At 49.2% G+C, this 285,803-nt stretch overlaps 3 protein-coding genes and 3 long non-coding RNA genes across 13 annotated transcripts; 4 read left to right on the forward strand and 2 right to left on the reverse strand.

Moving 5' to 3' along the window:
- Positions 1-1,838: 1,838 nt before the first annotated feature.
- Positions 1,839-9,953, reverse strand: LOC128102144 (uncharacterized). Its single transcript, XR_008215329.1, has 2 exons — positions 9,301-9,953; positions 1,839-6,188 (listed from the first exon to the last, which is right to left on the reverse strand). It is a non-coding gene; the product is annotated as an uncharacterized LOC128102144 (long non-coding RNA).
- A 3-nt stretch (positions 9,954-9,956) lies between these two features.
- On the forward strand, positions 9,957-88,601 carry Asxl1 (ASXL transcriptional regulator 1). 2 transcript variants are annotated; one of them, XM_052725683.1, is made up of 12 exons: positions 9,957-10,091; positions 16,269-16,351; positions 20,804-20,912; positions 75,623-75,743; positions 75,817-75,914; positions 77,711-77,804; positions 78,236-78,388; positions 79,343-79,506; positions 79,606-79,702; positions 81,557-81,662; positions 82,388-83,018; positions 83,799-88,601. In XM_052725683.1, exons 1-12 carry the CDS (start codon positions 10,035-10,037, stop codon positions 86,673-86,675), a joined length of 4,590 nt encoding a protein of 1,529 aa, XP_052581643.1. In that variant the 5' UTR covers positions 9,957-10,034; the 3' UTR covers positions 86,676-88,601. The 2 variants fall into 2 exon arrangements, with proteins under 2 accessions (XP_052581643.1, XP_052581642.1); XM_052725682.1 differs by lacking the exons at positions 9,957-10,091; positions 16,269-16,351 and adding an exon at positions 18,336-18,394.
- A 3,380-nt stretch (positions 88,602-91,981) lies between these two features.
- Nol4l (nucleolar protein 4 like) lies at positions 91,982-217,404 on the reverse strand. Of its 5 annotated transcripts, none has more exons than XM_052722446.1 (11): positions 217,018-217,404; positions 167,214-167,369; positions 161,546-161,657; positions 154,130-154,239; positions 120,181-120,322; positions 104,565-104,842; positions 101,754-101,939; positions 101,483-101,674; positions 101,159-101,281; positions 100,334-100,535; positions 91,982-96,373 (listed from the first exon to the last, which is right to left on the reverse strand). In XM_052722446.1, the coding sequence occupies exons 1-11, from the start codon at positions 217,336-217,338 to the stop codon at positions 96,156-96,158; spliced, it is 2,040 nt and encodes a 679-aa protein (XP_052578406.1). In that variant the 5' UTR covers positions 217,339-217,404; the 3' UTR covers positions 91,982-96,155. The 5 variants fall into 5 exon arrangements, with proteins under 5 accessions (XP_052578406.1, XP_052578407.1, XP_052578408.1 ...); XM_052722447.1 differs by having other exon boundaries at positions 217,119-217,217; XM_052722448.1 differs by lacking the exon at positions 217,018-217,404 and adding an exon at positions 177,315-178,076.
- Positions 126,828-129,643, forward strand: LOC128100370 (uncharacterized). Its single transcript, XM_052722452.1, has 2 exons — positions 126,828-127,322; positions 128,552-129,643. Exons 1-2 carry the CDS (start codon positions 126,828-126,830, stop codon positions 128,780-128,782), a joined length of 726 nt encoding a protein of 241 aa, XP_052578412.1. The 3' UTR covers positions 128,783-129,643.
- Positions 178,284-187,867, forward strand: LOC128100371 (uncharacterized). Its single transcript, XR_008214780.1, has 2 exons — positions 178,284-178,372; positions 183,483-187,867. It is a non-coding gene; the product is annotated as an uncharacterized LOC128100371 (long non-coding RNA).
- A 31,039-nt stretch (positions 217,405-248,443) lies between the features above and the next one.
- On the forward strand, positions 248,444-256,371 carry LOC128102009 (uncharacterized). 3 transcript variants are annotated; one of them, XR_008215295.1, is made up of 4 exons: positions 248,461-248,537; positions 249,266-249,328; positions 250,796-250,892; positions 253,796-256,371. It is a non-coding gene; the product is annotated as an uncharacterized LOC128102009 (long non-coding RNA). The 3 variants fall into 3 exon arrangements; XR_008215296.1 differs by lacking the exon at positions 249,266-249,328 and having other exon boundaries at positions 248,444-248,537; positions 253,752-256,371; XR_008215294.1 differs by lacking the exon at positions 249,266-249,328 and having other exon boundaries at positions 248,444-248,537.
- The last annotated feature ends 29,432 nt before the right edge of the window (positions 256,372-285,803 follow it).

Raw genomic sequence — 285,803 nt, forward strand, 5'->3', positions numbered from 1 at the left:
AGTGGGTTTGTTTGGTTGTTTTGTTTAGTTATTGTTGTTTGGTTTGTGGAGTTCTCTGCTGGGGCCTGGCACATGGTAAGTGGCCAGTAAATGTTAGATCTTTTTGGTATGAAAATGATGCATCTATTTTCCCAGTTGAATTTTAGGGTCATGTTGGCAGTAAAACTGCATTGGATCTTCACTGGACGGCATTTACTTGGCAGACAAATTTTGGGATATCATTACTAGAGGATTTTCCATTTGAAGGCGAGTGCCAATCTCCACCTACTCAAGACTATACTCCTTGGTAGAGTTTTTATGTTTTTTTTCTTTCCCTCTTTTGAATAGGGTCTCATGTAGCCCAGGCTGTTCTTCCACTTTCTCTGTAGGCTCGGGTGTCCTTGAACTTCTGTTAACTGACTTTTTGACCATAAACTTCTGATCCTCCTCCTTTCATCTAAGTGCAGAAATGACAGGCTTGTGCCGCTATGTCCAGTTATTCATCGCTGGGGATCAAACCCAGGGCTTCCTTTGAACTAGGCAACTACCAACTGAAGTACATTGTGAAAGAGCTGTGTCTCCCATTATCTTCTGAAGGAATTATTAGTACATAAAAAGTGGTTACTGCCGGGTGGTGGTGGTACACGCCTTTAATCCCAGCACTCAGGAGGCAGAGGCAGGAAGATCTCTGTGAGTTTGAGGCCAGCCTGGTCTACAGAGCAAGTTCCAAAGCTACATAGAGAAATCCTGTCTCGAAAAAGAAAAAAGGTTTCTTTTAATTTGGGTAAAATGACCAGGCTGGCCTTGAACTTGAGATTGTCTTGCCTTTTGCTTCCCAAGTAGCTGGGATTATAGGAATGCACTACTTCTGGTTTGGAAATTAATTTTAAATGTTTATTCTGCCTCCAAAGTAGCTATAATTGCTAAATTATGAGATAATTCCTCTCCAACTCATATTAGCCACAAGACATTTCTCAACTCCAGCAGCAGGGCAGGTTTCTGTAAACTAATGCTACATCAGCTTGCCTTCACTTGTCACTGCAGGGATTGTGTCTAAGTGGGCTGCAAGTCCCCAGGGTTCAGCACCCAGCTCCCATCCTCGCAGGAAGCTACCAGTGCCAGTGAAGTAAGTGGTCCATGTTGTTCTGCTGTTTCTTGGGATAGGGGAGCCCCTTGCTAGGAGGACAAGGAAAGGACTGAGCCAGAAGTTTCTGGCTTTATCAGGCTGACAGTCTCATTTGCAGCAGACAGTGACATCATAATCAATGTTAAGAGTAAACTGGGTTTTCCTAATTATATTTTGAATGGAGGCTTTAGAGAACACACAACACAGGGAAAATTGAGCTGGAAAAATATTCCAGGAGCCACAGTGGATAACTCTGTAACTTAATCTTGCTTTTTCTTCGGCACTGCAGACCACATTCAGCACCCAGGTCTGGCTCAGTGATCATTCAGGAGAGGCTGCTGTCAGGTCCTGTGCTGTGGGCTGGGGAAGAGTTGGTGTCTGAGCTCCTGGGGATCCGTAGCTGGCACAGGAGGTAGTTTCTTCCCCTTTGCTTGAGCTGCACGTGCAGCTCAGGGGTAGAGTATTTGCCTTTAGTTTGATTCCCAGCACCACACAGACACTCCAGCTACACTTCTCCAACTAGATTGCTGGCCCTGCTCCAACATTTGCACTTTCACACACACATTGAAGCCACTCCATCATACTCATGTCCTTGTTCCTGCAATTTCCAAGTCACTCTTTTCTTGGAGTGTTCAAGACCCAGATAATATATCTGCTCCTCATGAAGGTCCCCAGTGTTTGTTGCTACCTCCTTTTTGTTGTGCTCTAAAGAAATATATTTTTGTTTTAAGATAGGGTTTCTTGTAGCACGTACCCAAGAATGACCCTGAATTTACCCCGCCTCCATGTCCCAAGTGCTGGGCTTATAGGTCCGTGCTACCACAGCTGGTTTTGTGTGATAGTTTTACTTTGTAGCTAAGGATGGTCTCAAACTCATGGTAATCTTCCTACCTCAGCCACCGAAGTGCTAGGATTATACATGTGCCAGCATGTGCAGACTTACAGTTTCCATCTATTAAGATCCCATTAGAGATCCCGTTATCTCAAGGATAACAACTTTATTTTCTTGTCTGTGTGAGTCCATCAGAAGGATTACAATCAAAATGGGGCCAGAGAAATGTAGACTATATGATTAGAGTGGCAGGGCATGGCAGTGCACACCTTTAATCACAGCACTCTGGAAGCAGGCAGATTTCATTGAGTTCAGGACTACCTGGTCTTTAGAGCAAGTTCCAGGGCAGTCAGGGCTGCACAGTGAGATCCTGTTTCAACAACAAGGAATATCAAAGTGGCAGAGAGGAGGAAGGAACAGGTACAGATTACTCAGCTGAGGGCAGTGGTTTAGACCTTACAGCTCCATGGAAGCAGAGCAGGAAGGTGGACAAACTGGGTTAGTCCTGGCTCAGGATTGAATCTAGGAAGAGAGTCAAGTGGGATATTTATTGTTGCAGCACTAAGGATCAAAGCCAGGGCCTTGTACAGGCAAATGCAAGTAAATGCTCTGCCTCCATGAGATATTCCTAGACCTGGACATTGCTTTTCCTTCCCCGAATTCTAAGATAAAACACAGCACCACGGCTGTGGCTACTGCTGTTATCCACCAGAGCTCCGGGGTGGGGGGGCGGGGGCTGGGAACACCCTGGACTCTGTTACAGAATTTTGTGTAAGTATTTTTGTCAAGAGGGCAGTCACAGCAACAACCACCCAGAAGGGAGGCACTTTCATTATTAGCTATCAGCTGATATGTAACAAATTACTTCAATACTTAAATGACATTGAAAGCAATCCATTCTCTCCCACATGACGTTAATTCATTATCTCTTGATTCCGTGGGCTTGAGATCCATCTTATTTGGGTGATTCTGCTCTGGGCCTCACGGGTTTGTAGTTAGCATTGAATGGCTGGCCAAGACTGAAGTCATTTGAAAACTGTCCTGAGGGGGAGGGGGCTGGAGAGATGGCTCAGCTGTTAAGAGCACTGACTACTCTTCTAGATGACCTGGGTTCAATTCCCAGCACCCACATGGCAGCTCACAACTGTCTGTAACTTCAGTTCCAGGGGACCAGACACCCATGGCAAAATACCAGTGCACATAAGACACCCATGGCAAAACACCAGAGGACATAAAATTAAATAAAAAAAGAAAACTGTCCTGGGTAATTGTCTGTAGCTCTAAGGCTGTTTGAGTGCTCTTGTGACATGGTGGCTGGCTTCCCTGAATGTGCAATCCCACAGGACGAGGCAGAGCTGTGATGATGTTTATCTAGTCCTAAGAGCCACAGTGATCATACCTGGAATCCCAGAAGTTGGAGGCTAAAGCAGGCCACTGCTGAGGCCAGCCTGGGCTACCGAGTGGGGTCCTACCTTCAAAAAGCAAAATATTAGGCATGGTGGCACACGCCTTTAATCCCAGCACTCAGGAGGCAGAGGCAGGCAGATCTCTGAGTTCCAGGCCAGCCTGCTCTACAGAGCGAGATCCAGGGCAGGCACCAAAACTACACAGAGAAATCCTGTCTCGAAACCCCCCCCCCCAAAAAAAAAATAAAAACAAAAAACCAAAAAAAATTTAAATTAATGTTTTGTGGAGAAAAAGTAATGGTAAACTTCCCACTCTTATAAAATCTAGAGATTACTACTGTAAACATTTTGGTAATTTAATTACCTATTCTAGAATCTTGGGAGACTGAACAGTAGAATTTAAATGATGGTGAATGGCAGTTATGAGTTAAGTCATCCATCATGTGGGCACATTTGGCAACTCAATGAGAATGGGGATGCCATGAAGTCTCTACTTACCACTTGTAGAGACCTGTTTGGGAAAAACCTTCTTACTTCCCTCACCCCACCCCAATATAAGCAGGTTCCAAAAGCTGTTCTGAGAGCATTCAATAGTGGATCATTCCTCAGAGACTTTTTACAACAAAACAATCACAGATTGGCTCATACACCAACAGTTTAGCTGCCTACCACATGCCAAAGACCATGGCTGGCATTGAGGGTACAGGAAACAAATCCAAGCAGACACCAGCATGAGTAGTTACCAAACAAAAGGGAAATGCAATGTGTGAAGGGAGGGAAGGCTCCACATTAGCTGATCATCAGCAATGCTGCTGCTGAACAACTGGGATCTCATTTATTCTTTTGAGATGGGGTCTCCCTGTGTTATCCAGGTTGGTCTCAACCTTTTGGGTTCAAGTGATCCCCCTGTCTCAGCCTCTTTAAGTAGGCATGTGCCACTCTGTCCAGATCACCCTTTGATTTTGTCCTGCACCCTGTTGTCCAATGACAAATGCTGGGTTGATGAGGTTTCATAACTTGTCCAAGGGCACACAAGATGCAGTTTCAAACCCAGGCCCCACTGGAGTCCAGAACCAATGTGTTTTTTCAGTTTTTAAAAAAAACTTTATGTGGCCGGGCAGTGGTGGCGCACGCCTTTAATCCCAGCACTCGGGAGGCAGAGCCAGGCGGATCTCTGTGAGTTCGAGGCCAGCCTGGGCTACCAAGTGAGTCCGAGGAAAGGCGCAAAGCTACACAGAGAAACCCTGTCTCAAAAAACCAAAACAAACAAACAAACAAACAAAAACTTTGTGTATGGGTGTTCTGCTAGCATATACACATATATACATACATACATATATGTATATATATACACATGTGTGTATATATATATGTGTGTGTGTAAATATATATATATATATATATCTGTACATTGCATGTGTGAGATAGACAGTTGTGAACTACCATGTGGGTGCTAGGAATTGAACCCAGGTCCTCTATAAGAGCACTTTGTGCTCTTAACCACTGAGCTATCTCTCCAGCCCCAGAACTAGTGTTAATATATCACACTGAGGCTCAGGGATGTTATGTCCTTTTGTGTATCTCTGGTGTTTGTTGCTTGTATTATTTGTGTGCTTTGTCCATAAATGAAAAACAATGACTCATCCCCAAACTGGGCAGGGTTAAATAGCAGTTCTGTTTATTTTACTCAGCCCATTGCACCTGTGTTAACTTTCCAAGGTAACCTGTAATAAAAGCACTGTGATTAAAAACAACATAAAAATACACTAAAAAAGAACATGTATGTGTTTGCTGCTTCTGGCAAGAAGACACGTTGACTCTTGTTAACTGAAAAAACAAAACAAAAAAAGCTTAAGAATTAATAACCAAAAGTTAACTTTCCAACACTTCCCTTTTTTTTTTTTTAAAGAGTGAGTCTCATTGTATATCCTAAATTGGCTTCAAACTCATTATAGCCCAGACTGGCTTTGAACTCAAAATCCCCCTGCTTTCATCTCCCAAGTGATTCAATTAGACATGAGCTACCTCACCCATTTCCAACAGTCCCCTGGACATACTACGTCTCTTCATGCTTAATGATGGCACTATCAGTTTGATTCTGCAAGGGTAGAGATCTTGAAATACTTACATGTGGATTTTTCTACAGCCTGGCCCATTTGCAAGAACTAGGCAGTGCTTGCCGAGATAAACTAAAGGGGCTGCCACACTGCCCGCATTAGCCTTTGCTGGCTGTAAGAAATTAGCACAGACATAGTAGTTTGAAACACACACTTGTAAATGTCCCATACTTCTCTGGGCCAGAGTCCAAACACTGAGGGGGTTCCAGAAGTTCCAGGGGTTTCCTGCTTCAATCTGAGGCGGAAGTCAAGGTGCCTGTTTTCCTTTCTGAAGACTCGTTTCTGAGCTCATCCACACTGTCAGTTCAGCTCAATGGATTGAAGGACTACGGTCCCTAATTCCTTGCTGCTGTTGGCAGGCTTTAGTCCAGAGGCTGCTTCCATTCCTTTGCTTTCTGTCACTTCAAAGCCAGCACCAGTGAGCTGTGTTGCTTCCTATCTCCAAGACACCCACGCTTTCAAGGACCCATGGAATTAGTGACCCACTCAGACAGTCCAGGATGATCTTCCTAAGGGCCTAAACTTGATCTGCAAAGCTCTTTTTCCCATTGAATGGGGTAAGTTCTGAGTGCGGTGGTGTACATGGATGAAAGATTGGATACTTTTGAGTAGGAACTGCTTTCCACAGCACCCATACTCTACATGAACATTTTAGTTAGATCTGGTAGCACAGGCCTGTAATCTCAGCTATTCCGGGGAGGTTGAGGCCTTTGTGATTTAATAAGAACCTGAAAATAAAAGGTAAAAAGGGCTTGGAAGGCAGTGTAGTGGTATATCATCTAACATGTATGAAGTCCTGAGCTCAATTCCTAACACAGAAAAACACAAAACAGGCATTTTAGAGTGATTCTTCCCTATTTAATCCCTCCAAATGTATGTGTTGGAGATAGGAGGGATTCAAAACATTTGAAATAAGTTACAATATCCTCAGACACAACTCTTTCAGCTGCAGAGTGAAAAAAATAAAGGACTGTAAACAACTAAAAGCCAGGCATAGTGGGACATGTATTTTAATCCTTCATGTATTAATGGGAGGCAGAGACAAGAGAATAGCAGCTTGTTTGAGGCCAGCCTGTTTATATTGTGAGATTTTGTTTGAAAATAACAAAATAAAGGATGCTGGGATATAGCTCAGTGGTTGTGTGAGGTTCTGGGTTCAATCTTTAGCACTAACCACATCCCCCAACAAAATCCTAATATATACCTTTGCACGTGGCCAATCTGATCTACACAGTGAGTTCCAGGCCAGTCAGGGCTACATAGTGAGATCTTGTCTCAAAACAAAACCTAAAATGTCAAATGTAGCACGAATCCTAATTGCTCTTAATAATAAAAACCTGGAGTCTGATATCAGGGTGAAAACAGAAAGATCAGAGAAGCAGAGCAGCCAGCTACTAGAGAGACTTTTTTTCATTTTTATTTATTATTTTTCTATTATCAACTTGATACAATGTAAATTCTTATCCTAATAGTGAAATGTTTCATTGAGGCTTGCCCAGTAATTGAGTAAAACCAAAACTTATTATAAGTCACAGTCATCCTAGGGTCCCCCCTGCTATGTAGCCTCCCTGGTTCTGTGGGTTGCAGCCTGATTGTTCTTTGCTTTATATCTAGTATCCACTTATGAGTGAGTACATACCATGTTTGTCCTTCTGGGTTTGGGTTACCTCACTCAGGATGGTATTTTCTAGTTCCATCCATTTGCCTTCGAATTTCATGCTGCTAGAGAGACTTTTTACCTCAGACTGAAAGGGAGTTGAGCTCCTGTCTCCTCCCACCTTATATTCCTCTCTCCCCAGCCATATCACTTCCTGTCTCCACTCCTTAGTGCTAGGATTAAAGGCCTGAGATCCCAGGTACTGGGATCACAGCTGTGTGTCACCACTGCCTGGCTCTGTTTCTCTTTTAGACTGGATCAATATTGTGTAGCCCAGGTCCCCTGGTCTTCCTGCTTCCTCTTCCCAAGTGCTGGGATTAAGGGTGTGTACCACCACTGCCTGGCCTCTAGTGGCTAGCTCCACACTCTGATCTCCAGGCAAGGTTTATCTGTTAAAGCAAAAACAAAATATCACATCCCCCCCCTTTTTTTGTCTAAAATAAAAAACATTTATAACTAATATAAGAGAAACTATAATACAATAAGTACAATAACTATAATACAATATATACAGGCCATAAATACAATGTCTAGTCCATTAACATTTGACAAATTCAGAGAAAATACTCCATTATTTGTCCTATTTTGGTGAATCCAAAAGGTTGTACCTAATTCATTTTACATTCTAACTTGCATTACTAAAACTATCTTTTAATGTCTCTCAACTTTATACACTTACACTTCTGTAGTGAACTTCTTTTATGAATCTGGTAAGAAGGAACACTAAAGCACAAAGAAAATAGCACCACAGTAAAAAAAAAAAAATTAGAAGTTATTCCTCAACTTCCTGGTAGGATGAAATCAAGTAGGGGGATGTAAAAATGTGTCTAAATTTCACCTTCTACAGTCTATTCATTGTAGATTTTTTGCTTAGTGGGTTTGATCCTAGGGTGACAAGAATTAAGGATTGTTGAGCCCCTTAGGTGGTAGGGGTCGGACTGCTCTGTTTGCTTTATCTCAGCACTGGCTGCCTGCATGCTAACACCAGAGAGTATAGTGCATTTCTTCACCCACAGAAACCTTTTAGAAACTGTAAAACATGGCTTTTACAGTTTTTAAAACAGGCTATTAATCCAGTTCAAAACTGTTTCTGAACATTGATTCAACAAATGCACAGAGAAATATACCCTTTGTTCTGGGTGCTCCAAACCTCAACCCATTTAACACCTGCAATCAAGGCTCTGAGAGGCTCCATTGCTCAATGTGAGTGTGTAATAGCTATTATTTATTCTATGCCAGAAGCCAGATTACAGGGGCCTAATATCAGGATCCTTCACATTCTCGGATCTTCTAGATATTTCATGCTAATTTGGACCCCATACCATCAATTTTGTGGGATACTATGCTAACATAGATCAAATTGAGGCTCAGAGGGGTTAAGAGGAGTCAGGTAGTGACAGCTAGATTTTTTTTTTGTGTGTGTGTGTGTGTGAGACAGAGTTTCTCTGTGAAACATTCCTGGCTGTCCTGGAACTCGATTTGTGGACCAGGCTGGCCTCGAATTCACTGAGATCTGACTGCCCCTGCCTCCCAAGGACTGGGATTAAAGGCGTTCGCCACCACCGCTGGGTTTGACAGCTAGGATTCTAAATCTAAATTTGGTTGACACTAGGATTTGACCTCTCTCCGGTGTATTTCCTCTAAAATAACACTCAGGAGCATTTTGATCTACATGGCCCTTAAGTCTTTACTACCAGATTACCAAATTCACCTGACAGCAATTCTGCTGTAGACCGCAGGTGCACCCTCGGCAAATACATAACGGTACGAAAGTACAAGAGGAAATGGGTAACCATCTAGATCAGTCAATCGAGAAATAACCGTTTTGCCGATATGAGTGTCTCTTTGCTAATTACTATGCGCCAGTTGAGTCATTTAAGGGTGGACCAAAAGGGAAAGTCCTGCTTCTTGCCACCCACTAGAAGGCAGTTGAGAACTGTTTATGCAGGGGGAGGCCCAAAGTGGAAGCAGAGTAGTGGATTACTAATTCCGGATCCTCACCCTCACTGGACCCGCCCCTAGTACCCAAAAAGCGCGGAACGGGTTAAACTCGGCCAGGGGGAATCCAGCCACCGCCCCTTCCCAGCAACACCTCCCAGAAACCCTCAGGGCTCTGCTAGTTCCCGAACCTCGCGAGACCCCGCCCCATCCCTTCAAGACCGACTTCCCGCCCCCTTCTTTACCGAGCTCGGAGCACAGCGGGGTACGGAAGAGAGTGGGCGGAAAACACGGTACCGGAGCACGACGGGAAATGTGGTCCAAGCACTTCAGGCAGCCATTTTCTTCCGGAGTGGGGGAGGCCGTGGAGCTAGTAAGGACTACAAATCCCAGCTACCCTTTCGGTTTGTTTTTGTTCAAAAAAAAAAAAAAAAAACCCCACACTCCCCCTCCTCACTCTTCTCTCTCACACACACGCGGACACACATACACACACACACACACACCCCCACGGCAGACACGCACGGATCAGAGCGTCGAAGGGAAAGCTGCGTCTCGCCATCCCGGCCCGCCACTAGTCCGGTCTCGGTTTCTCAGCAGCGCGGGAAAGCGGAGGCCCGAGCCGTGACCTCTGACCCCGTGGTTATGCGGAGCCGCCGCATTCCTTAGCCATCGCGGGGCTGCCGCCGCCGCCGCCGCCGCCGCCGCTGCCACCGTGGGCGACTGACGCAGCGCGGGCGCGTGGAGCCGCCGCCCCTCCCCCACCGCCGCCCTCGCGCCGGGTCTCGCGCCCGTCGGTCCCGGTGCGCCCGCCCTCTCCGGCCGCACCCGAGCTCTCCCACGCGCCGCCGCCACGCGACCCCCGCCGCCGCCGCCGCCTCCACCCCAGCCCCGCGCCGCCACCGCCCCAACCCGCCCCGCCCGGAGGTCCCGCGTGGAGCTGCCGCCGCCGCCGCCGCCGCCGCCGCGGAGGAGGAGGATGAAGGACAAACAGAAGAGGAAGAAGGAGCGCACGTGGGCCGAGGCCGCGCGCCTGGTGAGCCGAGCTGCCCGGGGGGCCGCGGCGGGGGGTCTAGGGGGTGGGCTCCCGCGCCGTTCCCGGGGCGGGGGAGGGGCGAGGCCCTGCCCACCGCAGCAGGGGGCGGGGCCGCCCGGGTGTGGAGCGCTGGAGGTCCCCGGCCGGGGTGGGCTGTGGCGCCTTTTTCTTCCTCCCCCACCCCCCACCCCGCCCGCCCCGAATTCCTTCGGAGGGGCGAGCTGGCAAGCGTCTCCTCCCCTTCGAGCGCCTAGGCTTCGGTCTCCCCTCCCCCCACGTTGGCGGCGGCAGGGGGTCCCCGGGAAGCGCCGTTTATTCACGTGCCGGAGTTAGGTTTCCGGGAAAGGTCGGAAGTGCTTCCCTCACTACTTCGTGGGCCATGGGGTGGGTCACTGGACACCGCGGGGGTGGGAAAGCGCCCCTGGTTTCAAGGACGTGAGAAGCATTTAGAGCGTTGGCAATTTAAACCAGGTGTGTGTCGGGAAGCAATTGCTGAGGACCAATCTGATCCCTGAGCCATGGTTCTCAAACTTGAGTGCCCAGCGGGAATATACCTGGGGACTTTGTTTAAAAAAGGTGCTCTGGGACTCATTTTAAACACACTGAACCCGAGATTCTGCTTAGAAACATTACTTTAGCCAACTGCTTAAGGGATTACTATGCAGGTGGCCCGTGGACATTCAAATCACACTGAACCGCTGTGACTGCATGCACTAGAGGTAGGCATTTTGCAGAGGAACTGAATACACTTTGCAAAGAATGTATGTCTGTTCATGCAGAGGCTCCTGTTCAGAGGGTTGAGCGAGACACACATACAAAAAAGTAAATTGATGGCTTGAGCTTCAGCTAGCTGCCTGCCCAGAGGGTTTGTGAACTTGTGAGACCACTTCCTTTTGGAATTAAAATACAACGCTGAAAGACTTGGGGCACGTTCTTATAAAATATTGCCGATGACAATCCTAATAGGTTATACTTCTCTCGGAGATGTCACTTCCTTGGGCGCCATAGTGCAAGGTTATGGTGCATCCTACTTGTCTGTTGACGCCCTGTGTTTTATATGTAATTGCTATCATTCAGTTTGAATGGTGGAGTGCATGCAGCTCAGCTTTCTTACTGTTCCTTTTACTGAAAAGTGAGTTCTACCTTAAAAGTGTTGGCGGTTGATAAAAATCTAGAGTGCACCTTTGTCTTTCTTGGACTCATGAAAGCTAGTTATTGATTTAACCAGGCTGTTTGAGCTTGCAGAGAATTTCCACTGGTGTTCCTGATCATCTACTCTTGTTACCCTGGGAACAGAAACGGGGATTGTTTGTATGAAGGTTGTAGTTCGGTTTGTTTTTTTGTCTGGCCTATAAAAATTGAAACTCCTTGGTGGTGGTGTCCATGTTGTGTCATGTCCTGTCGTCGTCCCCCCCCCCCCCCCCCCCCCCCCCCGTCCCCCCAATTATTCAATCAGAACTAGAATATTTGGCTAGTTTTTTCGATCTTGGAACTTGAGATTTCTTCATCGATGCTTCACCTGGTGACAAATTTAGGCCTGCAGGAGCCTAGGAAATGAAGCGTGTTTTATTTTACCATGGAGGTTGTTGAGTCTTGACTGTTGATTGAAATTCTGAGTTTCTGTGTGCAGGTGTTTATGACTCTGGGCACCCAAAGAAAATTTGCCTGCCAGAATCCCACTTGTTAGAGGTAGGGGAAAGTACCTTCAAATCCCGTGTTATTTATGTCCTGACAATTCTAAAAATCTTCTTGTCTCAAAGCTCTTTTGGCTCTTATTACTTGAAAGGCTCTAGCAATTTGGAATCGGCTGTTATTTTAAGCCTCTTTAAGTTCTTAAATTTACTGTGGTTTGAATTCCAAGGTTAAGGTTGCTATTTCTATTTTATCATTGGCTCACCTTCAAACTCAGTTATCTTAAGTAAGTTATTTCTCTTTTTCTTCTTTGGCTCTTCAGTTAAAAATAGTAATCTGAACAGGAATTTCTTTGTAGTGTAGTTGTACATTTGAAAGAGGACTTGTGGGAATGTGGTGTGCAATTTTGCATATCTTTTATGTGGCTTGTGTTTTAGAATTTTCTGTGTCTTTGTGGGGGTGGGAGGTTGACTTGAGTCTTCTTCCCATTTTAAAAAGTCCTGTCACACTGAGTGATGGGGAGTTTATTAGTTTTTCCTGTGCAGAGAGATACTGGCAAGCAGAGACAATGGCAGGGCAGTTCATTTTGTAACAGGATTATTCTTAACTACTTTTGAACAGTTGAATTTAGAGTGTGTGTGGTGACCACATGCGTTCGTTTGTCAGGTGGAGGTTTCTAATTGCTACTGACTGGCTCAGATTGGCAAGAAGATGATAATGCTGTTTTGGTGTAGGAAAGCTGAGAATTCCAGTAGAGTAGCATGCCCCTGCAGATGGGTTTTTTTGAAGTTGTCACTTTTAAGAAGTGGACATTTTTCTCTCAGATGGCCTTATGGTGTGGTGGTATGGTTTCTAGCTGTCTGAAGTAGAGGAGGGGGATTAATTTGCCAGCTTGTTACGAACAATTTGGGAGAAACAGCCAAGGGGATTTCCTTTTAAATTGTGTACAACTCTTAAATAGATTCCTGTCTTGCTTTTATTCATGGCTGACCATTCTTACATCAAACATTTTTTTTTTCCTTTTAACTAGCAGAGATACTTTTTTCTTTCCTTCAAAAAATGTGCAGTCTATAGAGAAAGACTGGGAATAGAACACTGCTGGATTGTTCCGGAAGCTAGTGTTATATGCAATTTTAATGAAAATGAATACTTTATCTTTAGATGTAACTTCTCTGTAGAATTTTCGTTCTTCTGTTTTAAGATTCTCAAGCTCTTCCTGGCTACTATTTGAATAATTGGTAGATATTTTTTTCAGAGTCATGCTTCTCTAAAAAATGTTTGTCGGAAGATTTGCTAGCTCAGCTAGTATCAGAGAGATGGTATCTTGTGACAGTGAACATTAGTAGCATGTCCTAAGGTTTACTGTAGGTTTAAGTCAGCCTTCCCAGGTGGCACTTGGTAATCTTAGACTATGAAGAGGAAGAACTTACAGTCTGGGGGTGGGTCAAATGCATGAACAGAACTACAGGTATACGTGGTACTGGAAATGCACAGATTTAAAGGTTATATTGGTTTTTGCTTCTTGTTTAGGAATAAATATGATTAGTTCCTCACTAAGTGTCCAGGCTTGGGAGATAATTACTTGTACTGTGGAACAGTGGGAATACCATAAAAGAGATTGGAGTCTGCCTGGCATAGATCAGGGACTGCTTCCAGAAGGAAGGTACTTTCTTTTCTTTTTTTCTTTTTTTTTGGTTTTTCGAGACAGGGTTTCTCTGTGTAGTTTTGGTGCCTGTCCTGGATCTCGCTCTGTAGACCAGGCTGGCCTCGAACTCACAGAGATCCGCCTGACTCTGTCTCCCGAGTGCTGGGATTAAAGGCGTGCGCAGCCACCGCCTAGCCAGGAAGGTACTTTGTAAGCTGAGTCTTGAGGGGTTATATCGGAATGTAGGGAGGCCTATCCCAGAGGAGGCCATACGTACAGGAGTTGATGAAAAAAGAATGGCTGAGGGAGGGGAGAAAAAATACATGGGTATGAATATATTTGCAAAGTGTGCAACTGGGTGGAACAAAGAGTAATTGCTGGGACAGAAGCGTGCAGTGTCAGTGAGGTAGTCTTTTGGGGAGACAGACAGGTGATTGGGAGGCCTTGTATGCCCAGCCTATGAGCACCTACAAGTCCCTGCTTATGTTCTCTCTAATCTGAAAGTTACCCTGAGAGGAAGAGCTCTAAATACTTGAAGAGTGAGAGAGGACCTTTGGCTCAGATTGGTAGGTTCTTGTTTCAGGTTAGAGACTAGAATTTAAATCTTGGCTTGTTTGATTCTAAAGCCTGTGCTTTAGTGGGGCATAGGGTGGGCTCTGGAAACTTAACCCTCTGCTGCATGGGGAGTGACAGTCAGAGTCGCTGAGGATGATTTTGAAATAGAAACATGATAAACGTAGAATCTGGATCCCTAGAATTGGGCCTGGCACAAAGCAGGTGTTCCCTGTGGTTTTAAATGAGGGATAACCACAAATAGGGGTGGGTTTTAGGAAAACGGCCCCAGGGCCTTACTGTGTATTAAAGGGTATTATGGAAGAGGCTGTTAAGTTGGGTCATTGGCTGTGGCAGTGAACCAGGTGGATGAGAGAGAAGGATGCCACGTGTGTGTTGCTGAATTAGGTGGTTAGAAAGGTTTTGAGTGCCAACCAAGGTAAGGAGTGTAGGGAGAAAGCATAGGGCTGAGAGGAGAAAAACTACAGTTGCCGAGATGAATTAGAGTAGCCCACATTAAGAATGGACAGCTAGACTGACGTGTCAGACAGAGCTACTTGATTCTGAAGCTTGAGAGAAGTCAGGATTAGAGGTAGACAGGATCAGATTCATCAGAGTTAGAAGCAGTGTTTGTAATTAACACATTATCCAAGAGCAATGTAAAAATTAGGAGAGAGGCTCAGGAGGAAGAATAGGTGTTTTGTTTTAGTGCTCACTTTTCCAAACCTAGATTTCCTTTAGTGATAAGGTCTTCTGTAGCCTTCCTTTTTTTTTTTTTTTTTTTTTTTTTTTTTGTGAAGACAGGGAGAACTTGGGTGTTACACATGTTAGCTTGCAGTACCCGAAGCAGCTGCACAGGTGTAGAAAGTAAGATGATGACATCTTTTTTTTCCTTCCTTAGAAGAGGAACATTTCTGAAACAGCTCAGCTTCTCAGAGTGAGAACGGCACTTGCTGAGGAAGTGCTGACTTAGTCACAGATGAACTAACACAAGCAGGGCATTAGGTTCCTCACTGTTATGTCAGTTACACATAGAACCATAGCTCGTGTTGTCAAGTGGCAAAATGTACTGTGGCAGTTAACCCAGAATTTCATAGTATAACGCAAAAGAACTGAAGATAGGCATGGCACACTCTTGTAATCCCAGCATTTGGAAGGTAGAGACCATGGGATCAAGAGTTGCAGGCCATCCTTGGCTGTATGGCAATTTCAGAGTTAGCCTAGGTTGTCTCTGAATATACAGCCCAGCATGGGGGTGTACACCTTCAATCCCAACATGTGGTAAACAGAGGCAGGTGGGTCTTTATGAATTTGAGACTAGCCTAGTCTACATAATGAGTTGTGTGCCAGCTAGGACTCCATATTGAGACTGTATCAAAAAAAAAAAACTGTATATATACACACATACCCATATGGGTACTAGTCAAAACTTTTTCTTTTTTTAAAGACAGGATGTGGTTATGTAGCTTGGCTGGTCTTGAGCTCAAGACCAGGCTGGCCTTGAACCCACAGACATCTGTCTGCTTCTTCTGGGATTAAAGTCATGAGTCACCACACTTGGCCTGAAAGTTCCTTCGAAAAGAAAATTTGAATGAATTTCCATCTTATCATGTATTTTGCAGCAATATTTTTTTGTTGGTTTTTATTTTTTGAGACATGTCTCACAAGAGATCCACTTGCCTCATGCATGCTGAGATTAAAGGTGTGCACCACCACCACCACCACCACCACCACCACCACCACCACCACCACCACCACCACCACACATTGTCTATATTCTGTATTTTAACATTAAATTGTGCAGTTACCAGAGCTGCTACTGTTGCATACTATTTATTACACGTAGATGTTTAAATAGCTATCCTTAGAATTGAAGATGAGAATGTTTTGCCTAATTGTGGTGTTTTTATCTAATTGCATTTAACTTTCAATCTACTGATAAGAGTGTGACTTCTGAAGTAATTGTTGTTTGTTTGTTTTTTTTTTTTTTTTTAGTTTTTCAAGACAGGGTTTCTCTGTGTAGCTTTGCGACTTTCCTGGAACTCACTCTGTAGACCAGGCTGGCCTCGAACTCACAGAGATCCGCCTGGCTCTGCCTCCCGAGTGCTGGGACTAAAGGCATGCGCCACCACCGCCCGGCTTGAAGTAATTGTTTTAATGTCGTGCTGGGGATAGAACCTAGGGCCTTGCACTCCAGCCACTGAGCCACACCCCCACACCAAAGTGATTTTGATTGTGGTAAATCTCATCTGGCACTGGCAATTCTCATAGCAGAACTACTGGCCGTGGTACAGATTGAATGTAATGGAAGTTTTCACACTGAAGTCAGGACGTTTATGTTTCTTCAGGTGTTAGAAAACTACTCGGATGCTCCAATGACACCAAAACAGATTCTGCAGGTCATAGAGGCAGAAGGACTAAAGGAAATGAGGTTTGTATTGCTCTTGTTGCTTAAATGACGTGTGTCTGTGCTGTGCAGTAGTAAGTCCACCTGTCGGTCTGTCTCTGATTGTGTATCTGATGGCAGTGTGTCCTGAGTGGAGGGTGGGAGTGATATGGGCAGACATCCATTTATTTTCATTAGAAATAGTGTCTTTCACAAGACCTCACCCAGGTCTTGACCTGCAGCTAGAGTTAGGTTCTTACTTTTCTTTAATGGAATCGGACACATTTTCTAGTACACTTTTTTGCTTGTTTTGTTTTGTTTTTTTAAAGATAAGGTCTTACTGTCCTGGCTTCTCATACACTCTTCTTTTACAAGTTTTAGTAATAGAGAAGGAATAAGCCCATATATGCTCTTTTCTCTCTACTTTTCTTTGCCAATACCACTAAAGTCTTTTCCTTTTGGATCTAAGAAGGGTGGTCTCAGTAGCATAAAACCCTCTGGGTACTCAAAGATTTAACCATTCTTTCTTGTTTTCTGAGACAGTTTCTTGCAGCCCAGGGCAGTTTCCAACTTACTGTACAGCTGAGGCTTGCCTCCAACTAGGATCCTAATGTTTCCACCTCTCAAATGCTGGGATTACAGGCACACACCATCCACAACTAGCTGATTTAGTCTTTTGTGATACAATTGTATTAATGAGGGGCCTGGAGAGATGGCTCAGTGGTTAAGAGCACTGACTGCTCTTCTAGAGACTCTGGGTCAAGTCCCGGCACCCATATGGCAGCTCACAACTGTCTGTAACTCCAAGATCTGACACTCTAACACAGACATACATGCAGGCAAACATCAGTGCACATAAAATAATAAAAATAAATTATTTTTTTAAAATGTACTAATGAGTAACCTTGAGTTTGTTATAATGTTTTCCTGGAGAGAAACACAGAAATAATTGGAGGCATGAAAACCAGGGGTTGTCTTTGATTTTCCTCTCTTCTCACCATTTATACCAACCTCTTTGAAAATCTGTCCCACACCCCCAAGACTAGGTTTCTCTGTAGCCCAGGCTGTCTTGGAACTCATCTGTAAACCAGGCTGCCCTCAAACTCAAGAGATTTTCCTGCCTCTGCTTCTGAGTGCTGGGATTAAGGTGTGTGCCAACACTGCTTAGCTAAAAAAAATTTTTTTAATTGTTTTGGTGTGTATTTTACCCAGTGTATGTCTGTGCATCGTGTGCATGCGGTACCCATGGAGGCCAGAAGAGGGCATTGGAACCACTGGAACTAGAGTTATGTGCAGTTGTGAGCTGGCATGTGGGAGCTGGAAATTGAACCCAGGTCCTCTGGAAGAGCAGCCAGTGCTCTTAACCACTGAGCCATCTCCCTGCCCCCCACCACTTTAATATAAGTGAGGAAAGAGGAGTCTATATAACAGCAGTCCCTTTTGGGGACTTGGAACAAGCACCATTTTGATAATGGGGGATATTGCATACATGTTTATGTATGTGCAGATGCATGGTGTGTGTGTGTGTGTGTGTGTGTGTGTGTGTGTGTGTGTGTGTGTGTGTGTGCGCGCGCGCGCGCGCGCCAGAGAACAACCTTGGATGTCATTCTGCCTTGCTTTTTGAGAAAGGGGGTCTCTCATTGGGACCTACTGCTTGCCCATTAGACTGTGCTGATTTGCTACCAAGTCTGTATCTGTCTCTCCAGCAGTGGAATTCCAAACACCTGGCTACCACATCTGCTTTTTTATTTTTACATGTGGGTTTTGGGGCATGAAGTCTGGTCTGAGTGCTTCCTTGTCAAGCACTCTATTGAATGAGCTTTTCTCCCCATTCCTAAGCAGTTAGTATATTGTGTGGCTAATCAAACTATAGCCAGTTGAAATGATAAAAGTTGTTCACTTTCCTCAGATCACATATTTTTTTAATGTTTTGTGGGGAGGGATGCTTAGGGTTGCCTATAGTCCCATCTATTTTACTTGTACCTATGAACTTTGCAATGTGTTAATTGTGCTTTATTTTTGTTTTTATGGGCTATTTCCCATCATGCTGATGTCTGCCCTGCTGTTGGATCACTATGCCTGTAGAAGGTAAATTAGTCTCTTGTTTCTGTTTTTTGCTGTTCTACGAATTGTAGCATTCGGGATGAGTGAGCAGCTCTGTCACTGTAGATAGGTATAGCATGTAGGAATCACAGAAGGGACTTGCCAGTGTGTTATGCCCCTTGTAGGAGATGCTAGCACAGCCATTTGCTGGTCTAGATTCTACACCAGCTTGCTTTTAGTGACTTTATTTATTTATTTATTTATTTATTTTTGTTGTTGTTAAAAGTTATTTTTAGCATCCAATGTGTTTCAAAGCAGAATAATTGTTTTTTTAATGGCTTTTTTACACTCAATTTATTTTTAACACTATGTAAATTAGGTTGCTAGTTTTGAAAAATAGGGGCTTAAGATAATTTTTTTAAATAGTGAGGAAAGGGAAGAAAACATGCATAGGTTGAATCCTAGTATTCAAATTTAATGGTAATAGACATTGGTCTATTTTTTGACACATTTTTCTGTTTTAAGATTCAGTAAGTGTCCTCTGTCTTGTGAAGTTGTCATTTTGTAACCTACTGTTGTGGCAGGGACCATGGAACTTAATATACCATCTAGTTAGGTGTTTAAACATTACTTACACTAAATCTATTTGATGGCCTTTTTCTTTATAAATGAAGTGTCTAGATGAGACTTATCCATTCCCTTTCACGACAAAGAAAAATCAAATACTGTGTTTTTTGTGTGCTTTTATTAGAAAATATTCAAATGCAAAAATAAAGTAGGAGCATATTATGGGGACATAGCCCCACTGAGTCTGCTGTTTTCATATAGCTATGTGGCAGTGTCCTGAGTATGATACGTTATTACAATGTAGCTACTGGGAAACGTGTTTTTGTTTTTTATTCAAAATGTTTATTACATTTTACTTTGTGTGGATATTGGGGAGGGGGATGTAGAGGTAAGAGGATAACTTACAGGAGTTGGTTCAGGTCTTCTACCATATCCTAGGACTAGAACTCAGGTCTTCAGGCTTGGTGGCAGGAGCCTTTACCTGTTAAGTCATCTCCCTGACCAAGAACACTTGTGTGTGTGTGTGTGTGTGTGTGTGTGTGTGTTACTGACAGCTCTTGTGAGTTGCCTGATAAGAGTGCTGGAAACTGAACCCCAGTCCTCTGCTGCAAGTATTATTAACTGCTGAGCCATCTCTTTGGTCCCAATAACCAAAATACTTATGTTTTTTTCTAAAATGTTAATTGATATGGGGGCTCTATTATATAGCTCTAGCTATCCCAGAGCTCTGCTGTGTAGACTAGGCTGGACTCAAGCTCCCAGAGATCCACCTGCCTCTGCCTCTCATGTACTTGGAAGTAAAGGCATGCACCACTAAGCCTAGCTGAAAACATTTATTTGTAATGGTAAAATTTTGTTAAGGTGTACTTGTTTCTATTTTGAGCAGATTGTCATAATATAACCCAGAGTGGCTTGGAACTGAGTATGTGGCCTAGGCTTTGTGGCAGGCCTCCTATGTGAGCTTCCTGAGTGCTAAAGTTACAAGAATGAGTCAGTATACCTGGGTAAAATAATATGTTGTAAAATTTGTTAACATATGACTTGGAAATTCTTTTAAGCCTTTTTTTAAAGATTTTTATTTATTTATTTATTTATTTATTTATTTATTTATTTATTTATTATGTATACAGTTTTCTGTGTGTATGCTTGCACACCAGAAGAGGGCACCAGATCTCATTACAGATGGTTGTGACCAACCATGTGGTTGCTGGGAATTGAACTCAGGATCTCTAGGAAAAGCAGCCAGTGCTCTTAACCCCTGAGCCATCTCACCAGCCCCCTGGAAATTTTTCATTTTTAATTTGTGTGAGTCTGTATGTGTGTATGCTATGTATCCCTCGGAAGTCAAAAGAGGGCATAGGATCCCCTGTAGCTAAGTGTTGACAGATTGTGGGCCACCCAGCATGGGTACCAAGAACCAAACTCTGGTCCTCTTTGAAAGCAGCAAACCTACTCCTTTTTTTACCCCCCTTCAAGACAGGAACAAGTTTCTTCACTCTGTAGACCAGGCTAGCCGCAAACTTAGAGATCCACCTGCCTCTGCCTCCTGAGTGCTGGGATTAAAGATGGTGCACCACCAGGCCTGGGTTGCTGTAAGCACTCTTAACTGCTGAACTCTCTCTAAATTTCTTGAGAGTTGGGTTTGTATTGTCAGGAAACACTGAAGATGGGCTTGGCCTGTCCTGAGTTGTCACGCACTATAGCCTAGACCCTCTGAGTGGGTTCTGTGGACTTCAGTTGCTTGTCTTCTGTAATAGATTGGTGGGGTCATTGCTCCTGCACTGCTTGTTTACCTCTTGGTTTGAAAATGAATTAGAGGAGGAGCAGGGGGTTTGGTAAGTAGAAGCCGGTTTTTGTGATACATTTCCATCCTTTCATGTTTTCCAGTGGGACGTCTCCTCTTGCGTGCCTCAATGCCATGCTACATTCCAACTCGAGAGGAGGAGAAGGGCTATTTTATAAGTTGCCTGGCCGAATTAGCCTTTTCACACTCAAGGTAAAATTATCTTTCAGTGCAATGGTTCTCAAAGCCTTTGTTGGTTTTTGAGATAGGATTTCTCAGGGTAGCCTCGGCAGTGCTGGCACTTGCTCTGTAAACCAGGCTGGCCTCGAACTCAGAGCTCTACCTGCTTCCCAAGTGCTAGGATTAAAGGTTTGCCCCACTACGCCTGGCTTTAGCACCTGGTTCTTTCTTCCCATCTGACAGTATTTCTACTTTAATTAATTTATTTATTTACTTACTTATTGTTTGCTTATTTATTTTGAAACAGGGTTTCTTTGTGTAGCCTTGGCTGTCCTGGAACTAGCTCTGTAGATCTGCCTGACCTTAACTCATAGAGAGCCACCTGTCTATGCCTACTGAGTGCTGGGATTAAAGCCGTGCACCACTACTGCCTGGCCAGTTCTCAAACTTTTTTTTTTTTTTTTTTTTTTTTTTTTTGGTTTTTCGAGACAGGGTTTCTCTGTGTAGCTTTGCGCCTTTTCCTGGAACTCACTTGGTAGCCCAGGCTGGCCTTGAACTCACAGAGATCCACCTGGCTCTGCCTCCCGAGTGCTGGGATTAAAGGCGTGCGCCACCACCGCCCGGCCAGTTCTCAAACTTTTTAATGTGCATAAAAGAAGCCTGCTGGGTTTGGAATGGTGTGATGGATTGTCTTTCCTGGTATGCAGTCCTGATGACACTGATAATTTTGTCCTTAATGGTACTCTGAGATGATGTAGTGTGAATAGACTATTAAGAGTTCTTAAGTTATATCACCTGTTGTTTCTGTATTCAGCTTTGCTTGTCTGTACCTTAGTAGGTTATATGCAACTGAAAGATAAATATATGTAGTGATAATTGCAAATGTGCCTTAGTGAGGATTTTGTTTGTAGTAATGTTGTGAGGGATAAATTACTGGGCAACTAATGTAATACCTACTCTATGAAAAGTAACCACAATGTAAATGTCAGTATTTACTAAGTGACACTAATTACAAAGGAGAAAGAGTTCATAATAACCTTAAATAATTGGGCTGAAATGAGCAAGCAGTTATTTTTCTGCCATTTTTGATATATTTGGCTATCATTTAGATCACAGTCTGAGAACTTCTGTATAAAAGGCTAGTAGATAATTTAGAGTTTGTTGGCCTAGTGGCTCTTGTGGCTCCGCCATAGTAGCAGGAAAACAGCCATGCACCATGCGCAAATTGAGGAGGCTATTTTCCAAATATTTATTTTGCTTTGAGACAGGGTCTCATTATGTAACCCTGGCTGGCCAAAACTCATGTAGATTAGGCTGTCCTAGAACTCTTAGAGGTTGCCTATCTCTGCCTCCCAAGTGCTGTGATTAAAGGTGTGTATTCCCATGCCTTGCAGGGTTTACTTTTATGTGTAGGCTTGCCTGCACATGCATGCATGCATCCTGTTTGCCTGGTGCTGGCAGAGACCAGAGGAGGGCCCTTGACCTGGAGTTACAGATTGTTATCCCCTGCAAAAGCTAGAAATGCTCTTAAGTTCTGAGCCATCTTGGCAGCCCATTTTCAACCTTTAAACAAGTGCTTATTTACAAAAGTAGGAGGTGGGCCAATTTTATTGTAGTAGGGCTTAGTTGAGTGACCCTATTTAGACATAAGATGACTTGGCGACCAAAGGAACTAAACATTTAATGCTGATCCTCTAGTGCTCCATAATGTATTTTTATTATTTATTTTATTTATTTATTTATTTATTTTTTGTTTTTCGAGACAGGGTTTCTCTGTGTAGCTTTGCGCCGTTCCTGGATCTCGCTCTGTAGACCAGGCTGGCCTCGAACTCACAAAGATCCGCCTGCCTCTGCCTCCCGAGTGCTGGGATTAAAGGCGTGCGCCACCACCGCCCGGCTCCATAATGTATTTTTAAATGCATATATACAAACTTTCTTCTTATGAATTTGTTTACTTGGTAAGCAATTAATTCAAAAAAATTAAATATCTGAATAAATACAAATTATATAACTTGTTATTTCATGTAAGTTTGTGTACATGAATTACTTGTTGAAGTAGGAGTTTGCTTTGTACTCAGCCTCAGTCTAAGGCTCCAATGATCCTTCTTCAAGAAATTCTCTCTGTTCAGCCTCCTAAGTAGCCAGGCAACTTTCTGTTATGTTAGTTTTGTGGGGCTGATAATTGACCCCAGGACCTTCTATAACATGGTAGATGGCCCTACCACCCAACTATATGTCCCCAGCCCGGATATTTTTCATGTTTAGCTTTTTGTTCTGTTTCTAAATATTTATTACTAGTAGTTGTGACTTTTTTGTTTGTCTTGCCCTTGTCTACTGTTGAGAAAGTGTAGGTTTCTAGCCCATGCCAGACCTCCTGCCTTTACTTCTCAAAGTTAGGATTATAGTCGTGTTTTGTTTGACTTAGACTTTTTTCCTTGTTCTGTTTACTGCGTTTTCTTTTCCCCCCTCTTCTTGTGCTGGGGATCAATGCCAGCGCCCTTTGCAGGCTAAACAAGAACTCTATCCTGAGCCACAGTGCCAACCCTCTTGTCTGTTTATGAATTTGGCAGGGTCTCATTATGTAGTTCCTGCTGGGCTGGAACTTGATATATAGACCAGGCTGGTCCTGAACTCATAGAAATCTGCCTATATCTGCCAGTATTAAAAGCATATATGTTCTCATATAGCACACATGTGGAGGTCAGAGGACTTTATAGGCAACTCAGGTTGCCAGGCTTGTGGCAAGCCTTTAGCCACTGAGCAATTTTGTGTGGGCCCCTTGCTTTGATTTTTTTTTTTTTTTAAAGACAGGGTTTCTATGAAGCCCAGGCCTGCCTTGAACTTGTGGGGACACACCTGTGTCAGCCTCTCAAGTGCTGGGGTTACACAGGTGTGTAGCTTAAGTTTTCCTGCCTGGCCCACGGTCAGGGCAAATCTCTCTCATCTGCCAGTCCCTCACCTGCCAGTCCCACAGACGCTCAGACCCGACCAAGTAAACACAGACTTATATTGGTTACAAACTGTATGGCCGTGGCAGGCTTCTTGCTAACTGTTCTTACAGCTTAAATTAATCCATTTCTATTAATCTATACCTTGCCACGTGGCTCGTGGCTTACTGGCATCTTCACATGCTGTTTCTCATCGTGGCGGCTGGCAGTGTCTCTCTGACTCAGTCTTCCACTTCCCAGCTTTATTCTCCTCCTTGTCCCGTCTATACTTCCTGCCTAGCCAATGGCCAATCAGTGTTTTATTTATTGACCAATCAGCAACACATTTACCATACAGACCATCCCACAGCACAGGTGAACTACTAAGTCCAGCTTCTTTTGTTGTTAAGATATCTCCCTTTGAATATAATTTAGATGTATGACACTTGAAGGTCCTGGGTTTGGTCCCCACAGATACATGTGTACAAAAACAAAAATTCCTTTTTTGACATGTGATAATAAATAATTGCTTTTTTCCTTTCTCTTTTTTTAATTTGAGGCAGGGTATAGACCAGGCTGGCTTTGATTTCACAGAGATCTGCCTACTTTTGTCTCCAGAGTACTGATGTTGCACAGGTGCTCTTTTTTTTTTTTGAGACAGGGTTTCTCTGTGTAGTTTTGGTGCCTGTCCTGGAGCTTGCTCTGTAGACCAGGCTGGCCTCAAACTCACAGAGATCCGCCTGCCTCTGCCTCCCAAGTGCTGGGATAAAGGCGTGCTCCACCACCACCCAGCATCATAATTTTAACAAAACTATTCCTAGAGCTACCTCAGACATATAGCTCATATCTTGTGATTTTGATAGAATTTCAGTTTGGGTAATTACCTTTTAATATTTTTGACTTACTAAAGCAGTACATATAAATGTAACAGGAAATGCAACAAAGTAGGTAAAATTCTCCTTGTAACCAAAACAATAATTTATATTAATATCTGGAAGCAGATGAGCCCCTCATGGTGATGAGTGCCTATAATCCTAACACGGTGGAAGTTGAGGTAGGAACCAAGAGTATGGGGTTATCCTTGGCTCCATACTAAGGCCATTCTGAGTTTGGGTTACATGAGACCCTGTCTTTTTAAAAAAAAAAGCAGTGGTGTATATGCTTAGACTCCTGTTGCTTGTTTAATTCAGTTAGTAGATTTTGCTGTGTTGGGGATACATCTTTTTTGTTTGTTTGTTTTGTTTTTTGTTTTTTGTTTTTTGAGACAGGGTTTCTCTGTGTAGCTTTGCGCCTTTTCCTGGATCTCGCTCTGTAGACCAGGCTGGCCTCGAACTCACAAAGATCCGCCTGCCTCTGCCTCCCGAGTGCTGGGATTAATGGTGTGCGCCACCACCACCCGGCAGGGGATACATCTTTTTAAATTAGTTTTTATTGCTGTGTTTTCTATTTCATGGAATATTCTTGTTTTGGAGACAGTGTCTGTTTAGCCCAGGCTGGCCTTGAACTAATTTGATTGCCCAAACTGGCCTGGAACATGTGGTCCTTCTGCTTTTGTCTTACAAGGGCTGGGATTGTTAGCATGCCCAGCTTCACGCTGTCACAAATATGGAAAAACACCTTGCTAAGAAAGGGGGGCTGGAGGAATGGCTCAGGAGTTAAGAACACTGGCTGCTCTTGCAGAGGACCTTTGTGGTCCTCACAACCTTCTGTAACTCTAGTTCTATAACTCTAGTTCCAGGGGTTCTAGTGCCTTTTTGTAACCTCCATGGACACCAAGGATGCATGCATATGGTACACAGGCATACATGCAGGCAAAGCATACATAAAATAAAGTGAATAAATAATAATAAAACATTAAAAAGAAATAGAGAACTATAATTATGTAGCCTTACATTACAAAAAGCACCTGTTTGGGGAGCTGAGGACATAGCTTATAGGTAAGAGCATTTCTTGTGCAGTCTTGAAGTCCTGATTCCAAATCCCCAACACTCCTGTAAAAAGCTAGTCATGACTGTGAATGCCTGCCCATAACCCTAGCACTTTGTCAGGTTAGAGACAGGAAGATGGCTGGGCTTATTGGCCTAGCCAGCCTAGCTACAAGTTCAGCGAGAGACTGAATCTCAAGGGAGTGAGATGAAGAGTAATGGAGCGGGAAAAACCAATGTGATCCTTCGGCCTCCTCTTGGGCCCACCTGCACGTGTGCTTGTGTTGTATACAAGCACAACAACAGTGAGTAATTTGGGGTGGAGAAACAGTTCAGGGTAGAGTACTGACCTAGACTATATGAGATTCTATGTGAATCCCTCTTATTAGGGCAAACACAAGCAAAAGCAGCAATTTTTATTAGAGGAAAAAGGAAAGGGGAAATTTATGGAGATAATTGTTGCGTTCTTTTATTGTTTGCTTGTCTTTTAGACAGGGTTTCTCTGTGTAGCCCTGAGTGGCCCCGAACTAGATTAGGCTGGCCTGGAACTCAGAGATCCTCCTTCCTCTGCTTCTCAAGTGCTGGGATTAAAGGAGTGCACCACCACCACCACCACCACCACCACCACCACCACCACCACCAGCCAGCTTAATTGTTGCATTCTTACAATGTTATATATACAATTGAAATTTATATACACACCTGCATACCAGCAGTTCAGAATTATCATTAAATACAAAGGAAAGAATGAGTATAGAGTCTAGATTCAGATAGGATAAAATCATAGCCACTGCCATTTGAAAAGCAGTATCAGAGTTTATTTGAGTTTTAGTAGGTACATGACAAGCAGTGGTCCCTTTTAAAATGCAGATTAGATGACATCGCTTTTCTAGTTGGCTCTTGTCTACTCTGAACTGCTTGCCTAACACTTCTGCTTGATCAATCAATAACCATCCTTTAGACAACTGTGTCCTAAGTTAGTGTCTCAAACCTGGCTTTACACTTGGCAATACCACTGGCTGGAAATCTGGTTGCATCTTGTTGCTTGGTGTCTAGTCTGACAGTATCTTAACTGAAAGAAGATTAGAAGATGGTGTTAACGGAGTCTTGAGCTGATTTGTGTATTTTCTCCCACTTGTTTCTGTGTGTTATAAACAGCATGCTTGTTTACATTCGCTGTTTAGCAAGTTAGTATCTAAGAATTTTTTTTCTTGCCCTCCTTTACCAAAATCTATTCAAGAGTCTGCTGACATTAGAAGTCAGTCTGTCTTCCCCAGGCTATTGCCACAATCTGGTTTCTTTTAATGGCTAAAGAAAGATATAACATTAAGCCAGGGTAATGTCTTAGCAGGTAAAGGTGCTTGCCACCATTCCCGATTACCATGGTGGAAGAAGAGAACTTGTCCTCTGACCCCACAGAGGTGCTGGAGAGTAGGTGCTATGACACGTGCATGCACATAGCCTCTTCCCCAATAAATCAGTATCAAAAGGTATAATAATGAAGAGCTTAAACATTTTAAGTATTTTTAAAAATATATTGCTCTTTTGTAGAGTTTAAACTGTAATTATTTTGATTGTTGGGGGGAGAAACTCATTTAAAACACATCAACTTGGGGCTGGAAACATGGCTCAGTGGTTAAGAGTCCTGGCTGTTCTCTCTCAGAGGACCTGGGTTCAGTTCCCGGCACCCACATGGCAGCTCACAGCTGTTTGTAAATCCAGTACCAGGGGATCTGACACCTCCACATACACATACATGCAGGCAAAACATCAGTGCACATAAAATAAAAACAAATCTTTTAAAAAAATACATCAACATATTTAGACAATACCTTTTGTACTTCCTATAACTTAGGGATAAAAGAAGGCATTCTTTCTAATGCTTAAAATCTTAAGGAAGGAATGTCAAGTCATCCAGTCTGTTTTCACTTTACAGATTGAAAATGAACACCCAGCAGATGAAATGCTGTATCTATAATCATCTCTCTGAATGACAGTACATACAGCTAGCTGAGTTAGGGACTAGAATCCGGGACACATCTTCGAATTTAGTGTCTTTTCATTATGTCAGTTTAAAAGAGTTTTTCTTCAGGTTTTGCAACTTTTGTCAATTCATATTTCTCAATGTCAATTTTATTTAAAATGCAAAGATTTTTCTTTAAGCTTTATTTTTATTTTAAGTGTATGATTGTTTGCTTACATGTATGTAAGGGCACCACATGTGTGCCTGGTACTTACAGAGGTTAGAAGAGGGCAGAATCCCCTAGAACTAGAGTTACAGATGGATGTGAGCTGTTATATGGTCCCTGGGATCCAGACGTGAGTCCTGTGTAAGAATAGGTAGTGCTCTTAACTACTGAGCCATCTCTTTAGCTCCAACAAAGATTTGTTTTTGTGTTTTATTTTACTTTATGTGTATGGGAGTTTGCATGCATGTATGTCTGTGTACCATGTATGTACCTAATGCAGAAGCCAGAAGAGGACATTGGATCCCCTAGAACTGGAATTCAGGATACTTGGGAGCTGCCATGTGGGTGCTGGAAATTGAACTGGGGTTTTCTCCAAGAGCAGCCGCAAGTGCTTGTAACTGCTGAACCATCTCTCCAGCTCCAAGATTGACTTCAAATGTTAGCAGATTCTTTCATAGCTTTAGGTACAACTGCTCCAGTGGGGGCAAGAAAAAAATATTCTTATATATTAACTTGAACAGTAGGAAAAAATAACCTAAAACATGCATATTCTGTTTATAATGGAAATAGAAATGAGCAAGAGGGAATGTACAAAGCAGCTGACTTTGAGTGTGGTAACATTATCGTAGCAATTTTCAGATCCTGAGATAGGAACTTTTGTTATGCCAGTTTGATTTGAGTTTCTAGATTCTTCTTGAATTTTATTGACATTTCTTATGTTGGTTCCCTTTTGTGTTAGAAGAGTGGTTGGTGTATGGCAGTGTCAGAGCACTGGAAGCACAGTGTGGTGATCTACACTCCTTGTAATCTCACACTTAGGGGGTAGAGGGGGCAGGATCAGGAGCTCAAGGTCATTCTCAGCTACATAGTGAGTTTGAGGCCCTCAAGACCATGTCTCAAAAGAAAACTAGAGCATTGGGGTAGAAGTCCATCAAGATCAGAGTTGCAGCAAAGCACTTCTTGTGTTACTTAAACGTCTATGTTTTAACACTGTAGTTAAAATTGATAGCTCAGTGGTAGAGCGCTTGAAGGCCCTGGGTTCGGTCCTCAGCTCCAGTTTAAAAAAAAAAAATATGTAAAGCCCTTTTATATCATAAACTTATAAACTGGAACTATAAAATATAAATGGAGACTTAAATTGCTATAATTGAAACAATAATGAGGGACTGGCATCTTCTCATGTTTTCTGTTATTGCCACTTCATGGCTTAAGCTCCTAGGGCATCTTCCATGCACCTTAGAGCTCTTTTGACTACTCTGGGTTAAACACCAGTAAGACTTTGCTGTTTTAGTATTTAGAGTAGGCTGTTCTGTATGAAAAGCAAGCTAGCTATGGGTATTTTCTTTCTTGTTCTTTGTGATAGATATATTTGGCGTTATTGGCTATTGACTTCTTTCTTCAACTGTTTTAATTATTATTATTATTTGTGGGGGAGGTATGTGTGTGTGATACTTGTGGAGGTGAAAGGAGAATTTTGTGGAGTTGGGTTTTTTCCACTTTTACATGGGTTCTGGGGAGTCAAACCTAGATGCTTAGTGTCTTAGTTATGTTTTTACTGTTACGATAAGACACCATGACCAAGACAACTTAGAGAAGAAGACTATTTGGGACTTACAGTTTCAGAGGGTTAGAGTCTGTGACTGCCATTAGCAGCGAGCATTGCATCAGATAGGCAGGCAGGCATGGTGCTGGAGCAGCTGAAAGCTCACATCTTTATTCACAAGTGAGGGAGACAGACATTCTGGGAATGACAATAATTTTTGAAACTCAAAGCCCACCCCCCCACCCCCCCCACCCCCGTAACTCATCTCCAACAAGGCAATACCTCCTAATCCTTCCCAAATAGTTCTACCAACTATGGAACAAGTATTCAAATATCTGAGCCTCTCAGGATCATTCTCATTCAAACCACCACAGGTAGGTGTGTACAGCAACACTTTGAACTTGCTCAGCTACCTTACCAGCCTTACTGACTGACACTTAACCATAAATCTGCTCTGCTGTAGGAAGTCTGTTTCGAATGTCAGTTAGATTGGTATTATTTGCTCTAGTTCGTTGAATAGCAGCTTGGTTTTGGTGGAGGTTTAGACCTCTCCTCAGTTGGTAAAACATACTTTGAATACTTCTCAAGGGAATATCCACCTTTGAAAGGAGGTATATACAATTGTCTGAATTTCCAGTCTTCTCTAGTATCAAGAGGGAACTTGTTTGTTTTCAGTGACTTGGTCAGAATCTGTTTTATGCCTGTCTTAGGGTTTCTATTTCTGTGAAGAGACACCATGATCTCAGCAACTCTTATAAAGGAAAACATTTAATTGTGGTGGCTCACTTATAGTTCAGAGGTTTAGTCCAATATCATCATGGTGAGAAGCAAGGCAGCATGCAGGCAGACATGGTACTAGAGAAGGAGCTGAGCGTTCTTTTTTTTTTTTCTTTTTCAATTTTATTTTATGTACATTGGTGTGAGGGCATCAAATCCTCTGGAACTGCGACAGTTCTGAGCTGCCATGTGGGTGCTGGGAATTGAACCTGGGTCCTCTGGAAGAGTAGCCAATGCTCTTAACCACTGAGCCATCTCTCCAGCCCCGGAGCTGAGAGTTCTTACATCTTGACTCACAACAGAAGTGAACTGTTTTCACTAGGCATGGCTTGAGCATATATGAGACCTCAAAGCCCACCTCCACTGTGACATACTTCAACAAGACCACACCCACTCCAACAAAGCCACACTTCCTAATAGTGCCATTCTCTTTGAGGGCTATTTTCTTTCAAACCACAACATTCCATTCCCTGTCCCACAAAGGCCATATCATAATGCAAAAATGGATTCACTCCAAAAGTCCCCATATTCTCATATAGCAGTCTCTCACTTAATTTAAAAGTCTGAGGTTTAAAGTCTCTTCTGAGATTCATGCAATCTCTTAATTGTAATCCCCTGTAAATCAAAATCAAAAGCAGATCACATGCCGGGGGGGGGGGGGGGGGGGGGGTGGTGGTGGCGCACGCCTTTAATCCCAGCACTCGGGAGGCAGAGGCAGGCGGATCTCTGTGAGTTTGAGGCCAGCCTGGGCTACCAAGTGAGTTCCAGGAAAGGCGCAAAGCTACACAGAGAAACCCTGTCTCGAAAAACCAAAAAAAAAAAAAAAAAAGCAGATCACATACTTCCAACATATAATAGCACAGGATATACATTACTATTTATTCTAAAATGTAGGGAAGAGAGCATAGTGAGGAAATACTAGACCAAAAGCAAGGCTGAAAACCCACTGGGCAAACTTGAAACTCTGCATCTCAATGTCTGATGTCAAAATGGTCTTCAGATCTCCAACTCTATTGAGCTTTGTCAACTGCAACACACTTCTTTCTCTTGGGCTGGTTCTTTCCCTTGTTAGCAGCTATTTCATTATTCTGGCATCTCTAACATCTTGAGGTCTCCAAGACAATCCAGGCTTCTTCACAGCTTCACACAATGGCCTCTCTAGGCTTCCATTCAGAGACACCTATGACACATACTTGGCCTCAGTGGCTTTCCTTAGTCATGAAGGCAAATTCCATAGCCCCTTTCTTCTATCCTTAACTCCAGAACCACGTGGCTAAAGCTGCCAAGTTCAGCTGCTTGCTGGGGTTAGAGCATGGCCCCTCATTCAATTACATCTTCAACAACTTTCTGTTTTCAATGGTTTTCTTCACTACCTAAGCTTGGCTGTCCTGAAACTGGATCTATAGACCAAGCTGACCTTGAACTCAGGTCTTTCAGTTACATCTTCACTGGCTTTCTGTTTTCAGCAGTTACCTTCACTGCCTAAGCTTGGCTGTTCTGGAACTTGCTCTCTGGACCAAGCTGACCTCAAACTCAAGAGATCCACCAGCCTGTCTTCTGTATAAGAGTTTATTAGGTGAACGGGAACACACGGGGGTGCTTAGGCCTATGGAAATACAGGAGAAGCGGGTATGCAGGACCTGCTTTTATGGATTCTCCTGTCCATGCGCATATGGGCTTACGTAGCTATGCCATGCATGGGCATAGATTATGTGATCACGCAGTGCATGGATTAGTAGGATGTAAGCATCTTGCCAGCATATGGTGATCACGAGGGAGTGGCTAGGAATTCTCTCAATCACTCCCTTTATTCCATTTCTTAATCTGTTTATCTCATTGAATATAGGATTTAGCTCCATTCCACTTTCTGGTGTTCCTTTTCTCCTCAAATATTTTTCCTTGGTCAGCTTGCTCCTTTTCATTATATATCTTCATTAGAGTTAACACTAGTAACCGCACAAAAGAATCTATAATAGGCTGTTTTGACATTTCCTCTGCCAAAGGAGTTAGTCCAAAACACTTCACTTCAGTCTCAGGCAGACTCTTGGGACAAGGGCAAAAATCAGCCACATTCTTCACCAAAATATCACAAGAACGATCTCTAGGCCACATAGTAATGTTCTTCTCTGAAACCTCTTGAGCCAGACCTCACAGTTCAAATCACTCTTAGTACCACAGTCTTCCATGCTAGTATGACCCATTAAACAGTGCTTAAAACATTCATTCTACTGCTTTCCTAACCCAAACTCCCAGAGTGTAAGACAATTGCTAAACAGTCTTATTAATAAGAAAACCCAGAGCCAGATATTGAGGTAAAATCTGAGAGATCAGAAAAGTAGAAAGAAGCCAGCACGTTCTTACCACTTGGAAATCCTCAGCCACAGAGAGCTGCTTCCTATATACCCATACCTATATGCCTTTCTGTTGTGCATCTCACTTTGTCTCCGCCCAGCTACATCACTTCCTGTTTGTCTGTACAGACCTCCAGACCTCTATGGTTAGTGCTGGAATTAAAGGCCTGTGTCACCATGCCTGGCTCTTCCCCAGTGTAGCCTGGAACTCAGAGAGACCTGGATGAATCTCTGCCTTCCGAATGCTAACGTTAAAGGCGTGTGCTACCATTGCCTGTTTAATAGAGTAGCTGGCTTTCTGCTCTGATCCTCAGATAAGCTTTATTAGGGTGCCCAATATTTTGGGGGACACAATATATCACCACACCAAAGTCCATATTACTCCAAACAAAAACATGGTCCTATCACAATAATATTCCAGTCACTGGTGCCACTTTGTCTTAGTTAGGGTTTATGTTTCTGTGGAGAGACACCATTACTACAGCAACTCTTTTTTTTTTTTTTTGCCGGGGGGGGGGGGGGGGGGGAGGGTGGGGGGGAGGGGTGGGGGTGGGTGGGTGGGTGGGGGTTCAAGACAGGGTTTCTCTGTGTAGTTTTTGGTGCCTGTCCTAGATCTCACTCTGTAGACCAGGCTGGCCTTGAACTCACAGAGATCCGCCTGGCTCTGCCTCCTGAGTGCTGGGATTAAAGGTGTGCACCACTGCCACCTGGTCTACAGCAACTCTTATAAAGGAAAACATTTAATTATGGTGGCTTGCTTACAGTTCAGAGGTTTAGTTCATTATCGTCATGGCGAGAAGCAAGGCAGCATGCAGGCAGACACCTTGCTATAGAAGGAGCTGGGAGTTCTTACATCTTTACTCGTAGGCAGCAGAAAGTGAACTGTCTTCACTGGGTAGGGCTTGAGCATATATGAGACCTCAAAGCCTGCCTCCACAGTGACATACTTCCTTCAACAAGGCCACACCTCCTAATAATGCCACTCCCTTTGGGACCATTTTCTTTCAAACCACCACAATGCCTAAGAGATGAATTGCTTTTTTTAAAAAAATTGTTATTTTTTAAATTATGTGTGTTTGTATCTGATATGCCTCATGAGTTCAGGTGCCCTTGGAGTCCAGAGTTGTTAGATTCTGTGAAAGTGAATTTACAAGTGGTTATGAGCTGACTAGTGTAAGTGCTAGGAACTGAATTGGGTCCTCTGCAAGAATAGTTTGGCTGGGCAGTGGTGGGGCATGCCTTTAATCCCAACATTTGGGAGGCAGAGCCACCTTGGTCTACAGAGTGAGTTCCAGGACAGGCACCAAAACTACACAGAGAAACCCTCTGAGAATAGTTTGAGCTCTTTAACTACTAAGCCATGTCTGCAGCCCTTGAACTACCTGTGTCTATCTACCTATTGTAGCGTGAATCTTAACAGTTCTTATTAATAAAATCAAACCTGAGGCCAGTTATTAGGGTGAACACTGGAAGATCAGAGAGACAGAACAAGCCACAGCTAACCTCACCTGGCCAACTTCTCAGCTGGTCCTGTTTCCTCAGACTGGAAGCTTCTGTGTCCTCATCCCAATGACTCTCAGCTGAACTGCTGCTCCAAAGCCTGAAAGCTTAACCAGCCAAATGCTTCTAGTTTCTGGTCCTCACGCCTTATATACCTTTCTGCTTTTTACCACCACTGCCTGGGATTAAAGGCTCGCTTTCTGAGATTAAAGGTGTGAGTCACCATGCTTGGCTGTATCCTTGAACACATGGATTTCTGCCTCTGGAATGCTAGGATTAAAGGCGTGTGCTACCACTGCCTGTCCTAAATATCTAGTGGCTTTTCTGTTCTCTGACCCCAGATAAGTTTATTAGGATACACAATATTTTGGGGAACAAAAATCTACTCATCTGCATAACATTTATTTGTGTATATGTGTGGAAGTGCACATGCCACATTGTACATATATGGAAATCAGAGGATAACTGTGTATGTGGAATTTGGGAGTTCTGGGACTCAAATTCATGTTGTCAGGCGCCTTTAACTGCTGAACCATCTCATTGAGCACCCTTTTCTTTTTTAGGTTGAGTCCCGTGTAGTTTAGACTGGTCTTGAACATACTGTTAGTCAAGGATGACCTTGAACTGTTGATGCTTCTGCCTCTACCTCCAGAATGCTGGAATTATAGGCACATATTGCCATACTATGTTTATGCCATACTAGGGATAGAACTGAGGACCCCATGCATGCTAAGCAAGCACTCTATCAACTAAACTGCATTCTCAGCCCCAGAAAAGAACTGAATTTTGTCAGTCTAACTGCTGGCATTGGAGCCTTGTGAGAAAATGAGATGGTAAACATAGCAGTTAGGAAAACACTGATAGTGGAGTGATTTGGTGATAGCTTGAGGTAGAAATGGTTTGGTAATGTCTGAGTTGCTAAAGTGTTGCTTATTTGTAAAACAAAAGAAAAGCTATAGTTTTATTGTAATTACTAATTTATTTGTTTAAGTTTTTTGAGACTGGGTTTCTCTGTGACACAGTCCAGGCAGTCCTGGAACTTCACTCTGTATACTAGGCTGACCCTGAACTCACAAAGATCTGCCTGATTCTGCAGTGCTGGGATTAAAGGTATGCACCACCACCACCTGGTGTAATTACTATTTTTTAAAGTACCCAATTCTGGGAGAAAGATTCCATATATTCTATGTTTCCTTAGGATTATATAAGTTTGAGAAATGCTTAAGATTTTCTTGAGGTCAGCTGGTGTAGAAACTGTACTCAGTGACTCAGTTTTCAGATCAGACTTCAAGGAGAAGGATTTGTTTATTCTGAGAAAACCACACTTCTTGCTTAGCTAAATCTGGAAGGAAGGATGGTGACTGATGTTTGAGTGCCGACTAAACTCCAGATAGTACCATGTTCTTCAAAGTGGCTCTTTTGACCCACAACTGTATTTGCATGAACAACCAATCTGAGAAGATGTAAGTGCTATGTGGGGTCACTTTTCTTTCTTATTCAGAGATTCATTTTTAACACACTTGATAGTTAATCCTGTCAACTGAATAGCTTTGAGAAATGCTTGGGAAGGATCTTAGTAAAGCACACTTTGGGAGAGGTGTCTGTTACGGTGTTTCCAGAGGTGATTAGATCATGAGACCTAGATCAAATGAACAAGTTAGTCATTTGATGTACTCATAATAGTTGGCGTTATTAGGATGTAGTTAAAGGTAGGAATTAGGGAAGTGTTGGGGAAAATCAGTTAATGGGTTATCTCCTTTTGGGGGCACCATATCTTGCCCTGACTTCTTCCTGTGCTTCCTTGTAGGCAGAGTTTTTTGTCTAGACCTCCGATCAGTTCTGTCAGGTCAGCTGTTCCCTACATAACCACTCAGAGACTTATTATTAATTATAAATGCTAGGCTGATAGCTCATGCTTGTTCTTAGCTAACTCTTACATGTTAATTGACCCATAGGTCTTATCTACCCTACCCTCTGCCACTTGGCGGTACCTTCTTCTTTCAACATGGCAAGTTCATCTGCTTGGACTTCCAAAACTCTGCGCTTCTTACCAGCATCCTCTGTCTCTTGCTATTCTGCCTATATCTCCTGCCTAGCTACTGACCAGTCAGCTCTTTTATTAAACCAATCAGAAGGCACCTTGGCAAAGACACATTTTCACAGTGTACAAAATGATCATTCAATAAAACTTCCTCTCTCACCTTCTGGAATGGAATGAACAGTTTTCTTCTACCACATGCTCTCAGCACCATAATGCTCTCTGCCCAAATGCATGGACCATGTAGCCATGCACTGAGCCCTCTGAAACTCTGAGCCCAAATCCTTCCTTAAGTTGTTTGTGTCAGATATTGTGGTCACAATGATGAAAAAGCTAATTCACATAGAAAGTTGGTGCCAGAGAAGGAAGAAGGTATGATGGATGATTAGTGTTGTTAACATGACAGGATCTGGAATTTCCTCAAAGATAAGCTTCTAGGCACATCTGTGAAAGATTATTTAGCATTGGATATGCTTATGAGAGATTGTGTTAATTGGGTTACTTGAGGTGGAAAGAGCCACCTTAAATGTAGATTCCATCTTTTCCTGGGTCTGGGTCCTAAACTGCATTCTTCATTCTGTTGTGACTGGATGCCATGTGACCTGTTGCTTCATATTCCTGCCTTGTTTAACTTGATCTACTGCCGTGATTAACTATGGACCAAAATAAGAGTAAATCTTAAGAAAAAAAAAAGAAAGGAAAATGCTACCACATTCAGCACAAATGCAACTCTTCTCCACTGTCTTCTGGCTTTCACCTTGCTGTGTCCTTCTCTTGTATATCTTTCTTCTTTAGTTATTCCTCTGCCCCTTGCATATCTCACTTAAAGCTTTTTCTAGTCTCAAAAAGAATATATTTGTTTTGTTTTGTTGATGTCCTGAGACTTGGAAGTTGAACTGAAAAGTAATGATCTGATTTGTTTTTTGGTTTTTGTTTTTTCTCCTGAGACAAAGTTTTTCTATGTAACAGTTCTGGCTGTCCTGGAACTCACTCTGTAGACCAGACTGGCCTTGAACTCACAGAGATCCGCCTGCCTCTGCCTCCTGAGTGCTGGGTTTAAAGGTGTGCACCACCACCACCAGCAGCAGCCAGCCAGCCATGATCTGATTAGTTTGGCAGAAGAATTTTCAAGACAATATAATGTTCAGGAATTGGCATGGTTCTTGTTGGCAGTTTTTAGCCAGATTTACAGTGACTATTAGCAGAAAGCAGAGTAGAAAGATATAAAAAACTGTGTACTTTAGAAAGTGTACATATTTAAATCTGTAGACAAGAAGGATATTGTTAGAGAAATTAGTGCCATTCAAAAGAAATCAAGTGGACAGGGGAGATGGCTTAGTACCCACACAGTGGAAGGAGAACAAGTCATCTTTACACATGCACAATGGCATGCAAGCATCCACTCACATGTAATACACGTATGAGCACATAGTGAAAATTTTTATTTATTTATTTTTTTAAGAGAAAAGCCAAGGAGTATACTGAACAATAGAGAAGATGCTTCTTTTGTTTTTTTGAGACAGGGTTTCTCTGTGTATCAGTCCTAGCTGTATGTCCTGGAACTTGCTTTGTAGACCAGGCTGGCCTTGAACTCACAGAGATCCACCTGCTTCTGCCTCCCAAGTGCTGGGATTAAAGGCGTGCGCCACCACCGCCAGACTGAGAAGATGCTTTTGAGGACAACTCAGGATTTGACCAGATGTCACCTTTGATAGGTTCCAGAGTATAAAATTGTAAATTCATTGGAAAGATTTGTCCCTTGAAAAGAAAGAGCTCTTGAGGCTCCCTGAGTATGGAGGGCCTCCTAGAGAAGTATTTTCTCAGAATCAGCTACCCTGGCATTCAGTTTGCTCCTGCGTTGTGGTCTGAAGGAGCCCATATGCTAATTGAACTGGCAGCAGACCTGTGCATTTTTCACATGATACTGGCTTTGTAAACATGCAGATGCTAGAGTTACCAAGTTCTAGAGCCTTCTTCCAGATTTCAGGGGGAGGCCTGGCAGTGCATCAGCATCTGTGCTGGCAGCTGGAGTAATGCATGAAACTGAGCATAAGACCTCAGCTGTAGTGGATTCTCTCCAGTATGATGCTCTAGCTGACCATGTCAGTTCTCAAATGTTTGAGAGAAGCAAGTTCAAAGTGTGGAAAGAACAATTTCAAATTATTTGAACATCACGAGGCAGTAGAAGCTTAAGGAGCAAAAAAGAATATCTAGAAATGTATGTCTTAATATCAGCTGATCGTTTTAGTCTTTTCTTTTGAGCTACAGATGATTCTTTCTGCTAGATTTTCTCTGGAAAGTATGACCTGAGAATTCTGTTTTTCAAACTTAGCCAGGTGTGATGTTTGCACACCTTTAATCTCAGCACTTGGGATGCAGAGGCAGAAGGATCTTTACATTCAATGCCAGCCTGGTTGCATAGTGAGTTTTAAGCCTGCCCGAGCTACATAGTGAGACTCTGTCTCAAAAACAACAAACCAAACAAATAAGAACAACACAAAAACCCACCAAAAACAAAAAGAATTATTTTTTTTGGGCAGGGGGAGGTCTTCATGCCCAAGACTCATTATTGTAATCTGTTATCGTTGTGTGCTAAATACTAAAATAGCTCCTGTCTAGGCTACTGCTTTCACTTTGCCACTTGATAAACAATTGCTTTGCCCCTTTTTAATTCACATGATAGTAAAAGTGATGTTCTTTTCCTAAAACAACTTGTGATCATGACATGTTTTTGTTTGAACTTGTCAGTGGTTCCCATGGCATTGATTAAAGGTCTAACCCCACTCAACAAACCCTGGTTTTCTTTCAGTTCTTTGGATCTCTCAAACTTCTAGTTTTAGGCTTTTCCATTTCAAACTCTTCATTTTGCCTGGCTATGTAGTTTTGTTTTGTTTTTGTTTTTTGGGGGGACAGGGTTTCTCTGTGTAGCCTTGGTTGTCCTGGAACTTACTCTGTAGACCAAGCTGGCCTTGAACTTGGAGATCCGCCTGCCTCTGCCTCCGAGTGTTGGGATTAAAGGTGTGCACCACCACCGCCCAGCCTGGCTATGTAGTTTAAGTACTGACAATTTAATGTTAAACTGACAGTTTAAGAATAGAACATTTTTGGCCCATAATTGGATTTTCTTCTAGAGTCTAAGCTACTGTTCTTAAAAAGTAGTTGTTTTTTTGTGTTTTTTTCCCCCCCATTTTATTTTTTTGTGTAAATATTTTATCTCAAGTGTATTTGTGTGCTCCACATGCATGCTTGGTCCCCTCAGAAATCAGAAGGATGGCATCACATTCTCTGGAACTGGAGTTATGAATAGATGTGAAACACCATGTTGGTGCTTGGAATTAACTCTGGTCCTCTGCAAGAGCAACAAGTGGTTTTAATCTCTGAGTCATCGCTACAGTTTCCTGATCTAAACTTACCACTTACAAGTATATAGTTTATGTTGTGTATAGAGTTTGAGTGCCTTATAAATCTCTCCTGATTGTGCCTCAGGGACAGAGATGCTATTATAGTTTGCTTTTGGCTATATCTCAAGTAGTTGTTACAGTAAAAGTTTAATAAATGTCTATTGAGAGCTGGATGTGGTGGGACAGACACACTTGTGATTCTAGCACTCAGGAAATGGGAAGAGGGAAGATCAGGAGTTCAAGGCTATAGTTGGTTACATAGGGAGTTGGAGGCTATCCTGGGTATATGAGATCCTTTCTCAAAAGGAAAAATGTTTGTTCGGTAAACGTAGTAGAAAAATATATGATGGAGATTGTTTTTACCTTGCTTTTGGTTTGGGGGATGTAGCTCATTGGTAGAGAACTTGACTAACACAAAATCCAGAGTGATTTCCAGAACCACAGGAAGAAAGAATGAAAAAGAAACCTGTTACAGTAGTAGGACTGTTTGTTTTTTGAGACATGGTCTCACTGTGCAGCCCAAGGTGGCCTGGAACTCACTATGTAACCCAGGCTGGCCTCAATCTTGATCCTTCTTTCTGCCTTAGCCTCTCAAGTGCTGGAAATGTAAATGTTCAACACCAAGCCCAATGATACGATAACAGTTCTCAAAATGAATTGGTTCGGGATAGAAATTTTAAGTGGGGAAACTGTAGCAGGAATATCCACTACATGTATCCTTTTTTAAACCTCAAAAAAAAAATGTCATATTCATTCTTGCTTTTGAAATGTTAATGACTTTGATTCCTAATCTTTCATATGCTCTTCCTTTCCCTTCCCTTTTATTTTCTGACAAAGCTTTTAGAATCTTTCCTGTGATTATGTACATTCTTATGGGTGGTTTCTTTTTGTTTTCCTCTCTCCTTTGCTATTGGGTCTAAGTGTTAAGAATGATAAGTGGCGCTGGTTACCACTTGGAAAGGTCATGAGCCATGACAAAACCCAATATCAGAGCTTTATTAGGAGGAGTGGGGGCAGAAGAACCAGACCTGGGGGAGACACACGTGCACAGAGCAGAGAGGTGGAGGGGAGAACAGAGAAGGGATGGGGGAGTGGTCTGTGTCTGGCTTTTTAAGGGTTCCCACAGGTGGGCTTAGGGAACTACCCCTCCAATACGCTGATTATGTGACCACACCATGTAGCAATCACCAGTGCACACTGATGCCGTAAGACGCAAGACCCCTTGCCTAGCTCCTGAACTGCGTGCATGCAGGCAGAATCCCAACACTAAGCATTCTTAGGTCTGGGAAAATAAAGCATTCTCAGGTCTGGGAAATTAGTTTATGGCGTTTTTCTGGTGTGTAGATACGTAGATTTTTGGTTTCATAAGTCAGTATTTATATCAGAAAGATATAATATGTATTTCATAATACAAAAGTCTTAACTAACGAATTATAGCCCATACCTCTTATCTTGCACTGTCTCTTTGATGTCACAGAATTTTTTTGTTTTTTTCTTTTCCCTTGTTTTGGTTTTTCGAGACAGGGTTTCTCTATGTAACAGTCTTGGCTGTCTTGGAACTTGCTCTGTAGACCAGGCTGGCCTCAAACTCACTGAGATCTGTCTTCCTCTGCCTCACTAGTGCTGAGATTAAAGGCGTGCACCACCACCACCACCACCACCACCACCTGGCTAATGTCAGTGGCTCTTACTTGAGGCTTAACACTTGAGAGTCAGACTCTTAAGATACTGTTTTTGCATTGCCTCTAAAGGGGAGAAATTTTGTTGTTTTGATCCAGGATACAAGCTGGTCTTGAACTTCCTGCTTTGACCTCTTGAATATTAGGATCACAGGCATGCATTACCACACCACACAAACAGAAGAGATTTCACAAAGCTGTCAGATCACATCATTTCTCTAACCCTTCCTGTCCAGTTTTCTATCTTCACTCATAGTAAAGGTCAGTTTTCCTAATGTGGCTTGTGGTACCTTATTTTTATCAGCCTCCTAACTTCTCCCTCTGGCTTACTGTTCCTTAAATGCCTTGGGTTCCTTTGGGATTCTTGAACATGCTGGCATTCTTCCTCTACGGGCCTTTGCCTCTGCTTTTTCATCTCAAATACTACCCCCTTCAAGTCTTCACTTTAACTGAACTGTGCTGGTCTCATATCCCTTAGCAAACACTTCCAATCTCCTCTTCCTGCCTGCATTTTTCTTCTAGGTAGTCATCATAATCTGATGTGCTGTATGTTATGCATAGATTTTGTTTACAGTTCTTGCTTATCTTCTTTAATTAGAACATAATCCTCCTGACTCTGGCTTATAATAGGTTTTGGTTTTACTCAATTACTGGGCAAGCCTCAATGAAACATTTCACTATTAGGATAAGAATTTATACTATATCAAGCTGATAATAGAAAAAGAAAGAAAGTAGGAAAGAAAGAAAGAAAAGAAAGAACATAATCTTCCATAGGGGTTCTGTAACTATGAAGAGACACTGTGGCCAAGGCAGCTCTTACAAGAGAAAACATTTACCTGGGGGCTGGCTTACAGTTTCAGAAGTTTAGTCCATTGTCATCATGGTGGGGAGTGAGGTGGCAGGTGCTGGAGTAGTAGTTGAGCTTTACATCCTGATCCAGAGGCAGAGAAACAGCCTTGGGCTCAGTGTGGTTGCCCATGATGGCCTTTAATCCCAGTACTCAGGAGACAGAGGCAGGCTGATCACTGTGAGTTTGAGGCTAGCCTAGTAGTCTACATAGTGAGTTCCAGGACAGCCAAAATAATAAAGCCCTGTCTCAAAAGAAAAAGAAAAAAAGCCACAAAGCCTGCCCCTTAGTGACACACTTTCTCCAACAAGGCCACACTTCCTAATCCTTCTAATCCTTTCAAACAGTTTGACTCCCTGGTGACAACATTCAAAGATAAGAGCCTGTAGTGACTGTTCTTATTCAGACCAACACAGGGAGGGATTTGTAATGTAGATCCTTCTAGACTTTAGGGGAAAAGTAGAAACTTGGGAAATATTTGTGAGTCAATGATTTACAATTTGTTTTCTTTAATTGGATAATACAGAGTCCTGTTAGCAGATTTTCCAGTGCGGAGGCCCCCTGCCTTCCTAGTGTAACTTCAGTATGGTTCTCTTTGTATGTACCTATGGCTAGATTTATAATTTATTAGAGATTTTGTGTCTGTATGTATAAATTACATACAGATGTCTATGATGCTCTAGTTTGAAACTTGTACAGTTTTGGGGTAAAGACAAGTGTATTGCTTTCCTCTTCTTGATTTTTGTGCAGTAGTATCTTTAAGATATTCTTTATGATAGTACCTGTTTGTTGGACCTACTGGGCCTGGTGTTTTGTTTACAGCTAGTCTTGCAATATAGTATAGCTCAGGGTGGCTTTGAACACATATCCTCCTGCCTTAGTGTCCAATGTTGGGAGTGGAGGTAGGAACAACCATGTATAGCAGTTCACTGTGCTTTCATTGTGAGACTATGTTATTTTTACTCTTCTTGCAAAATATGTAACATCAAAAAAAAAGTATATACAAAGCTCATGTCCTTAAAAAAAAATTAGCAGCTGGGAGGAAAAACACACCCTCGATTCCCCTCTTGCCCACCAGACATCCCAAGCAGCCTTCTACCCATTGAACCCTCTGAGTCCACTCCTTTCCCTCCCTGATTCAGGTTACAACTGTTCATATTATCATTTATAACAAGGCCAGGTCACACATATCTCAGGTTGGCCTTGAACTTGCTGTCCAGCCAAGGATGATCTTGACTTCCTGATCATCCTGACTATGGGATTATAGATGTGGGGATTAGAATTGAACCCAGGACATTATGCATGATAGGCAGGTAAGCAAGCTCTCTGACGAACAAAATTCCTTTTGTTTTCATGTATAGGTTCACCTATACATGAAACCTAAGTATGTTGTTCAGGGTTTCTTGCTTTTAAAAATATTTTTTCTGCTGGGTGATGGTGGCACATGCATTTAATCTCAGCAACTCGGGAGGCAGAGGCAGGCGGATCTCTGAGTTTGAGGTCAGCCTGGTCTACAGAGTGAGTTCTAGGACAGCCATGGCTAACACAGAGAAACCCTTTTTGTTTTTTCCTGACTTGCTGTTTTTCTTTGTTATTTCTGAGCTTCATCTATGTTGGAGCATTTAATTGAACTACTTCATGCTTTGTAGAGTACGCTGTCTTGTGTGACTCATGGTTGATATGTTGCACAGTTGTATTTGGTTGTTTTTAGTTGTGATTTTGGCAAACTGTTGCACTGAGTACATGTCTCTTGGTACATCTGTGTATTGGCTTCTCCAAGGTGTGTGTGTTTCAAGAATGAGACCAAGAATTCACTTTTGTTCTTGCTTGTGACCGTTAAGTTGTCCAGCTGGTTTCTAAAGCAGCTGATGAATGTACTCTCTCCCATGTGGGTGCTGGGAGCTGAACCTGAGTTGACTCCAAGAGCAGCAAGTGCTTTTAACCACTGAACCATCACTCCAGAACCTTAATTTGTTTTAAAATTGTGTATATGCTTGTGTGTCTGTGTACAAGAGTACCAATGCCTTTGGTGGCCAGAGGTGTTGGATTCCTTTGGAGTTGGAGATAGAGGTGGTTTTGAGCTCCCCAACATGGGTGCTGGGAACAGAACCACAGATCTTTGTGAGAGCAGAAAGCTTGCTTAACCATTGAGCCATCTCTCCAGCTCTTGAACACTTGAATTTTTTTACCTTTATTTTTGTTGTATGTGGATGGCCATTTTGCATGTGTTATTGTACATGCAGTGCCTTTGGAGGACAGAAGAGGGCATTGGGATCACCGCTACCAACCCTCAAGCCCCACCTCCAAATTACAAATGGTTTTAAAGCCAGTACTCTTAACGGCTGAGCCTTGCCCCTGAACATTTAAAGTAATTGTTACGATTGAGTTAAATCTACCCTGTTTATCTGTTTCCTAGTTAATTTGCTCTCTTGTCATTGTTAGTTCTACATTTGTCAGAGCTTGCCTGATATTTTATAAACTGTAACGTTATCAAACAAAAAAATACCTCTTAAGTAGTATGTCATTCATGTAAAATGCAACATCCTTATAATATTCTTACATTTACCCCTTTGGTTTTTGTGTTAGTCATTTTGTGATATTTCTACATAGTTCTTACACTTCATAGAACATTATTACTATTTTTGCTTTAAATACTTATTTAAAAATTTTATCAATTGAGGTGTGTGGGGGTGGGTGGGTGAGTGAATGTGGATGTGTCATGTGTGTTTATTTGTGAACATGGGCATGGCATGGCATGCACATGAAAGTAAGTGGACAACTTGTGGGAGTTGGTTCTCTCCTTGAACTCTGTGGGTCTTAGGGAATGAACTTAGGTTCACAAGCTTGGTGGCAAGCACTTTTATCTGCCAAGCCATCTCCCTAATCAGGATAGTTTTCCTTTTGAGCAGTTCAAAACTATTAATTCCTTGTCTTCTAATTTGCATAGTTTCTGATAGGAAGTCTGTGGTGAATATTATATTTGTTCCATTACCCAGTAAGATTTTTTTTATTTTTTGCATTTATTATAACTGTGTATTAGAAAGGAAGGTGTGTGTGTGCGTGTGTGCTCTCTTGTGCTTGCACCATGACACAGATGACAACTTTGTGGAATCAGTTCTCATCTTTTTAAAGATAGATTCTTAGTTAGCTCCTTAGTACTCTGCCTTATTACAGTGATATGAACCACTAAACTAACTCATACAGTGTTCAAGTTTTCCTTTAACATTTGGCTATTTTCAGTCTCTCTGTACCATAGTATTCTCTGTGGGTATTTCTCAGCCAAACCATAGGTTTGGTCCCCACTGCCACAAGAAAATGAGAAACTTGTCATAACTTGGTGAGAGTACCAGCATGCACCCAGCCCTTCCTTTAATCTGCACCTTTTGTGGGAAATTGCAGTTAGGACTTCAGTTGAAATGATACTAATTTCTTGATTTGCCACTGCTATTTGCAGTCCATTTATTCTTTGTGTGTTGACTTTGTTGTGTACTTATGAAGATCATTTATACATTTCTTTCAGTGCAGACTACTTGGTGTATCTTAAGACCCCTGTTTCAAATTAATTTCTCAGTGGATGACTTCTTCCCTTTGGTGATACTTCAGTGTGTAGTGATCTGATTTTGGTTATTGTTTCTTAGATGTTTTAGATTTATTTATTTATTTTATCTATGTAAATGTTTTGCCTGTGTGTATTTGTGCACCATGAAGGTGTAGAATTGAGTGGAACTTGAGATCTGGAGTTCAGGATGGTTTTGAGCCATTTGAGGGTTTTGGGAATCAACTCAGATCCTCTGAGAGAGCAACAACAAGCCCTCTTAACAGCCGAGTGTAGTGATTTGTAGTTGACTCTTACTTTCTGTCATGGAAAGATATTACTGTTTTCGGGCTCCTTTGTTTCATTTGAAAGTTGTCTATTGTTGTTATTTATAGCACCTTTTTTTTCAAGACAGGCTCTCACTGTATATATAGCTCTGGCTATCCTGGAACTCACTGTGTAGACCAAGGTAACCAGGTGGGTCTCAAACTCACAAACTCTGCCTCTGAGTGCTAGGATTAAAGGTGTGCACCACCATGCCTGGCTCATAGCAACTTTCAAGGATTCCTGTAAACATGTTCTGTCTTTACTGCTGTGAGGTTTGCTGCAGTGTGTGTTTGAGTAAATTACAGTTGGGAGACTCACACTTTGAATTATAGCTTTTTCTAAGGATCATGTTTTACTATGTCAAACCTTCCCATTCACTCTTCCATACTTATTGTCAACTTGACTAATCGTGTAGCAAACACACCTGGATGTACTGAATGTGTTTCTAGAGAAGTTTAGCTGAAGAGAGAACAAGACCCTGAATGTGATGTGGGTGGCACCATGCTCTGTGCTAGGGCCCTGGACTGAATAAGAAAAAAGAGAAAGCAGTAGAACATCATCATTGTGTTTTCTCTGCTCCCTTGTCTGGCCAAATGCATGCACTCCCCAAATGCCGTTTCTTTTCCACCATGAGGCTGTATACTGAAAATAGGAGCCAGAATACACTTCTTTCTCCTATTTCTCACTTTGTCTTCCTATTCTCTGCTTCTCTCCATCTCCCTCTCCCCTTCTCCCATATTCTGACACCTAACTCACGATGACGTTGAACTCTTGATCCCTCTATACCTTTGTCACCAGGCCCAGCCTTTTTATTTAATTATGGCTTTGTGTTTTGAGATAGGGTCTTACATAGCTCAGACTGGTCTCAGACATACTGTCTAGCCAAGAATGAGCCTCCACTTCTCAAGTGCTGGGATTTACAGGCAGTGCAGCAGCATGCCCAGCCTGTTACCTTTTGTGTTACAGTCTGTGAGATTTTTTTAAAGAATTGTTTTTTTTGTTGTTGTTGTTGTTTTTTTTTTTTTTTTTTTTTTTTTTTTTTTGGTGCTGGGGCTCAAAGCCAGGGCATTGTACATTTTATTTTAGGCAAGCATGTATCAATTGAACTGCATCTGTAGCCCTGGGATTTGTTTTTCTGAGACACTGAAAGTTTTTCATTAGAGAGTGGTTTAAGTTTCAAATGAGCCTGTCAGGTTTGCTCATGTTCCACCTGCCTTTCAGCTCATCTCTTCTGTGATCTTCCTGAACCACTTGGTAACTTTGTAATCCATACTTTTGAAATGAAAGTTTGGTTTTTTGAACCTTTTTTGTTTTTGTCTTTTGGGTTTTTTGGGTGTTTTTTTTTTTTTGTTTGTTTGTTTTTGTTTTTTTGAGACAGTTTTTTCTGTGTGTCCCTGGCTGTAGACCAGGCTGGCCTCAAACTCAGAGATCTGCCTGCATCTCCCTCCCAAGTGCTGGCATTAAAGGTAGGCCCCAGTACTGTTTCACTTGAACTCACTTTTAACAGACAGCAAACAACTTTTTTGTGGGCTGTAGATTGGCATTCATTTTTTTTTTTCTGTGTAGTTGTGGGGGTTGGTTGGTTGGTTGGTTGTTGGCTTCATATACTTCATCATATTACTTTTTAGAAACTTAGTGTTATGTGTGTTTTGCTAGTATGTATGTGTATGTCTGTACGTGTGTGCTTGATGGTGTGCTTGATGCCCTTGGAGGCCAGAAAAAAGCTTTGGACCTCTTCAGACTGGAGTTGTAGACCATTGTGAGCCACAATGTGGGTGCTGTGAATCAAACCTGGTCTGGTCCTCTGGAAGTCCAACCAGTGCTCTTAACTGCTGAACTGTCTCTCCAGCCTCCAGAATCCTCTGTCTGGTTTTAGTAGATCTTTGAGTAGCTCCATTGCTTTGCTTTCGGGCCTGCCCCTATGTATGTATTTTGGGTATGGGAAGCTTTTATGTTGGACCTGTCTGCTATATTCAGTGAATGAACCGTTGGACATTTGTTGATGTCTTGTAAAACTGGAGTGACTCATTGAAGCAGGAAAGTTTCTGAGTTATATTAAGTTGCGTGTCATGGAGATTGTGTAGCAGCTGCTATGTCAGTGGTGTCACTTTCTCATGTGAGTCTGTCAGGTTTCCGTCACTATCGTAAAATACTCAAAGGAATCAATTGACAAAGACAAAATGCTTATGACTTAGCAGATGCTTACATATATGAGAAATCAGGAATTTATTGAGAAGACAATAATGGCATGTGCACAAACAGTGATCACGGGAGATGGGTGTGGTGGTATAAACTCTGTACTGGATCAACCAGCACTGGTTAGCCCCATTCTGTGGGCCTATGATGAAGCACATCTTTGCATTTTGACAGGGCAAAACCACTTAGCTCATGTCCTAGATGCAAAAGAAATACAATGTGGCTTCCATAGTCTCTTTCCAGGACATGCCTACAGTCGTCTCAGACCTCTTACTAGAACCTGTTTTTGTTTCCCTCCCAGTAGCACCAACATTAGGGACCAACCCTTTAACACTGCAGTTAGAGGGAACCTTAAATTCTAAACTATGGTATGTAGCAAATCCTGACTTTCTAGTGTTCCCATGACAGTATCGGAGTGATAAATTCCAGATCAAAATCTGTTTCTAATTTTTCTTTTATATGTGCCTGTCTGCTTTGTTCAAACTAAGGTACCATTGTATTAAACCCACCTCCCCTTTATTTTTTTTTTCAGGTTTTGCTAAGACTGATCTTAACTCATGGTCCCTCTGTTTCAGCCTTCTGAATACTAAGATTACTGTGCCCACTTTCACTGTAAATTTTTGGTGAAAATTTCACAAACTATACTGTTCATGACTTTTTAAAAAGTTTTATGTTTACTTAATTGGTTATGTACCATATATGGTAATCAGGAAAATTTATGGAAATCAGTTCTTTCCTTCCATCCTGTGGGTCCCAGGAGTTGAACTCGGGTCCTCAGCCTTGGTAGCCAGCACCCTTATTGAGCCAGTGACTGTCCTTTGTGTGTCTGTGTATTTGTGTGTTTTTTGTCAGGTGTGCATGGATAATTTTTTTTAGGCACAACTAGGAGGAGAACCAGAAGTATATTTGCTGTTTGGTTCTGTTTTTAAATGGGACTATTGTGAAGTTACGTGTATAGTGGCTCTAGAAACTTGGTTTAGTCAGAAATTGACAGAATGGCCAGATGGTGGTGGTGCACGCCTGTAATCCCAGCCGGGAGGCCGAAGCAGGTGGATCTCTGAGTTTCAGGACAGCCAAGGCTACACAAACCCAATCTTGGGAAGAAAAAAAGAAAAGAAAGGAAGAAAACTGACAGAATGACTCTTTACATAAATTACTTGTCTCTGAATCTTTATCTATAAAGTGGAGATTATTACAGCTAACAGTTAGCAAAGCTGTTACCAGAATTGAACTCACTAGATCATGATCTATTTCCCTTTTTTTATATTGTCGGATATGAGTTGCCAAAATCTGAACAATTTCTGTGTCCATCTTACGAGATATATTGGTCTATAGATCTTGTGGTATATTTGTCTGATTTTTCAGATAAGGGTAATGATACCATACTATTATTATTGAAGAATTGAAAAGTATTTCCTCCTTCAGTGTTTGATATTTGATAGAATTCACTAGTAGAGCCATCTGAGCTTGGAGTGAGCCATTTACCTACCTATCTATCAATATCTGTTTAATTTATTTGCTCGTTTATTTATTTATGAGATAGGCTCTCATGTAACCGAAGCTGGCCTGGAACTTGCTTTGTAACTGAAGATGACCTTGAATTTCTGGTCCTTCTGCCTGTACCTCCCAGTTGCTGGCACCAGGTATACATATAGTACACAGACATACATGCAGATAAAACACTCATACACATAAAATAATAAAATTTGAAAGTGTATGTGTGGTTGACACTTGCATATCACTTTGCATATGTGTAGGTTAGAGACAGCTTGGGTTTGGTTTTCTCCATCATGTGAGTTCCAGGATGGAGCTTAGGCTGTTACGCATGATGGCAGATGCCTTTTTATGGAGGCTCAGCTATCTCATCCACCCCACAAGATTTCCTTAAACTGCATTTTTACAGTCTGATTGTGGTGCAGCTTAGTGTAGTTTGCTTCCAGTTTCTTGTGCTAGATTTTGTTACCTCCTTGGATCACACTTGATAAATATTCAGTCATTAATTTTTTAGTTAATTTCTTCTGTATCTCCACTCCTGCTCTATTTGAAGACTTAATTGCATATATATTGACTGCTTGAAATTGTCCCCAACTCCTTGGTTTACTAATTTTGTTTTAAATATTTTCTTCTATTTTGGGATGTTCTAACTAGTAGTGTTAAATCTGTTAACCCATCCACATTCTATGTTGTGTGTTTGCCTAAAAGTGTGCAGGTTCACTTGTGTGTCTGTGGAGGCCACAGAAAAATTTGGGTATCTTTCTTTGGGTGCCTCATCCCCCTAACCCCATCCCAGGCCTGGAGCTTATCAAGTGGAACTAGCCTAGCTGGCAGTGAGTCCTAGGGCTCTCCCTCTCTTTACCTCCCCAGAACTGAGGTTTCAAATGCATGCCACCTTGCCTAGGTTGATTGTTCGTTTCATTTTGAGACAAGGTCTCACTATGTAGCCTTTGCTGTTCTGGTACTCTCCATGTAGATCAGGCTGGCACAGAGATCTACCTGCCTCTGCTGAGTTTAAAAGGTGTGTCCTGGAATCCCCCCCCCCTTTTTTTTTTTAAATGTGTCCTTGTGAGAGAATTCAATTCCTTTACTTACTGAGCTCTCTCCAAATCCCCAGTTTAAAAACACTAGAAGTTCAGTTTGGGTGGTGTGGAGGGGTTGTTTTTTGTTAACCTGTCTCTGTTTAATGGATTCAGTGTTGAACACTGAAATACAGTTAAAATTGTAGTATTTCCTCTTCTCCCCCTACCTTTTCTTTTTCTTCAGCAAGGGTGGGATAGGTGGGTGGGATCTCTGTATCCCAGGTGGCCTTTAAGTCACTACATAATTGAGAATGATCTTGAGCTTCAGATTTCATCAGCCTTTCATCTAGAGTACTGGGATTATAGGCATGTGCTACCCTGGCTAGTTTATGTGGTGCTGATAAGTAAACCTAGGGTTTAGCATGCTAAGTCCCAGCCCTAAAATTGTATTGTATTTTTTGCAGTGTGTTTGATGAAGAATTTTACACTCAGTTTAAAATTGTCAGCTCTGCTGTTTCCTTAGTGTTCCTTGCATTTGCCTTCTCAGTGGTAAAACCAAATTGCCTTTATGCTTGTGTTTTTAAGTCTGGCTAAAACTACATAATAAAGTCTGTTAGTATGCCTAACTTTGTGAAATATCTTGTAAAAGGAAAAATGACTTGAGAATGTTGGCTGTAGGATTAACATAGTCTTTGAAAAAGTACATCTGCTGATTGAAGCTTCATATTTCATCTGTAGATTTAAAATGTGCTGTCTGTGCCTTTGAGTTTGGAATTGCTGTTGCATTGTCAGAGAATACCTAGCCTGATAATTGACTCTTTTGATTCTGTATATATATGGTAGAAGTTTTTGTGTCTTTGCTATTAGCTTCCCAGTCCTCTATCCCCTAGTCTTTTTTTGGGAGGGAATATTTGTTTTGGTGTATGTGTGTGTGTTGAGGCAGTTTTAGCTATGTATCCCAAATTAGTATATAGGACTAAAGATCTTCCTGCCTCAGCTTCTCCAGTGATGGGACTGTGGGCACAAGCCACCACACTTCACTCTTAATATTAGGTATGCAGCAAGCCATCCCACAACTTGATGCCTTAGAACAACCTGTTATTTTACTTACAGTTCTTTGGTTGCTAGTCTGCTTCCTTATCAGCACAGACTTAGATTAGCTGGAGGCTAGATGTGTCAGAAAGATCTCCCGGATGATCTCTGATAATCTTGTCCCTGTATAATCACCTGTGTGGGAGTGGCAGTTGTAATTTGTTCTCAGCAGTAGGGTAAGCAAAGGTGGAGAGATTTTTTTAGATTCTGTTGATTTTAACCCCAAGATGTTATTCTGGGTAGGTAGGCCTGAGTCAGTTAGATGTGGGTTTCGTGTTCAGAGATGGATGATAAGAACAAGTCTGCTAAAGATGCATGTTGGCATGTGCGAGGCCAAGTGGCAAGAACTCTAGTTAACACTGGGAGCAGAATGCCAAGTCCATGCTGACAGCCCTGGGAGTGACCTTAGTCCTCTAATAGAAAGAGTTTTCTACAGTAAGCATAGGCATTTGCAAGAGACCTTAAGTTTCAGAAAGGAAATGAGCCCAACTGACACCCTGATTCAAACTCTGGGAGCCCCTCAGCAGGATGTCTAGCCATGCTTGTGCCTAAATTTCTCACCCCCTAGAAAACTGAGGTAATAAATGTATGTTGTTTAGGTCACTGAGTCTGTGATAATGTGTCATGCAGCAAAATGAAACAGATACACCAGGTAGTCTAGAATGGCCCTCTTCCCTGGTATTCTGTTAGCTGGAGCTACTGGAAGACTGCCACATGAGTCACAAAAGGTTCCCAGTAAGTAGCAACTAAAGGGCAAGCCCCAGTGTGTAAGTGCTTCTTAAGCCTCTGTGTCACACAGCATAGTTACAGCCAAGGACTGTTCTGGTTCCCCGTATTTAGCAGTCTGATAACTTTAGTTCTCGCCATGGAGGTGGAAAGTGGAGAGAGAGAGATCTTTGCTGTGGAGTGGGGATAGGCCAGCAGTACTGGAGCATCCTGTAGTATGCAGTGCCTCTGCCACAGGAATTAGTTATCTGGTCCAAAAACAAGATTATTAAGGTTGAGCAGCCCTGCATCAGTCTGTTGGTCACATCATCTCCCAGAAGCAGCAAAATATTTCTCTTACTGAGAGGAATTGCAGAGTCATATTACAGAGTGGAAAATTGACATAACCATTCTTATAATATATCACATATATTCATTGATTTACAAAAGAAACCTGGAAAATGGGTAATATTACAGGGTATCCTGGTTTTTTTGTTTGTTTGGCTAGTTGGTTGGTTTCTCTTTTTTTTAAAAAAAAAGATTTGTTAATTTATTATGTATACAGTATTCTGCCTGCATGTTTTGCCTGCAGGCTAGAAGAGGGCATCAGATCTCATTATAGATGGTTGTGAGCCACCATGTGGTTGCACTAAGGTGAGGGCTGATGTTGTGGCTCAGTGATAGAGCACTTTTTAAATGTATATGAGGTCCTAAGTTTGACCCCTAGCACCACACACTATTATTCTTATTTTCTAGAAATGTGTTAGGTTTTTTGTTACTGAAGGAAAAAAAAAAAAAAAAAAGAAGCAGAGGTAGGCGGATCTCTGTGAGTTTGAGGCCAGCCTGGTCTACAAATCAAGTTCCAGGAAAGGCACAAAGCTACACAGAAAAACCCTGTCTCAAAAAACAAAAACACACAAAAAACCCAAAGCAACACCAAGTCTGAAGGCTGGTGTAGTTGAGTTGGTAGAATGCTTGTCTTGCATATATGAAGTCCTGCTTTTAATTCCTAGCACCACATAAACCAGTCAAACATTGTAGTACATGCCTGCAATTACAGTACTTGGTGGGGGTATGGTTACAGCAGGATCAGAAGTTCAAGAGCATCTTAGTCACATATTGAGTCCAAGGCTAGTCTGGGATACAGGAGGGGACTCCCCCACCCAGCAAAACAAATGCTCTGAGATAATTAACTAAAAAGTGTTTGTTGACAAGTTTGGAGGTTTCTGTCCATAATCAGTTATCCTGTTGCTCTTGGGACCGTGGTCAGGTGGCAAGGCACACGGTGGCATGAAAGGCAGTCTACTTCCTACCCAAACATTGAAGTAGTAAGAGTCTTCCTGTCCCCTACAGGGCACCAATCCATCCCATGACTAGAAGACTTCTTATTTGGCCCCACCCTTCACTGTTCACTAGATCCAAGCTGAGGACTTTAGCATATGGGCCTGTTTTGATCAGTGTTCTACTGGTTTGAAGAGACATTGTGACCACAGCAATTCTTATAAAAGAAAGCATTTAATTGGGGCTTGCTTACTTACACTTCCAGAGGTTTAGTCCCTTATCATCATTGCAGGGATCATGGTAGCCCGGTAGGCCTGGTGCTGGAGAAGTAACTGAGAGCTATATCTGGATCCACAGGCAGCAGGAAGAGAGAGCCACTGGGCCTGGCTTGTGCTTTTGAAAACCTTAAAGCCCACCTCCAGTGGCACACTTCCTCTCTAACAAGGCTACTCCTCCTAATCCTGTCAAGTAGTGCCACTTCCCTGGTGACCCAAGAATTCAAATCTATGAGCCTATGGGGACCATTCTCTTCAGATCCAAACTATTGCAACAATGACAAATACTTAGAAATTAATACACATTTATGAGACCACCAACTGTAATTGAGCATGATGGATATGGTCATAGCTTGGCCTGCCCCCTAGGAATGTGCTACCTACAATGGGCTAAGCCCTCATATATCAATTTACAGTCAAAAACATTCCCCACAGACGAAATACTTACAGGTCAATCTGATGGAGGCAACTCCTCAATTGAGGTTCCCTCTTCCCAAGATGTCAAGTTGATCACCAAGAATAGCCACTGCAGATGTTTTGCATGCCTTTAATTCTAACTTAAGGGTGTAGGAGTTGAACCAGGGTCAAACGAAACTTACTACTTAGCCACACTCCTAGTCCTCTCATTTTATTTATTATCAAAATGTAAGGAATAGGTATGGTAGCACATACACACCTATAATCCCAACACTCAGAAGGCTAAAGCAGAAGGGTTGCTATTCAGGCCAGCCTGTTACATATAAGTTCTAGGCCAGCTAGGGTTATTTAGCAAGACCCTGTCTCAGCAAAACAAAACAATTTAGGACATCAAGTAGTATAATCAACGTCAAATAATAGTAGTGTGTTACCCCCATTCCTATTGTAATTGCCATTTAGCCAACAGCTCACATTTTTATCACCCCAGACCTTTTTCTTTTGTTCCTTCACAGTCTGTTCTACTCTTTACCTCCATTTCCATGTGACTATTGAATTGTTCCCTGTCACTGTGGAAGTTTTTTCTATAGTTCACATAAACATACTTTTTTTCAGTGTGTGTGCTTTTTTTTTTTTTCTTTGCTCAGTGTGCCGATTGTGAGATTGCTGTTGGATATATTAGTTCCTATATAATGACTTGATAGGTATTGATCCACTCACCCATGAAAGAACATTTGGGTTTTCCAGCTTTGAACTATTACAAATACGATTTTTATGACTATCTCTGTACAAGTCTTTATGTGGAAGTACTTTTGTTTTTCCTAGAACAAAGTGGTGTTAAATGGCCAGGTTGTATGGTAGGCATACATTTAACTTTGGTGTATGTATGATGTATATGAGCTTATGTTTCTGTGTGTGTGCACATATGCAAAAAGGTGCAAAGCATCTGTGTCTGCTTGTGGAGCCAGAGGTCAGTATCCTCTGCAATGGCTCTCTACCTTAGTTTTTGAGACAAGGTCTCTACCGCAGTCTGGAACTCACTGATTCAGGTAGGCCTGTTGGTTAGTGAGCTCCAGGTATCCACCTGTCTCTGCCTCCCCAGCCATGGGGTTTGGGCCTGCTTTTTGTTTGTTTCGTTTTCACATGGGTGCTGGGGATCCACACTTAGGTACTCATGTCTATAAAAGCAAGTATTTACCTACTGAGCCAGCTCTCTAGTCCTCCATTTAACTTTAAAAAAAAAAAAGTTTTATTTCTTTGGGGGAATCGGAAAGATAAGCAATATTCCTATGTATTTTCTACATAGCTCTCCCCAGTATAAATGTGGCCCAAAGACCGCATGTATCCCAGGATGTAGTTGGACTTTCTTTGGACTGCCTGCCCCTGAATAATGACATGGAGACTTTTTATTAATTATGAAAGCTTGGCCTTAGGTTAGGCTTGTTCCCAACTATCTCTTAAAACTTAAATTAACCCATTTATATTCATGTACATTCTGCCATGTGACTTGTTACCTCTCCTCAGTATTGTATGTCTGACTTGCTCTGAGTCGCCCAACTCGATCCCAGTCTAGCTGGTGAAATCCCCGCCTCAGATTCTTCCCCTAAGTTCCTTTCTCTCCCCAAAAGTTCTGCCTATCCTCTCCTGCCTAGCTATTAGCTGTTAACTCTTTATTAAACAAGTCAGAAGTTGCCTTAGGCAGGCAAGGAAGGACAAAGACACATCTTCACACAGTGTGATCAGATATCCCGCAATACCAGGATATCTATTGATGATGTCCAATTTGTTGACCAGTGTCTTCTCACGGTGTTGGCACTTCTCTCTTACTTAATTGTAGTACATTTAAAACTAAGAAATTCACAGTGGTACAGTGTAGTACGAATATTAAGAAGATCTTTTAATAAAAAACCCGGAGCCACCAGGCATTGGTGTCACACGCCTTTAATCCCAGCACCTAGGAGGCAGAGAGAAACCCTGTCTTGAAAAAAACAAACAAACAAAAAAAAACAAAAAAACCCGGAGCCAGATATTGGGGTAAATGCTGAAAGATCATGAAAATCAGAAAGACAAAGGAAAAAGCCACAGCCACCTCTTACCTCTAGGATTCCTCAGCCTGAAAAGGCTCCAGCTGCAAAGGTCTCCATGAATTCTCTGACTGAAAGTCTCTGTGCCCTCAGCCGAAAAGCCTTTAGTTCTTGTCTTCTCACGCTTTATATACCTTTCTCTGCCCAGCCATCACTTCCTTCTTAGTGCTGGGATTAATGGCATGTGTGCTTCCCAAATACTGGGATTAAAGGTGTGTGCCACCACTGCCTGGCATCTATGTTTAATCTAGTAGCTTGTTCTGTTCTCTGATCTTCAGGCAGATTTTATTAGGGTACACAACATATCACCACAGTACAGCGCTGCTAACTCTGTTTTATGCAGTTCAGTTTTTCTGCTATTGTTGTTTTTCTGTTAAGGACACAGTATTGAATGCAGCACTGTATTCAGTTGTCTCCTTATTTAAGAGATTTTGTCTATGAGTCATTTCTATCCATAATTTACTAGTTATATATCCTTTTGTCTGTAGTCTTATAATAAACAAAGCTTTTTAAAATTTATTATTTTATTATTAGCCATTTCAGTGTATCACAGCGTGCTTGTAGGCATCAGAGGACAACTTGAAGGAGTCAGGTCTTCACTGTATGGGAATTAAACTCAGGTCATCAGGCTTGTTTGGCCAGTGCCTCTACTCACTGAGCTGTCTCACTGGCTCTCAACTGTTCTTTAAATTTACTAATGCTATACTTTATATCAGGTTTCTTACTTATAATAATACTTACATAATTCACTTATAGGCTGAATGTGAAGGTGCACCCTGTAATTCCAACTCTTTGGAGGCTGAAATTATGCTGGACTACATAGTGAGTTCCAGGCCAACCTGGTATACATAGTGAGACCCACCCTGTCTTAACATCAGAATAAATGTATTTGTGGTGGTGTATGAATGATTTTTGTTTCTTAAAATAAATAAGAGTATGGGTAGGCGGATAGGTAGGTAGAGGTTGGAACTAAAGAGATGGTTAAGAATGCATTCTGGCCGGGCTGTGGTGGCGCACACCTTTAATCCCAGCACTCGGGAGGCAGAGCCAGGCGGATCTCTGTGAGTTCGAGGCCAGCCTGGGCTACAGAGTGAGTTCCAGGAAAGGCGCAAAGCTACACAGAGAAACCCTGTCTCGAAAAACAAAACAAAACAAAACAAAAGAATGCATTCTATTATTATAGAGGACCTGAGTTAGGTCCCTAAATACTCATTGCCTATAAGTAGAGCTCCAAGGGACCTGACACCCTCTTGCCTCCATGGACACTGTACTCACATGTACAAACACACATTTAATTGAAAATAAAACTATTTTTAATATATTCAAAAAATCAATGTGAAATTATAACAACCATTATTTTAAAGTTCCAACAATTGAATGGCAGTTAGTACATTGATGTTATTAACCACCTCTTTTGTAGTTTCCAAGTTATTTTTTCCCTCCATTCTATTCTTTCCAGCAGTTTTTGACAAACATCAGTCTGATTTCTGTTTCTGTGGTTTTGTCTGGTCTTTGGTTTATATATTTGTTAGCTTAAAGACTAGAGCTGAGCCAGGCAGTGGTGGTGCACACCTTTAATCCCAGCACTCGGGAGGCAGAGGCAGGCGGATCTCTGTGAGTTCAAGGCCAGCCTGGTCTACAGAGTGAATTCCAGGACAGCCAGAGCTACACAGAGAAACCCTGTCTCGAAAAACAAAAACAGAAACAGAAAAAGACCAGAGCTGAACATGCCTGTGACGGCATCTTCCTGAGTGCTTTGCTTACCTTGCTTCCTAAAGAAACTTAACTCCATCCATCCTTACCTTTTTGTTCATCCACATTGAGCGTGCCTTCTTGTACACTTACTGGTGCCTTGTTATTTTCTTCATTCTCTTTCTGACTAGTTTTGTGTGGTGGTTTATTCTGTCAGGTATCTTGTTGTTGTTTGTTTGTTTCCTAGTCAGGATTTCTATGTGTTAACAGCCCTGGCTTTCCTGGAACTCACAGGCACCAGGCTGGCACACAGCAGCCGTACATGCAAGCAAAACACTCATAAAAATTTTAAAAAATCTTTAAAAATAAAAATTTAAAGATTTGTTAGTGGTTTGGTTAAGTTACATGGAAATTATTGTGAGTTTTGTTTGTAAGAATCTTCAGCTAAGAAACAGTGTGCACTTGATAGTCTGTTAAGGTCAAGATTCTCTTTCCTGTCTAGAATAGGTCATTTTTTTTAATCTTGAGGCTGTTTTTGACATTTCTAGTCTGTGTAATAGGAATAGCCACTGTGTGAGGTCCTGAGTAAGGACCAGACACTGTTCTGTCATTCTTTTGGCTTACGTGTAATCTTGGGTAGTTTCACTACACTTGTGGGCTAGACAGTAACACATTGGAGAGCTTTCCTCTGTAGCTCTCTGCAGCTCTCTCTTTTGTGGTGTCCTGTCCTACAGACCCTGGCTACCTGAGTCTTTCTGCCTTCCCAGCTGTCTCTTCCAGGCAGGCCATCCAACACCCTTCTGCATAGTGCCTTTGAAATTCTTTCTAAACGATAATTGGCAGGCATGAACTCATGCCAAGCCAAGATCTATCTGGTTTCTAGAAAATAACACTGATGTGATTCAAGGCATGTGGCAATACATGTGGCCAAGCCTTTTTCTATTTGAAAACTGTCATAGTCATAGCTTGCAAAAAAAAAAAACAAAAACAAAGCAGCAATTGATTAATGCAGTGTAATACCAATTATCTATACATTCCTAAGGGGTTTAAAAAACCTGTTGCAGCGTTGTCTTTTTTCCTTTCATTATATTTGGTACATTATCTGCAAATAGGTAATGTTATGGTAGGAATAAAAAAAATTAAGGAACTTAACTCACATAAAAAGCTGGGTTTGGCAATGTCTACTTGTAATTCCAGCACTAGGAGGCTGGAACTGGTAAGTCCTTGGAGTTTGCTGACCACCTAGCCAGCCTAACCAAATGATGAGCTCCAGATTTGGTGAGAGACCCTGTCTTGTCTCAAAAAAAAAAAAAAAAAAGTGCCAGTAAGATGGCTTAGTGGGGTGTAAAAGCACTTGCAGGGTACACAAACCTGATGGATGACCTGAGATCGATCCCTGGAACCCACATCAAGGCAGAATGAGAGAAATAACTTCCAAAACCTCCAAATGTCTTAGGATTTCTACGTGTTTCATGGCATGCACATGTGTATACACACAGACTTCTTGGGATCAGGGTTGGCTGAGGGGAGGGAGAAGGAAATTAAAACAGTGGAAAGCAACTCTGGTATCCACTTATGTGCATATACACGTACATGAACTAAAGGAAACGAACAAAACATTAGTGTGTTTATTGTTTAGTCCACCCTCCACCTTCCATACCTATTCCTATTCCTGCTACACTATCTTTCAGTGCCCACTTTAGCCCTCTTGTTCTCCTAAGCCTGGTGGGCACCCTTCTGTTCCCTGTCAAGTTCTAACCTCCACTATAAGCTTCCCCCTTGGGCTCTGCCATCTGCATGATGTCACATTCACACACAATCTTGCTCTGTGTCACCTAGTAAAAGTGAGACCTAGTTTAGAGAAGAAAATAGCAAGTGTTTTCTTTTCTTTTTTTTTTTTTTTTTTTTTTTTTTTTTGTGGTTTTTAGAGACAAGGTTTCTCTGTGTAGTTTTGGTGCCTGTCCTGGATCTCACTCTAGACCAGGATAGCCTCGAACTCACAGAGATCCGCCTGGCTCTGCCTCCCGAGTGCTGGGATTAAAGGCATGTGCCACCATCGCCAGGCTTGTGTTCTCAATTGAAAAATTGATTGATCTTTTGTTTTTTGTTTGTAGAAAAACTCATATACTCTTTGAGTTGTATTGTGCCATAACAGAGTTTGACTGAGATTGTATTCAGACCGTGACTATCAGGAAGAAGTTGGATGGCCTCTTATTCTCTGCTTAACCCTTGAGGCAGGGTCTCTCACTAAGCTGGGAAATAGGCTGGAGGCCAGCAAGCTCCAGCAGTCCATTCTCTGTCCCCTCTCCCAGTGCCTGGGTTACAGGTGCATATATGGGGTTTGAACTTGGATTCCTATGCTCACACAGGTGCTCTTACTTACTAAGCTGGATAAGAGCAATAGTGTTTCTGTTTGCAAAACACTAATGGTCATCTAAATGGGGAGTGGTTACATAAATGTGATCGGTCACATCGTGGAATATTATGCAACTGAGAAGAAAGTTAGGCACTGCCGATGAAATCATAATGTGATTCCTAGAGTAGATAGTTGTTTTTTGTTTATTTATTTAATTATACTTATGATATATTTATTAATTACACTCATGATATTAATTACATTTGTGGTATTATTCATTGATTACATTCTCAGTATCCATTCAATAATTATATTTATGATATTCATTAATTACATTAATTGTATTGATCTATTACATTCATGATATTATGTCCTGATACTACTGTCTATTTGTGGGACTTTTCCATCACACAAAACAGAGATTCTGTACTTAGGAAATCATTGGTCTATCTTCCTTTCTTCTCCATCTTGAGATAACATCTAGTCTTTCTGTCTCTATAAATTTGTATATTCTATATATTTCATGTAATACAATTCTATAGTATTTGTCCTTTTTTTAATGTAAAAACATTTTATGTACAACTGCAGGAGAAATAATATACAGATAGCTTGAACATAAAAACAGTTTATAATTCAAAAGTCCAGGGTTATTTTAAGCAGTAAAATATTTTCTCTGTAGAAAATAGTAAAAATGATAACATTTCCCAATAAGCCCTTTTAAGCCAAATGATAGCTGAATTATACATATAAATATTGATTAGATTCTGGGATACAGAAGAAACCTATCTTCATCTGTTCAGAGAGCTATGTTTTACTTAAGTTGTGTAAGTGAGATACCTATTCATCTTCCCCTTCACTGTTTGATTTACGGCAGACATTTTCCTATAGACTAATCCATAATCTAAAAAGATTTTAGCCTCCCCTTCTGAAAGTATGGCCAGCGTTTTCTTTCATCAGCTTGATACAGTACAAATTCTTATCCTAATTTGTTTTTGTTGTTTGGTTTTTGGTTTTTTGAGACAGAGTTTCTCTGTATAACAGTCCTGGCTGTCCTGGAACTTGCTTTGTAGACTAGACTGGCCTCTAACTCACTGAGATCCGCCTGGCTCTGCCTCCCGAGTGCTGGGATTAAAGGCTTGCACCACCACTGCCCGGCTCAAGTAGATGGCTTTTAAAAGCAAAGTGCAGAATATTATCTGTGATAGGCATTTTGGTTAGTGTGTCTCTAAGAATGAAGGGAAAGTAAAATAGATGGGTGTATTATTTATGCACAAAGAAGTGCAAGGAAAAGAAAAACATTACGGAAGGCTGCTTGAGAGGGGATGGGTTGGAATGAAGAGTTGGAGTGATATGGTGAAATAGGGAAGGGACCAGTGACACTTGTAAATATAGCCTTGGTTATGGTTTTGACTCTTGTAATTATCTGATGTTTTCCTACTTAAAAATATTATATCAAATATAGGGAATAAAAATAGGTTGTGGAGAAGAGCTGAAGCCCAGTATTCCCAACAGCTGTAAATTTCTTTGGATATAGCTACCATATTGATCTCCTCCTCCTCTTCCTCTTTTGAAGGTTTTGACCTCAGGCTATCATTCCTCTTGTTTCCAGTATGTAGCTTTTGTAGGGATAGGCAACCATCCCTGTATGTCTAGACTGAAGGGTTGGTCTGACCAGGCAAACTGGGGCCATTTAGTTACTTATTGGCATTCACATAGCTATTTCCTAAGTATTAGATTTTTATTATTTTATGTGTATGGGTGTTTTGTCTACGCATATGTGTACTGCTTTATATGCCTGGTGCCTGTGGATGCCAAAAGAGGGCATCAGATCACCTGGAACTGGAATTACAGACAGTTGTGAGCTGCTATACGGGTGCTGGGACTCAAATCTGGGTCCGCTAGAAGAGCAGCCAGTGCTCTTAACCACTGAGCCATCTCTTCAGCCCTCACATGAAAGTTTTTCCAGGGCTTCTTTTATCTGCATCTTGGAAATTCTCTTCACTTTTCTCCTTGTCTCTCCTAGATCTCATGAGACTCAGTTTGTTGTAGTTTATGTGCACACTCTCTGTGCAATTCATTTATGCAGAGCACATTTGAATAGAGTTGCCTTTTGAGAAGGTATGTGGGAGGTAAGTTGAGATCTCACACTTTTATTCTGTGTTCCGTATTGTGTTAGTAGTTTGGGACAGAGGCCTAAGATTTTACTTTGGCTTATTTTTATTTTATCTATCTATCCATCTATCTGTCTGTTTGTCTATCTACCTACCTACATACCTTCCTACCTACTTACTTATTTTGAGGCAAGACTTCTCTGTGCAGTACTGGCTGTCTGGAAACTTACTCTGTAGACCAGTCTGGTCTTGAACTCACAGAGATCAGCCTGCATCTGCCTCACGAGTGCTGGGGTTAAAGGTGTGCACCACCACTGCCTGGCTTGCTTATTTTTTAAAAAGAGTTTGATTTTTAATTATAGATCTGTGTATATGAGTGTGCATAGCAGCAAAAGCCTAAGGCATCAGCTCCCCTGGAGCTGAAGTTAGGGCAGTTGTGAGCCACCTTTCTTGAATGCTAGGAGAAGAACTCTGGTCTTCTGCTAGAGCAGTATGCACTTAACTGCTGAATCATCTCTCCAGCCTTGATTTTATTCTTAATTCATTCTCCAAAACTTGCTTGAGAGGTATGATGTCCTACCTGCATATGATGTGTTCTCTGTATTTTGAAATTACATAATATGATATGAGATGGATCTTTTATTCATTAGAGTGGGCCCCTTGCCATAATTATAAAACCTGGAAACTTGGGTCTTTTCATCTGAGTACAGTTTTGGTTTTTTGTTTCTACTATGTGCATACATGTGCACGAAGGTCAGATGTCAGCTTATGGGAGTTAGTTCTCTTCCTTCTACCCTCTGAGTCCTAGAAATTAAACTGAGGCCATCAGGCTTGGTAGCAGCCTTAACCCACTAAGCCATCTCACTGGCCCTTCAGTGAATGAGTGTTTTGCTCACATGTATGTCTGTGTATCATGTGCATCCTGAAACTGGAGTTATGCACAATTGTGAACTACCATGTGGACAGGATGCTAGGGACTGGACCTGGGTCCTCTGCAAGAGTAAGTACTTTAAAATACTGGATCATCTTTTTAGTCATTTCTCTGAGAGATAATATATTATTTCTAATAACCTGCTTTTAGATCCCAACATTGTGTATGTTTGCTTATGCTTCTTGATGATTTTTTTTAAAGCACCCTGTGTTTGTTGGGGCTCTTAAAGAATGTTTACTGTGACATTTATCTTCTTCCTTTCAATTTCTACTTCTGTTTGTTTAATTTTGGACATCTTTCATCTAACAGTTGTGCTTAAACATCTGCCAGTCCTTGCTGAGTCCTTCATATTGAGAGAACTGATGGGTTCTCTGAGTGGCTAGGATAGAGAGATGGAAACCCATGTGGTTTGGGGGGCTCCTCAGTTACCTGCTTGAAGGTGTGCTCTGTTAAGTTCTGGTCCCTGTCTTGCTGTTTCTCTTCCTCTTCCTCTCTGTTTCTGGTACTGCAGATAAACCTAGAACCTTGGAACATTCCTGCTTCAGCCTCCATAGTAGCTGGGAATACAGGCTTAGGTCACTAGACCTGCAGTCCTTTGAATGCTTGCCAGTCAGCTAAAAACAGATGAGGTGGTTTGGGGGATCTCTGGAAGCCCCTCTGGGAGCATAGCTCTTTTGTATGTTGTCTTTGTTCTTACTTAGAATATGGCATCTTACTCCCCATTTCCCTTGTCTGTGCCTATTGTCTTCTCTTTGAGAATTTCTTGGGTTCAGCCTAACTAGAACATAAATACTGCAGTTCTTCCAGAGCTGGAAGAGTATTGCTTGAATGGCAGGGAAATGACCTGAGGAATCTGCTTATCCAGAATAATAGCAAGTTCTCCTGTTGGCAGCCCCATGTTTCCCCTCTGTCTGCAGTGGTTCGTGATACTTCCCCATCCCTGTGGCCTTGGATTTTTGAACTTCTATCTGGCTTATTCTTAGTGACGTTTCCTCTGTAACATTAGATTTTGAGTTTTCTTCTCCTGCCAAGTCACTTAGCTTCCTTCCCAGCTGCCTTCTAGATTCTGCTCATATCCTTCACTTTGCTGTCTTCCACCTCCCCTTCTCTTTGTGCACTGCATCTTTATTATTCCTTTGTATCCGTTCTTTTGATGCAGCAGGGGATGAAGAGAGGCATGTATTTGGTTGCTATATTTAAACATAGGAGTTAAAGCCTTCCTGCAGAAAAGGTAGGGAATGACCTTGACTTCCACCAATGACCTTCCTCTTCCCACCTACTCAGTAAGCCAGGTTTCCTCCTATATGTGGCCGTGAAAAAAATATGTGCTATTTTGTTGCGATAAATATGGTTTTACTCCTTAACTGTTGTTTAGTATTGTACCATTTCAGTCTTAACTTTTATTTCCAGTACAGGTTATTAAGACTTTTCAAGATGCTTCCAGTTTTTCACTATTAAAAACTGGTTGGGGCTGAAGAGGGCTTAGCAATAAAGAGCACTGGCTGCTCTTGTACAGGACCCAAGTTTTGGGTTCCCAGCACCCACTTGGCAGCTCATAACCCCCTGTAACCTCAGTTCCAAGGGGTCTGATGCCCTTTTCTGGCATAAGCACATGATGTAAACATACATGGTAGCAATACACATAAGATAAAAATAAATGATTCCTTAATTTTTTGATATAAGTGGCAGTACTTGTAGAGTCTGGGCCTTGATGATATAGTCCATTATTTTTCTTCACATTTTATAATTGATAGGAAAAGTGAGATTATAAAGTCTTAATCCTTTGAAAATTTTTTCATTGTTGTTGATAGCCCTGGCATTCTTGTTGTAGCTCAGGGTGACCTGGAAGTCATAATTACCCTCCTGCCTCAGCTTTCCAAGTGTTGGGATTATAGGTATGTGCCACCTTGCCTATCCTTTTTCAAATATTTTATTGAGAAATTGTGTCTGTCAGTCTCGGAAGGCAGCATCCTTCAGGTGGGTCCTGGGACTTGAACTTAGATCATTAAGCTTGGCAGAAAATGCTGAGTAATCTCTCTGGCCCGATTTTTAGACTGTTTATTTCACTTGGTATGTATACACATTTTACTTTAAAAATACTAAGATGTATTTGATTATGTGTTGCTGGTGGTGCTAATATGGTGCTAATAATACTATTACATTACCATTTTAAAGTCAAGAAATTATGCATTCTAAAGTATATCTAGACTTTAGGGTTTCAGAGGAATAGTGAGCCATGGTTGCCATTAACTACAAACTTGTCCTGCAGATGTGGGTAGCAGATCACAGGAGAATTTTATTTTGGGTTGATGGAAACTCCTTTTTGTCACACAGTTTGAAACTCTTATTACAAGAGTGTACTCACTTTAAACATAATAGTACTTCCTTTATTTACTTCTTTGACAGCTGTAACGTTGAAATGAATTTCAAACTCAATAGAACTATTTTATATCAAATTTAAGAGAAATGACAAAAATCTCGGTTAGAGAGATGAGTCTGTGGCTAAGATCACTGACTCCATGTCCAGAAAACCCAGTTCAATTCCCAGCACCCACATTGCAGCTCACAACTTCTATAATTCAATCCCAGGGAATGTGATGCCCATTCTGACCTCCATGGGCACTAGGCACACTTGGAGAGCACAGACATACATGCAAACAAAACACTCAAACACATTAAGTAAAATAAAAATTCTTTAAAATCAAATAATGAAGTTTGGGGGCTGGTGAGATAGCTCAGTGGTTAAGAGCATTTGTCACACTTGCAGAGGACCTGAGTTTGAGTCTTGGCACCCACAAAGTACTTCATAACTGTCCACCACTCCAGTACTAGGCAATCCTATGCCCTCTTCTGAACTCTGTGGTCCACAAACACACATGCAGGCAAAACATACATCGAATAAAATAAATCCAGCAGTGGCACAGGTCTTTAATCCCAGCACTCGGGAGGCAGAGCCAGGCAGATCTCTGCGAGTTTGAGGCCAGCCTGGTCTACAGAGTGAGCTCTAGGACAGGCCCCAAAACTACACAGAGAAACCCTGTCTCGAAAAACCAAATAAATAAATAAAATAAATAAATCTAAAATAGTGTTTAAAAATGAAGTTTTAGGGCTGGAGAGATGGCTCAGAGGTTAAGAGCACTGGCTGCTGCTCTTCCACAGGTTCTGATTTCAATTCCCAGCAACCACATGGTGGCTCACAACCATCTATAATGAGATCTGGTGCCCTCTTCTGGCCTGCAGGCATACATGTAGGCAGAACACTGTATACATAATAAATAAATAAATCTTTTTTTAAAAAAATGAAGTTTTAAGCACACATTAAGTTTGCTTTAATAATTTTAATTCTTTATTTTTATTTATTTATTTATTTATTTATTTTTGGTTTTTTTGAGACAAGGTTTCCCTGTGTAGCTTTGCGCCTTTCCTGGAACTCACTTGGTAGCCCAGGCTGGCCTCGAACTCACAGAGATTCACCTGGCTCTGCCTCCCGAGTGCTGGGATTAAAGGCGTGCGCCACCACCGCCCGGCCCAATAGTTTTAATTCTTAATGATTTATGTAACAAAATCACAACATCATTAGATGTTTTAGACCAAGGTTTAACAAGGCATAATTGATGGACCATACAATTTTCTCCAATTTGGTGACTTTTTAATATATTCATAAAGTTATACAATAGTTACCATGCTGTAATTCTAGAACATTTTTATCACCCCCGAAAGAAACAAACCCTTTAGTGGTGTCATTCACTATCCCCTCTTTTCATCCCTGAGCAACTACTCATTTAATCACTGGAGTTTAAAAGAAGCACCTCCCTGCTGGGCACCTTTTTTAAAAAAATGTTTGAGAGTATCGTTACATCATTTTCCCATCCCCTTTTCTCTCTCCAAATCCTGCTATATACTGCCCCCCACCCCCTTGCTCTCTTTCAAATTCATGGCCTTCTTTTTTTCTTTGTTATATATATGTATGTGTATATGTATTCCTACATAATTACAACCTGCTCAGTCTGTATAGCATTACACGCATGTATGTTTTCAGAGCTAACATTTGGTAACCATTGGGTGTGCTCTTCCCTGGGGAAGACTATTTCTTAATGGCCTGTAGTCCTTTGTCTAGGGTTGAGGCCTGCTGAGCTTTCCCTCTCCATTTTAGCTAGTCTCTTAGTGTCGTGTTTGTTCAAGTCATGTTTGGGCAGTCAGGTTGATGATACTTCATGCTGTAGTTTCTGACTTTTCTAAGATAGGGTCTTAATAGCAAACTGTCTTTCTCTGGTAAAATCCTGCCTCTTCTGAAGTGATCCCTGAGCCTTGGTTGTACCAGTTATGTTGTAGATATATCCATTGGGACTGGGCTGCACAACTGCATTTTCATTCGTTATGGTTTTCAACAGATCTCTATCTGTTGCAAAGAGAAGTTTCCCTGATGAGGGGTACACTTTCCTAGCTAGACCCTAGAGAAGTATGTCAGTGTCCTTTACTACCAGCAGAGGCTGATGGATCTCTGAATTCAATACCAGCCTGCTCTACATAGTCTGTTCCATGCAACCCAGGGCTATATAGTGAGACCCTGTCTTACAAGAGTATTTGTCCTTGTCCTGTTTTTGAAAAATATCTTTGATGTTTGAGGCCCTTTGCTTTTCTATGTAGGAGAGGGAGGTGTGTGTGTGTCTGTGTCTGTCTGTGTAGAGCTGGAGACATGGCTCAGAGGTTAAGTCTACTTGCAAAGGACCCCAGCCTAGTTCCTAGCACTCACATGGTAAGTCACAGCCATCTCCTAACTCAAGTTCCAGAGGATTTGGTATCCTCTTCTGGTCACTTTGGACACCATGCATACGTGTGGTTCACATATGTACATGCAGGCAAAGCATCCATTCATATAAAATAAATCTTTAAAATAACTAAAATATGTTGACTTTTGCATTGTAATTCGAGTATCCTTTTGCGGGGCGGGGGGAGAATTGACATTTTTTTCAATTCTGAACTTTCTTTTTTTTTTTTTTTGGTTTTTCGAGACAGGGTTTCTCTGTGTAGCTTTGCGCCTTTCCTGGAACTCACTTGGTAGCCCAGGCTGGCCTTGAACTCACAGAGATCCGCCTGGCTCTGCCTCCCGAGTGCTGGGATTAAAGGCGTGCGCCACCACCGCCCGGCTTTTTTTTTGTTTTGTTTTGTTTTTGTTTTTTTGGTTTTTCGAGACAGGGTTTCTCTGTGTAGCTTTGCGCCTTTCCTGGGACTCACTTGGTAGCCCAGGCTGGCCTCGAACTCACAGAGATCCGCCTGGCTCTGCCTCCCGAGTGCTGGGATTAAAGGCGTGCGCCACCACCGCCCGGCAATTCTGAACTTTCTTAATAATATGGTGTTGAGGCTGGAGCGATGACTCAGCAGTTGAGAACACTTGGCTGCTCTTTCAGAGAACCCAAGTTGAATTCCCAGCACTCACATGGTGGCTCAACCATCTATAACTCTAGTTCCAAGAGATCTGATGCTCTTTGCCGGCTTCTACAAGAGTATCAGGTATACATGTGGTTCACAGATATACAAAACATCCAGACACATAAAATAAGTTTAAAAAATAAAAACAAAACATGATGTAGCTCTCCACTGAGATTTTTAAATCTTTCTCATAATTTTATATATTTTTTCCCTAATATTGTATTTCTCTTGTGGAATTTATGTGTGGGTAATTTATGGTCTGTGTTTTCTGTCCTCATTTGTGATGTTATTATTGATGTTAATGTTGCTTTTTTTATGACATAATTGTTTGATTGTTTGGGAATTTCACATCATGTATCCTAATTCTGCTTACCTCCCAATCCCTCTGTATCCTCCCCTCACCCCTGCAATATCCCCCCAAAAATTAATTTTAAACAAAACAAACAAAAAAACCACACTGCTCCTCAATCTTTGAAACACCTCTTCATTCATCCTGGTGGCATTGGGTGCTGCAGTGTGTCACACAGTATACCCTTTTGTCCAATCAGCCTCACCCACAAAACATTCATTACTGTGACTTACTGGTCTGGTTCAAGGCCTCTGGCATAACCTCATCACTGCACTCTCACTGAAACTCCTCTTGGATATCCTGCTGTTGCCCTGACTCATGGAGATCCTGTGGCTATTGTTCTCCAGGACTAGTCCCTTCACACACTCCAGCAGGTCATAGATGGGGGTAGATGTTATGGTGGGCCAACCCAAGGCCCAGGATGTGGGTCTGGGTGGTAGCTGAGCTGGCCCACTGGTACGCCCTCAGGTGAGGGGCAGAGCTAGCTCTCCCACACTCATGGTGAGGGCCGTCTGTCTTAAGTGCTGGGGGTGGGGTGGGCTCTCCTGCTGTAGTGCCCAGCAAGGAGCAGGGCCAGTGAGGGGTGGGATCAACTCAGCATGGCCCTAAGATTTCAACACGCATGGCTCCTATGACCCCCTATGGCAACACAGGCCATGGACCATCATCACAGACCCCAGCTGCATTAGGAGCATGGACCTAGACATGACTCTGGGCAGCAGCTTGGGCCTGGATGTCACCATGGCTCCAGCACAGGCCACCCAGGTCAGTATGGCCCTGGTGGCGGCACCAACCTCAGACACCAACATGGTCTCAGGTGGCTGTCCAGGCCCTAGACATCTACACAGCCCTCATTAGTAACAGGAGCCAGGGACATCAGCTCAGACCCTGGCTGCTGCTGGGCCATGGGCCCAGACATAGCCCTAGGCAGCAGTCTGGGCCGGGACAACACCATGGCTCCATGTAGCAATACAGGCCACCCAGAGCAGCACGGCCCTGGTGCCTGCATGGCCCTAAGACACCAGCATGCCACAGGATGTGGCCTAGAACCATGGCACCACAGGCCATGAATCTTGGTTGTGGTGGACCACAGACCCAGATACAGTCCTCATCTGTCACCATGGCCCCAGGTGCCGGCCCAGACCCCTGGCATCAACATGGCCTTCGACAGTATCAGGAGCCATGAACATCAAGACAGACCCTGGCCTGGACAAGACCATGGTCCCAGGTGTCAGCCCAGGTCACTAGGATCATCGGGGCCCCGGTGACAGCATGGCCTCAAGTGCCAACATGGCCATGGGTTATGGCCTAGGCCCCCAGGGATCCATCGGCCATGGACATCAACACAGACCCTGGTTGTGGTAGGACCACCGGCCTAGACATAGTCCTCATCAGCAGACCGGGCCCAGGTGTCACCATGGCCCCAGGTGACAGCTCAGGCCACTCAGATTGTTGTGACTCCAGAAGAAGCATGGCCCTCAGACACCAGCATAGCCCCTGGTGGTGGCCCAGACCCCTGGCATCAGCATGGCCTTCATTGGTATCAGGAGCCACAAATATCAACAAAGACCCTGGCTGTGGTAGGGCCATGGACCCAGACAGGGCCCCCATATGCAGCCCAGGCCCAGACATCACATGGCACCTGTGGTAGTACAGACCACTCAGATCTGTGTGGCCCAGGCTGCAGCATGACCCTCGGACAACAAAATGGCCACAGGTGGCAGTGCAGACCCTGGGCATCCCCATGGCCTTGGTGGCAATATGACTCATGGGCATCAATATAAACCCCGGCTGCAGTAGGACCACAGACCCAGGCATGGCCGCAGCCCAGGCCCGGACATCTCACTGAGCCTAGGTGGCAAGCAGGTTGCCAGCATCAGTCCATTCCTTACCACCCTCTCTTCTTCAGAACTGCCTCTAACCACAGCACACACCATTCCGCCTCCCCTTCTCTCCTATTTCTCCACCATATACTTGTTCATCATAATGGCACCCACCTCAAGGGCACTGGGCCAGCCTGTAGATACCTTCAGGCAGCCCGTATTATAAGGACCCAGACGGCCCTGTTAAGTGTTTGCCCCTTCTGAGAGTACTTGGCTTTCCCTGAGCCGTGTTTTGTTTTTTGTTTTGTTTTTAAGGAGGATATTTATGAATGAGGGGGTCTCAGACAACTACTTTAGGCTATACTGAGATTCATATTGTAATCAATGACCTTGAACTCCTGGTCCTCCTGCCTCCATCTCCCAAGTGTTCAGGTTGCAGGGATTCACAGATGTTAGGCAAGAGCTCTCACAAACGTGAGTTGTATTCCCAGCTATGTTGCTTGATTTTTGCATATGATCTTGACCCTCACAGTATGATATGTTCCCTTCACTAGATCCAAGTCTCTTCAATCTTCAGTGTGGATAGATATACACTATCCACATGTGTATGCCCCTACCAATAACAACATAATAGAGGATTTTTATAAAACAATACTTCAGATAAATAATAGGCAAATGTGGGCAAAAAACTACATTGGAGATGTTTGTGGTATTCTTTAACGGACTCTCTGAAAATTTGGTCTTCTAAATAGGAGGACAGGATATAACTAATGAGGACATTTTTAAAAAATGCCCAACAAGGCTGTGAGGTATTGGATAGTGGTGGAGTGCTGCTTGCCTAGCATTCTTGAGATTCTGAGTTCCATCTGCAGCAGTTGGGAGGTTGGTACAGCATCCTTAGTTTACATAAAGATCAAAATTAAAACCATGAGTACCATTGCCCTGCCCATAGGATGGAAACACCAAGTATTTGTGACTATGTGGTGTAGTAGGTACAAAGTCTAGATACTATAACTGTAATTCTTGCTTGATAACTTTTGTTATATGTAATTTTACTATGTTAAAGTTAAAATCTTCCTTTTTGGTTAGACAGAAAAGGGGAAGTGCTGTGGGATGGTCTTTCTGTATGCTGTGAATATGTGTTGCTACCATTGGTTAATAAAGAACCTGCTCTGGCCTGTAGCAAGACAGGTTATAGTCAGGCAGAAAATCCAAGGAAAGATACAAGGAGAAGGAAGGCAGAGTTGGGGAGACGCTGAGCGCTGCTGGGGGAGCAAGATGTAATGGAACACAAGTAAAGCCACGAGGCACATGGTGATACATAGATGAAATGGGTTAATTTAAAATAAAAGAGCTAGTTAGCAGTAAGCCTGAGCCATAGACCAGTTTGTAATTAATATTAAGCCTCTGACTGGTTATTTGGGTACCAGTGGGCAGGGAGAAAAGCTTCCAGTTATATTGTGGGGACTGGAGCTCTCATACAGTGAGTGCTTTTGGGAGTGTTTAGGCTGACTAGTGAATTTTTTTCTTTTTCTTTTTTTTTTTTTCCTAGTGAACTTTTAAGATTAAAAAAAGATAACATTCTGGGCCTGGAGAGATGGCTCAATAGTTAAGAGCACCAGCTGCTCTTCTAGAGGTCTTGAATTCAATTTCCAGTACTCACATGGCAACTCACAACAGTTGATAACTGTAGTTCCACGGAATCTGATGCCCTCTTTTGGTATGCAGATGTACATGCAAATAAAACATCTAAATATATAAATAGCTTTTAAAAATAACATTTTATTAGTACTATGAGAATTTCATGTTTTGATCATAATCGCCACCCCCACTTCCTCCTAACTCCTATTGAACTTTCTGTACTGTGAACGTGTTATTAGTCTCCATAGTGTCAATTCCTCCACAGTGGTTCAACATTGGTCTTCTTGCTGCCTCTAACTTTATCTCCTATATACACAGTTCTCCATATTCCTACTGAAACCTAGTTGATTGAGTTTTTGACATATTTGCTCATCCTACTATCTAGAACTTCATTATGTTCCCTTGGCCCACCCATCTGCCTGTAGCTAGCTTCTTTCTAACTCAGCTTTTAAGAGCCTACTTGTGAGATTGCTCAGTGGCTTGAGGTACTTGCCATTTGAGCTTGGTGACTGACCTAAGTTCAATTCCCAGAACCCACGTGAAGGTTGAAGGAGGGAACCAATTCCACAAAGTTGTCCTCTGACTTCCATGTGCACGCTAGTATCTCCACACCTCGCCCGCCCCCCCATAATAAACTATTTAGGCAGCTTAAAGATTTAGACACTTAAGCTCCATCCTTGAAACCTTGGTCCCCTTTTCTCTGCCTCCGTGTGTTAGATGACCCATTTTCTGGGCTCCCACAGCTCTCTGCGTACTCACACTCTGTTATTGTTATTTATATTAGAATCATTTTTTTCCCCTGTTCAGATAAGATTCTTGAGTTAGGGTTTCTATTGCTGTGAAGAGACTCCATAACTATGGCAACTCTTTTTTTTCTTTTTCTTTTTTTTTTTTATTAATGATATATATAGTATTCTGCCTGCGTGTATGCGTGCAGGCCAGAAGAGGGCATCAGATCTCATTGTAGGTGGCTGTGAGCCACCATGTGGTTGCTGGGAATTGAACTCGGGACCTCTGAAAGAGCAGCCAGTGCTCTTAACCTCTGAGCCATCTCTCCAGCCCCTATGGCAACTCTTATAAAGGAAAACATTTAATTGGAGCTTCCTTACAGTTTCAGAGGTTTAATCTATTGTCATCATGGCGGGAAGTTTGGCGGCATGCAGGTATAGTGCTGGAGATGTAGTTGAGAGTTCTACATCTGGATCCAAGGGCAGCAGGAAGAGAATGTCATTAGGCCTGGCTTGAGCTTCTGAAACCTCAGAGCCCTCCCCCAGTGACATACCTCCTCCACAAGGCCACATATGCTCCAACAAGGCTATATAGTCCAACAAGGCTATGTGCTCCAACAAGGCTTAATAGTGCCACTCCCCATGAGCCTATAAGGGCCATTTTCCTTCAACCATCATAATAGGTGATTTCCACTTCTTCCCAGCAACTAACATGGGGTAGCTTATAAGGAGATGCTATCTAAGTGTTTAATAAATATATATTAATGCAAATATAGACCATGTGATTTGTTTGTTTTGTTTTGGGTTTTTTGTTTGTTCGTTTTTTGAGATAGGGTTTCTCTGTATGGCCCTGGCTGTACTGGACACTGTGGTTTTCTTTTTTTTTTTTTTTTTTTTTTGGTTTTTCGAGACAGGGTTTCTCTGTGTAGTTTTGCGCCTTTCCTGGGACTCACTTGGTAGCCCAGGCTGGCCTCGAACTCACAGAGATCCGCCTGGCTCTGCCTCCCGAGTGCTGGGATTAAAGGCGTGCGCCACCACCCCCCGGCGTGGTTTTCTTAATAATACTTGTGAAAAGAACTTGATAGGAAAGCTCACAGAAGATACAAACATCGATACGTCAGTACTTTAAATCTGGGAACTAGAAATCATGAATAAATAAAAAAGAATACTTTAGAGCTGAGGATGTAGCTTACCTAGTTAGTAGAGTGCTTGCTTGCATGCACAAAGCCCTGGTTCAATTCCCAACGTCATGTAAAACCAGGTGTGATGGTGCATGTCTATAATCCCAGTGTTTGGGACGTGAGGCAGAGGCAGGAGGATCAGTAGTTCAAGTTTGAAATACATGAGACTATCTGAAAACAAAAAGAAAATAGTATTTTAAATCTTGGTGGGTGCAGGGGAACATTGGAACAGTCATGGAAGGGGGCTTGTAAATCCATCTTCAAAAGCATGTATTGTGTGCCTGCACTACCTTTTGGTGGTGTTTCTCTGGGCTTCAGAGGCTGTTGAGCTCGTCTATGCATCAGGACAACCAAAGGTTTCGCGGCACCACGGTCTACCTCACCACCTGTCTGCCCTGGTTACTGTGAAGGCCATCTAACCATCCATCTTGCTTTGGATGGTTATACCAACTGGACCTTTTACCACATTGTGGCTGCTCATAGTGTTCAAGAGATGGCTGCTTCAAGGAGCAGAGAAAAACTGCTTATCCTCAACCTGAACATGATCCAGCATTTGATTGGCAATGGTGCTGATCTCTCTAAGCCTATGGAGAAACGCCTGGGTCTTTCTGACCTTTCCCCTCTGTGTTCTATAATGATTGCAAATGCTGGGAGACATCAGAGGAAATGAGCATGAGAATCCTCTTAGCTTCTTGCAAACAGAATCAGAACCCATAGTGTCAGAAACAAGCTGACAGAAGTGAACACAGCAGGGGCTGAAAGGTCAAGGACCCTAGAGCTCTAATGTAGAGCTCTTCGTTGGATTTGATGGTCAAAAAACCCCATGTATTTCAGAATGTCTGCTGTGCTTGTTGAATTTGAAAGGTTTTGTTCACCTGAGTTTTAACTTCCTGTCATAGAAGGATGCTGTGCAGTGGTCTCGAAATGTAGCTGCAGCGGATGGAGACGAGCCAGAGGACTCAGCTGATGTGGAAAGCTGTGGGTCTAATGAAACCAGCACCGTGAGTGGTGAAAATGATGGTGAGTGCTAGAACAAGAGGTGGGGAGACCAAGCAGTTCCTAGGGACTAACCTTTGGTTTCCCTGTCTTCTAGTGTCTCTGGATGAAACATCGTCCAATGCATCCTGTTCTACAGAGTCTCAGAGCCGGCCCCTCTCCAATTCCAGGGACAGCCACAGGGCTTCCTCACAGGTAATGAGGTGCATTGGTGGCAGGATCAGAGTGGGTAGGTGAGAGCAGGCACATGATAGAGTTCTTTCATCTTCAGCAGATGGTCTGGAGGTCAGTGTGAAGAGTGAAGAGAATAAAACTGGTTGTTATTTCAACATTCTACTTTATTTTGAGACAGGGTCTTGTCTTACTGTGTAGTTCTGGCTATGTAGTCTGGCTAGCCTTGAACTTGCTATGTAGACAAGGCTGGCCTTGAACTCAGAGCAACCTGTTTACCTCTTCCCTTCCAGTGCTGGGATTAAAGATACATACCACGCTACCCCACTCCTAGTAACAGTTTTAGAAGCAGGCTGTAGAGAACTGCATATTAGGCCTGAGAGTAGTGCCTAGGTAATTATGTGGATGGTTTTCTTGTTGTTTTGTTTTCTCAAGACAGGGTGTCTCTGTAGCCCTGGCTGTCCTAGACCAGGCTGGCTTCAGACTCAGAGATCCGCCTGCCTCTGCCTCCTGAGTGCTAGGGTTAAAGGAGTGGGCCACCACCACCCAACTGTAATTATGTTTCTCCTTCCTCCATTTCTCTCTTATTTTCCTCAGCCCTCATATAGCCCAGGCTAGCCTAACTTGCTATGTAGCCAAGGATGGCCTTGAACTCCTGGTCATCCTGTCTCTGTCTCCTAGATGCTCCTAAGTGCTTTGATTCTAGGTGTGTGCCATCGTACTTACCTCATCCTGCTAGTTCTTACACCGTGTTTGTCAATGTCCAGGAAGAAGTCACAGTGCATTGAGAATATGAGAACATGTACTTGAGAGGCAGCAGTTAGAAAGATGAGCCTGCCAACTTCCTTTTCTTCTACAGTGCTGGGGATGGATCCAGGGCCTTGTACAGGCTAGGCAAACACTCTACTACTGAGCTATACTCAGCCCCCTGTCACTTCCAGCTGTGACAAGTTCCTTATCTATAGGATGGGAACGATGGTATATGATTACTTTTTTTTTTTTTTTCTCTTGTCAGCTGAGGGAGTGTGCTTGGTGCATTGATATTAGACCATACCTGTGCTAACATTGCCTGGGAGATTTGTATGCATATGAACTCCCTTTTTTCTTTTTCCTTTTTTTTTTTTTTTTTTGGTTTTTCAAGACAGGGTTTCCCTGTGTAGCTTTGCGCCTTTCCTGGAACTCACTCTGTAGACCAGGCTAGCCTCGAACTCACAGAGATCCGCCTGTCTCTGCCTCCCGAGTGCTGGGATTAAAGGCGTGCGCCACCACCGCCCAGCGTGAACTCTTTTTTTAAAAGATTTATTTCTCTTTATTTTATGTATATGAATGTTTTGTTTGCTTGTGTGTATGTGTACTGTATATATGTTCTAGAGTAGGGCCTGAAAAGGAATCGGATCTCTTGGAATTGGAGTTACAGATGCTTGTGAGCTGCCATGTGGGAATCAAACCCTGGTCCTCTGGAAGAGAAACTGGTGTTCTTAACTGCTGAGCCATCTCTCCAGACCCTAACCTGGGGGGCGGGTGTGTGTGTGTGTGTGTCTGTCAGTCTGTCTGTCTGTCTGTCTTTCTGTCTGTCTGTCTGTCTGTCTCACTGGCCACAGTTTGGAGTTGAAAGGAAAACTTTGGAGAGTCAGTTCTCTTCTTCCCCTATTGGATTTTGGGATTGAACAAAGGTCATCAGGTTTGTGTAGCAAGTGCCTTTAGCCATTGGGCCCCTTCACATGAACTCTTAGGAGTGAAGGAGTAGGACAAAGCCAAAGAAGTGCTATAGTGGCCCTGGGATGATTCCTTTCTTCTTTTAAATCCCCCTGGAAACACAGGCAAACAAACAAAAGAAAAAGACAGGGGTCATGCTGCCTCGTGTCGTCCTGACTCCTCTGAAGGTAAACGGGGCCCACGTGGAGTCTGCGTCAGGTACGTGTGGCCTCGGTGGTTGTGGTGCTTTTTCCTGGGGTCCTGGAGACCTGGCTCGGTCAGCAGCCTTTGACTTAGCAGTGTGATACCTAGAGTTGTTGAGTCCAAGAGCCATGAAAACCAACCCAAGAAGGCAGTGTATTGTTGTGGTGAGGGCTTTGTGTTGGGTTCTGCCATACACCCTCCTCTTGCCTCCATTATCGGCTGTGAACATCTAATGATAACTTTGCCAGTGCTTTGTAGTTTGGCATAAAAGCTGTGGTTTGCCATTCTTTGGTGATATTTTAAAGCTACACCGTTAGGTGGTGGTCTCTGCTAGCCAAGGGCTGGGAGCCAGAAGCATATCAGGGAGAGTTGGGGTAGCTAAACTTGTCTGAGAGCCATGGATATAGCGTGTGATGCTTTTGACCAGTGGAATGCTGTGCCCTCAGGGTTCTCAAGCCGCCATGCTGATGGTGAAAGCGGAAGCCCATCCAGTAGCAGCAGTGGCTCTCTGGCCTTGGGCAACACTGCTGTTCGAGGCCAGGCAGAGGTCACCCGAGTCCCTGCCCCGCTCTTGAGAGGCTTCAGGAAGCCAGCTACAGGTGAGTGGGTTAGCACATGTTTCTCTACCTATAAAAGAGCCCCCTGAAGGTAAAAAGATGGTATCTTCTCCACTTTTTCAGTTTAATTTTGCCTCTTGGGTGTAACCTGCTATATTTTGATTTTTTTCCTCTTATTTTGATTATTTCATTTGAGTAAACTCCTGTAGGCAGAAATAGACTCACATTGCTTCTTATCTGTCACTGTGGGGACTGGCCTGTTCCTGCCTTGATAGTGTTTCATAAGTGTTCGGATTGCTGTCTTCTCCGTGAAGAATCCCTACGTCCTGCTGACACTCAACATCAGCAGTCAGTTAGACGCTCCATTGTTTTAGCCTAGGCAGTGTGTTGAATGGTAGCATGTGTTGAATTTGGAGCATGCAGACAAACTCAGTAGGGCTGTCTGCAAGACTAGTGTGCTGTTTGCTATTTCAGGATTGGTTTCTTAGCCCACCAGCTATGGTTGTGTCATAGTTGGGCTGTGTGAAACTGTGTGAAGACTAGCTTTGGATTCTGAAAATTAGAATGTGTCATTCCCAAGTGGAAGTGAAGTGAGGCTTTACTATTTTGATGTAGTTAGAATTCAGCAGCAGTGCTTAATCCAAGATGTCCAGGTCTCTTACTTATAGTGATTTTTTTTTTCAAATAAAAATAGCATTTGCATACATCAGAGAGGTATGACCCTTCATTTGGCTTTTAGTAACCCTTAGTACATGTCTGCCTGTAGGTGTAGGTGTTTCTGTAGCCCACTAACTAGACTGGCTTCTCCAGTTTGGCTTTGTGGAGCTTGTTCTCTAATCTTAGTGGGAAGCTTAGAACCTGCCCTGTCTGATTTTCTTGGGAAGAATGTCTTCCTCCCTTTGGCTTTGATCCCGGGGGAAGCAAGCCTGAGTGTTCACAGGATCTTTTTTTTTTTGGTTAAGCTGAAAATCTATACCCTTACTTCCAAAACTGCAGGTCAGATGAAGCGCAACAGAGGGGAAGAGGTAGATTTTGAGACACCTGGGTCCATTCTTGTCAACACCAACCTCCGTGCTCTGATAAACTCTCGGACCTTCCATGCCCTGCCAGCACATTGCCAGCAGCAACTCCTCTTCCTCCTGCCTGAAGTGGATAGACAGGTGCCAGTGCACACTTCCTCTTGGTCTCTGTCTGTCTAGGTGGGCTCCTGTGCTCTGCAGTTGCCTTACTCTTCTCATTTTGTCCCTTGCCCCTCCTAGGTGGGGACAGATGGCCTGCTGCGCCTCAGCAGCAGCGCACTCAATAATGAGTTTTTCACCCATGCAGCTCAGAGCTGGCGGGAACGCCTTGCTGATGGTGAGTAGATTTCGTCACACATAGCTTGAGAGGCCTGTCATGTGTGTGGTATTTTGTAGCTCTGAGGTTAAGAGTATTGCCTGCAGCTGGGCAGTGGTGGCAGCCACCTTGAATCCCAGCTCTCGGGAAGCAGAGGCAGGCAGATCTCTGAGTTCCAGGACAGGCAGGGATATACATAGAAACCCTGTCTTGGAAAAAGAAAAAAATGATGTTGCCTGCTCTTCCAGAGAACCCAGTTTCAATTCCCAGCACCTCCATGGAAACTCAGAATTGTCTATTACTCTAGTTCTTGGGGATCCGATGTTCTCTTCTGGCCGCCTCCTAGGGTGTGAGGTACAATCATGATGCATGCATTTACATGCAGACAAAACACCCATACATGCTAAGCTAAAAAAACAACGGAAGCACTATTACCTCTCAGGCTTTTGTCTAAGATCAAGTGTAAAATCCAGGTGCTCATTTTTACTACGTCTTTCTCAAAGGATATTAATGTAAGGTAGGCTTTGCTCACAATACTAATAAATGTGGTGTTATTAATAGGACACACTGCTCTGAAAACACAACATCTTAGGGATATCCATTCTACATGTTCTTTTTGCTATCAATAATATATATATTTATACCTTCTGGTAACGGATTGTGTGGATTGTTACCACCTCAAGATGACATACTCAGTGCCATCATGCTCTTTGTGTTATAGTTAGAGTAAATGCTAGTGTCTTTGAATTTAGTTTTCAATAGTAACTTTATGATAAATGTGTGGAGGGGATCCCAAGTCTACCCCTGGGTTTCATTATTATTGTCGGTTTATGTACAGAGCTGGGATTTATTACAGCAAAATCATATAAAATCATATAAAGTAAAATCAGCAATGGAAGAAGGCATAGGTTTCTGAAGTCCTTTCTGTGGAGTCAAACAGGACATAAATGAATATCTCAGAAGTAAATTGACAGTGTGAAAATGTCTACCAGTGAAGTTTGGTAAAGACTTAGTACCCAGGATTTTTTTATGTATATATGTATGTTGTATGTTGATATGTGCACATGAGTCCAGGTGCCTTAGAGGCCAGAAGTGTTAGATTCCCTGGAGCTGGAGTTAGGAGTTGTAAGCCACCTGATACAGATTTTCAGAACTGAGCTGTTAACCACTGAGCCCTGGTACCCAGGATTTTATTGGGGCTGATTCTGTTGAAAGCCATTGCTAGTCTTAAAAGGAAACCAGGCACTCATTTTTCTTCATCTTCTTTATCAAGAGGTAATAATACAAGACGTTGGTGCCTAAAAAGAAAGCAGATATCTTTAGCGTGAATAACATTGTTGGCATCAAGAGCAGCACAACGAGCTACTCTTCAGTTAGGGTGAGCGTGAGAGTACTTGAAGTCCACGTTCCCAGATGCCACCAAATGGGCAGCCTCAAAGATAAAGATTCAGATCTGCAATGGTAACGTTCTACATAGGGAGTAAGGATGGTTCTTCTGGTTGTTCATTGTTTTGATTAGTGTATTGCTTGCTCCTGCCTAGTTATGGAGGAGTAAATCTTTCTTATAGTAGAAGTGTTAGTTCTGTCCTGAGCATGCTATGAGAGGGCCGCTGATAGAGACAGGAGTTACATTCCGTTTAGAACTGCCTGGTAGGGGCTGGGGTGGACCCGTTAGGAAGATGCTTACCATGTAAGCATGAGGACTTGATTTTGACCCCAGACACACACACACACACACACACACACACACACACACACACACACACACACACAAAACAGTAAAATATTTGTTATAGAACCAGAAGGCTTGGATGTCTGTAGGACAGGTACAGTAGTATCCCGAATTCACTAACTGGAAGTTATTTTTCTCTTTAGGTGAATTCACTCACGAGATGCAAGTCAGGCTCAGACAGGAAATGGAAAAGGAGAAGAAGGTGGAGCAGTGGAAGGAAAAGTTCTTTGAGGACTACTATGGACAGAAGTAAGGCACAGAGTGCTATGAGTTCTGGTCTGGGCCTTTTAAGGGGACAGAGACCGTTGGTGTCCAAATACAGTTAGCCATTCATATCTGCGGGTTCTGTAAGCATAGCTTCAGCAAACTAGCTCAGATTATTTACAGGGGAAACTGTAGCTTTGAGAGAGTGTAGTGATCAGCACAGTCTTAACAACTGCTTGTGTCACACAGTGAAACTGGGTCTGCAGATGATTAGGAGACCTAGCTAGCTACTTGGGGCTGAGATGGACTTAAACCCAAGTGGTCAAGGCAAGCCTGGGGAATATAAAGAGAGCTTCTTTTTTAAAAGCCTATGGGGGGAGACAGACTGCTTGTCTGGCATGTGGGAGGTAATGGATTGGATTCTTAGCATCACAAAACAAGAAATAAAGTACTAGCATGTAGGTAGGTTATATTACAAACATGCCATTTTGTCTAAGGAACTTAGGCATCCTTGGATTTTGGCATCTACAGGATGTTCTGGATATCAAGGAATGAAGGTAGTATGTACATAAAAGCATAGAAATGGCTGTGGCTTGGCTCATTTTTTTAATACTGTTCACACTAAAGTTAGTGTGTTTTTTCTGGGGTCAGTGCTGTGCACCATGCAGATTTGTTTCATTCTACCTAAGTTATCTGAGGTGCATGTTGTTCATAGAAATAAAGATATGCACTCTCTGGCCTGTAGTTGATGGTGTGAGTTTGATTTGCAGATTGGGTTTGACCAAAGAAGAATCATTGCAGCAGAAAGTGGGCCAGGAGGAGGCCAAAACCAAGAGTGGATTGTGTGTCCCAGGAGAACCAGCACGGCCGCAGCGTGGGCCCACCACCCGTCAACGGGATGGGCACTTTAAGAAACGTTCTCGGCCAGATCTCAGAACCAGATCCAGAAGGAATCTGTACAGAAAACAGGAGCCAGAACAAGCAGGAGTTGCTAAGGATGTAAATTCTGCACCAGATGTTTTACTCTCCAAAGATGGGAATGCTAAGACCAACTCAGAAGGGGTGAGCAGTCCCCCTAGGCCAGATGTGTCCTCTGTAGCCTCTGGACAGGAGGGTTCCAAGTGTCCCAGTGAACCTGTGGCTTCCCGGATCCAAGCAGAAACGGACAATTTGGCATGTGCCTCTACATCTCCAGACAGAATCCCTAGCTTACCTCAGGAAACTGTGGCTCAAGAGACAAAGGATCAGAAGAGGAAATCCTTTGAGCAGTCGGCCTCTGCATCCTTTCCCGAAAAGAAGCCCCGGCTTGAAGATCGTCAGTCCTTTCGTAACACAATTGAAAGTGTTCGCACCGAAAAGCCACAGCCCACTAAAGAGGAGCCCAAAGTCCCGCCCATCCGGGTAAGAAACTTTGGTACCTAGAGTCCCAGGTGCCAGACTTCTTTTGAGGATCATGAGATTATGGAGCTTTTTGTCAGGGACAGGGACAAGGGCAAGAGCAGAGGCCCTCAGGCCCTGTTATGAATTACATGGAGTACAAAACTGTCAGTAAGAAAGCTTCCCGTGACTGACAGAGGATGATGCATTTAAAATTATCTGGAGGTCAAAAATCCTCTGAGGTTTGTAGTTTTATTAGGTGTTACATTATTTGTTTAATGACCCACAGGTCCAATTAGAAATTAAATTTGAAAGGTGTGTTTGGCTTGCTCATACAATCCTAGCATTTGGAAAGCTAAAGCTGGGGGATTGCTACCAGTTCAAAGTCAGCTTGGGTTAACAACGAAAAACTTTGTATCGGTGGGTAAAGGAACTTGCTGCCAAACCTGATAACCTGAATTTGGGACTCACATGATGGAAGGAGTGAACTAACTCCTGTAAGTCGTTCTTTGACTCCTCATGTGTTTGTGCCTCTGTGCATACATATACACAATAAATAAATGTCATAAACATTTTTTTCACGGAGGGAAAAAGGTAGGGAGGTTTTCCTGCAGCATAAATGGTTCTTTAGTGGAGCCTGCTCAGATGAAGTGGTGTCATAGGTGGCCATTTCACAGATTATTTTAATTTTTAGGAAAGTGAGTGTTTTAGGCCATGATGTCTAAGATAACTTACATCCCAGTTTTGCTATGTAGTTCCTAGGTCAGGTCACCCTGTTAAAACTGCTATTTATGCTTCTTGCAGATTCAACTTTCACGTATCAAACCACCCTGGGTGGCTAAAGGTCGGCCCACTTACCAGATATGCCCCCGGATTGTCCCCATCACGGAGTCCTCCTGCCGGGGTTGGACTGGTGCCAGGACCCTCGCAGACATTAAAGCCCGTGCTTTGCAGGCCCGAGGGGCGAGAGGCCACCACTGCCATCGAGAGGCGGCAACCACTGCCATCGGAGGGGGGGGTGGCCCGGGTGGAGGTGGCAGTGGGGCCATCGATGAGGGAGGTGGCAGAGGCGGCGGCAGTGGTGATGGTGGTGAGGCCTGTGGCCACTCTGAGCCCAGGGGAGCCCCAAGCACCTCTGGAGAGAGTGCGTCAGATCTACAGCGAACACAACTACTGCCGCCTTGTCCTCTGAGTGCAGAGCACACTCCAGCTGAAGCTGCCTTGCCCAGAGCCAGAGGAGAGGACGACGTGGCTTCTCTCAGAAAGGAGGAGAGCTGCCTATTACGGAGAGTCCAGGGTGTGCTTACAAGTGGGCTGGAAGATGCCTCCCAACCCCCTATTGCTCCCACTGGAGACCAGCCATGCCAGGCTTTGCCACCACTGTCCTCCCAAACTCCGGTGGCTGAGAAGTTAGCAGAGCAGTCTAAGTTGCTTCTAGATGGTAGAACTGAGTGTGAGTCTGGTAATACTTCCTGGGAGAGGGGTAGTGAGGATCAAGGATCCACTCTCCCCTCAGAGAATGGTTCTGTACAGTCTCCAGTGGGAGATGTATTAGGAGTAAATGACCAGGCCTTTGATGATAATCCCAGGGTGAAAGAGCTTGTAAATGTGACACCTGCTTTTATATCTGAATTGTCATTGGCTAAGTACCTACAAGATGAATCTGCTGATGGTGGATTAGGACTTGGTGACACAGGCCCCCTCAAAAGGGAAAGTGATAGACAAGAATCTTTGAATACTGAAGCTTTTTCATCTGGTGGTGCCGCCTCCTGGGTACCCGTTCTGTCAAATTATGAGGTAGTGAAAGAGTCTGAGCCAGAAACCAGAGAAAATGCACCATTTCTGGAGCCCAGGGATGAAGAGGAATGGGAAAGAGCTGTTCCCCTCATTGCTGCCATGCCTGGGGAGTTGGCAGGCACGGGTGCGCCCCACTCTGAGAGCTGCGCTTCACTCTGGACAGCACCTCCTCCTGGAACCATGGGCAGCACTTGCAGTGATGGTGAGCAGGTGGACCTTGAAAGACTGGAGATGAAAGGCATATCTGAAACTCCAAGTCCTCACGGCGAGTCCACAGATACAGCCTCTGACTCTGAAGGCCACCTCACCGAGGACGGCAGTGAGGTGGATGCAAGTGAAGCCACGGAGGCAAAGGGGTTGGTGGTGGGCAGGAGTGCAAAGCAGGACTGGGCCCCATCCTCGCTGTCCAAGGTGAGCAGGAACCTAAGTGTGTGTACAAGGACAGAAGGGATCGCGGCTTCTCAGAGCTGGGTGTCTAGAGTATGTGCAGTCCCACACAAGATCTCGGACTCCCTGCTCCTGTCCAGTACTGAATGCCAGCCCAGGTCTGTGTGCCCACCTAAGCCTGGTTCTTCGGTGGAGGTTACCAACCCTCTTATGATGCACCTGCTGCACGGTAACTTGCCTCTGGAGAAGGTTCTTCCTCCAGGTCACAGAAGCAGCAAGCCAGAATCCCCACAGCTGCCATTTAGAGACCAGAGCCAGGATAGAGGTACTGGGGAAGACAATCGCCTAGTTGCCAGAAGCAGCCCTGGTTCTGCACTAGCTTTGAAGGAGTCTCTTCTGGCCCAGAGCTATGCAGCAAGCACTGGTCTTGGCAGGGCAAAGGCCTCCCAGGCTCCTGGAATGCCCCAGAAGATTGCATCGATGGTTCCAAGTTTAGACTCCCAGCATCCAGTGACAGAACTGACACCTTCCTCTGGCAACCTGGAAGAAATAGATTCCAAAGAGCATTTCTCTTCCTTCCTTTGTGAAGAGCAGAAAGAAGCCCATTCCCAGTCCCAAGGCAGTGATCCAGGTACTGCCTCAGGCCAGTGTCCAGGAGATCACACTACCTCCGAAGTGCCATGTTTCTCCGCTGCAAATGTGAGCCTCTCCTTTGGTCCTGAGCAGACAGATAGGACCCTGGGCGATCAGAACAATGCTGGTAGTCAAGAGAAGAAACTATTTGGTCCTAGGAATACGATCCCCGTCCTTCAGTGCCCCAGGTCTGGAGAGCAGACACCACTACCTGCTGAAGTCCCTCCAGTTTTTCCCAGTCGGAAGATAGAACCAAGCAAAAACTCGGTATCTGATGGTGTGCAGACTGCAAGGGAAGACTGGCCGCCAAAGCCATCACCTGGCTCTGCTGGTGGCAACAAGACAGAGCAGACGTTCTCGAGAGATCCACTTAAGGCAGATGCAGAGAATAGAAAAACTGCAGGGTGTAGTCCTCTGGAACTAGTAGGTCACTTGCAAGGGATGCCTTTTGTTGTGGACCTGCCTTTCTGGAAAGTACCCAGAGAGCCAGGGAAAGGGCTAAGTCAGCCCCTGGAGCCTTCTTCCATTCCCTCCCAACTCAACATCAAGCAGGCTTTGTATGGGAAGTTTTCTAAACTACAGCTGAGTCCCACCAGCTTTAATTACTCCTCCAGCTCTGCCACCTTTCCCAAAGGCCTTGCTGGAAGTGTGGTGCAGCTGAGCCACAAAGCCAGCTTTGGTGCAGGCCACACTGCATCACTCTCCCTGCAAATGTTCACTGACAGCAGTGCGGTGGAAAGCATCTCTCTCCAGTGTGCATGCAGCCTGAAAGCCATGATCATGTGCCAAGGCTGCGGAGCATTCTGCCATGATGACTGCATTGGACCCTCAAAGCTCTGTGTATTGTGCCTTGTGGTGAGATAATAAATTATGGCCATTGGAAACATTGTACATTTAGTGTGTGTATTTTAATAATGGTTGATCTTAAATCTGTATACAGAATATCATTGGTATAACGAACTATCTCTAGGCAAGATAAATCTTGCCTTCCCCTCAAATTTATAGTGCTGAAGCCCTCTGCCACTTGACACCCTTCTAGTCTTGCTAGAGGGGTTTCCAGGGGGGCGGGGTAGACCTGTGGTTGCCCACAACCAGCCAGCCTAAACCCTTTTGGAGTCAGGCAGTATAGTGTGGTGGGGCAAATGGACTTGAAATTGAAGCAGGAAGGTTGGGTTCTCCATGGCTGGAACTCACCTGCCTGAATTGAGCAGGAATGTCAGTCTTCCACTGCCCCTCCCTGCCATCTTCTACTTTGCTTGGGGAATTGATGGTTGCAGAAGCCACACAGGGTTAAAGTAACTTCCATCATTGCCCACCAGGGAATCAAACACCTGCTGATCTTGATGTCATATTTCTGTCATTTGCCAGTTGATGGAGCCAAGTTGACCTTTGGTTCTGGTGCTTCACCCAGTTTGGAACTTTTATCTGTCTGTAACCCATGGATCCACAGATTCTTTTGGAAGCTTGAATAGCCCTTCTTGGACAATGGGGTCTGGAAATAGGGCTGTCTGCTATGGAAATGCTATCTGTAGACCTTGAGAGTCAACTGTACAGATATTTGCAGGTGACTACTGCTTGCTACCCACCCTGTCACATTTGACTCTGTGGGAGTGGGCACCCATGCACCTATGTATGTGAAAGTCATTTTACATTTCCAAGCAGTCTGTTTCTTATTTTTATATTTTTAACTCTATTCTTGGATGTATAAAGTGAACTTTTTGGCTTCTGTAAGTATGCTCTATGCACCTCTAATGTTTTATTCTGTATTTATATGTTGTACACAGTACTGGCCAATTCTGTAAATGGATGTATTGTACAGAGAACATGAACGTCGTCTCTTCCTTATTTTACGTCTTCAGCACCCTTGATTAAATGGTGTTGTTTACTTCTGTGCACCAATGATCAGAGCCACTGAGTGCTGTGCTGCCGATGTGAGAAGGAAGTTACTGACTTGTGACCTATGGTTGGCCCTGTGCCTTGTCACCTGTCACCAGAGAATCTGCCACAGCCTACAGCGCCACAGATAGCTGCTCACACACCACTGAGCAAACATGTCTTGTTCCTTCTATCCTCTTCTAGCCTTGAGTGGCTGCTCCGCTGCCATATATGACAAATGGCCATCACCAGTGTTAAGTGCTTCTGGATTCATGGGTGAGTTCCTTGGGCGGCCCCCAGACAGGCCTTCTGGATCTGGCTCCAGGGTCATCACCTGTCAAAGCAATATTGGGGATTGCTAGGCTCCTTTTGACTTACTTTTGACAGTAGGTTTCAGGGGAACAAAGCCATGCCTGCTGCCTGCCTCTCTCCTAACACATTTCCATCAAGTAGACACCCTTCGTATTTGTCTGACCTCGTCCCAGTTCCTACCCTCTTTCTTGTATTTTTACTTGAAAATTGGGAGTCCTTGTTTAATTTAGCTGTCTCCTTGTGTGAGTGCTTCTGTATGAAGTATAAAAATTTGTGTGCCTTGAGCAATTCTCATTTTCTCTGTAAGCTGCCACTCCCCAATTTCATCTGAGGTGGCTGTCTTTTTTGGGGGGAGGGCAATCAAGTGTGAATGAGGAGTTGGTAGTGATGTGATTTAAATTCAGTATTGGCCAGGTTCATGTTGTGTGCTCAAAAGTCTCTTTACCAAAGACCAGGAGCAGGAGCCAAGCATATCCAGTCTTCTAAGACCTTTGGGGTCTCAGAAGTGAAACTTGACAGTGGTCTGGTCCATGGGGCTGCTCAAAAAAGCGCTGCTCTTGTATGTCTCATTGGTATTGGAAAAATAAACCTGTACAACCTGCACTTGTCTCCCTGTCATCTGTAGCCGCCTGTGGATATGGGGAGGTTGGGTAAAGTACAGAGCTGGACAGGTCCTCTTGATGGGCTCCTTTGTGCAATGAATAGGCAGCTCCACTGGTCTTTGAACTCTTGATTCAGTGAACATTTCCACTGGGTATAGTAGAGCCATAAAGCTAATGGAAGTGATGGGAACTTTGCAAAAGGCTTCCTTCCTCCCTCCTTCCAGGAGCTCATCCCTATCACCTGCCTCTCTCTGGTGGAGCTCTCCATTTGGATTCCTGTGGTTGATAACCTAGCAATGACTAGTTCTGGCTTTGTCATGGTGTGAGGCAGATTCAGGGTCACTGCTGCTTGGGCAAGCCTGAATGGATGCCTGGTACTTCAGGAGTGCTTGAGTGCATGGTTAACTAATTGGAAGTGAAACGTAAGCATAGGACCTGGCTGGCCGTGGGAGAATCATGGACACTTTGAGCACAAGTTTTGTAGAGCTCCTGTTGAGCATTTCTATTGGGTGATGGAAGCCCCTGCTGGCAAAGATTTCTTCTTGTGCTTCCATATCACCACATCCAGTTGTCCCTCATGTCTTCAGGAGTTTAGACTCTGCTGGGGACAGCATCTGGCCACCAGAATCATATCTAAGGCAGAATGGGATAGTGGTTAGGGGACAGGCTGCATCCCATACCACTCTGTTGACTTTGGCATAACACTTTACCTGCTACTTATTGTCTTGTCCAAATGTGGGTGCTAGTTGCATTGACATAGGGTGATGGGTACACTTGTCACCAGGAGGTACTTATGCCAAGTCAGGATTAACAGCTTCACAAACTTAAAACTTGAAGTAGCTATTATCGTGTGTCACTCTTGCCTCAGGGAGCTCAGGATCCAGGCCTGTGGGCTGTGCCGAAGTGGTAGTGCCGGGCCAGCTATGAGGTGACACCCGGTGTTCAGCCTCACTCTGCAGCTATTGAATGCAGTGCTGAGATTAGAAGACCAAGCTAAGGAAAGCGCAAGGTACACATGTTGTCTGTTTGATGATCTAACATGCTCTTGATGAAATAGGACTCTGGCCATGCAGAAAACAGAGGCAGGCAGATCTCTGTGTGTTTGAGGCCAGCCTGGTCTACAGAGTTTTAGGACAGCAAAGACTACACAGAGAAAACCTGTGTGGAAAAAACCAAAGAGAAAGAAATAGGACCTTGTTTGAAAGGGGTAAGGCCTGTGTAGACATTGGAAATAGCAGACTCTCTCTCAAGGTGTGAGTCCCTATCCTGGATTACTCTGAGGGTACTATAGTAAGCTATCGAGAAGGTGGGGCTTGTGACCTGGAGATTGCTACTTGAACCCCAAACTGGGCAGCACTCATGTTTCTTCTCTCCATTCCGCATCAGTTTGAAAGCCTGGCATAGTTCTTTTGGGATGCTGCCTCGCCTCAGTAGGTGGGTGTTCATTCTGGGGACTACCTGCTGCACACTTTCAGCATGCATACAAGCTCTAGAGGCAACCAGGCTCCTGGATGGTAAACCTAATAAAATCTGAACTCATGAAAGAGATGGAGGGAGATAGACCTTTGCCAAGATTGATAGATTTTCTAAGTACTAGGCTTTCCCATGTGTTGTTTTTGCTTTTGTTTTATTGGGTTTGTGGAGAGGTAGGGGGTGTTTTTGGTTTTTTATTTTTAAGGTAAGGTCTCAAGTAGAGACCTGTATGGCCTGGAATTCACTGTATAGACCAGAGTAGCTGTCAACTCAGATCCCTCTGCTTCCTGAGTGCTGGGATTAAAGGCATCTACCACCTAGTGGTATTGTATTTTTCACAGGGTCTCACATATCCCAGGTTTGATCCTGCCTCTACTTCCCAGATGCTATGCATGGACCACCGCACCTTGTTTATACATGGGCCTGGCGATTAAACCCAGATCTTTAAGCATGCTAGGCTAGCCCTCTACTAACTGAGTTACATCCTCAGCTCATGCCTGTAGAGCATTTCAGATGATTTAAAAGGACATGTGTTCTCCCCTGAGTGGGTGAAGGGGTTTGCTAGTATTATTGGGTGAACTTGTCACTGCTTTAAGATGACATTTCCCATTTGATGGTGTCTCGTGTTAACTGTTAACTGAAGCACCACCTAAAGAAGCAAGAGGAATGATTTCTGTTTTCTGTACTCCAGCTGCTTCCCCTGCGATTCCTGTGTCTGAGGAGCCACAGCCTCACTGGGGAGGTAAGTGTTTTCTGATGGCTGAAAAGCCACTAGGGTCTGCAGATTTTATTCTGTGGGTATTGCCAAAGTTGTGGGGCTTTTGTGGTTCCTTAGTGAATCTCAGCAATAGTTTTGGCAGGATGGGAACTTTCTTGGCATTACTGGGGATTTGCTGGCACTTGGCTCCCACACCTGGTAAGGGTGTGGTGTGGAGGCTCATCTTGTACTTTGCCATACCTAACCTTATCTGCACTGCTTCGGTGCATAGCCAATGAGGGCTGCAAACGGCTCACACTCGTCCTTTAACGTGTGCATTTGCTTGCTTCTCGGAATTGCTGCCTGAGGCTTTAATAATTGGTAATGTAGCAGGTGTGGTGCACACCTTTAACCCCAGCCCTAGGGAGGCAGAGGCAAGCAGATCTCGAGTTCAGGGCTAGCTTGGTCTACATAGAGCGTGCCAGGACTGTGTAGACCCTGTTTCAAAAAACAAAACAAAAACCTGCTTATATCTGCATAAACAGTTTGAATAGTAAAAATTTTGCTTTTAACTTTTACATCTAAAATTTTTTTCAAACTCATGATAATCAACTTGTTCCCAGCCATCTTCCTGTAACATTTCCTAAAAGCTTAACCTAAATGACCCGTAGGGTGGGAAAACTATGCAAATAAATACTAGGGAAAGCGGCCTTTTGATTTCTTTCAAGGGAGGTTTTGCCTAGAACTGGATGTCAGTTACTGAATGTTCAGGACTAGTTTTCCAGGCTCTTTGGGGTTGCTGTAGGAGCTTCGATTTGGTCAGTTGGCCAGGCGCCTGCATAACAGAGGGCATGGGTTTTGTTGTCACATGGCTGCAGCTAAATCATTGCTTGGTTGATGACTGAATTTAGGCAAGGTATGACACACAGTGTGCCTCCGCTGCATAGTCCTCTAGTGGGAATGAGGCGACTGACACTTGACTGCCCCGCAGGAGACCTGCCACCAGTGCTGGGCACCTTGGAGGAGTCCCCTTCCCTTCCTTTCTAACAGGTGGGGTGCCAAAATGAAAATCTTGTGAGGATGTCTGTGAGCTCATTATTGGCTAGGGAAAGGTGAACTCTAGTGGTAGGAAGATGTCTCCAGACTTAGATTCAGAAGGACCAGGACTGGTTGGAGGTGCTGCTGGAGGTGGGACACAGTCAAAGCTCAGCTTTGGGTTTGTTGTTCAGTGTTTATTAAGTAGATTCAGTCTGGTATATGATATACAGTTTCAAAAGGAAAAGGATTCCACATACTTATGACATCAGTGCATTTAGCAGTAATACCATGGAGATAACCGCTCATTAACAGCTCATTGGTCTTCTGGTAAGTGAGGGAAAGAGGGCATCGGCCTGTGCTAGTCATTCCACAAACAAAACAGAATTTAGTAGCCGCATCACGTAGAAAGACACATCCTAAGAATTAAAGTATTTAGCCACATTTACTGGGAAACTATACAGAACACAAACACTTTATAGAGCATTGAGGAGGAGGTCCTCACCTGCTTAGAAGAGCCACATTAAGTTGCATAGGTGCATATCTGTAAAAATATAATTTAGCGGTGAAACCATTGATGAATAAAGTCACCTTTAAAAGTTGGTGCCATCCACTGCTTGCGGTAAGTGCCTTATGCTTACTGTCTGGAGCCCCTGACCCTCCCCAGAGGTGGTGGGAACCCTGAAGGAGTGCTTGTACCATCTGCACTGAAAGTCGCAGTCTCACCTGACATGGAACTCTTGCTCTTCCAAAATGTGTCTCAGTTATGCCAGCAGATTGATGACCTCTTGTGTTGTCCCTAAATTCTGCCTGGCTTGCTCCCAAGGGCCCCATGAGGCCTCTTGACCTCCTTCCTATTGCCAGCTGACAAAGAACTTTCTCCCAGAGCTGGGCAGTGAAGTCATTCCTTACAGCCTCCTCTATGTGCTACCCCCCACCCAGCCGACAAGAGGAGCTATCTTGATTCCTCTCCTCAGTGAACACATGAGAGAGGCACAGGGCGTCCACCAGGCAGAGTGTGTTGGCAAATCTGAGTTCCAGGTGGTGTAGGTTTTTGTTTTTAGGTGGAAACGGGTACAAAGTGAGAGGTTTTGCTTTGTGGCTATGCTAAGCAGATGAGCTAGTGAGGTGCATCTTCCTCCTCGAGCGCGCGTCTTGCAGAACACACAGGGATGGGGCGTCTGTACATGTAAACAGTACACTTCCACTGAGTCCAAAATTAGGAGCAAAATACAAAGGTTCACATTGGTCTTAGGTAGATACAGGCAAGAGAGGATCGAGCTGTTGAGCTCAGAAACAACAAAACAAAGTTTCTAAAGCACCACTAAATTATATAAAAATCAGACCACGGACGGATTGAAACTGGTATTCTGGTGAAATACTTTACTATCTTGTAAAAAGTTTTACAAAAAATTACAAATTAAAAGTATCAACCCTCTGAGTTCAAAGCAGCATTTTGAGAATGAACTGGTAGTTAATCCTATAACCACCTGTGGAGTCGTATGTGGCCCTTGAGAATAGGGAGGGACAGAGGGGTATCATCTGTTCCAAGTCCTCTAAGACCCTCCTAGCCCTGCCTGCCCCTCCCCAACACCATCCTTGGGAATAAACTGTCCTTCTGTTGAGTGGTGAGAGAAAACCCCTTTCAGATAGGTCGTGTACACTACCACTGGTCTAACAGGTCATCCACCACTTCTTGACACCTGCAGCCATCTGCCCTGCAAGGACTCTGAGATTGGTGTATCCTACACTGGCATTTCCATTGAACTTGAGTTCACCAATGATGACTTTGTGCCCTGAGCCTTCCATCAGCCTGAAGTGGCTGTAGGACAGGGCTTTGAGGAGCTCCCCTGGGAAAAGGCAGGCCCAAGTCAGGAGGGGAAGGCTTGAAGCTGCATCTTTCAAAACAAAAGCAAAACAGAACAAGTCCCCTGACTGAACTAGGTAATGGAATCCTGTCCCCACACTATCTTGCTCCTGATATGGCTGTCTCTGAGGCTTTGGGGACAGCTTCCCTGGGAGGAAGTCCAGGTCAGCATGATAGATCCCACTGTCCTGCAGTTCCTCTGGAAGCCATCAGCACTGGCACTGGTCCTGTTACTCTTGAAAACACATGGAGCCTATGCTCACACTGTCCTCTGGGAGCAGGCTGCCGGTGGCTGATGGAGACTGCCTGCACTTAGGAAACATCCCTTAGATGTAGACTATGCTCGCTCTTACAGGTGTGTCCCATGGGGGTGGAGGGAGGATTCCCTGCCTAGCCTCTTCTTTCGTCTTCCAAAAATGCAAACCACTTGTGTCTAGCTTGGGGACTGCCTCTGAGAGCAGAAATGACATGGTAAGCAATTGACACCAGAAATTCTAGGGCGGCGATTGTCTCTGCCAACTTTTACATTAACATTTTCACAAATTGCCGGGGGTAACATTTTGCAAAAGATCTGATTACTTTGTAGTATTCACACACAAAAATAAATATTTACACAAATTCAAACATCCAGGAGTCCTACTGAGCAGGTGGGGAACTGGGCACATGGTCGGCCAGCTGTGGGGAGGCCCTGGGCACTGGAGCTTGTGCTGTACGGAGGGGGCTCAGGTGTCCTGGCCCAGTCCAGAGGCCTGGTTGGTGAGCGGGCACATGAAGGCAGAGGTGGTGTGGCTGGGTAGGCATTGGCAGCCATGTGAGAGACCACATTTAAGCCCAGGGTGGAAGTGTGCAGGGTGGGGAGCCCTGCCTTGCAGCCCTGAATCTGAACAGGTAGGAATCTGCACTGGCCCTGCCTGCCCACCTGTTTGAGGGGTGGTCTGTCAGGCTGCCCACAAGCAGTCCCTGCCATAAACCAGTTTGGGAAGGGGCACCTGCTCTGGGATCGAGAGTGGCTCTCTGTGGTTATCCTTGTGGCCACTCAGCCCTGGCTCCCCTGAGGCCTCCTTGCTCTGAGGGAGGAAAGGCAACAGGGCTTCTGCCAGCTCTGGGCAGGGGCAGGCAGCAGAGTGCTGCTGTCATGGCTACGGAGTGTTGAGGGAGAGGCCCCTTGGCCTGCTGAGGTCTGGGTGAATCCCTGGTTTTAGCAGCACTGGTAGGTATTGCACAGAGCAAGAGGAAGTGCCTATCAGGAAGGAAGGAAACCAGGTCAGCTTTTTCTTGTCCCTTGTCACACTCCAGGGACTGGGTTTCTTATAGGACAGGCCTTTCCAAAAGAAAGTCTAGTCCTAGGAGAACGCAAGTAGCTTCCCCACTTCCATCAACGATCTGATCCCTTTACTCCCATCGTGAGGTGAGAGGTGGAAGCCTTAGTCCACCCTGGGGCACACAGGCCTGACAAAGGGAGCTGGCCCTGAAGAAGTGGCCCTTCCAGCAGGTTATCTGGGGCCTGTGTTCATCAGACCTGGGTCCTTGACCAGCTCCCAGCACTGTATCCTGTCGAGCATCTACAAGAGCCAGGCAATGGCAAGCTGCTGGTTTTAAGGGCCAAGCCCCTCTGGGCTCTGGCTCTTGGACACTAGGTCTGATTTACCCCCCAGCAGCTAGATAAAGTGTGTGGGAGTTGGGGAGACAGCTATTCAGAACACGCTTGGAGCACATCCTGGAAAAGCCCACGCTGGAGTGTGAGGTAGAATACAGGTGACCGTGTGACTGAACTCTGGAGGATGGGTGGTGCTTTTGTTTGCAGTGGGTGTGGGTGAGGTCCTCCTGTCTGCCGGTGCCTGGCAGTATCCCTGTGGCAGCACTGGGATGTGCAACAAGACAGCCTAGTGGAGTGTGGTGGCCTTCCCAAGGGTGTGCTGGGCCTAAGTCGGCTGGCCCCCAGCCCACATCAGTGTCGTGATATGGAATGTTAGGTACAGGGATACATCCTTCTGATCATACAGACACAGACTGGCAATCTGTACAAACACAAAAGAATCCATTTCAGAAAAATAAATTACTAAGGGGAGAGGAAGAAAGGGTCCACGTTTGCTCTTCTCAATAAATATGCAATTCTGCTCACCTAAGACTTCAAAGGTAATTATTGGGATGGGGATTCTAACATCAGGGTCCATGAAGGTGATTCTAAATAGAGCTGCAGCCCCTGTGCCTTGTCAGGGGAGCCCCAACCCTTTTAGAGCTGCCCCATTGGCCTCTTTCCAAGCAGGTCAGAGCACCCGTGTGGTGAAATTCCAAAAAAAAAAAAAAAAAAAAAAGTGTCCTTGTGCCCAAAGTCTCAGATGCTCGGAGTGTGGCTAGAGACAGCTCTTTTGGATCCCACCTCTTTCAGAAAACAATGTACCAACTGGTGAGGCAGGCAGCTGGGTCCAGGCTGGGAGAGCCTCCTTCCCTGGTGGTGTCGTGCGTTCTGGGGGCCAGTGGGGTCAGTTCTGCTGCAAAATGAGGTTTTCCAGTTCATCCGCAGAACGCAGCAGGAAGGCTGCAGACTCTCGGTAGCCGGCGATGAGCTGCCGCACAGCGCTGATCTCCGTGGGGCTGAGCTGAGCCGTGGGCATGGTCCTGCTGGTGCTGTTGCTGGAAGGGGTGGGTGTGGGAGGGGTGGGGGTAGAGGCCCCACCTTTCATGCTGAGGTCTGTGGGCCCTGTGGAGAGGGAAAGATGATTTTTAGACTCTATAAATTTTAGAGGAAGGGGAAGCCCCTGCCTGTATCTGGGAAGCACACCCAGTCAGCCATGCCTTGTGTGTTCTGTGACTGGGCATAGTATTAGACAGAGGAGGCCCTGGTCTATTTCCCTGATGGCTGTATTCCCAGTATCTAGAATAGGGCTTTTACATGACTAGAGTTCTAGGTTGAACCTCACTGTCAACCCTATGACAGGTAAAGTTCATGGGAAATGTGTGGGTTCTGCCTTAGGAATGGGGTAGCATGCGTCAGGCTTTAGCATAAGCCACAGCAGGGCTCCGACCTAGCTTCCGGCCTCTACCCGTGCCTTTCACTACTTTTTGAGGACTCCCACCAGACACACATCCCAGCTCCGGTCCCCAGAAAAGGAAAAGGTGGCCTTGAGACAGCGTCTATGCCATTAACTCCTGAGCCCTGCCTCGCCCTGCGTGGTGGTCAAGACTGGAACAGGAATAATAGTCCCAGGAAGGAACTGTACTGCAGGCACTGTGTGAAAGGGCTGTTGGTATGTTTGGGGGGCAGTAAGGTGCATGTGCCATCTCTCCAGAAGAAAGTTGAGAGGGGAAAGGTACAACACACAGCACCATATTGCAGTGAGGCCTGGGAACAGCCACCATTCCAGTTTGGAGAGGCAGTGAACAGCCATTCCTAGAGGGTTTGTAGGTGCTCGTGGATGGAGGGGAAGGGGAAGGGGAAGGGGGAAGGGGGAAGGGGAAGGGGGAAGGGGGAAGGGGGAAGGGGGAAGGGGGAAGGGGGAAGGGGATAGGGGGAAGGGGGAAGGGGGAAGGGGGAAGGGGGAAGGGGAAGGGGGAAGGGGGAAGGGGGAAGAGGGGAAGGGGAAGGGGGAAGGGGAAGGTCTGCTGAGCCTCAGCACCTCGGCTCCTTGTCCTCTCTCAGGAGTGTCTGTCCCAAGTGAGAAGCCTGAAGCTCCTGGGGAGAAGAAATAGAAACCACAGGCCCCAAAGAGGTTTTCTGGAGAAACTGTCTGCCCTCTACTGGCCAGCTGTGGCAGCAAAGGAACCCCTAGGGATCACCAGCCACCTCTTTGCCTCTCTCCCTTAGCAGCTCCATGGAGTGGGCTGCCAGCATTGGAATTCAGCAGGTTCCTTCAGCAAGTTCTTTTCTGCCCCCTGACTCCTCCCAGCCCCAAATTCCAAAGCAAAGCAAGGAGCCTCTGGGAACAGGAGCTTCCATGATGCTGGGGAAGCACAGACAGAGCCCAGCAGACAGGCTTTTCAGCCTGTGGGAGAACTAGCTGTAGTGCCCAGAGACTTCTCAGTAGGCCTGGGACTTTTGGAATAGACTCCCAATAAGTAGCCATGGAAGTGTTTGGAGCTTGAAAAGCCATGTAGGTGTGTATCAAGAAAGCAAGCAATGGAAAGAGCTGAGGAGTGAGAGACCGTGTACTTGGTGAGCCCCTTCCACCCTAGGTAGCTCATTTTCCCAGCTGTTGCCCTGCGTCCCCTGCCCTCAGCCTTCATCTTGGAGGCTGTCTTACATGACGCTCTTCTGGGCCTGTCTCTGCCAGCATGTCTCTACTGCCCTGTTCACCGCTGCATTTACACTGTAGAGATGGACAAACCTTGTCTTGGAGACATCTAGACTAGAAGGAACATCTACGCATAAATTTTGGAAACAACTGTTGCTAAAAGGAAGTTGGTGCAGCCGCTGATTGGGAAAAGAAGTTGGTATCTGTCATGTGAACAGTTTGTAAACAGTTATTTTTCCCTCTAACCAGAAAATGTGGATGGTTTGCTAAAAATATTTCCTTGGGGATGTAACTCAGTGGGTGAAATACCTACTCTGGGTTCAGTTTCTAGCACCACAAAAATAAATAGTCAGATGTGGTGGCACGCACCTTTGATCCCAGCACTCAGGAGGCAGAGGCAGGTGGATCTCTATAATTTCGAGGCCAGCCTGGTCTATAGAGTGAGCTCCAGGACAGCCAGGGCTACACAGAGAAACCCTGTCTCAAAAAACCAAAATAAATAAAAACAAATGACTACGTAACAATGCTCTTGGAATTGAGAAGGCAGAACAGTAAGTCTGTTATAATCACACATGGAAAGAAGAAGGGCTGTGTGTTGCAGAACCAGAACCGAGGGGATGGGACAGGTTTGATTCCCTCTGGGTGTCTCTGATCTAGGCAATGCCCAGGGTAAGAAAGGCTACCTGCACAGTCAGAGACAGCCCCAGGTTTCTTTTTTCCCCTCTATCCCCAAATCTCAGCTCACTGTTGATGGCTGCGTAGGGAGCTGTCCCACCACCCCTTCCACCCCTGATTCCTGTAGCCTATCTGATTTGGGGCCAGCCCTGTGCAGGCTCTGGTTACAGCCAGACTCTCAGGTTGCTAGTGGTCCCTGTGGGGCTAATGTGGGCACAAACTGCCTAGCACCCCAGGCCAGAGGAGCCGGCTCTGATTCTCCAATGACAGCATGAGCAAAGTAGGGAGGAAAAGCCATTAGCACAGCTGTTGTGGGCTTCTTCGAGCTGAATCAAGCAATCACATGAGAAAGCTGTGACTGGGCAGGACAGCGGGAGGGATGGCTCTGCTTGTTCTCTGCCACTGGTGCTCACAGGACAAGGCTGTTCCCAGCGAGGAGGAAAATGGTCAGCTCTTGGTTCAGAGATGGGATACATGGGGCATACAGCTGCCCCCTGATCTCAGTTCTGGCGGGCTGTTCTTCATGTCTTTCAGGACCCATACCCTCATGAGAGGCCAGGGAGCCACCATAGCTGCAGTCCAAAGACAAGCCATGCTGCGTATACCGGGTGAAGACTGGTACTGCCTGGGTATGACTGGGCACCAGGTCATCCCTACCTCAATCAGTTAGTACTAGTGTCCCCAAGAGTTCTAACTTCCCTGATCCTGAAACCCACTTCCGATACTCCAGCAAAGGGACAGCCGTTCTACCCTTGGTATGCACCACTCCTGGCCTGGCTCTAGGGATTAGGCCAGACAGCCTCTTATTTTAGGTTAAGACTCATAAGACGGGATGAGAGGCTAAGCCCAGGCAGGGACCTTCCAGACACTAGCATTTCTTCCAGTTCTGGAGCACAGTAAGCATGAAGGTGTGGAGCAAGGGGTGGGTGGCGAAGGCTTGGGCTTCCTACTAGGGCTAGGAACTGGCCCTCTCTCTGCCTTGCTACTCAGGGACAGTCAGGGGCCTCCTAGCCCAGAGCTCCCCGGCCAGCAAGTGCCTTTCCTTCCGCCTGCCCCCTGAAGCAGCAACGTGATGTTTTCAACTTCCTTCACTCCTTGGCCCCTGAATAACATGGAGGCACACTGCTTCTGCTTCCTGCCCTGTCCCTGGAAACATTCTCATCACAGGGTTAGAAGAGGATGATGGAGACTAAGCCCCTCTGTGTTTAAAGCCTATGAGCTCCCAACCCCCACCAAAGCCCAGCATCTCCCCCCACCCCCACCCCCACCCCCCCTGCCCCTGCTGGAGAGGGCTTGACGCCTGTTCTACTCCCAGGTAAGACAATCCCTAATGCCACAGGAGGGGCAGAAGGTATCTGTCTCTGTCTCTTCCCCCCACCCCTAGGTGCAGCACCTGCAGCAGATATTCCTGGGAAGCACTTGCCAAGCTGCCCAATTTAGGCATGGAGCAGAGAAACCTATTGTTTAACCATCACCCAAATGACTGAAATGAGGGCTCCATGGATGGAGGCTGAGCCAGATCCTGGCTCTACTGCCAATTCACAAGAGGCCTTTCAGGGAATGGAACCAGAGAGGGGCAGCTGCAGTGACAGCAGAAGCAAGTGGCGTTGGAGATGAGAAGGGAGCCAAGGTTTTCCTGACCTCATCTAAAGACTGGCTGCTGACAGGGAGCTGAGCCATTGCCCCACTCCTCCCAAGGCTGCTGTGCAGACCCAGTTAGGCACTATCTGGAGAACAGCCCTGCCCCTACTTACCGTTACTGTGATTTCCTGTCTGGAGGGAAGCAGAGGGCTGCAGGTTGCTGCTCAAGGAGCCGTAACCACGGTAGCTGTAGTTGAGGCCACCATTGACATACACAGGGTCCTGGGAGTAGGCAGAGGCTGGCAGTGAGTAGGTGGAATGGGTGATGGCTGTGGAGTCCCGAGAGTGCTGCTTATCCAGGGCTATGGGTTCATCCTGCAAAGGAGGAGAGGACAGTGCTGGGAAACCCAAGGAACAGCAAACCTAATCATTGTCCCTGACACGGGGTAGGCACCGGCCACAGTCCTTTGGTTCCTGGGACCCAGTGCTATGACTTGACCTAGGGGATGCTGTTGGTTCTCTTTCCATGGGCATCTTACCTCAGGGATTTCCCCTGACTACATCTTTCTGTGGACATACTTGACTGTCACCGCCTGGTGCAAAAGTCCTCTCTGTACTGGCCGAGAACCTGTCATCTCCCTGTTTCAGTTTTTTCGAATCCTAGGGTTACCAGGGATGCACTTCCACATCCAGTCAGCCTTCCTTTTGACAGGTCCACCAGTCCTTAGTGACTAACCCCTCCAGCACACACACACACACACACACACACACACACACACACACACACACACACACACACACACACACACACCCCGCACCTCTCCTGGCACCTGCCTCTCTCCATCCTTTCTGCCCCTGCCACAGCACTGTCAATCTTAGACTATGTGATAACTGCCCTCCCACCTCACTGGGTACCCCAGCTGCGGGTGCATGTGGAATGACCAATGGCTGCTGCCCCTGGGGTGAGACCCCTTTGAGTAGCCAGCATGATCACGTACTTGTGAGGACTGGTAGATCTCCAGGCGCATCCTTTTAGCTGCTTTTCTTGTCTCACTCTCACAGGCAGCTGCTAGGATGTTTTCTGCCATGGCTGAGGTCAGGTGGGGAGGAGTGGGTCTGGTCTGCAGGCAGAAGGGACACAGAGCTGGTGTTTGGGCTGGAAGGATCCTGGCCAGGGTCAGGGTATGGCAAAGCCGGTGTTTGGGCTCCAGCACCTGATTATCAGCCTGTTTTCCTCATTTGTGAAACAGACCTACTGAGAAGGTAGGGTAAGGAGTCTGGAGGACAGCCACAAGCCAGGGTGGCCAGGAGGAGGTGCTCACCATCTCCATGCCATTCTTCTTCATGCGACGACAGGACTTGAGGTATGTGCGGATGCGCTTGCGGGCCCGCTCCTGGAACTCGGGAAACTGCCGGCTACATGACTCAATGATGGCCTGGATCTTCTCCTTGGGCTGCTTGGAGATGGGCACCATGCGGTCCAGGTTCTCATCCACAAACAGCCGCACAAACATCTAGGGAGACACAGGCCATGGGAGGGACTGGCCTTGCCTTAGACCCATCCCTGTCTCACCAGCCCTGCCTGGTACTCACATTGAAGGCCTTGAGCCGCTCAGGGTCCATGCCCTCTGAGTCATTCATCTTGTCATTGTCCTCATGGTCATCATGATCATCATCGTCATCATCTGCTGTAGGGGCCCGGCCCACGGTCAGGTCCTCAGGACAGCCACTGACTTCAGTCTTGATGGAATCATAGCTCCCAGAGCTATAGGGGGGAGACTGAAACAGGGCAAGAGACAAAGAGACAAATCAGATGGCTGCCTACTTGGTCTCCCATGGTAAGCTTGGGGACCAGGTTATTGAGCTCATCCAGCTGCCTCAAGAGTCTTAGCTGCCCAAAAAAGAATAAGCCGGGCGGTGGTGGCGCACACCTTTAATCCCAGCACTTGGGAGGCAGAGCCAGGCGGATCTCTGTGAGTTCGAGGCCAGCCTGGGCTACCAAGTGAGTCCCAGGAAAGGCGCAAAGCTACACAGAGAAACCCTGTCTCGAAAAACCAAAAAAAAAAAAAAAGAGTCTTAGCTGCAATCTCCTCAGCAAGTGAACCCTACCTCCCACTATGAACCAAGAGGAACAGTTCTGCCCCAGTGTCCCTGAGCTACTGCCAGGAGGCCTGACTGGAAGAGCAGACAAGGGTCCTGCTTCTTGGAGGCAGTGGGGAAAGTGTAGTAGCAGCTGCTCTGGTGGCAGTGTCCACATCAGGACCTGCCATGTCGAGGGAAGACACAAGAAAAGATTGCCATCAGCCAGTCTCTTCTGTGTGCCAGGATCTATTTGGGCTTCCAAGGTTCCTCCTGGTTCCCCAAGGGACTGCAACCTTGAGCTGACAAGTGAGCTGTCACCAGAGCAGCGATGTGCTTGTCTATCAGGAGGAACAGATGGGCTAGGAAAGGGAGGGCCATGAAGCAGAGTGCAGTCCCCAGCTCCCAGGCGGGCTGTTTCTGCTTGTTTCCCAAGAGATTACTATGAGTCCTGGGAAAGCAGGTATTCAAGAAGAGGGTGACCAGACGGGCCTGCCTGATACAGCCCACCTTGATTGGGGAAGGACTTAAGCACTCTGCTCCTACCCACATTCTGCTTTCAACCAGACAATAGGCAAAGATGGCAGTGTCCATTCCAGGACTGGTCACATCATGGGAAGGACACAAAAAAGGATTCCCATGAGCCAGCCCCTTCTGTGTGCTAGGATCTAGTTGGGCTCCTGGGTTTTCTCAGCCCACACCGACGGCCTGTTTCTCCTTGGACTGTGGCTTCTGCTTTCTCCTGCTTCCCAGCTACTAGCTCGCCCCTTGGGACCCAGCTCCACAATATTCTGCAGAACCCTGGCTCTGATGCTGCTGTAGTTTGCTTTCTGAAGTTTGTATCTGTGGCATGCCCCTCATCTCTTCCCTGAAGGACACTGGCATACAGTGGCTAAGTCGGGCCTAGGAGGGCACACACAGTTGCAGTCAGGCCCTTTGATGCGGCCACAGCCCGGCCTAGAAGGACCTGTTGCTCTCTGAGGAACAACTCAACAAAGACACACATGGCCTGGTGTCTCTGGTCCTCAGGCTCCCCTCGATTTGACCACACAAAGACCTAGGGTGCAGAACTCCAGCCCTCCAGAATAATAGTGTAGGGTCAAAAACACATGCAGGGCATAGGCTGGATACCAGCTCACTCTGGTGCCATGGACATGTCAGATCTGCAAGTGATTCTTTAGCTGAACCCTCGGTGCCCACCCGTGTGGCCATATGGCCCTGGCAGCAGTGGCTAGAGGGCTCTGCTAAGCCAAACTCGCTTCCACCCTGCAACAGCTGCTGTCTCTGGTGCCTGGACCTACTTCTACCCTGATCCCCATGGGCTGGGCTACACATGTGGCACAACTCTTCTGTCACCTTAGATCATGTCCTGGGCTTGTGTCCCACCCCTCTGCAAGAGACAGGCCAGGACAGAAGCGTCCGTTGGGAGTAGGCAGGTGGGTTCAGGTGGCTGGCAGAGTGGAAGAGGTACCCCAGGAGAGCTAGCAGCTCCTCTCAGGAAACCTTAATGGTGCAGGACAGTGTGTGAAACGATGGGCCATGGTTGGGGACCCACCCTGCCCACCTCTAAACCCACATCAGCCTGGTCAAGGGAGGAGTTCCACAGCCCTCATCCTGACCACTCGCCCCTTTCTGCATCATCTGAAATATAGGGACAGGCAGACTGGGTAGCCAGGAAGTATGAGGTCTGTGCCGCCTTTTCAAAAGGTGAACGTGTACACTGGGGAGGAGCACACAAGCCATGGTGTGTATGGAAGTCAAGAGGGCAATTGGAGTTGGTTCCCCCCCGACCTTTACGCAGGTGCAGAGGATCAGACTCAGGTGACCTTTAACAACTGAACCTTTTATAAGTTTTTGCTTTCCTCTGAGATCTCACTGTGTAGCTCAGACTGTCCTGGAACACACTATGTGGCCTAGGTTGCCTTCAAACTCAGCGCCCCTCCTGCTTCAGGCAGATTCTGAGTTCCAGAGTTACAGGAATGACTACCATGCTCAGCAATGTCTTGTACTTCTGTGCCCAATGTGCTCCTTGCTACTATTCTTTACAGCAGACTCTGTTCCTGGGAAGGGAATAAGCCTCAGGGACACACATCACCTGCCATCTCTCCACCAAGGGAGGAGCCATCACTTCTCAGAGAAGTGAGACGTATCTGGGGCACCCTCAGCCATCTGCCATTCTAGTGTGTCCATGGCAAAGTGGCCGTAGCCCCTACCTTGGCTTGATGTCACAAATGGGCTGGCTCAGTTCCAACTACACTACAGTCCGTATGACCTCCCTCCAGCCTCCCAACAACCCAGAGGCACGCAGCCTGCAGTCCTACACACCTCAGGAGTGCTCTTTACCCCATACTTGACGCGGCTCCGCAGCCCATCAGTGCTGCAGCCATCGGAGGGGTAGGATGGTGTGCCCAGTGCTGTGCCCGGTGGCAGCTTATCACACAAGTTGATCGGCTGATCCTCAGCGGCAGCAGTGAAGTCCATGGGGGCTGCAGCACCGTTACCATTCATCTCAGGGAAGGCAGGATCGCCCTGTGTGCTGCTTGAAGTGGACGGGTTCAGGGTAGACGAGCCATTGCCGCTGCCACTCTCAGAGGAGGAGTCGTCTGGAATGAGAGCCCTGGGCATGAGGCCCTGTCCCTGCACCCACTGCTCCAGAGGCCCTGCTGGGTGGGGCGGCCTCAGAGTACCTCTGCTGTTATCCTTGCAGAGAACAAGAGTGCTCTGCTCTCCATACCACATGCTCTGGGATCGGAACTGAGCCTCAGGCTTACCACCTGAGCTGAGGCAAATCAGGGAAGGGGGACCACTAGGTGCTAAGTGGTCATGACCAGCATATGCAGAGCACAGAGGTTTCTCTTCACCTCCAAACCTACGAAGGCCAGAGACAAGCTCAAGGGAGGCTCCACTTGAGGCAGCCCAGGTCCTTTGACACTTCCAGCCTTTCTCGCTGCTCAGGACTGCTTCCCCCTCCCACCTTCATGTTCTTCTGTACAGGGGGACCTTGACTTTCTCCTTGCTCTGCCCGAGGAAGAAGAGCTCCACCGCCAGACTCCCTATTCATCCGTGCCTTCCTGTACAAGTCTAGCCAGATTGGCAGCCTCTGCAGAGCACATCACCCCAGCCTCTGCCCTCTGTGCCTGGCCAAGTGGCCTCAGACAGCACAAAGCCAACTGCTGAGAGGTTGCAGCTCCTGTTCCCAGCTGGTCTTCCTGCTTTCTTGAGGCGGGAGCCCCCTGCTGTGGAGAGTGCAGCATTGCAGGATCCAGAGGATAAACTGGAGCGCCAAGAAAATACATTTTTAGATAAATTCCAGGTTTCTCTTCCCACAGGCCCCTACCTCCTGCTTCATTAGCTGGGACCACAGCAGCTACTCTAGACCTCCTGGGGTCACTGTCAGGTGAGCACCTACGTGGATGACAATGGTACTTAAGTGCCCTGGAGGCTCTACAGCTTGACCCAGCAAGGGGAGGGCCAGGGAGGGGTGGTAAAGGGAGCCCTGACCATAGCCTGGACCAGCCTTTTCCCCAGGTCAGGGTCGCGCTGGACCCCACCCCCACCGCCAGCAGATTATGAAGATTTAGTCCCTAGTGTTGAGCACTGGGCATGAGCGCCGCCTGAACGTCCCCATGGCGACTGAGCGGCTCTAGTGCCCTAGCCAATCACTAGCCTCTCAGCTGCCTGAAGGCGGGGCCGGTCTGCCTATCAAGCAGCCAGGGCCCTGAGTAGAGGGGGATGGGGAAAGTGTGGTGCAGTGACATTCCTCCCCCTCAGCTGCCACAGGTCATCTGGGCCAGGCTACACTGCCCAGGCCACCTTTAGGCAGCACTGCTCCACCCTCCCTTTATCTTGTGGGCTTGATCCCAAGCCCCGGGACCTATCTCTGGGACCTCACTGCCTAAGTCCTCTGCCCTCACAAATGGGCTGCGTTTTTCTCTGGCAGTATCTCCAGCAACAAGTCTAAAAGGTGTAGTGAAAAACAGTTACCTGGCAGCATTAACTAAAGCACCTACTGTGTGCTGGCCCTATCCCAAACGCAGGGGCAGTGATGACTACGACCAGGGTGCTGGCATGCCCGAGGACCAACTAAATCTTAGGAAGTTTACCAGTAACTGGGTAATCGGGGTTTGGTGGGTGCCACCTCCTCAGTACCCTTTCACAGCTCAGGCCTTCCCTCTGCCATTGTCAGCCCTTTCCTGGAGGTCACTGCCCATGCTCCAGCCTCATGACCTTGCAGCCTGCCCTGCCAGTTCCCACCCTAACCCCTTAGCACCGGGTCTCCAGGCCTGGGCTAGGGCTTTGGATGTCCTGCTCCTTCCAGTTGGGCCCATGTCAGCCAGCTTTCATGGCCTGACTCTGCTCTGCTGCCTTAGGGCACCTGGGAAGAACCATAGTAGAACCTGGTACCTGAGTGGCCCAGGGGTACCTGAGGCCTGGGGAACAAAGCTGAATGCCTACCTTGACACCTCTATCTAGTCTTAGCTACTTCCAAGTTATGATTTCTACCTTACCACAGGCCGCTTGCTCAACCTGGAAGGGCACTGGATCCCTCCTCTGGAGGATAAGCTGCTCCTCGTCAGGTACCATGTTACCAACAGTTACTGCAGTCACCACAGGCACCAGGCTTAAGGACAGCTACAGCACCACACCCTGCCTGGGGACAGAGGAGTCTCCTGTCTGCCTGCTTAGAGCAGGCAACATGTATGTGGCTCTGGAGCTGCTCGGGACACTCAGGGCAATCCCAGGGCTCCAACCCAGGGTCAAAATCAGCTGTGATGAGAAGCTACTGTCACCTGGGCTACAGGCCCAGGCTCATGCTGTCTGGCTTCCTAGAAAGAACAGGTGCTGGCTCCAATGGGGGTACCCATCTCTCTGTTTTCAGAGGTCATCCCCATCTGGCAAGGAAGGTGGTTGGATAGATGAGGCCCACAAGACACCAGAGCCTGGGAACTGCTGTGGCCATGGCTGCAAACCTTAGGGGAAACTGGAAACCCATCCTGGGATGTAAATATCCACAGTGACCAGGATGCACTATTAGCACCTTAAGAAGCCACTAGACGTAAACAGGCAAAGTGTGACCTAGCCATACAATAGAAGACTCAGCCTTAAAATGAATCCGGTTGAGATATACGCTGCAACATGGAGGACCCGTAAGGACATTATGCCATGTGAAATAAGGCAGACACGAAAGGATATAGTGAATGATCCCAATTAACTGCACAGGCAATAATAGAGGCATTCACTGGGGCAAAAAGTGAGGTGGTGTTCCCTCAAGCCCATGGAGGGGAAATGGGCTAATGCTTAGTGAAGGCAGAGCCTCTGTCTGGCATGATGAAAAGTTGGGGAAATAATAGCACCAATTGTATTTTGAAGTACTGAAGTATACAGCCCAGCGATCTCATAACCAACAACAAAAAAAAACTCCAGACAAAAACCCTGAACTTTGAGCAAGCCAATGGGCCCTTAGCCATGCTGCACCTGAGGCAGGACACACATCACACATTCTACAATCCCCCGAAAATCTTGCCCAGCATATGGATCCCACCTGGTTGGGCCAGCTCTTTTTTTACACAGCGTGATGTTTTCCAACTGGGGCGGCTGGTATTAGCATAATACAAAAGAGCTAAGAACAGGGTAGATATAACCTATGTGACCTCAAAGAGGCCACCTCTCTTGGTGCCTCAATTCCTCTTTCCAATAGCTCTTGCATCAGTAAAATGGCATTTATGATGTTATCAACTCTCCCTGGCATGGAGCAGGCGCTCAAAAATGAAATCTGGCTTCTTTTACCCAAAACCGCCCTAACTCCACTCTCACCTGCTTCCTACGTTCATGTCCCCAGACTGCAACATGAGTGTGTGGGGCCCCACAGTGTCGTATCAGGGGTGGGCATTACAAGTGGAAGGGGAAGGAGGGTAAAGGGTCTGGGATGTGTGCACCTGCCTGGGAGACTGGGAATCAAGAGCCAGGAAAAGTGTCTCCTGCTCTATACCCTACACTGTCCTTCCTTCGAAGCTCCCTTGAGCATCACTCAGGGAAGCCTGAGCCTACCACACCTCATCCTGGCACGAGCTCTGCTGCTCTTCTGCAGAACTCATCCCAGGGAAGGCGGCCCACAGCCGCACTGTCCTTTGGCCTGCATCGCCTGCTCTCGGTCAGCCCCACTCTCCTGCCGTGCCTTCCTCTTGTCCACTTGCAGCTCACCCTGCCACCTAGCTGTGACCAAGGCCTTTGGACTTCTGTTCCCTCTCGCTGCCACCCTGTCCCTGGCTCCCCAGAGCTTGTTCTTCACTTCCTGTTCCTTTATTTCCGGGGCTTTGCTTAAAGGTCACTGTGTCAGGAAGCCCTCCCCCTCCCTCCCCAGCCCCCACACTGACATGCTAACCTCTTTCTCTACTTTTCCACCACCCTTACCTCCTCCCTGCCATACTATTCATTTACCGTGTCTGTAGCCTGTAGGTAAGTTGCCCCTGGGCCTTGGCGGAGCTCTAGTGTGTAGGCCTGGATCATTCCTGCTTCCCTGTAAGCCACACCCCTTTTTCTGGCAAGGATGTCTGGGTCATCTAGGGTTCCTCAGGTTAAGCATGTACCCCAGGTCTAGCCAGTCAACATGATCCATCACAGCCACTGGTAAAAAGCCATATGACCAAGCTGGACCCACCAAAGTCAGACCTGAGCTTTTTCTACCTGTTAGGCGGGGCCCACCCTGGGGAAGTTCAGAGATAGGCTGACACAACCTTTCCAAAATCTGCCTATGCCTTAAACCAAAGGCAACCCTGGACTATTTGGTTATGAGAGTAACAACTTCCTCATTGTCAAAGCTAGCTGGAGGCCACTTTACATCACATGGTCTGCTTTGGTCTCTGAGTAACACGGGGGTAGAGGCCAGGCCTGGGGGCAGACTTTCTGCTTCCTACCTATCCTGAGGCTGCTGATACTGACCCCTGGATGCCACAGCCTCACCTCCCAGCCTATAGGGTTCAGGGAAAGGGGACAGAGATCCAGTAGCTGGGGTCTGATCCATGGCAAATTCTTCCTCACTCTCCAAGAAACACGACTTCAGAGGTACCCAACCCCATGCCTGAGTGGCATATGGCGGGCTGGGCCAGCAGTTTCGGCAGGGCCTCACTTTCAGCCTGACCTTGGGCACAACCACCTCCTGGGCTCCTCTTATCTGCAGCCCAGGGAGTTGCCGCTGACGCCCTCTTGGGCTCCAGTGTTTTATGACTCCATGAAATAACCAGCTGGCCCCACAGCACTAAAGGCCTAGTGCCAAGGCCTTCTGGAGGCTATGGCCTCTCCTGTGAGGTATTCTTTAGGACCCACTCAGACCTGGAGCTGGAAACGCAAGAGGTTCAGGTGACCCTCCCACCCCCACCTGGTCCTCATCTTGGGGTTGTGCCAAGAGTCCCCTCTAGGCATGCACCTACCTGAACCCAGAACAACACTGGCAGGCCACAGCTGCCCACCTGTGACCGTGTGAACAGCCTGGAGAGGTACCCTGGAGGCTCTGGGGAAGCAGCAGGGATGTATCTCTTCTGTCCATTTCCATAAAAATGGTCCTCCACAACTTGGCAAAGGGTGACTCCCTAGGCTGGGAGGACCCAGAACCCACCACCTGTGCCTGGAGAGCCCTAGGGCAGGGGAGGCCTGCCATGCCCATCTACTGTAACGGGGTGATGTGCTGCTATTCAAATGGGAGAATTACTGATGAATGGGGGAAATTGTTCCTCCTTCTGTCCCGTCTCCAGAAGGAGACAAAAACTCCTTTTACCTCAGCAAACAATGCCCTTATGTGGGCGCCAGCGCCCTGCAGCCTGCACAGGCCCAGCTCTGTGCAAGCCGCCAATCACCACTGTGGACTCTGGGGCCATAGCCAGTGGTACCCTTCCCCGGTGGGCAACCCACACCAGCCCCCAAGCCAGGCTGGAGAGGTGGCAAGGGCACAGGAACCTACAAGTGTGGCACACAGGCAAGCTGCCTGCTGCAGCAGAAATGCAGGGCCGAAGGCAGCATGGGCCCCTTGGTGAAGCTCTGGTCAAAGCAGCAGCCAGGCAGGGGCGACGAGGGGCATCAATAATTCACACACAAAAGCTGGGAGCCCGGAAGGAGGGGGAAGGTGAAGTGCTAGAGCGTTAGCTGCTGTGCCGCACCCCCCCCCCCACACACACACACACACACTGTATATGCCAGGCAGGAATCACTGAAGGTCTAGAAGGAAGCTCTGGTCTGCAGGCTGCCACACTGACTCCTCTGAATTTGGAGCATGCCCCTCACTAGGGCTCCCACCTCATCCTTCACCCCTGCCTGCTTTGACAAAGGCCAGTGGTGGCCTGGGTAGTGTTTCCGTAATGCATAGTTCCAAGGAGCACCAAGCTCCTGGCGCCCATCTGTGCTCTCTGAAGGCAGGCAGAGGGACCCGACTGTCCTAGGTGATAAGGCCACACTGGGCATGTGACCATCCGCATGAGGCCCGTATTCTCTACTTCATCTTCAGGCTCTGCTGCCACCCAGCTTCTCTCTTGAGCGCCCTGGTTCTCTCCCTGTGGTTAAGCAGCCCAGTAGGGCCAAGGCTTAGGGGTCACAGAGACCATGCCTACCCCCTCTAGGGCTCCACTCTTTTTCATTTTTTATATAGATAGGGTCTCACAAATCCCAAGCTGTCCTTAAACTAGCTCTATAGCTGAGGATGACCTTGAATTTCCCATCTTCTTGCCTCCACCTCCCAAGTGATTATAGATGTGCACCATCAGGCCCAGCTGATGCAGTGTTGGGGAAGGAATCCAGGGTTTTATGAATGCTAGGCAAGCACTTACTAACTGAGCCACATCACTGATCCACTCATGTTTCCTAACACACAGTCCATAATACTCATCCCCGGATCTATAGCACCTGCCTTCCATCTCGGTCTTGCTCCTTAGGCACCAATGCCTAGGCTCTCAGGAGCAGCCTTGTCCATAAACAGTGTGAACCAAAGTGTGGTTCTCATTGGACAAGTGGTCGTATTTTTTAAAAAGTGAAACAAAACTGAACCTAAGGTGGTGGCCTGTTTGGGGTTTCGTGGTGGCTTTTTGTACAGTGTTAGGAATGGAAACCAGGGTCTCATGTATGCTGGACAAAAACATTAACTTTAACAATGTATGGTAAAGTTAATTGCAGTGATACAATCCTGTAATCCCACTATTATATGAGGCTGACGCAGGAGAATCAGCTTTGACTACACATAGAAAGTTCAAGTCCAACCAGGATTACAGAGCTGGACCCTGTTTCCAAAAAGGAAACTTGAGTTTCTTTTACTTAATATATCCAACATATCATTTTGATAAGTAATCAGTAACACATTTCTGTTTTTATGCTAAGAGCACCAAGCCAGGTGTGTTTTCATGAATGCCACACACCTCTGCACCATCCCTTTCTGAATGTTCAGCAGCTACTAGTGAAGGAAGTCTCACACAGCACAGCTCTGCAGGTCTGCTGGGACCCCAGGATCTAGTCCCCTGGAGAAGTTCCAAGGTACAGATAACATGGTATTAGAGCAGGTGATCTAGGCACTGAAACCACGTTTGCCGGTGGGCATGGACACCAAGCATGCACCAGATCTGAGTGTCCGGCTCTAGGAGTACAAATACCCCTTCACAGGAGACAGCTCGGTCAAGGCTCAGAGGCTCCCAGGGCAGTCATCAGTCTCCCGGAGTGAGCAGCAGCGCCCAGATGGCCTTACAAAGAGTGCCTCAGCCCACCCCCACCCTAGATTCTCCAATGCACACTGGCAAATTACGCCCAGAGGAAAGGCTCCCAGTATGAAGCCCTTGGCCTGTCCTCCCAGTCCACCACTTTCTCCACTTGCTGCAGGCCATGCACAAATACCAATTCCAAGTGCAAAGCTCTAAGCTAGACTCCCTAACTGCCTGCTACCCCCAACCCCCACAAATCATGTGTTCTGGGAGCAAGCAGCCACTTCAGGCTACCATGTGTGAGTGATTCATGGGGCAGGGCCTGCCTGGGAGCTTGTATGTGGAGTTGGCAGGCCCCTGGCAACCCTTCCTGTCCTCCCGGAAGCTGGTCTAGGGCTGGTGCATCCCAGTCCTTAGGTCAGGGTGATGATGACGACAATGTGGCCCAGCCACTTCCTGGTTCCTGGGAGAGCCACCCCCAGACAACTCAGGCCAGGGCTGTACATGCCTGTATGGTCCTACCCAACCCCTCTTCAGCACAGCAGGGAAGAGGAGGGGCTGTGAGTACTGCCGGATGAGGGGAGTCTGCTGAGAGCAGGGCTAGAATCTGCCAGATGGCCCCAAGGCCAGGGCTAATCTTCCAGGTCAGGGAGGAAGAGAGGGGGCAGGGTCCCACTCCCTTCACTTAGCAGGGAACCCTCGTCCTGTTGGGCCCCAGAACTTGTCCTGCCCTAATATTCTTACCAGGAATTCTAGGGCCCCAGTAACCTAGACAAGGTCAGGGCAAGATCAAGCCTGGCCTGATCCTGTGAGACAGGAATCCCTTGGAGCTGTCTCCTGGCTCCTCTTGCTTTTGCAGGTCAGGTCTGGCCCAGCCTAACACTGTGCTGTCTGCAGACCAGTTTGATGGACACTTTCTGTGACCCAGGATTGCCATATGGCCCCTGACCAATCCTTAGAAGAGCTGGAACCCTGGGGTAGGGTAAGAGAGAGTCTCTGTTACTGTGGTCAGATGTTTGGTGCCTCAAATCAGAGCAAACAGCTCTTGCTTTACAGGGGGAGAAGAGGGCCCAGGCCTGGCTTCCAACCTCACAAGACATGACCTGAGACAAACAGGGTCAGGGTGACGGATGGACAGGACTAAGACCCACCAGTGTGGGGCAGGGACGCTCCATTTAAAAGTCCACTGTGGGTAGCTAGGGATATAGATTGGGTGTAAAATGGTGTCTAGCATGAACAAGGTCCTAGGTTCAATCTCTAATAGTGCTGAATTTTTTTTTTTTTAAATAAAGCTGGGGCTAGAAAGATGGCTCAAAAAGCCCTGACTGCTCTTCAAAGGACCTGGGTTCAATTCCCAGCACCCACATAGTAGCTCACAACCATCTGTACCTCCGGTTCCAGGGGATCCGACACCATCTTCTGAATTCCATGGGCACCAGGCTAACATGTTGTGCACAGACATATATACAGGAAAAATACCCATACACATAAAATAAAAAAATAACTTAAAAGACAAAAAAGCAAAGGTAAGAACCCAGTGTGGAACTGGGCATGGTGGGGCAGGCCTGTAATCCCAGCACTCAGGAGGCCAGGAGAAGGACTGAAGGTTCAAGGCCTGCCTGAACTGCAGTGAGACCCCTATAGCAAACCAAGAGCCTCTAAGGCCATCCCAGAAGGCTGTAGTGGGTACCACTCCTTCATGTGACAATAACCAGGGCAGTGTCAATCAAACCATGAGGACTGCGTCCACAGTGACTCAATTGAAGGGCCAGGAACTCCAAACCTGTGGTAAGTGTTGTTCCATATGAGTGTGGGCCTACTGAAGGGTGGGCATGGCGGGGGTGGGGGGCAGAGGTGGCAGAGGCCTAGCCCTAACACTCATTCAGCCCTTTCTCTACTAGTCACGCAATCACTCGCCTAAGTTCTCACTTGCTAGGAGCACTCTGGGTGGCAGCACACAGGTATGCCGTCACCTGGCTGCTTCTCCCTGGACAGCAACATTACCCCTCAGCTGTCTCCTCAGCCACCTGCGAGCCTCAGAGGGGGTGGTAGGCAGAGGCTGTGTCCTGAGAGAATGTGCACTGTTGACATGGAAGCAGCCATGTCAAGGACTCCAAAGTCTCAGACCCTTGAGAAAGCAGCAAAGCCTTCTCCAGGCTAGGTTCAGGGAAGTGGCACAGCCTTCCTCAGGTTTGAGTATGAATGTTGACAGTCTGCAGAAAGTGTTCACCACAGCTTCTCCCCTGGATGTTTACAGCCTGAAGACTGGCCCCCACAAGAGACTGCTCCTACCAAGACTAGCTAAGCTTGCCTCCTTGATCAAGCTGTACACCACAAACCCCGCCTCCCTGTTCAGCTGTATGCTGTAACTCCGCCTCTTTGTTCAACTCTATATTATAAACATGCTGAGCTTCCAGCCTGCTGTGGTTTCTCTAGCCCAGAGCTCAGGCCACCCAATTCCAGCTTTCTGTCTGTTGTCCATCTGTCTTTTCTTCATTCCCTTACTTCCCCCATCCCCTAGAGCCATGCAAAGATGCAGCAGCTGTGAGTCAACAGGCAGGGTCTTTATGGACCTGTGGGTGGGAATGGGGAGGAACTGGGGGTGCTAAGGGAAGCGGTGAGAGCTCAGACCCACCTGGCATCAGGGCCTTCTTGGCTCACCTGTTTGGCTGGCTTTTAAGACAGGGTCTTTGCTATGTAGCTTAAGTTGGCTTTAAACATGCTATGTAACTTAGGCCCACCACCAATCCACCATCCGCCTGCCTCAGCCTTAGTGCTGGGGTTACAGGAGTGTACCACCATGACCGGCTGTCTCCCTTTCTAAAGTACCAAGATCTTAAGGGTTAGGAACACCACTCTACATTCAGGAAGAAGGCTGTGGGCAGAAGCTCATGGGGCCTGAGGAGGCCAAGGAAGCAGGACTGGGCCAACAGAGTCTGGTGAAGGGCTCAAGAGAATCTGGGAGAGACAGAGGGCCTTTTGGTCCACAGTCATCACCACAACCACAGCCTTTTCGGTCTGTAGGTGCCAGTGGGCCAGGAGCCTCACTTCCAGCCTGGCCTATGATCTTTCCCAATGTCCACACACCATCCAGTCCTCAACAGCCCAGAAAGGTGGGCACAGGAGTCTCCTCCAAGCACTAGAGAGGGGAAACGACTTGCTCATGACCACACAAGCAGGAAGGAGCAGAGGCAGGGTCTGGCCCTGTATCAGATAGGAGAACTAGTGCCTGAGCCTTTCCCCACACCTTCCCAGAGCCCAGGGAGGAGTGGGGAGAGGAGAACCTGGGAGGACAGCACCCTGAGACATGGGGCTGGCTGGGAGAGGAGGGGCTGTACCACTGTCAGGTTTGAGCCAGGGTCACTAGAGCCCACCTGATCACAAGGGGCTGCTCAGTTGCCCAGCTGGTATTTCTAGGTGGCAGAAGGCCCGAAGCCTTGGTCTTCTGACAGCTGCTAAGGGCACACCAAGATTAGTGGTCACAGCTATCCGGCCACACCAGACAGGTGCTGAGGCTGGCACAGGGTGAGCAACCTGCTTAGAACAGACTGTGGGGAAAGGAGACCCACAGCAGAGGACAATCCACCGATAGCAAGCCAGGTCCAGGAGAGTCCTCGGGCCGCCTAAGCTGCAGGCTGGCTGTGGCTGCCCTGACTTGCCTTTCTTGGCCGTGGCTTGGGATCACAGGAAGCTTCCAGGCATTTGGGACCCCAAGGCCCCAAGCCCACTCACTCTGCTTCCTCTGACCGGGTGCTGCCCAGTGCCTCCTCTAGGAACCCTTCCCTGGCTCTCGCCAGTCCATGGCTACACAACAGTCATCACTGAGCATCTACTCATGGCAGGGGCTGGGACAAATGATTCTAGCTGGCTGCTTCCTGTGGCCTGGTCGAGCCATTTCCATGTCAGAGACCTAAGGAACTCAATGCATAGGGCTGGGGTTGGGGGCACAGTGGCCTTGGATCACTGGACAACTTTCACCGCAGCAGAACCAACGACAGGAAAGAGGGGAAGCCATTCTGTAAGGAGACGTGTAGCACAGTATGATCCTCCCACCAAAAGAGAGCAAATGACAAGCAGTCTGAGACCCCTGAGGAAAGGTCCCCAGTACTGGTGGCATTTTGTTTCTCTGTTTTCTTCTTGTGCTCCTGCCCTGAATTCTCTGCAATGCACAAACTAGGGAAGTGAGGGGAGCAACAAGATCTGTTTGAATAGCCATAGCTGCGGCCCTCAGGAAGGTGACAGCCCAGCAGGGTCCCCACTTCCCTATGTTTGATGCTCTCCTGCCAAAGCCAAGATTCTGTGGAGACGTGGGAGGGGCTGACAACCTCATATGTCACTTGGTCAGGCTGCTGAAAACCCCTCCCTGACTCGTCCAGCTTAGTGCTGGGCACCAGGAGGCGGCACTGGCCTGCAGGAAGTATTAGTCCCAACCTAACTGAGGGAAGCACCCGTGTCCAGCAGGTCCCCAAGGACAGGCTGCAGGAGTACCTCATGTGAAAAGGGCACACATTACCCTGAAAGGCTCCAGTGCTCTGCATAATTCCTGCAGGCAACCCCCAGCCTGGCCGCAGATGGGCGGAAGCAGGACCCTCCACTGTCCCCTGGCGTGAGCTTCCTGTCTGCCGGTGGAGGTGGGGATGAGTAATGTCCGTTCCCTGCCCCCATGCATCCCTTCTGGAGGCCAGGCCTCAAGTTTTCCATTCAGGAAGGGGCACAGTGAGGGGCCTAGTGGAGTCCTGGTAGGGGAATAGAAGGAAGAGCTGCAGACAGGCTTAGGACCCTGGCCTGCGCGACTGCCCGCGACTGCCCTCGACTGCCCTCGGGAGACCTGCTAGCTGACCTCCTGGGTGTGCATGCGCATTCACATCTCTGTCTACTCACGGATGCTCCCCCAATACTGCCTTGTGCTGGGTCCTGTCTTAGGGTCCCTGAGGTGCTAACAGTATGAGACATGGGCATTAACAAGAGAATCTCACAGATGGATCATGAGAGGATGATAGACTTTTCAGCTCTAAGGCAATACCAGACCTTAAGGGCTCTCTCTGCATAGGGTCTCAACAGTTGTCTGTCTGGCAATTCCTAGGCCAGAAGCTTTCCCAAGCTTTCAGAATACACAGAGCCCTGATAGACCCAAGAGAAAGCTCAAAGCCAAGAGCAGGTCTTGGTATATGCATGGGTAGGAAGAAGAAGGAAGCCTGTGTCACTCTTAGTGTGTGAGGACCCTTGCACCTCATACAAACTCCTGCCAAAGCGGAGAGAGGAGGGAGCCTCTCCTGATGCTGGTCAGACTTCCTCCACCCTTAATTTCCTCCCCTGTGAGATAGAACAAGATTGATGTCCTCAAACAGGCCTCAAACATGGTCCCAACTGAGAAAGAGCACTGTGGAATGAGGCTTGCTGCCACCACCCAAGAACGGGACCTCGGCAAAGGAGGATAGGGGAACTGCCATAGGTAAGCCTGGAGAAGAGGGCTGGGGACGGCCTGGGACAGGAACATGAGGACAGGAGACGGTACAGTGAGGAAAGCTGGTGTGCTTCCCACTCTCTGGGTTCAATGGTCCCAACAGGGGACCTGCTCTACCAAGGCCCAGCCTTCTTCGGCTTTTGTTCAAAGTTAAGGTGAGAAGGTGGAAGTGGCAGCACAGGTCTGTAACCCCAACACTCAGGGCTGAGGGATTCGTTCGAGGCCAGTTTGGGCCATATATATAGCAAGACCCTGCCTCAAAATCAAACACAGAAATAACTTAAAGAAGTGCCCTAACTGACTCATCCCTGGAGGTATAACCTGTCCAAACTGTCTGGCTTCTTGCCATCACTCTGGCTTGTATCATGGTAGACAGGGGTGGATGTGCCCAGCAGCCCTGCAGTCCTGGCATACTGGGGTGCGGTCTCAGGGACAAAGAAGCTAACCTAACAAGGAGGGGGGCGGGCCTCTATTTCCCTGGCTGCCATGCTCGAGGGCAGTCTCTATAAATGTCAGCTCGCCTTTTCATTTGGGCCACAAACATTCAGCAGGCCCCTATAATGGGCCAGGCATGCAGCTGGAGGAGCACAGGCCAGAGCGAAGGCCAGCACTAATACAGAGAGAGCACAGTGTACCTCCTGGAACGACAGAGGAGGGGCACTCAGATGCCTAGCCATGCAGGGTGCTCCAAAGGACTGGGCCAGGCGGGGTTACGGCGGGGTTTGAGGATAGACACACAAGCAGAGTTATGGCTGGGTGTGGAATGCATTACCAAAGCCACCTGCTGGGTTTGTTCTTACACTTAGTCCAATAAGAAACATGGGCTCACTCATGGGGGCCAGATTTCAGCTCCTATCTATACTGACCACATATTCTGAGACACACCTTGAAGGCTGGACCAGGACTTGAGGCAGTGTTCATGACCAACCAAAACCCTGTGGGAAATCCTTATGAGTAGATACCTTGGTCACCAGCAGGTCCCAAAGACATGAGAGGCACCGGAGACCAGACCAGATATCTGGGTTTCTTTATGGCATATATATACCCTCTAGGCTGGCCTCTGGCTAACACATCAGCAGCCTCCAGCCTCCAGAATCAGCCACTGATTCAATCAATAACTAAATTGGTGGCTCATGATCAACACCATCCTCCCTGTTCCCAGCTCTGTCGTTATATATACTATTATATATAATATATATACTATACTATTAGCAGGCTGGCCTGCCTATGAGATGTCCAGTGCCCACAGCCAGGAGGGGCCCGAGTACGTATGACTCTGCCCTGCAGGCGGCTGCAGGACAGCTAACCCCACCAGCTTCTGCCTCTCATCTGCACTGCATCATCACCACGTTCTAGATCACAGCAAGGGATACCAAAGACTTCACAGCCCCAGTAGAAATCCCCATTGGTTTGCTAACTCTTCTGACAACCTCAATCCACTGAGACTCCAAGGTAGCGTTCTCGGGCAGTGACCTCGGTTCCAAAAGGTGCAGTGAGGAACAGCACAACCAGACCTTTGGGAGATCAAGATGGCCTTGTTACACTGGACTTTGAAAAAAAAAAAAAATTCTAGATCTTTCTTGGGAAAGCATAACCAAGGGTGCTTGCTAAGCACTGCTAGCACAGCCCTTAGGACGCTGTTGGGTGTGGTTCTCAGTAAGCTCAGATCAGGCTGGAGGTCAGCTGTTGGGCTGTCCCATCCCCAGAGCCCCCATGTGGTGGCCCCCATTGGGCCCCACCCCCGTGGGAATGCCATAAGGCAATAGTAGTCTGGAGACTCCCAGCACGAGGGGGGTCTTGCTGACCTCACGAGGCATCAAGGCACAAAAAGCCTTTTCTTTTCCAGCAGCCTGGCACCCCACTCCTCACACAGCCACCCCCGGGCTCCCCAGCTCCAAGTCCAGACACTTCCAGCTGCCTGTATGCTGGACTCCTCCGAGACAAAGCTGGACTCAGGCTGGGAGGGAGGACCAGCGTGTGGGTTCTGCTATGGAGATGAACTTTGACCCAAACTGCAAGGCTCCTACCCCTTATTTACTCTTTAAGGCTCACCCATTTTTTTTTTTTTTTGCAGAGTTAACATTACACCCCTTTTCAACCCTGCACCTCCCTCCCACATTCCAAGCCCTGACCTTTGACCTCTCCTAATTACCAGTCCCTATACCCCAGGTCTCTGAGGCCTAGCTCCTGGCTCATCATCCTTTACTACTACTAGTGACCTAGTCCCAGAAATAAGAGCCCTACCAGGGGCCTCTGCCTGCAAGTGCTATCCCACATCTCCAACCTGGTCAGGCCCAGCTGACACAGGGCCCAGAGCCCATTCTCAGGCTCCATATGGAACCATGGAGTGGACATCTGACTTCTGACTCTGGCTCTCCAATCCCAAGAAAATCCAGACATAGCAGCCCAGTCCATCCTGGTCTGCTACCAACTGCCTGGCCACTGACCAGGTAGCCCTGTCCCAAAGCCAACCTCACCCAGGCCATAAGAACACAGCTCCAGGTCACACACATTCTTGACCTTCCCAGGCCTGAATCATGGTAATTCTGAAATCTTCATCCGACTAGCTCATGAACACAGACAGGAATAAATAGATAAGAGGCCACCCCCATGGCCAGTTGGGGCCCTGCTTATGAGCGTAACCTTCTCTCTCTGGGGCAGTGGGGCTTACAGAGAGGCTGACAATTCCAGCTTTCAAGTACAACAGGGACGCCCCAATGTCACCTGGGTCCCACCACCCAGAGTATGTGCAGGCCACTCACAGGACAGTGAGTGCCCTTCCTGCCAGCTGCCAAGGGGCACTCACCGTCCTCTTGGCTATGGAGGTTCTGCGGGCTCCGCATCCTCTCCTCCTGGCTGGGGCTCAGGTTGGAGGCCAGGTGGGGGTCAGCTGACATCCATGTGGAGTCATTCATATCAAAATCTTCACTGCTCACAGAAGTTTCATCCTGAGCAGAGACAAAAAAGGCAGGTGTTCAACAAGAGCAGTGCACACTGAGTCTGGGTGGTCCCAGAGGGCACAGGGGCCCCTAAGACATTTGCAGGGAGGGCTGGATGGTATGCCCCCTGACCCCTGAAGTGGCTTGGGCTCCGGTTCCTAGCGGAAGCTAGGGTTGAGGGCCCGTGCTGTCTGTAATTGAAGACAATTACGAGGTCTCACATCCTGTAGAGTGAGCGGATAGCAGGGCCTGGCTCTTACCCTTGTGAGCCAAGGTTGAAATGAGTGCTGTAAACAAGAGTCACCGTTCCCCCACCAGAGCCTGAGGAAGAGGGCTCACTCTGCACAGTGCCTACACTGGGTAGCAGGACATGCTGGGCACTGAGGAGGCCAAGGTGGCAGCCCCCACCAGGCCTGCGGCCAACTCCTGTGGAGCATACATGGAATTCCTTTCTCCCACTCCCCCAGCCCAGAGGACATTTCTGTCTTCCTCCTTCCTAACCTTCGCTGAGCTTCAAAGATATGCTCTTGGGCGGCTTCCAGAGTTGAGCAGGCCAAACCCAGAAGTGTGGAGAAGGAAGGGGGTGGGGCGGGCCAGGGTTCTGATCACACCAAGAAGGGACACAGAGAGGGGGTGCCAAGGCCTTCCAAACAGCAGATAGTCTGTTGGAAAGGACAGCACCGGCTCCTCTCCCAACTGCTGGCTTCAGTGTGCCCTTGGCCAGTCATCTGGGAACCCCTGGGATGGGGCCCCTTTAATTCAGCCTTCCAGCAGGAAGGAACCCCACCTCCTCCTGATCCAGCCCCTTTTAAGAGCAGCAAGCAACTGGGTTGGGGCTCCAGTTGTAACACACAGGGAAGATAGCTCAGCGTGCCACATGTGGAGTCCTGACCTTGTGCCCCAACCCCTAGGCAAGATACAATAGCCTCTGTGGACCCATGGCAGAGCACCCTTGGAGCCACCCCTACAGGGCCCTCTCACAGACATGTCTTTTATGGTGAGCAAACACACTTTGGTTTGAACTTCCCTCGGCTGCTGTCCCTGGGGCAGCCGCCACATCTGCTCCAAGTGCTAGGGAACCGGAGGTTGAGTCTCCCTCCCTCCCCCAACCATGCCTGCTGGCAGCAGTTTCCTGGAATTCACAGCTTCTATGCAGCAGTGTGGACCCTCTGTGCTGAGTCCAGAGGACAGGAGCTGAGCCACAACACTGCAGGTCCAAATGTACACACTTGGAACCCTGGGGACAGAGCCCAGTGTATTCTCCTTCTCCTGTACAAGTGCTGGTCACTAGCACGCACGCACGCATCCTTTGGGCTACCTACTACACAGAAGCTTCCTACAGTCTGCCTTCATGACAACATGTGCTCACATCAACAGGGACATGCTGTTTAACAGGCTTTCTGCACAGAGCACAACAGGGAAAGGTCTCTTGGAGGTATAGAGTAAGGACTCTCTCTGGCCCTGTGGGTGGGCTCTGGAAGCACTGTGGGGAATGCATGAATTAAGTGACTCTGTTTCCTAGTAGTTTGTTTGTTTGTAATCTTTTGAAACAGGAGCTACTTGAGCCAATGGCAGCCCAGAGGCAGGAGGATCTCTAAGTCTGAGGCTAGCCTCGTCTACAGAGTTCAGTTCTCTGACAGCTAGGGCTACACAGAGAAAACTGGTCTCAAAACAAAAAAAGAAAGAGGAGCTACCTATGCAGCCTATACTGGCCTCCAGTTTACAATCCTCCTGTCTCAGCCTCCAGAGTACTGCAAGCACCTATTCAAACCCATTCATTCACTCAAGTATTCCCCGGATACCAACTATGGACCCAAGTATCTAAGTGCTGGAAGTCCAGTTGTGGAGCAGACCCGTTCCTGGCCTTCCTGCTACTCCCCACCCATGGAGCAGAAAGTGGCTTTACATCAGTTACTGCCCATGCTCCACAGCTTCCCTTCTTAAACAAGCTGCCTGTCTGTACCAGCAGCCTAGTCACAGCACAAAGCTGCTGTGGGGCTCTGTCCTATCACCCCAGAAGGCTCTCTGGCCTTCCAGGAGTAGGGAGCAGGCTGCCTGTTCTCTGAATTCCTCATGAGGTAGCAAGATTTGTTGAACTGACTAAACTGCCTTGCAGGATGTGGTGTTTAATGAGGATGCTGCATTAATCTGACAATTAAGGGCTCTGGTCCCACTGCGCAGTTCTTTGAACGGGGGCCATATGAAAACTGGGACCCTGGCTGGCAGGCCAGAGGCTGCAGGCTTCCCTTAGTTACAGCTGCTAGCCATCCCACAAATGGCCGAGGGCTGCTCTGGCTTAGACAGCTGAACTGTTCAGGAAAATGGACTGACTTCTACCTCTTTCGGCGCAATAGATGGACTGCATTTCATGCTGACACTGAAGTTACCTGCAAAGAAAAAGCATCTAATATCTGCATGCTCCAGGCTCTCAGGCTCTGGGACAAGAGCTTTGTAACATTTCCTCACAACGGTCCCATAAGGCCCCACAGGGCAGGCCTCTCTCCAGACCTAGTCACACTGCTCCTCAAAGGCTTGCCCCAGCGGTCCAGGGTGACAGAGCTAAAGGCAGAGCTGGAGTCTGAATCCAGACAGTCTGCACCCAGAGCCATGAAATTGCACTTTCCACCCTTTGATCAAAAGCGCCTGATTCCTTAATGACCAAGTGCCTCCAGATAACACCCGAAGGCAGTGGGGCTCCGTAGCCTCGACGCCATGTGTGCACGCACACACATACAGGCAGAGTTGATGCACATTATTGAACATCTACTTTGTGCTAAGTTGCCCTAGGGATCTATATGGCTAAGGAGGGGCTCCTTCCTACCTTCAGACTTTATCGAAGGAGAGGACTCAGCTAAAACTTCTGGCCCATTTACAAGCTCTGGGGACCCTGCACAGTTACTGAACACCAGTGGCTCTCTCCCAGGGCCTTTTCCATAGCCCCCAGGTTTCTGCCATCCCAACTGCTGCTTTGTGAAAGGTGGTTCTGGAATTTTGAAAACCCAAACACTGACTGCTATGGCTTCTTCTTCTTCTTCTTCTTTTTTTTTTTAAAGTGAGAAATCAAGCCTATTAAACCTAAATTTTTCAGAAAACAAACAAAACTGAGTAAGCTGTAGCTGTGGAGACAGCCAGACTGACACAACCCCCCCCCCCCTCCACACTTAGGGCTGACCTGCAGAGAGCCTTCTGCAGGCCCTGCTGCAGCAGAGCTGGGCTGTCCGTGGGCAAGGCCAGCCACTACCGAAGAGCAGACTCAAGCTCCCAACTCACCTATTCACCCCTGAGCTGAGGCTGCCAAGGCAGGCTAATTACACAGGCAATTACCAGAGCACACAGTTCAGACCCATCACCCAAGTCCAGAGGGACCTGTGGGGGGAGGAAGGGAGGAAGGAAGGGAGGCAGCCGACCCAGGTCGGGAGTGATGAAGCCTGAGGCCTGTCTAAGACCCCAGGCACTCCCCTGCTCCCCCATGAGGTGACAAGTAGGTCACTTCTTCTTGCTCCCTTCTTAAATCTCGGGAGAATTTGGGCTACTAATTTCTCCCTCTCAAATAACTTCAATGGGACATTCATTGAAAATAAAAGTATGCATGCCATGCTTCTAAAATCCCTCTCCTGAGATTCTGTGTGATTGACCAGGTAGCTATGGCTAGGTCCCCCTAGCCTAGCCTTTGCCCTTTACATCCTGAAGCCTGTGGCCTTGCCCACCTGGCAATAAAAGTTCATCAGACCATGCACCATGGTGCTTGTGCCATCATGGGTCACAGGGCAGTGGGGCCAACAAACCTTCTGGAAAGGGGGGCTCTTGTGTTGGCTGGGCAGTTAGTCTTTAGGACACACCCCCAGCCTTGACTCTGGGCACAGAAAGAGGAGCTGACCAAACCCTTGAGCATAACTCTTATCTTCAGTCCAAAATTCAGAGGCCAGTTCCTTTCTCCCCACCCAGCTAGCTCAGGCCCTTCCTCCTCCGCAGCACCAACCACTGTGCGGCCCGGAGGGGGAAATTCGGGAGACATATGGAGGAAAGTGGAAGCAGGCCTGTATCCATGGCTGTAACTACGGGCAGGTGCTATCAGTAACCTGATTATTTTACAACTGGGGTCAACTTCTCTGGAACTGGGTTCCTGGTGCCTCTGAAGCTGAGCATTTGCATCTTCCAGGGCTCGGAATTCTGGGGCGTGCCTCCTACAGTATTTTCCAGACCTTTCCTCAGAGCTGTAACTCTATCTCAACCACTCACTTGAGAAAGAAAGGGAGGAGGATTTACCGAGAATTCAGTGCTAGTGGAGGCTATGAGGCCTGATCTGGAGCCCTGGGTGTGGGTTTCAGACCATGGTGGCAGTGGGGGTGTTCAAGGATGCTCCAGGGCCAGGCAGGAAACAGACACTGCAGCTGGCTGCCCCGCCTCTCACTGCCCCCAGGTTTTGGGGCAGCTGGGTAGAATCCCAGTGTGGGCAGTTGCTCCAGCCCCAGCTCTCAACCTTGCATATATACTAGGATGTGGGAGGTGGCTTCTCAGTTGGGCACTGCCTTCTGGGTCACCGGTGAGCCCAGCCAGGTCAGGGAATGCTCAGCCCCTGAGCTGCTTGGGGTGAGCATTATGCACATCACTCAGAATATGCCAAGAAAGTGCTGAACCACATTTGACCCCAACTTAACTACTTCAGCTCATCAGACACTTATTAATGGAAACTGAAAACTCCCAGGATCCAGAGCAAGCAAAGGTTCATGCCCCTGTTGTGATGGGGTTGCATTAAAGAAACAGGAGGGTGATCCGAGTTAGCTCCTGGGCACTTGGGACTTCCAAGGCTGTTGTTTAATGCTGTACCCCATCAATGCCCACCTGGCCACCAGAAGAGGTGGTGAGTCTTCCTGAGACACAGCCCACACAATTCCACTTCTTGCTAACAGACCTTGGCTTACTAGCCATACAAACACACTCTTCTAGGAAAAAGGGAGCTGGGAGGCTGGGAGGCTTCCTTCTAGCCAATCATCCAGCACACTTGGAGTAGTCTCTCCTTCCTCCTCCCCCACACACTCACTCGAATACTCTCACACTGCCAGTGCCTGTCAAAAACATGTTCGTGGACCCATGTTCATGCTCCACTGTCCCCACCATAGTGGATGCCTGGGCGCTGGAGTGAGCATTTTCCACACCTTCCCACTAGTGTATGGGCTTCTGTTTCTAAGCAAAGGCAACTGACTATTTTCCCAGCATTCCTCACTATGAGACCTTGCTGATACACAGCTCTTGCCATCAATGGGGATCTGAGTTTCTTGGGCAAGCAGGGTCCTTCCAGCCAAAAGGATGGCCAGAGGGGAAGCACTCTGAACTAACTTTCTCGAAGTCTATCCTTCCAAGAAAAGGACTCAGGCTAGACTAAAAAGTTCTAGAGCAACTCAGAGATGGACCAGCTCCCCATTGCCCCAGGGTGGCTGAGGCCCTGGGGAAGAAGTTCCTCAAAGTTAGACTTCTCAGCAGGGAGGTAGGCTGGGGTGCTACCACTGGTTGGTAGAAAGGTGCTGAATGGGTCAGAGAGCAAAAGGAGGTGCTGCCCTGGGACTACTCTACAGGAGAGCCCAGCAGAGGAGCCTGGATTGCATTCAAAGACATTTGGGCTCAATGAAAGGGTAATTTACAACCCGGGGTTAAGCTACCCACTGGGGCCTGGGCCATCAATGGGCCCTTTCCCCCACACCAACCCACAGCTCAGAAGCAGGCATGTTTCAGGGGACTTGGCTCCACCATCACAGGCTCTGCCCACAGGAGTGAGGAGCTCACCAATACTCTCCCCAGGCCCCAACACGGGTGTGTGCCGTGGGGGGAGGGGGCTTCCAGCTGATTCTGGGATAAGTAGGGCTTTATCTCAAGGGAGAATCTATTTCAGGCCACAATCCTCAGAAAGAGGGGGAAATCACAGAGTCCAAACACCATTTCAGGTGAAATCAGGAGGTTATTCATCTCCCCTCAGAGCAGACAGAAAGAAAAATCAATGTTTTAGAAGGGGAAAGGGTTCCATTTGAATTAATGGGTTTGTGGCTTCTCCATTGATCTGCGCCTCTTCACACTTTCTTTTTGTGCTTTTGTGCTGTGAGGGAGAGGGGAGGGAGAAGGGAATGGCAGGGAGGGGGCTCTCGGTAAGGAAGAGGACGGTCTAACCTTAACCTTTCTCCGGGAATAATGCTAATTAGCGAGGCTTAATGAGAACTTCCCCCAGGAAGCTCGGCCTGGTAGAGGCGGCCGGACTCCCCGCAAACGCAGCTCAGAGTGAGAGTAGGGTCACTTCTGAACCCAAGAGGCCGGAATAGGAAGGCGAATTGCACTCCCCCGCCTCCACCAGTCCCCTGCTTACCAGTGTATCCTGCCCTGGAGCCCTAGGTGAAGGGCGGCGAGCAGCAGGAGGGCGGAGGTGTAAATCCACCTTAACCCTTGCGCGCGCTCTCCGCAGGCTCCCGCGCGGTGTGTCCCTTCACCAGGGGTCCCCGAAACCCTTGCTTCTGCTCCGAAGGTGCACATGAGAGGAGCTGTCGGTCCCCTGGTGGAGCGACAGGAGCCTGCCAAAGTGGGCTCAACTGTGCAAACCGTGTCTCAACTCCCGGCGCCGTGGCATGAGCCCCTCCCTGCCACTGTACGCTTCCCGTCCCCACATCCCCAAACACAGTCCACTTCCTTTCTCCCGGAGGCAGCGGCCACCCGAGCCTGGCCCCCGCCCCGCGAACGTCCTCCTCCCGGGGACGCGGTGCGGAGCCCGCTGCAAACGGCGTGGCCGCGGCACAATACCGCGGCGCGGCGCACACAATCACCGCCCCCCAGGACCGGCGGCGCGCACGGCCAGGAGTGGGGTGCGCCCGGCAGCTCCGGGCACTTGAAGCTAGGCGCACCTCTCGGGCGCCCCGCAGGCCCGGGAGCGCAACCTCCGCCCCTCCCCGCTCTCGGGCACACTCGCCCGCCCCCAGCCCCAGCCCACTCCACCCAGGGCCAGCAGCTCGCCAGGCGCAGGAAGCTCCCCGTGAGTCCCCCTCCTCGGAACCCCCCATCTCCCCCAACCGCAGCTCAACGGCCAGCGGCAGGGCAGGAGGAGGGGGCGGCGGCCGAGGGCCCAGGACCAGTCCGGTCGCGGGGTCCCCTAGGACTCCGTACCTGGGCGGGCGGCGAGGCGCAGACCGCCGGTCTGGCTCTGGGAGTGAACCGGGCAGGAGGCGGTGACAGCCCCACCGCTCCAGCTGCTGCTGCTGCTACTGCTGCTGCCGCCGCGGCCGCCCGGGGAGAGGGGCTGGCACCGCTGCGGCGCGTCACTGCCCGGCCCGGGGGCGGGGGTGGCCAGGGGGAGGGCCCAGGCGAGCGGCGGCGGCGGCGGCGGCGGCGCCGCGGCCCGGGAGGAAGGGGGAGGGGGGCACCGGGCACGGGGAGGCGGGGGAGGGGGCGGGACCGGGCACGGGGCGGGGGCCGGGGGGAGGGGAGCGCCGGAGGACGCACTCAGGGGGAGTAGGAGGAGCAGGAGGAGGAGGAGGTGGAGGGGCGGGCGAGAAGGAGGAGTGGGCATGGGGGGAAGGGGGAAGAGAGGAAAAGGAGGCACCCAGGGAGAGGGGAGAGGAGAAAGGAAAGTGGGGTGGGGGAAGAGGAGGAAGGAGGGGGTGTTGGGCCAGGTATGAGGACCAGGGAGCGCTGGACGCGCTGCCATGCGCTACTGGGTAGAGCTCTCTTAAGGGAGAAGAGCTTGGAGGAAGATCCCTGGGGGCGTGCAGCCCAGCAAAGGAGGCGATGGGAGCTGGGCTCGCCCCGGGCTCCCAGAGGCTGCGGACTTCAAGTCTTGGGGCGAGGTGGGGGCGTACCCTGCAAGCTGTCTGCGTTCAGGCCAGGAGAGGGAGACTTGGCCCAAAGAAAGTGACTAAGGCAGGCATCGTCGGGAACTCTTGGTGCCATGGGCCTCCAGACAGCCCTCGACCCTACGCGTCTCTCAATCCCGGGCGACGCGGGTGCTCGTTGGGCAGGGCTGCGGGACCCGAGGGCTCAACCCTAGGAGGTCTTAGTGGGACCCTGACAAGGAAAAGCCAGGCACGTGGGCCGACTCTCCCTCGGGCCCCCGCCTACACCTCAAGGCCCCCTTTTCTCGATCAAGTTCAAGCTTGAGCTCCTCGGCACCCTACCCACGGGCCGTCTCCTCCCCTCCCCTCGCCTTCTCTCTATTCTGCACCATCTCGCCTCTCACTCTTCCTTTGTCTCTTTCCCACCACTTAGTTTGTACCCGCCCCTGCACCCCTCCTCTCTGCCCCGCCGCCAGCTCCAGTGTCCAGGCTGCGCTCACCTGTTCGACCCAAACATTCCGGCGACCCCGAGCGCCCGCCGCCCGCTTGCTCCCGGCTGCCTCTGAGGGCCCCCGCCCCACTCCGCGGGTCATTGTGCTCCAGCAGACCACACGGTGCCGGCTCCTTACGGCGCGCTGGCTACAGTTGTAAAGTCACAGCATAATATCAAGAATGCTGCCCAGACCTGGGCGCGCACAGTCCGCAGGGACTCCGCAGGAAAGGGAAGACGCAGGCGGACCCAAGGTGAGGTCCTCCTCCGGGCAAACAGACCTGCCTCGGCTTCAGGAGAAGATAGAATGAGGCGGCGCGAGGTGGCCAGAGGGGTACCCTGAATCTCCGGGCAACCTCGGATTCGCCTCGATCTAACCAGCTAGTATCCTTACGGCAGAATTAAAACATCGACAGAGAAAAATGGGTTAGGGGCAAAGTCCCCCCCCCCAACTCCCCAACACCAAGTCCAAAGCCCGGGTTAGAACACATGGACCCCGAATAAAGCTTGTGCTTTAACAAGGATAGAGAGAGACGTTCGTGAAATTCTGTGGGGAGATGCCCCGCCCCCAAAAAGAAACCCAATAAGGAGCCCACCTCCTGGTTCCTCAGAGGAGGAAGGGCAATTTCTACAGATTCCTTTACGCTACAACTCATTCACAGTGGAGCCAGCAGAGGAGAGCAAACAAGACAGCCACTACGATTGTTTGCAATTTTGAAACAGACTGCCTTTAACCCTCCAACTTTTCTTTTAAAAGCCCTTTTCTTTCTTCCTCTGAAAGCTTTGCATTGTGAACAATCCATGATAGACAAGACTCCCTCTACAGGTTTGATCTGTAATTACAGCCACAGGTTCGGAGCTCCCGGTTCACGGATTAGAAAAAGATGACAACACTTCAAATTATCAGCACACAGACTTCATTCTGCACATGCTAAAGACTTTACTGTCAATATGAAACTCACACTTAAAAAAAAGGATTTAGGCGTGTTGCTCATTAGCGCCTTTTACTCCTGAAATTAAATGTTTTCAAACCGATTCACTTTTCCGCTTTCTCTGTTAGACCTTTACTTCTCATTCTTGGAGATGTGGGAGTCTAGGGTCAAAACTTTGTTCAGTCCTTCTAGGGCAATATGGGCGTTCCCAACATGGAAGCTGCCCTTCCTTACACTGAATGAGATAATTCCAGGCTTAGGATTTCCTGCCTCTTTCCAACACATTTCTTGAGACCTTTGACCTCGCCTGGCCTGAGTCTCTATTTCACAGCAGTGGTGGACATCTGGGCTTGAAATATAAAGCCAAAGGCAGCTGAAGTTCAAAGGTGGAACTGGACCCAGATAACCCACCTCTCCTCAGACTAATAAAAGAGAACAGTGTAGCTGAGGAGGGCAGAATTGTCTTCTGAAGGCACCAAGTGTGCACTCATTTACCATCCTAGAAATAAGACACCCCAATCTCCATGGCCCACAGACTGGGAGGAGACTGCCAGGTACCTTGGCTGGCTAGGCAGCACTTCTGAATGCCAGGAGCCTCCCAAGCCTTGTCCCCACAGAAGCTGCCCCTCCTCAAGGAACCTTGAGCTGGTGGTTTTCAGTGTCCTTGTCCCCCTGGCCTTAAAGTGGCCACAGTGTGGCTCTCCACAAGGAGTTAGGTGACCCAGTTTTTTTAATCAAGAATCTCCCAGCTCCCAGTGTAGGGAGGGTTCCATAGCAAACAACAACCACAACCTGGTCCTTACTCCTTACCACCTTCATGTCCCCTCCAGGCTCAGCAGAGAGGCATGCTTAGAAACAGATGCTAGAGGCATATGCTCTGTGGAACACCTACAAGAAGCCTTAATGACCATGCCCCCAAGACAGAGGCCTGGCCAGGGGACATGAGGAAGGACAGGAACTTAATTCAACCAGAGTGGACACTGTTCAAGCATCTGAAAGCACTGAAAAGTTATTTGTCATCACAAATGACTTCTTTTTTTTCTTTTTCTTTTTTCATTTTTTTAAAGATTTATTTATTATGTATACAGCATGTACGACTGCAGGCCAAATGAGGGCACCAGATCTCATTACAGATGGCTGTGAGCCACCATGTGGTTGCTGGGAATTGAACTCAGGACCTCTAGGAGAGCAGTCAGTGCTCTTAACCTTTGAGCCATCTCTCCAGCCCCCACAAATGACTTCTTAATGACAGAGGGAGAGTACCTGCCCACTAGGATGATGGAACACTCACCTCCCAACCAAGCCATCAAGTCAGCTGCCCCCAAAGGGTGGGGACCTGACAGGACCCTGTGCCCCTTCTGAAGGTAGTAGAAACAACATCTGTGTTGCTTGGTCTCCGTGCCAGGTCCCTCCCTCCCCACAAACTGTTGGAATCTGAATAAATCCAGAAAGAGGGCTCTCCACAGACAAATAGTCTTGGACTATTCAAAACCAACCAGGAATTCAGGGGAGGGTGTGGTGCATGCCTGTAATGCTAGTTACAGGAAGCATGACAGGAGCATCATTACAAGTCTGAGGCCAGTCTGGTCTGCAAGATGCTATCACAAAAGCCAAAATAAAAACAACAAACAAAAGCAGGGGGTGGGTGTCACACGCCTTTAGTCCCAGCAGGGGCAGGCAGATCTCTCTGAGTTTGAGGCCAGCCTAGTCTACAAATGGAGTTCCAGTACAGCCTGGGCTGTTACACAGAGAAATACCTATCTCAAAAACAAAACAAAACAAAACAAAACAAAAAACCAACAACAACAACAAAAAACTAACACTACCACCACCACCAACAACAACAAAACTAACAACCAACCAACCAAAAACCACTTATTGTCATAAATTTAACTGTTATAAATGATTAAGGAAAAATACCAGCTAAATGCAACATGTGGATTCCAGGTGGACCCTGAACATAAGGGTACAAGTAGGGAGAGAGGCAGAAAGTGAGGACAGAGAGAAGGGAGGAGATGGGCTGGAGGAGGCTCAGGTGCCCTCAAGGAGTAGTAGACCAGCATGCTCCCTGACCCTAGACAGCAAAGGCTGGCAACTGAGTGCAGACCTTGAGGCGCGGCCTTCCAGGTAGATCCACAACTGGTATAAAGGTCCTAGGAACATAATGGTGATGAGTGTTCTGCAGCAGGGGGTAAGGCGAGGTGGGGATGAGCATGGCGGGGTCATGTGCGGTCACAGGGCCAGGGGTGCCAAGTCTGTGCACAGCTGAGAGGCACGGGACTTCCTTTGGCCTGCTGAGGGGATGCAAGCTCAGTTAAGTTTCCAGATCAGGGCACCAAAGGGGTAGCAGGAGGGCAAACAGAATACAAGAGGTCCAAGCCAAGACTGGAGCACAGATCTGTGGGAGACACTGGGTTCTCATCCCAAGTACCTCAAAATAAACTAAAAGGATTTATCCCAATGGGACCAATTCAAGCTCTAACAACACACAAATGTTGGCAACCAGGCTTCAGCCTCTGCAGGCCTCATTTCCCCAATAAAAAGTGAATCATGGCCGGGCGGTGGTGGCGCACGCCTTTAATCCCAGCACTTGGGAGGCAGAGCCAGGTGGATCTCTGTGAGTTCGAGGCCAGCCTGGGCTACCAAGCGAGTCCCAGGAAAGGCGCAAAGCTACACGGAGAAACCCTGTCTCGAAAAACAAAAAAAAAAAAAAAAAGTGAATCATAAGATGAAATATGTTCAACCCAGTACTTGACAGAAAGTCTTCTACTTTGAAATTAGAAACCCAAGGGCTGGGGGTGTAGCTCAGTTGGCAGAGTACTTATCTAGCATACATAAGGTCTTGAGTTCAACCTCTAGCACTGTATAAACTGGACATGTCTACAATCCCACACTCAGGAAGTAGAAGCAGGAAGATCTAGGGTTGAAGGTCATTACCGCCTACAAGGTGAGTTCAAGGCCAGCCTGGACTATGTGACACTCCATAAAGAGTGTGTATGGGGGGAACGGGCAACGTGACTCGGTGGGTGAGAGTATTGTTTTCAAGTTTCATGACTTGGGTTCAATCCTCTGAGTCCAATGGTGAAGGGAGAGAACTCACATGCTGCCCTCAACTTCTACACAGAAACACTGTGGTATGCATGCCCCATGTTTTTGTTGTTGATTAAAAAATAAATGACAATGAAGAACTGAGTAGGTGGCTCAGTGGATAAAAGCACTGTGCTGTCTAATTTTATGTCAATTTGACACAAGCTAGTGAGTCAGCTAAGAGGAGGGATCTTCAATTGAGAAATGCCCTTTAAGATCAAGCTTTTAGGCAAGTCTATGGGGCATTTTCTTTCCTTTTTTTTAAAAAAAAATTTATTCATTTATTTAATTAATTTATTTATTTATTTATTTTTCCCTATTATCAGCTTGATACAGTACAAATTCTTATCCTAATAGTGAAATGTTTCACTAAAGCTTGCCCAGTAATTGAGTAAAACCAAAACTTATTATAAGCCACAGTCATCCTAGTGTCCCCCCTGCTATATAGCCTCCCTGGTTCTGTGGGTTGCAGTCTGATTGTTCTTTGCATTTTCTTAGTTATCCATGGAGGAGAGCCCAGCTCATTGTGGGTGGGGCCATCTCTGGGCTGGTGGTCCTGGGTTCTATAAGAAAGCAGGCTTAGTAGGCAAAAGGCAGTGGTGACCCACGCCTTTAATCCCAGCACCAAGGAGGCAGGGGCAGGCGGATCTCTGTGAGTTCCAGGCCAGCCTGGTCTATAGATGGAGTTCCAAGACAGCCAGGGCTACACAGAGAAAGTTTGTCTCAGAATCCCCCCACCCCACCACCACCACCGCCACCACCACCACCACCACCACCACCACCACCACCCCCCGCCGCTGCCACCGCCCCAGAAAAAGTGAGTCATGTGGAACATGCCCCAAGCCCTAAGCAGCACCCCTCCATGGCCTCTGCATCCACTCCTGCCTCCAGGTTCCTGCCCTACTTTAGTTCTTGTCCTGACTTCCTTCAGTGATGAACTGTGACTTGGAAGTGTAAGCAAAATAAACCCTTTCCTCCCCAAATTATTTTTGGTCATGGTGTTTCATTACAGCAACAGTAACCCTAAGACAAGTACTTATACAAGCATGAGGATTTGAGTTTGGCTCTCCCAGTATCCACATAAAAAGCCAGACATGGCTGTACACACGTGCCTGTAATCCCAGAACTGGGGTATAGGAATTGAAGACACCAGCCTGTCCAAAAAACAGCCAGCTCCATGTATAGTGAGAGACCCTGTCTCAAGGGACTGAGGCTGTGAGCAACAGAGGATGCCTTCACGAACACACCTGTATTCATGGTGTGTGTGTGTGTGTGTGTGTGTGTGTGTGTGTGTGTGTGTGTGTGTGTGTGTGTGTGTGTGTTGTGCCTTCCTTTCTGTTGCCTTTAATTTTTGGTGATTGTTTGTTTTTGTTTTGACATAAGGAAATTTTACAGTCTTACAGTCAGGTTTAGTTGGGTTTTTCTCTTCACGGTTTTAGAAGTGCAGGTTTCCATTCCCAAGGTTTCAGTGATTTTATTATAATTCATCTGATTTCTCTCTTTGAACATCTTTGTCTATGCAGCATTAAGTCTCTATTTTAAATTTATGTCCACACAACTACTGAAGTAGAGGTTCAGCTTGCTTTTTTTGTTTTTGAGATAGGCTCTCACATATCCCAGGCTGGCCTGAACTCAGTGTTTATCTGGAAGGCTAACCCTGAACTTTGGATTCTCCAGCCTTGACCTCCAGGGTGCTGGGATTATAATGTTGCCATACCTGCCTGTTTTTATGCATGCGAAGGAGGGAACCTGGAGTTCTGTGTGAGTTAGCTACAAGCCCAGCCTAAATGTGCTTTTGTTTTCTAAATGGTTTCATTCATATTCACACCCACCCGGTCCCCAGAGTCTCACTGTATAGCTGGCCTCCTGCCTCAGCCTGTTGAGTGCTGGATTACTGTGGCCCTCCAGTCTGGTCTGCCTCCCCTCCCTCTCTCCTTTTCCCTCTTTCTCCCCTGATGCTAAGGACTAGAACTAGCACCTCCTGAAAGTGACAGGGAAGTAAGTAGTCTGCTACTGAGCTGTAACTGCAGCCTTTTAAAACTATCATGTATTAAATTTTTTCTTATTTTTTATTTTTGACCAGGTCCACACTATGTAGCCCAGGCTGGCCTGAAATTTAGAGCTATCCTATTCCTCTGACTTCCAAATGCTGGAATTACAAGTATGAACTACCACACTGAACTAATATTATCTTCTTAAAGTGCTCATGCTAAGAGCACTCAGGTAGAGCGCTTGTCCAGTATGCATGAGGCCCTTGATTTGGTCCTCTGTACCACTAAACAGACAAATGAGGACCTCACCGTTATCTGTTGGTTAGAAATGACTTCTTTAAAAATACATTAACGTCCCATTGTTTGTTTTGTTTTGTTTTTTTTTTGGCGGGGGAGGGGGGTGGGATTGTTTGTTTTTCTTTTCTTTTTTTTTTTTTTTTTGGTTTTTCGAGACAGGGTTTCTCTGTGTAGCTTTGCGCCTTTCCTGGATCTTGCGCCGTAGAACAGGCTGGCCTTGACTCACAGAGATCCGCCTGGCTCTGCCTCCCGAGTACTGGGATTAAAGGCGTGCGCCACCGCCGCCTGGAGCTGTGTCCCATTGTTTTTTAATTATATCTATTCAGTTGTAATCATCTGTCTTTCCCTGCCTCCCTTCTCTAAGGTATCTGTTAAGAGACTGAAGAGATGGTTCAATGGTCCTGTTCTTACAGAGGACCCAGGTATGGTTCCCAGCACCCACATGGTGGCTCACAATCACCTGGAAATCCAATTCCAATCCTTTTCATCTCCTCAGGCACCAGACACACACATGGTGTAAACCTTCAGACAGCACTTACACATACAGAGAAAATAAAAATATTTTTCAAAGGGACCCGTTAATATCTGATGAGGGGGCTGGAGAGATGGCTCAGCAGTTAAGAGTACTGACTGCTCTTCCAGAGGACCTGAGTTCAATTCCCAGCACCCACATGGGAGCTCACAACTGTCTATAACTCCAGTTCCAAGGAATCTGATACCCTCACACAGACATACATGTAGGCAAAACAACAATGTACATAAAATACAAATAAGTTTTTTTAAAAATAATAAAAAAAACTTGTTAAAATATATCTGATAAGGCCAGTATGCACCTCAATCCCCATAAACTCTCTGCCTTCATCATAGTGGGGAATAAACCAGTATGAAGACACCCTGGGTACAGAGCCATCATGGAGACACCCTGGGTACAGAGCCATCATGGAGACACCCTGGGTACAGGGCCATCATGGAGACACCCTGGGTACAGGGCCATCATGGAGACACTCTGGGTAAAACACCATCATGGAGACACCCCAGGTATAGAGCCATCATGGAGACACTCCGGGTACAGGGCCATCATGGAGACACCCTGGGTACAGAGCCATCATGGAGACACCCTAGGTCCAGGGCCATCATGGAGACACTCTGGGTAAAACACCATCATGGAGACACCCCAGGTACAGAGCCATCATGGAGAAAGAAGAGAAGAGTCTCTTGAAGGGTGGGGAGAAGGTTCCTAAAAAGTGTCTCTTCTCTGAACCAAAGATGGTGAGAAGTGGGAGGTGTCCTCATTATACACAACTCTGGGTTACAACTGGGGCAGAGGAGTAGCTCAGTTAATCCATTTTTATTTCCCAGTAGCCAGTTCAGCTGGCTGTAACCTCCCAGCCAGCTCAGGCCCTTTGCTGAAATCTAGGGGTAGCAGTCCAGTGTGCCTCCCTGCTGTTGGCTTTCCCTTGTGAACACACCAAGGGAGCCTGACTGGGGGAAACGTGCCCCCCGGCAGCCATGGCCACAGGATACTTACACATCCATTATTCTCCTTTAAAAAAAGAAAAGGGCACTTAAAGATTTATTTTATGTGTAATAGTATTTTGCCTGTATGCATGTATGTGTACTGTGTCTGTGCCTGGATCAGGTCAGAAGAGGGTGAATCCCTTTGAACTGGAGTTATAGATGGTTTTAAGCCACCAAGTGGTTGCTGGGAATTGAACTTAGGTCCTCTGCAAGAACAGCCAGTGCTCTAAACCATTGAGCCTTCTCTCCAGCCCCTTAGTGTCTTGCTTTAAAATGTCACCATGTACCCCTGGGCTTGTGACTATCCCTACTAGGAAACCTTCTACAGCTCCCAGTTCCGGTTCTGGTGTCCAAGGACTGTGCAGCCCTACTGGCCTAATCTTCTGGTCTTTTCTGGGAACTCTGCTGTGACAGAGTCACCATCTCTGCCCCTCTTCATCCATGAGCAACCCTCTGTGCCTCTGATCATGCATGTTTTCAAGTATGTGCTCCTGGTGTACAGAGCTCCTCGCCTGTGCCAGGCATCATGACCAGTGCAGGGAACACAGCAGGGGATGATGCAGATGGAGGTCTGTCTTTGGGTACCTGCAGGCCAGCAAGGAGGAGGGCATTAAGCAGATGACCATGTGGCTTCCTGGCCTGATGCTGTTTGTAGGAGGTATATTCTCGACAGTTATGGGGCCACGAAGAAGGAAGTGGTGTGTCCAGGAGGCCTCGGCTAAGGTGACATGTAAGCTGTGTTGACAGATGCACAGGGTGGAGAGGGGTTGCTAGGTAGGAAGATGCACAGACTGTCAACAAAGCCCCATCCACTGTCACTAAGCCTGGACCCTGCTAAACTCAAGAGTGCCAAGGTGACAGACTGGCTCTTAGGTGACAACCTGTCTGGAGGCAGGTACCTGTCAATTTTGTCATATAATGTAGAGCTGACAGTTTCCTGCATCATGCCTCTTCTCCCCTATCAGACTGCAAACTCAGGAACTGGGGTAGGCCCTTTAACAACAGAGTGCTCACATCATGCCACACAGCAGGGCCTACCAGGGTCTTGCTCAGGCACCAAGGCCCTCACTCCAGCAGAGCTTGGCTTGGTGCTGAACATTGGGCACTTGCTGGGACTCTGATGGAGTGAGTGTAGTGCCCAGGCCTCTTCTCCCTTCTTCCCTGGCCCCTTGGGAGAGGCTCTACCATGAGGCTAAGGCCACCCACCCTAGAGCTTCCACTCCTGTGGATGTATAGACAGATGGCCCCTGAAGAACATACCTTAGCCAGGCATGGTGGTGGGCCTTCAATCCCAGTGCTCAGGAGGCAGGGATACATAGTGAGACCCTGTCTCTAAACCAAACCAAACCAACACTACCTTAGAGTGCTCCTAGCAGGGTTAGACTCAGCAGTTCCCATGAGAAAGCTCCCAGACTTCTGCCACCATGGCCAGGGAGGAGAATGGCAGTAGCTTATCGCTGTTCAGTAGTGAAAGGAACAAACTACTGATGGTGTGTATGATGACCCTCACAGGCCTGGGGGGGTGAGGGGAGAATGCTGCAGTTGTCTGCAACAGGCAAAACCAATCTGTGCTATTAACAGTCAGTCTAGTGGTCACCTTTGTTTGTAGCAGTGACTTGGAAGGACACAAGGGTCTTTGGAGATATAGACAATGTTGTTTCTTGCTCTAGATATTGGCTATAGGAAGTAGGCAGTGTATCAAACTATATGAGTTGTCTACTCCATACTCGTCTGCATATGGGTTAGTATGGACAATGTACATCCATTGAAAGCTTGAAAAAGGCAACAAGCCAAGCCAGCTACCATGTCCTAGTGATCCAGAGCACTTTGGAACCAATTCCTGCCACCCCACAGCCTCCTACCAAGGCTAGTTATATAGTCAGCAAGCAATAAGGGTGATAATAATAATGTCACATGCACAGGAAGGCTGGAGACTTTGAGAGACTAGGTGACTGGAGTCACCCAGCCTTCAGAAAGCTGATGGGCAGAGCCATGGGGTAAAAATAGTCTAGTCACAGAACTGGAAGCAAGGGGCATGCTGGGGTTTGGACCAAGGTTTGGGTCTCTAGGATGCATGGCAAGCTCTGTTAAGATAGGACTCCTGAGCCAACAACCTTGTGGGATGCTAAGCCTCACCAACTGAGTGAGAACTAGTGTCAATGATATGAGTTGCCAGTCACTGATGACAGTCACAGTCCTTGTGTGGCCCACAGTAGGTTCAGGGACCATGGTAGATTGGCAGACCTGGGCCTGTGTGGTGAAGCTGAGGGGCACTGGAGCCCTGAGGACCTCAGCCTGACACTATCCTAATGACTGTTTTCCTTTCTCTGCTCCTCCCCCTCCTTGGGAAACAACAGTGTTAGGATGCAGAGGATGGATGCGCTTTCACTGACTGGACTTCATGCAGGTTATATAGGTACTCTAAAATGGAGCCTCAGCCTTCTGCACAAAGGAAGCAACTGACTTCTGGGGCTCCTGCTTTCTCCTTGCCTCCTGATCCTCCAGATCCATTTCCTTTCCTTTCTCTCCTGTTCCAGCCAGAACCATCTTACTATCCAAAGGCAATGCCAAGCTCAGATGAAGGCATCCAGGCCACAGCAGGTCCCGGGGCAGAATCTAGCTTACCTGGGACCTGCATAGTCTTTCCCAGTTACACAGGATAGAAAACGAGTTCTTTCTTTTGCAGAGTCTCCCTTCTGCCTATAGAGGCAGCAACACGTCTGGAGTTTGGCCTAGAAAGGCAGCAACATGACTCTGTAGCCTTCTGGGAAAGCTTTTGTTTTGCTGAACTAGCCTTGCACCACCCTCCTCTCAACTTGGATGGGATAAGATGTCAAAGGAAAAGTTGAACAGCACTGTCCAGACACCAACGGGTACTGAGGACCTTACAGCAGGACCTCCATCCCTCTTGCTTCAGGAACGAAAGAACCTCACACTTGGCTACACAGGCTGCTAGTTTTAGCAGGGCGCAGGGTGACACTCACAATCATTTTAACTGACCTCAGGCTAGTGAGGCCTGCACTGTTACTTGTGCTCTTGAAGAATCTGTGGTAACTGCATCCTTCTCCCCAACTGTCTTCAGCCCCCCCAACTTAAGGCTCTCTAGGGTGGGGAAAAGTGGTGGAGGAGAGCAAGTGAATGGGCTCTGGGCCTTGCATGGATTTGCCAGTGTCTGATTTGCCTGTCTGATGCTAGCGGGCAATGGCCTAGACTCTACCACCCCATTTCCTTTGGAAAAGGGACTCCACAGTGAAAACCAGGCTCTGCTAAGTGCTGGGACCCAGCCCAGACCTGCTGCTCCTCTAGAACAGGGAAGCTGCAGCTCTCAGAAGGGAAAGTGAGGTAGCCATGCTCAATACCAGAGCCACTAGATACTTTCACTTGTTATCATACCTGGTCAAGTCTTGCTCTGCTCTGGTTGCAGCATGTGGCACACAGCAAACTTTGTACCCAGTTGGCAAGCCCTTCAAGAGCTATCTTTGCAGGCTGCTCCTCCTCTCCTCATTCTTTCCACCCTACCCCAGGGCCTTTGTACCTGTTGTTTCCTCTGTAGGAAAGCCCAGAGGGCTGGCTGGTTCTCATCAGTCAGGGCATGGTTCACACCTCTTCAGAGATCTCTTCCTCAGAAGCATATCATCTTACTCCACTTGAACTCTCTGCCCAAACATCTTGCTCTTTCCTGTTTTTTCTTCCTGACTTATTTATCGTCTCCATAGCCTATGAGTGTGGAGGGTGGATAGGTTCTCTGTGCTCTTCACTGCCAGATTCCTGGTGTTCAGTGGCTCCCAGCACTTATTAGGAACAAATGACTTCAGAGTAAATTAAGGAAGCCATTTCTTCAGATGCACACAACAGTGGCCGTGTCATGGGGGGAGGGGTCAGGGAGTCACTCTCTCCATCTGAATGGGGGTGGCAAAGCTACCAGCCTGCCAAGGGTCTATACTGGTCCCTCTGCATTAAACAAAGCAGCCAGCACAAATCCAACCTCAAAAGAGAGTGAGCCTGTTAATGATGTAAACATGGTTACAACCAGGACAAAGCTTGGCCACGGCTTCTCCGGTCAACACAGCCATTATCTCTAATTGATCTCCAGACATCAGCTGCTGAGGCGGCTGAAACCCTCCTGTATCTTTCAGGTCTGGTTACAAAGCCCTAGGCTGCTGCCCATGGCATGGAGTCAGGCTTGTGAGTCCGGCTTGCTGGGGTGACAGGTCTGCCTGGGCCTCCCAGGAGTGTGTGAGCCCCAGCCACTGTATTCAGTGGCTGCATTTAGGTACCTTAACAGGAAGGCCTTGCCCTCAAGAAATGATGACAAAAGCCAATTAGGGCCCCAAAGCCCAATGCTCCAAATATCCCACTAGCCATGAAAGGAAGAGATAACCCCAAAACCAGGCTGAGGAGTTTTCTCCTACCAGGACAAGGGTGTAAAAATAGTATGCAATAAAATCCAGGCCTAGGGACAAGATCACAAATTCCCATTGGGTCTCAGCGATGGGTCACAAGGTCAGCTTTCAGTTCAGTGACCATCTGGACCATCTGAGCCACTCTTTCCTGGCCCAGCCCAGGAAAGACGCCTCCTTTCCTGCTGGAGCACTCTTGTCCTTAGGGACAGAGCTGGGCTGAGCTACTGGGGTGCCTTACAGTGAAACTCTGGGAGGAGCGAGCTTTTCCTTTCTTCTCTGGGGCCCAGCCAGTGGCTCCTGGCCTCCATCCCAGCTTTCCGGCAGACACAGGTGAGGCGCGCATGAGCTAGGCCTGCACATAGGATTTCTGCTCGTGCTCCACACAGCCATGGTGCCTGTGCGAGGAAATCACAGGTACTGCAGACATTTTTTCCCAGTTGCCTTGGAACATTCTCACAGCCTGGACAGGGACTTGAGCGGCCAGAGACAGCAGCCCTTTTAGGCTCAGGCTATCCAGCCCATGAAAGAGAGGGGATGCTGGCTGTTTCTGTTTATTTTCCACAGAGCTTCAGGGATGTGGCAGGAGAGGAGGGCCAGGCCTCTGTGAATCCAAGCTGTCCCAGTAAAAGAACATTCATTCTCTTGGGGTATTTGGAAGTTACAGCAAATTTCTAGAAAACATTTAAGGATATTCCATAGTATATTAATCAGGAAAACGATGCCTCTCAACCAGATACATTTGACACTGAGCTTCCTACACTTCCCTCTGTTTTGCTCTGAGAGATCATTTCCTCTTGAAATCAAGAATACCAATAGTGGGGCTGGAGAGATGGCTCAGTGGTTAAGAGTACTTGTTTCTCTTATAGAGGACCTGGACTCAGTTCCCAGCACATGACCACTCACAACCATCTTTAATTCCAGCTCTGGGGGATCCATGCATGCAGGCAAACACTCATACACATAAAGTAGAAGTAAATAAATCTTTTAAAAAACAAAAGAAAAATGCCAGTTGTGCTGAACCCATCTTCAGGATGGTGGGGTACTAGCTGACCTGTTTACAGTCTCCAGACTCCAGCAGGTTGTTGAGTGAACAAAAGGCTTGGGGCCAAAATGTATTGCTTAGTTCTCCTATAGTCAAGTCAGGTGGGCCTCCCCCAGCAAGGAGAGGATACATTAAAGAAGCATTCCCTCCCCCTAAATAACCTTTTTTTCAAGTCAATAAAACTTTGAAAAAGAAAGTCAGCAAGAGAGCATCCATTCCTGTGATTATAAATCCTTAATACTTAACACAGCATAGTGCAGGAACAGGCAAAGGCCAGGGGACTGAACACAAATGGATTCTGACTGGACGAAAATCTGGTGAGGTATAAAGGTAGTCTCCAGGTTGTGGGGAAAATAGATTCTTCTTCTTCCTCCTCCTCTTCCTCTTCCTCCTCCTCCTCCTCCTCCTCCTCCTCATCATCATCATCTTGTGGTACTGGGGATGAAATACAGGGCCTCACATGTGCTAAGCAAGTGTTCTAACAATGGGCTACACCCTCAGCCCCTAAATAGGTAATTTAATACAAGATGCTGAGACAAAAGGGGTAAGCAAGATTTATATATTACAGTATATTAGAGTAAGCTCTAAATGGACAAAGATTTTTTTTTTCTTCTGAGACAGTATTTCTTTGTATAATAGCCCCAGTTGTCCTGGAACTTGCTTTGTAGACCAGGCTGGTCTCAAATTCACAGAGACAAAGATCAAATGTTAAAAAATGAAAAGGTAGAGGCACCTGTTACCAAATCTGATGTCCTGAGTTCAATCCTGGGAACCTACAGTAGAAAGAGAGAACTGACTCATCCCAAAAGTTGTCCTCTGATCTCCATACATGTTGTAGCACACGTATACCCATACACATATGCACACAAAATAAATGAATAAATAATGCATAAAAATGTAAATGAAAATGAAAACATGTTTGTCTTTGTCTGCCTAGAGGGTCTGAAAGAGAGGACACTCCAACAGCAAGCACACTTAATACCCCAATTTTATTTTTAGTATGACTCTCTAAGAAGAGGAAGCAGGTTTTCTGGGAAAATATCTGGTTCTGGAGCTGGGACAGGACAGATGAGATGAACTGGACTATTGCAGTACCAGCGAGTTATGACAAACCAAAAAAATCAAACCAGACCCCAAAGCAAAAGAACCAAAGAAAGCAGACCCAGAGGGGCACGTGTGAAAAGACTGCAGGAGCTAACAGAAGTTCCCAGTGGCCCAACCTGGAATAAAATTGACCAGCAAAATGGAGGGGCACTGTGAACAGAGTATGAAGTAAGCAGCCAGGTGGCCAGACTGAGAGGGGAGGAAAGGACAGAAAACTGCATTGCATGGGAAGCCAGGGCTCTGGCAAGTCCTTCACTGTCCTCCTCAGGAATGGAGCAGACAACTCTAACGAAGAGATCAAGAGACATGGCCTCAGCCAGGTGCGATCAAAGCCAACATCAGATAAATCATGTCGACAGTCAGAAGCTGCTATGTGAGGTGACGAAGGCACTACTCTGTGTCTGTGCTCTTCCTTGGAATGACCGTAAACATTACCGTTTATATTGAGAAAGACATCAGAGAAATTCCAAAATCCCACAAAGCACATGACCAGCACTCATGACAACTGTCAAGGTCATCACAACCCAAGAAAATCTCAGAAAAATGCCACAGGCCAGGGGAGCCTTAAAGCACTGGACAGCTCAGTGTGATAATGTATCCTGGACAGACACGACTGGTGAAGTCTCAGAGGGGAAATAAACTTGGACTTCAGTTAACAGTGTATCAATGTTGGTTCCTACTTGGCTACTGTAACGTCACTAATAGTTGAAACTGCTAGCAGGGTGGAGGAGAATGTGGGAATCACCCATCTCAATGTTTCTGTAAATCTAAAACTCCTCTCAAACATAATCTATCACAAGAATGAAAACATTACTAAAAGGAAACACAGGGCTGTTGTTGTTGGCTTTTTTTTGAGATTCAAATGTAGGAGGTATTAAAGAAAGAAAGAAGGAAGGAAAAAAGAAAAAGGAAAAAGGCAGTGAATCTGAGCCCATAAAGAGAGAAGGGGCAAGCCTTCTTAGCACAAGAAAGATCAAAAGATACAGGACCAAGGCTGAGGAAAAGAGGCAGTGACCAACGCTGGGAAATCCAGGGAAAGCAAATGCAGTCCTGGCATGCTAATTGGGTCAGCTACAAGTATTACGTGCACAGTAACACTGTAAATAAGAAACAGTGATTTATCTAAATAGAGAGACACCAGGACACTGAGGGACAGAGAACTAATGAATGTGCTTCAGGAGTGGAAGACTTTCAAACTATCTCTCATAGCAAGAAATTCTTAAACAATGACAAGGAAAGCCCAAATTAAAACAATAATTATAAAACAAGTACGAGCAGTATAAACTTGTTACTTAGAGAGAGAAAGAAAATATAGAAGAGATGGATGAGGGACAGGAAAAGAGAAGAGGCCATCTATGTTGAGAATAGAAACTAAAGCGGGCACGTTGGGGCAGGGTCTACTGTTTTCAACAGGTTTTGTTTTTTTTTTTAAATGTATCCTCCTAATAAAAGTAAAAATGAAGACAAACAAAAACAGAAAAGAAAAGATACAAGGCCTGCAGAGAGGGAGCAGGCACGTCTGAGGGCAAGCTGCCCTGGGGTCACAGGCAGACCCTGTCAGCATAACTCCTTGGTGGAAATGCTCCAAGGACCACACTTGCCTGGAGAAATCCAGGCAGCCACCTTGGCCAAGGCCAGTGTTTCAGCTGCTTTTGCTTTTCTTGCTTCAGCTCAAACCCTCCTCCAGAGCCAGAGATTTACTGGGGCAAGAGATTGTATGATCTCGAAAACGTGGTCACTGGTGTTGGGCCTCCCAAAGCAGCAAGCTGAGCCAGGCCCCTTGTACAGGTCAGGGGACAAGAGGGCAATCCCAGAGGCCACAGAGGTCTTCTTCCAGAAGACCAGAGGTGGGACAAGAGAGGAGGCCAGCAAGAACAGCAAGGTCTGGGGGTGAGGGGCATGGCCCCTGCCCCAGCACGGACGAGCCCAGGGAAGAGAGTGAGAGTGGTCTGGCCAAGGCCACACAGTCATGGATGCCTCCAGGTCCACCTGTACTGCTTGGATGCAGACACTGACATTTTTCAGATATTGACTAATGAAAACTGAAGAAGGCAAAGCCATACTGAATGCCATAGCACAAAGATGCTGCCTCACAACATCTGACCTCTCCACCCAAGGGCTAGCCAAAAAGGAACACTCTGATCATCCCCAGGAAGGTTTCCTTTCAACATGGGCACATGGCACTTTCTAACAATGAACATTTGTTTGCTCATTAATAAACATATCAGTAAATACCAAATGGTTAGATTTTGCTTAATTTTTTAAAAATTTATTTATTATGTATACAGTGTTCTGCCTTCATGTACACCTGCATGCCAGAAGAAGGTACCAGATCTCATTATAGATGATTGTGAGTCACCATGTGGTCGCTGGGAATTAAACTCAGGACATTTGGTTGCTAGGACTTGAACTCAGTACTTCTGGAAGAGCAGCCAGTGCTCTTAACCTCTGAGCTATCTCTCCAGCCACGCCCCCCCACCCCCCTTTAAGACAGGGTTTCTCTGTGTATCCCTGGCTGTCCTGGAACTCACTCTGCAGACTAGGCTGGCCTCGAACTCAGAGATCTGCCTGCCTCTGCACTCCTGCCCCCTGAATGCTGGGATTAAAGGCATGAGCCATCACAGTCTTTTTTTTGCTATTTTTTAAAAAGGCCCATCTGAGCCTTCTTGTCTCTGTAGTGGAATTTAAGCCACTCACATGCCCTGTGATTTACTGGTGTTAGATTCAGTGGTGCTTTATGGGGGTCCTAAGGACGGAGCCCAGGGCCTTGTAGGCACCAGGCAAGCACTCTCCATAATTCCAGCTGCAGCTCTTGTCTTCATGCTTTATAGTTGTGGTTTCTCTTCTTGTTCCCCCATCGACCCACTCTTGGGTGTGATGAGCAATTTTTATTTCTTTTATTTTTCTCCATAGGCTTAGAAGGTCCGATCCTACTCTCTAGAGATTGCACTTTAAGGAGACATACCCAGGGAGCTCAGCGGTTAAGAGCACTGGCTGTTCTTCCAGAGGGCCTGGGTTCAATTCCCAGCAACCACATGGTATAGTTCATAATTGTCTATAACTCCAGTTCCAGGGGGATCTGACACCCTCAAGGAGACACACATGCAAACAAAACACCAATGCACATAAAATAAGAATAAATAAATCATTAAAAAAAATTTTAAGGGAGACACACCCATACCTCTGAGAGATGGTTCAGCTCTTAAGAGCACTTTTCTTGCAGAGGGCCGGGGCCCTCACCTGCCCAGCACCCACATGAGAGCTCATAACCATCCTTAACTCCAGTCCCAGGAGATCTGACACCCTCTTCTAGTCTCCATGGGTAGCACATGCACAGGGTGCACAGACATACACGCAGGCAAGTACTCATGCACATAAAAACAAACAAACAACACCTTAGTAAAAAGGCCAGCCAAGTTCAAACACTGAGCTATAGCAGATGTGGACACTTTCCCATTCTGCTATTCCTCCAAACTCTCATGTGACCTCAACTATGGAGGAAAAGGAGGAGGGCATCACTGTCTGCAGCTCCTAACCCTCTCTGCCCAGGGCAGCACCTAGGAGCCAGGCACAGTCTGACTCACTGTGACCGAGGGACAATGATTCTCCTTTGGGTCCGCCATTTTCTTGGGTTATTCTGATCAAAGAGTAGGTTGAAAAAGCTCATGAGACAAAAAAGAGGAGGAAGGGCACAGAGGGAGGGAACACCGTCCCGCCTCAATGCTTCCCTTCTTCAAGAAATAATTAAGAAGTGATGTGGTTATGGGGCTGGAGAGATGGCTCAGCAGTTAAGAGCACTGCCTGCTCCTGCAGAGGACCCAGGCTTAGCTCCCAGTTCCTATATATTGACTAACTCTGGGTCCTTTAGTTCCAGGGGATCTGATGCCCTCTTCTGGCTACTGTGGGCACTGGACATACACGGTGCACATACAAACACATAAGTATAGGCGCGTGCACGTGTGCACACACACATGCACATAATAGTAATAAATAAAATTTTAAAAAATGAGTGATGTGCTAACAGTCCCAGCAGCTCAAATGTCCACCGATGGGTGGAGAGATAGAGTAACAGTCTCATGCAAAGAGATTTTTCTCAGCTGTGAAAGGATGAAGTTCTGACACAGTCCTTGAGTCAAAGGACCCTGAAGATACAGCACTAAGTCAATGCATCCAGGTGAGGCAGGACAATACTGCCTGAGGCCACACCTGTGAGGGACCTGCAGCAGCCAAATCAGAGACACAAAGTACAACCAAGGTTTTACAGAGCTGGAGAGACACAGGGTGGCTCCTTTCTGGGCACAAGCTTCGGTAGAAGTGACGAGAAGAAACCTGAACTAGAGCTGCGGAGAGGGTTCAGTCAGTAAAGCCCTCGCCACAGCTCGTGAAAAGCTGGATCTGGTGGTGCGCTTACATCCGCGGTAGCTGGAGGCAGAGGCAGGCTGGGCTCTCTGGTCAGCCCGCCCACTGCAGCTCCAGGCCAGTGAGAGAGACCCTGTCTAAAAGGTGATGGAAGAGAGACACCTGAGCAATGACATCTGAGGTTATTCTCTGTGCGCCCCCCACCCCCACATACACACACACACACACACACACACACACACACACACACACACACACACCTGTGAATACAGACAGTTGGTAATGGTTGTAACTCAACATGATACGAGTATGTTAAGGCCACTTAATCACACACTCAAAAAAAGTTTAAAAATCGTATGGATTTGCCATAGCCTCTGTTCTCCTGCTTTGTTAGCTTTGTTTTCCCATTTTCTTGGGTTCTTCTGAGCAAGGGATCAGCTGGCCTGGAACTTACTATGTAGCTGGCGATGACCTTGAAATTCAGAGCCTCTTCTAGTGCTGGGAAGACAAGCATAGGCCACTCTGCCTGGTTATTGTAGTGCTGAGAACTGAGACCAGGGCTTCAAGCCAGCTGGGTAAACACTCTATTAGAGTGCTATCTGAGCTACATCCCAGCCCTTACATTAGCTTTTTGTTTTGTTTTAAGTGAATGTGGCGGTTGAGGGGGTGAGAGGGGGTGGGGAAGATGGTTCCGTGATGGAGATCTCACTTAGCATGTGTGGGTCCCTGGGTTCCATCCCCGGCACTTCAGAAAGTGCTTCTTCTAATGTGCCCGTTCCAGTGCTTGCTATGTTTCACATCATCCGGCTCCCTTATGAGTGGGGGTGGCAAGATGAGTCAGTGGGTAAAGGCAGCTGTTGCCAAGCCTCACTGACACCCTGAGTTCAATCCAAGGACCCACAGGGTAGGAGGAAAGAACCATGTCCTGAAAGTGTCCTATGACCTCTACACTCATGCTGTGGCACACAATGCTCCCCGCAAAGTGCGCACACAAAATAAAGAAAGAAATATAATTAAAAAGGGGGGGGGGCACACCTGGAAAAAGCTCAGTAGTTAAGAACTGCTCTTGCAAAGGACCCAAGATTCCCAGCCAGCAGTTCACAACCACTTGTAACTCCAGTTCCAGGAGGCTCCCCAGGCATCAGCACACATGTTCACATACTCACAATTAAAAATATTATCTTTTAGAGCCAGGCCAGGCGGTGGTGGCACACGCCTTTAATCCCAGCACTTGGGAGGCAGAGACAGGAGGATCTCTGAGTTCAAGGCCAGCCTGGTCTACAAAGCGAGTTCCAGGACAGCCAGGGCGGTTATACAGAGAAGCCCTGTTTTGAAAAAACAACAACAAAAAAGCCAAACTAAACCAAACAAACAGAAAAACCTATGAGGAAAGTGTATTATTTTGGCTTTCAAGTAACTAATGAACAAAATGGAAGACAGAGAAGTGAAATGCCTTTAGTCAAAGCCGCCCAGGGTGAAGTGGGGTAGTGGTCTGGAATCCTGACTGGGAACAGTGCCAGCTCTCTGCTTTCCAGGTAACGAGGGAAATCATTTGGAGACCCCAAGTGAGCCTGCAGGTTCCAGGTATATACCCTTAGTAGAGGTAGGTCTGTCCTGACCATCTGTCCCCAAGACTGGGAGAGTATCTGGACTAGGGCGGAATGAAAGAGAGGAGGCAGAAGTTAATGGAGGCAAGATGGTGCCCCTAGCAGGCTGGACTGAACAATGGAGCTTACATCACTTCACGCGGCTATGAGAACAGTAAAACCATTAGGAGACATTAGCACTGCTGGGAGTACAGACCAGAGCAGTCTTCCCTCGGAACAGAACATGTGGGGCGAGGAGACTGAGGAGCAGATCAGGGCTCTGCCTCTGCTTCTGAGCAATGAAGTTCCCATGGGGGCGGGGTGGGGGGGGGGTGGGGGGGGGCAAGGTGGCCCTGCTTCCAAATGTGGCTTCCATAGTTCGATATCCTTTCAAGCGCTGCATCTCAGGAGCAGTCAGGACCACAGGGACACTGAAGGCACATGGACCTCTTGTGGACAAGTGATATCATGGGTGCCCCCACCCTCCCTATGTCCTTTTGGTTTTTTCCCAGACAGGGTTTCTCTGTGCAGCCCTGGCTGTCCTGGAACTAGCTCTGTAGACCAGGATGGCCTTGAACTCAGAGATCCGCCTGCCTCCTGAGCACTGGGTTTAAAGGTGTGCATGGCTGGCTCTAATTTCCCTACTTAAGGTAGCTCCCGGTGTCCAGGCAAAGCTAGCAAGGTGCTCCTGAAGGCGGGTAGAAGTGGACAGGTATTTGGCGGGGGAGATGATATATCTTTCTCACTGTGTTCTTGCTCTTGTGCTTTTTTTTTGGGGGGGGGGGTAGTTTTGTTTTGTCTTATTGTTGTTACTGGTTTTTCTCCAGAGTCTCTGTGTTATTTAATTACAAAAGAACGGAAAAATAAGAAAAAGTGAATGGCAGTAAATGGGTTATTCTATGACGAAGAATACAGTGCAGTTCTCAGTGCTTAGAGCACCCTCTGGAAGGGGATTTGGAAACTGACAGGTCAGTCGGTACCTACTGGTTCACTCAGGCCCACAGTGCAGCCTGAATCCCTTCCTGGGACCTGACCTTCTCCTGGAAGGCTCTCAGCTGTTCCCTGAGGGCTCAGAGCTCACCACATTTCCCTACCCTGCCTCCTCTAAGAAGATAAATTTATCATCTGTACAACCAAGTGTGGTTTCAGTTCTGTATTTCTAGAAGAGAGTTCGTGATAAGCAAAATCCTCTTGTTTTGAGTTTTTTTTTAATCCAGGCTGGCCTTGAACTTGGGATCTTTCTGCCTCTACTTTCCAAGTGCCAAGATTACAGGGATGGGCCACCACACCTGGCAGGAAATAAAACCTCTTTTAGGACACTATAGCCCGTATTTGCAATTTATCGTGGCCACTTTGACGGCAACTCCTGGAGTCATGGTCTTTGGGGAGGTCTCTGTAGACAGAGTGTCTTTTAACTCCGTATCACCTTGCATTCTGAGGAAATGGAAAATATTTGCTGTAGCAGGAATCTTAGATGGTCTTATTAATAAAATCAAACCTGAGGCCAAGTATTGGGGTGAACACTGGAAGATCAGAGAGACAGAACAAGCCACAGCTATCCTCACCTGGCCAACTTCTCAACTGATCTTGTTTCCTCAGACTGGAAGCCTCTGTGTCCTCATATCTGAATGGCTCTCAGCTGAACTGTGCTGCTCAAAACCTAAAAGCTTAACCAGCCAAATGCTTCTAGTTTCTGGTCCTCACGCCTTATATATCTTTTTGCTTTCTACCATCACTCCCTGGGATTAAAGGCGTGTGTCACCATGCCTGGCTGTTTCCAATGTGGCCTTGAACTCACAGAGATCGAGGGATTTCTACATCTGGAGTGCTAGAATTAAAGGTGTGGGTGCCACCATTTTCTAGCCTTTGTATCTAGTGGCTGTTCTGTCTCTGACCCTAGATAAGTTTATTAGGGTGCACAATATTTTAGGGAACACAATACCACCACAATTTGCTGCACCAAATCAGACCTCAAGAAGAATCTCTTTCCTTTGGGTAAATATTATCATCAGAGTTTCCTTTTATGTGTGTATTGGGGGGGCATTGCCAGGTGTCAGACCCTGGTATTAGCTTTCCATATTTCTAATATCTGACACAGAGAAGGACTAAATTCCCAGTATATTAATCTGAATCAAACAACATGACTGGCCAGCTGCAAGAAAACCCCACCTCCTCTCTTCACTGTCTGATCAGAACAAGGTGAGGTGCACATGCACCCTGACTCCCCCTTGTCTCCCGGATGTGCAATGTTGGAAAACCCCAAAACGAATGATTGGGCAGTTGCTCCCACAGTGCATGATTAACTGACATTTTCTAGCCTGGCCCCAGTTACTGGGGACTGTCTTTCCTTTCCACACAGCTCACATCAGCAGCTTGCAGACACTACAGGTGTCAGCTGTTGGCACTCTGTGGTCACAGGGATGGAGTGAAACTGTCTTGGGATGTGGGACATGACAGGGCAGAACTTAGGCCAAGGTAGACTTTGGATGAGAGGACATCACCTGCCCTAAGGAGGACCCTGCTCTGCCTTCACTGGTAAGGAAGAGGCTTCTAATGCAAGGCTATGTATTTTTAGTTTCAACTCAAGCAGGAGCATCAGAGGCTTCTGGTCCTTGGCCCTTCCTTGATGCTGTAGATAAACAATCAGGTGAGCAGAGTGATTTCTTATTCTCCTGTGTGCCAGCCATAAAGCAGGGACAATAGTGCTGCCTGCTGCCTGAGAGACCGAGGCCTTGAAGCTCCCTGCTGTTCGGGGGGGGGGGGGGGGGGGGGCCGGTGAAGGGTGGAGGGGGGATGGGGGCGCTGGAGATTGACAGGTGGGAGGCACAAGGAAATGTGGAATATTGCTATTGCTTCACCTGCCAGTATGCAAGGAGGGTTTGCCCTTTGACCCCCTCCCCTGTCGGGGGAAACTGACTGCTCTGAGTCTTCCCACCCCCCAGCCCCAGCTGCAGCCAGACTCCCAGAATATTTGGGGACAATGACTCTTGCAGTCTTATTGTGGGAGTAGCTTGAGCCTGGCCAGGACAATCAGTCCGTGAGTTTTGGTTTGCTAGACACTCGCCTGATGCTCGAGTGTGGCTGTGAGTATCCCCTTTTCCATCAGCAGCCCGACTCTCGCCTTGGCCCTGGGGCCTTTGTGTGGGTTCTCCCTATGGTCTGGGACTTCTCTTTCTTTCTTTTTTTTTGTTTTGTTTTGTTTTGTTTTGTTTTGTTTTGGTTTTGGTTTTTCGAGACAGGGTTTCTCTGTGTAGCTTTGCGCCTTTCCTGGAACTCACTTGGTAGCCCAGGCTGGCCTCGAACTCACAGAGATCCGCCTGGCTCTGCCTCCCGAGTGCTGGGATTAAAGGCGTGCGCCACCACCGCCCGGCTCTCTTTCTTTCTTATCTAACATCATCTTAGGCATCCTTTGCTGTGGCAAGCCTTCCCTGTCTCTGCCGCAGACCCTCTGCTGGACACCCTGAGTATCCATAACCACATACCCTGGAGGACAGGCTTCACAACAGCACCACTGGGCCCCATTTGCTAAGCCCTAGAGCCTGGCTCACAGAAAGGGCCCCATCTTTGTTAATCTGCCTCCCTTCTACCAATACAAGGGAAACGATAGTGAGATTTTTTTTTTTAATTTTTTTTTAATTTAATTTTATTTTGTGTCACTCGGTGTAAGGGTGTCAAGTTCCCTTGGAACTGGAGTTACAGACAGTTGTGAGCTGCCATGTGGGTGTGGAGAATTGAACCCGGGTCCTCTGGAAATGGACAGCAAAATGCTCTTAACCACTGAGCCATCTCTCCAGCCCTGATAGTGAGATTTTAAAACCAAATAAACCTGACAGGGGCACGGACGAGAGGTCACGTCTGCACACCACACTGACCACACTGGCCCCAGCGGCGACCCAGATCCAGCTGCCTGCCCCAGGAGAGAAAAGGCCATGTGGCACTGCTCTCAGCTGTCTGTGTTTTGTGCCTGGCTCTTCATATGGGAGAACTGACACTGTGGATGGTTATAGGAAAACAAAGGCCACGACTCCTCCTCAGTAATCATCAGGGATCTGTGCAGTAGGACTGAAATTTCCTAAGTATTAGCACAACCATGACACCCCGAGACTGCCACCGCAAAGCAGAAACGATGCAGGCTCTGCCCCACCTCCAGGCTCCCCACCCCCACCCACCCCTACCCCCTCACCCCCACCCCCGCACACACTCACTGCCTTTGACTGCAGCCATCTACGACAGGTACTGTTGGGTGAGGAGGAAGCACACACAAGAGGCTGGCCTTCCAGAACAAAGCTGGCTTCCTTCCTTTAGCCTCTAGGAACCTGGGTTGTGGGGCTTGGGAGGCAGCTCAGCAGGTCAAGCCAAACAGCCTGAGTGCTCAGAGTGAGTAGCACAGGCCCAGCTGCTGCAGAGACTCACCCTGCCACATCCAGGCCCAGCCATGAGGCTCCCCACCTTTCACCCACTCTCCCCCCCTCCCACACGTTTGCATTGTCAAGAGGCTTGCAGTGCAAGGCCGCATGGACCCAGAATTCTGGCCTGGATTCCATTGGAGAACAGGCTCCCCCTCCTGTAGTTAAGCCTTGGGGACTTGATATCAGCAGAGGTGGGGCACTGGAGACAGGTGAGGAAGGAATGCCCTGATTTTGGTGGCAGCAGAGCAGAGGGAGAGGACAGCACTCGCCCAGATTTTCTTTGAAAGGCAGGCTATTTGCTTTGTACGAGGTTAGCAAGTGGACTGTGTGGGGAGACACAAGTGGGGGGGTGTTTCATGGTGCCTGACATCCCTTGGCAAACCACATCTGGAAGTCTTGAACAACCAGGGAGCCCCAAGGCCTTATCTAGCCTGGGCCACTTTCCAAGGCCCATCTTCCTGGCCTGTCTAGGACCCAAGAATGACAGAGGCCACAGGCAAGCAGCCAGCAGTGCAACAGACAGAGGGGAGGGCCTGAGAGCCAAGGTCTGTGGCTCTGGAGCACCTCTCCCTTGAATATCCTTGGGGAAAGCCTGGCAAGGCTGAGTGACCAGGTTTCAGAAGACACTCCCAGGAAGGACGCACTTCTGCCCTCTCTGCTGGCTGGGGGCCAGATGACCAGATAAGGGTCTCTTTGATTTGCCCGTTTATACAGGCTGCTGCGGGGCCCCCAGGCCTGGAAAGGCAATGCCCCCCAACTTCCTGGTCTCTGGGGGAGACAGTAGGTACCTTACCTGCTCCTGAGAGCTCATCACTCGCAGCTTCATCTGCTTCAAGTAGGTGGAGGTGAGCGGCATGTTGTAGTCAATAATGCCAGACACCAGAGGGGACGGAGGCTCATTCTCTGCAGGAACGACAAAAGGAAGCTCCTTTCAGTCTGTGCCGGCTGGAGGGGTGAGGGTGGGGCTGGGGTAATGGGAGGATGCCCCCAATAAGGGCAGGGCCAGTGGCCACTCACTGGTCAACTGTCCACCTGTGTGGTGTACAGAACACAGGGTTGAAAATGATTGCCAGTTAGGTGCCAGTTTAAAAAAAAAAAGTGAGACTTGTCTATTTCAAAAGAAATGGAAGGTCTGGTCCTGTGACAACCATGAGGCCCTGCAGCAGCCTCTTCTTACAAGCAGGACATCTGTGCTTTGCCACAGTTCCACTTACCACTGGGCACAGCTTTGCTCACCCAGGCCACCTGCCAGGACCCTGAAGGCATTAAGTTTCCAACTCTGGCCAAAGTCGGCTCCTCCTGGTAAACACCTGCTTCTGCCTGTCCCACTCCAGCCTCAGCCCCACAGTGCCCCCGCCCCCAGCACCCTCTGGGACCAGATGGCTCACAGATCTGAGCCAGGCCCCCAGTGCCATCTACCCTCCCAAAACCTGGTGCCTCCATAATCGCATGCAGAGGAGGGTTTTTCCTCCTGCTTATTGCTATGCTGTCCTGAGGATCAAAGCTACGTGTGCTCTTTTTGTAGAAAATCTGCAATGTGTGGAATGATGTGAAGAAGAAAATCTAAAAGCGTAATTGCACCAAGCAGCCTGGCATATGCTTCTGTTTATTTTCCCTGTGACTTTCCTTTGCACACTTGATATCATATGCATGCAGAAAATTATAGTCCGCTTTCCTCTCAAAAAAGGTGTTTAATTTAATTAAGTCATTTATTTTGAGACAAGGTCTTGCTTTGGATGTAGCCTAGGCTGGCCTTGAACTCATGATCTTCCTGCTCAGCCTCATGAGCACTAGAGGTAATTTTTTTCCCTAAACATTTTGCCATGGGTATTTTCCCACAATTTACCTGAGTCATACCCTTATGATTGGTTAGGTATGGCTAGTGTAACCAACACTGCAGGGAACACCTCTGGGAATAACTACTCGTCTGTATTTTGATCTTTTCCATCATAGAACTAGTCTAAGAGACGGAATTTATGGGTCAGAAAGTAAAGATGACTCTTTTTTGTTTTGTTTTTGTTTATGTTTTTTGTTTTTTTCAGAGCTGAGGACTGAACCCAGGGCCTTGTGCTTGCTAGGCAAGCGCTCTACCACTGAGCTAAATCCCCAATCCCAAAGATGACTCTTGAATCTCTGGTGGCCATGACATCATCCTGGCTACCTATTCTCTGGGCCTCTCCTGTTCACACGGGCCTCAGGCCAGGTTGATTTTACCGTAGGCTTTCTGTCAAAAGATCTCCACTTCATCGAAGGGGTAGGATCTGAGTCCTGTGGAATGAGAGCAACCGCCTCACCAAGCAAAGCCTGCCCTCCTCTGTCACCACCACAGCCAAGAGACAGGCTGTAGCAAATGTGGATGACAGGGCTAGGTGACAGGGCAATCCCAGGGTCATTTGCTTCACTTACCCCTCCAAAGCCAGCACCCAACTAAAGAGACCTCTGCACCCGTGCAGCACTGTGCCAAGTGAAGAAGCCGCAGGAGGACAAAGGCTTGTGTGAAATGAGTCTAAAACAGCTCATTTTCTAAGTGTTTGACCCCAGTGAGAAAAGGAGAAAGAGCCTCTGACACACAGGGCAAAGTCACTTGGAGGGAGCCCTCCTGCGGGCCAGACTGGGCCCGGACTTCTCTATACCCTTCTTTGTAGTGACAAATGTGTTTTAATGAACTTGGATAACTAATAGAAACATACATTTCAAGGGCACCAAAGCCCTAAAAACAGATCAGAGGAAGAAGTTCACTGCTTCCCTCTAAAGCTCTCAAGTCCTACTTGCATACAAAGAAATTATATCTAAAATTGTTTACTGGTCACCTAGGAGTCTAGAATACAATTCCATACTGATGACTCTGACTCAAAATGGTAGTTATCAGATTCATGGCAGCCCACTTTAAAAATAAAAATTATTGTAGCATTATTGGTGAGTCTGTGTTGCTCCTGGCCTGTCTTTACACTCCCCAAGTTTCACTTCCAGACTGACTTCAGATGCCTGACACCCGCACTGAATGTGCCTGAGCACGGTGCAGATGGTGGAGAGGGCTGGTCCGTATTTTCCACCATGTCTGGGTGGGGCAGGGAATCCTGTGTACATGAGCCTAGCTTGTAGGAAAATGGAGCTGGTCTTTTCCTCAATGGACCACTATCAACCTAGAGTTAACTTCCTTAACCCCAGGGAGTTTTGAGGCCCTGATCTACTAAGATGGAGTGGGTGGGAGGCAACATATTAGGTAAATGATTCCAAGGACCCTGAGATGGGGTCACAGACAAGAGCCATGTTCCTATCTCTGAATCATGGTGGTTTTGGCTGAGAAGTGTGACTTCAACTGTAATTTCCTCAAAGGTGAAATTGCCTGGGAAGAAGTTGCTGAACAACATGGAGGCTGTGAAGAGCTACCCACCCTCCAAAGGCCCTGGTCTTATAGGGGCTCTCTGCATTTGGCCATCTACATAGGCAAGATGCCCTGATGTAGCTTACACTGTACCTGCATACTAAGGCTGCGTGCGTATCGAGAAGCAGATGACAGTTTAGCTTAGGGAAGAAAAATCATACTAAGAGTGGCCAGGCTGGTGACCTGTATGTGGGCAGAAGCAAAGGGTTTTCCCTGGTCTGTGCTCTCCAGAATCTCCACAAAGCAGAAGATGCTTCCAGGACCCCGAAGGAGCTAGGACTGCTCTGGAAGAGGTGGGCAAGATCCTTGCGGCAGGAAAGCAGACAAACAGAGCTATCAGGGACACCTGCGCTGGTAGGCCATGGGGTACTTAGTCCCTCAGTCCCAGGAGTGAGCATCCTGCTGGGGCAGCAGTGCCAAGGTGGACAGGGACATTTCCAGTGAGAAAGGGAGTCATGGAGCTGGCATGGGAGGTCAGAACTGGTTCACTCCAGTAAGGAGAAAGGCAGAGGGCTGGGGGAGCCCCATGAGCTCTGGATATGGTGAGTGGAGAAATAACAGATGCAAAGCCGATGGTGGTCCTGTGTGATGCTCACAGGTGGGAAGGATGCCATGCCAGGCAAGTTAAGGCAGAGTGTAAACAGGAAGAGGGGGGTTCCCTTGGCTCTCTGCATAGGGTGGTCCTCTGTGCCCAGGCCACTGCAGACAGCCAGATGCCATTGTGTTGGATGCTATTACTATGTAGAGAGGAGAGTTAAGAGGTATCACCTACAGAGGCTAAGTGATCCAGCAGCTGCTAGGAAGAGAGGCCAAGGAAGTGGCCCCAAGCAATGTTTCAGCACCTCCTTGCCAAGGAAAATGGAAACCAGTCCAAGTGCTCAGCCTGAGTCTCTGGGGCTTTGGAAAGGATCAACAACTTAGGCTCTGCCCATCATAAGACAGGCCAAGCCATGCTCAGCTCCACTGTGGATACAAATGGCACCTGTCAATCAACACAAATTCCAAAAAGGAATGCCCAGTCTTCACATTCTCCAAGTGCCCATTCTCACAACATTTTACCTAAAGAACTCCTCAGTCCAGAGATGACAGAAGTTTCCAGATATTGGCCAGGGGGATAGAAGAGCTCTGTTGGGCGTTGAAGGACATATGCAAGGGGAGCAGAGAAACCACAAGACCAGCCAGCCTTGTGAAGTTCAGACTGGGAAACAAAACAGGGATTCTAAGCCTAGGTGGAAGGAAGGTAGCCAATGGATGGGCAAGCTCCAGGAGCCTGCAGAGTGGGCAACTTTTATGCATCTGCATCACTCATCACTCATATTTACTGCTCACAGCATAAAGGGAAAAAAGAGGCTGAAAAACAAGGAGGGGTAGACACGGTGGGCTAGGGTATATGGGAGTCTATTAGAGCCAAGAGGGCCCTGGAGTAGCTCAAGAAAGCTTTTTGAAGAGCATAAAGTGGATTCCTCAGCCAAGAAGAACGAAGCGTGCCCTATGGGCTCCACACGGACCCAAAAGCCCCAGGAGACTGTACTTGTAGTAATGCCCCTTCTTTGCAGCTAGGACCACACCACACAGAAAGGCTATGCAGCTTCCCACTGTCACACTGAGAGTGTGAGAATGGGAGAGAAAAGGCCAGTCGATAGATAAGGCAAGACAGAAGAGAGCAATGGGCAGGAATGGGCCTGGAAAACACAGGAAGGAGGGATCTAGAAGGCCAGCACGGTCCTGGGAACTGCAGAAGAGTCTGGCTTGGTGATTCGCATGCTCCTAAGGAAGCAGGAGCACAGCCCACATTGTTCACAGCCAGCTCAGAGTTTGCAACCTTGCCATAGTATATTGCCACGATAGAGAAAGCAGGAATGCACTCTCAGAGGTTCCTCTGCCCAGGATGGCAGACTGGTTTGAGAATGAGTTCCCACTGGGATTGGCGGGAGATTGGTGGTGTGGAGGCCCTGGAACTGACGACTTCCAGACCCTCTGCAGCTCACTTTGTTTGTGGGGTGGGGAGCTAGGGGCTGTTGGGCCCACTCTGCTGGGGACAGGCTGCTCACTGGGGCCACTCTGCTTCCTCCTCTTCCTTCCAGCACGAAGCCAGGAAGCTGGACAGTCTCCCAGCAGCCCCAGAGGAGACTCCATCCTGTCCCCTGTCCACCTTCCTCCCCACCTTCCTGGGACAGGAATAAGAAGCCTGCCTCTGGGGGAGGGGAGGACTAGCAGGCAGGGATTCAATCTGAGAGAACGCAGAGGGTAGAGGTCTCTCCTGTCAGGGAGAAAGCTGGCAACAAGGATTTAGAGGCTGATGCCTCAAGCCATGGAGCAGAGAGGGAACCTATCAGATTCCAGAGCTCTCTACTGGCAGTCCAGAAACCAAACTTTCCCTTTTAAATCTAGCACGTGGGTGGACCCAGCTATTTTGCTCAGGGTGGGGGTTGACCTTACCTTTGTAGCCACTAGCTTCGGGTCTAGGGGAAAGGGACCCTGGGCCTGAGCACGACAACCTAACAATGGGCTCAAGTTCCCAAGGTATCCAAGTCCCAGGCCCTGCAGAGTGGGCTCCTTTTACGCATCTGAACCACCACAGCTTCCACTTTGCTGCTGATAAAGGCAATTTTGCCACTTTCCTCTCTAGGGAGGTAGGTGAGGGAAGCCTGGATGAGTGATTTCACCCAGCACTTCTTTGGGTCTTGGTTTTCTTGGCTGTATGCCAGGACTGACAACTCGAGGCTATTATGAGCAGGAGATTCTCAGAGAGGTTCCCTAACCTGCTGTGGGACACACAGCAGGGAACAGGACTGACTGCACACCAGATCCCCCTGGCCTGGTGCCCACTCGTGCATGGGCCATGCTCTGTCTGATTTCCTGTAGTCACTTCTCTGCAGTGGGAAGGTCAGCTGCCCAGGACTGAGAAGGGCAGACACCTGTCCTCTTTCCTGTCAAGATAAGCCCAGGGAGAGAGGCTCAGCACACAGTCCTCAAGCTGGTTTATATTCTAAGCAGTTCCCAGCTGTGAGCAACCCCCCTTCTCCCCCTTTTCCTCTTTCCTGGGGCTTGTGGGTAGGAAGGACCCTCTTTAGGGGGAGGCAGTCAGTAGGGAGAGGAAGCAAGTCGCTGCTGGGCTCCTCACAGAGAAGCCCAGAAGCCTGAAGACCTTGCAGCCTTTGGGGAGGAGCACCCTCCTCACAGTTGGAAGCAGAGCAGGAGAGCTGGGAGGCCTACAGTCCCCCAGGGCAGCCTTGCCTCTGTTCCTTCAGGCAGCAGTTTTGTGCCTGACTCCTCCAGTTGCTATGGAAACAATTAGGGCAGGAACAGGAGAGGACCAGCATACTTGGGTGGGCAGGATCCAGGTAGCTAGCTCAGGGCCTACACCTGCAATGTGGGGAGGGAGCAGAGAAAAGCCCTCCAGGCCCATTTGCAGGGCCAAGGATTGTCTTGGCCCTGGGGCCAGGCCATGTGTGATGTGTGACAAGCATCCCTTAGGGTCACTCTCCCATACTAGAGCTCTGTACCAGGCTCACAGACAGCCTCTCAAGTCTTATCAGTCCTCTGAGTAGGGACCCTTTCTAACCCCAAGCACAGAGCTGAGACCCATACCCACACAGCTTGGCCTAGGAGCTTGCTCTCAGCAATAGAACAGCATTCACAAGTTCTGGACCCTCACACCTGACAGACATCCACTGACCAGTGGTTCCCAGACAGCAAAGCCTCTTGATTTGGTGAGTCAGCTGGTGTCACAAGTTGCTCAGGTGCCTCAGGGGCACTCAGAGGAAAACTCTGCCTGTGGCCTGTGTTCCTGTGACCTGGCTGTCATCATGTGGTTGACTTTTCCTCCCTAGGTGGGTGGATGCCGTTAGAGTTCTACCCGGATAAGTGGCTTACTCTCCAGTCCTACTTCGTTCTCATGGTCGGGCAACTGCCCCAACCCCTTTGCCCCGTTGACCATGGTTCATCATTTGCAGGCTGAAGCCAGAAGAGGCACAGCATGTTATGGGCAAGGCCCAGAACTCTGATCAGTGAGCCCCAACCCATGACACACTAGAGTCATGGTAACCATGGCTAATGTGCTGGCCTGTGTTACAGTCAAAGCCAGCTGCAGGTAGACAAGCTCTGACGGGCTGTTATGGTTGACAGTGTAGGGAGATATTGAATGGGGACCCTTGATGGTCTCACTGGGCTGAACAGAGCAAGGGGCAACTTGCTAATCACAAGTGGTCTGTCCATTTTAAATTCTAATCAGTCCTCACTGATCTACTGCTTGGAGGGCACATGGGTGTGTGCACAGGGAGGGAGCAGACCTCAGTGAGGGCCCAACATCAGCAGGTGTTAAGGGCCAAACAGGAAGAGGAACATGCCTCATGGGGTGTGTGCCTCTCTTCAGAGCCCAGATCCATGTGTACATGAGTGGACAAACAGTCCCATGGGCAAGGCCAAGTGGCTAGGATGGCAGCGCCCAGAGAACAGGAAGGGTACCCGTTTCTAACTAGAAATGAGGTGGAAGGAGAGGCTAGCCTAAGCCTAGAAGGGCAGATGGATGGGTCATTGACTTAAGTGAAGCGTAACTTAAAAAAACAAAAACAAAAAACAACAACAACGAAAAACCTACAACAATAAGCAAGCTGTGTGGGGCACACACATAATCTCAGCACTTGAGACGGCTGAGGCAGGAGGGCTGAGAGTTCAGGGCCAGCCTGGGCTATACAGTGAGACGCTGCCTCAAAAACAAATAAGTAATCAAGTAATTAATTAATTAAAAAATTACACAGAAACAAACAAGGCTCTGGGGCAGTGCCACCAACCACACTGGCCTCTGGGAACAGTGGCCCCCACCTTTGGGCTCCGGGCCGCTGGAGTTAAAGTGCATCCTCTTCTGACATTCCGTGCAGCTCATGAGGAACCGAGTCACAGCCTCTCTGGGGAGGAAGGCGTAGGTCTCCGCGATCTGCCAGAAAACAGTTTGCTCGTCATGTGCCACCTTGGAGGCAACTTGGTCACCAGTGACAACAAGGCCAGTGGCCTCCACTCCTTGCTGTAAAATGAGCCACTTGTTTTTAAGACTTGAATAAAGGAGATTAAAAATTGCAAACGAAAAACATTTAAACATGATCTAGCTTTTAACCTCTAACAAGTAATATTCTTCTTAGAACATTTTATTGCTGCTACTAAAGGGTGAACTTATGAACACTGCTCTAGAACACAACAGCCTCTCCTCTGAGAGATGTATAAACTAAGACCCACTTGTAAATTCACTGGCCTATGAACAGAGCCCAAAGTTCTACCATTGATGTCCTGGGCTAACTTTCAGGCAGAGCCATAGGAGGTTGGTTTGGGGGCATCCAGTTTTCCACACTGTACCACTCGGGGACCTTCATGTTCCTTCTTGTAACTAAGGATACAGTTGAGGTCACACAGCTCTGGAGGGGCAGTGCTGTGAGCCTCACTATCCCATGCTGAGGGAGAGAGCTGGTAGGAGGGAGGGAAGGTGGAGATGGAATGGAGGGAATATGAGAAGGCTGGGTAGGAAGCAGGGAGGGGGTGTGGCCTAGAAATCTAGTAGGGGTCAGCTTTGCTCTGGGTTGGAAACTCTGCTTCTGTTTTGGCTGTCGCTGGGATGCCACTTTTCCTCTCACGTGCTGCCTAGAGCCGGGTTCTCCTGCTCCGCTCCACTAGGGGGCAGCATCACCAAGCATTCCTGTCCTTACCACAGCCCAGCAAGAAAGTTGGGTGAGGGCTTGGGGGCCACTCTGGACTGCACTGGGTCCTTCTCTGTGGCAAGAACACAGTCTGTTTCTATAGGGACTAGGGATAAGGACTCATGGACATTCTGAATCTCTGCTGCTAGAGGAGAGGAGAGCCAGGGTATGTAGACGGCTAGGGTGCACCAGACTGCAGCAGCCCCCTAAGGACCAGCCTTCAAGGCTCTCAGCCCAGCCACTGGCCTGCTAGTTCCAGGGCTACTCCTGCCAGCTGCAAACTTGCATTAATGTTGGTGACACAGTTGTTACTTCTCAGCTGATTTGATGCTCTGCAGAGCAGGCAGTCTCTTTGATGAGCTATCTCCCTTCTAAATCCCGTCTGATTGCTTTGCTCTGGAGGTCAAGGACAAGGGCCAACCCCAGCATCTCTGGCTGTAGCCACAAATGGGAGAGCCCCAGTGGAGGAGGACGGCAAGGTCGGCCCACTTGGGGAATGAGGACTGGACGGTGGGGGGCTTTCTCCTAGGTAAGTAGGCATCTTCATCCTAGCCTAGAGCTCCGGAAGTCCCTTTCAGAGCATGCCGAGTTGGAAATAGTGAGCTCGGCTGTAGAAGGACAAGAGGGAAGGATGAGTTCCAGCCAGAGGCAGGGCCAGGGCTGACTGGCCAAAAGATGAGGTCCTGGGCTCCCCTGAGATATTGTTCCCAAAGGATGAGGTTCCTGCCAGAGACTAGTCAAGCTTGCCTGCTCACCTGCACTGGACAGACACTTTTCAAAGGACTCAAGAGCAGCCCCTGGCCAGGCTGCTCTGCTCAGGGCTGTACACAGGATGAGAATGCCTGTTCTTGCTGCCTGGCCTGCAGCATGCCCAGGAGTCTGCCTCCAGGGTGAGACGGCGACCAACAAGATCGCCTGGGGTCTTGGCTGAGCCATGGGGATATATCTTATGGCCCTGGGTCCCACAGGGGAATGGGAGAGGTAAGAAGTCCTTGGAGCTGTCAGATGGGGGGACAGAGCACAGAAGGAAGCCTGGGGAATCCGTTCTGTACAGAGGGACCCGTATGGACAACACCATCCCTCTTCTCTCATCTTCCACAGCATCTTTTGGTTCACCCTTCGGTTGGTCCAGGACCAGAAATAGAGCCTCTGTTTCTGTCTGAGGGCCTACATGCCACAGGTCCATGGGACCACACACACATATACACAAAAGTGAGACCAGAAAGGCAATCCTCACACAATATCTCGTTGGGAGGACAGTGGCTTTCAGATGGCTTCAGACTGTTCTAGAAATAGACACATGTACAAAACAGAATCAGAGAGCTGCCTCTGTGTTTTGGAAGGGAGATGCTCCAGGACCTGTCCCCAGTAGGCTTCCCTCAGCTGTCCTGAGATGCCTGCCATGTTGTTCTCAGAGTCTACTGCCAGGACCCTAAAACCACGCATGGATTTCCCTTTTCTGTTTTTCTCAGTCTGAAAAACGGAGAGATTTCTTGGGCAGGGAGAGCAGAAGCTATTTGCAGAGTCGCTGACTTGCAAGGCCCATTTTCACTCCCCAACACAGAAGCCAACAGAGCCTGATGAGGTGGGTGGGGTGGGTGGGGTGGGTGGGGTGGGGATTTGCACCACTTTACAAGATCCTCCTTCTGCCCTGTGGTGGATTAGCACGTGGTGGGGCCTGGAACAGCTGTTGACGACATCTGGCCTTAACTCCAAAGTGGCCTGGGTAGCCAGATCTGTGCTCTAGAAGCTGATCAGGCCTCTAGCATCCCTGGGGGGAAGAGGAAGTGAAAAGGTTCCTCAAGCCCTGATCGAGTGAGATCAGTGAAGCGCTTGGGAAAGAGCTCAGGGAACTGGAAGCAAGCTAGAACTCTCCCCGGGTTTAGCACCGTGAGATTCCTGGGATCCTTGGACCTTCAGGTCACCCTGCTTAGGAGGCTATGGTAGGGCTCCCTGCTCAAACAGGGGCTCCTTCCTGTATCATCTCATGCAAATGCCTTCTGCCTGACTCTAAAAACCCCAGGCCTTACAAGCTCATAACCTTTCCTCTCTAATTCATGGTTCTCTAATTCAGTTGCTAGAAAGACTCCTCCCTTCTACTGAAGAAATGGCCTCCTTTAGTGCCCTGAACAAGAATGCCCAGTCCCCTACTGTCTCCCAACCCCTTAAGGCACTTCAGGCTTGTAAGAATTTTAAAGTCCTTATACCTTAATAGATGGAAAATCAGATCCAGGGTTCAGTTTTGGCAAAATACACAGTGACAGATCCAAAAGCCGCTCATCCGAGGGCTTGATGAAGCCCTGCAGTACCAGGCTGTGCTTCTCCACAGCCGTCATCAGCACACGGTTTGCTCAGGGGCTCTTTCTAAGGGCAGTGGGCGGGGTGGGGTAGCTCATTTCTGCAGAGCAAGACTGAGGAGCTAGGTTGGGTGGGAGGAAATGGAAGCAGATGAAACGAGGGGATAGGACATCCAGGTACCACCTGTGCCCCAGAAACAGGAAGAGGGTAGCACAGGAAAGGTGGCAGACAGGGAAGAGAGGGAAGGGTTAGGAGGCATAGAGGGGAAGGGGGAACACTGGCTCCTTGGCCTTGAACTGCTGCAGAAAGACCCTGGCCTGCTGGGCTCAGCCTTGGCCCTGTGCTGAAATTCCACCTGTGTGTACAGCCCAGCCGGTTCCATGCCAGTCGTGTGCCAGCTCTAGGCTGGGCAGGGAAATGGGGCACATGGCAGCATATGGATCAGAAGCAATGGGCTAGCTGTCCACTTAGCCCAGGAGCATAAGGGCTGGCAAGACTGGCCCAACTCACCCTCAGCCTCTGCATGTTCCAGAGGCCACAGACCCCACCGAGGACTGCCTGTGGACAAGGCTTGGTGCTGGGCACTGAGGAGCCAGGGAAGTCACCAGATCCATATAGCCAAGCCCACATGCCTGACAGTAGCCAGTGGCTGGCTTGATAGTTTGCCTCAGGAGACCTGTGGCAAGGAAGGATGGATACTAGTCAGTTGCCGGGCTCTGCACCAGCTAGGTGACCTCAGGCAGGCTGTGGCTCTCACCTTAAAATGTGGGCTCATAGGAGTCCCTGCTTTATGCCTGTAGCCTTTACATAGATCTGACTTAGGAGGTGAGATTGGAAAGGGCCAAGGATGGACCCTGATATACGTGGAGGCCCAGCACTGTGTTAGGCTCAATAATGAGCAAACACTGCCTTCTCAATTCCACGGGGACCCTGCTGGTTCCAGACTGATGGTCCTCCCTTCTATAGCTCCATTTGGAAACACCCTCAGACTGGCTTCCTTTCTCATGGGCAGCAGGAGGGGTGGGAAGACAGTGGTGATCCTGTGGCGCTCAGGTTGGTTCCTCACTTCTCTGAGGTTCCCAGCAAAGGACCCATCCTAAAGAGAGATGGCTCAGTGGTTAAGAGCACTAGCTGTTCTTCCAGAAGACATGGGTTCAATTCCCAGCACTCATACAGCATCTTATAACTGTAACTCTAGTCTCTAATGCTGTCTTCTGGTCTCCATGGGTACTGTATTCACATGGTACACAGACTTACATGAAAAAGCAAGGAACTAAATACCCATTCAGACAAAGGAGCTCCAGAATTTTGGATTCTGAATCAGGCCATGTGGGGAAATCATACCTACACAGGCCACCCCCACTACAGCCCACGGCTATCTATCTACACAAAGTGCTTGGGACCTTCACACCTTGCGGAGGTGGGCAAGCCTGGCCCCAGAAAGATAGAACTATAGGATTCTAAAGAGAAAATCCACATGGAGAGCCTGGAAGGATACCAGCTGACTGCTACTCAGGTTCTGTGTGACCTTGGACAGGTGACTTGAGGTTCTGGGTCTGTTCGTTTAACTAGAAAATGGACCATAGTACCCTAGTCACAGGATGGCCATGAGGACTCAGCTGACAATAAAATGTCTGGCTTGTGGGCTTAGACCTGGGCATGAGCCATGGGTACAGACTCAGATGTGGGGCCAAATAGGGAGGGGGCCTTTGCCTAGCAGCTTCCTCCTGAAGGTTGGGGCCACTGCTCTTTCTACAGCCCCGTTTTCCCACTCCCTGCTGTGTGATATTTCTCCAGAGAGCCATTCCATTGCCTCCTGCCCTCCTCAAGGTAGCCAGTATACATGCTGCCTTCTCCATGAAGCCCCCCAGGCTTAGCACTAAATGTCCAGGGCTAGGAGTATGGTTGCTGAGCCCCCCAGGTATGGGGTTCTTGCTCTCTCAAAGCTGGTCTTGGAGGCATTTCTCTTTTTGTGTTTATCTCTTTGCCTTCAGTCTCTCTGGCCCAAAATTGTGACCTCCTGAAGGTAGGAGGCAGTTCTCAGACCCAGAGCCTCTGGGAACTCACAGGACTGGCTTATAGTGTGTGGTAATCTGGCTAAGCTCACACACAGGAGGCATCTAGGGCAAGCTGGCAAGCAGTCCATGCCATGCTGTGGAAGCACTGGCCCCTGCGATTCTTATTATCTGTGCTCCCCCAGCAGGCTATAAGAGGCTGAAACTGGGGAAGGAGGGTTTCCTCCCTGCCCTGCCCAGCCCCTCTCCTTCTCTCCCTCTCCCTCTCCTTCCTCAACCTGCTTCTCCTTTGTGCTCTGACCGCAGAGCCCGCCCCTCACCCTGTGAGCCATCTCTGGCTGCCATGCCCTTGCCCCATGCCCCCCTGGATCCCCAAAGGCCGCTTCATCACGCCTCAGCTCCCTGCCCCGCCTCCCCGCCCAACATGTGCGGAGCCCATGGCCTCCTGCCAAGGCCTGGGGCTGCCAGCGGAGGCAGAGACAGAAATCTCACCGCTCGGTAGGTTTTCTTCTGCCCAGCGTGCTTGGGGGCTTTGCCTGGCTCTGCAGAGCTCTCCACGTGCATCGAGTAAATGATGTCAAAGAAATCTTCCACCACAGCAACCCGCTTCAGAGAGATGCCCTCGGGCTCCGACAGGCCATCTGCCCCCTGCGACAGGGTGGACAAGCCATGTTAGTGTCAGGGCTGATGAGGGGTGAGAGCTGGGCCCTGAGGCCAGGCCACAGGTCAGGGGAGGGGGGCAGGGACTTTGCTGCTCCCTGGCCCAGCATGGCCTCCAACAGTCTGGTTAGGGGCTGGGGAGAAGAGGGAGCCCACTGGATCTGGGGAGAGGGTACCGAAGTCAGGGTGGCTGAGGGGGCTACTAAGTCTACCAGCAACAATGGGCAGAGAAACAAGACAACACAAGTACAAATTAGGAAACCAAGAGACTCAGTGTTCACAATTCAGACAGACTGTGCCAGACTCCCAGAGAGCTCTCAAATCACACGCTGTGCCAAGACCATCCTAGAAGTCTCTGGGGAGGGGGAGTGCTAATAGATGCGGGCCCCATCAGGAGCTTGCCAATTAGCAGTAACCTTTCACTGTGGTCCCGGGTTGGGGTCCCAGGGGACCAGCTCCCATCACCTGGGTGGCTCCTGCCTTCGTCCAGGCCTTTCTGAAAAGCTTTTCACCGCTTTCCTCCCTCCCCACTCCAGCAGCTGAACGCCAGCCACAGCACCCAGGCTCTTTGTGTGGGGAGATGTACAGAAAAGCAGGCTGGAGGCCATGTGGATGTGGCAGGGCTGGGAGCCTGATGGCTATGGGCCTCAAGCCTCTTATCAGGCTGGCCTGAGTGCTGTGAGCCGGCCCAACAAGGTATGCCAAGGTGGAGACTGAGCTCTTTGCAGCAAAGAGGTGTGGGAGGCACCTGCACACACACGCGCGCGCACGCACACACACACACACACACACACACACACACACACACACACACACACCGCCACACCACCTCTCCACCACACCCCTGGGGAGGGAAGCTATAGGAAGACTGCCTGCAGGGCACAAGTTCTAGGCAAGGCCAGTGTGCCATGAAGGTGTCTTCTGGTCCACAGAATACAAGGTACACCTGGGGACCCCGGCTCTCAGCCATCACCTCCCTATGGGAAGATTGGGAAGGCTCTAGGTGGCTTCACAGATCAACAACAAATAGCGTGGAAGGGTTGGATGATGCACCCAAAGACACAACTCCAAGACAATCCTTCCCAGAGGATGCAGGCTTAAGGAGAGCAGCCCTGTGGAGGTGTGGAATTCATCTGCCGGCTCATACCAAAAAAACGCCTGGCACACGGTAGGTGATTGATAAACAACTACTGTTAAGCAGGTGATTGGCTAGCAGCAGCAGAGAAATGTGGTTTGGACACACTCTAGCCCACCACGATGTGTGGCCTTGACTATCTTGCATCTTTGAGCCCCATGCCCTTCACCTATAAAAAGGGAAGAAAATGCCAGGCGGTGGTGGCACACGCCTTTAATCCCAGCACTGGGAGGCAGAGCCAGGCGGATCTCTGTGAGTTTGAGGCCAGCCTGGGCTACCAAGTGAGTTCCAGGAAAGGCGCAAAACTACAGAGAGAAACCCTGTCTCGAAAAACCAAAAAAAAAAAAAAAAAAAAAAAAAAAAAAAAAAAAAAAAGGAAGAATGCAGCCGGGCGGTGGGGTGGTGGTGGTGGTGGTGGTGGTGGTGGTGGTGGTGGTGGTGGTGGTGCACGCCTTTAATCCCAGCACTCGGGAGGCAGAGCCAGGCGGATCTCTGTGAGTTCGAGGCCAGCCTGGTCTACAGAGTGAGATCCAGGAAAGGTGCAAAGCTACACAGAGAAACCCTGTCTCGGAAAAAAAAAAAAAAAAAAAAAAAAAAGGGAAGAAAGCACTCCATTACCTACAAACTTCTATGAGGGAGGACAAAATGAGATACAGCGCAGCACTTTGTGCCAAGCCTGGGAGGCAGGACTATTTTCACAAACACTGTTGTTAAGAAATGCTTTAGAGGGCTGGAGAGATGGCTCAGAGGTTAAGAGCACTGGCAGTTCTTTCTGAGGTCCTGAGTTCAATTTCCAGCAACCACATGGTGGCTTGCAACCATCTGTAATTTGATCTGGTGCCCTCTTCTGATGTGTAGGCAGAATACTGTATACATAATAAATAAATCTTTAAAAAAAAAAAAAGAAATGCTTTAGAATGAGTGTGGTGGTGCATGTCTTCATGTATATCTCTGTTGATTTGTGGCCAGCCTGGTTGACAGCAAGTTAGACCTCCAGGGCTACATAAAGAAAAGAGGCCAAGTTTCTGAGTATATGACGGCGCTCAACACCAGAACACTACAACTCTGGGAGCTTGTGATGGTTGGAACCTGCCTGGGAACAGGACGGGCACAGATAGCTTAGGCCCTCAGACTTCGTAGCTGAAGAATACAGGCCTTAGCAGCATGCAACAGACAGACTTGGGTTTTACCCTTGGCTTTCCAGACAGACATGCAGTGATGGTAGAACAGGAAAGTCTTTCTGCCACTGGCCTGCTTGAGGCATCTGTGGTGTGGGCTGCTGAACCCTAGAACTCCTGGGCAATATCTCTGGGTTATGGCCTCACCTGCTTGATACAACTCTCTTGCCAGTCAGGACCTATTTCATGGGGACTTATTAAACAGCAGGCATCTGTGTAAGCACATATGTGTGTGTACAATGCATGGGTGCAGGAAAGCTGCATGCCAGCCCACCATCACTGCTCTGCAACTGTGGGCAAACTTCCAGCTTCCCTGGTGGTCACTTACGAGATGAGCTATGAAATTACACATCTTTTCAGGTTCATATTTGCCAGGACTTACTTTTCCTTCCTTCTCAGGGGAACCCAGCCCTCTGAAGACAGTCCTAAACTGTCTTTGCAGGCTCAACAATGGCCAGCTTGTTCATGAGCTGACTGGTAACTACCAGCATTTGGAGGATCTTCAAATATTGCCCTGAACAACTGAGACAAGTCAAATATTGTGACAGTCAGTTATAAAACAATGTTAGGTTTTGGTTTTTTTGTTTGTTTGTTTGTTTTTTTTGGTTTTTCGAGACAGGGTTTCTCTGTGTAGCTTTGCGCCTTTCCTGGAACTCGCTTTGGAGACCAGGCTGGCCTGGAACTCACAGAGATCCGCCTGGCTCTGCCTCCCGAGTGCTGGGATTAAAGGCGTGCGCCACCACCGCCCGGCAGCTTTTTGTTTTTTGAGACAAGGTCTCATGTAGCCCAAGCTGGCCTCCTTGTGTAGCCGGCACTGGCCTTGAACTTCTGATCCTTTGTTGTTGTTGTTCATTTTTTGTTTTTTTTCTGAAACAGGGTTTCTCTGTATAACAGCCTTGGCTGTCCTGGAACTCACTCTGTAGACCAGGCTGGCCTTGAACACAGAGATTTTTTTTTTTTAAGTTTTATTTTTATTTTCTGTGTACAGGGTTATTTATTTATTTATTTATTTATTTATTTATTTATTTATTTATTTTGTCTGCATGTATATATGTGCACCACATGTGTGAAAAGGGTGTCAGATACCCTGGAACTGGAATTACAGACAGTTGTGAGCTGTCACATTTGCTGGGAATTGAACCCACATCCTCTGGAAGGATAGGCAGTGCTCTTAATCACTGAGCTGTCTCTCTAGCCCCCGTTTCCACTTCTAAAGTGCTGGGGTTACTAGTGTGTGCTACAAGCCCAAGCTCAGCTATAGTGAATTTCTTTAAAAGCCATTGCTGGGTGCGGTGGCACAAGCCTTTAATCCAGCATTTAGATAGCAGGGGGCAGGTGGATCTCTGTGAGTCTGAGGCTAGCCAGGACTACATAACGAGTCCCAGACCAGTCAGGGATACACTGTTATACCAAGTCTCAAAGCAAACACAAGCAAACAAAAACCCAACTTATTTATGTGTATGGATGTTTTGCCTGTTTGTATGTATGTGCACCCTGTGCATGCCTGATGTCCACTGAGGCCAAAAGAGGACACTGGATCACCTGGAACTAGAGTTACAGTCAATTGTAAGCCACAATGCCAATGCTGCTAACTAAACCCAGGTACTTTGCAAAAGCAGCCAGTGAGCCATCTCTCCAGCCTCCTCTAAATAATACACCTTTTTAAAAAAAGATTCATTTATGCATAGGAGAGCTCTATGTTGCATGTATGCCTGGATGACAGAGAAGGCATCAAATCCCATTACAGATGGTTCTGAGCCACCATGTGGTTGCTGGGAATTGAACTCAGGACCTCTGGAAGAGCAGCCAGTGCTCTCAACCACTAAGCCATTTCTCCAGGCCCCTGGAAAACACTTAAAAAAAAAAAAAGATTTATTAATTTATTATGCATACAGTATTCTGCCTGCATGTGTCCCTACAGGCCAGAAGAGGGCTCCAGATCTCATTACAGATGGTTCTGAGCCACCATGTGGTTGCTGGGAATTGAACTCAGGACCTCTGGAAGAGCCTGGAAGAGCAGTCGGTGCTCTTAACCACTGAGCCAACTCTCCAGCCCATTGAAAACATTTTTAACTAGAGGTTTATGATGGCAAAAATAAATGAACTTCAAGAATAAATACAACTGAGTTTTTGGTCCTCAGTCTAGATGTGGTTATGCAGGTGTGCACAGTTATTAAAAAGTCTACTAAGAACACTAGTGACCTATGTTGTCTTCTATAGAGCTCTTAAACTTTAACTTGTTATTTTGCTGTTGTTGTTTTTTTTTTTTTTTTTTTTTTTTTTAAAAGATTTATTTATTAATTATGTATACAATGTTCTGCCTGCGTGTACGCCTGCAGGCCAGAAGAGGGCACCAGATCTCATTACAGATGGTTGTGAGCCACCATGTGGTTGCTGGGAATTGAACTCAGGACCTCTGGAAGAACAGCCAGTGCTCTTAACCGCTGAGCCATCTCTCCAGCCCATGTTGTTGTTTTAAGATGGAGCATTTGCGGGCCTGGAACTCACTATGTAGACCAGGGTGGCTCACAAAGATCCACCTACCTTTGTCTGCTGGGTGCTGGTATTAAAAGTGTGTGCCCCTGCGTCCAGCTCGAAATTTAATTTTGAAAAAGTATCAATTTTCAGGCTGTGTGGATAGCTCCAGGGCTAAAAACTCTTGCTGCACAGCACAGGGACTAGAGTTTGAATCCCCAGAACCCACCTAAAATGCTGAGCACAGTCATCCAAATGCCTGAGGCCCAGTGCTGTTGGTATCGGGGAGACAGGAGGACCTCTGGGGCTTGCTGGTCACCAGCCTGGCCTCTCACCAGTTCAGAGACCCTGGGTGGCTCATTTTACTTTTTCAGTTTTGTTTTTTGTTTTGTTGTTGTTGTTATTCAAGACAGGGTTTTTCTATGTAGACCTGGCTGTCCTGGAACTCACTCTGTAGACCAGGCTGGCCTCAAACTCAGAGATCCACCTGCCTCTGCCTTCCAAGTGCATGTGCCACCACCGCCTGACTCCCTTTCACTGGTTGATATTGTTTTCTCCTCTGGAAGATGGGCCTGTCCTGACTGAATGTTCTAAGGATTGAGTGAGAATGTGTGTGAAGGGATATGTGCGCCTGGGGACATCGTTCACAGATAAAGTGTTTGCTTGTAAGCAGGAAGACCAGGGTTCAGATCCATGTAAACACAAGGAAGCTGACAAAGGAGACTAGAGCGAGGTCTAGGTCTGACTGAGAGACCCTGCCTGAAAAAATAAGCTTTCCACTCCAGCACCAGGGAGGCAGAAACAGACAGATCTGAGTTCCAGACCAGCTTGGTCTACAGAGTGAGATCTCCAAACAATAAGTCAAATGAAGACAGAACAGTGATGAGTAAGAATTCCAACATCAGCCTCAGTCTTCCATATGCACATACATGCAAATATGCATGCACACCTGCACACATATATGAAAAAGAAATGGGGGTAAGTCTGTGTGAGGCATTTGGCACATTACACTTGGTAAATGTTCATCTCCTCCCTCTGGACTCACTGAGCCTGAACACTTTGTGTTTAGGAATCTGCTTTTCTCACTCTGATCTAGTCAGCTACAAACTGGATCCCATAAGGTAATATCCACATTCAGGAGAGATGCATAGTCTTATTTAATTTAATTTAATTTAATTCTTAAATAATATGTTAAGGCTGTCCTCAAACTTGGACAGGTTAAGTTTTTCCTGAGTTCAAAATATAACTAATAGTTGTCAGGTGTAGTGGTACACACAGGCAGAGGCAGGTGTATCTATCTCTGTGAATTTTTCTTAAGATTTATTTATTTATTATGTGTTTTGCTGCATGTATATACTACCTATCTGTCTGTATGTATGTATGTTCCAGGCCAGCCAGAACTACAAAGTGAAACCTTGTCTCAAAAAACAAACACACAAAGCCGGGCAGTGGTGGCGCACGCCTTTAATCCCAGCACTCGGGAGGCAGAGCCAGGCGGATCTCTGTGAGTTCGAGGCCAGCCTGGGCTACCAAGTGAGTCCCAGAAAAGGCGCAAAGCTACACAGAGAAACCCTGTCTCGAAAAACCAAAAAAAAAAAAAAAAAAAAAAAAAAACAAACACACAAACAAAAAACTCCCAAAATGAATGTACCTAGATACAAGAGCAAAATATATTACCCAGTGCCTGTTCTGCCCCTGGCCTAGCCTCCCACCTCTATTCTTAGGCACACTTGGTTAAGCAGTGGCTTTGCACCTGGTCCAGTGTGACAAGAAAATTATCCCAGGGAAACTTCAAGGGAGCATTTATCAGTAACTACCTCTTTAAAAATTGATTGCTTGGCCGGGCATGGTGACCCACACCTGTAATCCCAGCACTTGGGAGGCTGAAGGAGGAGTTCAAGGCCAAGTCCAGCCTGGGCTATATAGAGAGTTCCAGACCAGACTGGGGGCCATACAGGAAGACCTTGTCAAAAAAAAAAAAAAAAAAAGATTGATTTCTTATTTTCAACCTTGGGTCCTGTCTCTAGCAGGGAAAGGCTTGTAACAAACAGAACTCAGACCACACAAGGTTTGCAGAGGCATACATTGATAGCCCTCTAGTGAGCTGTGGCCACCTGGAGGTTGTGTGCTTAACACCCTAAAGGAAGAACACCAGAATGTCTGTCTGGCCTTCAACAAGAGCCCCAGGAAGATGGTAACAAAGAGATCTGGCAGCAGTCACAGGCCCTGCATCCATGAAGGTAATGACCTTTATGGTAAATGCTGCAGGAGGGGCATGCCTTCCCTAGCTGGGAATGCAGACAGAAATATGAGAGAGCTGCTAATTAAAAGAACACAAAGTGTCTTCCTGAAAGCCTTGGGAACCTTGTCCACCCCCCATCCCTGCCCTGTACTGACCATTTTGAGTCCAGGGCCTTGTACCCACCAGGCAAGCACTCTGCCGCTGAACAGCATCTCCAGACCTCTCCTTAGCCTTGGGATGCCCCAGCCAACCCACTTCTGCCTGGTACCCAAGCCAGTATCATTTAATCCCCTGCTTTAAACAAGCTGCACACTGTATTGACAAAGGAAGTTCATTGTACTTAGGGGACTGAATCAGAGAGGACCTGGACTCTCCTAATGATCCAGCTTTCAGAAATGCTACGTGGGAATGATGGAAAGAAACTCTATAGCATTTCATAGGGAAGGACATGAAAAATACCAGGTCAATGGGAGTTTTTTCTCTGTAGGGAAGAACATTGCCATGGTAACATACTCCAGAACCATCCAACTCCAGAACAACCAACCAGACCCAAACTAACCTAACTGGACATGGCATTCATTTTTAAAACTGTAGAGCTACTAACTTTCTTAGACGTTGCCAACGCCCTTAAAGCTAGCCCATCTGAATTCTGATCCAAAAGCTGGGTTGCACACAACTGAAGCAATCTCAAAATGTCTACTTTACATGTAACTGATATTTCAGAATATGTAGAACTCTGGTCCTCCGAGTGTGGGTCCTACATAAGCAGCATTAGAATTATATGAGTGCTGAGCGGTGGTGGCCCACATCTTTAACCCCAGCACTCAGGAGGCAGAGGAAGGTCAATCTCTGAGTTTGAGGCCAGCCTGGTCTACAGAGTGAGTTCCAGGACAGCCAGGACTACACAAAAGAAAGCCCATCTTGAAAAACAAAAACAAATAAACAAAAGTTTAAAAAGTGGCGGAGTTGGAGAGATGTCTCAGTGGCAAAGGCTGTTCTTCCAGAGGACCTGGGTTTAATTCCAAGCATCCACATGGTTCATACACAAGCATCCACCAACTGTCTGTGACTTCAGTTCCAGGGGATCCAACACCCTCACACAGACATACATGTAAGCAAAACATCAATGCACATAAAATATATAAAAAAGAATCATATGAGCAGTTCTTAAAAAAAATGGGTGTTTAGGGGCTGGGGATATGGATTGGTAGGTAGAGTGCTCGTCTAGCATGCATGAAGTCCTGGGTTCAATCCCTGGTACCACATAAACTGTACATGGTAACTTACACCCATGATACCAGCACTTACAGAGTGCAGGCAGGAGCATCAGAAGTTCAAGCCATTTTTTTTTTTTAACTGTATAGGGAGCTCAAAACCAGCCTAGGGTACATGAGACTCTGCCTCCAAAAACAAACAAACAAACAAAATGCATATTTTCCATGGTCTACTTCAGCCTACCAAGTCTGATGTTTTAAAATTCAAGAAATCTGCCCAGAGACTTACTGTGGATCACAGGTGCACGGACAGGGACGCCTCACCCCCCCCACCCCCACCCCCCCCACCCCCCCCACCCCCCACCCCCCCGCAAGCCTGACCCTGCACTTTGACTTCCTGCCAAAGTTACTTTAGGAGGGATTGGATTCCTCAGTTTTTTCAAGTGACCAGAATACTCATCAAAAGGAGACTGTTATATACAGGGTTGAAGACCAATGAGAGGAACCAGGGCATCTTGGCAGGCCATTAGGCTCCTGCCAGGTGGCCTCATGGCAATCCTTGGGAGTATCCCTTGGGTCAAGCCCTCAGACGGAATCCTGTCCATCTCCTACAGAAGCCAACTGAAGGGACCCCTGGCCTTGATAGCAAGCACAGTCCAATTCCTAATGGAAGTCATCATCTCTGCAACTTTGACGTTGCTGGCTGGTAACAAGTTACATACTTATCAAGGTGAGAACACTGTTTCAAGCCACGGGACACCTTTTAGCATAGCTTCATCACTATAAGAGGGAACTATGCTTCCCAGCCACAAGGAGGCCGTGGTTGAGAGGATGTCCTTAAAATATGCGCTCTTGGTGCATTCCAGATCCAACTCTTAACGAGGCATGAAAATCAACGGGATTGCTGCTACAGGACGGCATCAGTCAGCAGAACACACCCCAGGGGACAAACCTTTGGCTTCCACTTGTGTGGGAGTTTGGGACTTCAGGGGGTTGATTGCGCAGGCAAACTCAATGATGCTGCTCCATCCCATCTAGGCCAGCCAGAAAAGAGGCTGAGAACACAGCAAAAGGCACTGGGCGTGCTCCTCCCAGGCACTGACAGGGCTTGTTCCCCGCTTTAATCAATGTGGCCAGGACTTGAGTTTGGGAAGTTTCAGGATAAGGGAGTCTTATTCCAACCCCTGAGCAGAGCTAAAGGAAGAACCTAAGGGGGGGAGTTAGCCCCTGCAGAGGAGCCACAGAGGGGTAGGAAGAGGTGGAGAGATCTTAAAACCACAGAAAATTGAGATATGGAAAAGCAGACCGAAAGAGCATCACCCCAACCTCTGAAAGTCTCTCCCAGAGTCCCAGGAGAAGCTGGTGATGGCTTGTAAGGTTGCAATCAGATGGCCAAGGAGGGCCCTGCTCAAATACAAGGACAGTGTTTTTATTTCTCTTGACTCTAAATATTACCTAACTGAAAACAAGCAATCCCTTCAAAAAAAAAAAAGGCTCACACTGGAATTCTCTGGCCCCCAGTGCCACTGAGCTCTTCAGACCTGGAGGGGGCAGTGGGAGGAACCCCTCCCCACACCCATAAATAAATGCATAAGCAAGGCACTGAGGACTCAATGTAGCACCTGCCTCTTATCCACCCTTGTGCTCAATCTCCAACTGTTAGTGCGGAGCACTGCCATCGAGTCGCACCTGCCATCTGGAACAGCCTCACATATTCCAAGACCTCCTTTCTGCTTCGCTGAACCTCTATCTTCTTTCAAATCACGCCGAGGACCAACATGCACGCCCGGGCCCACAGAGAAAGTGCCTGGGATGGACCCCGAAGCCACAGCGAGGTGCCACATCCTTCAAGCTGCTCCCAGGAGCCTTTTCCTTTTCTGCTCTTCTTTTTCTTTCTTTTGGCTTTAACTCTGGGGTTCCTGACAGGGTAGGGGAAAGGGAGGGAGTGCAGCGGGCTAAGGCAACCCTTTTGGGAAAGAGAAGGGCGGGGGAAGTAAGTGCCAGGCGGGGATGAAGCCTCCCTTGAGAGATACTGCAGGGTCAGGGACCGGCCTGATCTGAGCGGTAAGAGTGCTCCTAGAAGTGAGTCAGAGCCTGAAGGCAATCCAGCCCTGCCCTCAGACGAGGAGGGGCTGCGCCTCAGTTTCCTCAAGCGCGAAAGGACACCAAGTGCGCCATGGCTTTCACCACCTCACAGGAGGGCTGCGGGAACCCGGAACGAAGCACAAACATGCCTGCCCTCTTGAGACATTTCATAAATGACCGCTGTCGTCACCACTGCAGGAGGGGCGCCCTCTGAGACTCTGGGGTCCCGCCTCCCTCGGGGACCGGACCTCTGAACGGGTTCTAGGTAGAAGGAGGAGGCTCTGAGCCCGACAGGTCCCTCCGGACCTAAGCTGGAGGCCCGGGTGCGCTAACGAGCAGGGGGCCCCAGGTGCGGGCCCCACCCCGGGCTGGGGGACCGAGGGGGAGGGGCGCGTCCCGCGCGCTAATGACTGTTGACAGCGCGCGCAGGGGCCGGCGGGCCGCGCGCGCCGCTGACAGCTGCTTGGGCGGGATGAGGGGCAGGGGTGAGACCGCTCGCACTCCCCACGGCGCACGCGCGTGCGCTCCCGGAGGGAAGGGGCGGGGAAGACAGGCGCGCGCGCGCGCGCGCGGGCGGGGGCGAGTACGCGCGCGGGCGTGGACCGGGCCCGGGTTCCGAGGGCCTGCTGGAGCGGCTCGTGCGGCTCCTCGCGGGCAGGCAGGTAATGAGAGTAACCATGGCAACCCACCAGAGGAAGTGTATTCTGCAGGAGACGTTAATCCCCTCTCCCCGGAGCTGGGACAGCCTGACTTTCCATTCTCACACAGTAATTAGATACCAGCTGTCAGTGCAGGGGGGACGGCTCCGCGGCTGCTGCCCGGCTGGGAAGGGGGTGCACAAAGGGGTAGGGGGACGCGGGGAGGGGGGCGTTAAAGACACAGGGACGCTTTGCGGCCGTGCGCCCCGGGCACCCGCTTCTTGGCGCATGCCCGCGTACCTGGAGACCCCGCCCGCTCGGGGGCCCCGCCCATCCCACGCGCACCTGCTGCGCGCGCCCGTCCACCTTCTCCCTCCCTGCTCCTGCCCCGCCTCCTCGCTCTCGGCACACCTGCCCTGCTCCGCCCTCCACCCCGACGCTGCCCACCTGTCCTTTGTGCGAGGCGGTACCACTGGATCCTTCAGGGACTGCCCGCTATGTGCCAGGCGCCGTGCCAACCCTGAGCTCGCGCAGTCCTCCCAGACCCTCCGAGGTAAGCGCCTCGCTGCTCCTCTCCCAAGGCTCAGCGGGGTGTGGCCGTTTGCCCAGGGTCATGCAGACTTGAACACCCATCCTGATGGCTCCCATTTGGCCACGGAGCCTCAATGCCTTCCCTTCACGTTCACATCTGTTACAACCCTGGGACTTCTCAACTGCTCTGGGGGGGACAAAACAATCACACTGGTGGCTGGCATCGTGATGCACCTACTATGTGCCAAACGTTCGCTGCCTCATTTCCCCTTCCAGCAACCCTGGAAATTTATTACTCTCCTCTTACAGGTGAGGAAAGAGATGCAGGAAACTGACGGTGGCCTTCAAGCCCAGGCAGCCCTACTCCAGGCTCCATGCCCCAGCTACTGTACTGGGATCTATTAACCCACCTCTGGATTTGAGGTGGCTGCAATCCGGCTCACGTCTTTCCCCTGTTTCTCCTGGCTCAGCTTACTCAGTCCTGTCCCCAGCATTGTTACAAGTCACCTCTCCTAGTCCCTGAAAAATCCAGGAAGCTTCTAGGCCTGAAGCCACTGTTCCTAATTGATGTTCAGCTTTCCAGAAACCCTAGGTCTCAGCATAGACAGCCACTTGGAAGTCATTCCCTTGTCTCCCAGATAGAAAAACTAAGACAAACCAAGGCAGGAAGCTGGCCCACGGCGTGATGGAACCTTGGGAAAGAGGTCAGTCCCCTCAGACTCAGTTGGACCCAGAGCCTCCCACCCCACAATAAGGGGGGCATGCCAAGGAAAGGCAGGAAGTACAGATAAGCAGAGCCAGCTCTTGGGACCCAATGGCGGCGAGTGTCTGGGGCAGGAGGACGCTATTTGATCCCTTCCCCACTGCCCTGACCATGACCTCTTCTCTCTCTCTCTCTCTCTCTCATCCATGATGGACAAGGCAGCCAGCACCCTGGGCTGTGGCAGAGAACCCAGTGTTCCCCAACTGGGCTTCTTTCCAGTGTGAAAAAGGTGGGGGGGAGGCTAGGCCCAGGGCTTTAGGGACAGGGGTACCCCTAGGGCAGCCCCACCCTATAGGGCCTTGGCTCAGCAGCTCCAGCTCAGGGTTTCCTGCCTCCTCTCTCCCCATCTCTCAGTAGCAGAGCAGCCTAAATTTGGCTCGAGGAGGGAATGGGGGAGGTGGCAGCAGGCGGGTGCTATCAGAGGCCAGGGCGTAGCTCCCGTCTAGCCGGCTGGCATTTTTGCTGTCTGGAGGAGGGCAGGGGGGCCTCCGGCAGGCAGCCCTCTCCCGGAAAGGGAGATGTTCGTACCTTCTGACACACAGAGTAATGTGCAAACGACATGCAAACTGAGTTTCAAATCAGCATCTCAGCCAGAGAACAGCTTGGTGCTGCTTTAGGGATGAGGACAGGGCCAGAAGCCTCCCTGCCAGGGGCTTGAGTCGGGGTCAGGGACACAGCTGGTCTAGGGCTGGGCCTTAGGAGAACTCTGCTTCTGACCAGTTACAAAACCCATTCCAGTGGCTGAGTACCAACCCAAGGGCAGGGCCTTGACTTTCTCTGTCTGCACTGCCAGAGCTGAGCACTCTCTGTTGCATGGTACAAGTAGCCACCCTGTTCAAGTCTGACCCTGGCTTGCCACTGGACAAGTGGGTCAACTCCTCAGTGGGGCGTCGCCTTTAGATAGCCACTGTGCTTCTAGAAGTTGGGCACAGGAAGTGGCCTGGAAAAAAACCTGTGCTTTAGAATCAAGCCTAGGTTTGGCTCAACATGTGAGGCACTCCAGTCTTACCGGCCCCTCATCTGGAAAATGGGTTCAGAACCTCATGGTCAGCTGTGATGTCCATGGGCTGGCCTTGCACCCTGTGGGCATACTACAGGTCTCCACCGACACTCATTGCTCTCTCACCAGCTCTGTCCCAGGTCCGTCTTTTCTCTGTCCCTCTGCTTGGGTTTTCTTATCTTTAGGTAGTTGTGAGCCCCTTGCTTTGGTGACCTTGGACAAGTCTGTGTTCATGAATAGACCAAAAGGGGATAATGAGAGGTGGATAATGGGCTGTGTGCGCCTTAGACTTGGTTGGTACGTGCCTGGGGCGGCTCTTCTTTCCAACCTATCACTATCCCATCCCAAGTGACCGGGAGCGGTGGGCTGGCCCTCAACACTATCGGGATGGGGAGGTGGTGGGCCCCACTTCTTGGTAACTCTGTTTAACCCTAGATAACTGCTCCCCTGCTCCCTCGGTTGGCGCTGATATGAGCTGAATCCAACTTCCTGCCACCCAAAAGCCACTTCCTGCCAAACTTGAGCTGATACCAGAAGAACTTGTTTTCTGTATACAGAGCAGTCCCTGATGGGGTTGTTTTTGCATTGGCCAGTCTACCTGGTAGGGCTGGGTGGGGGAGGATGGGAACTCTGCCCTCCTTACCTACTGCACCCACCTGTCCCGTCCTAACGCTGCTTTTGTGCTGGCCAGCCATCCCAGCCAGGTGTTCCACTGGGCCCAGACAGACAATGTTTAGGCCATGGCACACAGTCTGACCCAGCCACATACAGCCAGTCTGAGAACACTGTGTGGGGGTGAGGCCACCGGAAATGTGAGTGACTGTCAACACATGATAACAGTCATAGTTGCATACGTGAACACATGACCTCACAGTCACACAACCATATGGAGTCATGGGACAGTCTCACACACAATTAAATGCAGTCACACTCACAGTGCATGGTATCAGAACCCCCGGCTTCATCACATACACCCAAGGTGAGCAAGAGTATGTCAACAAATACTCTTTGCGGTCTGCCTGGGCAAGGCCTTGGACTAACCCTAATAAGACTAGCTGGAATAGCCCTACCACCATGCACACATTACAGATGAGTGAACCAAGTCTTAGAGAAGCAGCCCATAGAGGCCCTAACTGCTCACTGCTGTTCCAGCCAGCCCAACTGCCCCTGTCTATACACAGACTGTTTCCTCAGCCTGGAGGACCCTTCCGGCTTATTCCTTTAGGACTGTCTACTCACACAAGTCTTCTACAAAACTCAAGCAGCTCCTGTTCATTCCCTCAGAGTCTGGGTCATTCACAAAAGAGCACATCTCCCTTTGGCTTTAAGGGACAAGGAGACACGGCATTTTGTCCTGGCTTCAGCCATATTCTCTTCTGTGGCATAGAGTAGGCAGGTGCTCAGCAACTATTTCAGAACTGAAAAGACTACTAAGGACAGAGTCTGGACTGGAACCCAGGACACCTGAGGCCGGAGCTCATGTCTATGTTACTATGCTTTTCATACTGCCCAAAGACCCTTTAGCAACAGTGATGAATGAACGAATGAATGAATGACCCAAGCTCTCAAGATCCTAGGCCGGTGATCCCCAGGCTAACCTCCTTCATTTCCTGGCAGTGTGGACCTGAGCCCAGCTCCAGGCCCCTTGGATAGTGGCAGGGCTGACGGCGGCCGCCTAAGGCCGGCTGTCAGAAGCTTGTCTGGCCAGAGCCGCCAGCAGGGGAGACCAGCTGGCAGTGCAGGGTCCGTGGGCCCAGGCCTGGAATCTGAGACGCCCTCAGAGGCCCAGCCTCTCTTTGGGCCCCCACAAACTGGCCTTTGTTCCTGGGCTAGCCAAGACCGGCAGCTTGGGCTTTCTCTCTGCCTGCGGCACCCGCGCTGAGCTGGCGAGGTAAATGGGCCAGCCTCCCCTCTGTCCATGCCCAGGACGTTGCTTCAGGACTAAATGGAGATGTAATTTTCTATACAAATCCATGACAATTTAGATGGAGTGATTGTAATTGGCTTTTCAATGGAGGTTTTGTCCAGCGCTGGTGGCTAGAACTGGGTGGCCTGTTTGAGGCAGGCTCCATTTAAATGACAATAAAGCAATAATATTGAGGACTTGTACAGCGCCCAGTGCCCCTCCTGAGCCCTTGAGGAACCTCATGTTTATGGATCTGCTCCTTCCCTAGGGCTGTCTGGACAACAGGGTGCTGGGGGTCACTGTGCCTAGGAGAGGGGTGGCTGTACCTTTGGGTTTCAGGAATCAGCTGCAGAATGGCTGGGGCAGGGCCCATATCCCCAACCACCTGTTCCCTCATTCGTTACACACCCACTAGCCAGGACCTCCCAGGGCTGGAGGCTAGCCCAGGTGTTGGGGTGCTAATAACCTCCCAGGTCGGCCAGAGGGAGGACTCTGCTATGTCTCAGTATAACACAGTGTGGCAGTCATGACAGGGGCCCCAGAGAGTACAAGGCAAAGCTTGACCCTCTTGTGACTGGCTTCCTGAGTGCCTGTAGCTGAGTTTCCCAGCCCTGAGGTGGAGTGCAGTGGATGTCCCAGGGAGGATGGAATGTGTGCAAGCCCCAGCCCAGTACCTGGCATGTGAAAGGTGCTATATATAGTCATTGCCGGTACTCACTAACGGCTCCTGCTCAGCTCAGGAAGACTGGCTGGTGACCTCGGGCAGGACACATGGCTAAATCTCTTCAGACTTTCGTTGGCTTCTCTTTAAAATGGAGCTTCTAGGGGAGCTGACCCTATGGGGTTCTGAAGAGTAAGGCGAGGGCATATCCAAGCACTTAGCACAGGTCAGGCTCCAAGAATGTCCTCTCTCCTCACTGCCTCCTGTCTCCAGCAGCTTCTATGAGGACAGCACTGAGTGTGGGGACCCACGGCAAGAGGAGCAAGCTGACAGGAGCCACCGTGGGGCTGCCTCTGTTGCCTGCAGATACAATGGGAAGGAACGATCTTGGGGAGGCTGTGCGGAAGAAGACTTCACAGAGGAAGCAGCATTTGGTTGGACCGTTTTGCCAAGAGGAAGGGCGTCTACAGTGCTACCCGGAAGGTTCTGCACCATGGTCACTAGAAGGAGCGATTCTCACCTGTCGGTGAGGTGTGATGGCCACAAAGACTCTGTTGAAGTGACAGTGTTCAAGTCACTCTAGAGAGCAAGCAGCCTGGGCGAGACAGCATAGAAGCTGGTCTGGAAGCCCTGTCTTTACTGCCAGTGAAACAGGCAGCCACAGAGAAAATGTAAGCAGGTAGTGACATATCCAGATTCTTATTTTATTTTATTTATTTATTTATTTATTTGTTTGTTTGTTTGTTTGTTTGTTTATTTAAGGGCATTGCACTTTAGGTCAGAGTGACCTATGTAGCCCGGGCTGGTCTGGAACCTCTAGCAATCCTCCTGCCTCAGCCTCCCAAATGACAGGCATGAGCCAATAGACTCTTTCTGGCTGTTCATCGAGAATGGGCAATGGAGAAAGGGATAAGAGAGAAGAAGAAGGAGGCTTTAGAGCTGTGGGTGGATCACTGGCAGAAAGGCAGTGTTAGATCTGAGAAACACAGACACTGGGTAACTGTGGGGTAGATGAGAAGGCAGGAATGTGGGCTGTGATAGGGATGGGGGTGCCAGCACCAAGGGCCACGTGGCCATCGAGGTGGGAGCAGAGGCTGTATGCGGCTAGAATACAAGCAGGGGTGATGGGAAGACAGGCGAGGGCCAGCCCCTCCTGCCCACGCCAGGTCAGGACTCTGGGGCTTATTCCTGAAGGCAATGGGGCATCACATCAATTTTCTCCAGGCAGGAAAAGACCATGCTGAGATTTGCGGTTTTTGAAAGATCATTTTGGTGGCAGGGTAGAGGGTGGGAAGTGGCAGGTGGGCGAGGCTGGAAGGAGAGAGGCGGGGAGGGTGCTGGTTAGAGGGGCACTCAGAGGCCTCTGAAGCACCCAGGACATCTTCTAACTCCAAGAAAAAAACTGCTTTCTCAGCGAGGACTAAAACCAGGCCGAGTTCACACAGCAAGTCAGTGGCAGACAAGATCTCTCCTGGCCTTCTCAAGCACCCTGGTCACTGACAAAAGCCATCATGAATATTTTACTTGAACTGTCAGTCCAGAAACTACTATGTCACCAGGAGATGGCACTGTGATTGTTCCCATTTTCCAGATGAGGAACCGGAAGCTCTTCAGGGCTGTCACTCAGCTCATATAGGGACCCACAGCTGGGACTCAATCCAGGCAGCCTGACTCACTCATACAAACCAAAGAACCCTAACCAGGAGGCCACAGGCCCAATGGGGGCTATGGATATGTTTCAGGGACCTGTAGGAGTGTATTATAATTTTTTTTTCAGAGCTGAGGACCGAACCCAGGGCCTTGCACTTGCTAGGCAAGCGCTCTACCACTGAGCTAAATCCCCAACCCCTACAATTTTTAAGTTATTGCTAATATTAAAAAGTTGAAGGCTGTCTCGAAAAACCAAAAAAAAAAAAAAAAAAAGTTGAAGGATTCCACAGAAGGAGAAAGCCTGAAATTAAGACAAGATCTCTTTATGCTAGCATCCTCAGGGGTCTTGTCTATCTCCTGGTCATCTCAGAGTGACACCAGGTTCACAACAACAGCTTGGGCCTCTTCTCTGCCTCCAAACAGTCAACTGGACAGCTCTGAAAGCAAGTCTTATCCAGAGAATCTCTGTGAGACCAGGGAAAAACATGCTCTTGTCCAGCAAGCATTTGGTCCTTCCTCTCCTGTCCACAGCCCCAAGCCCTCACCACTCAGCCTGCCGCACCAAGGGCCTTCTCCAGTGTCTCTTGCTCAGGCCAGGCACCTGGAGGGATCTTGACTCTCCTCTCTTACACACCCACTTCCTGTCTGTTTTCATCTTTGAGCTCCATCCAGTATCCAAGGGTGTCCTACCACCTGCCAACCCTGGGCACCACAGGAGCCAGGGAGCAGCATGTGTTAGCGGTTCAGGGTCGGCGTCTACACTCACTCTCTGGGTCTGTTCTGTGAAAGGGCAGGGCAGGGCAACTCACTCCATTCCCGTTATCCTTCATCCTTCCATCCAGATTTGGGAGCTCAGTAAAAGCCTGGGTGATAAGATACTAGGTAAAAATTCTAATTCCTGCTGGATGTGGGGGTGCATGCCAATCCCAGATCTTGGGGGCAGAGGCAGGCAGATCTCTGTGCGATCAAGGCCAGCCTGGTCTACACAGTAAATTCCAGGTCAGCTAGAGATATGTAGTGGGACCCTGTCTCAAAAAAAAAAAAAAAAAAAAAAAAAAAAGTTTCATTTTGAATTCCCAAGTTGAAAGTATGGCTCAGAGACAAAGGCACTTGGCTAGCAATTACGAAGTCTGGTCCAGGACAGGTAGGACACAGGAAGAGAGTGTGGGTATCTGAAATGATGAGTTTGGCTTTCAGTACCCTGGGTCAGGTCAGAGTTCTGTGAGATGGCCTCACAATATCTTCTAGGGCCTGGCATAAAGCAAGTGCTCACAACTCATTTGCTGAAAGAACTAGTGATGAGCGATGAGCCCTCCAGATCCCCCAGAGAGCCTGAGCATCCATTCACTCAGAAGGCCTTGGAATTCCCAGTCAGAGACAGGACACATGCTCTACTACCAGCCACCACATGGAGCATGCACTGTGTGCCCAACACAGGCCTCAGAGCCCTGTGCTCTTCACTGTGACCCCAGGAAGCAGCAGCAACTACTTTTTATGGCTGAGTAAACTACAGGCAGGAGAGGCTAAGTGACAAAAATGGTCAAGGTCATATAGCTCATAAGTGGCAGAGCTAGAAACCAACCCGGGCTGCCTGACCCCTGACCTCTCGTTCTTCAGGATTATTCAGGCTGCTCCTCAAGAAGAAATAAGGTCTAGAGAGGGAAGACTGTTCAGGTTGCAGATGGGACATGCCGAGCAGGACTGCCAGCACCATGGTGTAGTCGGACTTTCTGTTCTGCCGCCAGCTCACAAATAACGACACAGAGACTTACTATTAATTATGAAAGCTTGGCCTTAGCTGAGGCTTGTTCCACTAGCTCTTATGACTTAAATTAACCTGCTTTTATTAGTCTAGGTTTTACCATGAGGCTTCTTACCTCTCTTTCATTCTGTATGTCCAACTCCCTCCACGTCTCGTTGGCGGCTCCCTGTGCCTCGATTATCTCCTACTTCCTCTCCCTGCCGAAAGTCCTGTACCTCCTGCCTAGCTATCGGCCGTTCAGCTCTTTATTAAATCAATCACAGCAACATACAGTATCCCACAACACCATGGCCCTTTCCGTAGCTGCTATGGATCTGACGTCAGCCAGAGCTCCAGGCTTTCAAGCTACTCTGGTGGCTCCCACAGCTCCCACAGCTCCCACCTTGGGATCAAGGCGAATCTGACATTCCTACCACCACCACCCCTGCTTGACTATGGACCCTTCATGTGAAAACACCACCACCCCAAGCAGGATGTGCCTGCTCATATAGTAGTGGCTCCGCTATTGAGAGAGACCAACAGCCTTCCAATTGGATTTAAGGCCCATTCTACAAGAAGGAGTTCCAGCCTGGTACTGTAAGCCAGAATAAAAGTCTGTGGCTGGGGAAGTCATAGGTCCCAATGGGAAAGCAACTTTTTTTTTTCCTAGATGGATGTGATATGTCTGTTAAACTTATGCCCATGGATCAATGTTGTATCAGCTCACTCATGACCATTGTGGAAGCTCCTGAGAACCGTTACTGTGACATGTGAACTACTTCTTAGCCATAGGTGGACACCTACAGTCACCCCCTCCAAGGCTCAGCGATTACTGCAAAAGAGTGGGGCAGAAAGAGGATAAGAGCCAGACAACTCAAAATAGCTTCAGGAAGTCCCTGAAACTGACCAGATCCATGAGGCCCTCCCTACCAGAGTAAGCAACAGAAACTAAGTTTCCCTCTCAGACAGAAGGAAGGAAGGTGAGCTGCAAAGAAGACTGTGAGGCCCAACCAGTTGCCTAGAAGAAGCAGAAACCAGGAAGAGGTTTAGACCAACTGAGGCACCTGGAAAGGACACTCTCCAACCTGCTGAGCTGCCTTCAGGCTGTGCAGTGTGCTCCAGGGTCCTAGCTTTGTGAGCTGTCACCCATGTTGGGGTGGGCTTTGGTGATGCAGATGTCTCTGAGTCATTTCTGCTCTTATAAGTAACCCCTCACCCATATTTCTGTAAGTAACCCCAATAAAACTCATTAGTTCACCAATTTGGACTTTAGTGGTATCTGTACTTCTGGTCTGTTGAAGTTTCCCTATCTGGGGTGAGTAGACTAGACATGTGTGTTGGGTCTCCCCAGGAAATGTTTGTCACACACCATCCTCCTGCCTGGAATATCATTGCTCGCTCAAAGCTACCCCTCCACACTCCATTCAAATGTCTTCCTCCCTGGAAGGACTCTGTCTCTCTCTCTCTATCTCCCTCCTCTTCCCCCCCCACCACACACACACACACACACACACACACACACACACACACACACACACACACACACTGCCACCATATTTTTCCTTTTATTTCTCACTGCTTTTCCAACAGGGGAAATGATGGCCATTAGTGTTCTTTGTAAGACAGGGCAGCACTCACCAGAGGAGGCTGAGGCACCAGGAAGGCAATGGCCTGCCCAAAGACGCTGCCTGAGCCAGGACTGAGCCCAGTCCTGCCTGACTTTAAGTTAGACTTCTAGGCTGGGCTGTGGCTCAGTGGTAGAGCATACTTTCTGTGCCCACATAAGTGTGATCTCTAACTCTCCAAGCACACCTGCCAATCTCATCCTTCTGGTAGTTCAGAAGTGGCCAAGGCCCTCTGAAGATACAGGGACTGAACGGGGGTGGGGGGGATGGGGGGAATGGGGGAGGGTGGAGAGTGAAGAGTCAAGAGACACACAGACCATGTGACCTTAGATCCTTGTAAGGTATACATTTTCACTCTGGCTTTCAGGATCGTTGTTTAGGGACCAAAACACGTTTGAATGTTTGATACATGGCACACAGTGATCAGCACATGGCTCACATTTTTTGTTTGTTTTGTTTTTTTGAGACAGGGTTTCTCTGTGTAGTTTTGGTGCCTGTCCTGGATCTCACTCTGTAGACCAGGCTGGCCTCGAACTCACAGAGATCCACCTGGCTCTGCCTCCTGAGTGCTGGGATTAAAGGCGTGTGCCACCGCCGCCCAGTGTAAATGGCTCACATTTTAGACAAGTTGCTGGTAGTGACAGCTGGTGCCCCATGTCAGTAGAGGGAAATATGGCATCATCATGTCCAAAAGCAGACACTCTTGGACCCAGCAAGTCTACTTCCCACTAAACTCACTAGTGTGGGTGGACATCTATATATATTTGCAGATGTTCACTGAAGTCTTGTGAAAGCAAAGTACTGGAAGGATTCTGAATGTCTATCAATGGAAAATGGGGTAAATAAATTATAGTATATCCATAAAATTGAGTATTATACAGCTATAAAAAAGAATGAGAATGTCCTTTTATGCTCTTACTTGCTCTTGTGCCAACAGTGCATAGATTTACTGCTTAGGAGAAAAACAACCTGAAGAATGTAGGGACTGGAACTCTTAGAGGAAGACAGAAATGAATCTGTGACCTTGGATTAGGCAATGGTTCCCGGATGTGACATGGACAGTACAAGCCATAGGAAAAATCAGACAAACTGAACTTCATCAAAATGTGACACTTTGTGCTTCAGTGGACACTGTTGAGAAAATAAAAGGCAGGGCTCAGGGGGACAAGGCAGGAGCTCACAAGTTCGAGGCTAGCCTGAGTGATGTATTAAGACTGCCGAACCATGGTGGTGGCACACACCTTTAATCCCAGCACTCAGGAGGCAGAGGCAAGTGGATCTCTGAGTTCAGTCAAGGCCAGCCTGGTCTACAGAGTGAGTTACAGGACAGCCTGGGCTACACAGAGAAACCCTGTCTCGAAAAACAAAAACAACAACAAAAAAAACCAAGACTCTCCTGAGAAACACACACACACACACACACAGAGAGAGAGAGAGAGAGAGAGAGAGAGAGAGAGAGAGAGAGAGAGAGAGAGAGAGAGAGAGACTGACTGACTGACTGACTGACTGACTGACTTGTCCTGTCCTTGGAATGCAGACCTGTAATCTTTGCTACTCAGGAGGCTGAGGCAAGAGGATCAAAAGTCAACAGCTACCTGGTAGGGTTGGCAGGATGACTCAGGCGGTAAAGGCACCTGCTCGCCAGACTAATGGCCTGAATTGGATCCCCAGAACCCACATGAGAACCAACTCCCACAAGTGTCCCCTTGTTCCCATCACACCTACACAAAAGAAATAGATGTTTAAAAAAAAACAAAACATTTTTTAAACCTGCCTGAGAAACTTAGTGAGATCCTGTCTTTTAAAAAAAAAGTAAAAAACCAGCTGGGGATGAACCTCTGTATCTCGGTGGTAGAATACCTGCCTAGCATGCACATGGCCCCAGTTTAATCCACAGCACCGGGAATAAGAGAAGGGAAGGGAGAAGGAAGGAGAGGGAAGGAGGAGGAGGACAAGAAGGAAGGAAGGACAGGACAACTCACAATCAGGAAGAAAATATTCATAAATGGTTTGTCTGAGAGGGATGTATATGTACCATGTGTAAATGCTCTCACAATTCAATAGTAAAATGACAATTTTTTTTAATGAGCAGAAGATGTGAGCAGACCTTCACCTAAATCAAGCATACAAATGACCAACACGCTTGTGAAAAGATGGTTAGCGTCATCAGCTACCGGCATGTCACATTAAAGCCACTGTGAGATGGCTCACTCCTGCTAGGGTGGTCTAAGCCAAATGGTAGAGAATACCAAGTGTTGTCAAGGATGCAGAGAGTTATAACCCTCAGTTATAAGTTTTTCAGGCAGGTTTAAAAAAAAATTTTTTTAACATTTATTTCTTTTGTGTCGGTGTGGATGCTAAAAGGAAATGACAAAGTCAAGTCTGGAAAAGGACCAGTTCCTTAGCTACTTGAACCTGGAGTAGCCATGTGACCTTAGCAAGTCCATTCCTAAGTGTAAAAAACCTGGAAAGTGCATGCACACTAAACTTTGCACAAGACTGTTGACAACCACATTACCCATGATAAGCAAAATATGGAAATAACTCATGTCCATCAACTGCTAACTAAAATACAGTATGTCTATGAAATGAAATATTACTTGGCAATACAAAGGACTGATACACCCTGCAACATAGAGAACCCCAAAAACACAACTGGAAGAAGTCTGTCACAAAAGAACGCCTACGCCATGACAAGGCGGCTCTACAGGCACAGAGGCAGATTAGTGGCTGACAGCCTCAGGGAGGGCCGAGAACAGCAAGGAGCGTGGCTTTAGGGGTACGGGGAGTCCTTCTGATATGATAAAATATGGTAAAAATTGACTGTGATGATGGTTCCGAATATAGTAATTTCACTTACGTGTATTTGACATGGGTGAATTGTGCAGTGTGGGACACATACATGCATGCAACTCAAAAATTGTAGACAACACATTCTGTATAAAAATAAGGCAGGGATGGCAAGATGGCCTAGTGGGTGTAGGCATTTACTGTCAAGCCTGAAGACCTGAATTTCACCCAGGGACCCACACGGCACAGAGAGAACTGGTTCTCTCAAGTTGTCCTCTGACCTCCACATGCATACCATGGCACATGTGTCCACACACATATACATGCACATGCACCACATAAATTAATGTAGCTTCTTTCTTTCTCTCTCTCTCTCTCTCTCTCTCTCTCTCTCTTTCTTTCTTTTCTTTCTTTTTTTTCAGAGCTGAGGACCGAACTCAGCGCTCCACCACTGAGCTAAATCCCCAAGCCTTAATGTAGCTTCTTTTAGTTAAAAAAAAAAAAAAAAAAGAAAAAAAAGGAACCACACTTAGAAATATCCCTGCCTATGTACATATTCATGAATCTTCTCTAGAGGGACCAAGAAGGCCCGGGTAGCCCTGGGGAAGAGCAGAAGTAGGACCAGAAGGAACCCTTGTTTGCCACTGTATCTGATGATACAGTGAGGTTTGTGAGATAATGAAATTCTAGTACATGAGAGAATGTTACACTTTGGAAAAAAAAAATCAGTGGCTTATGACTCACTGGCCCTTGGCTAGAGGATAAGTTGGGTAGGGGGCAGGTAGTTCTGAAAACATACCGAGTTTGCAGAGGAACCCCGCCCCCCCACCTTTAAAGTTTGCCGAAAGGGCCGACACCCGTGCTCCCTCATTCCCCACACAGGCTGCTGCAGCACCTGTCTCCACGGAAAGTGCCCTCCAGAGAACCTAGAGACCAAAAGCAGAGGCTCAGAGAGGGAAAGTGAGTGGCACAAAGCCACACAGCCAGAGGTGGGTGCATCTGTGAATCTCAGCTCTGGCCTGCTCCCATGCCTTGGGGCCTCAGCTCCAGCAGCTGCCAACAGAAATGCTCTGAGCCCCAGGGGGAAATTACTATTCCCCTTCCATCAGCCCACTCAACAGGTCTGAGCTGAACTGGGGAGGGAGCCTCAGGAATTCACCTCAGGTCAGCAGAGGTCCCAGGGCCTCTCCAAAGGCCATGCTGCAGGTACACTCTGAAGCCAGAAATGGAAGACACAGAGTCCAGCCCCACCCCCGGCCCTGCTCCCCACAGTGCCAGATGTACAACCATCCGGAAACAGGGTGCAGTCCTCATGGAATACACACTGCAGGGCAGGGCGGGAGATCACAGGACTCAGTAACCCACGTTTGAATGATGCCACGTGATCTCGGGGAAGGGGAGGCACCTCTCTGAACCCTTTCTGCAGCTGTAACGTGGGGTTAATAGTGTCTACCTGGTAGAGAGGGGGTAAGTGCTAAATGAAACAAGCTGTCCACTACACAACGTGGGGTCACCTCCCAACCCACTCCAGAGATCAGGGTCATCCCTTCACCACAGATGGGACTCCGGGCAGCTTCCCTGCTGTCCTGACTCCGGTGTGTGTGGAGGGACTGAGTGCACGAAAGCCCCGGGTGCCCTAGCACTTTGGATATGACTCTTGGTGACATCACTGAGGTAGGCCCCTTATTTTACTGATGGAGAAAATTAAATATGGAGCTAAAGGGACCAAGAGCAAGGTCACACAGAGCCAGCTCCAAGACACCCCAGCCTTTCCTCCTGCACTGCCCATCCCCACCCCGGCCCCCGCAGCCCAGGTGGTGGCATCCATCTGCACTCAAGCCCTCCACGGACCCTAAGGAGCCACATGGGCAGGTGGAGGCTCCAATGGGTCATGACCCCTTCTTCAGCCGCTGCTGCTAGAGGGTCCGTGATGCTAGGCCGCCTGGGCAGGCCTCAAAGGCTGCAGTATGGAGTCTGGGCTTTGTCCGAGGAGCCCCTGGAGAGCCCCTGAAGGGTTTTAGGCTAGGCACTGATGTGGTCTGATTTATGTTCCAGGAGATGGCTCTGGCTGCTGGGAGAGTGGGGTTAGAAAGTCTGAGGAGAGCCTGCTGGCTGATGTAGAAGGCTCAGCTGCTGGGACTCAGGGCTGGGACCCAGCTTGGAGCCCATGTGCTAAGAACTGGTGAGAGGGCGGGCGGGTCAGCCGACTGCAAACAGAAGCAGTACGTTCCTCCTTGGGCAATGAGTGTCCCATCTCCAAACATGTGGAAAGCAAGACCGACCACGTCTCAGAACCACTTCAGGGAGCTTGGTGGGGAAGACTGCCAAGACTGAAGACTGCCTCCTCCAAGAAGTCTTCCTGCGCCTCAAGATCAGGTCCGCAGCCCTCATGCCTCTCCATTAGGTTATCCTGGGTAATAATTAGGACCCAGATTTCCTCATCCACATGGTGGGTAAACCCATTGGCTCTGGATTCCAGTGTAAAGCCTGCACATGGTAGGACCTCCTATATCACCCCTTCCCTGTTTCTCTCTTCCCTTCCTTTTTCTATCTTTGAGGCAGGGTCTCACTGTAGCTCAAGCTAACCTAGAATCCACTCTGGAGGACAAGCTGGCTTTGAACTCATGGCAATCCATGAGTTCTGCCTCCTGAGTGCTGGGATTACAGGTAGGAGCCACCACACCTGGCCTTACCCCTCCTTTTCCTTCTTGCCACAAAGCTCCCTGCCCTAGGTCTTTCTTCGGGCGTCCTCAGGTGCCCATCTGGAATGGTAACACACAGTAGGTGGCTAATTCTTGAGGTGCAACCTCCTCAGGGTAGAGCTCTGACACACAGTAAGAACTCAGCCCCACATCAAGGGCAGAGTCCAGGACAGAAACAGAAGGAGCGGTGTGAGGAGCTTGCTCTCTCCTCCGCACCCGCTGACACGGAGGTGGAGGTAGAACTGTGTTTACCTTCACTCTGGAGACACACAGGAGGGGTCTAGACAGGCAGCAGGACCTGCCCCACAGCTATCAAACAGTAGAGCACCAAGCCAGGCATGGCGGCACCAGCCTGTAACCTCAGGCAGCTGAGACAGGAAGACTGGGAGTTCAAGACCAGCCTGGGCTACATAGCAAGACCCTGTCTCAAAACAAATCAAGAGGGGCTGGAGAGATGGCTCAGCCGTTAAGAGCACTGGCTGCTCTTCCAGAGGGCCTGGGTTCAATTCCCAGTACCCACATGGCAGCTCACAACTGTCTATAACTCCAGGATCCAACTCCAGGATCTATAACACCCTCACAGAGACATACATGCAGGCGAAACCAATGCACATGAAATAAAAATAAATAAAAAACAAACCAAGAGAGAAAGGGGGGGTGGAAGACAGAGAAAAGAGAGGTAAGGGAGGGGGAGAGAGAGTTGGGGAGGGAGAGAGGTAACTAGAGCGGGGAGAGAGAGAAAGAGAAGAAAAGGGAGGGAAAGGGGGGAAGAGAGGAAGACAGAGAGAGAGAGAGAACATGTGTGAGCATGCAGGCTATCAGACCTTGGGACCAGATTGTGTGGCCCAGTTCTAGGGGGCTGCCCCCACTCTTGGTACGTAGTAGGTACCAACACTTGTCGGTAACTGGCCCCAGAAGGACAAGGTCACCCCCAAGGTGATTTTAGCCTCCCATTCACCAGAGTGGGCCAGGCCGTCCCAGGGGGCCACTGCCAGCCCAGGCCTTGCCGCCCACACGGCCTCCCTGAGCAGCCAGCAGGCTGGCAGCATGGCCCGCCCTAGGAGACCCAGCCTCTCTTGACTGCAGGGCCTAGACAAAGGCCAGTGGCGTGCCAGGCCCCCTGGCCCCTGGGCGGCCGGCCTCCTTCTCCTCTTTTCTCTCCAGGGCACTGGCAGAGGTTATTTCCACAAAGGAGGTGGAGGGAAGGGTGAGAGCTGGGCCTGGGCAGAAGGGCCAAGGCTGGGGCAGACACAGTGACTGGGCAGGTTAATGGGGGTGGGCTGCAGGGAGCAGTGCAGGCCTGCACAGTAGAGTGGCCCCGGCACAAGGCAGGTGGGAGGACTGGCGAGGGCAGCCTGGCAGGTCCTAGGTGGGCACCCAGTGTGCAGCAACCACTTGGATCCAGAGCGCTGCCAGGGTGGGGCCCAGCTGTGCGGTCTCTAATCCTGCCAATTCTACGTGGGCTTCAAATCCACACTGAGAGGACGGGGCACCAAGACACCTACAGATCCCCTCCCCAGCTGAGTCAGGAGAAAACCCAGGCTTGGAGTGACTTGCCTAAGGTCCTACACTTAAAAGCCGGACACACATGGTCTCTTTGACTGCAATAGACACTTTGTTTCTCGGCTGCCTTTTCCTCCCTCCCTCCCTTCTTCCTTTCTGAGACAGGGTCTCACTGTGTGTCCCAGACTGACCTCAAACTCATGACCTCATGATCTTCCTGCCTTAATCTCCCAACCACTGGGATTACAGGTGTGCACCACCAGGCCCGGTACCATCACCTCTCTATAAGCAGTTAATAAAGAAGAAACGCTCGTATTTACAGGGCACTGACTCTGTGTTGGGCATTGAGCCTAGGGCATTGCCTATAAGTCATCTAATTCCTACAGCAACCCTACAAGGTAAGAACTATCATGTCCACTTCACAGACGAAGAAACCGAGGCCCAGCAGGACTGGGAAAAACACCAAAGAACAAACAGCCAAAACGTGGTCTGGAGCCAGCATGTAAGCAACTGCCTATCCCACAGACTGGCAAACTGACTGGGAGCTCTGCCCTGTGTGCTCCAGGCCCCAGGCTAGGTACCCAATAGTGCTCGGCCAGCAGCGGCCACGCCACACTGTGCTTCCGAACACAACCCCTGATAGAGGGCCTCCCATGCTCAGCAGGGCCGTGCTTGGGGGGTATGGGATGTGTGCCTGGGCTGCGGGGCCAGCAGCCGGAGCTCCCTAGCCAGCAGAGCTACTGCATGACGGATGTGCCCGCCGCCGCGGGGAGCCCAGGGTAGAGCAGTTGCCTGGAAACAGACTGCTCTCGCGGCCCACACTCAGACCTTTGTCACCATCTCAAGGACCTTTTTTTTTTTTTCACTGCTCCTCCTTTCTCACTGCAGCCAGACCCTGCATGCAGGTGAGAAACTGCAACCAATGCCACCAGCAGCCCCCGTCACTGGGGATCTTGGGAACCCATGGCCCCAGGAGGGGAAGAGAGAGGAGGTACTGGGAGAGATGGAGGGAGGGGGTTGCTCTGTGGAGGCCCAGCCTGGCTGTGGAAAATCCTGCTGGGACACTTCTCTCTTTGGCTTTACCGTGCCCTCCATCACCCCTGGCTGTCCTGAAGAAGCCCGAGCCTAGTCCTTTCTCTTAGTGGAAATACTGGAAGCGTCTGCCTAAAGGGTGGGGCCCAAGGATCTACCCAGGGCCAGGCCTCCCAGAGCTAGGGGACAGGTGCATCGCCCTAGCACGAAGGCACTAATTGGCTCTTGGGCTGGTGGGCCTTGAAAGGGGATTAACTGGGCCCCCGGGGAACAGCCTGGGGACTGGGCCACGCCCCAGCCAAGCTTGAGGACAAGACTACTGAAGGGTGAGCAGCAAGGATCTTGGGGTCAGATTTGCCTAGGTTCAAATCGCAGCTATGTCTCCTGAGCAAGTCTTTGTGCCTCAGTTTCCTCTTCAGTGAATGCCACAGGGTTCCTGGCCACAGGCATGTCATAAGGATGCTATTCTAGTCCCCAAACACTCAGGGACATAGGAAGCCCACACCCACTCAGTGGATAAAAACAGAAATTGAGGGTTGGGGATTTAGCTCAGAAGTAGAGCGCTTGCCTAGCAAGTGCAAGGTCCTGGGTTCGGTCCTCAGCTCTGAAAAACAACAACAAAAAAAACAAAACAAAACAAAAAAAAAAACAGAAATTGAGGCAACTGTGGGCTCGCTTTACCCAGGTCAGACACCAGGGAGGAGGGGGGGTGTGCCTCTGCTAGCAGGACTGTGGGCCCACTCTGACAATCAGATGCCAAGCCACGTGCCCTGAGCCTTCTGTACCTCCCCAAGATAAAACACAGACTAATGGCTGGAGACGGGGCTCCATGGCTGAACATTGGCCTCGCATGCAGAAGGACCTGGGTCCCACTCCCAGCAGCAGAGTGCTGGCTGTGGGTGGTGCTCTGAGGTCTCTTGCACAGCCTGTCACCCCTGCTGGGGACAGCCATCCTCTGCTCAGCTTCTTGATGAACCTCAGGCCCGAGGCTCACCCTTCCAGAGAGTCTTTCCAGGTCAAGCTGGGGACTCCTTCAACTATGCCTCGTGACCCTCAGTGCCGGAGAGCTTCCTGAAGCTTCAGGGCCAGTGGGGAGAGCCAGTCTGGCCCGGCCTCACAAGCCGAAGGCAGGCCTCATCTCCTGGTCTTGGCCTTCACTCATCCTCTACAACTGACAGGCTGGTACCCTCTGCCCTATGTGCCCAGCCTCACCCGGCCCTGCACACGGCCTATCACCTGTACCTCTCCTTTGCCCTTAAGGCACTCCCGCACTCCCACACTCCCCCACAAGGCTAAGGGTCTCCTGTCTCTGTCGCATTAGGCACAGATCAAACCCCCTCCTAGGCCTTTTCCTAAATCCCCAGTGCCCTAGAGGGGCCTTGCCACCCACTCTTCCTGAAACAGTTCTGATCCTGCCCTCACTCAACACCATCCAGATCCTATTCCTGGTACTTGGCTACCATACCTCAAGAGGAGTAAAGGAAGGTCTGGGCTTGCAGAAACTAAGCCCTGCTGTTGCCCCAGGGACTGAGGCCTAGCTGGGCTTCTCCGTCGGTCCGTGCCACCAACATGGCATGACAGGGCCAAGGGCAGTCACTGGACTTGCATTCCTTGCATTCCCTCACCTGCGTTAGAACAAGCCCGAGGCATTGGCCGTGGCCACAATGAAGTAGCAGTAATGATACCTGCCATTGTTTAGGTACCAGCCTCCCAACCTCACATAATCCCAACATAAAGGATAGGGAAACTTGCCAGAGAGGCAAAGTGACTTATCTAAGGTCACACAGCTGAAAAGCCAGAGCATCCAGACTGAAGCCCCAGGATAAAAAAAAACTGTACCACCCTGGGGCCTGCCGGGTCTCTGCCAAGCTAATGCCAACTCCCAGGCGTTGGTAGCCCCAATTCTGACCGCTAGGCCCCAACCTTGTCTCGGGTGGCCGCCCACTAATTAGCCAGGTGGCTTCTGCGGAGCAATTCTCCCAGGAAAGGCTGAGCTAGGAGCAAGAAAGGTAATTGCTAATTTGCACGGGAGGAGACGAAGAGGACAAAGGCGCCCTTGGTGCAGCTAGCTTCTGCTCCCCGCGCGCGCGGAGGGCCTGTCACCAGCCAGTCCTGGCCCCGTCCTCTGCAGCATCTGCTCCAGTCAGGTCTGGGTCACCTGACCACACCCCAGGAAGAAGAAACCCCTCTCTGAGGGAGGGACCCGGGAGGGGGAGAGAACAATGGGAACTGCCACCTCCCACTGCGTCCCACCGGTTCTCTCTTGGTGTCTTGCTCATTGGACCTCACAGAGCTCAGAGTGGCTGCTGCTCTCAGCCCAGGTGAGAAACTGAAGGGGAGATCACGGGGTAGGCCAAAGCCCCAGCGAGGAAACCAAGAAACCAGATTAGAATCCAGCCAGCTCACTTTACACTGTTCACTGTGCTCTAAGAGTGCCCGGCTCATGCCGCCTCCTACTGTGCAGCCGCCGCCCACACAAGGGCAGGGCAGAAGCTACAGAATGGGGGGGGGGGGGGAGTTGGCTCACACCAGTAACCCCAGGAGGAGGATGACAAGTTGGATATTGGCATGGACCTAGGATTCCCATCTCTGCCTCTTATGTTTCAAGACATAATCGTCAATCGTCACGCTTTGTGCCTCAGTTTCTTCATCTATAAAATGGGTCCAGAAAAATGGAGTTACTGGTGTGCCCGGGGTAAAGCTGTCCGAGTCCTTCACGGTGTGAACCAAAGTGGGCTCCCTGGCCTCTCCTTCGCAGAAGCCAGGCAGTCTGCAGTCCTCTATAAGGCTAGTACATAGCTGGGCTAAATCTAGTGGCCAGAAGACAAATAATTTGAGGGCTAAGGCTACAATAACCAAGGAGCTGGGACTCCTGGGCTGGATCTTGAACCAGGGGCTGGCAGGCCAGAAAGGTAGGTCAAGAGAGAAGGGGGTCCCCCTATACAGGCCCACCTGCCAGCACCTGGGGCTTGGGGTCAGGCAGGCCTGCTCCAGGTCCTGGCTTCTCTGCCCCAGATAGGCGTGTCCGTCTTTAGCTTCCTCTGCTGTGATATCCCTTCGTGGAGCCGTCCTGAGGTTAAGAGAGGTTGATGGGGCAGCACTCTTTGGGGGCACTATGGTGGAATAGTCTGGAGACCCAGCCCTCCTTTCCCTGAATGGACACACAGTCCAAGCAGACAATCACATGAACCACTCCTTCCTCTTCTCCCAGACCTGGCCCCACGTGGGCCCGCTGCCCCGTGGCTTGTCTTTCTCCCAGTTCCGGCCTTTCGCCAGCATCACCACGGCCCTCCTGACCATGCCTTGCAAAACCTGCTCTGAACCACAAATCTGAGTGGCTGCTCCTGTGTGTGGCGGGGGTGAGGATGCCATGTGCAGCTGTGCCAAGTGGACCTGCTCACTCCTGGCCGCAGATGAGTACACAGGAGGTCCCACGCACCATGAAGCTCCTGGAGCCCAGGAGGCATTGGTCTTCATATCCATCTGTCCTGATGCTTACTATAACCATGGGCAACTCACTCATCCAATCCAGGCCTCAGTTTCTCTCTCCTAAGGTGGGCTATTATTTCTTGTCCCCTCTTCCTCATGGGACTCTTAGGGACCCATGCAACAAGACAAGCTTGCAAAATAGTTAGAATGATTCAAATCATGCGAAAGATCAACCTCTAGGTTTTCCGGTTTTTCTGAGACAGAGTTTCTCTGTGTAACCCTGGCTGTCCTGGAACTTGCTCTGTAGTAGACAAAGCTGGCCTCTAACTCACAGAAATCCACCTGCCTCTGCCTCCCATATGCTGGGCTTAAAGGTGTGCACCACTACACCTGGCCAGCCTCTAGTTTTAAACATTGACTGAGCCGGGCGTTGGTGGCGCACGCCTTTAATCCCAGCACTCGGGAGGCAGAGCCAGGCGGATCTCTGTGAGTTCGAGGCCAGCCTGGGCTACCAAGTGAGTTCCAGGAAAAGGCGCAAAGCTACACAGAGAAACCCTGTCTCAAAAAACAAACAAACAAAAAAAAATTAAACATTGACTGAGCATACCCTGCTGCTAGGGCCCAGGCTGGGCTCTTACACGACTTCTGGAGGATTCTCTGCAATCCCATTGCCACTCTGATCTACAGGCATCCTGTCTTCATTGAGGACACCGATGCCCAGAGAAGAATTTGCCTAAAGTCATGCTGAAAAGTGGCAGACCCATAATTCTAATCCAGGGCCAGGTAGGAAAGAGTCACCCACTCCAGTAAGGAGTCAAGATGATAATACTCCCTCTTCAGAGTCACTACAGGTCATAAAACCTACTCAAAGAGTTGAAGAAGCAGCCAGCAAGATCTCCCCTCCCCCTTTGCCCAGCTCCATCCAGGAATGCACGCTATAAAGGCTAATAAATTATTTTGTTCTGATACCTTTCAGAGTCCTGAGAGGTAAAAGCTGATCTTTTGGACAGGCATAGTGACACATGCCTTTAATCCCAGCATTTGGGAGAAAGAGGCAGGCAGATCTTTGTGAGTTTAAGGCCAGCCTGGTCTACAGAGTGAGTTCCACGACAGCCAGGGCTTCAGTGTGAGACACTGTCTCCGTAAATAAATAAATAAACAAACAAATATAAACAAACAGCTGGTCTTTTGCTCTCCAAAGGTGGCAGGAGTTAAGGACTATGATTTCCTCACTGTTCCTCAAACTCACAGACACACCCCTGCCTCAGGGCCCTTGTGCTTACTCTTCCTTACCCCTGCATAGCTTACTTTGCAGCATCTACCAGGGCCTTGCTCAGCTGTCATTATGAGAAGCCTTCCCCGACACTCTTTAAAATCCCCTCTGCTCAGCCGGGCGGTGGTGGCGCACGCCTTTAATCCCAGCACTCGGGAGGCAGAGCCAGGAGGATCTCTGTGAGTTCGAGGCCAGCCTGGGCTACCAAGTGAGTCCCAGGAAAGGCGCAAAGCTACACAGAGAAACCCTGTCTCGAAAAACCAAAAAAAAAAAAAAAAAAAAAAAAAAAAAAAAAAAAAAATCCCCTCTGCTCTACCCTCTCTGGCATTTGCCAGCCCGACAAGCCAGGCAGGCACTCTCCTTGTTTACCGTGCAGTATCAGCCCCACCGTGGGACAGTTCTCTGACGGCACGGATTTTCTTTCTTTTTTCATTTTTATTACACTCACTTAGATACTGAGTGAGGCACACGTGCTCGGGTGCACACAGGAGGGTGAGAGGACAACTCCCAGGAGTCAGTTCCCTCCATACACCACGGGAGTCCCAGAGATCAGGCTCAGGCTGCTGGCTTTGGGCAGCAAGCATCTTCACCTGCTGAGCCGTCTTGTTGGCCCCGAGCGATTGCCCTCTGCATTTCCACTGTATAGCACCCGGGTACAGAGCAGGCACACTGCAAATGCTTGGACAAGTGAGCATAACTGAGGCCCAGGCTGGGAATGGGGTGTGACTTGGGACACCCAGGAAGCATCAAAGCTGCTTTTGCGTCCTAGCCTTCTGCCTCTAGACTTGTCCCTTCCTCTCACCTTCATGGGATCAGCTTGGATTTGTAAGCACAGAGAGCAGAGGGCCTGTGTAAAGTCATCAGCAAGGTGGGTAGTGGTCCTTCCAGAGCCCCTAGCCTCGGCCAGCCACGCCCACTCCAGATCCCAGAAGTGGGTAAACAACAGAATCTTCTCTTTCCGCCTCCTGAGTTAGGATGTGAGATCCCCTCCTGAGAAGCCATCGCCTGTGGAAAGGGAAACTCCTTAACTTTCAAGTGGCCCCTCGGAGGATGGCTCTACTCTCTCAGACAAGGTGCTGTGGAGAAGCCAAACAGCACAAACCCTGCCTGGGCGAGTCAGACTCAGGCCCTTTCCTCCTGTGCTGGTCCCAGGAAGCAAGAAAGAGATCTGAGGAGTCAGGGGAGGTGGCCATGTGCTACAACTGGCAAGCAGCCATGGCTGAAGTGGCTGCTGGTCAAGCAGCCTGCCTGAGCTCACATCCGGCTCACAGGGGCCTTGGCAAGCTGTGTAAGAGCTCCATGCCATGCAGTGTTGGTGCAGAAGCCAATGTGCAAATACATAGGAAGCACTTAGGTCACTCCACGAGTACTCACTGAACTGTGAGCTGACACACTCCTATCATCCTGCCATCGCCACCATCATCGTCATTACCATCCCCACCATCGTTATGGTTAGAACCCACCAGTCCATTATCATCACCATCATCATTACCCCCATCATCACAACCACCATCACCAGCATCATAGCAACCACCTCATGACCAGCACCACCACATCACCACCTCCATCGTCACCACTATCACCACCAGCATCATCACCATTATCACCACCACCACAACCATCTCATCCGTCACTACCACCACCACCGTCATCACCGTTACCATCATCACCACTATCATCATAATCACCACCCCATCACCACCATCACCAACATCTTATCACAACCACCACCAACACCACCATCACCATCAGCATCAGCATCACCACTACAACATCATTACCACCACCACCACCACCACCAGTACCACCATTAATAACACCACCAGCAGCCTAACTACCACCTCACCACTTCCACCACTGCCATCACCACCATCATCCCATCACCATCACTGTACCATCATCACCAGCACCAGTTGCCATTCCATTAGCACCACCACTGGAACTACGTAGCATCTATTTACCACAGAGTATCCTGAACTCTGCCAGGGCAGACCTATAACCTGTGGGGCTCAAGGCTACATCCCAGGAGGCCCCTCTAAGTAGCTAGATGAATACACAGTGACTGATGGTGAAGAGGACAGAGAAAGGGCAGTGAGTGCTGCTGCAGGGAAGTGACAAGGATCAGGAGGAGGTGCTAGGACAGGCCCTTCATTCCTTGCACCTCAGAGTTCTACTTCCCAGAAAAGGGAGGCTCCAGATGGAGCAGCCGGTGGGCGCTGGAGATTGTTTACAGAAGTGTCCCCAGAGTTCAACAGAGCGGACACCATCCGGATAAGGATGGCTGCCTAGCTCCCCAGCCTCTCGCCTTCATGTTGGAGGGAGGAGGTCAAGTCTGTGCTGTGCCCACTCCTCACTCCCATGCTCTGGCGGAATGAATGAGCAGGGCTTGCTGCCTGGTGGTGACTGGGTGGCCTAGCCCTTCTGAGCTCTGTATTGGATGTTTGGAGAGTGTGTTTTAAGACAGCACCCTGAAATCTACTCAGACTGCCTCGAACTCACCTCCCAAGTACTGGATTCATGGGTAGGGGCCACCACGCCCAGCAGCCCTGTGCCCCTCATTGGTGGCTTCCACGTTAGTCTTCATACTTTACAACAACTGCAACTGCTGCTGAACGCAGAGCCATGAGGCAGGGCCTGGGCCAGAAGCCCTTGCCTGCACCAGACAGCTGTGCACATAAACGTCTGTCACCAGGTCTGCTAGACAGAGGAGGAAACCGAGGACTGGACTGGTTCGTTACTCCCCCACAGCTGCCCAGCCACTCAAGAGCACTTCAGTGGGCTTCTTCACCGGGCTGGGATCCACAAAAGGCAGCAGCATTCCTCCTGAGGGCAGGGGCCTGCCAGCCAGGTCCTCAGTGAGCAACCCAGCCCTCCATCATACCTGAGGCATTGCCCGGGCTCCCCACAGCAACCTGGTGCCACCTCCCTTCACAGGAGGTTTTCTAAGGAGTGCAGGGTTAACAAGGGGCAGAGAAGGCCATGCACCCTATCACTGGAGCCTGGTCACAGATGTTCCTTTGGTCCTATCCCCTCCCGTACCCATCATCACCTTGTCTAGGGGGCAGAGGATCTGTCCACAAGCCCTGGATGAAGCAAGGAGGCCCTGGGACCCACCAGCAACCAGGAAGCCCCTCCAAACAGAAGCCTACTGCTGCAAGATCTGGAGCTACGGGGCTGACCTCAGGCTGACCTCTCCCCTTGCCTCTTTCCCAGTGTTGGGGGGCGGGCACCAAACTGAGCTTTGGGACCACAGAAGGGTTCTCAGCAGACATTTAAACTTGCACATGAAGTGTGAACAGCTATGCATGCACAACAGTAATGCCAAGCAGTGGCGGCGGCAGCGGTGGCGGCAGCAATGGCGGTGGTGACGCGGCGACCTCAACCACACGCCCGATTTGAAGCCCTCCATTCTCCCTGACGCAGACCGTATACATTAGCCCACACTGTTCAGATGTAGAAACTGAAACAGAGAAATTCAACAGGTTGCCCACGTCACACCGCACATAGATGGTGGGCTCAGGATCTAAACTTGGCAGCCTAGCTCCAGAGTCCAGTGGAAGGACAAAGCTGTTCACTCAAGGACTGGGAAGCTTGGGGCAGGGGCAGGAGCTGGCCACTGGGGGTTGCTGCTGAGTTACTGTTGCCTTAAACCATACACACACACACACACACACACACACACACACACACACACACACACACAGTCCCTGTAAGCAAGCCTGTCCCAAGCACCTTTGCCCACTGGGTCCTAGCTCTCCCGGGAGGCCCCGGCCCCTCCTTCCCCAATCCCAGAATCACTGGCTCACAGCAGCTTCCCGGATCCCGCCCTGACCCCATGGCACCTTCTCCTCACCCTCAGCGCTCCGATGCCATCCAGACCATACTGGTCTGTTGGAGCTGTAGCAGCAGGGTGGCCGAACAGAAACTTCTGCCACCATAAAGGACAGGGCCTCGACCCCTCAGAGCTGCCACCAGGCCCTCCCACTGGGCTGATATGGAACAACAGCGTGGCCCAGAGTTAGCATTTTGCCATATGGATCCACACTACCCTGCTCATCCTTGCAAGAGCCACTATCCAAGCCTATATAGCACCCCTACAAAGTCCCCTGGGTTTCAGTCCAGCTGCCAAAAGGATGGGCAATGTGGGGAGCCAAAGTCAGACTTCGTCATGTGGCTCCCGGTGACCACTCTGTCTCTTACAACTGTGAAGCCTTGACACATGGACTCAGCTTCTCTGAGCCTGACTCTGTGTGTGAGGAAAGACAAGTGGCCAGCCACACAAGGCCCAGCACACCGAAGGTCTCTGGCACAGGACCTGGTACTTCTCAGGTAGTCACCAAACAGAGGCTGTGCCATTGCGGGTCACTGTTTTCACTCTGGAGGTATGCAGGGGGCACTGACCCAGTGTACCCCTAATCACCCCTATACCCCAAGAGAGCCTTAACATTATCACTCTTCCATTTTACAGATGTGGAAATGGAGACCTGAAGTTGTTTCTAAAGTTTCATAGTCAGTAAGGGAACAAGGATTTGAATCCAGAGCCCCCAGATCCCAGGGGACACACACACAGCTCTTTTGTGTGTGTGTTGGGGGGAGGGGGGTTTGTTTCCAGACAGGATTTCTCTGTGAAGCCCTGGCTATCCTGGAACTCATTACGTAGTCTAGGCTGGCCTTGAACTCAGAGATTTGCCGGCCTCTGCCTCTCGAGTGCCAGGATTAAGTTCGTGTGCCGCCACACCTGGGATATACACAGCTCTTAATGGGCAGCCTGGCTGGGTTCTTCCTCCTGCCTCCTGAAAGCCACCCTCCCAATGGGCTCACCTCCCATGACTCAGTGACTGAGGACCAGGTCCCAACCAATCCTGGAGGCTGATGTCCTCTTCCTGGAAGCCTCCTTCCTGCCATGCCTGTGTCTCTGTGCCCACTCCCCCTCGCTCTCTCTCCTAACCCTAGCCCACTGCTTCTTTGACCCTCGATCCCAGAGTCCCCTGCAGCTGCTGTTGACTACAGGCCAGGTGCAGCAGCAAACCTCTGGATTTCTGGGCTGAGCACTTTGCTGGGAGCCTCTCCTACTCCCCACAGCTTCAACACAGGCAAGACCATCGGGCTCACAGAAGGAAAACTGGCTTGAAAGGAGGCAGGGACTTTCTCAAGGTCCTTGAGTGAGCGCTAGTTGAGAGCTCAACCAGAGGCCAGGCCACTGAACTCAAAGGTCCGCAGGCAGCCCTGCTGCTCCTGTGGTTCAATGGCCATTCATTCCATCAAAGCCCTGACAGCAGCTCACTGTTAGTGAGGACGGGGCCATCACCCTGGGGTAGAAGCCCTACACAGTGGCCTAGAGCCTGCAAGAGGATGGATGGAATCCAGAGCGTTTTCTACTCCATTTTATTTATATTCCTTAAACTTACTTTGTGGTTGGGGCTGAAGTGATGTCTCAGTGTTTAAGAATACTTATTGGTTTTACAAAGGACCTGGGTTCAGTTCTCACCCACGTGATGCAGCTCACAAACACCTACAACTCCAACTTGGAAGGATTCAACACTCTCTGGTCCCCATGGGCACCTGCATGCATATGGTGCATATAAACTCATGCAGGTACACATACATACACATGAATAAATATTTTGTGGTGCTGGGGATGGAACCTAGGACCTTGTTCATGCTAAGAAAGATCACAACCACTGAGCTACACTGCCAGTCCTATCGTTCCATGTAATAAAGGAAGAAACTAGGGATTAGAAAGGGGATGTGTTCAAGATTTCAAGGCAGAGCTCCCTGCCTCAGACCAGTCCCCCGCCTCCAACTCCCCACTGCTCCATATACTTGCAGAGAGCCTCAGCATCAACCTAAAGGGCTTGAGGGTACAGCATGCACAGGCCCTGGGTTCTAACACCATCACCAAAACAAAACCACCGATAATCCCCCACTCCCCCAGGCCTCTCAACTCAGAGTTCTGGAGAAGCTCCAAGTCCCTCAAGCCACTGACTGAGCTCCGGGTGCTACTTCTCCCCTCCAGCCTTCTTGCTATCCCAAAGAGGATCTCACCAGAGGCTGACATCGGCCTGACTCTGGCATCTTTGCAGGAGCCCTCCCCCTCCCCCAGGTGCCTGAGATGGAGCAACAGCCCCTACTCTAACCAGCCTAGCAAACTGAGCTTCATGCCCAACCCACAGGGTACAGATTTTATCAGCACAGAGGGCCAGAACCAGAACAGGCACTGGGGCTCTAAAGGCATATCTGCCATTGGTCCTGTTGTCCTTTGGTCTTCCCTGTAACTGCTCTAGCCTAGTCCTGAGTACTGAGTGTCTGTGCGGACCTCTTCACATCCCCATGAGAATGTCAACCCCACTATGTAATACATTTAACTCAATTCTTTCCTTAATTTCCCCATCAACCCTGAAGAACTGCCATCAGACCCATTCTTCTGATGAAACAGAAGTTGCTAGTGGCTACCTAGCTGGGCACCCAGCCTTGGTTTGCTAACCTGTAGAATGGGGTCATAAAACAACCTCTCAAGGTGGCTGAGGACCATGCAAGACTGGGAAGCTAGGGGCCGGTCCACGGACGGACGGACGGACAGACGGACGGACGGATGGACGGACCTGAGATGAGGCCCTGGACCTCATGTGTTCTTGTCCACCCCTCACACTCCATTAGGCCTGGCCTGAGGAGGGAAGGCTCCATGTCTGCTAGAACATTCGCTCAGTCCTCAGATGCTGAGAAATGCTGAGTCATCCACCCAAGCAGAGGCCTTCCAGGAGCAAGAAATGACTGGTCCCAACCCAGCAGGAAAGTTCCAGGCAGCCCAGGGTTCCTGTGCACATGGCAGCTCCTGAGCTGGCCACTGAGGCTTGAGTCACTAGGGTTCCCTGTTGGCCTCCCTCAGCCACCCTAGGGCTTGCGGACACTTCTTAGATTCTACTTACCAGAGTTTGCTCAAGACCCCCCCCCCACACACACACACACATACCACTCCCCCACACCTCTGCCGCTCCCACATACACCCCTGCCACCCCCACACACACCCCTGTTACCCACCCATACCCCTGCCACCCACCCACACACCCGTCACCCCCCATACACGCCACTGCCACCCCCACACACCCCTGTCACCCCCCATCCCTGCCACCCCCACACCCTTGCCAACCCCCCCCACCCCTCCCACATCCGTGTCACCCCACCACACACCCCTGCTGCCCCCCCACGTGCCCCCTGCCACCTACAGTTTCATCCAGATCCGCCAGTGCCTCCACACATCTCCTGGCTTCCTGGATGCCTCTCTTTCCATCTCATATCGCCCTACCCCAGCTGCTGTCCCAGCTCCTATAAGGAGAGTCTCCAGAGAGAGAGAGCAGAGGTTGTTGAGAGTCTCCTACAACCTCCCATGGCTGTTTCTCTGACTGAACCCCTTTCTCCTTCTCTAGAGCCCATAATAACCCCATGACTCCAAGGCTCCTTCTAAACCAACCTAACCTCAACCCTTACTCAACTACCCTGCAGGTATAGCACTTTTCCGGATCCTTCTCCAACTAGCCCCATCCAGGTTCCCCAGCACAGTCCTCGGGATTCTGAAGCCATTCTGTTCTCAACAGACTAACTCAGTGGCCATCTTCAGCCACAGGGAAAGCCAGCCCGATTCCATCCTGCAAAGGCCTCACCAACTGCATCCACCTTGCCTCAGTTACAACCTCTTTATTTCTACACTCATGAAAGATGTTTTGGGCACCTTAAGGCCCAGGTCAAAGGTCAGTTCTCTGAGGACTTCCCAGGCCCCCGTGGGTTGAAGGCTGTGTCTGTGCTTAGGGCTCTGGGGCCCTGGGGTGCAGGGCTGGAAGAGAGTTCCTGGAGTCTGACTCAGAGGGGAACATCTGTGTAACCTTCCCTGCAGGGAACCCAGAGGGGCAGGGGCTACTCCAGGCCTCTGGGATGTAAAGTAAACAAACAGGCAGAGCCCTACTGAAGCTGCCACCTTGAGGGAAAACACTGAAGCAGTACTGTCTACCAAGTCACCCAAGGGTGACAGGAAAGAGAGAGGTGGGGACAGCATCCCAGAGACCTCAGGGCGATCTCTCTGAAGAGGTGATATTTAGCAAAGATTTCAAGGAGACAGAGCCAGCCAGCCGCACAGAAAACTGGGGTGAAGGGAGATGATGGGGTAAGCCAGTGCAAGGGCCCTGGGGCCTACTGTACTTGCAAAATAGCAGAAACCGGTAGGGTGTGGCCAGATGGATGAGTGGACGGCTGTACAGACAGCAGGCGGCAGGCTCAAAGGCAGCAGGCAGCTGGCCAGCTCTCACGGGGGGCTCGGGGACATCCACCCCTGCCTTGAGTGAGGTGGGATCTTGTGTTTGGTTTCTGAGCTGAGTCTCACGGTATTGTCCCAGCTGTGCCCAAGCTGTCCTCTACCTGAGTGCCGAGGGTCACATTACAGGTGTGTGCCACTACATCCAGGAATCAGGTAAAGTCCTGGAGGGCTCTGGGCAGAAGGACGGAACCTGGCTTGCTTTTCAAAAATTCTCCCTCTGGTTGTATGGACGAAGAAGGGATCCTCTGGCCAGAGTGGATTTGGGAACCAGTAGGAGGCTGATGCCCCGCCACGCTAGCCGGGGCTGGTCACAGCTGAAGGAGGCATAGACGTGGTGGGGTTTGAGATGCTGAAGACAGAATCAGGATTTTCAAGTGAGCTGGCTGGGTAAGGAGACAAAGATAAGAAGAAAGAGGTAAAACACCTCCTAGATGTGGCTCGGAAAGGCAGGACGGAGGGACTAGACAGGGAGGAGAGGCTTGACAACAAGAAGCAAGTGGGGGGGCTTGGCTTTTACAACCAGATGTTTGCTCAGCTCTGGGATTCTGCTGGACCCCGAGTGAATTCCCTGTGCACTGTCTCACTTTTCCTGTCTGTAGCAGAGGAGTTACATGTCCCAGGGTGGCCAAGAGGCACGAAGATGGAGGAGCTGGTGACCCTGTCCCGAGGGCCAAGCAGCTTCCCTCCAGACTCCCCAGCCCCTGGAGTTGCCCAGGCCAGGCCTGCAGCTGCAGCTGATCAGGACCAGGAGGAGGGGAGAGGGAAGGGGGAGGGAGGGAGGGAAGGAGGGTGGCATCTGCCTCCCCAGGCTGGGCCAGCAGGTGGAAGGGCTGATGGAGGTCTGGGAAACCTCAGAATGGCCCTCAGGCAAAGGCTCTGTGAGCCTGGGGTGGGCGGAGGCTGAGGACACTCTGCAGAGAAAGCCAGACAGAGCTCTGGCGTCTGAGCCCTGCTTACTGGGGAACCCAGGAAGGGCTTCTGACCTCTCTAGTCCCATGTTTTAGGGGGAAGATTAATTAACTGGCACAGGGTTAGGGGCTTGGGTGACTGAGAGACCTGCTCAGACCTTGGCCTAAGGGATTAGCAGGTGGTGGGCTGGGCATTCAACAGGGCCCACCAGGCTGGGGTTAAACCTCCTCTCCCTGCCAGCCTTCCCAGCAGCAGCAAAGAGGGGTACCGGGTACAGAGGGGTACTCGGTTCCCGCCAAGTTCCCCGGCCCCTGATGACACAGCAGCACAGAGATGCCTCAGGCACAATCTTAAGGAAGCGAGTCCCTGCAGCTGCCTATGAGTCCCAGGGCCCGGGCTGGGTCCCACTCAACGTCCATGACAGTTTCATCACCATGGCCGTTTTCGGGAGGAGAGCAAAGCTCAGCAAGCTCACCTAGCAGGTAACTTTTTCTAACACTTGCTGTGTGCCTTGGGACGTGAACTTCACAGGAGTGTCCTAAGAGAGGTTGGAACAGGGATGCAAACCCATCCATGGCCCTGTGGCTGGAAAGCCTGAGTCCCACCCCATGTCATAAGGGCAGTTTTTACTCTAACAAGCCAGTGGCCACAGCAGGCTGCCACCCAGCCTCCTCCCACGCCTCTGCCTGCTCTAGTGCTCAGGGGCCAGACCTGGTTTTTACACTAGCAGGGTGACCTTGGGCGCCTTCCTTAACCACCACCCTCAAGGAGAACACTGCTGTCTCCAGGTTGTCCAGGTTCGGCATCCTTTGACTGTTTTCCAGGCAAGGAAACAGAGGCTTGAAGATTCCAGGCAGGCTACCTGCCACCAAAGTGGAGCTGAGATTCATGGGGCCCGACCTTACTTCAGATTCAGAACCCTCTCTTCCAGTACGATCCATCCTGCCCTGGGGACTAGACTTTGGACCTGGGGATGGGAGAGGCTGTCAAGGAAATATTTTAGTTTCCAGCATGGGGACAAGGCCCCATCTTCCACTCACTTTTCTCTAACTCAGCTTCAGCTGGCCAAGAGGAACACCAGAGTCAGGGTGTCCCCTTGGGCTGACCTAGCTGTGATGAAGAGCACCCCATGAACAGCACACCACCAGCCAGCCAGGGCTTTCTATCAGATCCTCACACACAGTCTCACCATGGTCTGCCGGCACAGCACCCCAGGTGTTCCCACAGCTGCCAACACAGACACAGACGCTCACAACCACATACATCACAAGCATGCTGCCTCCCTCCACCTGCACACACCGGTGCCCAGGCACACATTCCCACCACCATTCTCAGCCAACACAGATAGGCATACCCACATGGCTGACTTGAGCATGTATGCACACACACACTGTGCACACGTGTTTTTACCCCATGGCTTCACACTCGTGTGGACTCCGTCATCCGTGGTACAACCTCTAAAGTAAGAGCTGGCTTGGAGAAGCTAAGGTTGGTCTGACGCCATCAACTTTTGTCTCTAGAGGGCCCTAGCCACAGGCTTCCCTGCCCCAACTCCTTCTCACCCACCCACCCACCAGTGTTCCCAGTAGTATTTCCTGGCCTTCTAGACAGGAAGGTAGCCCATCTGGGGCACAAAGGAGAGGGCAGGCTACTTAGGGAAGGAAGAAGAGTACATGCTGTCCCCACCCCAGTGGAGTGACCCAGAGCCAAAGAGGACTCAGAAAGCCACAGCCCGGACACTCAGATCCAAATGACACTCAGCTCTAAAATACCTCCCCAAGGCTCCAGGACCCTGTTACCCAAATTATGGAGGGCTTAATTAATGAAAAGGCTTTCCTTCCTTTGCCACTCCTGAGCAATCTAAATGGGGCCTGCCCCAGACACCACGGTCAACTCTCTTCCCAAAGTCCCCTGAGACCCAGGACAACAGAGGCCTTCCTCACCCATGTCTACCCTGTTGTGCTCCAGAAAAACCCCAGACATCTTACATGGCACCAATCTACAATTCCAGACATCTTGACTGGGAGGTTCTCCTAAACAAATCCAGACTGAAATGTAAGGGACTGAAAACCTATCACGAAGGGCTTAGACATTCAGATTAGATTAGGTTGCAGTATACCTTAGAGCCAGAACAGAAATGCGTATGAAGCAGTACCCAAGCCCAGGGCCTGCCCACTCAGTAGTGTGGTCTAGGGAAATTTTTTACGTTCCCTAAGCCTCAGTTTACCTATCTGACAGGTGATGGTAATAGCATGTTGGCCTCTACGCTGCTGTGAGATTCCCACAAGCTGAAGTGGCGTCTCAGGCCAGTGACAGGCACATACTAGCCTACTGAGGAACAGACGCGCCATGAGTGCTTGCCTTAATCCCATGATCTCTACCAGGTTTGAGACCAGCCTGGTCTACACAGGCCAGTCGGGGTCTACATAATGAGACCCTATCTAAAATTAAAAAAAAAAAAAAGAAAGAAAGGTGGAGGAAGAAAAAAGGAGAGAGAGGCAGAGAGAAAAATAGGTGTTGTGGTTGACAGTCTGAAGAAAAGCAAGGAGAATCCTGAGGAAGGCATTCCCCCGAAGGCAGAAGCCTGTTACTCAGTCAAAGCCTGTTACAGTGTTACCCTGCATCACCAGAGGCCCTTTCCCGCCCAGACCAGTGGCCGCAGGTGCCAAAGGTTTACACAAAAAGCTCTGGGGAGGAAGACTTCAGACTGTGAAAACGCTTTCCACTAAATGAACGTCATCTGCAAACTGGGAAAAGACCACCATTAGTCAATTTGGCCAGCGCAACACCTGGGGTCCAGCTCGCAGAAGCCTCGTGCTGACAGTGGAGTTGGGCGATCACACAGGGGACCCTGGAGGAATATGGCTCTCCTGGTGGGATCCGAAGCATGTGCTAGGCCCAGGAGAGACCATGGTGGAGCTCAGAGACCTATGCCCCAGTGCTAGCCCTCACAGTGGCGCTGCCTCTCCCCGGGGCCGCAGTTTGTGTACTGGAAGATGGTACTGTTGGTCTGAGACCACTTCTCTCCAAAGAGCCTTGGGGTTCTCTTGACCTAGGGATTGACAACTGGCTCAGGGTCCTGACCCAGCCTGATCTGTGGCCTTCCTAGGTCCCAGAGACAGTCCCACTCAGAGGCCAGGGGAAAAGGAGAGGGGTGGGCTCACTATGTGGCTGGAACAGAATCAGAGGGTCTTCCCTCCAAGGGGTTCACTTCCCCTGCTTAGCCACCCAATGTGGCCAAAGCAGGCCAAACACAAGAAATAATAAAGCCTAACTAACCAGGCTTTGCCCAGCCAGAGGCCCTGGCTGGCTCTTATCATAAAAGATCTCGTCCCTGTGAGCACCAGTGAGGGACTCCGCCCTCTCTGTCTTCTGCCTGCACCTTTGACTTCCTGTGACAACCTGCACACTGAGACCAGCCTGCCTCCCCGAAGCTAGGTTTCCCTCCCCCGCCAAGCCCCACCCCCACATGGGCCCCAGCTGCAGGAGGCCCTGCTGAGTGTAATTCCCTGCGCCCTCCTCTTTGCCCTGGCCCGTCCGGACAGATTAAGCCTTTGTCACACACACCCAGAAAAGCTCAGGGCCAGATGGGACAGGACAAGTGTCAGATCATCGACCTGAGGCTGGCCTGGAAACTGGGAAAGGGCCCTGACCGCAGATCTTCATAGAACTATAGGGGGAAGAAAGCAGGCCTGGGGTGGCGTGAGAAGAGAGAGGACCCACATGATGGTCACTCTCGGCCCACTGAAGCCACCCCGCTTATCTCTGGCTCCTCACGTCTCTGACATTTCCTACCTGCCCTCCCCCGCTCTCCAGCCTCGGCAGACTATCACTTTGTCAGCCACACCTGTCTTCCTTGCTAGCAGGGTGTCCCAGGAGAAGTCACTCACCCACTCCAAAGCCCAGTGCTCATCTCAATGGCCCAGGGCCTACCTCGAGGCCTGGAGACACCAAATAAAAGTCCTAGACAAAGGTTTATGGCCCAATGACCTTCACAAGAACCCACCCAAGACAAACTACTGAATCTTTCCCACTGACACCAGAAGCAACGACAACTTTAATTTCCAGGTGCATGTCTGCCGTGTGTGTGTGTGTGTGTGTGTGTGTGTGTGTGTGTGTGTGTGTGTGTGTATGCATGTGCACGTGTATGTGTGTGTGCATCAGTAAAGGCAGAAGGATGACCTTTACATCTTTCAAAAAATGTCCCATTTAGGCCCTCCTAGGAAGAGGCCATGGCTGCCTCGGAATCCCCAGCAGGGTCTGCTCCTCAGATCAGCGAAAAGGAAAATAGAAATGGAAAAAATGATAACGGCACCCCAGGAAGATACTTGGAGATGGGGTGGCAGCACTCTGGACATCTCCAGTGGCTGGCTCTGGTTGGCTAGGCATGTGGCAGGTAACTAACAGGTTCTCTGGGGACAAGCAGGCCAGGCAAGCAGGCACGGGGAACTGGAGGGGCAGGCTGTCACAGGAGGGCACGCCTGTTGTGTTTGCCATCCTCTCGGCAGCCTGGGCAGGGAGGCCTGGGTCCTGTTTCTTTGCCTCCCGGGCAGGTGGTCCCCTGGGGAAGGTTTATTATTGGTCTAGAGCCAGGGTGGAGGCTTGTCAGGTCCCTGCTGTAAAAGGCAGGCAAGACAGGCAGAGTGAGCTGAAAGAGCTGAAGCAGCCAGCTAGTGAGCTAGCTCAGGCAGGACCAGAGCCCAAGCCTAGCACCAGCTTCTGCTGGTGGATGGGAAGGGGTGTTCTGCCGTGACAGCTGTGTGGAATAAAAGGATGGACAAACTGCCTCATGATTCCCACTCCCTAGGGCAGTGGGTGACCCACAGAGAGCCAGTAAACCAGCTGCCAGGTGTGGGAGCATCGCCCCTGAACTCCAATAGTAGTGGGTGGACTGGGGAATCTTACCTAAAAAGGAGTTGGGGCAAGACTCCACGCTGCTGGGAAGGGTAGCCAGGAGAAAGATGAGGTGGGGGCTGACCTGGGAAGCCCTGAAGGCTGAAGGCACGGATCTAACTAGCCGACTAGTGGATGGCTGCCCTGGGAAAAACCACCTGGAGGAGGGAGGGTTTGCTCAGGATGGGGAGAACCAAGTGGAAGTCCCAAACTGGCAGGGTGGGAAGGGCTGACCTAGCCTGCTTGTGGGAGGTGACAGCTTACCTGCCCCGTAAGGGCAAACGGACAGTGATTTGGTTTGAGGGAGGATCCTTGGCCCATCGGAGCAGGGGACAATGACCCAGACTCCCTGCGTTTGGGGGCGAGTGCCCATTTGCGCTGGGGGCTCTGTGACCCGCGCCGCAGGGACGTGGCTCAGCCTCCCGCTCCGGGAAGCCGGTGGGCGCGCCCCTCGGCCCTGCCCCCTGTTCCCCGTCCGGCCGGAGGCGGCAGCGGCGCAGATGGGCTGCTGGCGGCCTCAGCGGCAGCGGCGCGGTTATCAGCGCTCCTCGCAGATGGGCCGCCCGCCCTCCGCGCTCGCGGCTCCCACTCCCCGCGGCCTGCAGCCCCGTCCCCTGGGCGCGGGGGGGAGGCGCCTCGGGCTCCGCTCCCTGCCTCCCGCCTCCCTCCCTCGCGGTCCCCTCACCCCGCGGGCCCGGCCCGGGCGGCCGCCGGAGGGGGAGGGGGAGGGGACAAGTGCACTTTTCGTAACGACCGAATCAATTGTGTGTGAAGAGCCCGCTCCGGCCGGGGACAGGGCTGAGCGCGGGGCGGGCGCGCCGGACGGGGGAGGAGCGCGGAGGGGGGAGCGGGGGAGCAGGGAGGAGGGAGGCCGGCGCGGGGCGGCCGGGCTCTAGCGCTCCGGCCGGGCGAGGCCAGGGAGGGGCGGCGGGGAGGAAAGCTAGGCTGGCCCGGCCGGGTTGGGCCGGGGACAGAACAGACTACCCGAAGGTCTGGGCGACGGAAAGTTCAAAGCTCAGCAGCGCCCCGAGAGCAGCCGCCCCCCCCCAGCCCCCACCCTCTGCAGAACAATGAGGTCCCGGCGGGGGGAGCCGCGGGGCCCAAGCCGCACGCCCTCTCCAGGGCGCCCCGGGCCGGAGGGGACGCCCCCGCCCGGCCACCGGCCTCCTCCTTCCCCGGGGCTGCGGTTACCCGCCCCCTCCCCAGAGCCACCCGGGCCGGCTCGGGGGACGGGGGAGGGGAGGGGATGGATAGGTCATGCCGCCCCTGTCCCGTGGTGGGGGGGGCGCGGGGCCCGGGGGGCGGCGGGGACGCCCCACCCACCCTTGGGAGGCTGCTCCTGCGCCAGGCTGCGGCTCCGGCTGCCCCTCCCCGGGCCAGCGCCGGGTGGGGTCGGGGCGACAGTGCCAGGGCTGGCCCCCTCCCCTGGTGCTTGGAGGCCCAGAGGACTACCCGTCCCGCCGCTGCCCCTGCCTCCCCACCCCCGCAGCACCACCTTACACACACACACATACACACACACACACATACACACACACACACCACACACACCGCCCAGCCGGCCCGGGGGCGGGAGCGCGAGGCGCCCGGGACAGGCGGCCCCGGGGCGGGAGGGGGGAGGCTGGAGCTCCGGAGCAGCCGCCTGCTGGCGGGGGGGCTGGGGGGAGGGGACGGGAGGACAGAACACGCTGGGGTGAGCAGCCCGGGACAGCCCGCCCGTCACGGCCACGGCCCGGGCAGCGGCGCAGAGGGGGGCAGGGACACCCCAAACCCGGAGCGCTGCCCAGGCGGGCCAGGGAGGGCTGGTGAGCAGGGACGCGCGCGCCCCGGGTGGGCTAGACACACCGACAACCCCAAGAACACACCATTCGGACACACATCCACACCCCCACCCCGCCCCCGCCCTCCCCGAGCCCTGCCGTGGGACTGGCCCGCAGCCGCCGCGCGCGCACTCACCGAGCCCGTCTTGACCGGCACATACACCACTTGGCCCATCTTGGGTTCCCGGCCGCTGCCCAGGCGGAAGCCCTTGGAGCGCACCCAGAACTGGAACTTGCCTTTCTCGCCGGCCGCCGGGCCGCTGCCCGCGCCGGTCCCGCCGCCGCCCTGCAGGACCTCGGCGATCCGCTGGTATTTGCTGCGTGTCACTGTCTTGGTTTTGGCCGAGTCGCCGTAGGTGCGCAGGCACCAGTCCCGGAACTGGCGGCCCAGCTCCGAGTCCCCGGGGCTGCGCTCGCGCTCCCAGCCCCCGCGCAGCAGCAGCGTCGGCTTCGGCATCCTCTCGCCGCGCCCGGCGCCCTCGGGGGCGGGCCGGCCACCGGGCCGCCCGGTGCTGGGACTGGGCTGGGCCGGGCCGGGCTGGGCAGGGGCGCGCCGCAGCCCGGGTTGTCCCGCGGTGTGGCTTCGGCGCGGCTGCTGGATGGGCGCGGGCGGCGGCCGGACGCGCGGGGCTGCGGCGCGCTCTGTCCTGCTCGGGCGGCGGCGGCGGCGTTGGCGGCGGCGGCTCCGGCTCGCCTCCTGCTCCGCCTCCTCCTCCCCCCGGCCGGGATGCAGGAGCGATGGAGGCAGCTCCGGGCCCGGAGGTGCAGAGGGGGCGGGCCGCCCCGCGGGCGGCCAGGGGAGGCGGGAGGCGGGGAGCGGCCCCGGGCGCGGGGAGCGAGACCGAGCCTGGGCGCGGGCGGCAGCGGTGGCTGTCAGCTTGCGCGGCTCATCCTGCTCCTGCTCCGGCTCCGGCTCCCGCTGCCGCTGCTCTTCCTCCTCCTCCTCCTCCCGCGCCCGCCTCCACCACGCCGCGGGATCCCACCTGTTAGAGCGGCGCAGCCTGCGCCGCCGCCCGCCCCCCTCCCTCCCGCGCCCGCGCGCCCAGCCCAGCCCCGCCCGGCCCGGCCCCTGGGGGCGCGGGGGCCGCCGCACCGGCAGCGGCCGGTAGGGCAGCAGCCGCAGGCGCGCAGTACCCAGCTAGGGACCGCGTTCCATCCGGCTGCCCCAGCCCACAGCTAGAAGGCCGCGCTCTGCCGGGACGGGCTGGCTGTCCCGCGGGGAGTAGGGCACAGACCCTAGCCCAGCGACCCGCGTCCCCGGCCTCCTGGGTTGGGTCGTCCTAGCCGAGGTAGCCCAATCCGGGCGGTATGAGGGCAGGCTCTTCTCCCTCCCTCTCTCCCTTCCGGAATTGGCCTGACCTCTCTGGTGTCAGTGTCAGCAGGGGGCCAGAACCGGACTGTTCCCGCTGGGGAACCCCAAGCCTCCAGCCTTCGGGCCCCCGAACTTCCTCTCTTTCCGCCTCATCTGAATTACCCAAAGATTGGCCGCCATTGCCTTAATGGAGGTGGGGGTGGGCAGCCCCAGGCCCTACAGAAGTCACCTTGTCCCGTGGTCTCACTAGTGCCAACCTCACTGCGCCTCTGAAGACCTTGACACACCCACAAACCCATGCTGGCAAGCCTGACCTTCCCCGGTGCACCTTGGCCTAGAATCCTTTGGTGAATGAACTTAAGCGACTCCACATCCCCTCCTACCTGAGCAGATCTGACCAGTATAGAACTTCTTCCCTCCCCCATGAAATTACAAGCATAAATAAAAGGTTCAGGCCAATTCGCCAGGATTTCTGCCTTCCTTCTTATCAGGGTGTAAGAAATTACCGCACTATCCTTTCTGCTGTCCCCTGGGGGCCACCCCCATGTCCCCGGGCCACTCTTACAAGCATATTATCACTCAAGAGTTGAGTCCCAGAACAGGATCATTTTCTGCCTGAGAACTACTAGGTACTCATTCGTACCCGAGTCGTTGGGACTATTGGGTGCCAGACCCTGGCAGCTGTGAAGGGCATCCCCGTCTTCCAGAAGGTTCTGGGGAGTGGCGAGTTGGGCCTAATCTGCTCAAGGTCATGAGGAAGGAGGAATGGGGAGTGGGTTTCTGCTTAATTCTGCCTGGCACCCATACTGTTTCACACACAGACAGGCCTTCCTCTCTCAGGTGGGAGCTCCAGCTCACTCCTCCCACCCCTCCAATCAGAGGACCCAGATGCTCAGGGCCCTATCTGACTCATCCTTGAATTTCCGGCCCTGGTACAGCAGCTGGCACACAGTAGGTGCCAATAGATGCTGGAAGAACCTAAGGGGTCTTCCAAGTTCCAACCTCTCTGCATGTCACATCGATTATTTTTAGATAATTTACATTTCCATGTTACTTTATATACACCAACAACTCCACACTCACTTTTCCTCTTCTCCCCAAGATCTCTTTCTGGATCTGTGCCGCCATACCCACTATAAAGAGGTGGCCAGTGGGAGCTGGGTGTGGTGGTAAAGGAGGCAGAAAGATTGAGTTCAAGGCCAGTTTCCATAGCATAGTGAGCTTCAGGATAGCTTGGACTCCACCAGGGATGAAGAGGAGACGTTCTGGCCAAAGATGACCATCCCCGAGGTCTGGGGGCTTTTGCCTGAATTTCCCAGTATGCAGGCATTCCTCCAGCTGGCTCCCTTTCTGAGAGCCAAAGTGCTCTGCCTGGCGGTGCTCATGATCACTGAGTAGGGAGTCCTGTAGGTGGTGGGGTCCTCATCTGAACCCACCTGAATAATCACTAAGCCAGACCCCCTCTCTACCGGTCTAGGTCTTTGCCTGCTTTCCAGATCCTAAATACCTGATTGTCAGACCTGAACTGAGGTCTAGTAGGTCTGGTGAGCTTTGTGCAGAGTCAAACAGACTTGGGATTGAATGCATTGAGACTTGCATTAGCATGCTCCATGCTCCCAGGTTCTTCCGGACAGCTTCCACCTTTGCTGGGTGACCTCAACTTTATCATCTGTGGGACAGGCAGTGTGCCATGTATAGAAATACTCAAGAGGGTGTCTGCTATATAAAGTGCCCAATAAATGCCTTCTTCTGCATGGGGGCCACAAAGTATTAAAGATGGGAAATTAAAATAAAAAAATCAGTTCAGGCTTTACTGATTTTTTGGTGTTTCATTCATTCAGCAAACATTGGTGGGAACATGGGCTTCTCAAGGTCCTACTCTCCTGAAACTCCTCAATGGGTGGGGTGAATGGCCTTCAAGCAAACTAGCTGTCAGTCATTGAAATTGCAGGAAAGGGCCCATGATGGAAACAGCGTACTATGGAAGTAAATAATGCAGGAAGTGACTGCTATTCTTAGGGGTTAGGCAGGCCCCTCTGAGGAGGTAGGCTTGGAGAGGTGCCTTAAATGGCAGGTGCCCTGGAGCCAGCCATGCTAAGATCTGAGCAAAGAGCCTTCCAGGAAGAGGGAACAGCAGAGGCAAAAGCCCTACAGTGAGGTGGGGCCAGCAAGATAGTTCAGCAAGCTGGTAAATGTACTTGCCACTAATCCAGATGACTTGAGTTCGATCCCCAGGACCCACATGGTCGACAGAGAGAACCAATTCCTGCAGTTTGTCCTCTGCTCTCCACATGGCTTGTCTTACTGCCCTCCCCAAAATAGATATATAAGTGTAATTTTAATTTTTTAAAACCAGACATAGTACTTTTAATCCCAGCACTTGGGAGGCAGAGACAGATGTATCTCTATGAGTTTGAGGCCAGCCTGGCCTACCAAATGAGTTCTAGGACAGCCAGGGCTATGTAGAGAGAGACCCTGTCTCTTTTTTTTCTTTTCTTTTCTTTTCTTTTTTTTTTTTTTTTTTTTTTTGGTTTTTCGAGACAGGATTTCTCTGTGTATGTAGTTTTGGTGCCTATCACAGAGATCCGCCTGGCTCTGCCTCCTAAGTGCCCGGATTAAAGGCATGCACCACCACCACCACCCGGCGAGAGACCCTGTCTTAAAAACAAAAAACAAACAAACAAAACAACAACAACAACAAAAAAAAAAAAAAAACAGAGTTCCAGAAGCTGGAGAGATGGCTCAGTGGTTAAGAGCACTGACTGCTCTTCCAGAGGACCTGGGTTCAATTCCCAGCACCCATAAGGCAGTTCACGACTGTCTGTAACTCCAAGATCTGACACTTCCACACAGATACATGTAGGCAAAACACCAATGCATATAAAATAAAGATAAATTATTTAAAAAAACAACAACAGAGTTCCAGGACAGCCATTGCTACATAGAGAGACCCTGTCTCAAAAGACAATCAACCAAGCAAAACCCAAAACATTTCCCTAAAGCTCTTTGAGGAAAGAAATCCCATCTTTTAGAAGCCGCAATTGGTGAGCAGAGAGGGGTTGGAAAGCAGGAGTCTCGTTTGTCTTTCACTGTATAGTCCTGGCTGGTCTGGAACTTGCTATTGGACTAGGCTGGTCTCGAACTCACAGAGATCCACCCACCTCTGCTTCTACCACTGCCTTCTGAGTGCTGGGATTAAAGGTGTGTGCATCTGTGCCCAGAAGAAGGCAGGAGTATTGAGGTCCAGGGGGGAGTCTTTGGATTGTATCCTAGATCCATAGGAGCTAGTTAGATACCGAGGTACAAAGGAAGTGAGGGAGGAAGGTAGCTCCAAGGCTCCAAAGTCAGAAGCCTGGGCTTCTCCACAGGGCCAGCTCCCCAACACCAGGTACATCCAGCCTCTTGCCCCAAGAGATGCTGTGAAGAGGCAGGAGATGGCTGAGTCCTGGGATGAGGATGGCCTTCTGCCACCCATGCCTGTCCCTACTGCTGTAGAAACAGATCCCTGGACCTTTGGCCTATTCCTGTCAATGGCATCCTGTCCCAGAGAATGAAAGGTGGGAGCCTCTCCCCACATCCATGGCCCTGGGGCAACTACTCCTCTCTTCCTCCCCTTCCAGATACCTGTCAAGGAGACAAAAGAAGTTGCCCGTGAGTCAAAGACTAGTGAAATGCCCTGTCATTGTTTTAAGGTGCATTTATTTTTATTTTATGTATATGAGAGGTTTGCCTGTATGGATGTATGTATGCATGTGTACTGGGTCCATGTAATGCCTGCAAGAGGCCAGAAGAGGGTACTAGATCCCCTGGAACTGGAGTTACAGAAGGGTGTAAGCCTCCATGTGTGTGCTGGGAACTGAACTCACATTCTCTGCAAGAGCAGCAAGGGCTCTTAACCTCTGAGCCATCTCTTCAGCCCCTGCCCTGGGTTTTTTGGTTTCTTTGTTTGTAGTTTGTTTGTTTGTTTGTTTTAACTGTTTGTCCAGATGTCCAAACCCCAGGCTTAACAGCCCCTTCCAGTAGTGCTAGCAATGCATGAGGTCACTGAGCGTAGTAGACAGATAAACTGAATCAAAAAGAGGAAAGAAGCTGGTCCACAGAACACCTAGCTTTGTCTAGCCTGGATCACCTGCCTGCCATTGAGCTCTACTGGGTTCAGGACTGCAGGTATATATATATAGACAGTGGTCATGTGGCCCATAAGGCTGTCCTGGGAAGCTCCTGGCTTGGGGTATGAGCCAAGTGAGTCAGGCTCGGACAAAGGCCCACCCGCAACAGGGGCTGGAGTAGCTAGTACCAGGCCTGGCACCACTCTATCAAGCCACCTCCAGCTTAGTATCTCCCCGCCAGTTTGCCGAGCCACCTGGGCTTCTCACCCCACAGTTGACTCAAGTATTTCTGGTCACTAATGGACCACTGGCTTTTCAGAGTGTTGACTCTGAACCCTCTACCCAGGATAAGGGTTGTGGATTAATAAATAATTATTGGATGCATGCATGCATAAAAGAATGAATGAATGAAGTCAGACTGAGATCTACAGTGTTTAGTACCACCCTGTTCTTGTCGCACCAGCAACATTTGTCGTTCTCCTAACATTGCTCTTGGTGACGTAAGTCCCTTGTCTGTAGGCTCAGTTTTGAAAGGAAGTAAAATGGGGATATTGATGATAGTCCCCAGCTCACAGGGCTGTGTGCAAATGAGAAGTTGCTCCTGCTATTATTATGTCCACCGACCCTTCATTCGGACATTTGTTCTAGCATCTTCTGTGTGTTAAACAGTCACGGGGTGTGGAAAATCAGTAGTAAGTGAGCTGGACACTGCTCAGCTTTCTTGACATTAAGCTGACCCCCCCCCCCTTTTATTTAGACACAGAGATCTCAAGCTGGCCTCAAACTCACTGTGTATCTGAGGATGACCTTGAACTTCTTCCCGACTCCACTTTCCAATTGCTAGGATGATAGGTGTGTGCCACCACATCTAGTTTATGGGGTGCTGGGGATCAAACCCAGAACAATATGCATGCTAGGCAAACACTCGGCTTACTAAGGTACATCCCCAGGCTGAGACTAGTAGATTGAGATTTCAAACTCAAAGGCCATCAGTCGGGCGGGAGATCTGAGATGAAAATGCCTGGGAAATCCATGGGCCAGTAAGATGGAAGTCCCCAGGGCGAGGAACAGGAGAAGGGCAGTTAGGTCTCCACTTCTGCAGTGACCTGGGCTGCACTGTCTGTGGGTACACAGTCAGGTGTACAAGCTCCGCCCACTTTCATAGTCCCCTGGGTCCAACAGCTACCTACCTTTCCAGAAGTGAAAGCTTAAGGCAATACTAAAACTATCATTCAGGGGTTTCATTGAAATATCACTTCCCTGGAGGAGCCCCCTCTGCCCTTTTGAAAAGTCCCCAGGCACTCCATCCCCTGGCCTGCTTGGTCTGCCTTCCCACTTGGAGGCATCTCACCCATTGGGATGTGTGTTCCAGAAGAACAGGGACTCAGTCCTGTCTACGGTAATTTGTAATGTTCACAATGGTGAAGAAATGAATGAAGCCAGCCAGTAGGGTGACACACACTTGTAACCCCGGCACTTGGGATGCCCACGTAGGACAACCCTGAGTTTGAGGCCAGCCTGAGCGTCACGATGAGCACTTTGTCTCAAGCTCCCAGGAGGGAATGAAGCCGTAAGGAAACCCTAAGTGTGTGTACACACAGTGCACATGTCTTGTAATGGACACTTCTGATGCAATGGAGAAGTGAGGCCGGTGAGTCACTCCCCTTCATGCGGCCTCAGTTTCCTCATCTGTAGGATGGAGCCAGTGCCGGCTTGGCAGAAGCTTTGTGAGATGCCATCCCAACATGGGGCAGATGGGTGTGCCATCAAGGTGACAGATGGAGCCCTCAGTGGGGGAGGCTAAGGAAGGGGGCCTGGAGGCTTCCTATGGGACACAAAGGAAGCTGACACTGGATCTGTCCCGTCACCTGAACTCACCAGTAATTTATTGATGCTGGACTCCGGCACCTAGCGGCATGTCAGGTCAGCGTCACAGAATGGGGTAGTGCCCTAGGGCTCCCCCTGCCTCACCCACAAAGGTCCGAGGTGGGGAGCATGGGTCTGCTTGGCACGGAAAAATTGCCTGGTGAGCCTCTCCCTCCACATCCCCCGCTGTGTGCCAGGCATGGGGGAGCTGGGTCCCTGCCTGCCTGAGTCAATTCAGGTAGGATGGGTGTGATTGAACAAATACTGAGATCTGCCGAGGGCCTGCCGGAACTTTATGTCATCAGAAAGTGCCATCTTGGGGAGACTAAATGCTGTGCAGAACATCACACAGCCAAGCAGGCTGCAGGAGAATTCAAACCCAGGTCTGCCTGGCTTCAAAGCCCAAGTTTATTTGGCGTGGTTGGCTGAGGGGTGTGGAACAAATGGCCCCAAAGAGCTCCATGCCAGCCTGGTGGCACATCACGTGATGCTGGCTCTCAGGAGGAGTGCCATGAGTTTGAGGCCAGCCTGGGCTTCAGAAAGAGACTCTGTCCCAGAAAGGGGTGGGGGAGAAGAAGGAGGAGGAGAAGGAAGGGACAGGGCAAAGGAATGGAGGGGAAACAAAGGGAAGGGAGGGGAGAGAAAAGTCTGTGTGCTCAAAGTAGAGATGACCTCCTGGTCCCTTGGGGATGGGTGGAAGGAGCGGGGGCCTTGGGTTTCTGACAGGGAAGTAGACAGAAACGGTGCCACTGAGACAGGTTATGACTTGGAATGGGGTCATGGCTTTTGAATGGGCTATGGCAGTGGTTCTCAACCTTCCTAAGGCCGAGAACCTTTAATACAGTTCCTCATGTTGTGGTGACCCCCCAGCCATAAAGTTATTTCGTTGTTACTTCATAGCTGTAATTTTGTAACTGTTATGAATTGTAATGTAAATATCTGATACGCAGGATATCTGATATTCGACCAAAGGAGTCATGACCCACAGGTTGAGAACCTCTGGGCTATAGAGAGCCATGGGAAGTGGTTGAGCCATGAGCCACTGTTTCCCCACACTTGGAGACTTGAAGGGGACAGCCAGGAGGTTGTTGGGATGTGGCCTTCACCTCCATCCACTCTCCTTAACCAGTCCATGGGCCTGCTGGGCTCCTTCTGAGCAGGACACCTCCGTATACTCCAAGGTCCCCTAATCACTGGACTCACACCATCTCCCCAGACTTTGTGCCCTTGGCTTAGGCCTTGCTTCCAGGCCTGATTCCTTGAGGAACCCATTTCAGTCACGCCTTGGCCTCAGAGGTACAAGGTGAGAGCTGGACAAGGACTGTCCTCCAACCACACAGCAGCACCTCTGTGCACAGTGACCTGCCACTCTTCCCCCTGCCCTGCACGGCATCCCATGTCCCCTGAGAAATGCTTCCTTTCCCGTCTTCCCCACAGGTGCAGCTAAGGCAAGATGGACCTGAGCTTGGCCAATGAAAAACTCCCAGCTCGGCCGGGCGGCGGTGGCGCACGCCTTTAATCCCAGCACTCGGGAGGCAGAGGCAGGCGGATCTCTGTGAGTTTGAGGCCAGCCTGGGCTACCAAGTGAGTTCCAGGACAGGTGCAAAGCTACACAGAGAAACCCTGTCTTGAAAAAGAAAAAGAAAAAGAAGACCTCCCAGCTTCAAGTGATTGCTGATGCACCCTAGGCTCAGCCATACTGAAGCCCTTTTTATATCCCTCCATCCCTTGGGGCTGGCTTTCTTGCTGCCTGAAGAGCCCTGTCTCGGAGCCACGAAGCCCAGGGGCCTGTCCTATGTGACTAAACAGTTTTCCCTCCACTCCAGCCCCCAGAGTCTCTTTCTCAAATACAACCTCTGTTGTAGTCCACAACACCAGGACCAAGTCCAGACTCCTTGGCATTCAGGGCCTTTCATTACCTTACTGAGTTGGCTACACAGTGTATAGGCTGTTCCCCTGACTGTGGTTTGTATAGGCTGCTCCCCTCACTGGGACTACGCTTCCTAGAGGACTCCTGTGCATCCTTCAGGACCCGGTGTGCCTCTCCCTGTATCTGTTATGCTTTCATGCCCGCCCCCCAGGAAGGATGAAGTACTTCCGGCCTCCAGGCACCAGGCACCCAGCCAATCTCCTTCACAGCGAGAAGCACCCAGTGGGGCTTGTGCTCAGGGCCTGCCTTCCTCATTGCGGTGTCTTTTCTTGAGTTCCCTGCCTGCTAATAAACAGGTGTCCACGGAGTGGCTTACGAACAAGACATGCAGTCTGAGGTCATACCCCCACCCCAAGGTCTTGTGAGATAGGTTAGCTGGTCAGCTCTCTAGTTAGCCAAGGACTTCTTCCACTTCAGATCTCCTGGGATCGAGGAGGAAATCAAAGCTGGCCTAGCCCCCGGCTTGAGGTCATCTTGTCCAACTTCTCCATCTCGGAAGAGGGGAAGCTGAGGCCCAGAGAGAACAGACAGTTGACAGAAAATCTAAGTCCTAGATCCAACCACCCTCCCCCTCAGCCAGTGCTCTCCCTTGAAACCCTCCGAAGCCTGTCATTCACCTATGCATCAAAATATTGAGTGAGGCGCCGGGCGGTGGTGGCGCACGCCTTTAATCCCAGCACTCGGGAGGCAGAGCCAGGCGGATCTCTGTGAGTTCGAGGCCAGCCTGTGCTACCAGGTGAGTTCCAGGAAAGGCGCAAAGCTACACAGAGAAACCCTGTCTCGAAAAACCAAAAAAAAAAAAAAAAAAAAAACAAAAACAAAAAAAAATATTGAGTGAGGGCTCTGCAGCCAGCCTCCTGAACTCAAGCCCTGCACCCCCTTGGCCAACTGTATGACCTTAACTGAGCAGCCAAACCTGACTCTTAAAGTGGAATGGGGAAAGCACGTGGTAGAATGTCTGACACACAGTAGGCCCTCAACAAATTATGCCAACCTCACCGTGACCCCGGCCTTCTCAGGCAGTACTAAACACACACGTTCTTGGTTCCGGAGAAAAGTGACGGTCCCCTGAGACAAAGCTGCCAGTGTTAGGTCCAGGACTTCAGATGTAGCAAGGCCCCGAATTCCAGCCCTCAGCATGATTTTAAAAAAGGAATCTGGTTCAGGTGGGCTTCCTCCCTGAGTCTGCACAGTCCAGGGCAGCAGACGGCCTCCTCCCTGATGGGAAGAAGCTTAGCGGCTTCTTCCTGCATTTTACCCCAGCTCTGAAACAGGTTTTGTGGGCTGGAACACTGGAGACCACAGGGGAACTGAGGCCTGGGGCTCTCTGCTGGAGCTTGCTGCTGCCGGGCCCCTGGACAGTTGCCTCTCAGGAAGTGTTTGTCCTTGGGCTGTCCGGAAGGACATCATCCCTGGAGAGCTGCCTTCACCGCCCCACCACCCCACACACCCACAACCTTGCTCCAGGCTGGCGCTGGGAGGTCTCTCTGAGCCTCCCACCTCACAATTCGCCTCCCAGATGGAGAGTCAGTCACTATGAAGTGCATCCCAGTGCTTCCCCACATCCCCAGCAAGGAAGATGGAAGCTTAGCAGCTAGGCAGATTTCAGTTAGACAGCAGGGAGGACCACTCACTCACTACTTTGCCAGATGGCTATAACCTGGATCATGTGTGACCTAAGTAGAGCCCTACAGTGGGAATCAGGAGGCTATGGCTACGTTTGTCACCCCTTCTTGCCTTTGACTGTACATCCACAGACTGTCATTTCTACTTGCCACAGCGGCCTGGGATGAGACGGTATGGTAAGGCTGGAGATGGTAGTAGCCAAATAACTTCCCTAGGTCCCTCTTGCCCTCTTTGTGGAAGAAATTCCTAGGGATAGACCTTGGTCTTGGACCCAGGGACCCATCAGTGACGTGTGTTCATCCAGGACCCTGGCTCAGGCAGGTACTTGACTAACGCCAGCTGTCTCCCTCTTCTCGGGCACTCCCGGGGCAGAAAGGACTGGGCAGTCGAGAAGCTAGGAGCTAATCCTGGGTCTCCTCCAGACTTATTCTCAACCTGTCCATTTCCCTAGCCCAACAGAGTCACAGTTTCTCTATCTGTGCCATGAGACATTTGGAAGGTTGCCAAGGCCCCTTCCTTCTTGGTCTGGAAACCCCTTTACTGATCCAGCAAAGTTAGATTGGCTCACCTCTGCTATCCCTGAAGGTTTCAGATCTGCTGACCCTCCTTTGTTTGCTGGAATTTCTCAGCTCCCTCCGACCTTAGGGTCTTTGCACAAGCACTCCCCCCTCGGATCCGTCTAACTGTCTCCCGAGACTCACGCTCACAGCTCTCAGCCTCCTCACCACTGCCTGCACAAGGCCCCAGACTCCCCACAGCTCACTCTCAACAGAGCCCCAGGCCCCAGCCACCCGAGCCTTCCCACGACATCTGGGTTGATGATCCCTCGCTGTGAGTTCTGACTCTGCCTGGTCCCATCCATGTCCCCAGTGTCAGCACTGGGCAGGCGATCAGCAAGCAGCTGGTGGTGAGCCAGTGGATGGATGACCTCCTGACCTTTGGAGGCCATGCAGGGTCACCTCTGCTCACCAAGCGCTCCCTTTCAGTACCTGTGCAGAGGGCAGAGGAGAGCTGGCCTTGGGGTCGAGGAAAGGCCTTTGAGAATCCACTGTATCCCCACACTTCAGGGAGCAAAGAGGGATAGGCTCCTTCAGAAGGTAGGGCCGCGAGGGGCAGGATGTTTTCTGCGAAGGCTCCCACCCCTCTACTCTCTCTCGGAGCCTCCTGGCACGTCTTGGGGCTTGACAGAGTCCTGGGACTGCAGGACACACACACATCGACTCTGTTTTGGGGTACACTGGTAGGAAGAAAACCACACAGCAGGCCACAGCAGGGATGTGCAGGGCCTCGGGCGGGGAAGTCCCGTTGACAAGGGTGGAAAATGAGGCACGGGGCGGGGGAACAGATGAACATTGGCAGCCAGGTCCCATTCTTGACTTCTGGGAGCTAAGGAAGGTCTTTGCCTTTGACCCAAGGGCCCCTGGCTTCAGATTACATCCCACCGAGGCCCTCACAGGAAATGCCCTCAAGGTCTGGGGAGCAGATGGAGACAGGCTGCTGGGTTTGAGCCCCGCCCTGCCACTCACTAGATGTATGTCTTGCTCGGGTCTCTTTCACTCTTGGCCTGTTTCCTCATCTGTGAGACAAGAAATCTGGGCCAGCCTGTCATCAGGACACAGGACTTAGAGCAGGAAGTAGCCAGAGACAGCCACACTCAGGCACTACCCTGCCCACCCAGCCAGAAACAGGAGCAACAGCTTCTTCATCCTACACCCCGGCCGAGGACTGTCAGCTCTTGACCTCATGCCCCTGGGCCCACTAGACTTGAGTGGGAAAGGCACTTCAAAGAATCCGGTGTTCCTTGGATGAGGTGGCACATACCCAGGATCCCAGCACCCCAGAGGCTGAGGAAGGAGGATCCCAGGTTCAAAGCCATCCTGGACTGCAGTATGTTTTTGGAGCCTTCCACGTGTGAACCAAGACATTTGACTAAGCCAGCTCACCAGTGTGGAAGCCTGTGATCCTTAGGCTGTGACTGTCAGCAGCAAAAGTGGCACCCATTGTGGCTCCTATGACCACCTGGCTCTAAATGGTCCAGGCGCTAAGGGGCACAGAAGTGTTGGCCCAGAGAGGGGTGGCCACCTGCCAGTGAGGCAAGGGAGGCCCAGGACCTGGAGAAGTGCAGGCAGAGCTCCTCTTCCTGGCTGGCCTCAGCTGGTCCTGCTTGTCAGTCACGCCATGTGCCTTTTAGGGGCAGGTGCTTGCCAGGCTCTAAGGGAGCAGATCACCCAATATACATGAGTTATGGAAGCAAGATCAGAGCAGGGGAGGGGCTCGCCGTAGCTCACCCAGGTCCTGAAAGGCAGGTGTGACTGCTGGGAGGGGATATCAGGCACTTTTCCCCAGATCTCACCAGGTAAGAAAGAAGCAGAGAAGATCGGGCAGCCAGGAATCCCTGAGGGGAACATACAGACCCTCTTTTATAATCAAGGGGACTAAGTCCTTCTTGCAGATGGAGGAACAGCTGAAGTAAAAGGATATGTTACATCTGGGACCACTGAGTTGGGAATAGACACATCCAAGTCCAGCCTGGGTAAGGGAAAAGGGACTGTGTGGTTGGCACAAGGAGCGGAAGGCCAGAGGGAGGGGAGGCTGAGACCTGGCTAGGTAAGTGGTTTGTACTCTGGGCCAGAGTCATTTGAAATCATTGGTTTGGAAAGGTCTGGACACAGTCTGGCTAACCCAGTGCCGGTGCCTGCCTGCAACCTCAGCACAGGAGGCAGAGACAGTATGGAAGCTTGAGGCCGGTCAGGACTCCACAGCAGTATGTGTATGATATATATATATATATGAGAGGGGTGCTGCTGGGACTACCAGCCCACAAGAGGCTAAGATGGAAGTCCAAAGTCTTGGCAAAGGCACGGTCCTCTCCCCTCACCTCCAGACTCACTTGTCACCCCACCCCCACCCTGTTGACTCAGAGGCTGTTGGGCTTCTTGGCAAGATGTGTTTACACCTGAACCCCTAATCCCAACTAGAGCTTCCCAGGTCGGTGAGCATAGCTAAGGTCGCCTGTCCCTTGGCTGAAGCCTCATTCATACTTGACCCTGCCTTGACAGCAGATCCACCCACAAATGCTTTTGACTGTCTGCTACCTCTGTTTGAAGCCCCAGGACAGTAGCTTCTGCCCCTCTTGTCTCTTCTGACCCCCAGCTGGCCCCACAGTGACTCACTATATCCTGGAGACCTCTAAAATGAATCACACGGCCAGCTCCCTGCTCCAAAGTCCCCTGTGTCTCCCTACCTTCCTCAGAATAAAGTTACCCCTGCCCCTCAGTCCTTGGGGCTTTCATGCTCTGGCCTCCTGCCCGGCATGGCCTTCATCCCCCAGCCTCTCACCCTCATAGCCTGCATCACAGCCCAGCTCTGTGGCTCTCCTGCCTCGAGGCACTTGCCCATGGCATCCTCTGCTTGGCACGATCTTCCCTAGGCGGCTGCAAGGCCAGTGCTCTGTCATACCTGCATGTCAGTCAGCCACTATCATCTGCTCAGGAGGCCTCCCTGACTTCCGCATTTAAGATGGCAAGCCTGGGGTGGGAGGCGGGGCTCAGCAGAGCAGCGCCTGCCTAGAATGCACCAGGCTCTGGGTCCCCTTCCCTCTGCATCATACAAATCTTTCTGGAAGATTCCACATTGCTTTCTAAAATCTTATTTAGTTGACATATTCATCCTGGTTTCCTCAACTCACACACCCCAAAGAATTTTAGCTTCTTGAGAACAAAAGTCTTTGAATCAGTTGGTAACTCCATGTTGCTCAGCTCCACCGAATCCTGAGGGTCTCCTATCAGCTGGAGGAGGACTGTTGAGTCTCCTCTCACACAAGGAACTGGAGGTTCGGGGTGCGGGGGCGGGGCGGATTTACATGAAGTCACAAGTCCAGGATACAGTAAAGCAGACCCTAGACCCCAGGCACAGCCTCCCACAGTCCTGCCTGGCCCAGTGGCTCCGGATGGGCAGGGATCAACTCTAAGCAGCTTGTGGCCCGGGCCAGAGAAGCTTAGCAGCAGCAGGGATGGACACCCATGAGAAGGCAGCGGAGAGTGCAGACCCACAGTTCTGGGTGGTGCAAGAGGGCATTGGGAAAGGCCAACACTCTGCTGTCTTCGTCGCCCAGTCCTCGGTGACAAAGGAAGTCAGCAGGACTGAAAATAAGTCTGCATTTTGGGAAGTGAAAGTGGGCGCTGAGGAGGCTCAGCCAGAGGAAAACCTGGGCCTCCTTGAGAGGCCAGGGATGTGAGCAGTGTTGCCCCCTGGGCCCCGGGACGGTAGTGCTGGGGCTGGGGATAGACTCTGTCCTGGCCCTATCGCTTCAGCTTGCTGAGCCTTTGTTTTCTTATCTGTGAAGTGCCTAATGTGACTCCTGCCTCACTGGGGCCCAGGAAGACACCGAGACCAGACCCTGAAGCTGAGGCTCCCAGATCTGCCTTGGTGCCTCCTCCTCCAGGGAGCCCCCTGGTCTCCAGGCAGACAGAGATTCTCCCTCCCAGGATTCCCAGCTCCTCAAAAATTCTCTTGCTTTCTCTTTCACGTGTCTTCCACAAGAAGAACTGAGATCCCTTTAGGGTCTTCACGGTGTCCTTAAGACACAGCTTAGGGGCCAGGCATACAGAAAGTGTCCCACACTGGGCCCCAATAGGGGATGTGAGGACAGACACTGACAGATGTCCTCAAAGCAGCCAGCCCCTGCCCCTAGGGGTCAGCCTGGATTTGTGGTAAGAGGAGGGCACCAAGGGTAGGGTTCATGTTTCCCTGGCCTAAGGTTATTCATTTTCAAAATGGACGCATTTGGAAATGAGACTTAACAGCTTCTCTGTCCCAGGTCAATGAGACATGCATCACACAAAACACCACCTCAGGCTCGCCCGAGTGTCTCAGCGGGGCTCTGCTCTGTTGGGAAGCTAGCTTTAGAGCAGAAAACTTGGTGTAGCTGGGAACTCCTCACCTACCAAAGTCAGAAAGCTCTGAGGAAGGTCGATGCCAGCTATCTGCAGGGGTCCAGATATCATCCAGGCTTCCAAAAGGCTAGGCCACTTGCCTACAACAAATTAAGTCCAAGCAGGGAGGGTACCCAGCCTTCTTGACTTCCCATGCCAGGATGCAGACATGCCATCTGCTCTGAGGAAGCTGCTGGTAGCTAGTGCAGGGTGTGTCTTCAGAGCACAGCTGACATCCAGAATGCCTCATGCTCACCACAGGGCAGCTTCTGATGGGGGTTAGCAGGAAAGGGTCTCTCAGGACACTCTCCTCCCTTCCTGGAGTCCCCGCCCTTACCAGTTCTTAAGGGCTCCTGGTATCTCTAGGAGACTTCAAGGCAGGGAACCAACCCAGAGCCGAGGGCCCACACAGCTCTGAGAGCTCCAGGCCTGCCCTCTTGTAGGCTCCAGCACCCTCTGGGCACTCACAGAGGTGGGAAGGGTTATCATACCCTCACCTGAAAGTTTGCTCTGGTCAGTCTCTCCTCACAGATGGGGAGAGCCTTTCGCCTGACAGACGAGACTAACATCTGAAGGCAGCTCCTCTATAGGCTGGCAGCCCCAGGAGAGAACAAGAGGCCCGTCATCTCCCACTGCCTCATCCTTGACAGTTTAACACCAATCTCCCACTTGGTGCTAGCCTGCTCTGTGAACTGACTAATCTGACCAACCTCTGACAAACAGGCTGCAAGTCCACCTGTGACAAGCGGGTGTAGGAGACCTGAGGGGACTCACACCCTTGTGGCTTGGCTGTGTGACCCTGGCGAGAAGAATTGACATCTCTGGGCTGCAGGTTTGGGTCTGTGAAGTGAGGAGTGTGGCTAACTGCTCCGGCCTTGAGTTCATACTGCTCTTCTGTTCCTTTCTGTGCACCTCCCCCCGCCCCCCAGCAGCTTGAGTTTCTTGTGTTGATACTGACATCCTGAGCTCCCTTGAGCTCCTAAACCCACTCCTTCAGGCCTTTCAGTGCCCCTTCAGCTCTACCTACTCCCTTCACCCACTGAGTCTCCCCTGGGCACTCCCAGGACCCTTCAGATATCAGATCTTTATTTTATACATAATGGTGGTGGTTAATCCTTTCCGGGAGCATAGGGGCTTCTGTCCTGTGTTCTGGCCCATCGTGGGACTTGTGGTCTACTAGCTAGTGCCTAGGGTCAAGGCCATTCAGCAGAGGTGTGAGTGGCAGGGACTGTTCAGCTCTCAGTGTGTCACCCCCACCCCTCACCTCACCCAGGCCAGCCCCTGGCTCACTGAAGCTTCACTCGGTCTCCTGCCTTCCAATGGCCTTGTCCTCTGTGATTCATGGTGCCGGAGTCCTCAGGATGACATTCCCAGTCCCTCAGTGGCCTGGAAGCCCTTCCTTCCGGCGGGTTCACCACCCCCATGAGGAGCCATTTCTCCAACAGGTGCTTTGTGCCCAGGCTCAACCTCAAGCTCCCATCACAGCACTCTGTGGGTCCACACCAGGAGCTCCTGGGTCAGCATGAGCTCCTGCAATGACCCCCATTCACATCGACAGCAACCCCAGACTCTCACTATGTTCAGGGTGCCAAGAACGGAGCAAAGAAAGAAACCTGTGACCTTCTTCCCAGGCACACTGGAGGGAGGGAGGGAATTCCTCCCAGGCTTCTGCCCTGCTACAGTTCTGCCTCACTGCCCCTGGCTACCAGCCCCACCCCTCTCCGTCTTGTCTGTCTCCTCCCCTAGCACATGCCCTCCGAGAAGGGCAGGCAGGGGCTGCTTGCTCTGTCCTCTGTTCTGTCCCCAGCACCGAGGACAGTGCCAGGCAGAGGAAACCTTGGTTGAAGAGGGAAATGGAATCCTTGCATGCACACCACAGGAGACTCAACAACAGCCACTTCAGTGTTAAACAGAGTGATCACGGAGCCTCTCCAAGGAGGTGGCATGGCAGAGGCCCAGCTACTTGTTCGAGCGAGGAATGTTCTGGTACAGGAGGCAATCGGTGCAAAGGCCCTGGTGCCTGGCTCAGCCTGGACTATTCAGAAAGCAGCAGGAGTGGTGGGAGTTGAACCGATCAGTGGAGGCCAGAGTGGGCAGAGCCAGGGTGGAAAGGGGTTTGAGCCTTTTTCCTGGAGAGTAAACTGAGGCCGAGGGAAGCTAAGTGCCACAAAACAAGGAAGTGTCAGAGGTCTGGCCAAACCGGAGGCTGCTGGGATGTGGGGCCAGAGACTCAAGGCTTCTCACCCCAGGGGGCCCCATGACTCTGCTCATTAATAGCTAACCAGGGTGGGGCCCTGCTGGGCCGAGTATGGGCCGAGCCCTGAGCCTTTGGGGCAAAGCCTGGTGACAAGTGAGGGAATGGCCTCCTCCCGCTGTGTGGTACCATCTTGTCCTTTGAGCAGGGCCATTGCCATCAGAGGATGTCCAATTTTATAGTCATGCAGACTGGCTGGGATATCACCAGCCAAGGACACAGAGACACATGGCAAAGTGTAGGCTTGTTAGGCCACTTAGAACCTTCCCAGGGTTAGGTCACAACTAGGCCCCCAGTCCTCCCCTCCTCAGCTTCCCCACAGCCCTTCAGGACCCCCCTACTTACAGCCAACCGTGCTCACCCCTTCTCTCCATGAGGCCTTTACCCTGGTTAGCCCCTGTGCCAGAGACTCGTGTCCCTTGTTCTCAGGTTTGGGCAGCAGTTCAAAGGCTACCTCCTCAGACCCCTGACCACCTGTCACTCAGGCCCGTCCCGAGGCCTTGCTCTCCATCACAGGGCCCTTTCAGGTCTCTTGGGGGCCTTAGCAAAAGTGAACCACTTCATGACTGCTGGCCCACCTGTTCTAGGTGCCCTGACCTCTTTGGGATGTAAGCACCCCCATGATCTTATTCCCTGGAGTCTCCCCAGGGCCTTGCATAGGGCCTGCCATACAATAGATAAGCAATAAACATTTGTGGAATCTGAGAGTCTGCCCCTCTGTATATAGAGGCAGCGGCTGGAGTTCAGAGAGGGTAAGTCACTTGCTTAAGGTCACACAGCAAATGAGAATGTCAGCCAGGGCCCAGCTCAGCTTACCTGACTGTACCCAGTGCTCTTTAACTATTTCGTTCTGAGGGCTCAGCCAGACCCACACTCAACATGACCTCCACCCGCAAGCCCAGAGCTAGAGAGAAGGAAGAAGAGATGAGGAAAGGTAGACAGAACAAACAGAAGAGAGGAAGTATGAGAAATGAACGGCTCCTCGGGACTCCCCCGTTCCCATCTGACAGACCAGCGAAGTTGGGCATGTAGTCTGGGATCTCTGGGCCTCCAGAACCCCCCAGCCACCCCCTTCCTGTCTTACCTTTGCCGGTCTGAGCTGGAAGGGGTTAAGTTTTGTGCTTGGCTCCTGCCTTGCTGTGGACCGTGGCTGGGACAGAACATCTGTCTGTTGCTATGGTTGCCGTACACTTGAAGGGGATGGCTGGATAATTATGGCAATGCCGCCGAGTGAGGGAGCTGATGCCCGGAATTGGCTCGGACCCTTGCCCACCCGGTGCAGCAGCAGGCCTCAGGTCCATACTCTGGGCCATGGAGGAGTCGGATAGAACCTCCTTGGTCTGTGCACCATGAGTAGGCCTGGCCACAGGACCCTGGGGAAACCGTGAGCAGGACAGACACTGTGGCCTTGGGCACCAGAATGTGGGCAGTGAGCCTGCTGCCATGGGGGAGGAGGGCTGTGATAACACCCCGGTGCGTCTGTGTGTCCTCCCCCTGGGGAGCAATCCTGCTTTCAGTCCCTGGTCCCAGAAGTTCCTTAGAGCCTGGGGGTAGCGGACACTGGCCGCCTCCATCCTGGTTTTGCTCAGCCTGCTTACGAGGTGACATGATGGACCCTCAGGCTCTAGGAATGGAGGACCCAGTTCTGTGTGGGATAGGATATGTGGCTCCCATCTGGCTCCTTGGATAGCTTGTTTACCCTGAGCTGCTGGACATTGGTCTGCATCACGTGATTTGTGCTGGGAGCAGGCAGAGGGGTTTGTTAGCCCGAGGTTCACACCCACAGATGAACTCCTAGGCAGGCACTGAGCTTCTGAAGTCTCTATGCTGTCCCAGCAGCCCCAGATGTGAGACAAAAACCAGTACAGTCCCCAAGGTCACCCCTGAGCTTCCTGACTCTTCCCCCATGGCACTGCCCACTCCTCCTGGCAACGTCTCTCCTCTCCTCCCACCTGCCTCCCTCACAGAGCAATCGCCACAGAGCCGGGCACAAGCCTGGCGACGCTTTGTTCATCCTTCCCCTTTAACTGCAAGGAGGAGGCTGTCTTCAGTCTTTCTCACTGCTTTGGCATGGAGATTCTAGAGACCCATGGCGAGGAAGCCATCTTCCTATCCTTCTCTGTCGGCAAGAAATCCAGCCTGGAGGTGCCAAGTGGGGCCACTCTGGACACGAACTCCTTTTCTGATTCCCTGCCCTTAAAGGTGACCTATTTGAAAGCCAAGAGAAACTCTGACTCCTCAGCCCTGCACAGATGTGTTGACCTGCGCACTCCTTCACAGATGCATCCACTCTGCATGCTCTGCCAGGCCCTGTGTGGAGTGAAAGTGGAGCCCTTGCCCTGAATCTGCCCATCCAGAGGCCCAGGGACATCTCCTACCAGTGCACACAGCCTGAACCAGAAAATATGGATTCAAGTCCTTTCTAGCTGCCAGCACCTCCCTGCGCTTCCCACTGGCCTGAGATGGGCAGGGTAGGGGCCACACCCTCGAGTCACAGTTGAGGAAAGGAGACTACTCAGTGATTAGGGGACACTCAAGGTCACACAGCTATGTCCCACGAGGAGCAGGCCCTGGTGTCGAGACTGCTGTGCCTCACACAGAAGGCTGCCTGCCTGGCGTGGGATGGCTTTGGCCTTGATGGATGTCACAGCTTGCACTCCTCAGGGTCTGGCAAAATGAATACTGGTCACCCCAGCTCAGGGGCTGCACAGTCAGGTCATACTGCTTAGTATGGGCTTCAGGCACTCCCTCTCCTGCTCTGAACTTCACTCAGCATGGTGGGGCTCCCAGGCTGCCCTAGTAGGTTGGAGCCATTCTGTCTAAGTCAGGGGAGACACCAGGCCTGCCCTGTTCTAACCCTCAGGGACTGTGGGCTGGACAGGAAGATGCAAGTCCTCTTTAAAGGGGCGAGCTTCAGCCACAGCCCAACTCCACATACTAAAGTGGGTACTGTGAACATGAATCAGCATCCCAGGACCCTTAGAACAACACAGATGCATGTCCCCAGCCAGTCCCTCCTGTGGCTGTAGGATGGATGGGGAGGGACCAGATGGAATGTCTGCAAGGAAGGACTTATAAGCACAGAAGCCAGTCCCCTTCCAGATGCAGGACCTCCTTAAGGATCTGCAGGAGCTGGGCATAGCTTTTAAGACACTTGCCGGGGGCTGGAGAGATGGCTCGGAGGTTAAGAGCACTGACTGCTCTTCCAGAGGTCCTGAGTTCAATTCCCAGCAACCACATGGTGGCTCACAACCACCTGTAATGAGACCTGGTGCCCTCTTCTGGCCTGCAGTCATATATGCTGTATACATAATAAATATATAAATCTTTAAAAAAAAAAAAAAAGACACTTGCCAAAAGGCCTGCAGTAGGAGGCACGAGGCTCTCTGATCCTAGACATGATCCTTCTGCTGCTGAGCCTTGAGCTGCTTTAGGTCTCTTGGGACAATGGTCCAGCCTCAGTGAGCTGTAAGTGCCAACACTAATGAGCTCTTTGCACCCCTGATACCAGCCCCAATTTTGGGTCACTCTCTGATAAAGATTTGGGATATAAATTATGGGGCTGGAAAGATGGCTTAGCTGTTAAGAACACAGACTGCTCTTGCAGAGGACACAGGTTCAGTTCTCAGCACCCACACAACAGCTCACAACTGCCCGTAACTCCAGTTCCAGGGGATCCAATGCCCTCTTCTGTCTCCCGTGGGTACTCTACATATTTGGTGCACAGACACACATGCAGACACAACACCCATACACATAAAACAAAAATAAATATTTTTATAAATTAGCCCCCCCCCCCGCCGCTCCTCCGCCTCAGTTTCCCCTGGAACTCCTTCCTTTCATCCACAGTCTCTCAAAACAGAGTTCATGAACCTCATCTCTCACCATCCCCATCTCTTCCAGCTCCGCCACTAATCATCCAGGCCATGCTACACATCTACCGTGCTCCTGCCCACCTCACAGGCTTGGCACGCTATTCCACCACCTACCCAAGTCCCATAATCAGGTCTCCCTGAGATGTCCAATCCAACTTCAGCTCAGTAGCCAATTCCTCAAGGAAGTCCTCAGGACCTCAGCCTGGACCAGGCCCCCACCCTTAGGCCACCCACACCTTTACAGTATTCCTGAAACAGCACAGGCATGTGTAGGCGGCTGACACCATCTGTCCCCTGGCTGTGTGGACCTGCACAAACCCAGCCTCTGTCTGTCTCATTCATTATTAGGTCCCTGGAACCTAGCACAGGGATAGACCCACAGTTAGGCACAGTGAGTATCTGCTGACTGAATGAACCAAAGAATAGATAGAAGGATGGGCAGACGGAAACAAGCAGGAGTCAGAAGGTGAAGGCCGAGGTGAAATGTTGTCTCTGGGTGACTCGATCCGGCGGAGGTAGCATCTGGGAGGAGTCTGAAGGCAGGGATGAAACCTTTGGGTGTCCAGGCAGAGGACTTTGGCAATGGCCTACCTGGGCTAGCACACACCTGCTATATTCAAGGACATAGGAGGGAGCCTGGAGGAGTCTGGAGCCACAGGCTGGGGAGGTTAGACAGTCATACTCAGCCTGTGGCTCTTGGAGCTTGTCCCTGGAGTGATGGGGGAACTTTCTCGGGGCTCTGGGCAAAGCAGTGGCTCAAACAGGTTTTCTTCTGGGACAGCCCAGGCTTAGCGGGGGGCCTGGCTGCTTTGGTTCCTGATGTGCCTGCCACGCTGGAGTATCAGTCACTTTGTGCCTGACCTGCTAGCACCCTCTAGCAGCCGTAGAGATGCCTCGAAGCTGCGTATGTCCTTCCTTCTCCTCAGAACCTTCCTGTGGCTGCGCGGACACTCGGAACCTTCATGGAAGGGTCCCAGACCCATCAAGGCTATCTCTCCTCAACACCAGGAGCCCCTGGCCAGAAGAACCCATTGGATAAGTCATTCACACAATGGAGGACAGAGTAGTGCCCTTGGCCTGTATACACTGGACTCCAGCAGTCTCCGGGGGACAGCATCTTCCTGGTTTCTAGAAGAAGGGAATAAAAACCTCTATCCTGAATCCTCATTGAGGATGCTGTCTCAACGCCGCCACCTCCCATCTTCCTTTCCACACAGCCTCTCCAGCATCCAGGCCTTGTCTGTTGAGCTCGTCAGAATCTGATCCAGAATGAGCTTTGCAAGGGTGGGCCCTGGGTTGGGTCTGTTTGCCCCACCCATATACTCTGATGCCCAAAACTCCCCACAAATGGATGCTTCACTCTTACAGATGAGGGGAACTGGTTCAGAGGAGGTGGTGACTGATCCAGGGACACTTAGCTACATCTGTGTGTACTCACTTGTATATGCAGTACTGCCCAAACTGGAAGCTAATGTTTCTGAGTCTAAATTTCAGTTCACTGGACTCCGTTCATGTCCCCAACAGGCTGAGGCCCAGGGCAGGTGGGCAGTGCAGCGGCCAGAGTACATAGGTCCTGGAAGTGTCTCACTGGGCCTTCACCCTGGGCCTGTTGGACATGAAGCCGATAGGCAATCTTGACAGGCTCTGGGAAGGAGTGGATTGCCCTGGAACTGGAAAGAGAATCTGTCCTCTCTGTCAAGGTTCTAGTAAATCCCTAAGAAGCCCCAGGCTGGGTAGTTTGGAGAATCATGGCTGCATTGTATCCCTGGGATATGTCCCTTAATACCCAGTTTCCCAGATGTTCCTTAAAGATCAAAGTTTACTGAGTTTTCCCAGTCATCACCTCAACTGGGGCGGAGCACTTGGTGGGAACCCAGATTACCAACCCAGAGAACGTGGTTCTCATGAAATTGTACATGTCGGAATAAACTGTCAAGACATACTGCAGGGCTGCTGGATGGTTAATAATTCAATGTGTTCACCAGGACAATTCAGGATTTTAAAAACATTTCCTTGGGATTGCTGTTCCAAATACTGTTAATGGCCAGGAACCGTCTCAAAGTGCTGGATAGCCATTAATGGGCCAGCCTGGGTGGGGCTTAGGGTGGAGGCAGAAGCCAGGGACCCACAACCCATAACTTGCTGTGGTATTCGGGTAAAGCCTAACTCTCCAGGAAAATGCCATGGATGTCACCCACCACATTTTTGCCATGGTCCCCACGAAGAGAAGTGAGGACCTCAGAGCCCAAAGAGGGCAAGAATTCAGCCCCAGACTATATACAGCTAGGAACTGGGCGTCAAATGAGGTCTCAGGCTGGGGTGCATAAATGTCAATGGCTGTATGCTGACTTGGGCAAAGAGGACCCCCACATGCATATGAGAATTTCTTCATCTGTGGCATTGTTTATTTGTTCAGAGAACAAATATTTACAGAGTTTTTGTCTAATATCCTGAAGTTGTATGGCTGGGGTATGGCTAAGTGGTAGGATGTCTGTCTAGGCTATGGGAGGCATCCAGTTTGATATCCAGCATCTCTCCACACTCTTACATGTGCACGCATGCGTGTACACACACACACACACACACACACACACACACACACACACACACACACACACACACACACACACGCGCGCGCACAGGTGCTGGGATGGAACATTACCAAGACAGTCTGAGTGCTTATTGTATGGATCCCTAACAAATACAACCCATCACAAATGGTAATCAGCATTAACAGGAAAAATAAGGGACAATAAAGAGACAGGTGGGATGCTGGGTATTTGAGCCAAGATAATCACAGGAGCTTGTCTGGGCAGGTGACAGTTGAATAGAGACCTGAGAGGGAGAGAGGTAGTCAGGAGGGTAAAGAGGTGCAAAGGCCCTGGGGTGGGCCTGTCCTGCAGTGCTGGCTGGCAGCCAGAGGCCAGCAGGGGGTGTGGGGGCTGGCTAGAGTGAAGCAGGGGGAGATGAGTGTCTAAGTCACTCACATCCCTGGGAATAATGGGGATTACCTAGGGAGTGGGGTGGGGTGCAAGGCTGTGTTGTATGGTGGTTGTTGGGTTTTTTTGTTGTTGTTGTTTTTGTTTTGTTTTTGTTTTTTTCCAGAGCTGAGGACCAAACCCAGGGCCTTGCACTTGCTAGGCAAGCACTCTACCACTGAGCTAAATCCCCAACCCGTTTTTTGGTTTTTGGAGGTTTTTTTGTTTGTTTGTTTGTTTGAGACAGGGTCTCTCTACATAGCCCTGGCTGTCTTGGAACTCACTATACAGACCAGGCTGGCCTGGAATTCGCAGAGATCTGCCTGCCTCCTGAGTGCTGGGACTAAAGGTGTGTTCCATCACGCTCAGTTTTCTGTTTGTTTGTTTGTTTGTTTGTTTTTAAGATCCTTTTAGGCTGAGGCTGTAGCTCAGCTGGTAGAGTGCTTGCCCACATGCTTGAAGCCCTGGGTTCAATTCTTAGCACCACATCAACTGGGCATGGCCGCGTACACCTGCAATCTTAGAACTAAGGAGGTAGAGGCAGGAGGATCAGAAATTCAAAGTCGTCTATGGCTACATAGGGAGTTAGAGGCCAGCCTGAGCCACACAAGAGCCTGTCTCATTATTAAAATAGAATAAAATGAAAAGAGCCTTTAAAACTGGTTCAACGGTACATGCCTGTGACCCTAGCACTTGGGAGGCTGCAGCAGTGAGCTGTTTTTTCTTTTTAACATAGTCTCCTATAGCCCAGACTGACCTCAAACCTGGTAGGTGGCCAAGGACGACCTTGAGCTTCAGATCCTCTGGCCTCTATTTTCCCAGGGCTGGGAGTACAGTGGTGTATCGCCACCCTCCATGTATGTGATGCTGGGGATTGAACCAGGGTTTCAATCATGCTGCACAAGCTCTCTACCGATTGAGCTTCATCCTCAGTCCTGTGGGTTTCAAGTTTGAGTCATAGGCTACATGGTGGGTTCAAGGCCATCCTGAACAATATAAAACCATTAATAAATACATAAGGCTGGGGCTGCTATAGCTCAATTATAGAATGCTTGCTAGGTACGCACAAGGCACTGTGTGCAACCCGTGACACCATGAAACAAACAGCAAAATTATAAAACAAAAATTAAAAAATTCCTTAATAAATAAATGAAAACCAAAAAAAGTCTCTAGGATTAACCAGTAAAGTAGAAAAAGAAACAAAAAAATTAAACAACAAAAATCCACCCCAGGGTAAAACCATATGTACAGTAGGCTGTCATTGTCCCTCTCCCCTCCTCTCCCCTCCTCTCCCCTCCCCTCTCCTTCCTGAGACAGTCTTCCTATGCAGCCCAGGCTTGCTTCAAAACTGGAGAGCCCCCTGCTTCAGGCTTGGGAGCTAGATTGACAGGTGCACGTCACCACACCAAAAATTACTGTCTACTTACAAAAGGAAGGAAGGGAGGGAGGGAGGGAGGGAGGGAGGAAGGAAGGAGAGAGAGGAGGAGACACAATGTGCAACAACTCAGGTGTGGGGAAAACTGGCTCTGATGAATGAAAATGGTCGGAGCAGTGCCTGCCTACCAGGAACACACACACATGGGCTCACACATACCCGCTCTCACACACACTCACACTCACTCCCACATTCACACACTTGCTCCCACACTCTTACAGACTTTCTTCTCTCTGCATTTTGTCTTGCACCTTTTAAATTTTGAGCTATGTGAATCTGTTACCTATACAAAAATCAGCTACTTTTCTGGAAGCAAGTGATTCTTATCAAAGAAAGGGAGGGCATTTGGGTGCCTCCTCATCCAGGAGGACCCTTAAGAACAGGCAGCCTGGGAGCCAAAACTGAAGAGCAGGGAGCTGCCCCACAGGAGTCAGGGAGGTTGTGGCAGAAGGAGGAACAGTAAGTGCAGATATTCGAGGTGGATTGTGCATGGGGGGTACCCACCTGCCACCCAGCACTCGGCAAATGCAGGCAGAGGGTCAAGAGTTCTAGGACAGCCTGGGCTATGTAATGAGACCTTGTTGGGACAATAAAAGTGGCTGGACTGAAAGGCAGATCCTGGGTTCCTATAGGAATGACAACCAGCCCTGGAGGGATTTGAGGGATGGTCCCATCCAAGAATCCTGGGGTATTCTGGAAAAAGATGTAGGTCATGTAGCCAGAAGCTGGGCTTTTGTCCTAGCTAGGCTGCTTCATAAGCATGGACTGTCTGCCTCCTCAGAACAAGGTCACAGGGAGACAGGGCTCCCAAAGCTGGCAGAGTACAGTGTCAAGATCAGCAGCCCCACTACTCCGGTTGGAGACAGGCCAGGGCAGCTGAGGCTACAGGGAAAGGCAGGGCCGAGAGGCCAAGAGAGCAGGCTTGCCTCGGCTGCCCATGCCCCACAGTCCTGACTCTGGCCCCCTGGGCCTCAGCCATCTGGCTAGGCGGGCTCTGCTCTGGGTGCCCATCTGGATGCCGAGCTGACAGTACCATTAGGCCTTTCACAGCGGCTGTTCAGACTCACTGGCTTCTAGTGGTTCCATTGGGATCAGTTTGGGACACTTCTCTCCTCGTGTTCACTGACAGAGGAGGGAATGGGGGATGAATCGCATTCTTTTCAGCATCTCTGGGCAGGAACTTGCCAACCTCCACAGGCCCCCATGTCAGGGGCAGGCAGGGCAACTGATGATTCGAGAAACCAAGATGTGGGCAAGGGTACCTGAGTGTCAACCAACAGAGGCTAGGATTCACACCCAGGACTGAGGTACCCAGGGAACCTGCCCCTCCCACCAAATCCCAGCCCCTTCTGGCTTCAGATGCCTACAGGGGTCATGTGGCCAGGTCAAAGGTCAACAGAACAACACCCTAGTCCCAAGTTCGGAGCCAGGGGAGGCCAGTGGGCTAACTGGAAGGCATCCATGGTAATGCAACTCCCTCTCCCTATAGGGGCTCCTCTCTCTGTCGGGACTCCCCCTCCCTGAAGGGGCAGCAATATCAGGGCTCAGGTGACATGCACAGCACCTGCAGCTCCAGCCTCCACCTGCCTGTCCTGTTGCTGAACACTCCCAGAGTAGTGGGCAGCTGGGGTGGTGCAGGGGTGAGTGGGGGTGGGGTGGGGTTGGGCTCAGTTTACTGGACCAGCCTTGGGAAGCCAGACAGAGAAGGAATGCTGTTGCCAGGCTTCTAGAAACTTCTCCAATTTCTGTAGCTCCAGCAGCATCTGGAAGAAACCCAAGGCAGCCCCCTGCCTGGTCCCTCATAGCCGCCAGCTGCCACTTGCACACTCAAGGGTCACAGCCACCCACAGTGACACCTTCTGCCCTCCTTGGCTTGCTGGGAAATCCATGGTGGTACTCCCAGGCCTGAGATGGGAGCCTTGGGCAACTTCAATTGAGTTAAGAACTGCCCTGTCCCACCTACCTGCTCTTTTTTCTTCTTTCTTTCCTTCCTTCCTTCCTTCGTTCCTTCCTTCCTTCCTTCTTTTTTCTAAAACGCTTATAATCTCACAGAGAGAAATTGTTTTGTTTTGTTTTTTTTTTTTGGTTTTTCGAGACAGGGTTTCTCTGTGTAGCTTTGCACCTTTCCTGGAACTCACTTGGTAGCCCAGGCTGGCCTCGAACTCACAGAGATCCGCCTGGCTCTGCCTCCCGAGTGCTGGGATTAAAGGCGTGCGCCACCACTGCCCGGCTCACAGAGAGAAATTGTAAAGTCGTTGACACATACAATTAACTAGTAGAGAGAAAAGAGCATCAGCTTCCCGCAAGAACTCTGTGAGCCGGGCGGTGGCGGTGCACACCTTTAATCCGAGCACTCAGGAGGCAGAGCCAGGCGGATCTCTGTGAGTTCGAGGTCAGCCTGGTCTACAGAGTGAGTTCCAGGAAAGGCGCAAAGCTACACAGAGAAACCCTGTCTCGAAAAAAAAAAAAAAAAAAAAAGAACTCCTTGGAGTTCCACTCTAGTTGAGCTCCACACATCCACCCAGGAGCCATGGCAGCCACACACTTACTTCCCTTTCTGTGTCTCCCAAAGCAACCCCTCTTGTCTTCCCTAAATACCCCCCCCCCACCCACTGAGGTCAACCCTCACTACCCCTCACATAAACTATTAAAGCAGCTTCCAAGCTGGTCTGGGCCTTCCCATCCATCTTTCCCACATCAAAACCTATCGTGGCTGTCTGGTGACCCTAGGATCGGGTATGATTCCTGGCCCTTCGTGGTTCAGCTCAGCCTGGACTAATGCTGGGACAATTGAAAGCGTGGATGTTGATGTTTGCGTGGTATGACCTTGGACAAGCCACTTAACATCTGAGCCTCAATCCCTCATCAATAAAAGTGAATTATGGGGCTGGAGAAATGGCTCAGAGGTTAAGAGCACTGACTGCTCTTCCAGAGGTCCTGAGTTCAATTCCCAGCAACCACATGGTGGCTCACAACCATCTGTAATGAGATCTGGTGCCCTCTTCTGGCCTGCAAGCATACATGCAGACAGAACACTGTATACATAATAAATAAATAAATTTAAAAAAAAAATGGGGCTGGAGAGATGGCTCAGAGGTTAAGAGCACTGCTTGTTCTTCCAAAGGTCCTGAGTTCAATTCCCAGCAACCACATGGTGGCTCACAACCATCTATAATGAGATCTGGTGCCCTCTTCTGGCCTGCAGGGATATGTGCAGACAGAACACTGTATACATAATAAATAAATAAATCTTTAAAAAAAAAATAAAATAAAAAAATAAAAGTGAATTATGATGGGTGCTGATAGCACAGGCTTGTGATCCCAGCACTTGGGAGGCAGAGGCAGAAGGATCATCCATGAGTTTGAGTCTAGCCAGGGCTACACTGGAGAGGTTGGTGAGGGGAGAAGGGGAGAAGACACAGGCCTCTGGTGCCAAGGGTTCTAACAAGCTTACCCTGGAGCATTGGGCAGACGTACAGTCAGTGTTCAATGAAATTGCTACCTTATTTGTTACCTTCTTCTACAGAACATCCTGCTGGGGTGTTTCCTGTCTCTCTGACTACACAGATGCTGTGTCCTTCACCTCAGCAGCCTGATGAACTCCTGTTGACCCTTCAACACCCCACTCAAGCAGTATCCCGACTGGCCTGGTGTGTACTTTCTTTCCTCAGAACGTGCTTCTGTACAATGGCCAGTTTGCTGAGCTGGGATTTTTCCATTTAATTCTTGATCCTTCACCTCATGCTATGGGCTCCCAGGGGTGGTGGCTGATAATGTACTAGACTAAGCTAGTGGCCAGAGGGTGGGGGGTGGGGGGGCAGAGAGAGGGGATGAGTGCTGGGCCAGGGCAGAAGGTGGCTCCCCATCATTAAGTCATTCATTCATCCACTCATTCGCTCAAAAAGCACACATCAACCCCATCTTAGTGTTTCTAGGCTGTGACAAAACACCATGACCCAAAGCAACTTGGGGAGGAAAGGGTTTATTTCAGGTTCCATGTCCCAATCACAGTTCATCATGAAGGGAAGTCAGGGGAAAAACTAAGGGCAGGAACCTGGAGGCAGGAACTTAAGCAGAAGCCATGGAGGATCGCTGCTTACTGGTTTGTTCCCCATGGCTTTCTTGGCCTGCTCCCTTATACACCTCAGGACCACCAATACACCTCAGAAGGCACTACCTGAATCACTCAGTAATTAAGAAAATGCCCTGCAGGATTGCCTGCAGGCCAATCTGGTGGAGGCATTTTCTCAGTTGAGTTTCCTCTTCCCAGATAACTCTAGCTGTGTCAAGTTGACCAAAAAAAAAAAAAAAAAAAACAACAACAACAAAAAAAAACCAACCAGGTCAGAGCTAAGTGCTGTTTGAGAATTACACCCAAGAACTCAGATTCTTAAAGACCCAGGAACCCAGCCCAAGCTCAGTCTCCTGTGTCCCCAAACCCTGCTCCCTCTTCAGTTCTTCCAGTGACACTCCAGTGACACTCTATTCTAGAATATTCTTTTGACTTTTCCAGGCCTGGGGGGTGGAGGCAAGGAAGAGGTAATTCCTGTGACTGTCAAGGCCCTGCCCCACCCTACCCCCCACCCCCCACCCCGCCCCAGGCTTCCATCTACTCTCTCCAGTCTACACACCTCAGACTGGTGGCACTCTCGGGACTTGGGACTCATGGGATTAGTCTATTTAGCACCCACCTCCTCACTGGGCTGTGAATTCCCACGTCCCAGAGCCTGCCCAGCCCAGCTGGCAAGGGACCCAAAAAACCTTAGGGGGCCGGCAGAGCCAAAGGGGCCTTGGTAAACATCAAGGCCTGCTGCCTCCCCCTGTTGTAACAACAGGAAAAGACACCTATTCCAGCTGTAACAGTGGCTCACACTTCCCACGAGCCAGGTGCCACACTCTCCAATCTGCTTTCTTTAATCCCTGCACTGTCTACGGGGACAATCCTGCTACATTCCCGTCTTGCAGATAAGAAAATCAGAGACATTGATTCCAGCTGACCATTGAGCAGCACTGCCAGATAGCTTGAAGGGGCAAATGGGCTCCACAGCACTGGCAAGGCAAAGCAAGACTAGGCTGAATCAAGACTCCACGTTTTTTTTTAAGCTGTGTGACCTTAGACAGGTCATCTCTCTGGCCTCAATTTTCCTGCCTATAAAATGAGCGGTAAACACAGTCCCTCCATCTAATCCAACTTCCACAGGAGGGAGGGAGGCGGAGCCTCCTACAATAGAGTGGGGGAGGTGATTTTGTGGTCCCAAGGCCCTCCCTCACAGGCAAACCCCCAAGCAGAACCAATCCTGCCGAAAGCAGCTCCGTGCCTACTATGAGAGGACCTGGGTGAGTGAGCCATAAACATCCCTCCCAAGGGAGCGCCAGCAGCCACAGGGGTGATGCACACCTGGAGAGGGATGGTACTATGGGTGGTTACATTAGCTGTCCTGGGTCCATGGCCAGCCGCTGAAGAGGGGGACATGCATGGGCCCAATTGAGCTCTAAGTACTGGGACTCTGGGCTCACCTGCCCCCTGATACCGGCTCTCCCTGCCCTACAGCCCTGGCAAAGGGAATGGTGCTTCTCCTGACACTCCTCTGGGCTGTGCCAACCTCCCGGCGGCGCTGACAAAGCCTCCTCCCCCGCCCCTGGAGATGCGTGAGCCAGTGAGGGTGCCAACAGAGGGAGCTGGGGGCTGTGCCTAGAGCTACCCTCCCCGACCTTCCCAGGGCGCCCATGTCTCCCCCTGCCCCTTGGCCGCGGCTGGGGCGCTAGCCCGGTTGCTATGGCTGCCGCTCCGAGGAAGCTGCAGCTGGGTAATTATTGCGAACATCCATCCTGCCTCCTGCCCGCCCCAGAGCTGGGTAGCTAGCTGGGGGCCAGGACTAGGACAGCCCCTCCTGGGCTCCCCACTGGCCACACCCAGCTAGCCTGGCTAGGTGCCCACTGAGGAGGAAGGGAGAGAGGACAAGTAGACAGAACAGGAACAGACCAAAGGAGCCCCCAAACTCCTGCCCTCGGTCTGGCCCAGCCTCAGAACTGACCAACCAGACCCGCTCTCATTTTTTTTTCAGCTGCACATGAAGCCAGCCTGAGAGTCTCCAGGGGCGAAGGGAAGCTGTCCCTGCCTTTCTCGGGTAGGGGAGCCTGTGGGAGTGTAATGACTCTGGCCTCTCACACAGCGACTGTCCCACTGCATGAGGAGTCCCCTGGGGCCCCGCTGCAGGGCTCTGCCACCTCCTCCGCCCGAGAAGCTCGCCCTGGCCCTGGTGTCTAAATATAGCTCAGTCTGTCTGTGCTTGAAGTCACACAGACTCCTAACTGCCCCGGGTGGCCATGCGGAGAGTGGCGAGGGGTGTCTATTCATTCAGCTGTCCAGCACACATCTAAGGAGTGGCAGAAGGTGCCAGGCACCCAGCCAGGCTCAGTGCACCTGGGAAACCTGCTCCTGCCTTCCAGGCTCACGGTCCCCTCCAGACCTGCACAGATATGACTTAAGTTCACTCTCAGAGGGAAAGAGGTCTCCCCACCCAGTCAACAGGGGACAGCAGGAAAAAGAGGCCCGAGGAAGGCTTGACAGGCAGAAGGACAGGTCAGAGGAGAGGGAAGGACAGCATGGCCTAAGGGAAGAGACCCTGGGATGGTTTCCTGTGATAAGGGCGTGGGGTGTACCACAACACCACACGGGCTCTGGGACAGTAGCTGGGTCAGAAGACTGCAGAGCACAAGGACACCTTTCTCCCTCCCCTTGGCCTCACGGTGCTCTGCACAGGCTGACCTTGGAGGGCACTTGGCAGAGGAGGTCTGCCCGGAATCCGGTATCTAGGGGTTCCTCAGGCAGAGTGGACACGGAGCAGGCCCAGGGAAAGTAGGGAAGGTGGCAGGGGAGGGCCGTGGGTCCTAGAGGAAGAGGAAGAAGAATGGACAGGATGTGTGTGTGTGGGGGTGTGATGTTGCATACTCTCCCCTCCCCCTCCACGGTCACAATGCCGCCTAGTTTTGTGTCAACTTGACACAAGCTAGAAGCATTTGGGAAGAGGGAACCTCAATTGAGAAAACGCCCCCCACTGGATTGCCTTGTAGGGCATTTTCTTGATAGATGATTGATGTGGAGGGACCTACTTCACTGTGAGTTGTGCTACCCCCCCCCCCCCCCCCCCCCCCGGCAGGTGATCCTGGGTGTTAGAAAGAAAGCAGGCTGAGCAAGCCATGAGGAGCAAGCCAGTCAGCAGCACTCCTCCATGGCCTCTGAATCAGCTCCTGCCTCCAGGTTCCTCCCTGGCTTTCCCCAGTGATGGACTATAATCTGTGAGGTGATGTAAACGCTTTTCTCCCCAAGTTGCTTTTGGTCATGTTTTTGTTACAGCAACAGAAACCCTAACTAAGATAGTACAGGGCCCCTGGTGGGGGTACCCACTAAAGGACAGCCCAGCCTGGTGCAGGGGGGCTATTAAGGCCCCGGGGAGGCTGTCTGTTCAGCACAAAACTGCCAGGGCTCCAGCCTTCGGGGTAGGGGCATCTCAGTTTTGATGTTCTTTAGGGGTCACACCTGCAGTCACCACAATGAATCTTCCCAACAAGTAAAGCTCTTTCCTATCCCACAGCTCAGGCGAGCTTCCAGCAGCCTGGACACTGGGACCGAAGAAGGGAGCAGTCATTCCCAGACTGGGAAACAGAGGCTTGCTGAAGTGATTGATCCAGGTAGGCACCCATCACTGAGGGCTGTGATGGGGAGTATAGAGTCAAACTCAAACTTCCTGCCAGCCCCCCTGATCTGGACAGGGCCCCACGCCCTTTAGCGGTATGCCTACTGGGAATACAAGCCAGAGGGCAGGGATGGGGGTTGGAGACAAACAAGGCCCTTGGGAGTTGTCAAGTCAGATTGCCAGCTCTTCTATCTTACAGATCGGAAACTAAGGCTGTGGCCAGCCCCAGGCCCAAAGCAGACTGCTGTTTCCCAGCTCCTGGATAGCAGCCTGGGTGGCCGAGTCCTGCTGGCCCTAGCTAGGGTCAGCTAGCCATAGAGCATAAGGTCTACAGAGTGTGTGCAGAAAGAACTGGGTATCAGTGTAGGAGAGTTCTGTGCTGGCTGCGGCTACAGGGAACTGTAAGCCATTTGAATCAAGAGTGACGCAGCAAGGCATGCCACGAGTCAGCACCAGCCATTTGCAGGGTTCACATTTATCCAGGTGGCAATGAGGCTGTGTGCCAGGCAACATAACAGAAGAGGTGGGGCAGGATGGGCAGCAAAGAGTGCCTGAGATCAGGCATGGTGAGACACACCTTAAATCCCCAGTGCTCTGAAAGCAGAGACACACGGATCTCTCTGAGTTTGAGGACAGCCTGGTCCACACAGCAAGTTCCAGGTCAGCCAGGACTACACAGAGAAACCTTGACACCCCTCCCCCCCCCAAAAAAAAACAAACCAAAAAAAACCCTGATGCTATGTGGGACGAAGGGTGTACCTGGAGAGATGGCTCAGTGATTGAGAGCACTTGCTGTTCAGAGGACACAGGTTCAGGTTCCAAGCACCCATGCATGTCAGGTAGCTCACAACCATCTGTAACTCCAGTTCCAAGAGATCTGGGCACCTGCGTGTATGTGCTTCACACACACACACACACACACACACACACTACACACACTCAGACACATATTCATAAATACATTAAATAAATAACTACATTAATTAATTAATTTTTTAAAAAAGAGTGCCTGGGGACTGAAGAGATGGCTCAGCAATTAAGAGCATTTGCTGGCCGGGTGGTGGTGGCGGCGGCGGCCCACGCCTTTAATCCCAGCACTCAGAAGGCAGAGCCAGGCAGATCTCTGTGAGTTCGAGGCCAGCCTGGTCTACAGAGCGAGATCCAGGACAGGCACCAAAACTACACGGAGAAATCCTGTCTCAAAAAAAAAAAAAAAAAAAAAAAAAAGCATTTGCTGATACTGCAGAGGACCTGGATTCTGTTCCCAAGCACCCATAGCACCTAACAACTGAGGGTAACTCCAGTTCCAGTCTATCTCTGACGCCCTCTTCTGGCCTCCACAGGCATTGCATGCCATTCACACAGGTAAGATACTCATACACATGAAATAAATATAATAAAATTTAAAAAGAAAAAATAGTGCCCGGAATGCACTAAAGCCTGTAGGCACAGTAGCCAGGATGTCCTGTCCCTGCCCCCTTAAAACTGGGAGCAGAGTGTCATACATGCTGAAATATCTACTGTATCACTGAGCCACACCCAGTCCTAAATTCCATTACGACTGTCCCTCTTCAGAAGGTCTCTGCCCCGAGGTTTCTCTCTTCATTCCCCAGAATGACTGTGAGGAAGGTTCTATTGTTTCTACATGGAGACTGGGAAACTGAGGCTCAGTATCTTAGTTTCTTTTCTATTGCAGGCACAAAACATCCTGACAGGGAAGCATTTTACGGGAGGAAGGGTTTATTACAGCTCAGGATTTCGAGTTACAGTCCGTCGTGGCAGGGAAGTCGAGGTAGAGAACTAACAGCTAATCACATCACACCACAAGTCCAGAGCAGAAAGGAAAGAGTGCATGCCTGTGTTCAACTCACTTTCTCTGCTCTTACCCAGTTCAGAACCCAAACCCAAGGCATGCCTTCCATGTTTAGGCTGGGTCTTCCCACATCAATTAATGTAATCAAGACGAGGCCCCTCCCAAGCAGACATGCCCACTGGCCAGCCTGATCTAGGTGATCCTTTATTAAGACTCTCTTCCCCGGGCTGGAAAGATGACTCAGAGGTTAAGAGCACTGACTCCTCTTCCAGAGGTCCTGAGTTCAATTCCCAGCAACCACATGGTGGCTCACAACCATCTATAATGAGATCTGGCGCCCTCTTCTGACCTGCGGTCATACATGCTGTATACATAATAAATAAATAAATCTTAAAAAAAAAAAGACTCTCTTCCCAGGTGATTCTCCCTCATGTCAAGTTGATAATGAAAACTAACCATCGCCCGGCGGTGGTGGCGCATGCCTTTAATCCCAGCACTCAGGAGGCAGAGGCAGGCGGAGCCCTGTGAAGTTGAGACAGCCTGGGCTACATAGTGAAACTGTCACAAAACAGAATCAAACAAGGAAAAAAACAAACAAACAAAAAAAACAACCAACTAACCATCACACTCACAGCCTGTGGCTGCCTTCTGCTTTCCAGCACCCACAGCCTGTCACCATTACCCCCAAAGCCCCCCAGGGTCCAAGGCCAGCCCAGACTGTCTCTTAAGCAGCCTTCACTGCCTCGGGCAGAGCTTCTGCAGCCTCTGCCATCTCTGCCCATTGCCCACTAGCTAGGAGCACACCGGGTTACTCTGATCCTACTTTCTACCTGGAAACCTCAAGTCAGGTGCCTCGAAGTACCCCTGACAGTGACCTGTCCTCTCTGTCCAATGGTCAGAAGACCTTCATGCTTCTTTGTCCCCAATCATTTTCTCCCCTGTACATCCATCCATCTACCCCTCTATTCATCTGCTCTCCATCCATCCATCTCTCCCTCCCTCCATCCCTCTATTCCTTCACCCATCTGCACCCTCCCCCAGCCTCCCTTTCTCTTCCTCCCCCCACCTTCTTGTTTTTCCTGTAGGGTAGATCTACTGCTGCTCCAAGCACTCGTGGGGAGTCACTAGCCTTGCCCTTGGGCCTGCGGAACCCCAGCCTAGTACCTTTGTCGCTGGCTGGCTGACGGTCATGGTGTCCACGTCTTTAGGAGTCTGAAAGTGAGTGGTGACAGCTGAGTTAACACAAGAGCTACCACTGACCACAAATGAAAATAAGGATGGGTTCAGCCTTGAGCTACCCTGTGTTGCATTCATACCGTGGTAAAGGCCGGGCCTCCAGCCATCCAGCTGTGCCATCACACGGAGACACGGACCAGGATTGGCTTCACCATCGGATGGAAATCACTACCAGTACAGCTTTCTACAGTCTGTTCTTGCTACCTGGAAGGTTCTTCCCACAGATCCTACCCTACTGATAGTCGTGTTCCCACCACCCCTTCTTGTGGGGGATGTTCCAGACCCGTGTGGGTGTTCCTAGCACACATTAGAGCGTTTATGGCAGTGACTGTGTGGGTCTGAATCCTGTGAGTGTTGGTGGGAGACAAGCCTGGGGTAGATCACTGTGTAGTGATAGAGCAGGATGCTAGGAGACTAGGCCCACACTGTGCCAGACAGAGCTGGCTCATCGTCGGACCTCTTGCTCCCCCTGTCCTGTGAGTCCATGCTGCTCCTCAGGGTGAACAGTTATGGCACCTGCTCTGGGCATGAACTGGCCAGCACTGAGGGGTCCTTTGGCCCCCTTTGCTTCCCCCCTCCCAAGTTCTCCCTCTTTGCCCTCCCTCCTCACCATCCCAGCCTTTGTGGCAGGAAGTCAGGCACCCAGAGCACTGACAGACTGAGGACTGCTAGGGGCAAGCCGTCCCCAGCCCCATTCTTTGGGAAGGAACCACAATCAAATGGCATTTTGGTGCAGACATGTGAAGGGGGAGGCCTTCCTCCCTTTGCCGCTGAAATCATCCTAGGCAGGAGGTCAAGGCCCTTCTTACAAGGAGGGCAAGCCAAGATGGCTAGAAAGTTATCTGGCTTTTAAAAGTCAAGCCAGGGGAACTGGTGAGATGGTTCAGTGGTTAAGAGCACTGGCTGCTCTTCCAGAGGACCTGGGTTTGAGTCTTAGCATCCATATGATGGCTTACAACCATCTGTAACTAACTCCAGTTCCGGGGAATGTGAAGCCCTCTTCTGGTTCCCAAGCATACATGTGATTGTACATACATACATGCAAGCAAAACACTCATACACATATGAAACAAAACTAGAAAAAAACATTTTTAAAGTCAACCCAGACCCAAGAGTGGTAGTATACACCTTTGATCCCAGCACTCCAGAGACAGAGTCAAGCAGGCCACTGACAGTTTGAGGCCAGCCTGGTCTACCTAGCGAGTTCTAGGCCAGCCAAATCTGCAAAGTGAGGCCCTACCTCAAACAAATAAACAAACAAACACCAAAAAAGTCAGCCCAGGGCCCTGACACGGTTCAGCAGGCAAAGATGCTTGCAACCAAGCCTGCTGACCTGAGCTCACTCTTCAAGATCCCATGGTAGAAGGAGAGAACCAATTCCTGCAAGTTGTCCTCTGACCCCCACCTACATGACATAGCACTTGCAAATGCACACACATAACAATAAACAAGTAAATATCATTTTAAAATGTTTTAAAGTCAACTCAACACACCAGGCGTGCTGGTCCATGCCTTATAGTCCAAGCTCCTAGGAAGGCTGAGTCAGGAGAACCACTTGATTCCAGGAGTGGCTGACATAGGATGGATGTCAGGTTTTGGGGAGGGCAATTTGCTTTGAGTACCTGTGCATTTTGAGAAGCCGGGGGTTTGGTGAGCACCTGTCCTTGAGAAACTCCTTCAGCTGGAAGTGTAACTGCCGGGTTACTTGCAGAAGCTAAACTGTGCAGATGAGTTAGATGTGTACTGACCGCAGACTGGACAGCCTTGGGAGTGCAGCACAGTGGTAGAACCCTTGCCCAGGGTGCACAGAGGCCTGAGTTCCATCCCCAGCATTGCAAGGAAGAATAAATAAAGTCAGGGTATGGACAGAGGAATGAGGGACCAGCTCATGTTACGGAGTTGTGTGCACAGACTCTGTACAGTGGCAGGCACCTATAGTCCTAGCTATTTGGGAGGCTGAGGCAGGAGGATTACTTGAGCCTAGGAACTGGAGACCAACCTGAGCAACACAGGAGGCACCCTGCCTCAAAGGAAAAGAAAGGCAGGAGGAAGAGGAAGAGGAAGAAGACTAGGAGGAAGAAGAGGAGGGAGAGGAAGAGGACTCCCCAGCTACTAAAAAGGAAGTGGTTGTATATGCAATGACCCACACACAAAAAAAATGTCCACGAGGTGCCCAGTGAAAAATAAGGTATCTAACATCTAACATGGATGTTAGTGTTTCTGTGAGAAGCACGCCTAAACAGACAAGTTCACATAATACCAGGACCTGGACCCAGGCAAGGACAGCACAGGTGTAGTGTGAATGGCTGTATGCCCACCACAGGAAAATGTTTATGTTTCTCATCAACTAACAACAGTTTGAGGGGACAGAGTTCAGGAAATATGGGGAAGTTGATTGGTCTTTACTGACTGTATTTTATTAATGTTTGAGTTTTTTTTTTTTTTTTTTTTTTTGGTTTTTCGAGACAGGGTTTCTCTGTGTAGCTTTGCGCCTTTCCTGGAACTCACTTGGTAGCCCGGGCTGGCCTCAAACTCACAGAGATCCGCCTGGCTCTGCCTCCCGAGTGCTGGGATTAAAGGCGTGCGCCACCACCGCCCGGCAATGTTTGAGATTTTTACAATGAGAATATTTTCCTGAAATACATATGATATATATACTTCAAAAGCAGAGCCGGGTGGTGGTGGTACATGTCCTAATCCCAGCACTCGGGAGGCAGAGGCAGGCGGATCTCTGAGTTTGAGCCTAGCCTGGTCTACAGAGCAAGTTCCAGGACAGCCAGGGCTACACAGAGAAACCTTACTTGAAAAGAACAAAATGAAGGGCTGGGCGGTGGTGGCACACGCCTTTAATCCCAGCACTCGGGAGGCAGAGGCAGGCGGATCTCTGTGAGTTCAAGGTCAGCCTGGTCTACAGAGTGAGATCCAGGAAAGGCGCAAAGCTACACAGAGAAACCCTGTCTTGAAAAACCAAACCAAAACAAAACAAAAAAATGAAAAGAAAAAAAACTTCAAAAGCAAAGAGCCCGGCCACATGGCTGGGAGCTTGAGACAGGATGAGGTCCAAGAGGACGTGGGAGTCAACATCTTTATTAACCAGGCAGGCTTGGGTGTCTCAGATTTGACCAAGACCTTCTTCCCTATCAACTGTGGTGGCAACAGCAGCATACTGCCCACCTCCATTCCTCCAAGCAGGGCAGGCCTCTGTGACCAGAGATGACCTTGGACTTGTAGGCAGAGGAGCAAGCTGGTGCCCCTCCCCCACAGGCCTTCCAGCAGGATGCTGTGTGAGAAATGCAGCTGCAGCTACCCTCCCAGCTTGGACTTGCCCTGTAGTCACATCCTTTGTATCTGCTCCCCCCAGCCCCCACCCCAGGAGCAGACAGCAGCCCATCTGTGCCCCTGAACCCTCAGAGGTCAGCAAGGTCGGGGTGAAGAATGGAGAAGCCTCCCCTGGGGTACCCCCTGGCTCCTGAGACCTAACCAGGCCTGCTCCCCTGCTTTTTGAGACAGAGTCTTATATATTCCAGGCCTCCGACTCTCTGTGTGTCCTAGAATGACCTTGAACTTCTCATCCTTCTGCCTCTGCCTCCCAAGTCCTGGATTGCAGGAGTGTACCACCATACCCGATTATGCCATGTTGGGGATCAAATCCAAACCCAAGGCTTTGTGCATGCTAGGCAAGCACTCTACCAACTAGGGTACGTCCCTAGTCCACAAGGCCCCCCCCCTTTTTTTTTACTTAGTAACTTTAACGGTTTAATTTTGTACAGAGTGGGTTTTTGATGCATAGATGTTGGTGGTGGTGTTTCTACCAGACAATGCAAACGAAAGGTTAGTATAATAGGAACCATGCAGAGGACAGGGGCTTCCTCAACTTCCTCCTGATACCAGTGCCCTGGTGTGTGCATGTGTGTGTGTGTGGGGGGGGGGGTGCCCGTGTATAGTGTGTACCCCAAACAGTGTTTTATACCTTGTTTTTCCCATTGAAAGTACATATCTCCACTTCATCCATGGAGGTGCATGGGAACTGGCTCATTCTTCTGCTTGGAATGCCCATGCCATGCTAATGCCTTCAGAGTCGGTGTAACCAGCTGGGCATGGTGCCTGGGCAAGTTGACTCAGGAGGACCTAGAGTTCAAAGCCAGCCTTGGCTACACAGAAAGAACCAACTCTAGATAAATAAGCAAACAAAGATTTATAGAGCCAAGTCCAGAATTCTGTACTGTGGTCTTTCCTGCATGCCAGCCCCCTTGCCAGACAGATGGATGCCTGTTACAGACAGATGGACCCTTGTTACAGAACTAGGGGCCTAAGGTGATTATCCGTCTGCCCAAGGAAAATCACAAAAGTTGGCCTTCCTCCAAAGGACACTGGAATTTGGAGGGGAAGACAGTCCCCTCTACCCTATGGTTGGCTAGCACAAGCTTAGTGTCCATCTATGGCGACACTTCCCTCTGAGGACAGTGACAACAGCTAGTCAATAACATGCACCTCACTGTTCTCAAATACCCCCAGCAGTTTGATAGGGGGTTACTATGAGTAGAGCTGCTATGGCAAGCCCAGGTTCCAGCTAAGTGCCTGTTGGCTGTGTCCACATAGCCAGCTCCCTCTCAGGCTCCCCTGGGCCCATAGCTGAACCCCAGTAAGTGTTTGTTGAAGGGAGAACGTGAAGGAAGGATAAATAGTTACTATCCCGGTTTGTGTTTGGTGAGGGTGTGCACGTGTGTGGGGTGTGTGTGTGTGTTTAATGGTGATGGTGGTGGTGTGTGGTGTGGTGTGCATATGTGTATGTATGTACTGTGTATGTGAGTGTGGTGTGGGGGGATGTTTGATGGTGATGGTGTGTGTGTGTGTGTGTGTGTGTGTGTGAAGTGGTGTGGGGGGTGTTGTTGTTGTTGGTGTATGGTGTGGTGTGTGTATGTGACTGTTGGGGGGTGTTTGATGGTGGTTGTGGTGATGGTGTATGTGTGTGTGTGGAGTGATGTGGGGGGTGTTGATGGTGGTGGTGGTGGTGTATGGTGTGGTGTGTGTATGTGACTGTTGGGGGGTGTTTGATGGTGGTGGTGGTGATGGTATATGTGTGTGTACGGGTTTGATGGTGTGTTTGTGTGTGGTGTGGTGTGGTATTTGTGTGGAGATAGAACTAGTTAGTGTCCTTGTCTATGCCTGGCAAACATCATTGAACCAAGATGTTGGGTCTCAAACCCAGGACAAAGACTAAGGTGCCTATTTAACATATCAAAGTGGACCTGGCAGCCAAGTTCTCAGCATCCCTCAGTCCCTACCGGTTACAGGGTATGGCTGGCATACCCTGCCCCCTACCCTAAACTTCTCTAGCCCCGGGGCTGGGCCGCATTTCTCCGAGCTGTCCTTCCCTATATAATCCAACCACTTTGGTTACCTGGACTTTTTGGGTTTTTTGTCTACCCTTTACCCTCCTGGTCTCTTAGTCCGGCTTCCTACCACTACACCACAACCACATGGCTCAGGGTCATGTTCACTCTGGACTCTCCCAGACGTCCCTGCCTCTGACTATGCTCTCCCTTTTATCTACAATAAACTTTCTCCTCCACCATACCTAGGAGCAGTCATGGCCTTCCTTTTTCTTTTTTTCATTCACATATCTTCAGAGAAGCTAGGCTGTCCCACAGCTTGTACATAGCAGACAGGATTTGAACTTGTGTAGGGGGCTTCAGAGTTTGGGATGCTTCTCCTTCTACAGTGTGATTGGCCTTAGTACCCCCTGGAGCTTCAGGCCTGTCACTCCAGGACAGCCTCTTTCCCTGATATATTATGAACATGTTTCTTCAGAAGAAAACTGTGTGGTCAAAAGGAGTGTTATCACCTGGTGTGGCGTAACTCCATTTAAACTACATATGTGTACATGTGCCCACACATACACATGATACTTTAATATTTTAAGATAAACTCATAAGATAATGTGATTCTTTATGGCTTTTTCAGACATCCTTAGCATTACTTATCTCTCTCTCCTACCTCCCTCTCCCTCTGTGTTACCAACTTTCTTTTAATATTGTCTGGGTGGTTGAGATGCATGCTAAAATCTGAGATGGCCGAGCAGCAGTGGTGGCACACGCCTTTAATCCCAGCACTCAGGAGGCAGAGGCAGGCGGATCTCTGTGAGTTGGAGGCCAGCCTGGGCTACAGAGTGAGATCCAGAACAGGGACAATAAGCAAAGTGGTCATAGAGTTACTTTGAGGGAGACTGCCTGCTACAATGTTACTATAAGACAATAAATGGGTCTAACCCCAGGACCTAGGACGAGAGAAAAGCCACAACAGAAAAGCGGCTTACTGCTTCTAGCTGGAGCCACTGAATGAGCTCAGTTTCTGGAGTTTATTGGTATTGTTTTGTTTATTTAAGCTAGGTGTGGTGTTACAGGACTATAATCCCACCTCTTGGGAGATGGAAGCAGGTAAATCAGGAGTTTAAGGTCAGCCTAAGCTACATAGTGCGTTTGAGGCCAGCCTGAGCTACATGAGACAGGTCTCAATAAAATAAAATAGAAATAAATAAATAGGATCAGCAAGATGGCTCCACAGGTAAAGGCACTTACCACCAAGCCTGATGACCTAAGTTCCACCCCCAGGACCCACATGGTAGGAAGGAGAGAACTGACATCCACAAGTTTTTTTCTCATCTCCATATGTACCCCCAGGCACACAAAGGAAATAAATTAATTTGTTAATTGCAATAAATAAATAAGGGGCTAGAGCGATGACTCTGAGGTTAAGAGCACTGGCTACTCTTCCAGAGGACCTGAGTTCAATTCCCAGCACCCACATGCTGGTTTACGACCTTCTATAGTGGGATGTGATGCCCTCTTCTGGTGTGTAGGTGTACATGTAGATAAAGCGTTCATATACATAAGACACGTAAACAAAAAAAACCTTTAAAATAAATAAATAAAAAGTTGGGGTGCTTCTCCTTTTGTAGTATCAGAGATTGAATCCAGGGGCTTGCACAGGTGAGTACCTTACCTCTGGGCGGCACCCCCAGCCTGCTTTGAAAGCCAGAAGTCTGCCAGCTCTCCTCTTACCCTCATTATTTGCATGTATGAGGAAGAAGTGATGTGAGCCTTTGGAGTTGTTATCTCTGGTGGGCTGACCTCCAGGTTGTGTTTCCTCTGTTTTTTTTTAATGTTTTAATTAGCATATATTAGTTATATATGCTAATAGATTTTCATATAATATTTCACAACTCTGTATGCCATGTTTTTTACATTTTAAATATTTTCTATTTTATTCTATGCATATGATATTTTGCCTGAATGTATGTCACCTGCATGTCTTGGACCTACAGAGGGCATTGGATCCTCTGGAACAGAAGTTAAAGACAGCCATGTGGGTGCTGGGAATCCAACCTGGGTTTTCTGCAAAAGTAGAAAGTGCTTTGGACCCTTTAGCTTTGGCTATAACCCCTATACTATGGATTTTGTTTGTTTTTTTGAGATACAATCTCACTGTGTATCCCTAGGTGGCCTGGAACTCTCTCTGTAGACCAGGCTGGACTGCAACACAGAGATCCACCTGCCTTTGCCTGAGCGCTGGGATTAAAGGTGTGCATCAGCACGCCTGGCTCCTGGACTATATTTTGATGCTCTCCTCAGCCCCATTACCTTCTCTTGTCTCCTCCTCTCCCATTGACCCTTCTTCCAACTACTCTTGTGTCTTTTTCTTTCTGCTTCCTCTTGTAGCACTGGGAGTTTCACTAGAGTTACTTACAGGAGCATGGATAAGAGGTTATTTACAAAAACATGGGCAGCTTCCCAGTGGCTACATCACTGAATGAAATCTCTAGTCCCCTAGCACCACCAACTGCTCACAGATCTTCAGGGGGTGGTGGGACCTCTGTACTTTCTCCCTTTCCCCCATTTTGATTTTGTTTGTTTTTGAGACAGTCTCATGCAGCCCAGACTGGCCTCTAACTTGAATGCCAGAATTACATGCGTGTGCCTCCTCACTGGGTTTCCACTATTCTGGGCATTGAATCCTGGACTTCAGGAAGAAGCAGAGTATGTGGGACGATGGCAAGCTGGTGTTCAACGTGCTTTCTTCACATTTTATACAGTCCAGGGAATGGTCATGCCCACAATTAAGATGGGTCTCCCAGGTGATCTTAGATTCTACCACATTGACAGTTAACACTAACCCCCACACCTGGCAAACAGAAAGCAGAATTATGTTTTTTCCTTTTAATGCTGGGGATTGAACCCAGAACCTTATGTATGCTAGACAAGTGCTCTATCACTAACCTACACCCCAGATCGTCCTTTAAAAAAAATCCTTAACACATTTTTGTAAGATCTATTTATTTTCATTCTATGTGTGTGGGTGTTGTGCCTGCATGTATGTCTGTGTGCCACAGGTATACATTACCCTTGGAGGCCGGAAGAGGCATTGAATCCCATGGAACTGGAGTTGCATGGTTGTGAGCTGCCATGTGGGTGCTGGGAACTGAACCCAGGTCCTCTGTAAAACCAGACCGTGTTCTTAAGCTCTGATCAGCTCTCTAGGCCCTACCAAACCTTCCTTTTATTGTTATACTGGGGATGAACCTAGGTCTCCACCCTCTGAGCTACACCCCAGCTCTGTATGTCTTAGAAATAATTTTCCAGAGCTGGCGATGTAGCTCAGTGATAGAGTGCTGTGCAGCCCTCGATTCAACCCCAGCACCAGAAAAAAAAAAAAAAATCTGTCTTCTCTGTAACCATGGGGCAGGCACACTATGTAAGGAACTGATACGGAGAGGGGAGGTTCAAGGAGCTGGGATTCCCCTTCCCAGCCTCCCTGCACTGAACCTCCCAGCCCATCAGACCCTCCACGGAGCCTCGCAAAACCACCTGCCACCCCCACCTGCCCATGCCTTGACTTCCACTGTTGCTCTGTCTTTCCCCTTCTTGCTCCCCCATGCTCCCGCCGCCTTGGGGTTCTTCACTGAGAACCTTCTGCATGCCTGAGCACAAATAATGGGCTCACACAGCTAGTGCCCCTCTAGACTGTGAGCTGCTGTGGGGAGGGAGAGGCCTACCCTCAGTCCTCCCTCTAGACCTCATAGAGCCTCCGAAGAGAGCTTTATTTGTCCCCTTCTCCCAACATTTCAGTTAGAAAATGTCCAGAAGACCCAGCAAACACCCCTCACCAGGGTTTTCTGAGACTTCCTGCCTCAGCTACAGCTTGCTGATCTTGCGTAGGCATCTTGACACTCGGCGGGGCAGGGTCTCCAGAAGGCACTGGGTGTTTCCCACTCTTTTTCTTTTCTTTATTTTTATCTTTTCTTTTGAGACAGGGTCTCAGTTTGTAGCCCTGGCAAGCTTTGAATTCACTATGTAGACCAGGCTGGTCTCGAACTCACAGAGCTTTGCTGGCCTCTGCCTCCAAGTGCTCTGATTAGAAGCAAGCACCACTATGTCTAGTTCAAACTCTGCTCTTTGAAAATTGCCAATTCAGAGGAACTGACCACTGCTTGGGGACAACTACCTAGTCAATGCCACCTTGTCACCATTTCTTGTCTCTGCACTTAATGAGCCCCAGAAGACAGCCATGTTCCTGTTCTGGCCTCCACCCTACCCAGGCTGTACAGCCTGGGCCTTGGAGTCTCCGCCCTTCAACTTTTCTGTCAAGGACACCCAATCTTCCCTTCCATATCCTCTGTGAAGCCAGGGCTCTGCTGACTTCACCCCCCCCCCCTCAGGACCAAGGGAGACCCCCTCACCCTGTCTGCCCAAGGCTGTCTCAATTTGGAACTGCAAGTCTTGCTTCCGAAACCCCTCCATGGTCTGTGAACCAAGAGGACTAGTCCCCCCAACTTCTCCTGGGTCTTACGGGGTAGGCAGGACATGTTCATCCCACTGCTGAGAGACAGCAGCCTGAGCCACCAGGATGAGGTGAGGCTGCATCTGTACCTCCCTAGCCCTGCCATGGCAAGGCCACAGCACAGGCCCCCAAACACAAGTGCTGAGCCTGCCTGCCAGAGTGAATGAATGGGTAAAGGAAGGGACAGTAGCTCCACCTCCTAGGGCTCTTTGCTCAATGCCACCTTCTCTGAGGGCCTTTCCCTGGCCACCCTGTCTGAAATGACATCCTGACCATTTCCCCATCTCTTTCTCTGCTGTTTTTCTGGCGTTTCTCACCAACTTACATGCGGTCCTCACCCACTGTAGCGCACCCTCTTGTGGTTCACTGTCCCCCTCTAGAGCAGTGGCTTTCAACCTTCCTGATGCTGTGACCCTTTAATACAGTTCCTCATGTTGTGGTGACCCACAACCATCAAATTATTTCATTGTTACTTTAAAACTGTAGTTTTGCTACTATCATGAATCATAATGTAAATATCTGATATGTAGGATATCTGAAGCCTGATCCCTGTGAAAATGTCATTTTAACCCCAAAGGGGTTGGGACCCACAGGTTGAGAACCACTGCTCCAGAGTATGGGCTTCGGAGGGTAAGGGCTTTATTTTCTTATTGCAAACCCCTCTGGGCCTGGGAGCATCTGATGGGTGAGTGAGTGAGTGAGTAAGTAGATAAGCCTTCCTTTTCCCAGGAAAATCTGGAGCTTCCTGGTCTTCATTTTATGTGTTTGATCTTTTAATTTGTTCAGTAGACATCAGCATCCACTGTTAGTGTGTGTGTATGTGTGTGTGTGTGTGTGTATATATGTGTGTGTGTTATGTGTGTGTGTTATGTGTGTGTGTACGTGTGTATATATGTGTGCGCACATGTGCACACACGCAGAACAGAGACTCATGGCAGGAGGGACAGGAACCTGGACAAGACTCAAGAGGCCAAGGACCTGGTGCTCGGGGAGGGGCTGCAGAACCCTGTTTTTCCAGCAATCCCAAAGGCCGGGATCATGACCCGATGGCAGACGACAAATCCAGCACTGGCCCTTCCCTTTTCACAGCTCTGAGCCTTTCTCCCGCATTTCCCCGGCTAGTTCCTAAATCTCTGATGCGCTGGTGTGGTCTCTTCTGCCGATGAAGACACCGAGGCTAGAGAGGCTGAGCACCTGGACCAAAGCGAACACGTGGGGCATCAGAATCAGACTCAAGCTAGCGCTAACCCTGGTGTGGGAAGCTCTGTTTGAGCAGGATGAATGAGGTTCACTGTCACCTGCCCAAGGTCACAGTGCTGGCCAGAGGATGAACTGGGATCATGCCAGGCTTCACAAGACTCCAGGGGAGGCTGAGGTCTCACTGCTAGGTAGCCATCCTGGAGAAGCTGAATATGGTGAAGGGGCAGGGGTCAGAGGGCAGGAAAGGACAGGATGCAAGTTGGGGGGCAGCTGTGCTTGCAAGGCACAGAGCAGCTTCCTCCAATGGAGCACAGGAGGGACCAGGCCTGAGGGGACCGTGAGGATTCCCTCCCCTTCTGCCAGTCACCAGGCACAGAGGCTTCTTATCTCCAATGCTGTCCCCAGCACCTGGGGAGCTACCTCCTGGACTTGGAGCATATGGAGTTGGATGGCCAGTGCCTATATTGGGCCACTCCTCCTTGGCTTCCTAGATGTGTGAACCTGAGGCTCACAGTCCTGTCACCAAAGGACAATGGTTCCCATATCAGGCTCTGCTGGCCTATGTGCTGGAGGTCCCAGCATGCACTCTTCACAGGAGTTCTGGGGTGAGGTTTGAGGTGCCCCAACCACAGCTGGGGGTACAGTTCAGTGGTAAAGTGTTTGCCTACCATGTGAGAGGCCTTAGGTTTGGAGCCCCAACCCAGAAAAGGAAAAGGCCTAGTTTATTTAATTCATACACCCACCCATAACAGGGAGGCAAGCAGAGTATGGATAGAGGGGTTCCTCAAGTCCCTAACAAGGAAACTAGTTAAGTTTTCAAGAAGATGCATAGGGGCTGGAGAGATGTCTCAGTGCTGAAGAGCACTGGCTGCTCTTCCAGAGGACCCAAGTTCAGTTCCCAGCACCTATGACAGGGTGCTCACAACTGCCCAAGACTTCCGCTCCAGGGGATTCAACACCTTATCTGGCCTCTGCAGGTGCCTGCACTCATGTGGTACCTACACAACACACACACACACACACACACACACACACACACACACACACACACAAAGATGTGAGGGAGGGAGGGAGGGAGAGGGACAAAGAGGCACATATACTCATAAATAAAAATAAATCTTTAAAGTCAGGTGCAGTAGCACATGCTTCTAATCCCAGTACTTGGGAGGCAGAGACAGGAGGATCTCTGTGAGTTCCAAGGCAGCCTGGTCTCCAAAGTGAGTTCAAGGCCTGCCAGGACTATATATAGAGAGCCTAAATAATAATAATAATAATAATAATAATAATAATAATAATAATAATAATAATAATAATAAACTTTTAAAAGATAAAGTGAGAAGCACTACAGGGGCTGGGACTGTATTTTAGTAGCAGAGTGCTGTCCTAGCATCCCTTGGGTTGAACCCCAACACAACATACACAAAAACAAAAGAAGCAAACGAAAAACCATGAATATCCCAGAGGAGGGGTTGACTCCTAGTAGGCATAAGTGGAAAAAATCCTTATTTGAAATAATAGAGCAATAACTTCCACCCTGTTGGGTTTCCTTTTGCCCGGGTCTGTGGAAACATAATAGAGGTCCCTCAAGTCGATGGCACAATAATCTTCTGAGGCCGCCTCTTCCTTGGGGCCAAGCAGCAGCAACAACTTGACTTTCAGCCAGAGAGCCCAGGAAAACCACGCAGGACTGGAGCCTCCAGGCTGTTTTACCTTTGGCACAGTGGCTGTGCCTTAATCTACTGCTATTTCGGCCAGCAATCGCGACTCTTCAGTTACCAGCCTGCTCCTCTGGCGGGAATTCTGTTCCTGCGGCACCGGCTCTGTTGCTGCTGCTAAAGGGATCTTTAACTAAATCTCTATTGTTATGTTTATAAATAAGACTCGAGATTCAAAGGCTGGGGTGAAAACCTGCTAGCTCCGAGAGGTTGAGTAGCAACTAGTTAACCTTCTCTTTTTGCTGGCATCTCCCCAAAAGCCCATCCTTCCACTCCACCAAAACAAAAAAAGCCGTGCCACTCAAAATCCCTCCCCACTACTTCTGGTGTGTCTTTCTCTCTCTTCCAGATGCCCTCTGGTGCTCTATGATTACTTTCTGTCAACTAGTTGCTAACTCAGCCTCCTGACCCAAGGTTAATTTACTTAATTAACACAAATGCTAACTTGGGGTTCACAGCGTTATTAAATATCCTCCAACACCAGGCCTCAGTTCCTCAGCTATATCACAATGGCCTCCCTCAGGTCTGTCCTCACATTCCAAATTTTAAACTATGGGTACTTAAATTATGGTCTGATTGAGGCACAAGAAAGTTTTGGGCAAGAACTGTGGCCTGGTCAGTGGCCCACATGGGCACAAATGTAGCCACAGCAGGGCCTCTGGTGCCAGCGTGTGTTTGAGGCCCTCGTGGATGTGACGTCAGCAGGTGTGTGACCCCTTTCCTTCACCTTCATGACTTCTGAGAACCCAAGGCTTGGGCCAGGCTGATGAGAGAGTTCAGTGGAGTAAAGATGTTTGTTATGTAAACCTCATTACCTTTGTTCAATCCCAAAAGTGGAAGAAAGAACAGACTCCATACAATTGTAGTCTGACATCCACAAGGGTGTTGGAGCATGTGCACACACAACAATAATATATAGTTTTAAAATTAAAGGTCTTATTGTGGTGATATTGTGTTTCCCAATATATTGTGTACCCTAATAAACTTATCTGGGGTCAGAGAACAGAACAGCCACTAGATACAGAGGCCAGAAAATAGTGGCATAAACACCTTTAATACTAGCATTCCGAAGGCAGAGATCCATCTGGATCTCTGTGAGTTCAATGTCACACTGGGAACAACCAGGCATGGTGACATACCCCTTTAATTCCAGGAAGTGATGGCAGGAAGCAGAAAGATATACAAGGTGTGAGGACCAGGAACTAGGGCTGGTTTAAGTTTCAGGCTTTCGAGCAGCAGTTCAGCTGAGATTCATTCTGGATGAGGACTCAGAGTCTTCCAGTTTGAGGAAACGAGATCAGCTGAGGAATTGGTGAGGCGAGGTTAGTGGTGGCTGGTTCTGTCTCTCTGATCTTTTAGCGTTCACCCCAATACCTGGCTCCAGGTTTGATTTTATTAATAAGACCATGTAAGATTCGTGTTACATCTTATCATTTTTTTCTTATCTGTATTTCTTCTCTTTTTCTGAAAGGAGGGGGATGGCTCTGGTGCTGAGAAGTCCAACCCGGGGCCTTCAGTGGGTGTGTTGGCAGAGGCCTGTAATACTAGCACCTGAGAGGCTGAGGCAGGAAGCTCTCTAGTTCAAGGCCAGCCTGGGTTATTCCGTGAAACCCTGCCTCAAAAATAAACACTCCTGTAGTCATAAGCCAGGTCCCACCTGGCCCCACAGTCCTGCAGCGGCTTATAAAATAATCGCTCAGAGGCTTAATATTAGTTGTAAATTATATGGCCTATGGCTCAGGCGTCTTACTAGCTAGCTCTTATAACTTAACCCATAACTATTCATCTATGTATCTCCATGTGTTCCGTAGGTTTACCTGCATCCCATTACATGTTGCTCCTTGGACAGCGGTTTGGTGTCTTACCCCATCTCCTTTCTCCTCTCACTATCTCTCTTGGATTTTCCCACCTGGCTCCATCCTGCTCTGCCATAGGCTGATGCAGCTTTATTTATCAACCAATCAGAGCAACACATATTCAAAGTGTACAGAAAGACATCCCACAGTACACTTCCTTTTGTTAAGTGAAGTATCTAGAGTCAGAAAGACAAATCTGGCATGTTTTCACTTGTGTGCAGAAACTAGGGAAGAAGAAGAAGAAGAAGAAGAAGAAGAAGAAGAAGAAGAAGAAGAAGAAGAAGAAGAAGAAGAAGAGAAAAGAAAAAAAACGAAAGGAGAAAGGGGCCTCTTTAGTCAGAGGAAGAGGGAGGAGAGACAAGATAGGTAACGGATAATGAATGTGATCACAGCTCCTGATGTGTGCATGTGAAAACATCACAGGGAAACGCATCTTGTACAGTTAACACATGGGAAAGGTGCTGTCGATGACTGTGTGGAGGCTTTGCAAGGAGATCTTTATTGCCGCTTTCCAGATTTTTAAAAAATTTATTTTATTTTTATTTTCTGTTCATTGGTATTTTGCCTGCATGTATATCTGTGTGAGGGTGTCAGAAGCCCTAGAACTGGAGTTACAGACAATTGTGAGCTGCCATGTCCGTGCTGGGAATTGAACCTGGGTCCTCTGGAAGAATAGCCAGTGCTCTTAAGTGATGAGTCCTCTTTCCAGGTTTTCAGATTTTTTTTTAAGATTTATTTAATTTTATTTTATGTGTACTGTGTTTCCCGGCATTACCTATGTTGTGCCACATGCATGTCTGGTGCCCACAGAGGCCAGAAGAGAATGTCAGATCCCCTGGAACTGGAGTTGCAGGCAGTTGTGAGCCATCGTGTCGGTGCTGGGAACTGACTCTGGGTCTTCCACAAGAGCAGTGAGTGCTCAGAACCACTGACCCATCCATTCAGCCCTTATTTTACTTGTCCTGTGGGTGGGTATTTGCCTGTGTGTATGTGCACCACATGTGTGCTTGGTGCCCTCAGGGGCCGGAAGAGGGGTTTAGCTCCCCTGGAGCTGGAGTGATAGGTGCTTATATGGATGCTGGAAACCAAACCTAGGTCCTGGTGGGAGCGGCAAGAGCTCTCAACCATCTCTCCAGCCTTGGATGTGGGGTTTTAATGGTGCTGGCTACATCTAGGAGTGCAATTGCTGTCCTTATCAGGTCTCTGTCTTAACCTTTTGAGGGACTGCAGACTGTCTTTCTAAGCACCTACATCAGCTCATGCTCCCATGGACACGTATGATGGCTGCAATTCTCCACATCTTTACTTATACTAGTTATCATTTATCCTACTTTTTTTTTTTTTGAGACAGGGTTTCTTCATGTAGTTTTGGTGCCTCTTCTGGATCTTGCTCTGTAGACCAGGCTGGCCTCAAACTCACAAAGATCCGCCTGGCTCTGCCTGCTGAGTGCTGGAATTAAAGGTGTGTACCTCCACCACCACCCGGCCCTACTTTTTTTTTTTTTTTTTTTCTTGAGACAGGTTCCCATTATGTTGTCTGTGCTGACCTGAACTTAAAATTATAATCATGGGATACAAGGCCTGTTTTATTTATTTATTTATTCATCTTCTTGAGTGTGAAGTATCTTTTGTTGTTGTTGTTTGTTGACAGGATTTCTCTATAGAACAGCCCTGGCTGTCCTGGAACTTACTATATAGACTAGGCTGGCCTCGAACTCACAGAGATCCACCTGCCTCTGCCTCCTGAGTGCTGGGACTATAGGTGTGTACCACCACCCTGGTTCCCAGGACATCTTCAGACATCTGGCCTCCTACCCCCTCTCAGCGGATGAGCTCCACACAACGGCTAGAAAGCAAGCCTTGCTGGGCCAGGTTGGGCTGAACCTGAAACAGGTGCTTAGTGAGAATGGACAGACAGACAGATGGACAGGCAATATCCAGCTGTCTCTCTCTAGGACTAAGTGAGCAAAGGGGAAGAAGTAGGCAAACCCAGAAGTCTGCACCCCAATCAGGAAATGACTGAGGCACCCACAGCTGCCCAGCCAGCCCCCAGAGCTCAGCTCTCTTTCCACCCCCCAACAGCTGCCTCCAGTTCCCACAGACCAGACAGAACACCAGAATGCTGCACCGGAATGCTGTCAGGACAGATGGCTGCATCTGCAAGAGCACTCTAGAAAAAAGGAGTTGCCAGAAAGAAGCTTCATGGGTTGAGCCAAACCAGCCTCAGGCAAGGAAGATGTGTGAGAGGATAGGGAGCCCCTGCACCTGCAGAGGAGCCTGTGACCAAGAGTCAATGAGGAGGGTCAGGACCACTGTCAAGTGGCCTCTAACATCTCCCGGTCCACATCTAGGCAGTCAGCAACCAGATGCCTCTCCCAGATGGCCTCTTCAGGCCCAGTGGGGGTCTAGAAAATGTATTAATTGGTTCATCAGTGGAAGAGATTGGCATTTGTTGAGCGGCTACTGTCCACTGTCCACTACAGAAAAAGCCCTGTGAGTGGTGAGACTTCACTTCATCCTGATAATACTTTACAGAGGAAGAAACCAGGGGCTCACAGTGGAGAGGAGCCAGTAGGGCTGGCCTTCAGGTTCTAAGGCTAGCTTTGCCTCTCTAGCCCTCATATTCCTACTCCCACAGAGTGTTTGTTCTGCTGCCTGAGATGAACCACACATGACCCAAGGCCTCAGCTCCACCTTGCTCCCTAGACCCTGGCTCCTTGAGAACCCACACACTCGGTACCCGAGATGTAGGAAGGGAATTGGTGAGGGGCTGGGGTGCTCTGACCCCAGAGAGTCTGGGCCACATCGTAGATGAAGAAACCGCTGCCTCATGTGGTTCGTCCCTCTAGTCCCAGAACTGGCAAGAAGTCTGTGAATCTGAAGCCAGCTCGGGCTACATGAGGAGAAAAGGAGAGAAGGGGCTGAGAAAGTAGTTCAATGTGGCTCAGTTAGTAGAGTGTTTACCTGCCATGTGTGAAACCCTGGGTTTGGTCCCCAGCACTGAATAAAAAACCTGAAAGCCCAGCACTCAGGGGTTGGAAACGAAAGGATCCGAAAGTTTAAGATCACCCTCATCTACACAGCCTGGGTTACAAGAGAGCCTGTCTCAAAAAGAAGGGGTGGGGGAGGGGAAAAATGAAAAAAAAAATAGTGAAAGAAAAATTGACATTGGTTTTGCCAGTCAACACCCTGGAGAATCTGGCTATGGCGGCTCATGATCTTTAATCCGGGGTCAGGGGCCAAGCAGACACATTCACTGCTCTGAGCTTGTTGAGGCGTAGTCCACCAGTCCAAGGTCACTCTGCCAGTGGGAACCCCTCCTGGAAACCTGGCCTGAATTTATCTAAACCCAAAACTCTCAGTCATCCTGGCTGCCCCTGGTAGACTCCCACCTGCATTCTGCTCAAGATTCAACAGCATTTTAGAGTCTGGCAAGTTCAAGACCATCCTCTGCTACATAAGGCATTTGGGGCCTGCTTGGACTACACAAGACAAACAAACAAACAAACAAACAAAATGGGACTGCCCAGACTGGCTCTAGGAGGAAGCAGGGGAACCAGATTCCACACCGGGGACAGGGCACAGTGTGTCTGGAAGCCCTTTCTGCTGCTCTTGACAGACCTACCCCTCATGGTGGGTAGTCACCACTGCTGAGACCCCAGGCTCCTGGTTTCCCAGGGTTCTGGGCCAACCAGAAGAGTGGCCAAGGGATTTCTGGAAGACAGCTGCTCCACTCACTCACCTCAGGGCCTCACCTGCTCTTCTGATGATGTCCCTCCTGCTGACCTCCAGGGGCAGCCACTAGAGCAAGATAGGAGGCCCACATTCCCAGCACCAACTGCTCAGGGGCTCTGATGCAATGAGGAGGTGCGGGCACTTGCCTGAAGCCAAGGAGCTTTGCACTAGTGGGTATCGAAGGTCAGGCTGACTCTGTCACACAGTGTACTAGTTAACTTTGTGGCTGGGAGACCTAAGGCCAGTTGCTCAACCTCTCTGTGCCTCATTTTTCTTGTTTACCTGTTGTTAGAGATCCCTGAGTCCACATTCTGCATCAGCTGCATAGCCTTGAGTGAGTGGCTTATAACCTACCTGACTGTTTCCTCTATAACAGAGCAGAGCTCTCAGCATGCAGGATTGGCAGAGGATGGGGAAAACACCCATCCAAGGCTTCCTGGCAAGTGGTGTCTGGAGGCCCAAGGGTCCTGCTGAGTGGTTTCTGCCACTCTGGTTTGGTTGGGCTGCCCAGATTCTGTGGTTCCTGCCTGTAATCCCAGCCCTGGAAGGCTGAGGCAGGAGGACTTCAAGTTCAAAGCCAACCTGAGCTACATGGTAAGTTTGAAGCTAGCCTGAGCTATGTGGCAAGATGTGGTAAGATCCTGTCACGGAACAACAAAGAGAACAAAACAAAACAGGATTTGGAGAGATGGCTCAGTGGTTAAGAGCAGGTACTGCTCTGCCAGAGAACCTGAGTTCAGTTTCCAGTACCCACATGAGGAGGCTCACAACCATCTCCAGCTCCACTCAGATCCAATTCCCCTGGCCTTTGTGGACACCTGTGCTCATGTGTGTACACCTACACACAGACACATAATTAAAAATAGTAAAAACAGCCGGGCAGCGGTGGCTCACGCCTTTAATCCCAGTCCTTGGGAGGCAGAGGCAGGTGGATCTCTGTGAGTTCGAGGCCAGCCTGGTCTACAGAGCGAGATCCAAGACAGCCAGGCCTATAGAGAGAAACCCTGTCTCGAGAAACAAAAAAGCAAAAAAAAAAAAAAAAAAAAATAGTAAAAACAAATCTTTTTTCTTGTTTTGTTTTTGCTTTTTTAAGACAGGGTTTCTCTGTGTAGCCCTCGCTGTCCTGACACTCACTCTGTAGACCAGGTTGGCCTCAAACTCAGAGATCCACCTGCCTTTGCCTCCGGATCGCTGGGATTAAAAGCGTGCACCACCACACCACCACACAACTAACAAATATTTAAAACAAAACCAAAAACAAACAAAAACCCGGGGCCGGCACTAGGATGGATGAAGAGGTATTGGAGAAGCAGGAAAGACAGAGGATCGAGGTGGGCTTTTGTTTGTTTGTTTTTTAATTAATTGGGGGGGGTTCTTTTGGGAGGGATGCTGCAAGGGTGAGGGGTAGATGTGGAGGGACTGGGAGGTGAGCAGGATTGGGGCGCATGATGTGAAATTCCCAAAGAATCAATAAGGAATTATAAAAATCAAAAAAACCAAACAGGGCTGGGTGTGGTGGTGCACACCTTTAGTCTTAGCGCTCAGGAAGCAGAGGCAGGCAGATTTCTGTGAGTTAGATGCCCGCCCAGTCTTCATAGCAAGTTCCAGGTCAGCAAAGGGCTACATAGTGAGACCCTATCTTTAAGGGGGAGACGGTGGCACGTAATTTCAGTACTCAGGGGGACAAGGGAAGTAGACTCCTGTGAGTTAGAGGCCACCCTACTGAGACCTTGTCTGTCTAAACAAATGAACCAATACAAAACCAGGGCTGGACATGTAGCTCAATTGGAAGAACCCTTGCCTATCATATTTAAAAGCCTAGGTGAGATCCCCCAACACTGAGTAAGATGGGCATGGTGGCATCCAACTGTAACCCCAGCATTTAAGAGGTGGAGGCAGCTGGATCAGAAGTTCAAGGTCATTCTCAGCTAAGTAGGGAGTTCAAGACCAGCCTAGACTACAGAAAAGGCGGGGCCAGCCATGATGAAGTTGAAGAGAATGGGCCCTGATTCGGAACAAAAAAAAAAAAAAAAAAAAATGAAATTGCTTAGATGAGTCCAGAAGAAGGCAGGAGAAAGATCCCAGGCTGGGGACGTGGCTCAGTGAGTGAGCACTTTCGAAGCTAGTGTCGGCCCTCGATCCACACCCACACTGAAGAACAAGGAAATGAAAAGGAACATCCCAGAAGCCATCTCCAGGGAGGGAAACTTGGGGAGAAGGGGAGAGTAGGGGTGCCGTCTGAATTCGGCTGCTATACATAGTCAGTACTCTCCCAGAGCAGATGGTGTGACTCTTGCGTAGGGCTGACCCTGGCCTGACCGAGGCCTCATGCAGACCAGACCCCTATCTGTTGGCCCGTCCCCCTTGCCCTGCCCTGTCTTTTTTCCTCCACCCTAGGCCTCCCGCAAAGCCCCAGAATCTGTTGGGGGTGGAGTCCCAGGACGGGGCCCTCTCTCCTGAGGGGTCGCTTCTCTGCCATCTTTCTGAGCCTCAGCCTGGGGGAGGAGGAAGAAATATGGGAAGAAGCAAAATGCAGGGCCGGAGCCTTTTCTCAGTACAGAGAGCAAGCTGGACAGAGACGCCTCCGCAGCTCCCAAGGGGAAAAGCAGTCTCTACGGGTGGGGCAGCTCGGCTTCAGCCCCATCCAGCTGGAGGTTGGCCCTGGCCTGGGCCTGATCTGCCTGCCAGGAGGCCAGAGAAGGAAGCCCCGGCTGAGCACCTGGTTTCAGCCAGGCGCCTGTGCCCACCCCACATTCTGGGGAGGGAAAGGAGTATGGGAGGGTGACAGGGGACACTTGAGGTGGTGGCCACCTCTGTGAGGGAAGCAGCTGCTCAGCCAGGAGCTGGGGGTGGGGGCGCCTCCTGCGGCTAATTAAACTGCTGCGGTGATGAATCGGGAGAGGTTGCAGGGTGCCCATTAAAGGCGCTGCGTCTTGCCTGGCAAGAATGGAAGGCAGCAGAAGCTCTGGAACCACAAGAGGGGCCAGCCTGTGAGGCCTCCACTGTGCAGGTTCTACGTGTCCTTCCCTCCTCCACCCCTCCCCAGAGGGCCGGCCCCCTCCCCACTTCCCTATCTCTCCTGCCCACCTTGGCCGGCCGGGCCTCCAACTTCCCCCGCCTTCCCACCAACCCAAATCCTCCCCTGATAAAGGCGAAGCCCGGCCTGTGGCCCCCAGCCTGAACCAGGGGCGGGTTCTGTGGGCACTGTGCTGAGCCTAGGCGGGGCTGCTCTTAACCCCAACTCCTAACGTGTCTCTGCTGGGGCCCATGAGTCCAAGCCTAAGGAAGTTTGGCTATTAGGGACAAAGCCACAAAGACAACCTCTAGAATCTTCATTGTTTTTCGTTTTGTTTCTATTACATTGAAAGAAAGAAAGCGAGGGAGAGAGAGCGTTCTCAAACACCCTCCTTTCTGGTTTTAACGATACAGTCATGTCTTTGAGGAAGATTAAACAAATGAACTCTGACCCTTGAGCGTTTTCACAGAGTAAGAAAAAAAAAAAAAAAAAGACTCCAAACTGCCCAGTCCTGCCCCAAGTTGGTTCCGAGAAGAGGTGTAACTCAGGGTTACACCTTAGACAGAGACTTGAGTGGGAGTCCAGGCCCCACTCGTTTGCCAATTATGTTTATTGGCATCGGAAGCAGCTGCCCTGTGTCCTGATGCCTGTGTCCTCAGAGCTGGAGACGGTAGCAATCCCACCTGAAGGACCACTGAGAGGGCATCGCGGAGCCAGCTCAGCTGAAGCAGCCCACAGTCAGCTCTGACGAGGTGTGAGCTCTGCACCTGTGAGAACAAGGGACACCAGGCTGGCCTGGCACCAGACCTTCCCCCACTTCCAACTCCACGAGGCTGCAGCCTGTGCCCCAGAGAGGGCGATTAGAGGGACTGGAGAAACAGCTCAGTGGTTAAGAGCATCAACTGCTCTACCAGAGGACCTGGGTTCAATTCTTAGCCCACAACTGTCTGTAACTCCAGTTCCAGGCGGACCCAATGCCCTGTTCTGACCAACACACCAGGCGTGGTGCACAGCCATACATGCAGGAAAGACACCTATACACATAAAATACAATAAAATATTTGTAAAGGATAAGAATTAAGTTAAATTATGTTTTCAATTAAAAAAAGTGTTTTGCTGGGTGGTAGTGGTGCACACCTTTAATCTCAGCACTCCAGAGGCAGAGGCAGGTGGATCTCTGAGTTCAAGGCCAGCTTGGTCTACATAATGAGTTCCAGGACAGCCAGAGCTACACAGAGAAACCCTATCCCAAAAATAAATAAGTAAATAAATAAATAAATAAATAAATAAATAAATAAATAAATAAAGTCATTAGAGAGGCCGAGTGGTGTGCTCGATGCAGAATTCAGAATCAGTCTCCACAAAGGGGACCAACATGAACTTAAGACTCATATTGCCTCCAAGGGGACCCCAGTCCGGAATCAGAGAACAGTCACACATCCGGAGAGGAGACCCGGGGTGGAGCACTTGCTTAACATGGAAAGGCCCCAGGTCCATCCCCGCTATCACAGAAGTGAATGGATTTAACTGAAAAGGAAAGCCAGGGCTGGAGAGATAGTTCAGTGGTTAAGAACACTGGCTGCTCTTCCAGAGGTTCTGAGTTCAATTCCCAGCAACCTCATGATGGCGCACAACCACCTGTAATGAGATCTGGTGCCCTCTTCTGGCGAGTAGGCATACATGCAGGCAGAACACTGCATATGTAATAAATTAAACCTTAAAAAAAAAAAAAAAAAAAAAAAAGGGAAAGACAAAAATAAAAGAAGAAAAGTCCAGCATAGAGACATGTGTATAATCTGAGCATTTGGGCGGCAGAGGCAGAATGGGCAGGAGTGGACGGCCAGCCTCAGCTGCCTGGTAAGCTGGAGGGCATTCTGAGCTGTAGGACCCTAGTTCAACCCTCGCCCTCACCCCTGCACAATGACAAGAATTCAGGCACCTGAGCCCTTCTGGGTGGGCGCTCCAGCATCTCCATGCAAGGGCCCGAGTGGGAAATGCTGCTTGTTTTAGAGTTCAATTGCAAAGCAAATTCTGAAGGCAACGATCTCACTGGACGGGGAACTTCATTCCAGGGTCTTGGAGGGTAGGCGTGAGCCTCCCTGGCACTCTGAGAAGTTCCCAGGCATCTGTAATTTCAGATGCTGTGGTTTCAAGGACTGCACGATACACAAATCCATCCATGTCTGTGAAGGGCTGTGTTACTTCTCTGCATGGCCAGGGATGCTTCCAAGATGAGAGCTTTTTGCGGCTAAGTAACTCTGTGGAGGGAGGAATATGGGGCCATCTTGAGACCTAGACATGTGAAACCCTTTGGAGGCTGAGAAACTCAAGGCTGACGGAACCCTGAGACCTTAGGCCACCAATCAAAGTTGGCAGGGATCTGGCCTCAGAGTGCATCCTCATCCCTCTATCCTTGGAGTTCAGGGCTCACATACAGGGAGGGATAGGCACAAAGGTCCTGGGCAGGTGGAGCTACAAGGAAGCCTATATTCCCGGAACCTCTTGTTGGCTCAGCTCCCCCGGGGGGCCCCTTGCCCGGAGCTCAGCCAAATGCTGGTCTGTAGCACCCTCTGGTGGTAGTTCTGGGAAGTGGAGGACACGAGCTATTTGTTTAAGGTTGGGTGGGGCTGGTCATTATTGGAAGCATGAACTACCCTTCCCGAACACAGCAGAGAAAACAGAGCCAGAGAAGGGCAGTGGCTTCAGAGTCAGTGTTGACTCAAAACCGGAACCAGAGTGACCTTTGTACGAAGTGGCTTTTCATGGTGGGTCTCCAAACATCCTACACAGGCTGGGATGTACTCAGCTGCCAGAGTGCTCACCCAGCATGCACGAGTGTCTGGGTTCAGTCCCCCCCAGAACTGCATGAAACTGGGCATGGTTGGCACACGCCTACAATCCCAGCCCTTGGGAGGTGTAAGTGGAGAATCTGAACTTCAAGGTCTATGTCTGCCACATTCAGAGGCCAGCCTGGGGAAGAGAAGGAACGAGGGAGGAAGTGGGGGGAGATATAGAATGTTTAGAAATAAAGTTAACAGAAGTTCAACATTTATACTCTGAAAGCCATAAAACACTGTTTAAAATGTTTAGATATGAAAAACCAAAAAAAAAAAAAAAAAGAAAAAAAAAAAGCCGGGCAGTGATGGCGCACGCCTTTAATCCCAGCACTCGGGAGGCAGAGGCAGGCGGATCTTTGTGAGTTCAAGGCCAGCCTGGTCTACAGAGCGAGGCGCAAAGCTACACAGAGAAACCCTGTCTCGGAAAAAAAAATGTTTAGATAAACAACATCATGAAATATCCATTTTCTTGAATCTGAAGGCATAATGTTGTTAATAATGTGTAAGACTCTCCACACTGTCTTCAGATTCAACACAACCCCCAGAAACATTCCAGCTTGTTGGCTTTTTTCCCCCTCATGGTGTGTGTGTGTGTGTGTGTGTGTGTGTGTGTGTGTGTGTGTGTGTTGCTGAGGATCACCCACTGTATGTTAGGCAAGGGCTTTAATACTGGGTTTCGACCCCCAGCCTGAAACTCGGTTCCTTATAGACATGAACAAGTTAATTGTAAAATTCACACAGAAACTCAAGAGACTTGAGATGATACTCTTTAAAAAGAACAGCGTTGAACAAGCCCCGGATGCTGCAATCACAAACTCACAGCAGCTGTGGGTACCCGCATGGGCTCTGTGTAAGAGCCACCCAGTGAGGGCTCTGTGCGTGTAGGCTTGACCTATTGATACTGTAGGTTTAGGGAGATGGGAGTTATTGCCTTCAGTCAGGAGTCTGGAGAGGGATGGGTAGGGATGCTGCACCATGGGAAAAGAACACAATTTTTTCTTTCTTTTTCTTTTTTTTGTTGTTTTTTTTTTATTTTTATTTTTTTGGAAACAGGGTCTCACTATGTACACTTGGCTGGCCTGGAGCTTGCTATGTAGATCAGGCTAGATTTGAATTCAGAGAGATTCTCCTGCCTCCTAAGTTTTGAAATTAAAGGCATGTACCACCATGCCCTGCCCAATAATTAATATACATATGTTGGTTGGTTTTTTTTTCTTTTCTTTTTTTTTTTTTTAAAGGTTTATTCTACATACAGCATTTTTCCTACATGTATGTCTGCAGACCAGGAGAAGGAACCAGATCTCATTACAGATGGTTGTGAGCCACCATGTGGTTGCTGGGAATTGAACTCAGGACCTCTGAAAGAACAGCCAGTGCTCTTAACCTCTGAGCCATCTCTCCAGGCCCTGGTTTTTTTTTTCAAGACAAGGTTTCTTTGTGTAGCCCTGGACCCAATAATATTTTTAAAAGAACAATTTTGGGTCAGGTATGGTCAACATAGGCTTTTAGTCTCAGCACAGAGGAGGCAGAGGCAGGCGGATCTCTGTGACTTTGAGGCTAGCCTGGTATACAGAGTTCCAGGACAGCCAGAGCTACATGGCAAGACTCTGCCAAAAAAGGAAGGAAGGAAGGAAGGAAGGAAGGAAGGAAGGAAGGAAGGAAGGAAGGAAGGAAGGAAGGAAAGAAGGAAGGAAAAGAAAGGAAGGAAGGAAGGAAAAGAAAGGAAGAATTGATTTTGGAGGCACTCTGCTTCCATTCCCTTTGCGAGGACGCTGTAGTAATTGAGAAGAGAGATGAACAGAGAGAAGGAGAGCACATCTGAGAACCCAGGGATAGACCTTCACATCTGAGAACCCAGGGAAAGACCTTCACATCTGAGAACCCAGGGGCAGACCTTCACATCTGAGAACCCAGGGGCAGACCTTCACATCTGAGAACCCAGGGGCAGACCTTCACATCTGAGAACCCAGGGGCAGACCTTCACATCTGAGGTCAGCTCATCAACAAGGACAGCAAGCCAGTTCAACAGGGAGAGGACCCCCTTCTCAACAAATGGGGCAGCAGGCACTGGCTAGTCACATGGGAAGGGGGACAGGACCCCGACCTCACAGTGCACAAGAATTAACCGAAGGCGGATTAGACCTAAATGTGAAGCCCAAACTGTACAGCCATCAGGAGAACACACTCTGAGGATGAGGACCCCATGCATGTCATTCCACCACTTGGGAGGCTGAGGCAGGAAAATCAAGAGTTTGATCACGTGGCAAGACTCTGTTTCAAGAAAGAAAAAAGAATCAGGAGAAATGGGACACACATTCCCACAAACACTTACATGGCTGTCACAGCAGTGTTAAAGAGTTAAAAAGTCCCTCAAGCTGCTGGAGAGACAGCTCAGGGGTTAAAAGAGTACTTGCTCTTCCAGAGGACCTGAGTTTGATACTCAGCACCCACATGGCAGCTCACGACCAAATGTAACTCCAGTTACAGGGCTCCGACACCCTCTTCTGACCTCCAAGGGCACCAGGCAGGCACATGGTGCACAGATACACATGCAGGCAAAAGACCCATACACATAGAACAAAAATTTTAAATAAACCAAAAAAAGATGTCCCTCAAATGAAAGTTGGAGAAACAGTGGGTGCTGGGAATCGAACTTAGATCTTCTGCAAGAGCAGTATGGACTGTTGTGTGCCAACTCATCTTTCTAGCCCCTCCTTTTTTTTTTTTTTTTTTTTTTAAGCCTATCCTTTGTGTCAAAAAAGAAAGAGTGCCGGCACTTGGGATTCATATAGGTCACTTTGGTCTTGACTTCCTATGTGGTGGAGAGTGACCTTGAAATCCTGGTCATCTGGCCTCTACCTTATAAGATTATAGGCAGGAGCCACCATAACTAGTTTTCATGTCAAAATTTTAAAGGTATGTGTGTTTGTGAATGAGCGTGAATGTGTGTGAGTGTGTGTGTGAGAGTGTGTTATATGTGGCCTGAGCATGTCTGTGTGTGTGTCTGAACAACCTTAGATGTCATCTTCAGAAATACCGTTACCTCCGACTGGAGGTTAGGGCGACCATGCCCCACTCTTTTGGAGGCAAATTCTCTCTATGTAGCCTTGGCCAACCTGGAACTCACTATGTAGACCAGGCAGGCTTCAAACTCACAGAGATCCACCTTCCTTTACCTGACCAGCACTGGGATTACAGGCAGGTACCACCACACTTGGCAGGTACCACCTCCTTTGAAATGGAGTCTCTTGTTGGTCTGGAGACCACCAATTAGATGAGATTTTCTGGCCAGTGAGGCCCAGAAATCTTCCTGACTCTGCCTCCCTAACACTGGAACTGCAGGTACTTCCCACCATAGCTGGCTTCTGGGATTAAAAGTGTGTACCAACATAACTGGCAGTTTTTAAAAATTATGTCTGTGTGCTTGTGTTTGCAGCTCTGCGTGTGTGAGTGTGGATGCCCACAGAGTCCAGAAGAGGATGTTCGTTCCCTCTAACTGGGAACTGAATGCTGAATTTGGGTCTTCTGGAAGAGCAGTATGTGCTCTTAATGCCTAAGCTATCTGTCCAGTTCATGCCAATCTAAAAAAAAAAAAAAAAGCAAACATCATAAGATTCTGTAGTTGCAAAAAACAAACAAAAATTCTATTTAACATATGCATAAAACACATGAAAGTTTGGGAACTAGAGTACTGTTTTGTTTTTATTGTTTGTTTGGTTGGTTTTGGTTTTTGGCACAGTTTCAGTAGCCCAGGCTAGCCTCCAACTCGTTATGTAGCCAGAGATTACCTTGAACCCCTGATCCTCCTCCCTCCAAGCACTGGACCATTATGTCTGGCTCTTAACTTCAATTTTAGCGAAATTCTCTCCCTGCAATAAACAAGAATTACTTTTACAGCCAGAAAAGAAGTCATAAAACGTTTTGTGGGAAGCATTTTGTGGGCATTCTGTTGGAGCAGGGACAGTGTGAGCAGAAGGCCGTGAGACACCGGAGCATCATGGATGAAGGGGCGGGAGGCCAAGGGTCATTGTCTGCCAGATGAGACCCCAGTGCTTAGCCACCATCCCAAGGCCCAGCCCCCACTGGGGCTTCCTGGGGGCCATCGGGGAGCTGGTGACTGCTGCTCTACAGACTTCCCACCACACACCACAGTGCCAAGGACACTAGGATTGCATTTCTAGTCTGAGGAAGGTCACTCTGGCCCTTCTGTGGTCCTATTGTGGTCAAGGAGGAGAAGCCCTGGGCAGAAGGCCTGAGGTGGAGGCAGATCCTCATCCTGGCTTTGCTCCCACCAGCAAAGGAACTCCACAATCCTGGCCAAGTGAGCAGTCCCTGTGTGTCAGACTCACACCCTGTGAATTACACAGTCTGTTTCTGTTCATCTTCCCCAGGACCTGGAGTGACTGGTAGCACTCCATCTTCACTGTGCAGGGGGTAAACTAAAGCTCGGGGCGCCTATGACTGGCCAGGAACTCACCATGCTGTGCCTTGAACAACCTCTGTGGACCCAGCCAGACGCCTCGCAAGTGACCTCACGGGCATTTCCAGGAAGCCCAGGAGGTAGCTGCCTAGCTTCTCAGATGACTGGGAGAAGCAAGCCGCTCGCCCACATCCTGGGGCTGCGGCAGGCGCAGGTACAAAGCCAGCTCGGCTCTGGGCCAGATGCCTCTCCTGTCTGCGAGGCAGGATTGAGTCATTTTGTTGTAAGTTTGGGAGTTCGAGTGACAGCAGCCAAGCTGCCATCTCAAGGCAGATGCCATTCCCTCCTCTCAGGGGACTTTATTTCTCCCCTATTTGAAGCCTGAAGACCAAGGTGAGGCACCGCACACCTGTTAATCCCAACACAGAAGGCAGAGACAGACGGATCAGGAGTCCAAGGCCAGCCTGGGCTACAGGAGAGCCTGTCCTAAAACAAGCAAGTCAATCAAACAAATAACAAGGAAGTGAATAAAATAAAGCCTGGAGGCTGGAGGTGCAGGGGACAGCATGCATGACCGGCATGAGGCCTCCGTGCGTGTTCGCCACACAGTCTCTGTCCCAGCTGAGAGCTGGCAGAGCTGAGCAGGGAGGGCATATGGGAGAGAGCGACTCAGCAGAGGAACCAGGCTCCTCTCCCAGCTGGGCCCAGGTGCGGCCCGTGCCCTTCCCAGCAGGAGAAGGACATGAGTGACAGAGCCAAGGCAAGGTGCCAGGGACAGCTGCCAGGGTCTCAGGGGATGTGCACCCCCAGTGCCTCCCAGCAAGCCCCAGCACAAGCGCATCCCATGGTCCTCCATTTGACCAGTCAGCTGAGTCCTGCGAAGAAGGGAGATACACCATAGACAGATGCCAGGCTGCCGCCACCAGAGGGGTGGCTGCTACTTCTCAAGTGCTCATCACTTGACCGAGCCGTGCAAGGTGGCCCTGAGCCTCACAGCCGCCCTAATACCCCACATCGGCTCCATTTTCCAGATAAGACAACAGAGGCTGCGGAAGGCAAGTAACTTGTATAAAATCACCCAGCCAGGAAGCGTCAAGCTTCCTGGTAGTCAGTTTGAGCTAAGAAGGGAAAGGGGAAGGGACCGAGGCCCTCACTTGACCTACATACAATGAAATCGTTTTTAAAAAGAGAAGCCGAGGCAGGAGGGCCTCACCTTATGTCTTAGTCTGCTAGTGCTCTGGTTTGTTTTGAGACAGGGTCTCTCCATGTAGCCCTGGCTGGCCTGGAATATTTTCAAAAATTATTAAAATATTTAATGTGCATGGGCATTTTCCTGCATGTATGTCTGTGCACCACATGCATCGGAGTCAGATCTCTTGCCTAGCCTGGGTGATGCCTTAAGTTTCTGCAGTCCTCCTGCCTCCACCTCCTAAATGCTTGCAATACAGGCCACCACACTCATTCTTTTTGTGAATTTTTTTGGAGGTGGGGGTGGGGGGGTGGGGAGTAGTAGTGCTGGGATTGAACTGAGGGCTTTGTGTGTGCCAGTCAAACACTCTACCACCTGAGCTACATTCCTGGCCCCTAGTTTTTTCAATTTTTTATTATTATTACTATTATTATTATTATTTATGTATGAGTGTTCTATCTGCATGTATACCTGCAGGCCAGAAGAGAGAATCAGATCCCATTAGAGATGGTTGTGAGCCACCATGTGGTTGCTGGGAATTGAACTCAGGACCTCTGGAAAAGTAGCCAATGCTCTTAACCACTGAGCCATCTCACCAGCCCCCTTAATAAATTCATTTATTGCCAGGTAGTGACGGTGCATGCCTTTAATCCCTGAACTCAGGAGGCAGAGGCAGGCAGATCTCAGTGAGTTCAAGGCCAGCCTGGTCTACAGAGAGAGTTTCAGGGGAGCCAGGTCTACACAAAGAAACCCTGTCTTGAAACAGCTCTGCCCCCCCCCCAAAAAAATAATAATTCATTTATTGCTTGCTTCTTTGTTGCCCATGGAGACCAGGAGAAGGCATTCGATGCCCTGGGGCTGGAGTTACAGGCAGTTGTGAGCCACCTGACCTGGGTGCTGGGCTCTGGTCCTCCAGGAGATGAACAATGCTCTTGACCATTTCCACAAACCCTTGCTTTCGGCTTTTGGGTGTTTTGCTTATTTGTTGTTATTTCTGAGTCAGTCTTGAGAAATGTCCCAAACTGACCTTGAACTCGAGACCTTCTGACCTTAGCCCCTGGAGTGCTGGGATTACAGATGTGTGTGCCAGTATGCCTGGCTCCTGGATTTATATTTTTAAGTAAAAATTTTAAAACTACTAAATTCCTTTGGGGGAGAATTAAAATAGAATGAAGAAAAGGAAATAGGAGAGTGGCTAAATAAATTATTAATAGACTATTATAGAATCATTAAATAACTTTAAAGAAAATTGTAATGCTGAGACAAAACGATCCCAGCACAGCCAAGTGTGGGAAAGACAGCTATGGTGCAGGGGCTCCACGGCGGTGCACAGGGCATTCCAGAGGGAAGCCTGCAGAAAGATGTTCTATCAGAAACAAGCCACCTATCAGACACCGTGGCAGCCACTTCTGGCCAGTGGGGTGACACGTGGTTTTCATTTTCTCCTTTCTGCCTTTCTGTATTTTCCTGATTCTTTAATAAGTGTCAACTGCTTTTATGATTGAACATAGAACAATATATAGAAAGATACATAGATAAATAGATGAGTTGGGATGAGGTTGAATGACCTTCAGAGGCCTGTTCCCTAAAGCCCCAGATGGAACAAGAGGTCCTGGGCTCTGGCCTCGTGGCCCAAACTACAGGAGACCGAGGGCAGCCTGCACAGAGGGCCAGGCTTCACCAACTGTGTCTACCATGGAGGACCAGCAATGGCATGCTGTCCTTGAGGAATCCAGAGGCCCTAGGGCCTCTGGGGGTCACTTGTAAGCCATAAATTTCCTGCCAGGATGAGCCTTTCAAGGTTGGGAACTAGAATATTCCTCAGCCGTCTTCTTTGTTTCTTGCTTTTCTTTGGGAATTGCTGAGCGCAGCAATAAGGAGGAGGAAGAGCTGAACCTTGTCACCCTAGGAGATTTCCAGCCCCCCCCCACGTCCCCCCAGCAGCAGGAGCCTGAGCATGCTCTCAACTTTTCATGTGGAAATGGATGCCAAGGACTACCTGGTCTCTGGGTGCTTCCAAACCAAATGCTCTTGGATTCTTCTAACCTGAGA

Source organism: Peromyscus californicus, unplaced genomic scaffold (assembly GCF_007827085.1).
Source record: "Peromyscus californicus insignis strain IS unplaced genomic scaffold, ASM782708v3 Scaffold_7__1_contigs__length_154581171, whole genome shotgun sequence".
NCBI classification, from domain to species: Eukaryota; Metazoa; Chordata; class Mammalia; order Rodentia; family Cricetidae; genus Peromyscus; species Peromyscus californicus.

Coding starts and splice junctions, on each gene's coding strand:
- Asxl1 (XM_052725683.1), top strand. CDS start 10,035: ATGAAGGACAAACAGAAGAGGAAGAAGGAGCGCACGTGGGCCGAGGCC. Junction 10,092..16,268: donor GGGCCGAGGCCGCGCGCCTG/GTGAGCCGAGCT, acceptor ATGTTTCTTCAG/GTGTTAGAAAACTACTCGGA. Junction 77,805..78,235: donor CCACGTGGAGTCTGCGTCAG/GTACGTGTGGCC, acceptor CTGTGCCCTCAG/GGTTCTCAAGCCGCCATGCT.
- LOC128100370 (XM_052722452.1), top strand. CDS start 126,828: ATGAGAGGAGCTGTCGGTCCCCTGGTGGAGCGACAGGAGCCTGCCAAA. Junction 127,323..128,551: donor CCAGGCGCAGGAAGCTCCCC/GTGAGTCCCCCT, acceptor CCCACCACTTAG/TTTGTACCCGCCCCTGCACC.
- Nol4l (XM_052722446.1), bottom strand. CDS start 217,338: ATGCCGAAGCCGACGCTGCTGCTGCGCGGGGGCTGGGAGCGCGAGCGC. Junction 161,658..167,213: donor AGAAGAAAACCTACCGAGCG/GTGAGATTTCTG, acceptor GTTTTCTGGCAG/ATCGCGGAGACCTACGCCTT. Junction 104,843..120,180: donor CCTCCATAGCCAAGAGGACG/GTGAGTGCCCCT, acceptor CTCTCATTCCAG/ACGACTCCTCCTCTGAGAGT.